Below are 278,901 nucleotides of genomic sequence, written 5' to 3'. Positions count from 1 at the left end.
TATAGTGAAAAAAGAGTAAGTAATCTATGGGAAATTGGGTGGGGAAGAGTAAATGGAATCTGAGATGCTAGCAAAGCAGACCCAGTCTGTGGAGACCTAGCAGGGCAGGATGGGGTGGGAGAAGCAATTGTGGGGAGCCCAGGGGAGCATGAGGTATCTCTGCTCCAGCACTAGACCTCACGTGCTGTTCCCCAGCCAGAGATACAGTACCTCATGTGCATTTAAAGACCTGCACATTTGATTAACAAATGTATTGGGGAAAGCAGGGAACGATCATGTTAATTTAATGTGGTTCAATCAAATGAATCTCCAGGTTATGAATGTAATTGGCAGACTCTATTACATCAGTAACTGGAGCATTACCTATATAATGTGAGGGAGAATCTCATGGAAGTCCTACCTTAGCAACACGCAACTCCCGTATCACACCACCCTGGCCATGCCCACCCAGTCACATGACCACCCAGACACATCTATCTACCCAGCCGGTTATTAGGGCAGAGAAGGGGTTGTTAAATTATTTGAATCTCACGACTGGAAGCAAAAATTACTATTCTTCAAATTGATGATCTTATTAAGTTGCACCCTGAAAGTAAAGGTGAAAAAGGAGGATGCTATGAAGATGCAGTTCAATCTGGAGCAATTGAAGACTAAATGAATTTTTATTTGCCTACTCCTGTGAAATTTTCTCAAGTCTGTATTAACTAATATGTTGATGAAAGCAAGCTGTCAGACTTCTGCATAACTATCAAATAAATAAAATGACCATATTGTATCTGTACGATAATGCAGAATGTAAAGGGGAGGAGGCTAGAGAAAACCTGAGGGTTTCAGTAGCTATAAAGTCAAATTACAGCCAAACACTTAGCTTTTGGTACATTTCTTATAAGTATTTTGCTACTGAGAATAATGCAGCAGAATACAAAAACCCTCCATTGTGTACATACGAACTGGTCATAGCTTTATGCTAGTATTGGAGCAGGTGGGGGAGTTATAATGTAATGGCTGTTTTTCTCAAAGGCAGAATGAAGTTATCTGCAGGGGTTAATATTAGGGTGGGTGTGAATGGTATGTAGAGGCTGCCTTCTGCTTCTCAAAGATTCAGTGCATCCCTTGTCTTCATTAGAAATCTGAGGTGAGAAGAAACCAAGTAGATTGTTGAAGAAAGTTCTACGTATTTAAACTGACAGCAGGATGCTTAGATATGGCCTAGTATCAATAGGCATTGTCTAAAATTGTTTATTACTTACTCAAAGATGAGTCATGTTACAAATTGTTATAAAATCAAAGAAAAGTTTCCTTTATCTTTCTACACACATAGCTATGCCCATTCCTCCTCCTATACATAAAGCTGCAACTCCTCGTTTTCCACCTGTTCATTCTAGCGAGTGCAGAAGTGTAACAAGGATTCGACAACCAGAGGCTCCAAGAGGGTGGCCAAGAGCAACAGCCCCACCTTCAATGTTAACCTGCCAAAATAAATAACACATCAGAAGCATATGTTAAATCAAATGTAGAAGTCTTCCTTCCCTATTCCTTGTGTGTCCACGCAAATTTCTTCTATAATCACTCTTCGCCAATAAGTAATTGTAATATGTTTTTACATTTAACAAGAAGATTTTTTAAATAAAAGTGAGCATAATTTTCTGAAAGGCTCTGGATCATAGCAGAGAGAAAGATAAGCTTTTAGTCACTGAAGTATCAATCTGCACTAGACCATCCATATAGTTTGTCAAATTTCCCAAAATAAATGTCCTGCAATTTATTTCAGATGACTATTTTGAATGTTACCCTTCCCATCCCACCTAGAAAATATTGCATGTTAGCATCAAACAAAATATATTTCAGTGCTCTATTCATCTGGAGCAGCATATGTATTCCAGGCTATAAGTAAACATATTGGCAGTATTTGGGGTATTGTGATTTTATGGCAATGTTAAATATACCTTTTCTGGCTTCAGTTTTAGTTCCTTTATTATTATGATAGGTATGATAGCAAAAGCTTCATTAATTTCATACAGATCCAATTGATCCAATGTCCAATCAGCTTTTTCCACCTGCAAGCGATCAACAAGTTCATTCAGTTAACATGGTTAAAAATCATGGCTGAATTCTGTTAGGAAATAATGAGTTAGAAAAAATATAATTATTTGTAATACTTAGAAATAAATGATGCTCTGTTACAAATACAGTGTTTGTTTTTAATAAATAATTCAATGCTCCAATGCTCCAATTTATGGTGCTAAAATAAACTCTAATCAGGAATTTAAATACACATAAGGGGTAGGGCATACAATTCCAATATCTCCACTGATGCTGCACTTATCCCCTCCTATAGGTACAATAAAAAGGCACAATTCAATTAACTTTTGAGAATTCAATCTTCACTAATGATCAATGGACTTGTTTTCTTTCCACAAAAGCATGTGCACGTAGCATGTGCACAAGGGCATACACCAACACAAGCGCACATTTAATATCCAGAAAAATTACACAGAAAAATTCACTAATGTGGAGAGTTAATGAAACATTTATTAGCAAAGCTACCATAATTCAAAAGGATTGGAACAGGTTATACGTATTATCTGAATATACTATGCTTAAAAAAACAGTTTGATTTTCAGAATTAACACATAAATTCAGTGTAATGGACCCTGTTCCCTACTTACTTTTCTTATCATTGTGATGAGTGCTGTTGCCATAACTGAAGGCTCAGTACCAACTTGAGCCAAAGACACAATCTGTGCCAAAGGAATGAGATTTCATTTAACTACTTCTGATTTTTTCATAAGAATGACAGCAGCGGCACCATCATTTATACCTGAAGAGAAAAACAACTAAACTTAGCTTTAAAGTATCTAGCAAAGCTTGATATTTTTCTAAATACATCAGTTTCACCAGGCTTTATCTTCACCAATATGTCTATCATAAAGCAGTAATTTCCAGTGAAATGTTTTCAGTTTTGGCCAGGATGAGGTATAATAAAAAAGAAATTTATCCTGGAAAAGATCTAAGATCTGCTCCCTTAAGCTAACATGATTTACCTCTGAAAAAAACTTTTTAGGTTAGATATATAGATGCTTTTTTAAAAGTGCAAAGTTCTTATTTAATTAAAGAATATATAGTACCAGAATCAAGACTTGGAATTGTAGTTAATGATCAGTAACATGGTTTCCTCTTCTTCTCCTTCTTCTTCCTCCTCCTCCTCCTCTTCTTCTTCTGTGACCCATCATGAGTGAGGTGGACTTAGCATTAGATATAATTTTGAAAGATTTTTTGGGTATTTTTCTTTAGTTTCATGTACTTTCTATCTGGTCCTTTGAATTCTTTGTCTAAGATCTTACTCACACAACACCACACTCCAGTAATTCATGTTTCTTTCACTAAATCCAAACTGTACCAATTGAATCAGAAAAATGTCCCCGCTCTCCTTATCTTCATCCTTAACAAAATCAGATTGCTAAAACTGAAACAGATCCGATTTTACGGCTCATCTTTAAATTGCTCAACAAAACAACCTGAGGCATTTGCTGCAGTCACAGTTCCTGTCCCATCAGTTATGAAGCAATGTTTCATCTTTGCCACAGTTTCTAGGTTGCACCCATGCCAAGGATGTTCACCAGCTTTAACTTCTGTGGGGCCTGTCAAAAACAAGTATTTCAGCAGCAGCCATTTTAAACTTAGTGCAAAAAAGGAAAGGTCTACTTCACATGCTTTTTCAACAAAGATATGCACTCCCCTTACCGATGATATTTAACATCTGATAAACTGTCAAGATATATAAGGATATGTATATGTTGGAAATGTAATCAGCCTGAAGGTACCATTTTTATTATCTGGTAGAAATGTAAAAAGTCTAAAAAATACAAGGATCAGATATGTACCTTATTCAGAGAATTCTTAGAACGCACAATTGAAACCAGAGATTTTTCTTTTAGGCTTGATGGATACATTCCCCCCCCCCCCCATGGGTCTGTTTTTATTTATGATAATATCAGGAAAACACTTGTATGCCACAGGGATGGAAGGACATACAGATATCGGCAACGGAAGAACTGATGGTCAAATGAATAGAGTTTGTGGAGATGACAAAACAAAGCAAACACTTTAATTTGTTTCTACTTGAAAATCATTTTTGGGCTTTTTGCTTGAAACCAAGACAAATTAAACTTTGACTTTGGCATTTGATGATTAGAACTGTTCATGATCATGGTGTGATACTGTTAGTCTTGAAGTTAAGAGGTTACAGTATGTCACATTTGTACCTCAACCAAAGAAAATGGGTAGTTAATTTTTTTAAATATGCTTCTCCTTTCCTTTAACTCCTAACCTCATTCCCTTGACTTTTTCTTTTGTTTTTTTATTTCTTACATTTTATTCTTTGTTGAAACTTAATAAAGTTTCATTTTTTTTAAATGCACTGCCCTTCAACTGAGCCTTGTAGACGGGTCATCTGCAGTAGCATTTTACCCTGGAACTCTAATGTCCAGTCCATGAGCTATGTAGTATGTGCTTCTTGTTATTAAAAATGGTAACATTATACTTATTTCTCCCTTAATATGACAAAGACTAGTAGCCAACTTTTCAAGGACTGCAATTTCCCACACTGCTTAGTTACATATATACTAGCCAGGGGATTCAGTTTTTTTTATCAACCCATTCTGTGGGCATGGCTTAGTTGGTGGGTATGGCTTGGTAGTCATGTGACTGGGTGGGAATGGCCAACTCGACATCACTCATGTCAAGGGGCGCTTCTGGCCTGGCCTCTCATGACAGTGGGGATGCTGCAATGGTCATAAGTTTGAAAAATGGTCATAAATCATTTTTTTTCAGTGCCATTGTAACTTTGAATGGTCACTAAATGAACTATTGTAAGTCAAGGATTACCTGTACAAAAATACAAAAAGCTTCTTTGCTTGCAAACAGCTGCCCTATATACCAATCATTAGATTAAAAATAGCTGCAAGCCAGGGTTACAGATCAGCCAGGGCGCCAGAACACCTTGAGGAATGAAAATAGCTAAAATGCAGTGATAACTATCAAGCAGCAACTCTTGCTCATAAAGTGAAACCCTTTAGCAGAGAGGTCATTTAAGCTCTCCAAAAAAACCACACCCAGGAAAAGCAATCCTTAGATCCATTTGCACCACTTAAAACTGATCTCACTCACCTCACAAGATATCCTAAGGAAATCATCCAGATTTAAGGAAAGGTCACATGCCCCCCAGAAAGGCAATAAAAAAAAATCAGTGCCAAGCTTGCACCCTGCCTCTTGGAAGTATACCCCAAAAGGACAGTGCCAGGTAGTACTAAAGCAGTGAGAAAGACCCTCTCCCTAGATAGAAAAAGAAACCATGAGGCAGGAAAAAGATTCAAACACAATACAAATAATTAAATCACAACAGTAGCTGTTGCTTGTTGAAGCTGAATAGGGAAAATTATCCCATCAATAAACACAGGATTAAACTTCACCAAGCACAGAATTAACCTTCACCAAAAATCAGTTTTAGACCAAAACTCAGAAAGAGTATGTAAACTCACGTTTGAATGTCAATCTTTCTAGATAGCCAAGAAGCCTTACTGAATGTCACTCATCTTGGTTCCCTGTCACTAAAAGCTTTGCTTCATAATTCAATTATTTCTTCAAAGTGCCGATTGTCCAGGGAAGTATTTCCTCCCAATAGCAGTGTAAAAATCTTAAAACAACCCTTCCCCCTTAAGAAAGCCTCAGAAGCTCCAGAGACAGGAAGTCTAGGCCCATGATGGCAAACCTATGGCACACGTGCCACAGGTGGCACGCAGAACCATTTATGCTGGCATGCGAGCTGCAGGCAAACTTACCTCACTGCGCATGTGCATGCCTCACAGCTGATTTTTGGCCCGTTTGAGGCCTTTTTTGGCCTTTGGGCTTAAGGAAGGCTTCTGCAAGCTTTGCAGGCCGAAAACTAGCCCTGTTTAGTCACTTCCAGTATTTTTGGAAAAACAGAAAGTGATGAAATGGGGCTAGTTTTCAGCCTGCAAAGCTTGCAGAAGCCTGCAGAAGCCTTCCTCAAGGCTTTGGGAGGCTGAAAAAGGCCTCAAGCTGGCTGAAAATCAGCTGTGAAGTGCAGTGCAGGTAAGGGGACATTGGGGGTGTGTGTGGATTGTGCGTGCATATGTGGGGGGCCACATTGCCTTCTGGGTGCTGGCACGTGAGCACGAGCGTGCAAGCACGCGCACAATTTTTGGCACAGGAGCCCAAAAAGGTTAGCCACCACTGGTCTAGGCTGTCTGCCAAGAATGTAATAAGGGTGGAAAAAAACAAAAGGAGATTGCTTCTAACTACCGGTACTCCAAACTGCTTAGAAAATTAACAAGGGGTTCTGAACTGCTTAGAAAGTTAACAAGGGGGTCTATAGAACTGGATAGAACCAGTAGAATCCCACCGATTCTAGCCTAGAAGTGTTAAAGTGAGTTCATATATTAAGCCATAGAGTTCTACATTGGGATTTAAATACAGCATGAACCCAATCTAAGTGTTTTGGTTGATTTTGGGTTAGCGTAAAGTCCGTCTGCTGAGATTTATTCAACAAATCACTATTAAACATACTATAGCATAGAAAAATATATTAAAGGCATAATAAGGTTCCAAAAATTTATTTAGTATGTTTTGAAATTAACTCACAAGAAATTTTAAAATTCAGTGGGATTATTCTTTAAATTACTATTAAATTAATACAATATTTTTTTTAAAAAAATGTGTTATTGAAACAGGAAGATACTCTAGTTCAATCTATTAACCACTTTAAAACTGACATTCTGCCAACAATGAATTTTAAATGGCATTCTTTCCAGATCTGTAATTATATTTCTCTTTTCAACTGGCAACGGAAGAACTGATGATGAAATGGAGATGACAAAACACTTCGATCAAAGAAAAGATTCTTATGTATCTTTATTTCTACTTGGAAACCACTTTTGGACATTTTTTCTTGAATCCAAGACAAATGAAACTTTGATTTTGGCATTTGACGATCAGAACTATTTTATGATTAGAGAAATACTGTGTGTTACTTTTAGTCTAGGAGTAAAAAGTTACAGTATGTCACATTTGTACCTCTACCAAAGAAAGTGGAAAGTTTATACACACACACACACACACACACACACACACACACACACACACACACACACAGACAGACAGACAGACAGACAGACAGACATATATCCTTTTCTGCCCTCCTAACCTTGTTCTCTTGACTTTTTCTTTTCTACTTCTTTATTTTTCTCTTTCTTACATTTAATTCTTTGTTGAAACTTTAAGTTTTATTTTTAAAAAATGCACTGCCCTTCAACTGAGTGTTGTAGAGGGGTCATCTGCAGTAGCATTTTATCCTGGAACTCTAATGTCCAGTTCACAAGCTATGTACCATATGCTTCGTTATTAAAAATGGTAACATTATATTTATTTCTCCCTTTGTATGACAATGTCTTATTAGTTACCTTTTCAGAGACTGCAATTTCCCACACTCCTTAATTATGTGTGTTCTAGCCTAGGAGTGATAAACTGAGTTCATATATTAAGCCATACAGTTTATCAACTAACATCAACTAAACAACACAGATTGGACTCATGCTGTATTTAAATCCCAATGTAGAGCTCTGTGGCTTAATATATGAATTCAGTTGATCACTTCTAGTAATGTGGAAAAGTACAGCATGAACCCAATCTGTGTTGTTTAGCTGATTAAAGTCATAAGAAGGTTCAAAAAATTGATTTAGTATGTCTTGGAATTAACTCACAAAAAATTTTAAAATTCAGTGGGATTATTTTTTAAATTACTATTAAATTAATAATTATTTTAAAAAACCATTGTTACTGAAACAGGAAGAAACTTTGGTTCAATTTATGAACCAGTTCAAAACTGACATTGTGGCAGCAGTGAATGATAGATGATATTCTTTCCAGACCTGTAATTATACTTCTTTCAAAGTCTAGATGTTTATAATTGGCAGCACAAAATGGTTACATTCACAATTTTATCTTCATCTAGCAGTAAAGACTAACTCTTACTAAGTGCCTCTCCCTTCCCAATACACCAATTATTTTAACACATTAGGGAGGAGGAATTGAAGCAAATAAAATGAATACAAAGATGAATCATTATAGTTAGAAATAGGTCCCAGCCACTTGTCCAGTATGTCAAACTGTTCACTGACCTCTTCTAGAAGGCACAACAACAGGTACAATCTCTTTATCAAAATATCCTCACTTCTGGGCATTTTCAGCCTTGTTCTGAGACATTACAGTCTGTTGGTCTTGTTCTCTTCGAGTAACCTTCCATTGTTTGGCCACATTTTCAGCTGAAACAATTAAAAAATGCAGTAGATACTCTAATCACTATGCATCACAATTTAGTTACTATATATTTATTACATTGATTATACTGAGTCTTCTAATACTGATAAGAGAATGCATCGTTTTCAGCATGTAATGTTCCACATTTGCACCAGTTTTGAATTGGGCTTTATTGGAAATTTACTTCCATTGAATAAATGAGTACGCAACACTACAGGCAAAGAAATATAATTTTGAAGTCCTGTGAGGTTGATCCTACTTGATTAGCTGATTAGGATAGAAGAAGCTATTAAAAATCAACTGAGCAAGAGGTGCGAATGACTGCAAAGTGGAGGATCCCTTTGAGGATTATTTATTTTATAACACAGCATTTATTACATGGCATATATACTATACATTAAATATAAGTAAAAGTTTACAATCGATGCAATTATACTGATTATATAAATAAACTGTAGTTATTTATTACTATTACTACTAAATAGGGGTTCTTTATCTTTACTTTTTTTCCTAGATCATACATGCATGGACATAGCAATAGCAGTAAGACTTATGTATACCACTTCATAGTGCTTTACAACCCGTTCTAAGCGGTTTACAGAGTCAGCATATTGCCCCCAACAATCTGAGTCCTCATTTTACCGACCTCAAAAGGATGGAAGGCTGAGTCAACTTTGAGATGGTCAGGATCGAATTGCTGAACTGTTAGCAGCTGGCAGTCAGCAAAAGTAGCCTGCAGCACTGCGCCACCATAGCTCTTATGTAGGTATTTCCATGCTTTTGCAGCGTTTGGGTACAGGGATTCTTTTAATTACAGCTGGCAAACTCAGTATTCTTCCTCCCATCCTTATAATTCTTGCATTCTGTCCACTCTTTCTTTTTCTATGAAATAAAGCCGGGACACATGTGATGACCCAGGGTAGAATACAAAATAAACACAGTCACAAAAAACAAGTGAAGCCCCTTTTATTCCATCACTTTGCTTCAAAGCTCCAAATATCCTTGACTGGAGACAAAAAAACTCCCACACAAGCAGTTACAAGAAGGAGGAAATGCCGTTTAAATTATAAAGAGTAAAAAACAACACAAACCAGGCAAGATAAGGGATGGAGGACATCCACAGATAACAGAACACATACTGGGAAGGATGCCAAACTCAAAGAGGAGTTGCTTTCTGTCAACTCTTCCTTTTTCTATGAAATAAAGCCGGGACCACACTTTCATCCAATCTCCTTGTAAATGCTATTTTCACATGGCTTACCTATAATACCCATGTGATAACAGTGGAAAGCATCTGTCAAGCCATCTACAATAATAGTGCCTTGCAAAGAGGTTTCCCCCATCTTCACCCCACCACGCAGATGAATGACATGAGGAGCCTGGGGGAAAATATTTTAACACATTCAGAACATTAAAAGCAAGTTTCTTTCAAAGTGGATGGAAATAATCTCTGGGGTGCCCATTCTCACTGTATGTGTTCTGACCCAACCTGGTTCCAAGAGAGCAAACACAAGACAAAGGCAGCAGCCCCCACCTTTTAAGGTTTCATTTACAAATTCTGTTTCTTCACAGATAAAAGGCTGCTTCCAACTAATTAGCTCCAACAAGAAAGAGCCTTGCCAAGTTGTTTTTCAAGGCTGCCAAAAACCCACGGATAAGAAATAGTTTACAAGAGTTTTCAAAATACTATAATGTCCACGAGGCTGAGCTTCAGAGCATCTTTGCCTTCTGCAAAGAACGCTTCTTCACACCTGGCTTTTATCCTCTTGGGGGAGAGGCTATTACCTTGCAGCCTTAATCCCGAGTCGCCCATGCTGCTGTAACTGCTCTCTCCTATGAGCAATCCTGCGTGCACGTGCACTTGGCACAGGCTCCTCGGGAACCTCATCATCACTGCTACTAGCCCCCACAATCTCTGAAGGCAGCTATCCACTCCCTAATGGTCCTGGCCCCTCATCTGAGTCCTCGCTCTCCTCCACCGTCCGCACCTACTGCTAGCTAACCACAACCGTATGACCTTTCTGTTCATCGGCTATAAGTACAGTACATTATCGATCACAGGCCGCTGATGGCGAAGATCAGGATCAGCAAGCCCAAGACCAAGATTGACAAAAGGAACGTAGACCAGCCACGAATCAAGTGGTGGAACCAGAAGAAGATGGCGGGACCCCTCATCAAACCGGAGCAGTTCCTGCAGATGGTCGACGGGCCACAGGAAGCGTGGTCCATGTTGAAGAGCACTGTTCACACTGCCGGCTGCCAACAGCTTGGTTGCACCAAGCCAGGACGGAGACGCATCGAACGAGATACATGGCTCTGGACACCGGAAGTACAAGATGCCGTACACCTGAAGAAACGGCTCTACAAGGCCTTTCTTCAGGACAAGACCAGCGAGAAGCTCTGCGAATATAAGGCGGCCAAAAAGGCAGCCAAGAAAGAAGTAGCGACAGCCAGAAGCTCCCACTACGATGACATCTATGAGAAGCTGAACACGCGAGAAGGCGAGAATGAGATCTACCGCCTAGCCAAAAGCAGACACAGGAAGACCCTGGACATTGACCAGTTTCATGGGATCAACGACGAAAGGGGAAATTTAATCGTGAACCCCAGAGACGCTGCCGAGAGGTGGCGGCAATACTTCGAGAAGATCTCCACTGAGGAGTTCCCACACCCACGAACCCGCGAGGTGACCCAGTTGAAGGCCCAGTCTCAGGCATTTATGCCAGCGAGGTCACCGACGCCATCAAGGCCATGAAAAGCGGTAAGGCAACAGGACCAGATGACATCCCTGCCGACTTCTGGAAAAAGGCACTACCGGGCTCGGCATTGTGGCTGTGCGAGCTGTTCAACAACATTGTCTCCACGGGAAAAGTGCCGCACGACTGGTACCGCAGTACCACTGTTCCGATCTGGAAGGGAAAGGGCAGCCCAGCGGACTGCTCCAACTACAGACCGATCAGGTTACTGTCACACACTATGAAGATCTTGAGCGTGTCCTTGATAAGCGCATTCGGGACATCGTCGACATCAGCATCAACCAGGCCGGATTTATCAAGAACTGCGGCACCACCAACGCCATCTTCGGTGTGCGGATGCTGATGGAGGCTCACAGAGAGAAGAAAATCCCGCTCCACACCGCCTTCCTGGACTTGGAAAAGGCCTTCGACCGAGTCCCGCACGATCTCATCTGGTACGCACTGCGAGATCACGGCGTGCCTGAGCTGCTCGTACAATGGGTCCAACTCCTATATAGATGTCACAAAAGCCGTGTAAAAGCGGCAGCTGGGATATCAGAGGAGTTTAATATCACCGTCGGCGTACACCAGGGCTCTGCTCTCTCACCACTGCTGTTCATTCTGGTGATGGACACAATTACACACGACCTGTACACGCCCGCCCCATGGACGCTGCTCACGCCGATGATGTGTTCCTGGCTAACCTGTGCAAGGCTGAACTCGAGCACCTAGTTCAACAGTGGCACGACCGCCTCGAGCAGTTCGGGCTCCGGCTGAACCTAAAGAAGTCCGAATACCTGACCACTGACAATGAAATGACAGGCTCCATCCACGTGAACGGGCAGGAGCTACCGTGCGCCTCCACCTTCAAGTACCTGGGAACTATTCTTGGGAAGAAGGCCTATTACAAACTGAGGTGGCAGCCAGGATCAACGCAGCGTGGGGCAAATGGAAGTCCGTCACGGGCGTCCTCTGTGACAAGAAGATGCCGATGCGCCTGAAGGCGAAAAGCTATAACTCTGTGGTGCACCCGTGGCCATTTACGGCGCAGAGTGCTGGCGGCGACCAAAGAAGTTGAAAGCAGACTCCAGATAATGGAGATGCGAATGCTCCGATGGTCGGTAGGCCTCACCCTACTCGATCGCGTCAGGGACGAAGAAGTGCGTGAGACGGTTCAACGTCGTGCCCATCCCCACGGTCATGAGGCAGTCCTGGCTACGATGGTTCGGCCACGTGAGCCGCGCCAAGGAAGAATCTATCATCAAATCTGCAATGAAGGTGACTGTCGGAGGAGCAAGACCGCGTGGTAGACCTAAGCAACGCTGGATGGACACGATCAAGGCCGATCTAGAGATCGCGAAGGCAGACCCGACATACGTGGTAGACAGAGAGGTGTGGAAGCAGTACTTAAGGACATTAGCGGACCTCGCCCGAGCGCGAGACAAACGCTGAAGAAAAAGAAGATTATCGAGAAGGAATCCCAACTCAGTTGTCGAGCACTTGTTTTGTATGCATGAGGTCTCAGTTTCAATCCCTGATATTACCCATTAGAAGAATCACGTGATATGAATGAATGAGAAAGAGTATAAGAAAAAATAAGCCTCGATATTTCATCCTCTAGAATTCTAGCTGGGAGGAAGGGGAAGGCTTGAAATAAGCTAAAGAATATTTCTCTTTAAAACTGTTGTGGTCCGCCAGCGGCTAGCGGAGCTGGCAGCAGAGTCACACAGTAAGGAGGTTGGGGAGGAATATGGGCCAGTCCTGGAACTTGAGGAAGGCTTAGATGAGGGCTCTGCGTCAGAGGCAGAGATGGGGCCAGGGTAGGCTGGCAGTTATCAGCTGCTTTCAGAGTCAGATAGCAGTGAGGCCGGGGAGCAGCTGGAGACGGTTTGCACACTGCGCATGCGCAGAGCTGCCAAAAGAAAAGAACAATTACGAATTAAGGGTTGACGTGGGAGTAAGGCCACAGATGAACGGTGAATAGTCCCTCCCATAGGGATTAAAAGAAGAGCAAAAGGGGAGGTGGCTTTTTCAGGAAACCATTTGTTTGTTCGTTCATTGCAGCAGTGTGAAAATCTGTCTGCATCGCAGAGACTCTCTGCCAAGCCTTTCTTTGTCAGCACTGTGTTTGAAAATATTTACTTGGCATCTCTCCAGGCTAGATAAGGTCTGTACTCCTAATTAGACCTTTGAAAGACTGTTTGCCAGGTCTTTGGCTGAATGTAAATGCAAGAAATTCATCTTTGATTAATAAAAGGTTTTGCTGGGACAAAACTATGACTATCATTAAGTGTTGTACCTTATGATTGTTGACAAATGTATCTTTTCTTTTATGTGTATACATAAAAGAAATATTTGCACCAAGACAAATTCCTTGTGTGTCCAACCACACTTGGCCAATGAAGAATTCTATTCTATTCTATTCTATTCTATTCTATTCTATTCTATTCTATTCTATTCTATTCTATTCTATTCTATTCTATTCTAGGTAATAGGCTGTGTGATGACCTTCTGGGTCTTGTGCTGTAATCTCCTGGGTTATTGGCTGTGTTGTAACATCCTGAAGTTTTGTGATATAACCTCCTGAATTCTGTGATGTGATATCCTGAGCAGGTGGCTATGATGTAACGTTCCGGGTTTTGGTTTGGCTCCGAGTTTGAGGTCTGGCTATGTGTTCATGGTGTGTGTTAGTTTGCTTGGTTTGGGGGTTGGGTGTGTGGCTGCTGGTGATGCAGTCATGGTCTGGTTTCTGGACGGTGGTTGCCTTTCATCTATGGGATAGTTTTGGGTTTGAGTCTGGTGAGGGAGATTGGTGGTAGTGACATGTGTTGTTTTGGGTCCAGTGTTGGTTTTCATGGGTGGGACTCGTTTGTTGATAAGGGCTAGTTTCCATATGTCTGGTAGGTGGGAGGTATCCTCCCGTTTATTCATGTTATGGGGGTGTTTCTCTATTTCGATGTCACAACAATAGAACCCAGAAGGTCATCACACAGCCCATTACCCAGGTTGTTACAACACAGGAGGCTGATAGACACACAGCCAGCACCTCAGCCACACAGGTTCTTACAAAAAAGCCAACCAATCTGCAAACATCAACTCCCATCAACCAATCAAGAAATAACAACCCAGTCAACCAGTCCGCTTACAACAGAGTCAGCACACCACACCTCCCCACCGGTATTTATAGAGAGACGGCAGCTCCGATCACGCTTTGCTTTTTTCTGCTGTGACTTTCAGCCTTTGAAATATTGTGCCACTCAAAGTGAGGTCTGCCCCTCCACCGCTAGGCCTTCCAAAAGGGCCTGGAAACCTGGTTCTGCCAACTGGCTTGGGGGCCTACCACTCTGAATTTGTTTAGGAGATTAGGAGATCTCCACCTCACCCCGTTTATGTATTCGTCCCATTTATCCAATTTTGTTAATTTGTAACATTCTCATTTTTAATGCTCTATTTTTTTAACGTTCTCATTGTTTTGTATTATTGTTTGAAAATGTAAGCCACCCAGTGGTCACTTGACAGTGAGATGGAGGGATTTATTAATAAATATAATAAATAAATAAAACCGTGTGGAAGAACTAATCAGAAGAGGGAAGGATCAGAGAGGATGGAGAACAACCCATCCCAAGTGAAGATGCAATACTGTCTTTAGAAGCCAAGCCTCCAAGGTTGACAAGGTCCTCTTCTAGATGGAAGACCAGGAGTTGGGTTTTATTAATGGTAGCAAATAAGTGCTGGCGACCTCCTGGTTCTACCGGCCAAGCGCCAATCAGAGCAAGAGGGATTCCTCAGCGAGAGTTCCGAAGCAATCACAGCGCATCTTCGCATGGTGGCTCTATAATTCATTGTCCAATCATTGTGAGAAAAGTACAGGCAAGGGAGGAGCCTCAGGGATTACGTAAAAAACAAACAAAGCAACGGCTGCAAATAAGTCAACAGATAGGCAAGCAAGCAGGGATCTATTTTTTTTTTGTATCGTTTCTTCTGCCATAGTCGCATTCACCCTTTTTCTTTTAATCACAAGCCTTCTAGAGATACTTAGGTGGGGTGGGCGGTGAATGAATTTGATAAATAAATGAACCAAGGGGGGAAACTTCCACCCAACGTTGACCTGGAGCTTAAGAGTGACGAAGTCCACATTCCGACACCCGCTCTGGCTAATAATTTCCCGTGTGTTTCAAAATGTTCTCCTAATGAACGTTATTCTGAAGACAAATAAAGAGAGTGAAGAAACGAAGATGCCAAGCCGACTCCCACCTTGTGGAGGACAGATGAAAGGAGGAATGTCAATGTAGCGTGGAGGGGTAAGAAAATACGTTAGAATGACTTAGCCTGCTATTTTGCACACCACAGCTCAAATGAAGGCTTGTTAAACTCCATTGGACTTGCGGTGCCCATTTCCAATCTGTTACCTGAACTGTTATCTAAGGAGTTAACAAGCCCTGTATCCTCCCGCCCTCGCAGTTCTCCACCCCTTCTTGCAGTACAATTCCAAGCTCGCCTACCACAATCCTACCTCGGTTCATTTTCTTACCTTTCTGCCACAGGCAGAAAAAAGTACAGGGTTTCCTCTGTGGTAATGGAGTCAGGGAGAGATGCGTTGAGCCATGTTTCACAGAAAAATGTAATGTCGAATTTAGCCGTATTTAGTAAGAGGAGAAATTCAGGTATTTTATTTACAAGGCTTCTTGAATTGAGTAGCTTGCATTTAAGGCCAGTTGTGGTTAGAATAGAGGTAGTTAGGGGCGTGCGTGCCTAGTTTTGAGTGATGTTGGATTGGATGCTACAATCATTGCAAATACATGGTAGTTGCCAAACAAACAATGTTTGATCACATGACTGTGGGGATTCTGCAACAGTCATAAATCTGAAAACTGGCCATGTCACTTTTTTCTGTGCCATTGTAACTTTGAATAATCATTAAGGAATGGTTATAAGCCTAGGATAGGAGTGTCACACTCAATTTCATTGAGCACCACATCAGAGTTGTGTTTGACCTTGAAGGGCCAGAATGGGCATGACCAAGATAGACGTGGCTGCATGACGTCACTCATGTTGGGGGAGCGCCTTGGCAGCCCGAGCACTCTGCCACCAAAAATGGGCTTCCAAGCTCTGTTTTTGGCTGGGATGGCTTCCTACAACCCTCTGCCAGTGAAAACAGAGCTCGGGGGGCCATGCATAGCCCTCATGAGCTCCATTTTTGGCTGGAGTAGCCTCATGTGGCAGAGCAAATTGCTACGGCTAAGCTGTTTTACTCACCAGCACTGACAGTAAGTTTTCAAGCTTAAAATTTCCCGTTGTTACTTTTTCCATTTTTATTTTATTATTTTAAAAAAATGAGGTGGCCCAATCAGAGTCAATACTATATATAAGACAGAGAGACAGATACTGTGTGTAAGACAGAGAAAGGTTGAGCTTTCTGCACTGCACTGGCATTCCTGTGGGGGTATATGATGCCCTGAGCTCTCATTACCCAAAGAAACATCTGCAAAAAAATAACCAAGAGCAGTAAAGAATCCACAATTTAACCCTGAGCTACAAATATTGTCTTCTATTGGTACTAGCATTCCCGTTTCACCCTCAAAGGCAAACTGCAAAAACACACAGACAAAAAATGGAAACAACAAAGATGCTGCAACTGAAGCAGACTCGTTTTCACTGCTTCTGCTTGCCATAGTTGGATCAGGGAGGCAAAAAGGAAAATCACTTTTTCTACCTAGTTCTGATGTATGAAATGCCATTAATAAAATGATTACAAACCTACAATTATAAAAATACATCATTTGGTTGTCTCCATATCAAGCTAAGCCCAACTATACAAACACTTATCAGGCAAACCGTTTTGTATATTTCACAAGAAAGTTCTTACTCATGGGCATTTATAATTAATTCTGATTACCATAAGGTGAACATGTTGAACCCTATTATATAGTAGCTCAAATTATATCTCCTCTGTTTTGTTGACAAAACAGGCCTTAAATAAACAAAAGCCTTCAAACTTAAAGTCCCAATTTGCAGTATATAACCTGATTCTGATGTATAAAGACATCACGAGTCTATATCACTGCTAGAAACAATTGCCATACATCAGGTCAAGGATGAATTCCTAGTCATGTCATCAAACATACAGTTCAGAAAGGTTAGTAAATCAGCAGCCTTTTTGAAGTGAATGTCAGCAAAATGTTGGAAAAATCACTTTGTTTTCCAATGAAGGGGGATTCAGATTCTTCTTGTTCAAATAATCGTATCTTAAATAAGTTACTATGCTGACATCCAAAGAGGCACAATATTCAGAATATTCCAAAGTACATTTAGGACAGTTGCTAAAACAAAGATTTACGTAATATATTGACCAAGCTTTATAAGCCAGTTAATCACAGTTCTTCAACGTTACTCAAACCACTTCTGCAGTACTGTCCAACAGATCCCCCAATTAAGGGTTAGTAATATTGAAGAAAGTTACCAATACAATTACACTGTGTGCACAATTATTAGGCAAGTTGTATTTTGGAGGATTAATTTTATTGTTGAACAACTATAGTGCTCTGAGTCAATCGAAAATGTTAATTAACCTCAAGCCTGAATATTGAAGAAAGTAAAAGTGAGATTTTGGCTTTCTTAGGAGAATATATGTGCACAATTATTGGGCAACCATGAGTGCACAGAATTATTATGGAAATAAATGAAAAAAATCAAAATTTGCCCATCTCACCCGTTTATTTGCATGTTAAAGTAAGAATAAACAGCTCAAAATGTACAAATAAGCATTTCTGACATTTTAAAAAAATCAGTTTCTTGATCTGTTGACAATCAACTTTTTGTGCAGCAACAACCACAGCCTCCTAGACACTTCACAGAGGTGGACTCTTTTCCTTCACTGTAAATATCCCATTTAAGAAGGGCCCACAGGTTCTCAATAGGGTTTAGATCAGGTGAGGAAGGAGGCCATGTTAAGGCCTTTACTGGCTAGCCACACAGTGGTGTATTTCAATGCATTGTCCTGCATAAAATAATGGCTTTGAAAGATGTAGACTTTTCCTGTACCACTGCTTGAAGAAAGTCTCTTCTAAAAACTGGCAATAGGTTTGGGAGTTGATTTTTGAGTCCATCTTCAACCCGAAAATGTCTAACTAGCTCATCTTTAATAATACCAGCCCATACCAGTACCCCATCTCTAAGTTGTTGGCTTCTGAGCCGAAGTGCAGCTTTGTACCTGTTACTGATCCAGCTACGGGCTCATCCATCTGGTCCATAGAGTCACTCTCAAGTCATCAGTCCATAAAACCTTTAAAAAAGCTGTCTTCAGATATTTCTTGGTCCAGTCTTGCCGTTTCAACTTATGTATCTTGTTCAGTGGTGGTCAAGTTTAAGCCTTCCTTACCTTGGCCATTTTTAAAAGGGCTTTTAAAAATAGGGGAAAATAAATGGGATTGGCATGTTTAAAGAGGAATACCCTTGCATGTTTCTAGAAAACAATGCTATAGTCTTGTACTGTTCTCAGGTAGCAATCTGTTATTGCATCTAGAATATAAAAATCTGGACAATCATTAGTTGACAGTGAAAAAAAATTCAGGAAACAAAATTTCATCACTGCTAATTAGTGATTGTCTAGATTTTTGTGTTTTACATCTGCCTAACCCTACTTTATAAGATCTTTAATTTAGATCAATAGGATTTGGGGTATTTCTGTATTGACCACGCTGAAAGTATACTGGAACCCCTAATTTTATAAAATGGAATTATTTGGACTTTCTGCTGTCAGAAGTCATAATGTGAATCACATAGTATACTGCAAGGGGCTTCTTGCATGTAGAATTATTTAAAAAAAACAATCTTTGCTGTACCCCAACTGGTGTCACAGGCTTCTCCAGAAAAACAGAAACTTGAACAACAGGGCTGCTTTGTTTACACAATTTCACAGTTGAGAAAGTCCAGAAATATTTCACAAGAAGAGTTCTCCACTCGTTTACTCGTTGTAGAATACCTTATGCCACCAGACTTGAAATTCTAGACCTAGAAAAACCTTGAATTACGCCGTCTTCGGTCTGATCTAAGTATGGTATATAAAATCATACATTGCAATGTCCTACCTGTCAATGAATACTTCAGCTTCAACCATAACAACACAAGAGCACACAACAGATACAAACTCAAGGTTAACTGCACCAAATTTGATTGCAGGAAATACGACTTCAGCAACAGAGTGGTCAATGTCTGGAATACTCTACCTGACTCTGTGGTTTCTTCCCCAAAGCCCAAAAACTTTAACCTTAGACTGTCTACTATTGACCTCACCTCACCCCTCACCCCTTTCCTAAGAGGTCTGTAGGGGGCGTACAAAAAACGCACCGACGTGCCTACCATCCCTGTCCTATTGTTTCTTTTATTTTTTTAATATGTACCCATTTCATGTATTCATAACTATGTATATACATATACATATACATATACATATACATATACATATACATATACATATACATATACATATACATATACATATACATATACATATATATATATATATATATATATATATATATATATATATATATATATATACTACCTATTATCTTGTAAGCAATTGACAAATCAAATAAATAAAGTAAAAATAAATAAATAAAATAAAATAAATAAACATCAACGCCGAAAGCGTTTGGATGAAGCGGCCTGCCTTCTCTCTCGCCAGTCTCTCCGACTGAACCGTCTCCCGTCAGGCACGACCCAGCTTCTGTCACGTGACGACGAGCGCCCTTTCAATCTAAGCCCTGCCAGACAAAGGTAAGGGGTGGGCGGGGTCCGGGGCAACCAATGAGAACTAGGGTGCGCATCGCTGCCTGACTCTAAGGGAGGCGCGAGGCAGTTTGCACCGGCAGAAAGCGCGTCTGTGGCACCCACAACTTCGAAGCATCATGGATTGCGGGGACGAGGCCGTCGTTTTCGTTGCTGCTGCAAGGACCCCGGTCGGTAAGTCGAAGCTATCCCTGGGGCCATTTCCTGCCTCGGTCTCGGATTGCTCTGAAAGGGGCGTTTTCATGGAGTGGCATATCCCGCTTGCTCCCAACCGTGAATGGTCCATTCATTCTGAAGCCTGGGGGGAAATTTTGCCTTCGCCCGTTTTTTTTTCTTGTTATGCTGGTTGGTATGGGAGGAAATCCTGTACTTTTTTCTGCCCGTGGCAGAAAGGTAAGAAAATGAACCGAGGTAGGATTGTGGTAGGCGAGCTTGGAATTGTAGAAGGGGTGGAGAACTGCGAGGGCGGGAGGATACAGGGCTTGTTAACTCCTTAGATTAAGAATTATTTAGGTAACAGATTGGAAATGGGCACCGCAAGTCCGATGGAGTTTAACAAGCCTTCATTTGAGCTGTGGTGTGCAAAATAGCAGGCTAAGTCGTTCTTCTAACGTATTTTCTTACCCCCTCCACGCTACACCGACATTCCTCCTTCCATCTGCCCTCCACAAGGTGGGAGTCGGCTTGGCATCTTCGCTCTCTTTATTTGTCTGCAGAATCATTACGTTCATTAGGAGAACAGTTTGAAACCCACGGGAAATTATTAGCCAGAGCGGGTGTCGGAATGTGGACTTCAGTCACTCTTAAGCTCCAGGTCAACGTTGGGTGGAAGTTTCCCCCCTTGGTTCGTTTATTTATCAAATTCATTCACCGCCCACCCCACCTAAGTGTCTCTAGATGGCTTGCGATTAAAAGAAAAAGGGTGAATGCGACTATGGCAGAAGAAACGATACACAAAAAAAAATAGATCCCTGCTTGCTTGCCTATCTGGTTGGCTTATTTGCAGCCGTTGCTTTGTTTGTTTTTTTGCGTAATCCCTGAGGCTCCTCCCTTGCCTGAACTTTTCTCGCAATGATTGGACAATGAGTTATAGAGCCACAGCGCGAAGATGCGCTGTGATTGCTTCACGACTCCCGCTGAGGAATCCCTCTTGCTCTGATTGGCGCTTGGCCGGTAGAACCAGGAGGGTCTGATCGCTTGTTTCCTGCCATGAATAAAACCCGTCTGCCGGTCTTCTATCCAGAAGAGGACCTCGTGAGCCTTGGAGGCTTGGCTTCCAAAAACAGTGCTGCATCTTTGCATGGGGATGGGTTTTTCTCCATCCTCTCTGATCCTTCCCTCTTTCGATTAAGTTCCTCCACACGGTTTTATTTTATTATACTTGCAGTACACATAATTAATTATACATAACTCTGGCAGACCAAGAAACTGCTATCATATTTGAAGAATGAGTTCTCAAAGTGTTTGACAGGACTTCAGACCAGATAATAAAACAAAATAGCAGACTTAATGAACAAAATAGATATAACAAGTCCCAAGTATACCCATAAAATACTATATTTGCTTATTTTCTTAGAGTTGTAATCTTTATGTGTTACCTAGAATGCTTAAAAGAGGAATAGAATGAAAGGAAAGAGGGAATAGAGTAGAATTAAAATACACCTATTTCTTATTTTTATATTTTATCTAGGATCCTTCAATGGTGCCTTGTCAACCCTGCATGCCCATGAATTGGCTTCAGTAGTCATTAAAGAATTGTTGGAGAGGACAAAAATTGATCCTAAAGAAATCTCTGAAGTTATACTTGGACAAGTATTGGCTGCAGGTATGAACTTGATAAAGCATTTGTCCAGGATTTTGATCTGATCCCATTTATGGCCTTTTTTACATTTTGGTAATGCGGAACTACACACAGAAAGAGAATTAATTATAGTTCTTTAGTTTTACTTATTGGAAATTTGTACTTTCTTTCTTCCCATATGTTCAAAGTCAATCTCCCAAACTAGCAATTTGTGTAACAATGTCTAATGTTCCTGGAAATAGCAGATGGAACAACTTTGACATTTCCTTCATATTCTTGCATTGATTCTTCTTCTGCAGTTCCCATTACTTGTTGCAACAGAAGGGCTTCCAAGCATGCGTGCATAAATCAGACAAGAGTGAAGGGTGACAAATAAGGACAGGAATGTAATGAAGAAGTCATGGTGCTTTCTTTTCCCACAATTGTGGGTGTAGTTAAATCGCCACGTGGCAGTCTGTTCTAACTGCCTGTATTGTTGCCCATACTTTTACTACTTCATATCCCTTTGGGTCTTTTCCTCTTTTAGTTTAACCTTCTCCAGTTTTATGACCTGCATATGTGCTTTTCTGTGAGAGTCAGTATGATGTAATGATTAAAGGTATTGCGCTAAGAGTGAGGAGATCAACCTGACCTAGAAACTATTGATCCTATGAATGCAGACCAGCCTTAGAACAAATGTTCACATTTTGCCAGAGGTTAAAAGTGAAAAACAAAACCATACACTACCTTCATCTGCCACAATAGAATTGAAATATAGTCCAAAGACAATGAAGGTCAACCTAAGAAAACTGAAAATAAAAATAATTTGAAAAATTAAGACATGGGCATTGAAATGAAGACCGAAGCATTCATTTTTACAAAGCAGCACCTGGAAACAAGGTAGGTCAATTTGAAACAAACTGGTTATGAGTAATTTACAGGCAAATAACATGGCCACCTGTCTGTATGTCACTAGGAAGTGAGGTAGGAGAATGAGCTTAAAACAATTTAATATAGTGGTTCCTGTGTGTTTATTTCTGTAGGTGCTGGCCAGAATCCTGCTCGACAAGCCAGTGTCGGGGCAGGGATTCCATATGCGATACCAGCTTGGAGTTGTCAAATGATATGTGGATCAGGCCTGAAAGCCATCTGTCTCGGGGCTCAGGCTATTATGACAGGAGATTCCAGTATTGTTGTGGCTGGTGGTATGGAAAACATGAGCAAGGTAAGGCTGCTTGATATTCATAGAGGTTAAAGCTTGCTGCTCCTAAGACGCTTTTGCTGAAAAAGCATGGAAGGATGATTTCCATGGGAGAATTGCATTAAAGAGTACACAAGCTGTACATTGAGCTTTTATGAAGAGCAACTTCTTTCTCACCAGCAACCATAATAGCTTGGGCTTCAGTGGGCTGAGGCTTGACATAACTCCAATCCCATTATTCTATAATTGTACCCTGTCCAGCCCAATTTGCGATGCTTATTGGCACACAAGTTTAAGCACAGTTATTAAAGCATTGTTTGATAAACAGGACATGACTCGATGCCAAAATAAATCATATATGAACACCACTAATATCTAAAACTTTGAGTGATAGAATTGAGTGGCTCCATACAACACTAGGAGATTGAGTAATTATGCTTTCCTAGATTACTTCCTGATTCATGCAAAGCACAAAACTAAATCTGGAATAAATCAGGAGTTTTTTGCATTAAGATATAATGAGATGTTTTTGTGGGTTTATAAAGGTTCTTGAAGTTTTAAAAAAACACAGCCATGTCATTTCTTCAGAAGAATTAGCACTTTGTGCTAAATACATTGCTTAGCACTTTATGCTCAGCCAAAAGCAAATAAGAACTTGGCTTTGGGTTAGCCGCTATTCATGCCAGAACGCCCCCCAAATCCCATAGGGCAGGAGTAACATAATTTTACAGGAAAAGCAGGTTATTGCTAAACATTGAAGGGAAACTAAATTGAAATAGTCCCAAGTAGACATTTCAGGGGGAAAGGAGAATTGTGCAGCTGTGGTTTAAATACCCTGGATAACTAATATGTTGTTTGTTAAGATCTTTCTGTTTTAAAGTAACCTGACTTATTTCAACCATAGTTTATCATGAATTGAACTTACCCACTCCTTTGAATTTCTCGTATATAAGAGTATAAGCAGTAGGAAAAGTAGTTTGGCCAGACAGAAAGATAGCTAGAAATAATCTGTTTATTGTAGGTGTCTGAGTGTACATAAGGTTAGGGTTGGTTTTATTTTTTTATCATTATATGTGTATTCACAGGGAGGCAGGGAAAGAACTTTTTTCAGGTGTGTGTATTTCTTTCAGGTGGATATGCCTCTAGTCTTAAAGAAATATTCTTTAGCTTATTTCAAGCCTTCACCTTCCTTCTGGTTAGAATCTAGGGGGAAGCAATATGGAAACTTATTTTTTCTTACATTCTCTCATTCATACATACCATGTGATTCTGCTAATGGGAAATATCAGGGATCAAAGTTGAGAACTGATGTATACAAAGCATGTGCTCTGCAACTGAGTTGGAATACCTCCTCTATATTAGATTTATTTATGGCCGATGAACAGAAGGATCATACAGTGAGAATTGGTGCCCCCAAAGTTATTTCCATCCACTTCTAAAGAAAGTTGCTTTCAATGTCCTAAATGCGTTAAAATATTTTTTTCCCAGGCTCCTCATGTCATTCATCTGCGTAGTGGGGTGAAAATGGGGGAAACCTCTTTGCAAGACACTATTATTGTAGATGGCTTGACAGATGCTTTCCACTGTTATCACATGGGTATTACAGGTAAGCCACGTGAAAATAGCATTTACAAGGAGATTGGATGAAAGTGTGTCACGGTTTTATTTCATAGAAAAACCAAGAGTGGACAGAAAGCAAGAATTATAAGGATGGGAGGAAGAATGCTGAGCTTGCCAGCTGTAATTAAAAGAATCCCTGTACCCAAACGCTGCAAAAGCATGGAAATACCTACATAAGAGCTGTGGTGGCGCAGTGCTGCAGGCTACTTTTGCTGACTGCCAGCTGCTAACAGTTCAGCAGTTCGATCCTGACCACCTCAAAGTTGACTCAGCCTTCCATCCTTTTGAGGTCGGTAAAATGAGGACTCAGATTGTTGGGGGCAATATGCTGACTCTGTAAACCGTTTAGAGCGAGTTGTAAAACACTATGAAGTGGTATATATAAATCTTAATTACAATTGCTATTACAACTGCTATGTCCATGCATGTATGATCTAGGAAAAAAAGTAAAGATAAAGAACCCCTATTTAGGGTCACATTCCCCAAGCAAAGAGCCTCTCCCAGGTCGTCATTGCACGCTGAAAGTGAGATTGGCACAGTGGTTGGGATGTTGCACTAGATGCAGAAGGCCAAGTTTTAATCTATAATCTACCAGGAAAATTCATTGGACTTGAGGCCAGTCTCTCTGTCAGTTCAACCTACCAAAATAGGGGGAAGGAGTGCTGTATACAATATCTTGAGCTCTTGCCAAAAGGTGTGATATAAATAATAAAATAGTAATAAATAGTAATAAATAATAAATACAGTTTATTCCAGTGGTTCCCAAACTTTTTTGGTCCACTGCCCCCTTGGTGCTACAAACTCATCCTCGGTGCCCCCCACCCAGAGGTGGGATTCAAATTTCTGTGGATGTGGCCTAATTTGAGGGTGTGGTTTGCTGGTCACATGACTGGGTGGCCGTGGCCAGGTGACTGGCAAACCAAATACAAGTGGTCCTCACTTAATGACCGGTTGTTTAGCAAGTGTTCTAATTTATGATTGACCTCCTCAGAGCTACTTGACCAGTTTTTGGAGTTTTGACATCTTTAGATCAGGGGTCTAAATCCCACCCCTGCCTGCGTGTGTGTGAGAGAGGGAGAGAGAGAGGTTGGATTAGATCTATTTCTCTCTCTCTCCCACCAACGCCAGAAAGCCGCTGTCAGTCAAAATTCATATTAGTGGTCTCCGGGATTTAAAATTACGCATTTGGTGGTTCCTGAGGTCCAAAAGTTTGGTGACCCCTGATCCAAAGGGATGAGCCTGAGAGAGGGAGAAAGAGAGAGAAAAGGAAGAGAGGAAGAAAAGAAAGAGAAAAGGGAAAGAAAGAAAAAGGGAAAGAAAAAAAATAAAGGAGGGAGGGAGGAGAAAGATAATGAGATATCTATTCTAGTCCAATCACCTGCTCCAGCAGGGTTAGAAGGGAGTGTGTGTGTGTGTGTGTTCTCGTAATTTACCAGTACGTTTTGGTTTTGCCTTCTTCAGAATTGGCACTGTAATACATTGGGGAAGAGTAATTTTTAGGGTGGAGATCTGGTCCAATGGATCCTGTTTAAAGCCTCAACAAAATGTGAGAGCTTCCTGATAGTCTTGACCATGTTTCGTCCATAAAACCTTTAACAGAAGTCAGAGAGGTTTCAATGTTCTGGCAAAGATGTTTCAAGGTGGAAAAGGGCCTCAGTCTAAGCTAGGCCTCATTCAAGCCGATGCATCAGGTCTCTCTCTTTCTCTCTCTCTCTCCCTCCCTCCTTCCCTCCCTCCCTCTCAGACTGGCTTTGCTCTACTTTCCTGATGTGCCTGCGGGGCAGATGCTTCGAACATGGATGGATGGAGGGAGGGAGGGAGGAAGGGATGGATGGAGGGAGAGAGAGAGACAGACAGGTAGGAAGGCAGGCAGGCAAACAGACAGACTTTTTGGATGGGTGGGTGGATGGATGGATGGATGGATGGACAGACAGAATGCGACAGCACTTTGGGAAAGTGGTGTCAGCGGCTTTTCCCAACGTGCTGCCGCATTTGAGGCACTAGTTCTGGAGCATTACTACAGTCAGTGGGTGAACCTGTAGGGCCGACGTCTCGAACGCCCACCTGCCGCCTCTTAGCTTCCCCAAGGAGGCCAGCACGGGGGCTAAGAGGTGGCAGGGGGGCGTTCGAGGCGCCGGCTGACCCTGCAGGTTCACCCATTGACTAGCACTACTCCGGAGCCAGTGCCTCCAATGCGGAAGCAGTGGCACGTTATATGCCACCACGGCCGCGTTTGATGCGCCACCCCCTGCCGCCTCTAAGCACCCTTCTGCTGGTCCCCTTGGGGTTACTAAGAGGTGGCAGGGGGGCGTTCGAGGTGCTGGCCCTGCAGGTTTGCCCATTGACTAGCACCGCTCCGGAGCCGGCACCTCCAGTGCGGAAGCGGTGGCACGTACATGCCGCCACGGCCGTGTTCGACACACCGCCCCCTGCTGCCTCTTAGTGCCCTTCTGCTGGCCCCCTTGGGGATGCTAAGAAGTGGCAGGGGGGCGTTCGAGGCACCAGCCCTGCAGGTTCACCCATTGACTGTAGCACCGCTCCGGAGTCGGCCCCTCAATGGGTGAACCTGCAGGGCCGGCTGGTGCCTTGAACGCCCTCCTTCCGCCTCTTAGCGCCCCTCTGCCAGCCTCCTTGGGGACACTAAGAGGTGACAGGGGGACGGTGCATTGAACGCTGCCGCGGCGGCACATAACGTGCCACCGCTTCTGCATTGGAGGCGCCGGCTCCGGAGCGGTGCTACAGTCAATGGGTGAACCTGCAGGACTGGCGCTTTGAATGCCACCCTGCCGCCTCTTAGCATCCCCAAGAGGGCCAGCAGAGGGGCGCTAAGAGGCAGCAGGGGGTGGTGTGTCGAACACGGCCGTGGCGGCCTGTACGTGCCACCGCTTCCGCATTGGAGGTGCCAGCTCCGGAGCGGTGCTAGTCAATGGGTGAACCTGCAGGGCCAGAGCCTCGAATGCCCCCCTGCCGCCTCTTAACACCTCCCTGCCAGCTCCCTTGCCTCTTAGCGCCCCCCTAAGGCATCCCACCGCCCTCCAGGGGGTGGTACCACCCACTTTGGGAACCACTGGTTTATTCTATCAGTATAATTGCATTGATTGCATACTTTTACTTATATTTAATGTATATTATATATAGCATGTAATAAACGCTGTGTTATAAATAATCCTCAAAGGTATCCTCCACTTTTCAGTCATTCACACCTCTTGCTCAGTTGATTTTTCAATAGCTTCTTCTCTCCTAATCAGCTAATCAAGTAGGATCAACCTCACAGGACTTCAGAATTACATTTCTTTGCCTGTAGTCATTTATTCAATGGAAGTAAATTTCCAGCAAAGCTCAATTCAAAACTGGTGCGAATGTGGAACATTACATGCTGAAAATGATGCGTTCTCTTATCAGTGTTAGAATAATCAATGTAATGTAATAAGTATATAGTAACTAAGTTGTGATTCATTGTGATTAGAGTATCTACTGCATTTTTTAATTGTTTCAGCTGAAAATGTGGCCAAACAATGGAAGGTTACTCGAAAAGAACAAGACCAACAGGCTGTAATGTCTCAGAACAAGGCTGAAAATGCCCAGAAGGGAGGATATTTTGATAAAGAGATTGTACCTGTTGTTGTACCTTCTAGAAGAGGTCAGTGAACAATTTGACATACTGGACAAGGAGCTGGGATAACTATAATGATTCATCTTTGTGATCATTGTTATTTGCTTCAATTCCTCCTCCCTCATGTGTTAAAATAATTGGTGTATTGGGAAGGGCGAGAGACTTACTACCCTCAGGTATAATTACTTAGTCTTTACTGCTAGATGAAGATAAAATTGTGAATGTAACCATTTTGTGCTGCCAATTATAAACATCTAGACTTTGAAAAGAAGTATAATTACAGGTCTGGAAAGAATATCATCTATCATTCACTCCTGCCACAATGTCAGTTTTGAACTGGTTCATAAATTGAACCAAAGATTCTTCCTGTTTCAGTAACAATGGTTTTTTAAAATAATTATTAATTTAATAGTAATTTAAAAAATAATCCCACTGAATTTTAAAATTTCTTGTGAGTTAATTGCAAGACATACTGAATCAATTTTTTGAACCTTCTTATGACTTTAATCAGCTAAACAACACAGATTGGGTTCATGCTGTACTTTTCCACATTACTAGAAGTGATCAACTGAATTCATATATTAACCCACAGAGCTCTACATTGGGATTTAAATACAGCATGAGTCCAATCTGTGTTGTTTAGTTGATGTTAGTTGATAAACTGTATGGCTTAATATATGAACTCAGTTTATCACTCCTAGGCTAGAACACACATAATTAAGGAGTGTAGGAAATTGCAGTCTCTGAAAAGGTAACTAATAAGACATTGTCATACAAAGGAAAAAATAAATATAATGTTACCATTTTTAATAACGAAGCATATGGTACATAGCTTGTGAACTGGACATTAGAGTTCCAGGATAAAATGCTACTGCAGATGACCCCTCTACAACACTCAGTTGAAGGGCAGTGCATTTTTTAAAAATAAAACTTAAAGTTTCAACAAAGAATTAAATGTAAGAAAGAGAAAAATAAAGAAGTAGTAGAAAAGAAAAAGTCAAGAGAACAAGGTTAGGAGGGCAGAAAAGGATATATGTCTGTGTGTGTGTGTGTGTGTGTATAAACTTTCCACTTTCTTTGATAGAGGTACAAATGTGACATACTGTAACTTTTTACTCCTAGACTAAAAGTAACACACAGTATTTCTCTAATCATAAAATAGTTCTGATCGTCAAATGCCAAAATCAAAGTTTCATTTGTCTTGGATTCAAGAAAAAATGTCCAAAAGTGGTTTCCAAGTAGAAACAAAGATACATAAGAATCCTTTCTTTGATCAAAGTGTTTTGTCATCTCCATTTCATCATCAGTTCTTCCGTTGCCAGTTTCTGTATGTCCTTCCATCTCTGTGGCATAAAAACAGAACCTTGTATCCATCAAGAAAAATCTCTGATTTCAATTGTGCATTCCAAGAATTCTCTGAATCAAGCTACGTATCTGATCCTAGTATTTCTTAGACTTTTTACATTTCTACCAAAGATAATAAAAATGGTACCGGCTGATTACATTTCCAACATATACATATCCTTATGTATCTTTACAGTTTATCAGATGTTAAATACCATTGGTAAGGGGAGTGCATATCTTTGTTGGAAAAAAAAAACATGAGAAGTGGAATTACTAATTCCACCTTTCCTTTTCTGCACCAAATATAAAATGGCTGCTGTTGAAATACTTGTTTTTGACAGGCCCCACAGAAGTTAAAGCTGATGAACATCCTCGCCATGGGTCCAACCTAGAAACTGTGGCAAAGTTGAAACCTTGCTTCATAACCGATGGGACAGGCACCGTGACTGCAGCAAATGCCTCAGGTTGTTTTGTTGAGCAATTTAAAGATAAGCCATAAAATTGTATCTGTTCCAGTTTTAGCAATCTGATTTTATTAAGGATGAGGAATATTTCTGCCATTTTTCTGATTCTGTTGATAACAGTTTGGATTTAGTGAAAGAAACATGAATTATTGGAGTGTGATGTTGTGTGAGTATGGTCTTGGACGAAGAATTCAAAGGACCAGGTAGAAAGGACATGAAACTAAAGAAATACATACAAAAAAGCATTCAGAATTATACCTAATGCTAAGTCCACCTCCCTCAAAATGGCAAAAAAAAAGAAGAAACCATGCTATTGATTATTAACTACAACTGCAAAAGTTTGGATTCTGGTACTAAAGGCACATAAAAAACCCTGAGTTATTAATGTAATGGAGCCTGCCCATTCTATCCATACCTCGAGGATTCATGGTACCTTGAATGAGATGTACTCCCTGCTTTCGCCCATGCATTTGCTAGTTTAATGAGTGGACGAATGCAGAGTTCGTTAAGTGCACATGAGGTATCTCAAGGTGGGGAAGGCCTTGGGAGCGGGGTGGCTGGGATGGAATAGGCCCCAAAGGCCTCCCCAACCCTCATGCTTCCCACTCCGTGTTGTGCCGGACTCATTTACCTTGCAAAGATCTGCCTCCTCTGCTACGGTTTCTCCTGGGCGTGAAAAGTGTTTGCTGCACCTGTCTCCTACTCCTCCCCTCCTCCCTCAACTCCTTTCCACTACCAGATAGAGACCTGTTGGAGGCTGGAGGCTTCATCTGTGTGCAAATGGGGCTTTTGAAAAAAAGAGTCCCTCTGTGAAGTTTCCAGTGCCAGTCAAGTCTCCATCTCTGCGAAAAGTGTCCCGGTGGTGGAGGAAAGGAATTAGTGGGGGTGGGATGGGGGGACAGGAGACAGGCACGACAAACATTTTTCATGAGGAAAATGAAAATTACTGGGGTTCGTGATCTAGTGAGAGTTCGGGTACCTGGTCTTTGCAAGATAAGGTGAATGTTGTAGACCTCTGCAGTCGTTCGTAAGGGCGAATAACTGCCGCAGTGCTGCAACATTCGTAGTTTTGGGACTTGCTCATAAACACTAGGGGGCACCTATGTCGTAACTTCAAACAGGCGCTAAATGAACACTTGTAACTCGGGGATTAGCTGTATGTACTCTTCAATTAAAAAACTTTCCATTTTTTAAAAAGCCTCTATATAATCTAACCTAAAAAGTTAAGAGTCGTTTCAGAGGTAAAACCATGTTAGTTTAAGGGAGAAGATCTGAGATCTTTTCCAGGAGAAATTTTCTTTTTTCTTATGCCTCATCCTGGCCAAATTGAAAACATTTCACTGGAAATTACTGCTTTATGATGGAAATATCCATGAAAATAAAGCTGGGCAAAACAGATGTATCTGGAGAAGTATCAAACTTTATTAGAAACTTTAAAGCTAAGTTTAGTTGTTTTTCTCTTCAGGTATAAATGATGGTGCCGCTGCTGTCATTCTTATGAAAAAATCAGAAGCAGTTAAACGAAATCTCATTCCTTTGGCATGGATCGTGTCTTCAGCTCAAGTTGGTATTGAGCCTTCAGTTATGGGAATAGCACCCATCACAGCAATAAAAAAAGCTGTAAGTAGGGAACAGGGTCCATTACATTGAATTAATGTGTTAATTCTGAAAAATCAAACTGTTTGTAAGCATAGTATATTTATATCATAATATGCATAGCCCGTCCCAATCCTGTTGAATTATGGTAGCTTTGCTAATAAATGTTTCATTTACTTATTTTTCGCACTATAAGATACACCTCTCCAAAAATGGGTGGAAATGTCTTGTGCGTCTTTATAGACCAAATATTGCAGCAGGGGTGGGGGTTGATGCATCACTGCTGGGGAACGCTGGAGCTTTCGCTGCTGAGCAGCTTATTGGCGGTTGGATTGGCCTCCTGGAATACCACGGATCAGCTGTTCTAGGTGGTGGGGATCTCTGCTGCCTATTGCCTCCCGTTCAGCGAATGGGCTATGGTGATGAGTGGCAAATGGACAGCGACAATCAGCTGCTCGGCAGTAAAAGCTGCAGCGTTCCCTGGCGGCACCAGCTGCTCAGCTCAATTGATCGGTGGTGGGCGCAGCCACGTGCTGGGGCTGTGATAATGTGATAAAGCTGACTGCTGTTTGCTGCAAGGATGCTAGCCAGATAAATACCAGATGGATGCTGGGAGGCAGAGGCAGGTTTTTTTTTTCTTGTTTTCCTCCTCTAAAGGTAATGTGCTTCTTATAGTCCAGAGCGTCTTATAGTGCGAAAAATACGGTAATTCTCCATGTTAGTGAATTTTTCTAGATATTTTTTTCTGGATATTAAATGTGTTTGTGTATGCATGTGTTTGTGTGTGCACGTGCACATATACTTTTGTGGAAAGAAAACAAGTGCGTTGGTCATTAGTGAAGATTGAACTCCCAAGAGTTAATTGAATTGTCCATTTTTATCATAGCTATAGCAAGTAAGTCCAGCATAAGTGGAAACTTTGGACTTGTATGGATTTGTGGTCCTACTCCTTATTCGAGTTTAAATTCTAGATTAGTTTATTTCAGCACCACATCTTACATACTGATTTGAGCATCAAATTGTTTGTTAGACCACCGTATTTGTAACCAGAACCTCTAAGTATTACAAATTTGGGGGAGGGAAATAGAACAGAACTCAGGTTTTCTAATAGAATTCAGCTATGATTTTTAACCATGTTAATTGGATGAGCTTGTTGGATTGTTTGCAGGTGGAAAAAGCTGGTTGGACATTGGATCAAGTGGATCTGTATGAAATTAATGAAGCTTTTGCTGCCGTAGGTGTCGCAATAACAAAAGAACTAAAACTGAAGCCAGAAAAGGTATGTTTAATATTGCTATAAAAAAATACTACCCCAAATACTGCAGATGTTTATTTATAACCTTGAGTGCATATACTGGTCCAGATGAACAGGGCACTGAAATATTTTGTTTCATGCAATCATGCAATATTTGCTAGATGGGATGGGAAAGGTAACATTCAAAATAGCTTGTCATTTGAAATAAATTACAGGATCAATTTGGGAAAATTTGACAAACTATATATAGATGGAGGATTCCTTTTAATACAAATTGGTATTTTGGTGATTAAAAGCTTATCTTTCTCTGTGCTGTAATCCAGAACCTCTGAGAATCTTATGTTCACTTTTTAAAAATCTGCTTGTTAAATGTAAAAGACATATTAAATATTTTATTGGCCAAGATGATTAGACAAATTAGTTTGGACATACAAAGAATTATTTAGATTAGATTGGACACACAAGGAATTATTTAGATTAGATTGGCCACACAAGGAATTGTTGAACATCGGATATAATTTGTTACTCAGTGATGCTAGTATTCAAATAAAAAAATTCTTTTGGAAACAAAGCTTATTTTGAGCTGTATACTTCTAGTAGTACTTCAAGGAACATATCTAGGCATTGCAATCCAAAAGGGACATTAAAAAAATTAAAGCAAGTTCAGAGGACAAAGTTCTATGTGAAGGAATTGGATATATTTAGGCTGTAGATTGAAGGGGGTGTATAAGAACCTTGCCTAAAGGGCTGTCATACAAAGGATTGGATTTATGTCCCATTTCTCTAGCGGGTGGAATCTTAAATCAGGTTATAATTGCTGGTTAAAATTCAGGCTGGATATTGGAGTGATTTTTTTTTGACAGAAAGAGCTGTTAACCAATAATTTTACATCATGAAATATTTCTTGGGGGCTTTCTGATGGTCCATTTACTTCAACTGCCTTAGCTAATTCTGCAATTGAAGACCAGTATTGCACTGCAGAGATATATACTGTGCAAGTTACAATCACCATTTTATGGTAGTTCCAATACATTTTGTAGAACATACACAGCAGAACGTTCCTTCCACAAATTTGGTGGCTGGGTATAAAAATTGAATAGGCAAATAGCAGGTGTTCATTTTAAAAAATGCTAAGGAAATTTGAAGGTATGTTTGAAGTAGAAATAGGCAAATATGTTGTGTAATTAATGCCTCAGAGACAAACTTTCCTCTGATTTCAGCATGAAAAGTGTCTTGCCCACTTCACTATAAAATCTATTGTCTGAGGTTTCCAACCCTTGCTCTAAATATTAAGTTCCAACATAGGAAAGGAAAACTTCTACATTTGATTTAACATTTATTTATTTATTTTGGCAGGTTAACATTGAAGGTGGGGCTGTTGCTCTTGGCCACCCTCTTGGAGCCTCTGGTTGTCGAATCCTAGTTACACTTCTGCACTCGCTAGAACGAACAGGTGGAAAACGAGGAGTTGCAGCTTTATGTATAGGAGGAGGAATGGGCATAGCTATGTGTGTAGAAAGATAAAGGAAACTTTTCTTTGATTTTATAACAATTTGTAACATGACTCATCTTTATTAATAAGTAATAAATAGTATTAGCCAATACCTATATATTGATACTAGGCCAGATCTAAGCATCCTGCTGTCAGTTTAAATATGTAGAACTTTCTTCAACAATCTACTTGGTTTCTTCTCACCTCAGATTTCTAATGAAGACAAGGGATGCACTGAATCTTTGAGAAGCAGAAGGCAGCCTCTACATACCATTCACACCCACCCTAATATTAACCCCTGCAGATAACTTCATCCTGCCTTTGAGAAAAACAGCCATTACATTATAACTCCCCCTCCCTGCTCCAATACTAGCATAAAGCTATGACCAGTTTGTGTATACAATGGAGGGTTTTTGTATTCTGCATTATTCTCAGTAGCAAAATACTTACAAGAAATGCACCAAAAGCTAAGCGTTTGGCTGTAATTTGACTTTGTTAGTGGTAGCTACTGCTGAAACCCTCAGGTTTTCTCCAACCTCCTCCCCTTTACATTCTGCATTATAATACTGATACAAATACAAAATACGGCCATATTTCATTTATTTGCTAGTTATGCAAAAGTCTGACAACTTGCTTTCATCAACATATTAGTTAATACAGACTTGAGAGAATTTCACAGGAATAGGCAAATAAAAATTAATTTAGTCTTCAATTGCTCCAGATTGAACTGCATCTTCATAGCATCCCCCCTTTTCACCTTTACTTTCAGGGTGCAACTTAATAAGATCATCAATTCGAAGAATAGTAATTGCTGCTTCTGTTGCAAACTTTAAGCTCTTTGTTTTGACTAGAGTAGGCTCATATACACCAGCTTGTTTGTTGTCACGTGGTTTCCCATTGATTAAATCAAGACCAATCCTTTAAAACAAAAAAAAAGCAACACCGTTTTAAACTGGAAAGTACACTTCAAGTGTCTTTGGTATTCTCAAACTATGAACCTGCAACCAGAGATCAGCTTCAAATTTTTCATCATCAAATGCAACAAAAGTCAAATAGTACCTAGTAGTTCTTTGCAAGCACACAACCATTTTATTGCTTACATTTATATGCTGTCCATCCCATTGTTCAGGCAATCCTGGGAGGCTTACAAAATGGTAAAAAAGTTAAATATAAAAACAGTTAAAATTAAGACTTAAAACCAAGGGGATGGACAGCATGAAGTTGTCTTTTATACTATAAACCACTACCAGTGGAGAGTGCCCCCAAGCCATCTGGCAAAGCCATGTTTTAAAGCCATTCCAGAGAATGTTCAATAGAGTAGGAGCTATAATATATACTAAGAATAGGTAAAATTTAGCATTTAAAGATTGGGATATTCCAAATAACAATGGCAATTTCTGGTCAGGGCACACTGATTCTGCCAAGATTCACCTGTTTTCCAGAAGTTAATCCCCCAAAGTCAAAACTATTTGTGAAGTCCCAAGGGAAAGTTTGTTTCAAGCTATTTCCGGAGCATAACAAACCACTTCCAGTCTGGGGGATTAACTTCTTGGAAATTGCCAATCCATGCATGGAATGACTAATGTTACCCAGAAAGAAACTAGAACATTCTGGAATTATCAACACTACTCTACACATGAACATCTAGGTTTTGCACACCCAAAATATACCACTTCTGGTAAAGCTATAAGCCAACTATGTAAGACCAAATGCCAACTGTTAAAGTATGCTTAACCTTACTGTATGCTAACACCTTAAAACTAGGAATCATTTTGACTTAGGATGTTGAATGTTCATGCCCAATTCTGATTCATTCAACAAGATTAAGCAAAAATGCATAAAGGAAATCAATATTCTGATGTTACCATCAATTCTATGCACACTTACCACTTCAAATTTTTGCGATCTGGATTCACTTGAGCTTCATTGTGAAATGCTCTCAGCTTTGCAACAAGATCTATAGCATCTTGAGCAGCATTAACTGCTAATGTATTTGGAATAACTAGAAGAGATCTTGCAAATTCTGCTATAGCGAGCTGTTCCCGTGACCCCTAATTTAAACAAGAAAAAGTCTATTAATATATTAATATATGATAAAATAACAGAGAGGCAATGAAGCTACACTTGCTGGATGTGCTGAAATGAAGACTGGAGAGCCACCATGGATAAAGCTTTAATATGATCTGCACCAAGCAGCAAATAGGACTTGATAGTTAAATGGCCCCCTCCAGTCCCAGTTCTATAAATCTTTTCAGATATAGAAAGCGCTGAATGTTAATATAAGCCTTGATTTCCTAAGAAAAATATAGTTTAAACTTTAGTTAACTAAATACTTACCATGCTAGTTGCATAATTTTCTAGATAAATGGAAAGTGCTGCTTCAACTGCACCTCCTCCTGGTACAACAGACTTTGACTCTAGTATTCTTTTGACCACGCAAAGAGCATCATGCAAAGACCTCTCCATTTCATCACACATGAAGTCATTTGCTCCTCGTAATATAATAGCAGCTGAGGTCCGTGCCTTAGTACTGTTTCAGAAAGACAATAATTTTTCCTTGTGAAATAATTATCAAATTATAAATCTCTAACCTTGAGGGTAGGGAAATGCTAGAATTCTGTGTGTTCAAGTCCATCAACAAAGTCAAAGACATTTACTGCCTCAACATTTATAGGGGGACTAAAAGTAATCTATCCCACGCGTATAACTGCTCATACGATTGGAAAACAGCATGGCAGCAATTAAATGGGAAATATTTTCAAAGGTTACAACAAAATGCGTCCATTACAAATTATATAAGGTAGGTATTTCCTTACTTTTTAATTAAAATCAATTCATCATCACAAATTCGTTCTTGAACCACTTCTTCTGCTTGTCCCAGCATTGATGCTTCAAAAGTTTCTTCACCTTCCAGATTTGCCAGAGTAGAACAAACGGTGGCTAATACAAAGTAAAAAGGATTTGACAAAATCACAATTTAATACAACTGCTAGTCTGAAGGAACAATAGCAATCTTCTACATCAACGGTTCCAGCCTTTCTGGTTCTGTGGACAGGCAGCAACAGCAAAGGGGGGGGGGGGATTTGTTTTGTATACTGACACCTGTTGTGCAAATGTAGCTTTAAGCGCTTGTGCACTCATCCATTGCTTGTGCAGCCCATTTCCCAACAGGCTGCGGACCGGGGGTTGGGGACCCTTGTTCTACATAATTAAGCTCTGTATTGACCAGACATGTAACTGTGATCATATTTAGAGATGTCTGTAATTACCTCCAGAAGCCTTAGCAATGCGTTTAAGGTCTCTTTTTAGAACTCTGCGTACTGCCATAGCACCAGCATCAACGAAATATTTCAGACACATATCATCAATGCCCCCAGTGGTCAAAATAACATTTGCTCCTGTAGCCAGGATCTTCTGAATTTTTTCTTTAGTGATGTCACCCTCTCTGAAAGAAAGTTCACACTGATTAACTAGAACTATAAACTTAAATTCAAGAGAATTGCAAAAGTTTTTAATTAGAATAGTTGAGAAGCGTATCAAAATAATACTTTAACAATGCCTCCCTCAAAATTCAGTGTAGATAAAATCTTATTTCTCCATTGTTACACTGGATCTTTTGGTTAATTTTTAAGATTAATTCAAGGGAGACACTTCAGGATACTATTATTAGTAAATAAAAGAGGCATTACTAACTTTTAAAAATGCATTTACCAGGCATAGGAATGGTAAATTTCTTAACCAGATCTTGCAAATTATAGATTAATGTAGCTATTGGACATACTGTAGAAAGAATGATATTTGACAATACTGTCATATTCTTAGTTACAATTTATATTCAAGATGCCATTCTCTTAATAAATGCAGAACAAATTATAGAAATACAGATTTATTTATGTTTCCTATTTTAAAGCTGCCATTTGCATCATTTTTGTTAAAAAAGATGTCCATAGAATACCTCTGTCTAATCTGATCCAGTTTTTCTGGGTCTGAGATTACCACCTGAACACCAAGCTTCATTTTAGTTTTCTGTAGGCTGAAGTCAAGGCATGCAATTTTGGCATTAACTATTCTCTTAGGCATACCTAAAAGAAAAAGAGAAACGCTCTTAAGATTCTATATAAAATTTAATGCATCTAAAACACAGTGATACCTTCTTTTCGTAGGTATCCTTCAGTTTATTTCTATTCACTTTAATAAGTATGAGTATAGTTTATAAAAACTTATTTGAATTTACTTTCCCAAATGGGAAAGAGGCCTCACTCCATTATAAACAGTGAGGCTAGACTTGGATAATCCATCTTAAAATACTTGAAATTTATCAAAGCTTCAAAGATTTTGAAGACATATCAATGCATACATCAAATGCATCATACTTCTGCTTAATTACTAAAATACAAAGTAAATATTTGGAGAGATCATCAAGCCATCCCCATATGCAACCAACTTGCACAATCATCAATTTACCAGAAAATTTTCTTCCCAGAGAGTTGTATAAAAACCATTCTTGTGGAAAACAAAAAGTTCCCCCATGTCTTCTATTCACCATTTATATATTTATAACCAAGAATTTTTGTGTTCCATTCTGAATCCTTTCTCGGTCTTTGAAATACTTTCTACCCTGGTCAAATCATTTCAGGTAATTGGGGTGTGTGTGTGTGTGTGTGTGTTAAGTTTAAACTTATACCTAACTAAAGCCTTACCCTGATAGGGAAAATACAAATCTAATTTAGGAAAGCCATCTCCATTCAAGCAAAGGGGAGGACCATCTATCTGAAAATACTTACAAATCAACTCTATTGCAAATGTGTAAAATAATTTCAACCTCTATGTTGTTATACTATTTCTTCTAGCCAACTTATCAAAAATATAATTTCTAAAAATGTGTTTATATGCAGATATAAAACTGCATTAACTTTTAAAATTATGTCCATTTACTGTTTTACTGGGGGTGTGTGATCTTACCTTGGGAGCCTACAATGCAGTTTAATGCATAGCCATTTACAAGAATACTCTCTTTCTGACTGCGACCATGTGCCTTCAAAACATTGATAGAGTTGATAGGATAATGTGGTTGTCCCCTTTGATCTGTGTATTTTACTGCAAGTACAGCATCTACTACCATGTTGGCAAAGAAGTCACTGTCACTACAAGAATACTGTTAAGGTTAACATAATCTTAATACATGGAATATAAATCCTATATGCCTCACAACAATAAGAATTACAAATGCTAATAATGCCATTTTTCTTCATAAATTAGATACTTCAGTCAGTGTCTAATTTCTACACAATACCCGTTCCTAATTTTTCTCTGTGAAAGGATACACTCCTATGATTTTGGATGACATTGAGGTTTTTGCTGCATTAATAAGACAGTCTTTGCCCAACTCATCTGAGTTAATAACCAAATTTTCATTGATGTAGCGAACTGCCTCCCTGTTGAGGAAAAGAAACTCAGTATTTTCACAGAATCATCAGAATTTAAATTGAATGCTTCCAACTTAGAAATGTTAATTAAATATATATAATAGGAGTGTGCAAAACTTACTACTTCAGGGAACATCATAAGTTCTATTTTCTTCCAGACTATATTGTTCTGGCCATTCTGGTGAGTGAACCAACTATTTACTTCTGAAATTTTCCAGAAGAAAAGAGAACTAGAATGTTCTGTCCCCCAAACTGTAAGTTGTGTGCAGATTAGAAAAATAAAATATCTTAAATTTACATTTTCAGTGGCCCTGCATTTCCATGCTTTCTAATATTTTAAAACCTTTCACTAAACATTTAAAAATACACACCTAATTTTTTAAACAAAGCATATCACATCTGTAGCGCACTTAATCATTAAACATAAAAGCTTCAAACAATTTAAAGATTTCAAGGGCAATATAGATCAATTCTATATTCTAGCAAAAGCAGATATACTGTCAAGATTGAGATATGCTGCCATCATGACAGATACATTAGCAGAACACCTAGATCAATTTTATTAAATTTATATACTTTCCATCTCATTAACAAATGACTCTGGGCAGTTTATAAACATCATAAAACAGAGGTATAAAATATTAAAACATTAACTATGAAATGAACCAAAATTAAGAAAGTTAAAAACCAGGACCAAAATACTGTGGAGTAGTTATAGACTAAACGATAAAATGGGGATGATACAAAAATTGTTCCCTGTCAATGAAATTCAGACCACTGTCACCTAACTTGCCCCCAAACCCTTATGCTTTACTGAACCACAACAGGGATATATGTAGCACAAAGAATTCTAACCAATCTCAAATAGTACCGTAACCCTCAAACATAATGACAGTAATAACAATCCTTTCTCTCCATTGGTGAAGGGGAAAATCTGTACTGACAAAGCACTGTGGATTTCATCTTTTACTTGCTCACCTGCTTCTATCTACGTCCAAAGCTAGCTTTCCAGTTGCTTGTTATTGGGGCAGATAACAGCACTCCATCATAGAACTCTCAGTGAAAGGGCTTTATTTGTCAATTACCTCATGACTGATAGAAGAGGCCATCAATATTTGAAAAATGCTGTATTGATTTAAAAATGTATTGGCTGAAACTTAATTGTACAATTATACAATTTCTCACTTGAAGTAAATCAATAGGTCTTACTTGCAAGCAAGACGATATCCACTAATGACAGAAGTCGGATGAATTTTCTGTTTCACCAATTCATCTGCATTTTTCAAAAGTTCTGCAGCAACAATTACCTATGAAAGACAACATTTACTTTAAAACTATTCTGTGAAAAAGTTATGTCCTTGATACAAGCAGTAAAAAAAACAAAAATAAAAAACCCACATAAATTTCACAAGTTGCATTTGCTTCAGGAGGCAGAGCTATTCAATTTACTCTAACACATGATTCAAGTTACAGGTAAATAGAACTTTTTGTTTTGAATACTGTTGAGACTGAAGTTCTGTAGAACATCTCATTTTCTTGGAAATTTTCAACATTGAAAGAACTATATTATATTCCCTATGATCATGGAATATAATCAAAAATTAATCAGAAGCCAGGGAGATAGGATGAACCAGCCAAGACAAAAAATAATCTGAAAATAATTTTGCCACTTTGAAGGCAAGGAAGTACACTGTTAGTTGACAATTTAGATGCTGTTGACTAAAAGACTGAGCCAGAATAGCCAAGAACATTAGCATGTACTTGTAAAAATATCCCAAGGGGACCTCTCTCGGGAAGAACTACTCTAGTTACCTTAGGAGACAACATTTTCTGGATTTAAATTCTTGCATCACAAACTATTTAATCCATCATTAATGTTTAAAATGATTACGTGTTATCAGTTTTGCATTTCATTTAGCAGGGTGGCAAGACTAAGAAAGCTCTAGCTACAGACAAGAAATTAAAATCTATTAGTTGCTCACAATTGTCACAATTAAATTGTGATGTTGATCACCTCACAATTGAACAAATACATGCCTTCTTTTTCTGAAAATAGCCCTTGGTTCGTTATAGTAATTGGGACCAGGAACATTGTCACTAAGTGATGTGGTCATAAAAACACATTCACATGATCATGGCAACTTACAAAGCCATTTCCAGCTGCAGTTGCTAGGTGAATCCCATGCAGTTGCAGCATCATAGTCCCACGATCACCATTTGCAATCTCCTGCTGACTTCTCCATTGACTGTGCTGGTGGAAGCCAGCAGTGAAGATCATAAATAGTAATCATTTAACTCCGGGACCCTGTGACCATTGTAATTTTGAGTCGGTTGCCAAGCACCCAAATCATGATCACATGATTGCAGGGGACACTGTGACCACCATGACTTGAAAAACTGGCCATAACTCTCCTTGTTCAGCATCATCGTATCTTCAACAGTCACTGAACAAATACTTGAGGACTACCTGCTTAGAGTTTAAATTATTCTATAATATGTTCTGCCACTTAATGTAGGAAAAAGATATTGTTAAGTCTTCTCCTTCAGACTTTGGCAGTTATTCCTTTATCCCATAAGCATAGCCATTTATTTTGTAGAAGAAATAAATGGTAGTTAAATGGGAAAGTTTTATTTCATTTTTAGAGGCAAACTTAAGTAGCCCTGAAAATGGATTCAGAATTTAGCTTCTCTGAAGATACATCACACCAGTTCTTCGTATCCAAGTGAAACTGTATTTTAACTGAAGACAGTGCTAGAGCTAATTATGCTGTTTCGATACGTGTTTGCCATTGTTGAAAGGGGCACAAGTTAATTTCACATACTTGCATTATAAAATGTAAGTTTTAAATACTATTAATGCTACTTGAATGTTGACACGGTCACGAGAGCATATAATATAGCAATACATACCACAGAGGTAGTCCCATCTCCAACTTCTTTGTCTTGCAATTCTGCTAGTTCACACAGTACTTTTGCAGCAGGATGTTCTACCTCCAACAACTTCAGGATAGTTGCACCATCGTTAGTTATGGTCACATCCTAATATTCCAAATACACAATAGTCATTCATGTAGCTTAATATCATTTGGGATCATGTAGCTTAATATCAATTGGAATATAAGTAATTGCCTTTTAATTAGTGATGTTTTTAATTAGTGATGTATTTATCCATCATATAATTGTCTAACAATCCAACTGTAGCTTAATCTATGCTCTAAACCCCATTTTTGTCAATGGGCCTGGTGACTATAAATGGAGGCAAAGCTGTTGATGCCATGTGAGGTGGGAGTGGAGGGGATTATACGGTGGTTTTAAAAAAATTTGTAACCCACCCAGAGCCACCTATGTGAGTCAGGTGGCTATATAAATGTATTAAAATAAATGTATAATATCCTACTGTCCTTATTAAGCTCTAGAATTAGTATTTAGTTTCACCCCACCCTTTTTTAAAATAAGTAACATACCTAATCCTCCCTCCTCTTCCTATTTTGCATGCAACCAGTACCCCCTGAAATGGGTTAGGCTGACTGTGACTGGATCAAAGTGATAGAAATTATTTTCCTGTTATGGAATCATCAGTTTGAAAGTACCTCTATCAAACTGAAGCCAAAGAAGCACCCCTCTTTCCCTGTAGCAAAGGAAAAGAGTGAGAGAGCATGCATGCCATCTTTGGATCATACCTGGAATACTACTGGCCAAAAGTTTATTTTTATTTTATTCTATTTGTTTCTATTTTAGAAATACAGTACAAAGTTAAAAATAAATGTTGACTTAATGAGGCAGTCCAAAAACTGCTACCAAGGCCTTTTTTAAATACTAGTTTGGCTATTTGTGAGATTTTTGAGTATCTTAGGCTACTTTTTTGACATCTGTGTGAAGACTACATACAGATGTAGGGGTAAGAGATTTTTTCTTCTTTCCCAGATCAGGGAGACATAAATGGGAATGCTGGGGTGGAGGAAAACCCTGACTATCCATCCTCCACCATGTTACTTGGCACCTTGAATAGAACGACTCCGCTTTCTAATTTTTAAAATTAAAACAAATTATTTTCTATTGGTAGTTTCAAAAAAGAAGATCTACTTACACCAATGTCATCCACCAGCATTTTATCCAAACCAACTGGACCCAGTGAACTCTTTACAATATTGGCAATTGAAGCAGCAGCTGTAACTGTTTCAACAAAACAGATTTTTTTTCTTCAAAAGCAGAATTGTTTCCTAAAATTTTAACTGATGGAATTCAAGTACTAAATATATGCTTTTAAATATTTTAAAAATAGAAAATAGATTTGGGCAATAAAACTGGCAATTACTACTTTGTTTAGGTTTTAACCACTGTCTCATTTACACACTAATAATGTATTTGTAGTTGCATTTGAAAACAGACTGTATGCTGTAACTTACACAAAGCAGTTGTTTTATACACAGGCCATAGTTTGTGATCCAACCATTCAGTTTATCATAAGCAAAATTTAGGCCATTATGAAAATTTTTATGGAAAATTAACTTCAGGTTCTTTGCATCATGTACCAAAAAAGGAACAACATGATTCAATCTTAGAAATATCGTACTTGTCTTTGTAATGATTTGTTCTGCCATTTCATATAGAAAGAAGTTGGTATTCATTCTTCTCCATCAGACTATGACAGATATTTATTTATCCCATAAGGATTATCTCTTATTTTGTAGTGCAAATAAGAGGCAGTACAATGGGACAGTCTAACACCTAGCAATTTATTCTGGAACTATTTTAACAAGAGAAGTTATGACAATCCAGTAGACTGAAATATAAGAGCATCCTTTTTTTAAAAAAAACCTCTCATACATACTTGGATAATCAAAATCTATTTTTTAAATTGTTTCTTAACTCTAAAACAAGATGCATAAATGCATATCACCACAGGAGCCAGAATAAAAGAGACAGCATTTACAGAAGTTTTCTTCTCAAACATGTCACTCCTAAAGCAGTCCCATCCTACAGCCGGTTTCTTGGTTACCACATGGAAACATGTTGTTTGCTTAACACTACAAAAGTGGTTTGTCACTGTCTTAAACTTTAGAACTTTAATTGCAATCGAATCCTGAGATTTAATAATCAACTGAACCCAGTCCAGTTATTTTCTACAATAGCCTGGTTCTGCATATTATTTCTTCCAGGAACAGAAAGAGACAGATATTTAAATAGAAACTGTGGCAAACCCCTTTACAGATATGTAGGTCTCTGAAATATATTTTAGAAATCGAGGCATGTAAACACCTCTAACTTCAGCAGAAGAACTAATATTCTTCATGACATATTTTGATAGGACATAAAGTAGTATCTGACTCTGAAAAAAAATGGTGTAAAAGTTAAGGACCCAAACACTTCAGCTATAAAGCTTACTTTTAAACAGCTGAATATATTCACTATGGTTTCTACAGCAATTTTAAAATGCTCAAAGGCTACTGATAACTTATCTTCTCCCCCAAAGAAATTCTGCATCCTGGTGGACTTAACACTGCTTCTCAACCACCAGTGTACTACAGGTAGTCCTCCACTTACGACCACAATTGAACCCAAAATTTATGTTGCTAAGTGAGAAAGTTGTTAAGTGAATTTTGCCCCATTTCATGATTTTTGCTGCCACACTTGTTAAAGTGAATCACTGCAGTTGTTAAATTAGTAACACGGTTAAGTGAATCTGGCTTCCCCCACATTGACTTTGCTTGTCAGAAGGTCCCAAATGGGAATCACATAATCCCAGGACACTACAACCGTCACAAACGTGAGTCATTTTGCCAAACATCCAAATGCAAATCTCGCGACCATGGGGGTGGCTGCAATGGTCACAAGTGTGAAAAATGGTCACAAGTCACTTTTTTTTCCAGTGCTGTTCTAACTTCCGACGGTCACTAAGCGAACTGCTGAAAGTCGAGGATACCTGTATAGGGAAGCGACCCAGTCACTAAACCCACCCATTCATACGGGGCGTGACTCAAGTTCTCCCACGTGGGAATCAGGGATCACTGTCAGTTGCAGTGCGGACAGAATCGGTCCGCGCTTATCTCAGGTCTAAATGGAGCCCAGCCAGAACCGAACAGGGGGAAAAAAAATAAAGGACTGGATTGTTCCTAATGCGGCCCCTTCTTCCTCATCCCCTCCTGCAACACCTTCTTCCCTTTCGGGTTAATCAAGCACACGTGCGAGCCGGCCGGCCTACCTGCCGGCCCGCCAGCAACCACTGCTTCCGCCGGGCCGACTTCGCACCCAGACCCGGCCCCAACCTACTCGGGACCACGAGTTGAGGCAGCAACGGCCGGTCTCGTTTGGATGCCCGCGCCCAACTTTCCACCCGCCGCAGACGAACGGCGGAGGAACCGTTAACTCTCCGGCGACTCGAGCTGCGGCGGCTTATGGGGACCCGAGGGAAGCTTTTCGAGAGTTTACCGTTTTGTGTCCGGATGTTTTCGCCGGTGCTCCGCTCCCCAAAAACCGCCAAAGGCCCCTCCAGCGCCATTTTCCTGGACAAAGAGACCGAGGCCGTAACGAGCACGAGCCTGCAAGAGATTGCGGACGGCGAGGCGAGGTCTTTTGGGAAGCTCCGCCCCCTCGCGACCTATAAGCCTATCGGTGGATTAGACACGAATCAGTCGCCCGGGAGCGTCGTAAAACTAGCGTGATTTGAAGAGAAAGGAAACGAACTTCCCCTGCTCGGCCCGTCGGGTCTTGGAGGACGATTGGTGATCGGGCAACAAACGACCCGCCCTTTTTTTCGAGGAACAACCAATGAGAACAGACGGGTGGGGTCAATGCGTTCTAGAAGATTCTAGCGTGGGTGAGGGTAGTCGCTTCTCCTTCAAAGGGCGTATTAAGCGCTGCTGCCAAGTGGCAGTCTCGCCAGTTTAAAATAAATAAAAAGAATGGTCTATAAAAAGAAACAGTCAATGTCGTCTTTGGTTCTTATAACAGCTGATGAAAGCTCCATTTCGCAAAGGCTTTTTAAAACTCTGAAATCAGGGAAGCTCGGTACATAACGCGTTAAAAAAAATGCGCAATCACATGGTCTGTCTCCAAGGTTGCACGGGATACGAATGAAGTGTTTCCTTTGGCTCTCAAACCCACAGAGATAGGGAAAGGAAAAAAAAAGGAAAAGCGGCGTTTCAACAGTTACATACTTAGAGGCAACTGAACTTTTTGGTTTTTCTTTGAAGGCGTTTCGCTTGTCACCCGAGAAGCTTCTTCAGCTCTGACTGAAACGTCTTCAAAGTTCAGTTGCCTCTTGAAAAAGCACCCAAGGGCAATTTCAACTGAAACTCAGAATTTCTGCTCGATTAAGATAACACTGGATGATTTTCTAATATTGGGTGAAAAAAGCAATGCTATGTCTCAGTAGAATCACTCCGTCAATATTGCAAATTAAAGGGGTTAAAATCGAAAGATTTAAACGAGGGGCCTTTCAAACTTGGCAGCTTTAAAGACTTGTGGACTTCAACTCCCAGAACTCCTCCTCCAGTCATGTTAGCTCAGGAACTCTGGGAGTTGAAATCCACAAGTCTTAAAGCTGCCAAGTTTGAAGACCCTTGATTTAAACGTTTTATAAGTTATGAATTTCCATCTTCGTTATGATAACTGGGAACCAGTTCGGTGGTGTAGTTAAGGCATCAGGCTTAAAAAGCGTGAGTTGTGGTCCTGCCTTCGGCACAAAGCCAGCTGAGTGACTTTGGGCTGATAAAACGTCACATTCTGTAGGAAGTTAGTGGACATAAATAGTTGTTTATTGCATTGGATTATCTCCAAAGCACCAGGACACGGAGTAACGGATTTACTGACACTAACAAATTCATCCATGTTTTGATGCAAGGTCTCCGCTTGTTTGCACTTCACTTAATTTTACTTCTTTTAGAAGCCTATAAAATTTGCTGTTGAACACCATCCATAAATCCAGCGATGTTCTTCAGAATATGTTGAGGTCTTTTGATTTCTTTAAAACCCACCATTCGCAAAAAAACAAAGCATTAGTTATAAAAGAATATTTTTAAAAATAACTCCGTGGACTCCTAAGGCGTGGGTTCTTAAGAGGGCACAGAACAGAGGAAATAGCATAGGAAAACATTGCTGTATAGAGAGATGATGGAAAAGTTCCTGTTTTAAAAATCAGAAACTTTTCCATTCCTTTTTGCTATAGCAACGTTACTATAGCAACGTTTTTCAAACATACCGGTTGGACAATGCTAAGAATTAAAGTCCTCGTATCTTAAAGTTGCCAAGTTTGAAAAACGCTACTCTGCAGTTACAAATCTATAGCCACGTTCATTTGCGTTGTTATTGGTTTATAGAGCTATTCTAGAGGAAATGAAACGGATTAATATGTGGCTGACCAATCAGGCTTTCGATTTCCTTTTTTCTTTTTTTAATGAAAACCGAAAGAGACCATGGGAAAAAAAACATGCAAGGTTCAACAGAGGAAAAGGTGGCGCCCCCCAGCTTCTTGTAGGTCCGGCTAGGTCCCTTCCTGTTTAGTTTTCCCAGGCGCGATGGCGTTCAGGAGGTTGGCTCCGCCGCTGAGCAGGGCGGCCAGGACATTCGAGGAATCCGAGCACGGTAGGCGACTCTTTGAGTTTCAGATTTTTGGTGGAGAAGCACGGGTCTTTAATATGACATTCAGAAACGTAGGGAAGGAGACTGAACGGTTAAGTCAGCGAGAGGTTTTCTCTCTTCTAACTTTTTTTTGCAGGGGTCTTTTTCGGTACAGTAATGTTGTTATTCTTATTTTTTGAGGTTGAATCCGAACAGCGGATTCTAAAGCTGCCCCCTTGGAAGTAGGTCCCTTTCAAAGTCTACACAAGAATGCAGCTCCTGCGATTACCAGAAGATTTTGACAGGCGGCCATCCTTAGCTGCTTACTTTCTGGATGGTTTTAACTTGAATTGCAGGCAAAATGCTGAATAAAATTATGATAGTTGTACTTCGGGGAGCATTAACTTAAGGGAGAAGGGTTTGTTTTGCTGTAGGTGGTGGTGGGCCAATCTAGAAATAAACATTTTGCAGTTAAATAAACATTTAAGGGACATCTTTGCAGCCTTTCTAAATCACAAATTAGAAACGATGTGCCAAGAATTCTTTAATCAATGGGAATACAAAATGTATTGATAGTTTAATGAGATTCAGCTTGCTTAAATGAACAATATTAAGCATTTTTATCTGTTTTCCTTATCCCCACTTCACCATCAGTCTATGAGTTTAGTACATTTATATATTATACTGAATAATCTTTTTGTATTCTTGGTTGTTTTCTAAGTCCTTTAAGCATACATTTATTTTTCTTTATTTTCTTGCAGGAGTTAAATTTAATTCTTCTGTTCCCAATTCCATACCTCTGCCTGATGAAGTGGATACAAGAGAAAATGAGATTGTTGCTCCTGAGTTCACAAATAGGAACCCACATAATTTGGAAAGATTGGCTATAGCAAGAAAGGATCTAGGTTGGAAAACCTCATGGCCAAAACGGGACTATTGGTACAGGTAAATGAGAACAATGCAGAAATAACCTATGTTCAATAATACAGAACTTCACTTAATTTTGAAGAATTCTTTTTATCAAATATTTATTCTATTCTGAAGAGGGCAAATATGTTGTTGGTGATACTCATGTTGTCGGGCTCTCAATCTTTTCTGTCTTAATGTTCATATGAATCTGTAGCAGTTCGTTTGCTTTTTGATTGATTCCAAATTCCCAATATTGATATTGGAGCTTTTTTTGACTACTAGTTGTAGATCCCTTTTCATTATTATTATTATTTAAATTTATATTGGGCCCAATGCCCAGTGATCCTGGATGGTTTATAAGTGATTTAAAACATGAAGAAGATGACAAAAAATAAGAAATAAAGAAAAGAGTAGAAATGGCTGAATAACAAGCTGGAAACAAAAGCAAACGCAAACAACCTAGAATAAAAGGAGATTACAAAAGGCTCGGATAAAGAGCCTGGTCCCTTGGAAACACCAGCAGAATGGGGAACATTCTAATCTCAAGAGGTAATCTCACAGTAAGGGTGTTGTGACAAAGAAGGCACACTTCCAGAGTATTAATGGATGACATTGTTTAATTGAAGGACTTGGAGCATGCCAACCCTGACAGATTGAATCAGTTGGCTAGATATTATGGGAGACAGATGAACCCTCAAGTAACCAGGCCCTATGATATGTAGGACTTTATAGGTAACAATTAGCACTTGAATCACACCTGGAAGCCAACTGGCCACCAATGCAGCTCGTGAAGCAGAGGCATTATATGGGCATACTGAGATACGGTCATCATTGTTTGTGTCGCTGCATTCCATTAATTGAAGCTTCTAGATGGTCTTCAAGGACAACTCCATGTAGAGTGTATTGCAGTAGTCAAGCCATGAAATAACCAGGGCGTGATTGATTGTCTAAAGAGCTATTTTAGCTATTTTATTCCTCTTATCAGTTTGCATTATACAGTTCCCTACTCTTTTCTGCCTGTTGACAGCAATACCTTCTGTGAATATAGGAAGTTATAGAGCAACTCACATAGGTAGCCAATATATTGTATTTTTAATTCACTGGAAATTTCTGCACTTGCTTTACATACAGTGGTTCTGAACCTGTGATCCGTGGACCCATGGGATGGGTGCAATCTCATCACGGGTCTGCAAAGGCTTGAATAAATATTATGATTTAAATCTTAAGTCTTGAGGGTCTATGGCAACAAAAGGTATTTAAAAGGGTCCGCAGTGAAGAAAAAGTTGAGAACCACTGTTACAGTGCAAAACATATATTTTCACAGCCTGTGGCACCTGCCAAATCATGAAGTCTGTTGCAGTACAGGAGTCCTCGACTTACAACCACAATTGAGCCCAAAATTTATGTTGCTAAGTGAGAAATTTGTTAAGTGAGTTTTGCCCTTTTTATGAACTTTCTTGGCACATTTGTTAAGTTAATCATTGCAGCTGTTAGTAACATGATTGTTAAGTGAATCTGGCTTCCCCATTCCCCATTTTTCTTGCCAAAGGTTGCAAAAGATGATTGCATAACTCTAGGACACTGCATCAAAAATATGAACCAGTTGCCAAGCATTCAAATTTAGATCACACGGCCACAAGGATGCTGCAATGATTGTAAATATGAAAAATGGTCATAAATCACCTTTTTCAGTGCCATTGTAACTGAACAGTCACTAAACAAACTGTTGAAAGTCAAGGACTGTATTCCTGTTTATAGTGTACATTTGAAATATACTTCAAGACTGTACAATTTACCTTGTTTAAAATAAATTTGTTGATACTTGAGATTTCTGTCAGGAGACAGAACATATAGCCTGTAATAGTCCACATATTATTTCAGCCATAATGTTTTGAAATTATATTTATTTTCTTGAATCTTTTAAATTCTTTTTCTGATTCTGCCCTCTTTACAGATGCACTAATGAGATACCTATGATGGAAAATATAGTTAAGGGAAACAATTATTGCACTAAAAATTGAATTTAAAAGTAAAGGTTTGTTGTTTTGGGGGGATCTACAAGAGCCAAAGAGACGTGGAGCTCACTTGAGGATCTACAATCACAGAAGTTTCCGCAGGAAATCCAAACTTAACAGCAGTTCCCATTTATTTCAAAGGAATGATTCTGTTTTCATCAGTGCAGCATATATGCATGCAAGTATGCATGTTAATTCATTTGTAATGGCTTTTGTGCCACTCACTTGCCAAAAGTGTTAAGTAGCTTACATCTACCAACACATAGAATTAAAATCAATAAAACAAAATGAGCAAGTATTACAGAATATAACATTTGATATGCCATCTGCAAGGGATAGATTAGTCTTCAAATCCCTCAAATGTTTTGTTGAAAAGCCATATATGTTTGACCTTATGAAAGCCCAACAAGAGGGTTGTGGTCCAATTATCCAGAGACAGGCTGTTCCACATAACGGAGGCATCATTTTCTGTTTATAATTAAATTAATGTTTGAAAAGGGAAAGAGAAGTTTACAAATAATCCGAGATATGTAAAATTTCAGATATGAGACATAAGATTTACAAGTACAGAACTATATGAATTTTTGTTATTGCGTGTGAATTTCTCTGATAGTAAAACAGTAACATTTTGTTTTTCATATTTAACCATTCAGGTTACGATTGGAAAAAACCCAAAAACATGTGAAAGGCTACATTGAACATTGCAGCGGTCATATTGTAGTCTCTGCTTCCACTCGCGAGTGGGCTATTAAGAAGCATCTTTATAAAACAACAGGTGTGGCAGCATGTGAGAATGTGGGGCGTGTATTAGCACAACGTTGTCTTGAAGCTGGAATCAACTTTGTGGATGACAAGGTTATAATTCCATGGGAAAAACGTGGCGAAGGGGCAAGTTGATTTTGTTTTTCTTACTTTGGTTGCTACTTATCCTACATTTTATGTTCTTGACCATAATATTGCACAGCTTACTCATAGCATGGTTTATGGCCAAAGTATTAAAAATGTAAATATCAATGACTGCTTAATGTCAGAGTTGGCATACCCTCTTAACATGAGAATTACATTATTTGGGAGGAGAAAGGAATTAAGAGAACTGTAATTCACTGTGTATGCTGAAAGTACCAATGGAACTGACAAAATTAACAGTTGTCTTTCTTTTTAAATGAAAATAGCTGAAACGTTTCAAGCAGGCTATGACTGAAGGTGGTGTTGAACTGAAAGAACTTGAAAGAATTTATGATAAGTATGGTAATAAGAAGCTTCCCAGAGAAGTACAGCCTCAGAAGCCTGCAGTTCCATCCTTGGAGGACAGTCAATCACATACCGCTCTTAATACATAATACCATTAAACCTTTTTATATTAAATAAAAATCCAATAGATACACAACTGCTGGTGACAGTTTTTTGTTTGCTTTCTTGTTAACTATTTTCATAAAATAACAGTATAAAATAATAACCTGCTACAGGTGGTTCCCTAGCCAATGTGTCTATCTTTTTAAGAAATAAATAGCCAATATCGTTATTTCTCTTTAAAAATAAATGGTAGATCTGGTGTGCACTCACTCACCTGCAGTAAGGAAGGGCTCTTTTATTCCCTTTTGCTTTTTAAAATAAACCACTTGACTGTGATGGGTGATTTCTTTTAATGGTAGAAAATTGTTTTGTTGCAAATAGGTATATATCAGATTTCTTTCGACAGTGTTTAAAACTTTCGCTGGTCCACAAAAGTGATTTAATATATTATGATCCACTTACTGGAAAATGTTGGAAGATGGTGTTTCAAAATTCATTCTGGACCTTAAGCCAGGTGGGATTGATTAAATTCTAGCAGAGTCTGACACATTTTCTGCTGAGTCTGGAAGTAATAGGTTTCATCTCTGTAACAGAAACTTGATTAGGACTATCAACTAACCTGCTCTGCAGTATCTTCATTTGTCTTTTTTCTAGCAAAGTTTCCCTCATAAAACAAAGGATAAGAGCTACTCGGCATAAAGAAAAGAGCTTTTATTTGGATTATACCACCATATCAAGTTACTTTTATCTTGCTCTTTGGGGGAGGGGGAATCTCACAGCTATTTGCCTAGATTGCCCGTCATTATTACCATGGCTTTCTGGTCTACTCAGAAGATACCATTTAAGAGGCCTTCTTCATTGCTACAACTAGAGAAGTTAGTTAAAGAAAACAAAATACATATGATTTTACCTCATTCTCAAAGACTGTGGACACAATATATCAGCAAGATACTACATTAAGTCAAGGCAGTGCAATTTTTATTTTAGTAAGGTAATTAAGCAGCCCTTAATTGATCTTACAATGCCATTTAAACATACCTATTATGAGCACAAAAGGAGAAAAAAACCTGCAAGAATACAGGTAATCGTAGACTTACAACCACAGTTGAGCCTGAAATGTATGTTGCTAAGGGAGAAATTTGTTAAGTAAGTTTTGCCCCATTTTATGACTTTTCTTGCCAGGTTAAGTGAATTGGCTGTTAAATTAGTAACAAGGTTGTTAAGTGAATATGGCTTACCCCTTGACTTTGCTTTTCAGAAGGTGGCAAAGGGGGATCCCATGACCCTGGGACACTGCAATGGTCAGTTACCAAGCACCTGAATTTTGATCACATGATCATGGGGATGCTGCAAAGGTGGTAACTCTGAAAAACGGTCATAAGTCACTTTTTTCAGCACCAGTGTAACTTCGGTCAATATATGAACTATTGTAAATCGAGGCCTACCTGTATACATGTATATGATTTATCACATAGCTTTATGTACACCAAGAGCTTATGCAATGAACACAAATTCCTTGTGTGCCCAATCACACTTGGCCAATAAAGTACTCTATTCCTATTCCCATTTCATTCTAGGTCCAGAGTCGCTGAGTGTCATGTGGCATAGAAATTCACTCAACATTAAGCTTAGCCTTATTTCATACTTAAATATTATCGAACTCAGAATACCTACAAGGCAAAAACATGTATATAACCCGGTTAATTTTCTAAATAGCCGATCTGAATTTTAGCCAATAAACGTTTGTTCAAGTGGTTCCTCGGCCCCTTATATCAGCGACGGAATTTAGGCAATATCCCAAGCGTTGCTTTCCTAGATGGACAACGAAAAAGCACCAATGACCGGATTCAGACAATCATTTCCAGCGATCGGGGAACGCGGAAAAGTCTTTAAGTGCGGAGGGGGGGCGGACGGAGTAGCAAATAAGGCTGGTTCCGCCCCCTTCAGCCTCCAAAGAGGAGCGGGAAGTTGATTGAACCGCAAAGGCAGGAGGTGGCCATGCGGCGGAGAGAAAGCAGCCTGGGCGGGATGGATGTGGGGGCAGCGCAGTTTCCAGAAATGTTGCCTTGGTTAGAGGAGCTTGTCCTGGGCTGCGACTTTGTTGGTGAGGCGGGGATGTGATATGGAGGGTGAAACTTTTCCCATCTTGAATAGGTTAACTACGAAATTGGGCGGCCCTGTTGTTCACACACGTCCACGCTTATTTATCCGTGTTAATTTTGGTCTCAGCTGCTGTACGGATGACGCGCTCCTCCTTAAACTTTGAGAAGTGTTTTTAAACGGAGAAAGCTATTATTGATCCCAAGGAAGTTGCTGGATACACTTCAGGGGCTTACCAGGATCTGGCTACTGTAGATGGGGGACTGGATCTCTGATTGGATTCTCACTTGGCCCTTTGGATGACTTGCAGGCCGGGTTATGGAGCCAAAAGACGACATATGAGATAGAAAATAAAACACACATCCAGCCAATGTAATTTGTACACCATGATTATGTAAAATCAACGGTGGCTTGTTAAATAGCTGATGGAGCAAATCATGGTTTAGTATATGTGATCACAGTCATGATCTCAACCTACTTTACAGAGTTGTTGTAACAAGGATAGATGAAGAGGATGTAAGCAAGGTTGATGAATATTATGAAAATAGGTATCTGTATGCTGCTGTATAGATTATGCCTTCTGATTTTGGAAAGGTCATAAATTTGTTATTGTAGAGAAATCATTGCAGAGCTCTTTTATTTCCATCCTAACCAATATGGGATTTTGAGAGTTGTAGCAAGATCAGTACAGCGTTTTCTTAACAGACCTTTAAGTATTTAATTCCAAGAAAGCTCCCAGGATTATGTTGAGTCCAGTGATACTCTGCAAGAGGAGCAAAAATATTGCATTGTTTCGTGGTTTAGAAATAAGATATTTCCTAGGGCAAATGTGTTGCTCTAAATTTGCAAAGTTTGCACTTAACTATTCCACAGTAAAATAAATCCTTTAGTCATATTTTTTCCATAGTGTGATTATTTGAAGAGCTCTGATCTGGCATCCTTCCTTCTCTATGGCATCCCATATCTGAATCTTATAGTTTATAATAGAAGGGTTGCTAATGTTTTAAATTGACTTATAAAGACAAGAATTTTACTCCAACTGATATAAAAAGCACATTGAAGGGTGTATTAAATGCATTACCATAGAATACTGAGAAAATACTGCAAATGATGGACAAAAATCTGGTGTGGTGCATTAAAATATTTATAATTGAAATCACTTTACTGATCATGGAGAAATCCCTCAATCCCTGTTTTAAAGTTTAGGAGCATGTTACTACTACTACTATACCACACACACACACACACACAATTTATTAATATATTCAATATGAATTATGAATAGCATAAAAACCTACATAGGTAAGATTGAGATATATGAATTAAATAAAACTGTATTCATCATTTAATAATAGTGGAAGGCACATGTTCTTTCTATTGCAGGCCTTGATATGGAATTCACAGGTTTGCATTCTGACAGTCAGCCTAGGTAAGCTTGTTGAAATAAATATATTTTCTAGTAATGTCCCCATAGAAGTTAGAAAGATGATGAACAACATGGAAATCTTTCATATCTTTCTTTTCCCCAGTCTCTTTGATTTACCTGCTGAGTGGTATCGGAAAGGCAGACAGAGTGTTCAGCGGTTTACAGTGAATCAACTTGGTGAGCTCTTCTGGTTTCTAAAACATAGGTTTTAAGATTGCTTAAAATGTGGCAATCAAAAGTTAGAAACCGTATCTGAACTAAAATCCCTTTCAAGATCATCTTAATTTCTCAAAAAAAAAATAATCTTAAAAGAATACATTTATATACCTTTCCTCTTTCCCAAGTGTATTTTGAGATATATCTATTAAAGGAACTTTTTTTGGGGGGGGGGGGATTAAGCTACATACAGTATAAGAGTGTAGAGAATGACCAACCCCTGTGAAGGCTCATGGCAGACAAACTACCCCACATTCACCCAAGATGTTAATTCACAAATCCCCTACACATAAGACCAACACATATGCTCCCAAATAGAACATAATCTGATGATATATACAATAATCCATAATCCATTCCTGAGGATGCTAGTTAACATAGAAGTTGGGCAAAAAACCCCACAAAGAAGACTCTGATCAGCATATTGCTGCGCAATAAATTGAATTTTTTTCCCTGTTAGGTTTGTCCATATTTTACAAGGGGATGTCAAATGAGTAAGTAAATTGTTTCATTGTCAATTATATTTATCTGATGATAACTTTCGGGTCTTCCCTGCCAGTTAGCTAGCCTTAATTATTTTTGTTAATTTTTATAGGTATATTGCACATTCGTATAACTTCTTCCTATTCCCTGCCACATTTGGCCAAATGGATTCCGAGTTCTCCTGCCAAACATCTAGTATTCAATTCCTGTCTCATTATGACTTTGACTATAATAAGGTATATTTTCTGTTATTTAATAGATAGGCAAGAATTTAAGTAGGAAAGAAACTAGATTTCGGCTTTGCCCTTAAAATGCTGTTGATATGCAGTATTTTATTTTATTTATTTAGTTGATTTGTCAATTGCTTACAAGATAATAGGTATAAGTATAAACATTAGTAAGAATACAGGAAATAGGTACAAATAAATGGGGACAATAGGACAGGGACGGTAGGCACAATGGTGCACTTATGCATGCCCTTTATAGATCTCTTAGGTATAAATATAATAAAATATATTTTCAACATTTAATTTCCAGTTGAGTGGTATAGATTAGGGGTATCAAACTCAAGGCCCACAGGCCAGTTTCAGCCCGCGGAGTGCTTAGATTTGGCCTGCGGGGCCGTCCTGAAAACAGCAAAGGACTGGCCTGCAGTGCCTCTGTAGTGAAAACAGAGCTCGTAAGTGCCATGTGCGGCCTTCCTGGGCTCTGTTTTTGCTGGCAGAGGGATGCAGGATGTCAAGCTGGCCATGCTCACTTGGCCCCCCGAGGTCAAACACAACCCTGATGCAGCCCTCAATGAAATCGAGTTTGACACCCCTGTTATAGATAATTTTTATCACTGTCAATATTCCAGCCCCCATTGAATTGTTTCATTCTTTCTGTGAGGTCAGAACAGGGCTCCTGTCTCAGGAAGGAGAAGATCCAGCATTTGATGAAGACTCCTAGTAGGTTTGTAACTGGCCAATTCCCCAGAAAGATGTCTGGAAGTTGAGTTACAGCAACCGGACTACTTTTCTTTTTTTAGTTTGAAATGTTTCACTGCTTATCCAAGTAGCTTCTTCAGTTTGACAAGCAGTGAAATGTTTCAAACTAAAAAAGAAAAGTCCATTTGCCATGACTTAACTTCCAGAAACTCTTATCTGGATAACTGAGAATCTTCTTCAACATTTCCACCCCCGAAAGACCATGGTGAATGTAGGGTAAGAGGTTAATATGGGATGGAAAGTTTAGCATGGGAGGTAACAGATTTTAGGGATTCTAAGCGTACTGATTCTCTATCATTCTATTTAAGTAGAATGATTTAGACCAGCCTTATACAGGAGTAAATGGTTCCTTTCTCCACCCTTTTTGTCAAACGGCTTGCAGAGTTTATCAGACTGGTAGATCATAGGATGAATTGTGCTTATCATCAGAGTATAAGTGATTGATAAATAGTACAAATGTTTTTGTTTTTCTTAAATCTTGAATTTTAATGACTACCTTATGATTTAATATATTAATGTGTTAATGTAATTAGAAGCCAAGCTGAGAGAACCTTTACTTGCTTTTACTTATCCTGATATTATACATGATTTTCTCTTAAGAGAAAACTATCTTGATGCCTGAATTCCATACTATGTAACACTATCTATTTGCCTTTAGTTTCTTAAAGATGGAATCCCTTATATGAATGAAACACAAGAGAAGAAACTTCAGCATCTGTTATCTGGTAATTGGATGGTCCAAAGGTAACCCTTTTCCACACGATTATTTCCACACTAATGTTGTGTTTTTTCTCCTGTGTTTCTTTATGCATTTAAGTAATTGGAGTGACAAATTCCTTCTTCTTAGAACAGTAGCTATCAGCCAATGGCACTCTACAAGAACTGAAATTCAGAAATAGTCTAACTGAGACTTCAGTTGTCATTTAAAGTCTTTAAAATGTGAATGATTAATATAATAAAAGGCCTCTAAACATACAGAAATCCTTTGTTGAAAAAGTTTTGTTTATATTGTATGACATACAGATTCTTTGGTAGATTTATTGATAGGCCTTAGGATAAATTAAAAAGCAATTCCCTGCTAGATAAAAGACCCAGGGTCTTAATTTCAGACATCCTCTTCTCACAGTCTTCCTCTAATTGTCTGCCATTCTTCCTGAATTTTTGTCTGTGTTCCTTCTCACATTTCTGTGGCCATTTTGCTTTTCTAGTCTTGTAAGTTGTTGCCTTTTATTTAACTTCAAATTCACAGCATTTGTTCTTTCTCATCTTCAGTATATGTTTTGTGCTGCATTAGACAGCTCACTACTCATATATTTTCCACTTCTGTCTCAGCTACCTGCTCTGTCCTTTTTGTTACAATTTTCCTAGAGATGGATTCGGTCTTCCTCATTACAGAAACATAACATTTTTATTTATTGTTTACATCAAGAAAAGTCATTGGGCTACTAATAAAAACTGTGAAGCATTGTGAAGGCATCTTGTTGTATGATAATTGGTATCTAACTCACCATTCTGTCTGACCAGTAAAGGCTGCTATGAGGAAAATGGGAGACGGGAGAATGAGATATGTTTGCTGCCTAATACATCCACAGATATAGACAGATATGAAACTTTGGGATGATAAAAAAATCATAGGACAACTAAGTTATTATTTGCTTTGGCCTCTGGAAGGCATCTTATTGAGAAGCTGGACCTTTTTAGAGATTTATTATTAAGAAATAGAGTTAATTTTCTGGGAACCTGAAGGTACGGAAAAGGCTGGGCTGGACAATAGTGTCATTCAATTGTCTTACTCTGCTTACTGTAGTTTTGATAAAGACAAGGTGAAAAAAGTGATTGATCAAGTAACTTGCTGGATATCCTCAGCAGAAGAGGAAGATTCTATGGTTCTGCATGATATATATGGTATGAATTAATTAAGATTCTTATATTTTTAAATTTGTTTATTGGTGCCTTGAAAATCTTTTTTTATATTCTTGGGTTTAGGGAGCAGTATTCACTTTAAAGGGGATAATTATAGTTTCGAACCATTCGAACGACATGTAATAAAGACTTTTGTGGAATGACTTGCTTTATGGTATACCTTGCAAAGGCAGTAATCTTGTCATAACCATCCCCCCAATCAAATTCAAATGTATCATTACAATTATTGATAGTATCTTTATAATTCTTCTGCCACCACCTGTCTTTCAGGAACTGCCTCACCTGGCTTTCTACCCCAACTCTGGACTGTGAGACAGATGTATTTCAGAGATTAAAAATTAAAAAAGTTTAATTTGTATCTGCAAAGCCACTTTGTGGCCATAGAGCATGCAAACACAGGGCTAAAGGATTCAGTCTTTCCCATACCCCGCATTAGGAATTAGCCCATAAGAGAGAAACAAAATCTTCTTTATTTTAAAAAGGAAAGATAAAACATAATTTAAAGTTGTTTAAAAATAAAATAGAAATGTATAGAAACAAAAAAGATTCCTAAAAGAAATACAATATTCTGGTAGACCCCTTTGCATTCTTAAAAATGATTGAGGAGTCCAGAGGGCTTTGTTTTATTTATGTTAGATCTATCAATATTTCCTGTGTTGCAAATTAAACCTGAGTATTTTAAATTATTTATTTAGTTATTTGACTTTGCAGGCCACCTGAAAGGTCTTGAAAGGGTCTTGGGGAATCCCCAGTGATCCTCAGATCACACTTTGAGAAGTATTAGCCTGGAGAAAGCAAGGATTTATTTTGGACATGCCTTCAGAATGCATAAATATAGGAATTATTTTAAGAGAAGTACAGAGAAATAAAAATATTCAGACTTTAGCACAACAAAGGAATATAAGCCAAGAATGTGGTATAGAATGTGGCTAAAACATATTAACCATTTCTACTGAAACAAAGTTCCCTTTTATCTCGAATTCGCCTTTTCTTTGGTTCCAAACTTGAAACAGGCTGTGAGGGGATAACAAAGACTCTCTTCTTTCCCAGCCTTGCTTCAGTGACTTTTTTGATATTTTGTCTCATTTCTCTTTCAAAACATCAAAACTCTTCCCCCCCACTCTTTGGGGGTGTGTGTCTTAATATGTATAATTTTTCTCCTTCATGAGTGTGTGTGTATTGGTAGTGTGGCATGAGAGAGACTTATTTCAGGGAGCTATAGCTATTAATATGTGTGTAATATACATATCTATGTGAAATAGTTCATAAACTATAACTCTATTCATGAGTACAATGTTTTAACAAAAGGGTCAGTGTTTTTGATATGGACATTTCCCTTCAAACTCTGTTTTGAAATGGTGCAGGGTTTTGTTTTGTTTTTTTGCATTGGGGAGAGGCTATAATTTTGAAAGTGTATATTTGTTTGCTATATATAGTTTGTTTTAGTGATTAAAATGCTGGACTAGAAACTAGGAGACTAAGTTTTAGTCCTGCCTTAGGCATGAAAGTCAACTGTGTGACTTTGGTCCATTTACTCTGTCTCAACTGAACCTACCTCACAGGGTGGTTGTGGGGAAAATAGGAGGCAGGAGAATTAGATACGTTTGCTGCTTAGTATGGCTACAGTAGATATGAAACCTTTGGGATGATAGAAATATATAAATACATAAATAAAAACGGTGGGATAACAATATAATAAGACTAGATTTGGCATTTTTATCCACCTCTTGAGTCCTTCTCTATCCCAGATCCTTGGGGAGGACTTGATGGATAGATAAAAATGTCAACTCTAAACATCTGGCTAGCCATACAACCAACCATAAGAATTGCAAAGCACAAAGACCTGCAAATAGAAGTAGAACAACTATGGCAAAAGAAAGCAAAAATATTCAATACTAATAGGCACCCTGGGTGCAATCCCAAAACATCTGGAGCACCACTTAAACATCATTGGCATTGACAAAATTGCCATCAGTCAATAGCAAAAGGCAGCTTTACTTGGAACAGTGTCAGGGTTCCAAGTAATACATCCATATAGCAAAGAAAACTCTGAGGTAGGTAGATTCCTCAAAGAATAGTTTTATTGGTTTTTACCTAATTAAAAGTAAAAGTTTTTCCCCTTCACCAATCAATCAGTCACATGGTCCAATCAGGGTGCTGTTCAGTTGTTGGGTAACATCACTCCTCTCTCTGACAGGTGTGAGAATGTCCTTAGTTCTCATGAGAATGTATTTTGTTTTGGCTACACAACCCCAGTTATCTCTATTCCCCCCTCCCTATCCCTCAGCTCCAGTGTGGCAACACTGAAGCTTCAAAATGGCTTCAGTCAGATCAGCTTCAGGGTTGACAGTATCTATGTCATTATGGTATCTGATGATACCGTTAACCCCATCAAATAACAACATTGGCTTATCTCGGCCTCAGGAAAGACTTAATAGGTGAATAAAAATGCCAAATCCAGTCTAAACAATTGGTTGATTGTGTGACCAACCATAATAAAAAATGTACTGAAAAAAGGGTAAGAAAATTTGTATGATTCTCATTTCTATTGGTATGTGTATTTCTTATGTTCTATTAACATTTTTCCTTGGTGTCTCCGCATCATTCAATTGTATAACTGCGATGAATTTCTCACTTAAATGCTTTAATGCAAGGCCGAAGAACCTTTTTAGACACAGAAAAATATATTGTAATAATACTATTTTCAACTTTCCATTATGCTATTTACACTTTGTCTTACAGGCTTTCAAGTAATTGAACTACAGCTCATTCTAAGAAAAGCTTTTCCAGATATTTGGACTATTCCTTTGGAAGACGAAAAAGTAAGTTTAATACTGTAGGATATTAGGTAAGATTGGTATATGTATTAAGATCCTCAAAGTCAGTCTGTCCCTGCCATTGTTTGTAACATTGAGATTTCTGACAAACGTTTAGCTGGGATTATACAAAAGTACTGTAGTTGTTAAATTAGGTTTGTCATATCACTAGGTACAGAACAAAGTTGGCTTATGATATAGCCTTGCAAATTACATAAATTACTTCTCTATTAGCTTATGCTATACTTGCTACATTAGTGGCTTATGCTATACTTCTCTATTAGCGGCTTATGCTATATGTAAGTGAAAATACTGAATATTGAAATAATCAACTATTTGAAATATAGAAGAAGAATAAAGGTAGTGATTGTCTTAAGGGAAAATTTGCAGTATAATTTTATAAAGAATTTTTGGGCTTTGTGTCATTGGACAAGTAGAACTCGATTAAACTGTGAAACCAGCTAGCATGAAATGAAAACAGATAAGTAGAACAGGAAAAAACGGATTGAAGAAGAGTAGAAAGTAATGAAATTTGGCATAAAGATATTGTTTTCAATGAACAGACAGTAATAACAAAGGTATTATTATTTTGTGACTTTCTATTTAAAATATTAATATAAGATTGTGACCCAAGGAATGGGGGTTAACTATTAATAAATGAAGTTATATTTTTCTAAAAAGGCATAAAAGTTTGAGCTAAGATTAAATGGGGAGTTATCTCTGAATGCTTAACTCTTTGTCCATTACACTAATTTTTCATCGATTCTACAAATTGTGTTAGTTGAATCTTGTAATTGGTTGTTAGATATCGCACTTCATTATTTACTTATTGAATACAAAAAAAGTATGCAGGAGAGTTTTCTTCTTTTAGATTTTGAAAATTTAAATACTTCTCATGCCGTAGAAACTCTTGAGTCTGTCTGTCTGTCTGTCTGTTTATCTATCTATCTATCTATCTATCTATCTATCTATCTATCTATCTATCTATATGGTATTCAGTTTTGTTTCGGGTATTTTCCCACGTCATTATAGTTGTGCTTTTAAAGTTGTAGCGATGTTTCGGCAGAATCTCATCTGCCATCATCAGGTTTCTGTATTGTGTTCGTCTGTGAGTCAGGCTTTCACAGCTGTTTCTTTTTTAAATTTGGTGCTAGCCTATGCTGTGCCAGAATGGTTTTTTCTTCATCCTGATTGGTTGGGAGTCTTGGTCTGTGTTTATTGGGCCAATAAACTGAAACGGCTGTGAAAGTTTGACTCACAGATGAACACAGTACAAAAGCCTGATGATGGCAGATGAGATTCTGCCGAAATGTTCTACAACTTTAAAAGCACAACTATAATGACGTGGGAAAATATCCGAACAAAGCTGAATACCATACATGTAAGTACCCGGAAAGTTTAAGCAAATATATATATGAAACACAGTATCATTCATATATATATATATATATATATACATATACATATATATATATATATGAATGATACTGTGTTTCTTGAGAATTTTAATACAAATAAAAAAGACTAAGCATTTGTGTGCTTTAAATTTTATTAATGCAATACTAAATGGAGTGAAATTATATAGATACAATTCTGCATATACATTTTGCATTCTTTAGAAAACTTCCTTTTATTTTTATTTATATTTTGTCCAAAGGAAACGCACATAGATGTGGCAAGGGAAAACCCGATGCAGTTGAAACAGAAAATGCTTATGTCTAGAGTGAAAAATCTTCCCTGCCTCCTGAATAACTGCCTCCTAAAAATTGCCTAGATTTTTCTCCAGTCACTGTAGACTGAAAAATTCTCTCTGTTAAATACTGTATAACAAATGTACCAAACACCATCAGTTTGAACAGACAAATATGGTTTGACAGTTAAAAAGGCCGAGTATATTAAACATTCACGCAAGCGGAGGTAACAAAAGAGAATGAGTTACTGACAACTGCTCTTCTTATCTCTTAGTTGATGGTGAGAAAGATGAATCCACAATACCGCTGGGTCCTGGAAAACACGGCTTTTGATCCATGTCAGAGAGAACAAATTCTTTATTCCGCAAGGGGCTTTACCAACATTTTCCAGACACTTGTGAGAGCTAAGAAGGTAAAGCCCAGTTTTCTGTTAGAAAGTCCGTTCATGATAAAAGCCTGAGTTGCAAAATGTTTATTTATTGCTATTAAATTTATTTGTTGCCTGGGTATTCCCACCCTGGGAATATTCTAGGTGGCTTACAACAATGAAAAGGAAGAAATGAAAAGAGTGACAACAAAACCGAAATAACAGAACAAGAAAAAGAAAACAATGAGAATACATCAATATGATAACCAAAAAAGATGGACGTGTGGGGAGCAGAGAGCAAGGGGGGAGGAGAGGTGGAATCTGTCATCAGTCCAGTAACTACCTCCAGCCTGGAACTCTCCCATTGGGGCTCCAGGCCACCTGTCAGAGCCAGGTCTTCAGGCTTTTGCAGAAGGATAGGAGGGTGGAGAGCAGAACTAGTCCTAGAACAGCAGCCCCTCCCCAGCCTTTTGGGTACCAGGGCCCAGTTCTATGGAGAGAGGTTTTTCTGCAGACCGGGCGGGGGGCGTGGTTTCGTATGCTGTCTGCATCCCACAGATGGTGTTTCACTTGTTTGAATGGCCCAGTTTCTTTCATGTCATCTGGCCTTTCAACCTTTGGCCACTAAGTGAAGCAATATGGCTGCTAAGCCATAAAATCATATGACCACAACTTACAATTTCACTTCCATTACATTACTTATGTTCTGCATTACCTGCAGTTTGTCCCTGGGTTTGGAAGAATGCCCTCTGCAAAGCATAGCTCTAGCAAGCAAATTATACTTCGTGTTTTTATTTTTTTTTAAATAAATTTTATTGAGTTTACAATTAAAAACATATCGACATTACATATACAACAGAGGGAGAAAAAGAAAAAAGAAAAAAAAACGCTCGGTCTTGCGAACCGAAAAAAGAAGAGAAAAAGAGATATAAAAGAAAGAAAGAAAGAAAGAAACGGAAGAGAAAAGAAAATACATTTAAAAACAAACAGATATCCTTTTTGACAGTCTGCAAGATCCAATTCTCCTACCTTACTTTAAATACACACATCTTATCAATATCTATGCTTAAATTACCCATTGTTCATTAAGCAGTTTATCTCTGAAATAACCAGTTATACCACGAATTCCAATTATCATAAAATGTTGAAGACTCTTTATTTTTAAGTGCTATAGTTAATTTGTCCATTTCTGCACAGTCACATATTTTCTGGATGACCATTTGTTCTGTGGGTATATAGGATGATTTCCAGCACTGGGCAAATGCTAATCTGGCCGCAGTTAGGATATGAATTGTTACATATTTCATCTTTTTAGGTAAATGTTTATCAGAGATCCCTAGTAGGAAGAACTCTGGTTTGTATTCGATTTGTTCTTTGGTTATCTCCTCCAACCATTTTCTGATTTTTTGCCAGTATTTCTGGGCTTGTTTGCAAGACCACCACATATGAAAGTAGGTTCCTTCTATGCTTTTACATTTCCAGCATTTTGGACTAGTGTTTGGGTTCATTTTCGCTAACCTCAAAGGGGGTAAGTGCCATCTATATAATATTTTATACATATTTTCTTTGTACGCCGCGGATTTCGTAATCTTGATGTTTCTATTCCAGATCTTTTCCCATTCTGTTAATGTAATGCTTCTTCCAATATTCCTACTCCACATTATCATGTTCCCTTTCACTATCTCTTGCTCTAATTCTACCTCCAATAAATATTTATAAAATTTGGAGATATTCTTTTTATTTGATCTTAATAAAATTTTATCTAAATATTGTAATTTGCTATAGATTCCAAACTCTTTGATATCTTGTTTGTATCTGCTGTGGATTTGTATATATAACCACTGGTCAATTTTAAATCCCTGTTCCTGTAAGTCCTGTCAAGTTCTTGATTTTCCTAAAAGGTCTAATAAATCTTTATATTTAGTCGTTTTTGTTATATCCAAATTGTTGGGATGAACCATTGCCTCCATTGTTGAAAGCCAAATCGGAATTTTTGAATAATGTTTTTTGCATATTTTTTTCCAATTAGTTAATAATGAATCTCTAATAAGGTGTCTATGAAAATACGACTGTTTAGTTTTCCCCACATCCCATAGAAATGCGTGCCATCCTCTCTGAAGGTCGTGCCCTTCCAAGACTAAAGTTCTTTTATTCAGTAAATTGACCCAGTCTTTTAACCATAATAAGTTAGCTGCCCAATAATATAATTCCCAGTTTGGGAGCGCTAGCCCACCTCTGCTTTTTGCATCTTGTAAAGCCTTAATATTGATTCTAGCTTTTTTTCCTTGCCAAATAAATTTAAGAGTTACCTTATTTATATCTTTAAAAAAAAAATTTGGTAATTTTATTGGGATTGTCTGGAATAAGTAAAGGAGTTTTGGTAAGATGTTCATTTTGATCGTGGCAGTCCTGCCCAGTAGAGAAAGCTGCAACTTATTCCAAGATTCTAGATCTTTCTTAATTTGCTGTAACAGTTTATCATAATTATTCTCTTTGAGCGATTTACTATGTGGTGTTAACCATATGCCTAAATATTTGACCTTTTTTGTTGCCTGTATCCCCATGGTTTCTTCTAATTCTTCCCTCTGATTCTCTGTTAGATTTTTAGTCAGTAATTTTGTCTTATTTCTATTAATCTTTAGTCCTGCTACTGAACCAAATTGTTCTAGTTCTTTTATTAGGTTATGTCCTTTTTCCATGGGTTCCTCTAGGAAAAAAAACCATATCGTCTGCAAACGCCTGTAGTTTATATTCCTCTGCTTTGACCCTAACTCCTTGGATTTCAGAGTTTTGTCTTATCCGCGTTAACAGTGATTCTAAAGCAAATATAAATAAGAGGGGTGAGAGAGGGCAACCCTGTCTAACGCCCTTTTCAATGCTTAGTGGGCCTGTTTGTTCACCATTAATTAGTATATTGGCTTGTTGGGTATTGTAAATTGTTGTGATAATGTTCTCGAATTTAGTGCCCAGACTCATGTTATAGATTTTTTGTATTAAAAAGTGCCAATGTAAGTTGTCAAATGCTTTCTCCGCATCTAAAAACATGAGTGCAAATTGTTTCTCTGGATGAGCTTCATAATATTCTAAGACGTCAATAACGGTTCTTAAATTATTTTTGATTTGGCAGGATGGAAGGAAACCATTTTGGTCTTCATGAATGTATAAATTTAAAACTTGTTTTACTCTATTCGCTATAATTGAGGTAAATAATTTATAATCAGCGTTTAAAAGTGAGATTGGTCTATAATTGTTGATATACCTGGCATCTACATCCTCCTTCAGAATTAACGAAATTAACGCCCCCCTCCATGAGTCTGGCATTTTTTAAACACCTTCACCAAAAAATAGTAGGCTTTGAAAAAAGAAACATTTGCTTGATTGGCGATTTTAACTCCATTGCAGACTACCAAAGAGACCATAGTAATATGGGAAAAAACAAGAAGGGGAAAAGGGAACTTTCTGCGGCATGTAAGGAAATGTTGAAAGAGTTAAATTTAAAAGATTTATGGAGGGAACGGAATCTTGAAGGAAAACAATTTACATACTATTCTAATCCACATAAGACTTGGACTAGAATAGATATGGCTTGGATGGATTTGGATTTGGCTAATGAAATAAAAGAAATTAAAATCCTACCGAATGAATGGACTGATCATAATCCAATACAGCTAATTTGGAGAGATAGGAGAGGAATAAAAAAAAGATGGACACTAAACACTCAAATTGTAAATGAAGAAGAGTATATTAATAAGCTGAAAGAGGAGCTAAACTATTTCCTAAAAGATAATAATAATGAAACAACTTCAAAACAGAATATTTGGGATACTATGAAAGCAATTATAAGAGGCACGACAATTTCGTATAATGCTATGAGAAACAAGAGAATTTATGCCCGACAAAACGTATTACAACAAAAAATCAAAGACTTAGAAATACAATTACAAAAAACCCCTAAGATCCAAGGACTACAAAACCAGTTAATATTAGCCAAACATAAGCTGAATTTAATTGAACAAGATAAAATAGAAGTTAGCTTGAGAAGGTCCAAACAAAATTATTTTGAACATGCCAATAAACCAGGAAGATGGCTATCTTATAAACTTAAAAAAGAAAAAGAAAAGAGACTGATACACCAACTAATAGACAAGAAAGGCATACCACAACATGAGATTGAGAAGAAAAAAGATATTATATTAAACTATTTTCAAAGATTATATAAAAAAGAAGAAATCAATGAAGACAAAATAAGAATTTACCTGGAGAATACGAATGATAAAACAATAGGGGAAGGAGACAAAGAATTATTAAATAAGGATATTACATGGTCTGAGTTAAAATCCGCAATGGAGAATCAAAGTAATAATAAATCCCCTGGTCCAGATGGGATTCCAGTAGAATTGTACAAAGCCACAATAGATTTAGTAGGGCCACTGATGCTGGAAGTGTTTAACGAAGTACTTTTTATACTTCGTGTTTTTAAAGGAGCAATGCAGAATTGCAATGATGTACTGACAATCTTACCAAGTTTTGCTTGGTTTTGTTGTTGTTTTTTATTTTCACTCTCTGTAGCCGCTGGTGGGACACAATATGCTGATGGATCTTCTGTATCTACACGAGAAATTTTACAAGCCCCTTCCTGGTAAAGCCATTTCGAATACCAGTCGTATAGGATCTATCGTATCCCTCTTTCAGCTCTTAAGCAATTGCTCTTCATCTTTGCTATTAGAAAAGAACTGGTGCAATTTGGGTCTCTTGCAAGTTTAATGGCATTAGCTTAATAAATTTACAAGCAAGCATTACAGATAGTCTCGACTTGCAACCATAGTGGAGTCTGCCCATTATGGTCATAAGTCTTGATGGTTGTAAAGCAGGTCAACCACATGAGCTATCCAATTTTACAACCTTTTTTGATGGCAGTCACTAAACAAATTACCACAGTTGTTAAGTGAACCCAATGTTCTCTATGGTAAGAAACCCTCCCAATAATTTGGGTACCAGGAACTAGTTCCATGGGAGGCAGTTTTCCGTGCTGCCTGGATCCTGCATGTGTGTGGATGGGGCTTTGCTCACTTGTGTTGACCGGTTCCTGGAGGGCCACGGATCAGTGCTGGTCCACAGCCAGGGGGGTTGGGGACCCCTCTTTTAGGGAACATTTTTGGTCAAAACTAGAAGTAAATGTGACTGTGGGGAGGGCAGCCTTTGGAGCTTCAGAACCAAGTCATAAGTACCTTTAGCAGGGCTCCTTCGTAACTTTGAACACTTATTAATCAACTGGTTGTAAGTTGGTAATTTGTTCTCCCTCCTTTTCCCATTTTATTACTTATAATCTTCAGAAAATTATGAAGAATTCAAAGATAACATTCACTTCCTGTTTCCGGTTCTTTTGGATACAAAAAACATTGCCAAAGCCACGTGGAAGGTAATTTTCATTCTCTGCCACTATTAAAAATGTTCCAGCTTGTTTTCATCTGGATTTCTTTCTTCCTCTCAAAGTGAGGGGCCTTTTTTTTTTTTAAAGGATGCTTAATGTCCCAGATTAAATAGCTGAAGGATCTCAGTTTGTGGCTGGAAAGCAAAAACCCACTTACATGAGGCAATAAAGTGCCATTAACATAAAGTGAATGGTTTTGGACTACCAGACTAAAGAGATCAAGCTCGGTCACTTTTATATTATATTTTCTTTCTGTTAAGTTCAGGAGATCGGTCCCAGGTAGATCGGGTCGCACAGAGAGGCGAGACTCAAAGTGCACATTCAGCTCTTAATTGAATATACAGTTTGGTCCAAGACCTGCGAGCCGCTTGGCTTTATTCAGCCGGCCGGCGGCTCGGCAGCCAATGGCAGCGCTTTGAATTTCCCGTGATCGGCTCGGCCAATCGCGATGGATTCTTAGCGCACCAATCAGAGTAGTTTAGTTAGCCAATCAGATTGTGGTCCGCATGGACCAATCAGAACTCAGGATTTCGAGAATGTTAATATCGAACACTTTCAAATTAAGTATTTTAGTTTAATAAATAAATGAGCACATAGTCATTTCCCCCTTTTAATAAAGATCAAGAAAGCCTACTCTTTGTTTTTCATTGTTCAATACTCCTTAGAGGAGCAATAATCCCAGAGTTCAGCAGAAGTGATTTGCCAGCTTCTGGTCCATTTCATCGTAAGTCCCAGGCTCATGAACTCAGTGCTGCAGACACTGCAAGAAAATGTTGGTAGGTTCCTGGGGAACCTGAATATTACATATATTAAAAATTGTATATTTTAGGGCTGAGCAAATAAAAACTTCTCTTTTTGAACTTACGAAAAAAATGAATTGGAAGGATGTAACCACTGGCTTGGCTCAGAGTGACAAGGCGATGTCCCTGTTTGAGGTCTGCTTTGTAAATTCCACACACTAATCTCCAATGTGCAGGCTGATAAGATTTATCTTCATTATAGGAAGGGGAATAGGGCTGGCTTTCCTTGAGTTTCAAAATAGAATTCTATATCCCCAGGCTTGCCGTTTTTAGGAGGGGTAGCTGATGAAGATGAGATGTGTTTTCGGAGGAACTAGAATAAAAATATGTTAAATCAGTTTTGGTGCATGTAAATTCCAAGCTTATTTAAGGGTATTGCATTCATAGCATAGAAAATTTAATAGTGAAATGGGTAATCTCATTTTCCCCATAGGAAAACAAAGGTTATAGGAAAATTCAGAAGCACAGTGGGTTTCACACCTTCCTTCTGACTTCCATACTTTTACTGTCTCTTTTATTCTTTGCCAATTGATTCATATCTGTGGCAGCTAAAAACTTTTCTTTTTTTTCCCCACCTTTCCCAACACAGGAATTCCAGTTTCGTCAAGTTTCTTATCTTTTCGAATTGTATGAAACACTGTGCAGGTCAGCCAAATGCCTCTTTCTTGAACTCGTCCCTGTTCAATCATTAAATATCTGATTAGTAATCTTAATAACTATTTCATTTCACTGACCGATTATTCCAGTAAAAACTCTCAGGAATCAAATGGTGTTTTAGTTCCATACTCTTCAGTATTTCTTTCATTTAGATGTAGTTAGATGGCACATCGTTCATTTTGACATTTGAAAGAGGAATAAACAACCAATGTATTGCCCAAAAGTCTTGTCATTCTCAGTACAGAAGCAGATTTTAGGATAACATTAAAGTCTGTCTATCTATAGAATTTTCTGATGTCGTGATCGTAAATCTGCAATACTATAGACCATCAGGAGGATGACCTTGATAGAAATAAAGGTTGCAGAATCCCAGATTTGAGAACTGGGAGCAAAAATGTCTTAAGCAGACATCCATCCAGAAACACACATATACATAAACTTCACCTGATAGACAAAATAGGATTGAGCAGAACATATTCATACTTGCCAGTTTGCGTTACTGTAGCCAATTTTAATAAAAGTAGTTTGAGGCCTATATGCTGTTTTTCGTTCTCGTCTGCTTTATAGGATTGACATATGCATAGTTTCTGACAATAGGAAGCTTATATAAATGGTGTTAAGTTACAGGAGAGCATAAAATAGCGGTATGAGGTCTTTAGATCTGACCTCTGGAGGCCTACTCTAGAAATTCTAGTCCATTCAATTTCTCTTTTTCAAAGGAGCCATAAGAGTGGATGTGGAGGAGGAGGGAGGGAAGGGTTGTCAGAAAGAAACATGCAGGAATTAAAAATGATTTCTGCCTCTTAGCAGCATTGTGAATCCAACAGACCAGCTTTGTCCAGAGATCTTTCACTCAGATGATTCCTTCAGATACGGTACGTCTGGTTTGGAATGAAACTCTTACCATGTAACCATTATCACTGGTAAATCTAAAAAATGTCCTTTGCTTAGTTTGAAGAGATTTTTCATAATCTTGAAGAAGAGATCACATTAATGTGCATAGATTTGAGAGCTGTCACAAGGTTCAGTTAGCTTCATTGCAACAAACACTCAGGTATTCTTTGAAAGGGGTGTAGGTGGCACCTCTGAACTTTACAGAGTTATCTGTTCTGTTGCTGTCTTATTCTTTATCCATAAGGAATAGCAAAGGGAACTTTTACTATTACTTACATTCTCTTTTTTAAATAATAACTTTATTAAAGATTGTAATTATAAAAGTTAAAAAAACAAACTAAACAAAAATAGAAGAATAAAAATTAAACTATATAGAAAAGAATAAAAATTAGACTGTATAGAAAAGAAGAAAATGAAAAATAGAAAAGAAAGAAAAGTTTAAATATAGTAAAGAAAAAGAAAAACTTACAAAGAAGTGACTTTCCATCTTCATCCTAACAAATATGAATACTTTTATTAGTTTATCATCTCTTAAATATAACAAATGATCTCTTCTCTTTATTATTTATAGATTTATCAACGTGTCTTAATATTTTAAACATTTTTATATCATATATACATTTATAACTTTATTTTAATCAAATAAACCAACTTTATATTCCTTACTATTAATTCTAACAATCTTACTCTTCAGTGCATTCAAATAATGTTGCAAAACTTTATTTCCTTTCAGTTTTTCTTTGTCCCTTGTCACAAGATTTTATTTGTAAATCCAGTATAATTATTATGGTTACTCTGTTCATTTATGGTTCATATAGCCCTTTTAATTATTAAAACATCAGCTAGCTTCTTTTATATGACTAGTTCTTTTTCCATGTTTTACCTTTTCTCTGCATTTGAAATCTTTCAGCTATAAATAAGTGTCCTCATGAGGCCGCCTATGATGCATTCCTCTGTGGAGCAGGTATGTGCTTTATCTTTAAGAATCAAATGTATTTCTTTTTGAGGCTTTTTTCCAATTCCAGATATGGACTACCCAAGCGGTGGGAAATTGGTGGCTTTACACTTACAGCACTAGCACTTCGACTTATATACCGTTTCACAGTGCTTTACAGCCCTCTCTAAGTGGTTTACAAAGTCACCATATTTCCCCACATCAATCTGGGTCCTTGTTTTACCAACCTTGGAAGGATGGAAGGCTGAGTCAAACTTGAGCCAATGAGAATTAAACTGCTGGCAGCCGGTAGAATTAGCCTGAAATACTGCATTCTAACCACTATGCCACCAGGGCTCTTTATAGAATTATGCTGCTACTAAGTAGCTTCTGTCCTATTTTCTGCTATATTGTAGAAAGAAAAACTTCAGCATAGTTAGAGCTTTTGCTTTCAGGTAGAACGTCTGGATCCTGTCCTTCACAGCTCATGAATATATAAAATCTATAAATTTTCATTTGTTGCTAGTGAAATTACATGGATAACTCATTTTAAAAAAATATACTCGTATGTTTTTCCTCTGAAAAGTAAATTCCCCGCTGGAACTCTTCTGATTTCCATTTACAGACAGTCTTCATTTAATTATCCTACTTGGCATCGGAATTTCTGTTGCTAACTGAAGTGGTTTCTTAGGTGAAACATCACATGACTGCACCTCTTGGCAATGGTAGTTCCGTGAATCCCTTTGCTTGGTTAAGTGAGAGTTATACTGGTGTTAGGAAATGACTTTACACTTCTGCTAGCTGAGGCAGCTACTTCCCTTTGCAATGCTTTGGGTACCTCAACAGTAGAAGTAAGAAGGTGGCAAAGGTCAGCGAGGGGTAGCAGGGGTAGGTTTACATGGAATGCAGGATAGCCAAAAGGCTAGAGATGGGGTGGGATAGGGAAGTAGGAGGAATTGAAGTGAATGCTGCAATCAGAAATAAGGATGGACTGCCCAAATTTTGGAGCCATGGTGGCACAGTGGTTAGAATGCAGTACTGCAGATTATATCTGCCGACTGCCAGCAGTTTGGTCCTCAGCTTTCCATCCTTCCGAGGTTAATAAAATGAGGACCCAGATTGTTGGGGGCAATATGCTGACTCTGTAAACCTTTTAGAGAGGGATGTAAAGCACTAAGAAGCAGTATATGTCTAAGTGCTATTGCTATGTAATGACACAGCTGCAGAGGCATTGCAACAGCCATAACCATACTTTTAGTCTGTGTGTGTGTGTGTATAATTTATAATATATATATATATATATAATATATTTATAATTATATATATATATATATATATGTGTGTGTGTGTGTGTGTGTGTGTGTGTGTGTGTGTGTATGTATATATATGTATATAAAATATTATTTTATATATAAAAATAACCATAAAAAACCATAAAAACAGCCATAATCATAAACTTATGATTCTCAATGAATATATTTTATTTTTTCTTTATGTACACTGAGAGCATATGCACCAAAGACAAGTTCCTTGTGTGTCCAATCACACTTGGCTAATAAAGAATTCTATTCTATTCTATAACTCTGAGGTCCAGTCATAACATAACTTTGAATGCTTGCTGAATTAATGCTTGTTTAGCAAGGACTACTCTTATCATTCTCTCTGTTCCATTACTGTATTTTTAAAAAGCAAATGAAATAGTAATATTTGTGTCTCCTGCAAGAGTACATATTTCAGTCCTTTTGGGAATGGTTGTACATTCTTAGCTAAGGAACTAGCCATAATCTTACTACTGTAGCTTTTGCAATTCAGCAAATAAAGGAATATTTGAAGGATTTATAAGTTGGGTGCCCTCAAGATCGGCTTAAGTCTGAATGACTGAATGGGCAAATCCTTGTCACCCCCACCTGTCTCCAGTAAACCTGTACTTCATCCAAAGACCCAGATCTCTTAATGCTTTGTAGGAGCTAGAGTAGGGGAAGATCATTATGGGATTCTCTTTTCACTTAACAGTTTCCCCATTTATTTTTCCAGTCACAGCACTTAAACCGGTAGTAACTAACAATAGATATATATAACTATATACATATCCTTTCTTCTAGTTCTTCTTAAAATAGCTCACTTGCTCCTTTGCAGAAAAACTGGGTAAGTAACAGTTTGACCTTTCAATGATAAGTGTGAATGGCAGTAATTAATTTTTTTATTGAATGCTGTGAGGAACATCTATATAACTGATAAATATTCTGAAAGTCAGAGTTATCAGAGAGGTGAATAAATTTGCTAACCCCAACAAATTACTTAGAGTAGTTACAACTCCAAATGTCATATTCTTGACTGAAGGAAGTTTAAAGGAATTTCTTTTACGGCAAGAGATAAAAATCCTAAGTAACATGCCCCTTTTAGGATTTGAATTAATGGTAACTAGTCAGGAGGCCTTTGAATTCTGGATCACTTGTTGAATAAGTATGTTTAGTTGCTATGGATAAAGTTAGACATCACATCTTAGAGACAGAGATAAATTTCTCCATATTTATGTTACACATGAAATGATATGTATATTTCTGGTAAAATTGGTAGCTATTGTAGGTTTGGAAAAAGGAAATGAATAAATCAACTGAGGTTATAGAAGAATGGAGCCATTTTTGCATAAGGGAAAGGTTACAGTGTTGGAAGTATTTTTGCTTGAAAAAGAAGCTTTAAGCTTGGATTTGATAGTTCAAAAACTACCAAAAAAATGAAACTGAAGAAACATACTGGGATATTGTATATGATGATTATTAGGCTAAAAAGGTGCAAATTGTCTAAATCTATATATATTCTTTACTTTAAAGAACAAACATTTTAAGCTGGACAAAAAGCATTAAATGGGAATTTGGCATGTATACACTGAAGTCATGGTATTGGTCTCCAATGCAACTTCGTTAAATTATTAAAACTTACCTTATTTCCTTTCATTTAGTCATCAAACAGCAGCACCAACTTTTTCTCAGTACCTTGACGTATTAGCTGCATACATGAATCAAGTGAACTTGATTCGAGGCGCAATTCAGAAAATTGTGAGTATGAAATACAAAGGGATTACATCAGCCAGTTATGAAAAGACATAAGCTAGCAGGTTGGGGGGAGCAGCTTCAGATTTCCCTTGAAATAGGCAGGGCTAACTATTTGAACCCTGTTTTAATTGGGGAAGGGGTCTTGTAATGGATGTAGCAAATCCTTCATTAAGGCACTAATTGTATTCCTTAAATTTCCCCACCTCCCACCCCCAAATTGGATTGGTTGCTGCCCCAGTGAGGCCACAACATCACAAGCAGTTTCCTTTGTGAGTCTTTAATCAGAGCACAAAAGCTGAGCTATGGCCACCCTCCATCCCAGGTGAAAAAAGACTGCACCTTCCTCATCTGCTAAAATCCTAAAAAAGGGGTTGATCTGTGACAAGGGGTGGTGAACTATAGCTCTTGTACAATCTGTGAACTTCAACTCCCAGAATTCCTGAACCAGCCATATTGGCTCAGGAATTCTAGGAGTTGAACTTCACAGATCATAAAAGGGCCATAGTTCCCTACCTCTGGCCTATGTAATGGGCCTCCGGGAGAAGGAGTTTGGGAGCAGAAGGCTTGTAATAGCTACACCGTGAAAGGCTGAAATGCAGAGTTTGAAAAAAACAAAAAAGGAATTAAAGCAATTACTTCTTCACATCACCATTTGCTTATATCAGATTCTTCTCCCACTCCCCTTTTTTCTGTTAGGTAACGAAGAAACATGATTTTTGCAGCTAGAGGAGCCTACTTTTTCCATTACAGAGCTTGCATCTGTTATGGGAGGAATTGTGAAATTAAGGTTCTCTTTCTCTCTTCCCCTGCTTCTTTCCCTTTCTCCCCATGTAGGCAAGGAGGCAAAACAGGATCATTTATTAAGATACTGTTATGGGCAGCATACGTGTTGTTCATATCATAGGAAGAAAATAAATATCCAATTTTTCTGATTAATAATCTTCACTAGCACAATAATAAAGGCAGTTGACTACACGTCCTGGTTTGCCACATTTGACTAAACGTTTTACTCTAGTTCTTATGAATAGAGAATCAGTCTTCATCTCAAATACATCAAATTTTAGAGTGAGTCTCCAGAGTCTTTTGAATACATATCTTTCCAGGGACCCACCTAAAATAGGCTATCATGAAGTTTGGGAACATCATTAATTCTCAACGTTGACAACATTTTGTTTTCTCTAAATATGGGCATCTGAGCAGCATGCAGTTTCTTTGATTTTCTCACTGGTTTTTTTTGACATTTGTGTGTGTGTGTGTGTGTGTGTGTGTGTGTGTGTGTGTGTGTCCCTCCCCACCGGCATGTCAGGGAGGTTTGTTTGTTTGTTTTTCTCCACTCCCTCTTTGTTTTTGAGTTTGAATGTGGCTGGGCAGAAGTTCAGCAGTATATCATTCCCTTTGATCTGATGCGATATAAAGAAAAGAGGGTAGTGATGACAGAAAACTCCTATCTTGCTTTGAGGTCTCAGTATTCAAATATTTTCACCAACTCCATTATGTAACTTTTTTACAAATGGAAAGGATCAAATGATGGCCTGGAATTCAAGGGGGAAATATACTGATGCTACATTGCCATCCTTAATTACAGACTCGTGTGATTGGTCATTATTTAATCTCTAAAAGCAAATTCCTTTTAAACATTCACATTACATGTAACCTCACAGTGAACTTACATTTCAAGAGCATTGATTCTTAAGAAATTTAATTGTTTCAAATTTACATTTCACGCTTGCAGGATTATAGTCTGCCAAGTGTGTTTTACCTATCCTGAATATCAAATCCAGGATTCCCAACCATGTAACATTATTAAAGAGAGTAAAGATTATGCTGTAGAAGTAGAAACCCCAGTGGACAAGGAGTTGAAGTAGCTTATCTCCGAGGTCTTTTGCAACCGTTGCAATCTATGATGGTATGGCGTTTTTGAATTGTACTCAATTCTTGGTGGTTTTCTGCATCAGGCCATGCAATTTGTTCTGCAGCAATGTTGCCAATCCCACCGAAGCTGCCAACCTTAAAAAGCAAGTTTCACTTGGATTTCTGGATAAGATATTTAATGCCAGCAAGACAATGTAACAGAACCTTGAAAACTTGCCAAAATAATTCTCCAGATCAACTTATACCTAGTGTGAAATCTAGTTGCATTGGAGGGGAATGGCTGAGGTACCAGGTTTTTCCTAGTGATTTATTTATTTATACTGTTGTTTTGCTCTGCCTAGAGTTGTGTCTGTAAAAATGGGCAAAAAAGATAGCTAGTAACTTTGAATTTGTTTCTCACAATTCTACCCATCCCTTGGACTCCAGAACCTCTTCTCTGATGGCTCTGCTTCCTCCCTTTATTGCTTTGATGATTCCTCTTGTTCCCAAGATCTGTTAAGTACAAACAACATTAGAAATGTTTCATTATTACTTTCTTCCTGAATGGTTTTTATCATCTCCTTTCTAACCTATAACTCTGGGATTCCCTGCTTGTTTTCCATACTAGTATTGGCCAACTTTTCTTTTAGATCAGCTAAAGTCAACTGGACTTGGATTTTGCCATCAATACAGCGTGTATCTGTTTTGTATAGAATGCTATAATGGTTCAACTAATTAGTCTGAAACATCTTTCTGGTGCTCTTATTTTCTCAGAATTTTTCTGGTGCAGATGACCTAACAACACGTCCACCCCTCCTACTAGCCACTGTGAAGGGGTGGCGTGGGGCAACTGAAGAGCAGATTCATCAAGAGTTGAGGTCTTTCTGCAGGTTTGATGTCCGTCGGCTAAGAAAGAACCAGTTTCTCCTGCTCTCCAATCATTTAAAAGAGTATGCGATTAAAATCCCAATTGTGCCTGAATATGCAATTTTCCAACTGGGCTATCAGCCTATGGACCAGGCTGCCATTGTATGTTCACTTTTGTTAGGGATTTTCAGAGTTGGACGATCATCTGTCTCTGATGTTCCAGTGCAGGGATTCCCAACCAGGGGTGTGAGACGATATTCTAGGGGGTGCAAAAACTTGAGTTTAGAAGTTTCAAAAATAACAGTGTATATGCTCTGAGCTGAAAAAGCTTCTGGGATGAGAAGCGAAACATTTTCAAAGAAAAAAAATCAGAAAAACCAATTGCTTCTTGAAAAAGCACCTTTGGGACTATAGCTGAGGCAGCAGTTTCCCAGCATTGATTAGTGCAGGGGTCGCCAACCTTTTGGACTTCAGGGACCACCAAACTCATAATTTTAAATCCCGCGGAGCAGAAACGCTGAGAAAATCCCCCCAAAAGTCTGCAGGAAAATTCCCCACTCCGTCTTCCTACCAATCGATCATTTTTTATGATCGCAGGATACCTTCTCCAGCTCAGTTCTCAGGGAGAGATATATATATATATATATTTGGCTTCATGCAAAGAAAGCAGCAGAACTCTTTTTTTCTCTTCCCCAAACTCCTCCAGAAATGAGTCTTTGTGAGACTTGTCATGCCAGCGCAGCCTCTTGGAGCAAGATGCCTTGCAGGTCCCAAAGACTCATTTCTGGTGGAGTTTGGGGGAGAGAAAGAAAGACTTGTTGCTTTTTGGTTTCATGCAGCCAAAAGCAGAAAAAGAAAGAAGCGGAAAGAAGCAGCACGGTGGCCAGGCAAAGCGCATGAGGCAAGTGGGGCAAGTCCCCCCCCCACCCTTTCTCCCCTCCCCTCACTACCCTGTGTTGTTCTCAATGCAAGTGACACAAGCCTTGTGTTTCCATGGGACATGTGGGCAGTGCAGCCTTGTGTTCCCGCACAGTCTGGATTAATTGCTTTGGGGGTGACATTTCTCTGCGGACCACCAAAATTTTCTCGCGGACCATCAGTGGTCCCCGACCCACTGGTTGGCGACCACTGGATTAGTGCATGCTTCTTCTGGTAGCAAAGCTATTGTTTCGTTGTATGAAAGCATTCTTCTTCGTTGTATTATCCAGCAAGCTGAGTTTCCTCTTCAAATTATTCTTACAGCATCAGGATAGTTATGAAAGTATATAAAGCCCATCCCAACCTGCAGATTTCTGTGTATCACCATTGGAAGCATTCTCCACGAGTGACTAGCTTCCTACGGTAAGTATGCTTGACTTTATGCTATCTTTTGGAATGGTAGGTTACAAAAAAATATCTGAATTCAGTCTGGGTGTTGATGTGGAAATCTAACCCTGCTTAAATGCTTGAGTTGTTGCATTCTGCATCTGGTTGCAGCTGCTCAGTTAGAAGTACATTCTTCAAGAGAAGTGTGCTACATTTGTCTGCCATGGATTCTTTCCACTCATCTATTGGCCAAGCATAAATTTTCAAAGTATTAATGATTAAAAACTTACTGAGTATCGTCCAGATTCACATTCTCCGATGTTCATACCATTGGAGACAGAACAGCTACCTACACTAGTATGACCTACACTAGCCCAATAGTCTTTTCTGCCTGTTGGAACTTATGAAATAATTCTCAAACTATATGTAACTGTTTTCATCCTGGATAGCATCATTTAGGGGCTTAATTTTTCAAGATGTTGAATTGATATATCAAAAACACTTCCATCTCCAAATTGCACTGTTTGTGGAATGCAGTTGTGATCTTACCAGAGTAAAACCTGTCAGTCCTTAGCCTCAATGATATACAGTGCTTAAAACCACAGAAAGAACGAACAGGCCTGAAAGAGTGCAGAATTTATTTTAAGTGTTATTGATAATGCACACTTGAGCACAGTTCCAGCCACTTTCTAACGTTCATTGAATATACAGACATATTTGCTCTGGATTGAGAAATGCAGTTCTCATCATCTCTAGCCTCCATAGCTACACAGGCCAAGGCTGAAGTGAGCTGTATTCCAACATACTTGGAAAAATCTCCTGGGGGAAGGTAGATGTAGGTCATGAAATCTTTTTATATATGTATTCATTTTGTTTTGCTACTTCAGGTAGTGAAGACAAAGACTGAACAAGTAGAGAATCTGAGAAAGATTCTCAGGATTAATAGGATTGTGTTAACAGGATACTGTATTTCATTATGACTGGGTTTATTTAAAATTGCTTATTGAGTATGACTTAATATATTTGAAAGATTTTTATGCTATAAGCTGCTTTGGGAATTATGTGGTTTTATGCAATAAGTAAAGCACAGAGTATCTAAACTATTGTGTAATGGCCTTGTAATTAAATTGCCCATTTTGAATGATGAATTCAGTTGAACTGAATCTATAGCAGATAGAACTAAGCTTGTTAACTCTTGATGTTGTTTGGCTTTGGAACAATTGCATTTACATTTATTTGTTTATGCCCTTTCAGAATATGTGGCATTGTGGCTTCTTGGTCTCTGCTGGCTTTCTTGCTTGGAGGCTCTTATAGTTGTCGTGTGTAACAGCTCATCCACTAGAAATGCTTGGTTTCTTTTTCCCACGATGTAAGCTACACAATAATAGATTAAAAACACATTGCAATGATCCAAAATTCTGTGGTTCCTGATATGGGAAGAAGAATAAGAAAGGAGATCTTGGTCGAATAGGATGTAGAGAAAAGCAAACTTCTTTATTATGAAAAATATATATAGAAGAATGGAAAAGAGTAATGGAAGGGATATTGCGGATTTTCTTAAAAGTGTAAGTATTGCAGAAAATATTTTGTGCTTGCTGCTTGTACACAATCTGTCCAGCACTGAGCAACTTTCCTCCCTTTCTTTTCAAGAGGAACATGAAGCTTCCAGGACAGTTCATATAGAGAACCCAAAATAATTTAATGTACAAACTACACAAATAGATGTCAAATTTTGGAAGAAGTGAAATGGCTCTATTTGATATCAAAAAGCCAACTGCAGAGTAGGCAGTTCTTGTAGAGACTTGTAACATAGAAGACACTCCAGTCACCAAACACTAATCTTTCATGCTAAGGACCTCAGGAGATTAGTTCTGTATACAGGAAAGTTGGGGTAGAAGAAAAAAAATAGCATTAAGTATCGGGGTCCTAGGCTGTAAAATGCCCTAGAAGACCCAGAATACATCCAAATGTAGAACAGGTATCATCATTGCCCTATTTTTTTACCTTCTTAATTTCTTCTCCAAGAACAAACAGCTTCACTAACAGCCTATTTCAACCTTTCTTCTCAGTAATTCATAGAATGTGAAGAGAGCTTTTGAAAAAGCTTATGCTGCTTTCTATTTATAGTTGAGAAAAAGTAAAAATTCCTGTGATTATTTTAAGCTTCAATGTAAACCCTGAGGGCCCTAAACTCAGTTTCCAGTGCTCAGGGTAAGCAGTTTAAACCATCAGTCATCATAGCTGCTACATATAGCTTTAAATAAGATTTACATCTGTTTTTGATAAACAAATATTTCCTAGTCTCATCCAACATAAATACTGTGATATTTATGAGAGCTGTTGATTTTACAAAACAAAGCAATTTGATATTGATACTCATAGCCCACTCTAAACTCATCATTTATTCCAATCTTCATTCATTTTTCTTCAGAAATGGTCTTCTATATCTACCAGCAAGAAGGGGGAAAAACTTCTTCATAGAAAACTGGAAAAAAAGGATGTTTGATTGGTATTGAATGCCCATTTTCAAGACTGTATCAATGATCTCTCCACACTAAGAATAGTCTTCAGAACAGCACTATCATTGTGTCCCAAACTAAAGGCTACAGTCTCTAACTTCCCGTGAGTGAAAGGATCAAAATAGAGAATTTTGAGGTGCTGATTACATAGGTTGAATGAGTTTTCCAAACCCCAAAGTTAACAAGGCACCAGTTTATTGTTCCGCAGAAGGATGTGCCCAATCCAGTTTGTGTAGTTGCTTATCCAAAAACTAGACCAGCCAGCCTTAATTTAGAAATATATAGTTTTTCCCTTCTAAGTATATAGTAAAACCTTAAGTCCTTATTTTGAATTTTTTTTAAAAAAAAATCTGCTATGAATATAATTGGAACAGTGCATTTCAACAGTACAGAAAGAAACATGGAAAAAAGAGGCAATATTTCAGAATATAAATTGTGTGTAATTTAACAGTCTTATTAACTCAAGATTGGATATAGGGGCAGTATGTCAAGTTGGATTAAAAATACACTTAGTTAATCAGTTCTCTTTGATATCCCCAGAAGCTGTGCCTTCTTCCCAATTTTCCTTCTAGCCCCTGAGATGAATAGGATTTAAGACCCAAGGGATTACAAACCAGGTTTCAATTGTTTTTAGTTCCTATGTAGAAAAAGATGGAAAATTTAATTTAAGGTGCACCTAGTGGAAATATTAAAAATGGATGAAGGTTATAATTTATGTAGTTCACATGCAGCCCCAGACTCTTCCATGGTGACCTAGGCATTTGCCAAAGAGCAGTGATGGAATTCAGTGGAGATTGGCTGCCAGAGGGTAGATCTTGGCCACCAAATTCTCTCTGGAGAAAGTAGAGATTGTAAGATCATCCATATGTACCCTGGACAGCAATTCCTCCCAAGGAGACTGCAGGAACTGAAGTTTTTGCAGTTGGCTGGTGACATCTATTTTATCTACTCACATTTGCATGCTTTCGAACTGCTAGGTAGGTAGGAGCTGAGATAAGTAACAGGAGTTCATCCCGTTGTTGATGCTCGGGCCTCAAACCCCGGCTGCCAGCTTCTGGGTAAGGATTGAAATAACTTTTTTGGTTTTTTGTTTTACTTTAAAACAAAATAACTTACGTGAAACTGTTTGGTATCTTCATAAGCATTCACAAGTGCCCTACTAGATCAGCCCTATAAACCCATCAAATAAATAATGTCATAGTATCCAGTTTCATGATAACTGAACATGGCATCTGAGGAGTAGCTTTTTTTTAGGATGTTCACCAAATTGTTTTACCTTCAGCGAGAAGTGTCTGTAAGCGACAGTAAAAAAAATAAAGATAGTAGCTACAATCATGCAATCAAATTTCCCTTTATGGTTATTACAACACATCTCAAAAAGGGGTGGGGCTTTAGTTATATGATCACAACTGCCATTTTGACTTCACTAATTACCACACCCCTTGCAGACATTCCTACTCCTGTTTCTCCTTTATGATAGGATCTCCCCTGCTTGATTTAATAAAATGGCAGAGATGAAAGGCCCTGTCTTCATTTGGATTACAGTAGGGGTGTGAAACAGGCGGCCTGTGGCCCTATGAGTCGTGCGTAGGCCATACTCATCCCAGCTTCTTGAATGGGAAAAATGTTGCAAAACATCACATAATGGCACTTGATGCAGCGAGTTTGACACCCATGGGTTACAGCATTAATCTGTGTCTTGTGAAGTGCTTTATTCTGTCTCCTTCAATCTTTTCAGAAATGGTTACCCAATACCAGATTTTGTTTTCTTTAGATTTTTTTTCCCTGTCACATGAAGAATTGTTTTTAATTCTACCCGTTAATTTAAGAACTGTTCATGCTGCTTCTTTCTTTTTTAAAAAAAAAATATTTTTGTTTCTGATTTTGAGCTTGGTCTTAAAAAGAAGGCACTGCACTGCTTATTATTTACTGGTTTTACCCTTCTTTTATTTGGCAGACTTTTACTATTTTGTTTCTATAAGTTTACACCAGCCAGAAACTTTCAGTACTATGTCGTGGTAGTTATAAAATTTCAAATAAAGAAAAAGTTTACGACATTAACATACAAAATCCAAAAAGTTTGAAGATTCTCCCCACTTGTTTTCTAATGTTCTTGAAAGCAGTACATTATGCTGTAAAGATAAACAGTTGTGCTTTCTCAATGTATGTAACTCAGAGTCAAGATGCATCACGTCATAACTATCAAAATTGTCCTGTGGGATGAATACTGTTTGTGTGAACATAAACCTTCTCTGTCTATCTTCAGACAGGGTATACAAATGCCACTATATTCTCATCTGTACATTTTTCTTTCTACTCCTTCCAGCTTCCTTTGACACCATAGCTTTCTCTTCTTCCTTTTCTCCTTCCTCTGCTCCCTTCTAATATCTTCCACGTGTAGAGGCGGTCTACAGCTGCTTCTCCTTCCCTCTTACTTCCTGCTTTAGGAGCTCTCGATCTCATAGTTCATAATCACAACAAAGTCTTTTGCAGAATTAAAATTCTTTCATCAGAGGAATCTTTCTTTCCTGGCCACCAATTTCTTTATTCTGTTTTTTTTTTTTTTTTTTTTGTGCGGCAGGAATAAACAGGGAGTTATGAGCCAATAAAGCATTTGGCTGATTTAGTTAATGGACCTGGATGATATATAAGGAGTACTGAATAAATTATTTTGGAACTGGAATTGTAAGCCAATAGTGTATTCTTCTATGGATATTTCTTTGGCTCCTAGGGTCGCTTGGAAAGCTATCCTTGCTGCATTTGTGTTTCCTCCACTATTGTTCTTTCATCTTGCAAAGCTCTCTCAAGATAAACTAAAACAGGATCAAAGGGTCTTTTCAGACAACCTCCAATAATAAAATACACATACGGGCTGACACTGCTGCTTATGGCGTCAAATAATACCGCCACTGAAAAGGTTGGTACGTGTACTGCATCGAACCAAAATTCAATGGTATTCAAAATTTTAACCGATACATCAAATACAAGAAAAAGAACAACAGTAGCAGTAATAGAGATGTCAAGTGTTGCTGGAGGAGTTTGCTGGGTTTTTTTCTGCATTCTGATAAAAATAGCCAAGGTGTAAAAGACCATGATGGGAATAAAAATCAGGAACTCGAGAAATATTTGGAATAGATTTGTGATTCTGCACTGTAACGTACTTTCATCCAAGTATATGTAGAACCTTGGGTAGCAAGCAAAGTATTCCAAAAGTGATACCAGCCCAGAAAATGTCCACAATGTGCTGACGAGAAAGAAAGAAAGATGTTCTGGCCTATGACATTGATACCAGGTAAAGTAAAAAACAGATAAATACCTTTCAAAGCAGAGAGCCGTTAACATAAAGAAGCTAGAATTGCATCCAATTGCATATATCAGTTCCATTACATAGGATACAGATAGACTGACAATACTTGGTTGTAAAAATAGCATACAATAAGTATATAGATAGATTAGAATACCAAGGTCAGCAATAGTTCTGTTTAGAACATATACGGTAAACCTGGTCTTCCTAATGTTAAAGGAAAGAAAAAGAATAACCAGTATGTTTCCAGATAGTCCCAAAATGCTGATCGGAATAGCAACGAGGATCATCGCTTATGCCAGTGTGGAATGCTTTCTGTGCTACTTCAGTCTCATTTTCATTCGCTGGGTCAGCATAGATGGAATATTGCTAATCTGTTCTGGCACAACATTATTCACATGTTTTGAAATTATTCTCAGCCTGTCAAAAGCAAACACAATTTCTTGTTATTACAGTATTACGCTCTGTTCATCCAGATACCTTATGGGATTTTATATTGCAAAAAGAAACTCCTCAAACCAGAATTTTTTCACATGTGACCCAAAACAACAGGTAGTCCTTGGTAAATGCCCACAAGTGGGATTGGCAATTCTGTCACTGAGCTGAATGAAAACACAACTGTTCTTATGATCTTAAGCATTGCTTTGCCAACCTGCAAAGGTCATAAATGTGAGGATTGGCAGCAAAGTTTTTCATTGCTGTTGTATATACAAAAGGTCACTCTCTGAAGCAGGGATGTTAAACTGGTGGCCTGAAGGCCAGATGCATCATGCCTAGGCCATGCCCATCCCAGCTCTGTGAATGGCAAAACCCGCAAAAGTCACGTGACGTGATTTTGACACCTGTGCTCTGAAGCAATTGCTAAACAAGGACTATCTGAGTCATGTTACGTGATTATTACGATTTGTTCATTCACCTAAGAACAGGGAAGAAAGGGAATTTAAAGAGATTATTTATTTATCCAGACAAATTTCTACATAATCTTCCAAATAGTTTTGTTGGTGATGAGGTGATTGTTCGAATAGAGAAATCACTTTTACTATAATTGGGAGCAAAGGGACCAAATCTACTTATTTTGTAATACATTTTATCTAAATCAACAAATAAAACCCCTTTCTTACATTTCTTAAATAAATAGCTTTTCCAGAACAAAATTGCAACATGCAGAAGGATTCCTTTTCAGAAGTGGCTACTTCGATATACTATACATATACAAAAATACTATGGGAACCAGTGTTGCATTATAAACGGGTGGGATACAAATGTTTAACATCCAGTTCTGTGGGCGTGGCTTAGGTGGTGGGTGTGGCTTGGTGGTCATGTAACTGGGTGGACATGGCTTGGTCATGTTATTGGCTGGGTGTGGCCAACTCAATATCACTCACATCGAGGTGCGCATCTCCACCACTGGCCTCATGACTGGGGATGCTGCAACAGTCGTAAGTTTGAAAAATGGTCATAAGTCACTTTTTTCAGTGCCATTGTAACTTTGAATGGTCACTCCACACAAGCAAAGTACCAGCAAAGGAGGGGGAAAAAAAACCTCCAGAGAAGTTCCTGAGACAGGAAGTCTAGTCCTGTCAAGAATGTAATAACAAAGAGGCAGTTTCTATAAGCAACACCAGAATGTTTCCTTCCTGCCTTCCTTACAGGATTAGGCCAGTAATTTCTTCTAACAACCAGTTCTCCGAATAGGTGCGAACTGGTAGAATCCCACCCCTGGTTATAAATATATCTAGGTTTATGCTTAAAACGTTAAGTGTTCCTTTTCATGCCCAATGATTCCCTCATGAACCAGGGCAACCAGGAAACAACAGAAATGCTGCAGGTTCTAGAGATCAGATTGTTCATAGGAATTTCTATACTGGACTGTGGCCCTGATACTGATTGAAATGGTTCATCTAGATACCTCTTTTAGTACTGCTAAGGTAAGTAACCAGTAATCCTTTAGGTATTATTAACTGACAATACTGGCAAAGGGAAAGGATGCTGGGACTTGTACTTTGGCAACATTAGAAGACTACAGTATCTCCATTCTTATACTACTGTCAATAATCTGTCAATAATCACCTACTAAGATACTGATTATGCAAAATAACTTGTATTGGAACCTATCCGTGTCTACTTAAAGATCACCTACAGATCAAACTCTTTAACTCTGCCTCTCTGAAGTCAATACAGAATTGCTCTTGAGTCTTGAGGAATAGCAAACGGGTTAGGAAAGGCACGAGTGGCCAACACATTAACCTTATTTCTGGAGAGAACACCAAAGAGAAAAGATGATTTTCATTTGCCTGAGTTCCAAACTTCCTTCCAGGCTGTTATAAGGACTATTCTATTTTTGGTGCAGTGCAGAGGTGGTATTCAGCGGGTTCTGACCAGTTCTGGAGAACTGGTAGCGGAAATTTTGAGTAGTTTGGAGAATCGGCAAATACCACCTCTGACTGGCCCACCCCCTTCTATTCTCTGCCTCCTGAGTCCCAACTGATCGGCTGGGCCTTCTTTTGTTGCCCTGAACAGGAGAACAGAGCTGAAAAGCAGGTTAGGAATGAGGATTTTACAGTATCCTTCCCCTGCCACACCTGCCAAGTTACGCCATGACCAGAGAACCGGTAGTAAAAATTTTTTGAATCCCACCACTGGTGCAGCGATCTCTTTTTAACAGCCTGATCACTGGTTAAATATTCTTACAATCAAATTACAGAAAATACAGGATTATGTTCACAAATTCCTAGAATGCCTCTTAAATAGACACTTGTGGCTAATAAAACTTTTATCAAATTAGATAGAAAAGTAAATGCTACCATGGTTAGTTATCCCATATTTTTTCAACCGTCTGATCAGGTTTCTGGTTCATCATAAACATTTAATTCTGTGACCAGGTGCCTATGACATGGACCAAACAACAGAATGAGAATCCTATGACCTCACAGCAACTGTTAACCACAGTATGGTCAAAAGAGTATCATCCTGAATCTGTTTCATTGTGAATTTTGTCTTGGTTTGAGCACAGTGTTTGTCTTAATTTTGAAACAGGAATAGATGATGTATAATATAAAACAGGCAGGGCCACCATGACTTAGTTTTTGTTATTTTTAAGGAGCATCTTCTCTGGCTTATCAATACACAGCTCAGGAGCCAAAGATAACTTGGAAAGAAATCATAAATATATTAATAACTAGTATTTTCAAAAGAACCTTTAAATTACAGTATGGAATATGTGGAGTAGCATCATTTTAATCTGTTTTGTTAGCATTGTTGGATTGTATAGATTACTTCATTTTTTTCTAATCAGAATTTATTTTAATCTACATTTTTATATGCAATTTCTCCTAATACATGAAGCTTTCTGTGTTACGTTTCTACATTTGCACCAATCAATGAGAAATGATAGCTATTTATATGATTTATATTCACTACAGTTTATCTGCCCCACAGATGAATCGATTTTTCCCATTTTGATCCAAGGCAGGTTTTCTTCACATTCCAAAGCACAGTAGTTAATTGCAATGCCAGCATCCATATGGCTACCCAATGATTTTTATTCTATTTGAATCTATTTATTTATTCTATTTGAATTGCTAATAGTATCATCATAGATTGCAAGTAAGCTCCTCTATTTGTTCCCTTCTGATTAGGACAAGTATCCCACCTCAAATCTGAGAAAAATAAACATACTGTAAGCAAATATGAGTCTTCCTCGTTCTCTTCGGCCTCTCAAAAGTGTTTTTCAGTAGCTCTTTGTGGTTTACTGTGATTTGTTGACAAAGCATAATTGATTAGGTTCTCATAGGCTAAACACATTATTTATACATCATGTATGACAGACACAGCCAGAGTGCTTTGTACTGCTGAGATCCCCGGTATTGTGCAATGAGGCATGTTCACTAGATAGCTAGCAGTTTTCCCATTTGCTTGTTATTTTTTTAATTTTGCCATTTGTTATTCAATAATACTGAAAAATGCAACATCGCCAGTGGTGGGTGTCAACATTTTTTACTACCAGTTCTGTGGGCATGGCAGGGGAAGGTGGGTGTGGCATGGCAGGGGAAGGTTACTGCAAAATCCCATTCCCTCCCTACTCCGCTAACCTGCTTTCCAGCTCCGTTCTCCTGTGCAGGGCAACAAAAGAAGACCCAGCCAATCAGCAGGGACTCCAGAGGCAGAGAATAGATGGGGGTAGGGCCAATCAGAGGTGGCATTTGCCGGTTCCCTGAACTACTCAAAATTTCTGCAACTGGTTCTTCAGAACTGATCAGAACCTGTTGAATACCACCTCTGGATTGAATATATGATCACTGAAAGGGAAATGAAATAATAGATGAAAAGGATGAAAATCTTATTTTCATCTATGACTAGTTGATACATTTTGAATATACATAATTTAGAGACCAAATTAAACCACCAATTAGTTATACAGTAGATGGGTCCCTCCGTTTAGTCATCCAACCAGAAAAAATAGAACTGGTACCAATCAAATATACATGCCTTCTGGAATAGAATTGACTTCTTCATATGGAGGGAATCTGAAGGACTGTGAACAGACCATCTTCTAATGACTGTGTCACATATTTTTGAACAAGCCCAAAAGAAGCAAGAGGCAGGATTTCAGAGAAGCAAAATACTTTTGAGTATATTTGACCATTTTTGTTTGTTTATTTATTTTCCCTCCTTTCTAGTAGCTCTTGTGTTTTGCCTCTGTGGAAATCAGAGACAAATTATCCATGAAGCATCCAAGCAACCTCCAATACTAACATCAAATATGTATTCCTCATAGGACACACAGCATCTTAGATCTCTGTTTAACTGGTCGTAACTCTTAATTCTCTCTCCCACATTTGCCCCTGGCACAACTATAAGGTAAACCTCTCTTGTAGCTCTCTAGAAGGCTAAGAAGGAGGCCCAGGAGAAACTGTCAAGGCAAGGAGAAACTAGAAAATAATCTGCCCCTGCCTATTATTAGGAATCTCCACTGGATTATTTATTTGTTTGTTTGTCAAACTTGTACAAAATAACAAGTATAAGTATGAATATAAACAACAACAAAGGGAGTAGATACAGATAAATGGGGACAGTAAGACAGGAACGGTAGGCACGCTGCTGTGTTTATACCCGCCCCCTTAAAGGACCTCTTAAGAATGGGTGAGGTCCACGGTAGACAGTTTGAGGTTGAAGCTGTGAGGGGTTGAGTCTGTAACAATGGAGTCTGGTAGGGCATTCCAGATGTTGTTCACTCTGTTGCTGAAGTCGTCTTTCCTGCAATCGAGTTTGGAGCGGTTTACCTTGAGTTTGTATCAGTATTAATTACAACAATTAATCTTCCATGTAAGTGAAGTATGACCATTAATGAAATTAACCTTCCATGTAAATGAAGTATTCAAGTTATTATTAGTTGTATACCTAAATTGATGTGTTCTTTATAAATTCTTATTAAGGTGAAAATGTCATAATTCCCAATTCACTCTTTGCTAGTCATGTGTCCTATTTAATTCCCAAGTAACATGGATTATAGTTTATTATCAAATACTGCAGCTACAGATGTCAAAATGGTACCGCCTGATAGAAACTGGGCTGGTACCACATTCTATCCCACTTGAATTTAAAAGGATTCTTTTAATATAAAAAACCCATAAAGAATGAAAGCTGGTGCTGGCTTCTAGCATAGTATTTCTCAAATTTAGCAACTTTAAGATATGTGGACTTCAACTCCCAGAATTACTGACCAAGCAACCTATGTGCGCCGCAAATCCCAGAAACTTTGTCCACTCCTGGATGAAACTCCTTGAAAAGTAACTTTTCTATATAAATGCCTTCCTGGCAGAGGTGTGTATTCAGCAGGTTCTGACCAGTTCTGTAGAACCAGTGACGGAAATTTTGAGTAGTTTGGAGAGGGCCAGTCAGAAGTGGTATTTGTTGGTTCTCCAAACTACTCAAAAATTCCGCTCCCTGTTCTCCAGAACTGGTCAGAACCTGCTGAATACCACCTCTGAATATTGCCCCGAGTATCTTTATTTCTAAGAATGCTTTTTTTGACTCCTTATAATATTTAGCATTTGAAAATAAAAATGTCAGCTTTCCTTACCTCTCAAACCCATTGGAAAATGCTTTTTTGTGATTTCTTCTCAAGGAGTAGCTCTAAGAGGTCAAGTGTAGGTGATCCTTACCTTCTCCTTGATCTGGAGAGGGGTGCTAAGCAGCCATTCCCTTCATTGGCTCCTAATTTGGCCATGCTTGCTGGTTTTGGAAAAAGCACAATGGAGTTCTGTCGTGCTGCTCCGGAAGCCAATCATCAGTTTTCTAATAAATGTGTTATGTTTTGGATCTGTATTTTTTCAAGGAAACATGTTTACCATGATAGTCACTTTTGAATGGGCAAGTCCCCTTTTCCCAAGTGAACCTACCACAAAGAAAGATTCCAGATGATGGCTATTGCCACTAGCCCCAAATTATTGGGAATCCCAGCGACCGAGGATGCTGCTTTCAATTGTACTTTTACCGCAGAATACTTAGCTAAAGGTTCCCCTTGCACATACATGCTAGTCATTTCTGACTCTAGGAGGTGGTGCTCATCTCCATTACAAAGCCGAAGAGCCAGCACTGCCTGAAGACATCTCTGTGGTCATGTGGCCAGCATGACAAAACGCCAAAGGCGCATGGAACACTGTTGCCTTCCCTCCAAAGTGGTTCATATTTTTCTACTTGAATTTTTACATGCTTTTGAACTGCTAGTTTGGCAGAAGCTGGGACAAGTAACGGGAGCTCACTCCATTATGCAGTGCTAGGGATTTGAACCGCCAACCTTTCTGATTGACAAGCTCAGTGTCTTAGCCACTGAACCATCGCGTCCCCTTATCTAGATTTCTTTTTTTACAAAAAGCATCTCTAAGTCCTCACTTTTATGACCTTCTAATAAAGGTAGTCCTCAACTTATGACAATTGAGCCCCAAATTGTTGCTGCTAAGTGAGACAATAGTTAATTTTGCCCCATTTTACCATCTTTCTTGCCACTGTTATTAAATGAATCACTGCAGATATTAAGTTAGTAACAAGGCTGTTACTGGCTTTCCCATTGACCTTGCTTGTCAAAAGATCACAAAAGGTGGTCACGTGACCCTTGGACACTGCAACCTTTGCAAACAGGAACCAATCGGCCAGCATCCACAGTTTGATCACACAACTATGGGGATGCTGCAATGGTCATGAGTCATTCTTTCAGACATAACCAGATGTAGTATTCAGCAGGTTCTGACCAGTTCTGGATAACCAATAGCGGAAATTTTGAGTAGTTTGGAGAACCGGCAAATACCACCTCTAGTTGGCCCCGCCCCATCTATTCTCTGCCTCCCAAGTTCCAGCTGATCGGCTGGGTCTTCTTTTGTTGCCCTGCACAGGAGAACGAAGCTGGAAAGCAGATTAGTGGGGTGGGGAGGGAATGGGGATTTTGCAGTAACGTTCCCCCAGGAGTGGGGAGGCAATGGAGATTTTACAGTATCCTTCCCGTCACGCCCACCAAGCCAAACCACATCCACCAAGCCATGCCCAGAGAACTGATATTGAAAAATATTTGAATCCCACCACTGGACATAACTGAATAGTCACTAAGTGAACTGTTGTAAGTCGAGGACCCCCTGAATTTTGGCCCTGGAGAGGGGCTGCTTGCCTTTCTTAATGGTCTGATTGTGTTGCCTATACTTCTTTCTCTTCTTTAGAATTTTTGTTGAATGATCACTCTAAGGTCCGAGTGTCAAACTCAATCGCATCACGTGACATATCATGGAATATAGCAATGTTTTTTGCCTTTGTGGACCTGCCATGGATGTGGCTTGTGCATGACACATTCAGCCCTTGGGCCGCCAGTTCGACACCCCTGTTCTAAGGGGTCACTGGTTTATTCTGTGGTGGCTCAATTGAGAACTGCATAAGCATTGCCCCCTATAATTCACCAAGAATTATACAAATTTGCATGAAATTTGCACATAGTATTTTATATACGTATATGTCTTGCATGCATAATGTAATTTTCATATCAGAAATACCATGCCAGTGTGATTTGTTCACCTACTCCATTTATTGTCCTGCTCTCGTTGAGGGGCAATTTGAGGTCTCTGCTTTTGCTTCTTGCAGTTCTTTTTAAAACAATCCCAAGCTGGTCCGCCCTTCTGATAAACAACATTCTTTTTTGCAAGATAAGACACATGTCTACATGAAGGTTTGTCTCCTGCATGAGCTTTTGGTTGGAGTGCTCTGAATTTCTACCAGCTCTTCTCATCTCTGCCCAGTGCTAGGAACAAGGGCTTGGTATGTTATGAGGTGGCATAGCACAGAGTACCCAGGCATGTACTAGAAGTCAGTAACAGTGCATACAACATTTGTAAAGAAATTTATTTCGTAGCAGAGAATGCACATCAGTTTTCTTCTATGCTTCTTCTAGCTGTGGATTTTAAAGTCTCTGCTTGTGTTTTTATAAGCATGGCTGTTTTGTCTGACAAAGCTATTTCAAGAAACACAAAGGGTGTCTTCATTTTCGGCTTCTTCCAATATCCAACAATGAGATATATAAAAGGACTGATAGAACTGCTGAAAGACTCCAATAGCGTGTGAAGGCTAGTCAGAATATATCCATCAATGCTGTTGACCCAGTACATCAAGATCGTAGCCAAGTTAAATGGTACATTCAACATCAGAAAGAGAAGAACTGTGGCTACAACGATGACATCTAGTCTTAGTGGAGGAGCTTCCTCTTGTTTCATATGAATTCTAATCCATATGCCTAAAGAAAAAAATATCGTACTTGGAATAAAAAATAATTGAGTGATGATTAGTGCTATGGTTGAAGTTGTACACCTCTCAATGTCCTTGGTGCTTACTTCCATCGTTGGAGAGCAAAAATAGTGGACCACAATTGATAACAGAGCAGTGAACCCCCACAAAGAAAAGGACACAATGGCTGAGAAATTCTTGGGCCGAAACTGTCTATACCAAACAGGGAAAAAGTGAATGCACCATCGCTCAGCAGCAATAGCTGTAAAGATATAAAGGCCAACTTGATGACTGCTTAAATGCAAAACATGCAGTACCCGGTGAGACATTAAACTGAAGGTCCACGGTTTAAAAAACATAACATACTCAGCAATGATGCTGAAGTTTATAACGTTATTAGCAACTCCCACACACACAAAATACAAGTTTAATTTAATCTTGAGCCTGCAGCAGAGGATCCATAAAATAACTGAATTTCCTATGAATCCCAAAATGCAGATCGGAAGAGAGATGATTAGTACTTTTTCTTCTACATTGTATTCCTTGGTATGATGAAAGCGAGAAAACGAAGAACTTTCCTCTGCCTCCATGTTGCTAATAAAATGTTGCATACTTTTTCTTTTTCAGCCTGTCAAATCAAACACAATTATTAAGATAGGTAGGAAACTTTGAACAAAACCACCTGTAAGATAAAAATGCTTTGACTGGGAAGAACCAACCTAGACTATCTGCCTAATACCAAGGATTTGTTAGTCCTTTGAGAAGACAGGGATGGTTGGATGCCTTATGTGCTTTACCATTTACTTCCATTCCAAGGCACAAATATTCCACATACCATGATACTCCTCAGGAGAATCCCTAAATATTGATCTCTACATTTTGTAATAACTTGAGTTAATTCTGACTTCACTTCAGTTTTCAGCAAAAGAAAGACAGGTTAGATTATCAGCCCTGGTTGTAAGATTAATATGCCACATGCTAACAGCGTAATTTCAGCCAGTGTAGCATAGATGCCATCAAAGCCCAATTTTACTCCCAGGTTTGTCCAAAGTAGAAACTATCTTGCAGATGTCTAGTATGATGTTACCTATATCCCACTAATGAAATGCTGTATCCTGATATAGTACACACACAGAATATGACCTTAACTGACTATATTTTTAAAGACAGTATTGAGAGATAATTGTACTGTCTCATAAGTTGCACAGGTAATTCTCAGTTAAACAATGGTAATGTGGACTGACATTGCCAGCACTAAGTGACACACATCTAAAGCACAACAACACATGCTCATTCGACTTAAGTGTCAGCAATTCCAGCAATCTCAGTTGGCATCATTAAGTAAAGACTTTGTGACTGTGACTTCCAATCTCTTGTTGGCTTCCCAGTTGACTTTGCTTGTGGGAAGCCAGCTGGGAAGATTGCAAATAGCTATCACATATCTGTGGGATGCTGTGATGGCCAGAATTCTGAGAACGTCATAACTATCTTTCGTTCAGTGCCATCCTAATTTTGAATGCTTACTTGAACAAGTGATCGTTAAACAAGGACCATCTGTGGGGTCCTTGCTGCTCTCTGAGCTTGGTTGTTTTCTTGCCAACGTTGTTAGGAATGTAAGTCACCTAACAGCTATTTGGGTTGAAAATATATAAACCAGGATAAACATTTTAAAACTATCTTTAAGAAAATGCAAAACTGTAGTTGGGTGTAGATGGAGCCAGAAACCTGGGTTGTTTTGGTCTTAGTCTCAGAAGAGGATTGTGTCTCAGTGAATCTCTGTTTTCCTTCTGTTGGAGAGTTTTGCCATTCTTCCTAATTGACTGATATTCCTGGATTTTATGTAAGTCTGTTACTGAACTGTTTTTGATACTGGACTTTGTTATTGGACTATCCCTGGATTGAAAACTGATTGATCTTACCTGTGAATGACTTTGGACTGCTTATTTTGAACTTTGCTTAAACCTTTCTGGAAGTAAAAACCTACATTTACTGTATAGTGTATCTGTGTGCTATGTGTGTATTATTCAAACACTTCTTTCAAATACGTCTCCCTGTATGCACTCATTCTCCTAACGGGGAATTACCTCAACAAACATGGCACAGACGATGCTACCCAGTTTGGTAATAAAACATCTGGAAGAACACAGCCAAGCTCAGAGAGCACCAAGGACCCCTCATTTCAACCCTGATCTACAAATATTCTCTTCCAAATGTGTTTTCATCACATTATTTTTGAAGTCAACTCTTCAATCAATGGTATGGGAAAAGAAATGCCTCTTTTCCTTTGCTTTATTTTGGATGATGGGCAAGAAGTCTAATGTACAATGGACAGGTCTCATTTCACCAAATTCCAAATTATTGCCTGGGGATTGCAGCCTGGTTCGTAATAAACTCTCTTCTAACTAAGGATGCATTATCTTAATTTTCAGCGCTTATTATTTTTTTTCAACGCACTTGGGCAGGAACAGCAAATGCATATTGCTAAATGGCATTTAATTAGTTACAAGCGGCTCTCTGCCAGTTTCTGTAATTGCCAGCCAAGGAAAAGAGAGAGTTAAGTATCTTTATATAAAAAGTAAAAGCACTTTTTCTGCCTCCTAAAACTTGCTTCCAAGAATGGATAAGCAATACATTTACTATATTATGTAACTATATTACAGCCAATATACCATCAATTACTTCTGGATAAAAAAAAATCTTTTAAGTGTTAATTGTATCAATAGGTAAGAACATTTCCCAGAATTAAAGTGGTAGATTAAGTAACGATTGGAGAAGTAGATTGACTTGTAAGACTGGCAGAGTATCAGATGAAAGGTAGCAAGGGGAAATAGGATTGATCACAATTTATAGGTCACAGATGAATGGGTTGGAGATAGGAAGGCTTGAAATTAAGAGGGTGGCATGCTTTCTTCCACTGAGTTGTCAAGCATAAGGAACATCATCCTGTTGCCATTATGAATGGCACTTGACTGATCTTCAAACACCACTATATTCCAAAGCCATAAGAAACCGGCCAAACCTCTGGTTCAAATCATCTGTCGTTTTCTCATTGGAACATCAATCTCAGTTAACACTTAAAAGAGAAAGTTGTGGCTAATCCATAGTGCTTGGGTCTAAATCTTTGACACGATGATTACATCTCTTTCCAGAACAGTGCCATTAAAGTCCCTGGGCTTTATTTTTGTTTTCTGTAACTCAGGTGTAATATACTCATTTTTGGTACCTCAAAGAAGAATCTATCCACTTATTGGATGTTCTCAGGAGATACAAATCATATACCACAGTGTATTTTTAGCCAATTCCTATAAATCAGGCACTTAATGATGTGGGAAGAAATGGTTTTTAAAAGATTAACATAAGTATCTGTTAAACAAACGAATCAATACTAACACCAGATTCCAGTTCTCCTTTTAGTCTTCATTGATCAAACTTCTGTTTTTCACATTACTGTAATATAATTCTGCCAAGATAGAGCTAGCCCCACAATTATGATGTGTTCCTTGCATAACAAATAGAATACTAGAATCTTGTGACATCAGCAGTTGTTGTTCATAGCATGGTAAGATTCACAATAGAATCACTTGATACCTATTTTAATCTAGCTTTAGTTTCAGAGTCTTGTAGATGAATTGTTGTGGAGAAAAGAGAGGAAATATATATCCTTTTTAAAAAGTCTGTAGAATACATTTTGATTTTATCAACTGAAATATCTTTAGGTCAGCCTGATCAGAATAGCGGTCAAAGACAAAACTTCCATTTTTGGCTGTGTTCTAGAGAATGACACAAAGCACTAATTCTTGTTTGGTTGTTTACAAATAAAACAGTGAACATATCCACTTTCCTCCTGAATATATCCAACACACTTTCTTCCTATTTTCCCCATAACAACAACCCTGGAGTGGGTTGAACAGAGAGAGTGACTGGCCCAAGGACACCCAGCTAACTTTCATGGCCCAGGATTGGAATTAATGGTCTCCCACTTTCTAGCCTGTTGCCTTAGTTGCTAGACCAAATTGAGTCTTTCTTCTATAAGAACTTTACCTTGTTTAGGACAGTGCTATTTTTTCACACAGCTTTTAAGTATCAAATCAAATTATTATGGTTGATGACCAGAGCTTTAAATATTTGCAGATTTGCAGAGATTTGCAACACTTTGCATTCCATATACAGTAATGTATACTCTATTTTTCTTTTCCTTTCTTGTTTTTTGTATTTCTATGCCATGAGTTCTGGAAGTGGTGAACTCTCTAAGTGACTAGCAATCAAACACACACACACACACACACACACACACACATTTCTATCTATCTATTATCTATCTATCTATCTATCTATCTATCTATCTATCTATCTATCTATCTATCTATCTATCTATCTATCTATCTATCTATCTATCTATCTTGCTAGCCACTTAGAGAGTTAACCATTAACTCAACCATGCTGTAAAGGACACAGGAAAACATATAAAGTCATGTTTTTGTTGATGCATCCCAACATTTCATACCATACCTTCCTCATGGGCTAGATGGAAAAAACCAAGTCTTAATTGGTTACTTGAAATTCAGGAGGTGAAGATAGATCAGATCTCTATCAAAAGAGTCCCAGAGCATAGGGATAGCTGACTATCCAGGTATCAGTCATGGCTGATCATCTTAGCATCTTTCTTGTTGGTAAGAATGATGACATTTCAAATTGACAACTATGATTGCAGTTAAAATAATAATAGTCTTATTATTCCCAACATTTCCCCCCTCAGATTACAGAGCAGAATACAAATTCTCTGCCTCTACTTTAATAGCCATCTCAAACTGAATTCAAAACCAAAAAGTTAAGGTCTCTTCTGTCCCAGTATACTTCCTGGACAATTGAAATTACAACCGCAGTTCTTATTTGCCCCTTATCCGGTTGAAAAGCATTGATGGCTGGAGAGAGATTGGCAGACGCTGGGTAAGAATCAAGCAGAGAATTATAGTCTAGAGCAGAGGTGTGAAAATCACGTGACATATCGGGACATTTTTCCCCTTCGCTAAACTGGGCATGGGCGTGGCCAGCATGTGATGCAGCCAGCCCATGAGCCATGAGTTTGATAGCCCTGGTCTAGAGCAGAGTTCCCCAACATTTCTGGTTTGAGAACCATCAGGGGTGTATGTGTGATAGCAATACCACTTACACTTATATACTACTTCACAGTGCTTTTACAGCCCTCTCTATAAGCAGTTTACAGAGTCAGCATATTGCCTCCAACAATCTGGGTCCTCATTTTATGCACCTCGGAAGGATGGAAGGTTGAGCCTGCTGAGATTCGAACTGCCAAATTCCAGGCAGTTGGCAGGCAGCAGTAGCAGCCTGCAGTACTGCATTCTAACCACTGCGCCACCATGGCATGTGATGGCTCTGTGTGAGCAGTGGGAAAGAGCACATGTGTGCATGCAACCTCATTTCCACAAATGGGGGACATACACACCCCTAAAGGGAGCATATGCAAATGCTCACCCACTACTTTCACATGTGGGGATGCGCTCACTCGCCTGCCACTTCCATGGCCCGGTTGCTAATTTCTCAAGAACTGATAAAGGGCCATGGCTTGGGGCTTGGGGATCTCTGGTCTAGAGTCCTTGCACGGACACTAATGGGTGAAGGCCAACTCTACCTTGAATGCCATTGAACCTTATTTAGCCTTACCCAGATGTAAACAATCAGTTGGCCTAAGTAATAAAGGCCTAAGTAATAAGTCAGCTAATTAAATTCTTCATGCACAGACCTGGGTGTTTGCATCTGACATTGATAGTTGTAATGGTATAATGTGGATCTCCTTAAAGATGAGGTAAAAAGATGCTGCATAGGAAATGATCCAACAAGAGAGGGTGAGTCCCCAATGGCTTAATGCTCAGAGGAAGAATCAGGAAAGACCCTCCCTAGTTGATCAGGTGGTTAAAAGTGGCGGGGATAATTTTGTACCTGGCAAGATTCTGCTAATATAAAATTATGTTTACAATAAAAGCAGATTTAGCAGATCTAGTCATTTCCTGTCTTTATTGCTTGGGAAGGGGGACAGTAGCTCAATTTACAACATTTTAGAATCAAAAATTTAGGTCATGTATTACATAGAAAGGAGATTCTACGGCAGCGGCCCCCAAACGTTTTGGGCAGCAGGGACTGGTTCCATGGAGAAGGATTTTTCTGAAGACCAGAAGGGGCATGGTTTTGCATGCTACCTGCATACCACAGATGGGGCTTCACTTGTTTGCATGGCCCAGTTGCCAGCATGCCACAGACCTGTGCTGTCCATGGACCGGGAGTTGGGGATCCCTGTTCTATGGGATCACTTTGACAAACCTCTATTTAGTTTATAATGATCCCGTATAAAGATTATTGTTTTATTTTTTAAAACTTCAGTTTCCCTAATCCATGCACAGTTGTACCATAATTTCCCCCCGCTATTCATTCTAACATTTAATTGAGCCTTAAATGTTATCTAAGATAACTGCAGGTCCATCCATCTAAGGTAAGATGCAAGGGTTTTTGATGAGGTGGTCCTCGTGTTGTGAAATTGTCTAAGGAATTCTGTATTCATAAGACATAATCCAGTACAGTAGTATATAGAATTTACTCTTGAGGAGCAATAACTTTTTATCAGATTGTGTATTAATTAATGCTTTATTAATAGTGTAATAGGCAGAACAAAGTATTTAAGAGTGTTTCAGATTCAAGTGTGCTTTAGTGTACTCAATAAATAATTCTTAACTGAATTAATGAAGAAATTAAATTTATTGAATAAGGATTCTGTTCTATTCTGTCCTATCCTATCGAATCTTATTCCCTGGCATTACCGTGCACAGCAGCATTCTTAGTGTTTCTGTGTTTTCAGAAAAACCCAATAGAGGTAGCATCTTTTATGTATTCTCTTTGTCATTCTTTTTCTTGTACTATAAATATAGAAAACACAGATCTCTTTGTATAACTATTTCCTATTCATAGGAGAAATTAATTCAGCTACAAAGGCCACATATGATGAAATGGTTCAGGTACATAGTGCTGGTTTTATTTTTAGTAAAACAATATGAATGGTCCATTTTGTAGGGTTTGTACATATGTAGTTTTCATTTTTCTGTGATCATACTTTTTGATCTTGCTTTTTGTAGGCTTTTTCCCCCTGGCAGAGTGGCCCTTACAAATATAAAATCTTAAAGTTCCATTTTTTAAAAAACATGAGTTTGATTCCCCTAAAGCCCTTAGGTAGTAAGATAAGTTAGAAGTAGTAACTGGTAAATATATCTGTAACAGGCATTTTTAGCGAAAGAAAAGGTTTCATCAGATATGTCTTTATATTTTTTCATTTTTAATGCCCAAATTCTTTTGTGACCAGCTGTAGCTAACTGGCGTCTAGATTGTCTGTGCTTTCTTTTTCGTTCAAAGCTCTCTCAAGCAACTTATGCATAGGTGCTGTGGCCTCCTGTTTTTGCCAATTTCCAACAAAGAAATAGACCAAAGGGCTGACACTACTTTTGATAGCGTCAAACAGCAGAGACAGTTGAAATAAAGCTGGGTTACGAAGTGCCTTAACCCACTTGCTCATAAAATAACGAGCTTGAAATGTAAAAATACAAACAAGAAAAAGGATAGCCATGATGATGAGGGTGATATCAAGTCTTGATTTGGTCCTTTGCTTTGGTCTTTTCCGCATTCTGATAAAAAGGGACAAAGCAGAAAAGAACATGATGGGGAACAAAAACATAAGGTGAACAATAGATTCAATCATGGATGCACTGTGACAGAAAGAATTGCTTTCAGAGTGGGATGAAAGCAATTTTGGGTAGCAGGAAACATATAATGTCAGGGCCACTAGAGAAGACCAGAACCATATTATGCAGCATATATTCAGTGTGAATTCCTTTGGACGGTGCTGTTGATAATAGAGAGGGAAGGAGACCATGAAATACCTTTCAAAGCATGCAACTGTTAATAAAAAAATGCTGGCATTGCTTGACAATGAATAAATATTCTCCATTGCCCGTGAAAAATAATAACTGACATAAAGTGATGTCAGAAATACACTAAACACTATAAGGAAGTAAATAGTCACAATAAAATCGGCTATTATCAAATTGAGAACATAAACTACGAATGTTGTCTTCTTCACCTTGCTGCAGAGCAGCCAAAAGACAGTTGTGTTCCCAATCAATCCCCAGAAACAGATTGGAATGGATAAGGCTGCCACTATTTCCATGGAAAACCCTTTGTTCCTTATCTGTAGCCAATTATTTAGCTCTGTGTCATTTGTTTTCATTGTAATAGCGTGAGAAGATAAGGTAATTGCTTCCGTCATCTTGCCATAGTCATTGTTCCATAATTCTTCTCAATCTGTCAAAATTAAACACAATTCTCATTAATAAGCCTCTTACATATTTTACAGAAGTAAGAAACACTCAAAAGTATTTCTTGTCTGGCAATAATACTAGTATTATCATTGTGTTTCTTTCACACAGATTTATTGCAAGACAAGAAATGCTAACTGGAATGTATGCTGACATAAAGTCTATTTTCTGGGAGTCAGAATATATGTTTATATTGATATTTTAATAGGACCAAGGGTGTTATTCTGTATTCTAGAAATGTCCTTTGGCTTTTCCATTGTAACACCGTTAATAGCACAATGCTTTCACTGGAAATGCTACACTGGTGTTGTCCTTTGTCACACCTATTTGCCAAAAACCTATTCCCAACAATGTGCAGAATGCTACAAACATACATTTTTGTGCATTTGGTCACCAGCCCATTATGTACAGATTTAATGATAACTGGATCTATATGGTCCATTTTCCACCTAATAATTTCTCCTTAAAGACAGGAGAACATCTTTAAAGTATTGCCTCAATACTTAAAGTATTGCTTATTTCTGTTATTCCAAACTAACATTTCAAGATGTGAGATGCAATTAATATTTGGTTAAAGGGAACTTTGCACAAAAGTGCAAAGCCCTTTGGGACACCACATTATCCAGGGCAAATATTTATGTGGAAAAAACCCGCAGTACTCAGAAAACAAACATCTATATGAGAATGTTTACATTTAGGCACAGCAACCCCTACTCAAGAAAAAAAGAGCCATAATTCAATAGGACCTTGCAATAAATCTTGTTTTAAGCTGGAAAGAATTGCAAGGCCCTGTTGGGAACAAAGATCCAAGTCAGGGAAGAAGAAACAGTGGCCTCCAGATTCAAACTATGAAGCCAGAAAAAGGCAGAATTCTTCTGGAAATTTCCCTGGCGCAAGCGTTTCTGAAGGTGAGAGACTATTCTAGAGGGAATGTACTGAGGGAATGTACTTCCTTTGCCATCTCTTCTGTAAAGTTACCCGTCTTGTTTCTGTGCCTAGGAGATTTTCAACTTCCAGCACTGCAAACCAGACTTGCTTTTGGAAAGATATCAGAAGGCACAGACATATATGCATTAGTTATAGTTACCGATTTGGTGTTCTCAGGAGAAAAATAAAACATTAAAAAATAAAATAACACATTACTGCAACATGCTCTACATGGGGCGACCCTTGAAGAGTATATTCAGAAATTACAGCTGTAAAGAATGCAGTGGCATAGACAATTCTGGAGGTCGTTAAAGTGGTACATGTAACATCCACTATTATGTGGAGCTGCATTGGTTGCCGGTTTACTTCCAGGTCCAATTCAAGGTGTTGATTATCATCAGTGGTGGGATTCAAATTCTTTTACTACTGGTTTGGTGGGCGTGGCTTGGTGGGCGTGGTGTGACTTGGTGGGCATGGCAGGAGAAGGATACCGCAAAATCTCCATTCCTACCCCACTCCAGGGGAAGGATACTGTAAATCTCCATTCCCACTCCACTCCAGTGGGAAGGTTACTGCAAAATCCCAATCCCTCCACACCCCACTAACCTGCTTTCCAGCTCCGTTCTCCTGTGTAGGGCAACAAAAGAAGACCCAGCCAATGAGAGGCAGAGAATAGATGGGGGTGGGGCCAGTCAGAGGTGATATTTGCTGGTTCTCCAAACTACTCAAAATTTCAGAAATTTTATGTCAATGTAAATTGCCTAGGGCAGTGGTCCTCCACCTTTCCAGCAACACAGACTGGTAGTGACTGGGAGGTGGAGGGGAAAGGATGGTTTTGTATGGTCAACCTATTCCCATGCATGCACACATAAAGTGTTACATGCTCGCCTGCTGCTTACAGGAACCAGTTCCCAATGGCTTCTACATACTGGTACCAGTTTGCAGCAGGGGGTTGGGTACCTCTGGCCTAGACTCACTTTGGTTAGGTGAGGTGGCATAAATTTTCAATAAATAAATAAATGAAATATTTATTTCTCCAGAAGGATGAACTTGGCAACTTCATGAATTCTCTCCTTTTTTAAAAAAAAATTCTTTTCAACTTTGTTTCTACCTTATTTTCTTCCCAGAAGCTTGATAAGACCTCACAAGGTCTGCGCAGCTTTGGTGAAATGTTCCAGCGCAGCCAAGGAATGTGAGAACCTTATGACCTCACAGTGGTTCTTACTTCCACTGTGATGACATTTTCAAAGTTACCACTAATCTATTGACTGGGGGCTTGGAGGTCAATACATTTCAGTGGTTGGCAGATGAGCTGGGCCTAAAAGGCAAGATTTTAGCTTTCTGAACAGGTTTTTTTTTTTTACATTATTCCATTAATTTGTGGATTATTATTATTTTTTTACTGAAGATGAGGGTGCAAAATAGAAGTGTCTCAATATAATGTCTCAGTATTTTTGTGTGTTGCTCTGACTGATTATAGACCACAATGATCCTAAAGTTGAACTTTGTCCTGGTTTCAGAAAATGTTCAGAAATTAACAGTAAGATGGGATAGGAATTCATTGCTGTGACTTTCTTGTCTGATTCTATATAGTCCCCTTATTTTAGTCTAAAATATGTACATTAATATCATACCTTTCCCCCGGGAGTTCAAGCTTTAGATCAGAGGTGGGCAACTATGGCCTTTTTATGGCCTGTGAACTTCAACTCCCAGAATTCCTGAGACAGCCATGTTGTCCACAGATCATAAAGGGTTTATAGTTGCCCACCTCTGCTCTAAATAACACTCTTGCCCTCCAATTAATCTCCAAAACAACCTTGTAGGGTAAATTGGCTGAAAGCTACCAGGTGAAAGATACCAAACTCACTAGTGAGTTTTCATGATAGGGTGGACTTGAACTAAATCTCTCCAATCCTAGTCCATTTTGTGGTCCAGCTTCAGGAACAAGGATGAATGCCAGAGCACTTGACACAATGTTCTCGCAGGAGTGCTGAATCCAGCTGCATGCCAAACTTTGAAGATCCTGGATCAAGCACACACTAGCTTAGTTGGTTTCTTTATTCCCTTTCTGATTTTATCCTATCACGAAGACTGCAAGTAATTCAATGATCGTTGAGTAATTCTACAAAAAGAAGGCAATAAATTATCCAGAGCAGGGGTCTCCAACCTTGGCAACTTTAAGACTTGTGGACTTCAACTCCCAGAATTCCTCAGCCAGCTTTGGCTGAGGAATTCTGGGAGTTGAAGTCCACAAGTCTTAAAGTTGCTGTTGTGCTGTTGGAATCTGATTCTGAGTGGGAGGTCAAGCAGCTGACAAGGAGTGGGAGTGTGGCTCTGGTGGCTGTGGAAGAAACTGGGAATGGCACAGTCCGGCTGGGCATTCAGAGGAAGACCCAGGGCCACCCACTCTTCATCCTAGAGCATGCAGAGAGGAAAGGAGAAGGGAGCAACGTGGGTTACGGGGGAGAAAAGGGCCCACAGAACTGGTTGTTAAAATTTTTGAATCCCACCTCTGGATACTTACCTCTGTTTTTCAGTTCTTGTTTCATGAATATTGACTTGAGATTAGCTCTAAGAAGCTTGACATTCCATTTATAAGCAATTCTCGACTTACAACACTTTTATTTAGTGACAGTTCAAAGTTACAACATCACTGAAAAAGGTGACTTATGATGATGATCATTTTACACACTTATGACCACGTGGCCAAAATTTGCTGCTTGGCAACGGGTTTCATATTTATGACAGTTGCCATGTCCCCAGATCACGTGAACAACTTTTGTGATGGTCTGACAAGCAAAGTCGATGGGGAAGCCAGAATCTCACTTAACAACCGGGTTATTAACAACTGCAGCAATTCACTTAACAACTGTGGCAAGAAAAGCCGTAAAATGGGACAAAACTCTCTTAACAGATATCTCGCTTAGCAACATAAAATTTGGGCTCAGTTATGGTTATAGGTGGAGGACTGTCTATCTGTAATCGTAAAAAGGCTTGACCCACATAGTGGGAGACCCAAAAAAGAAAAGGACTTGATAAATATGGAAAAAACAAAAATACAATAGGTAGGGTAGGAAACTTTATCCTGTATCTACAGTATAGGAAACCAAGGCCAAAGCCAGAATGCTACATTCCAGGAGGGCTTAGTTGACAATAGATTGGCAGATGAAAAAAAAGGCCAACAACAGACAGGCAGATAGATTATGGACAATCTGAGATTCCATATTAGAATAGAATAACTGAGTTGGAACGGCCCTTGGTGGTCTTCTATCTAGTCCAACCCCCTGCCTAGGCAGGAAATCCTACACCCTTCAGACAAATGGTTGTCCAACATCTTTTTTAAAACTTCCAGTGTTGGAGCATTCACAACTTCTGGAGGCAAGTTGTTCCACTGATTAATTGTTCCAACTGTCAGGAAGTTTCTCCTTAGCTCTAAGTTGCTTCTCTCCTTGATTAGTTTCCACCCATTGCTTCTTGTCCTGCTTTGGAGAATAGCTTGACACCGTCTTCTTTGTGGCATCCCCTGAGATATTGGAACACTGCTATCATGTCACCTCTAGCCCTTCTTTTCATTAAACTAGACATACCCAGTTCCTGCAACTGTTCTTCATATGTTTTATCCTCCAGTCCCCATATCATCTTTGTTGCTCTTCTCTGCACTCTTTCTAGAGTATCAACATCTCTTTTACATCGTAGCGACCAAAACAATGCAGTATTCCAAGTGTGGCCTTATTATAAAGTGGTATTAACACTTCAAGTGATATTGATTCTATCCCTCTGTTTATGCAGCCTAGAACTTAATGCTAGTTGCTATAGTGTATATGTGTGTATGTGTTTGTGTGTGTGTGTGTGTACGTATATACACACACACACACACAAGAAATACCTAACTTGACAATGTATAGTTTATAAGTTGCTCATTTTTACCACTCGAAAAATACACTGTTATTTCTGTAGCAAGAAGGTGCTTGCAGTATTCCCAAGAAATCCACTGGATCTGAGAGAACTAAATCTGGGCAAGTTACTCCTCATCTGCCAGGTGTAAAGAATCAGGACCATACATTAAACTCCGGCTAAGTTGATTTGCTGCTCATGCCTATACACAAGATTTTATTTATTTGATTTGTCAATCGCTTACAAGATAACAGGTATAAGTATAAACATAGTTATGAATACATGAAATGGATACATAAAACGTAAAAGAAAAATAGGATTCTGGTCAAATAATGGTCAGCACTAAATTGGCACGAGATCAGAATTAACAGAATTTGGGTGTGGGCGGGCTGGATTTGGATCCCTGTTGAAAAGTAACAACTCCAGGCTAATTCCTCTCTTGACTCTAATTCCCAGGCTCTGCCTCTTCTCTTTGAACAATGCTTAGAACAATCAGCCCTTCAAAGTAGACCAGTCAAGAAAGAGACCCCCAGAGATTCCAGGAATGCTATGCTATGGGACATCTTAATTTTAAAAGATCATCCAAAACCTTCAATTCCCCCTTTTAAGGTCAAGAAGGTCAAGATATGTCTTTTTTTAAAATCTTTTTATCATGCTGTCTACATTCCTGGGGTCGAATCATGGTTTTACTAGTCTTACTCCTCTTTTCGATGTCATAGCTAAAGTCCTCTGTAAGCAGGGGTGTGTCAGGCTTTCGGTGAATTCTTCAAAGCCCGACACTTTGATGGTAGCAGTTTGGCATGCCACCGCCTCGATACTCACAAGCTGTCCCGATGTTCGCATGTTGCTCCGAGGTGTTGCCACCGCTGCCCCAATGCTCGCAAGCTGCCCTGAGTCTGGCATGTCTGTTTCGGCTTCAAACGGGTGAAGAATGGCGATGCCATTTTCAGCCCACGCTGCAGCTGCACAAAGCCGCTTGGATGGGAACTCAGCTGTTTGGCAGTCCTGGTTTGACAGCCATCAGCTGTTCCATGTAAAGAAGGCTGTAAAGATCGGAGTGATAGAAGAACAGGAGATAGAGTGGGGTTAGTATTACACTGGGGTTAGCATGGTGTGGTCTGGGTGTTGGGTGATGTAAATAGTGAGTTTGTTTAGGCATAAGTAGTTACGGGGTGGAGGCATGGATGGAGATGGGCAGAGGTAGGTTAGAGGGGTGAGGTTACTAAACAGCTATATTAAGCGCTGAAAGGCAGTAGCTTTCAGTGCTAGCTTTGCTTGGAATTGTTCCAGTGTTGCCTTTGGTACTATTGTGAGAGAAACTGAAGAATTAAACCCTGTTTACAAATATTAAATGTGAGTACCGTGGTTGGTCAGTGTAAATTCTCAATTGCCCAGCAGGGCTGACAGGGTGTCAAACTCAAGGCCCACAGGCCAGATCCAGCCTGCAGAGTGTTTAGATCTGGAAACACCCTGGAAACAGTGAAGGACCGGCCAGCAATGCCTCTGCTAGTGAAAATGGAGCTCAGGAGGGCTGTGTGCAGCTCTCCTGAACTTCATTTTTGCTGGCAAAGGGTTGCAGGAAGCCGTTGCAGCCAAAAATGGAGCTTGGGAGCCTGTTTTTGCTGGCAGAGTGCTCAAGCCACCACAGGCGCTCCCGACATGAATGACATCAGGCTGGCCCACCCCAGTCCCCTGGAGGTCAAACACAACCCTGATGCGGCCTTCAATGAAATCAAGTTTGACACTCCTGCTCTATAGTATGGATTCAAAATCATGTTAAGTTGATAAATCATATCCAATTCAAATTAAAGAACGTATGCACGAATTGATACAAATCAGTCCAAATCTATCACAGTCCAAATTGTCCACAATGTTCTAGATATGAATCAACTCTTGCCTCAGCCCACTTTAAGGAGTGTCATTGGTTGAAGTTTTTCTTGGTGAGAGGAGAAATAAACCAGAGGAATCCATCAATTGCTTTCCTTAATGTCTGCATTCAACTTGTAAAGACAGTTCCATTTGCTGGCCTCATTGCTGAGGCAGGATAGGGACAGGTCATCAAGGCAGCTCAAAGATCAGGAATTTTTTTAATGCAGCCTTGAGCCCTAACTAATGTATCCAAAGGGCAATGTCTTGATTGCATATAATGGCTAAAGATTTGAGATATGCTGTTCGTAGAAGAGGGTAAGCAAGGCCTAGAAACTTGCAGGTCTATTAGAAGTAATGAGCAAAGCCAAACTTTATACAAGAAATGCACTCCATTTATTCTGGAACTCAAGGCAATAACCAGTTACAATGGCATACTTTTTGATAGCATCCCTTTGGTACAATCTTCTTGAATAAGCTCTTGCCTACTCTTGTGTTGTTCCATCATCCAACAGAGCTCTCTCAAGTAGTGTTTCGAAAGGTTTTTGACAATCAAGCTTTGTTTTTGAATAGCCAACAATCAGGTAGACATAGGGGTTCCCACTGCTGTCTATGGCATCAAGAAAATGAAGACTGAGAAAGAGAATTGGGATATGTATTTTTGGAACCCAACGGGCTATGATTTCAATAATCCTCACTGAAGCAGCAAAGAGAAGAAACAGAAGAACGGTGGCCACTATAGTGATGTCAAGTCTTCTCAGAGGAGCTTCCTGGGATGCAGGCAGCATTCTTGTGAAAATAAGACATGTAGAAAAGACCATGATTGGAAGAAAAATGAGGAGGTTGATTATCACTCTGGCCATTTTTGTAGGCTCACAATGCTTATTCGCTTCCTGGAGTGACGTATCAATCTCTAGATTGCAAGTATAATGTAATGTGATGGCTAGCAGGCCAGATAAGCCCCAAAAGATGACACTCACAATTTCTGAGAAATGCTTGGGCCGACGAAGTTGATACCAGGCTGGGAAAAAAATCATGACATACCTTTCCGCAGCAATAGCTGTTAGCACATAGGTCTTGGCATTGAACCCAAATGCATGTGCCAGATCCATTAAATGTAATGTATATAGACTGATAGGAACAGCTTTCAGAAAGAAAACAAAAACAATAACATAGTAGATGAGTACAACAAAATCAGCCAGTACCAAATTTAGGAAATACACAGTAAAGTTAGTTTTCTTGACAGAGCGGCAGAGAAGGCAGAAGATAATTGCATTCCCAAGTAATCCTAAAATGCAGATTGGAATGGAAACTATCGTAATTGATTTTTGCAAAGTGTATCCAGTTTCCAGTTCTGCCCCAGCATAGTTATGTTTTCCAATAGTATGGAAAGACAAAGAGTATGTTTCTGCCATCTTGCAGCTATCAGCTTGTGATCCTTTTCAATCTGCCAAAATCAAACACAAAAAGTATTAGTAAGATGATAGGAAAACTTAAGTGAATCAGCTTTTCAGATAGGAATGCTTGTTTGATTGTACCCACAAGATTGGGTAGAAAAATCTAACTTGAGCATCATCTTCCTCTGGCTGAATGTTTTGCACTGGATCATATGTCAGGGATCTTCATTTAGAAGGCACACTTTTTGATGCTTACAAAAAGTGGTCTGAGCTTTACAATTTAGCAGTAAGATATACCATAGATCAGGGCTGTCAAACTCGCACCTCACGGGCCAGATGCATCACGTGCTGGCCATGCCCAGGCCCAGTTTAGCGAAGGGCGGAAAAGTCACAATACATCACATGACGCTGCCGTGACGACTCGAATTTGACACCCCTGCTATAGATGATCCATGATTTTGCCAGGAAGTTGTCCCTGCAGTTTTCTTGGCAAGATTTCAGAAGTGATTTGTCCTTGGCTTCAGTGGTGGGATTCAAACATTTTTACTACTGGTTCTGTGGACGTGGCTTGGTGGGTGTGGCATGGCTTGGTGGGCATGCAGGGGAAGGATACTGCAAAATCCCCATTCCCTCCCCACTCCTGGGGGAAGGTTACTGCAAAATCCCCACTCCTTCCCCACCCCGCTAACCTGCTTTCCAGCTCCGTTCTCCTGTGCAGGGCAACCAAAGAAGAGCCAGCCAATCAGCTGGGAGTCGGAAGGCAGAGAATAGATGGGGGCGAGTCCAGTCAGAGGTGGTATTTGCCGGTTCTCCAAACTACTCAAAATTTCTGCTACCGGTTCTCTAGAACCTGCTGAATACCACCTCTGCTTGGCTTCCTCCTTGGGCTGAGAGCGTGACTGGCACCAGATCATCCAACTTACTTTGTGCCTAAGGTGGGACTAGAACTCATAGTCTTCTGCTTTCCAGTCTGTCTCTTAAACACTACAACAAACTACTCCATTAAAATATATCAACCAAACAAATAAACAAACAAACAAAACCTATAAAAACACAGAGCACCACAGATTCAATTAGAAAGATTTTTGCATGACTAGGGAGGGAGAATAGAGTGGGAACTAGTCTGATGTCCCAAATATCAGATGTTGCCAAATCTGAAAAGCTACTAAAAGAAAGTTCCCTATTGGAAGGACACCTCCTAAGGGCCTTAATGCCCAGGAAGCAGTGGTAGGATTCAATTTTTTTTACTACCGGTTCTGTGGGCGCGGCTTGGTGGGCATAGCAGGGAAAGGATACTGTAAAATCTCCAGTCAGAGGTGGCATTTGCCGGTTCTCCAAACTACTCAAAATTTCCGCCACCGGTTCTACAGAACTGGTCAGAACCTGCTGAATACACACCTCTGCCAGGAAGGCATTTATATAGAAAAGTTACTTTTCAAGGAGTTTCATCCAGGAGTGGACAAAGTTTCTGGGATTTGCGGCGCACATAGGTTGCTTGGTCAGTAATTCTGGGAGTTGAAGTCCACATATCTTAAAGTTGCTAAATTTGAGAAATACTATGCTAGAAGCCGGCACCAGCTTTCATTCTTTATGGGTTTTTTATATTAAAAGAATCCTTTCAAATTCAAGTGGGATAGAATGTGGTACCAGCCCAGTTTCTATCAGGCGGTACCATTTTGACATCTGTAGCTGCAGTATTTGATAATAAACTATAATCCATGTTACTTGGGAATTAAATAGGACACATGACTAGCAAAGAGTGAATTGGGAATTATGACATTTTCACCTTAATAAGAATTTATGAGACAAAGAACACATCAGTTTAGGTATACAACTAATAATAACTTGAATACTTCATTTACATGGAAGATTAATTTCATTAATGGTCATACTTCACTTACATGGAAGATTAATTGTCGTAATTAATACTGATACAAACTCAAGGTAAACCGCTCCAAACTCGATTGCAGGAAAGACGACTTCAGCAACAGAGTGAACAACATCTGGAATGCCCTATCAGACTCCATTGTTACAGACTCAACCCCTCACAGCTTCAACCTCAAACTGTCTACCGTGGACCTCACCCATTCTTAAGAGGTCCTTTAAGGGGGCGTGCATAAGCGCAGCAGCGTGCCTACTGTCCCTGTCTTACTGTCCCCATTTATCTGTATCTACTCCCTTTGTTGTTGTTTATATTCATACTTATACTTGTTATTTTGTACAAGTTTGACAAACAAACAAACAAATAATCCAGTGGAGATTCCTAATAATAGGCAGGGGCAGATTATTTTCTAGTTTCTCCTTGCCTTGACAGTTTCTCCTGGGCCTCCTTCTTAGCCTTCTAGAGAGCTACAAGAGAGGTTTACCTTTTAGTTGTGCCAGGGGCAAATGTGGGAGAGAGAATTAAGAGTTATGACCAGTTAAACAGAGATCTAAGATGCTGTGTGTACTATGAGGAATACATATTTGATGTTAGTATTGGAGGTTGCTTGGATGCTTTATGGACAATTTGTCTCTGATTTCCACAGAGGCAAAACACAAGAGCTACTAGAAAGGAGGGAAAATAAATAAACAAACAAAAACGGTCAAATATACTCAAAAGTATTTTGCTTCTCTGAAATCCTGCCTCTTGCTTCTTTTGGGCTTGTTCAAAAATATGTGACACAGTCATTAGAAGGTGGTCTGTTCACAGTCCTTCAGATTCCCTCCATATGAAGAAGTCAATTCTATTCCAGAAGGCATGTATATTTGATTGGTACCAGTTCTATTTTTTCTGGTTGGATGACTAAACGGAGGGACCAATCTACTGTATAACTAATTGGTGGTTTAATTTGGTCTCTAAATTATGTATATTCAAAACGTATCAACTGGTCATAGATGAAAATAAAATTTTCATCCTTTTCATCTATTACTTCATTTCCCTTTCAGTGATCATATATTCAATCCAGAGGTGGTATTCAAAAGGTTCTGACCAGTTCTGAAGAACCAGTTGCAGAAATTTTGAGTAGTTCAGAGAATCGGCAAATGCCGCCTCTGATTGGCCCTACCCCCATCTCTTCTCTGCCTCCCGAGTCCCAGCTGATCGGCTGGGTCTTCTTTTGTTGCCCTGCACAGGAGAACGGAGCTGGAAAGCAGGTTAGTGGAGTGGGGAGGGAATGGGATTTTGCAGTAACCTTCCCGTGGAGTGAGGTGGGAATGGAGACTTTTACAGTATCCTTTCCCTGCCACGCCCACCAAGCCATGCCACACCATGCCTACCAAGCCATGCCCACAGAATGAGTAGTAAAAAAGTTTTAATCCCACCACTAGCTGATAATGTCTTTAGCCAGAAAGTTATTGTAATAAAACCATAGTGATGTGACCAATGATAATAGCAACAATATTATCACTTTGATAAGAATAGCAGCTAAGTAGAAAACTAAATACTACCGTTTCTACACTCCAGTTCCCTTTCAGTCTCGTCTGATTATGCTTCTGCCTTCATATGAAGCTTTATTGCTTGCTGCAAAGGCATGGCCAATTGCAACATGATAATGGGTGTCCTATGTAATAAACAGAAGATGATATTTTCATGACCTCATAGAAACTGTTAGCTGCTGTGTTGCAAAGTTCACAGAGTCACTGTCCTTCATATCATTTGAGATCTAACTTCATGATTTTTTCCTGAAGTCTCATGCGATCAGTCTGATAGATGAACCATTCTTAGAATCAAAGAGAGCATTTGTTTTTTTTTGTTGATAGTCCTCAAAACTCAGCCATGAGTTTCTGCTGGGATGGCTTGAATGGCATGAAAACAGGATCGTGAAATGGCAGTGATTCTGCTGCTTCCAGGTCGGAAGATTCTATAACAGGGGGCTCAAGGCCCAGGAGGTGCTGAGATCTGGCCTGTGGGGCTGCCCTGGAAAAAGTGACGAACGAGCCCACAGTGCCTCTGCCAGCAAAAACGAAGCTCGGGAGGGCTGCCCATGGCCCTCCTGAGCTCCGTTTTCACTGGCAGAGGGTTGCAGGAGGCCCTCCCAGCCGAAAATGGAGCTCAGGAGACCGTTTTTGCTGGCATAGCGCTCAAGACACCACAGGTGCCCCCCGGCACAAGTAATGCCCATCCTGGCCACATCCCCCCACACCCCCTCCCTGAGGTCAAACACAACCCTGATGCGGTCCTCAATGAAATCGAGTTTGACACTCCTGTTCTATAACAGTCTATTCTCTTCAAATCCTTTACTTTAAATCGGTTGCTTCTTTTATGAATTGGGATTTGATTACATTGGTGGAAGTGAATAATGTGTGACTTAAGGTAGGAATAAATTAACCCTACAAACCCATAGATGGCCAATATGTCTATTCTGGATGGGGTCATATTATGTACAGAGGATTATATTTACAGCTGAGAAATATCCAGAATCCAGCATTATTGCTGGATACCAGAAGGAAGTCATGGCTAGAAGTGTTATTCCATTAAATTTTAACCATCCCCGCTTTGTAGAAGAATCTGATAAGATGCCTATATGCGAGTGGTGATGCAATGTCCAAAATAATAAAAGTGGAAGTTTTGACTTTCTTATACCTTCCCCTTGCTGGCATGCCTACTTTCACCATCGTTTAAAATTCTCATTGCTTCATAACCCCATTGCTTCTGTTCAGTCATGTCCAATTCTTGGAGATTGCCTGGATCAGTTCTTACAACTTTTTTGGCAAATTTTTTTTCTGAAGTGCTTGCCATTGCACCCTTTCTAGGGCTGACAGAAAGTCACTGGCCCAAAGTCATTCAACTGGCTAAGGCAGGATTAGAATTCATTGTGTTCTGGTTTCTAAGTTGATGCCTTAGCATCAACATCAGCCTAATGGTTCTCAGCCTAATTTTATTTAATGAAGTATAAAGTATAATTTCAAGTTTATTGTGGATTCAAATTCAGGCTACCCAAATGGTCTTACTTTAGATCATTAAGAGTTTGTCCTTTTCTCTGTCTTTGATGCTGTTTAAATTGCTAAATCCATTTATATTAACATTAACCCAAAAACAACAACAGGCTGTTTGGGAGATGACCTTGAAGAAGGGATACAAGAACTGTTGAGGTCAATTTAGCTGGAGGAGGAATGAGGAGTGAGAAAAAAACCACAAGATAACTCTGCTTCGATTTTGTATGTATAAGAGGAAATAGAAGAGAACTCTAATAGCCTTTCAAGATTCAGTAATTGTAACTTATAGCAATAGTAGACCTTATACTGTCTGTTCCTTGACCTGCCCCACCTTGACGAATTCACATTTGATATAATATGTGTTTGATATCATCATGCTGTATGCAGTGTCACTTGCACTCCTCCACAGCTCATTCCTTCTTCTAGAAATTCGAATAGCTAGCTCATGTGGTAGGTCATGTGCATGGAGAGCAGCAAAAATGGCCCCATGTAGGAATTATACCCCAAACATCAGGTCTGTCAAACTCACATTGTCATGGTGGTGTCACGTGATGTATCAGGACTTTTTTTCCCCTTCGCTAAACTGGGCATGGGCGTGGCCAGCATGTGACGCATCCGGCCCCTAGGTCACAAGTTTGACAGCTCTGCCAAACATGTTTAAATCATCAGCCACTAACCAAGTTGAATGACCCTACTAGTGATTCTAGCTGCACATGTTCACGTTAACTTATCTGTAATTGGGTGGGATGCTACGGGTTCTGCCCGGTTCTATAGAGCCAGTAGCTCTGAAGAGCAGCAGACACCGAACCAGTTCTGTGTTTGCTGCTGTTTGGCCCACCCACCTGCCCGGGCTCTTACCTGTCCTTTGTTTCCTGCTTTTTCAACCCCAGTACTTTGTGCGGCACAGCTGAGGTTGAAAAAGCAGGAAAAAAGAGGCTTTTCAAATGCTGCACACCTGCATGCGTTTTTCAGCTGTCCAGGCAGCACAGCCTAAGGTTATTTTACACGCACACGCAGCACCGAACCGGTAATTACACCAGTTGAATCCCACCTCTGTCTGTGATCTCTGTAACCTGTGTTTTGGACCCATGCCACTCCTGGCTGGTTAAAGCCTCCAAGGAAGCGACATATGATAGAATGCATGAAGGGACTAATATCTATTTTAGGGAATAGGTGAGTTTGTCAGGCTGGAAGACGGTAGTGAAAAGCCCCCTTTTTTAACCAACTGTGTTGAATTACTTTTGTTTTTGACTCTTGATGGAGTAGCACCAGGGGTGGGATTCTACCAGTTCGCACCTATTCGCTAGAACCGGTTGTTAACATTCTAAGCAGTTCGGAGAACCTGTTGTTAAAAGAAATTACTGGCCTAATCCTGTAAGGAAGGCAGGATGGAAACATTCTGGTGTTGCTTACAGAAACTGCCTCTCCATTAACCCTTATTACATTCTTGGCAGGACTAGACTTCCTGTCTCAGGAATTTCCCTGGAGTTTTTTTTCCTTCCTTTGCTGGTACTTTGCTTGTGTGGAGTGACCATTCAAAGTTACAATGGCACTGAAAAAAGTGACTTATGACCATTTTTCACATTTATGACTGTTGCAGCATCCCCACAGTCATGAGGGCCAGGGGAGGAGATGCGTGACTCGATGTGAGTGATATTGTGTTGGCCACGCCCAGCCAATAACATGACCACCAAGCCATGTCCACCCAGTCACATGACCACCAAGCCACACCACCACCTAAGCCATGCCCACAGAACCGGTTGTTAAAAATTTAAATCCCACCCCTGAGTAGCACTTACCCAGGCAGAACTAATATACAGTTTGGGGATCTTCCTGGATTTGTAGCTCAAGAAGCAATTGGTAGCTGGCAGCTCTGACTAGGGACCTTTTGCACAGATACATGTTGTGCATCAATCACACTTATTTGTGGCTTGGGATGCCCTGCCTAGGATCACTCATGCCTTGCTCACTTTCAAGTGATGTTCTAATATCTTAAGGGGCTGTCACAAAGTATTTTTCAAAGTACCCAAAGGCAAGACAACACGCAATGGATGGAAACTAACCAAGGAGAAAACCAACGTAGAACTAAGGAGAAATTCCTTGACTGTTAGAACAAGTACTCACTTGAACAACTAGCTTCCAGAAGTTGTGGGTACTCCATCACTGGATGTTTTTAAGAAGAGATTGGACAACCATTTATCTGATATGGTATAGAGCAGGGGTGTCAAACTGGTGGTTCGCAGGGTGGATGTGTCACATGCAGGCCACGCCCACCTCAGCTCCGCGAATGGGGTCAATGTCACAAAACATCATGTGATGGCAATGAGTCGCTGCGAGTTTGACACTTGTGGTATAGAGTTTCCTGCTTGAGCAAGGGTTGGACTAGAAGACCTCCAAGGTCTCTTCCAACTGTTATTCTGTTAAGCTGTCCTATTGCAATGTGTTCTGCATGAGACTATCTTTGAAGACCTCCTGGAAGTTACAGTTGGTCCAGAATATAGCATTTTGCGTGGTAATAGACATCCTTCAGTTTTCCAATAGTACACCATTGCTGTGTGAGCTGAATTGGCTGCCAGGTTATTCCTTGGATGGAATTCAAGATGCTAATTATCATCTTTAAAGCCGGGACATTTGAAGAACTTCCTCTCTTTGAGGGTATTGCCCAGTGAAAACAATATGCAATGAATGTAGACTGTAGAATACTTTATTGGCCAAGTGTGATTGGACACACAAGGAATTTGTCTTGATGTAAATACTCTTAGTATACATAAAGAAAAGATACATTCATTAAGAATCAAGAATCATAATGTACAACACTTAATGATAGTCATAGAGTACAATCAACAATCAAATCATACTAGGAAGCAGTCAATATAAATCATAAGGATACAAGCAACAAAGTTACAGTCCTACAATCACAAGTGGGAGGGGATGGGTGATAAGGAGTGATGAAAAGATTAACAGTAATAGTAGTGCAGACTTTGTAATAGTTGAACAATGTTGAGGGAATTATTTGTTTAGCAGAGCGATGGCTTTCGGGTGAAAACTGTCCTTGTGTCTAGTTGGTCTGGTGTGCAGTGCTCTATAGCATTATTTTGAGGGAAGGAACTGAAACAGTTTATGTCCGGGATGTGAGGGGTCTGTAAATATTTTCACAGCCCTCTTTCTGACTCGTGCAGTATACAGGTCCTTGACCGAAGGCAGGTGAGTAGTAATTGTTTTTTCTGCAGTCCTAATTATCCTCTGAAGTCTGTGTCTGTCCTGTTGGGTTGCAGAACCAAACCAGAAGGAATAAAGAAACCATTAGAGAGCATTTCACCGAGGCGGCCGTCGTTGGCGCCATCTTGGTTGTCAGAAATATTTGAGAAGAAAACGTCCATACATGTTGTTTATCCACACACACAAAAATTAAATTAAGCAACACCAAATTTATAATAATTCAAACACTAAAATAAAACACCAGGGAAGAAATAATCTCAAAGAAGAAGGTGCCTCCTGCCACCCATTGTGCAGCTAACAAAGTCTTACAGAGCTGAATAACAGAAACAAATTGTCTGTTTGGACACTCACATCTCTTACTGTTTTGCCAAGTGTCAGGGCACTGATCAAGCAATTTGAATCTTTTGGATTCAAAGACAATAAGCATGCCAGTAAATAAAAGGATTTGAAATTTTATTATTCGCTCAAGCAAACAGATTTAAAAGTATAATGTAAAAAACATACATACAATGCACCATGATACCCAAATCTCTTACAAGCTGCCAGGAGCTCCTTAATAATGACAGCAGAGATACCCTGAGGGCAGTCAATTTCCACAGTACTCAGTTCTAGGATCTATGAAGATGCTCCCAACAAACAACAACCCCAACCTTTTAATCAAAATTTGGCACCATGACTTCATGGCTCTGCTGTGGTCAGGAGACTACAAAACCTGGCCTTGACTAGATGACACATAACTTCAGGATGGAAATAGAAAGTCTGAGATTTTCACAATACCAGTTTGCAACTATATGAAAGTTTTCTCCCCCCTTTATTCAGGAAAGAAGAGTAAAAAAACAAATAGGTTGATCTCAGAATGAGCTCTAAGCTTCTAAACTTTTCTTAATGTGAAGGAGAAATATGACACTAATCTCCTCGAAATAACAATGATCTTCTACACTGCCGCTATGCTTTCTTCACCAGCAACAAAAATGATCAAAAACAGGAAAATCGAGGTAAACCAGCTAATAATCAAGATAAGCCCAGATTGACATCCCCATTATTTTCAGGAGATTATAAACAAAAGTAGAGCTGCAGCAGGTATCTTGCTGTCCTTTCAGAGCTGTAGAAAAATGTCCTTTTCTTCTTCTCTGAGTCAAATAATGCAGTTCTAGTTTCCTCTTGCACATCTGGCCAGATTTGTGGAAATGATATTTTTAAAATCCGCAAGGAAGAAACTCAAGAAACAGTGCTGAGAAGCCAAATGCTGGAGGAAGAAGTGGTGGCGGCAAGGGCTGGAGAGTGACTAGTGAGAAAGGTGCTTCCTTTCAGATTATATGGACCTTGATGCTCTGATAGGATAATGCAGGATTAAAGAGGTATAGTGGCATGGCTGAACCCATGGGATGTAAAGGAGGCATTTTATTTTTCTGGAGTTCAGGTATAACAATCCAAAAAAAAAGGTGCATAGTCAATGAAGAAAAGTTATACCTGTTTTGCAGGAAGCAATTAAATAGAAAGTCAAGATGATTGTTACATATATATCCCAGGATATTATATTTGAGTATGAGTCACATTGAGTGTGTATCACACCCATTCCATCTGTAATTATTCCCCACACATTTTAAATCCAATCCATTGTTCCCTAACTTTGTCCTCATCTTCTGCAGATGTGCCTAAGCACGTTCAGCTATTATTTTCTTCTTTCCTAGGAAATAAAACATCCTCTTAAGGAAATCAGCATCCACACATACCTCTAATGCCATTAAGTTTGGCAATATTGGAAGTGAAAAGAGGGTTGCGTGGGTTTTTCGTTTTTCATAGCTAAAGTAAGAGACACTGGTTAAAGCTTATTGCTAACTGTTATTTTTCTGTTTCAACATGTCAGCTCCATTTTCTTTGCAATAAAATGAAGAACGGGCACACATATAAAATAGTTCTACAAGAAACAAACAAGCCAAAACAAATGGTACAATGCAAAAGAAGTTTGCACATGGACACAATTAGCGCGTTGTCCCATGCTTCATTGCATGTTGAAGAAAACTGGATATCTGAAGAGCCAAGAGACTTCTTAATTTGCCAAAAATATATATAATCAAGGTTATTGAGAAAGGCTGTATATATCAGCTGCAAACAATAATGTTGATTATCTAAAAAGCCAACCAAAGTAAAATTATATATCCATGTCAAGGTAAGAAAATGAAAAACAAAATCAGGCCTCAGGTACAGAGGTGGTATGATTAGAGATATGGAAATCTGCCCTGGCAAATCATCATCCTGGAATGTGTTAGAGACCTTCATAAGCAGCCTTTTGAATGAATCAATCAGTTTTCACCAAATGGATCTGTAGAAAGCTGCTTTTAGTGGGAATCAGTCACTGGTTCACTGCTTGCATGACCCAGGGATTCATCATTGCAGGATCTATAGATCACTACCTGCAAGGGTTCCTTGGAACGACACCTTTTCTGTCTTCCAACAAAAAAATAAACAAAAGGATTGAGGCTGCTGTTGATTACATTAAGCAAGGAAAAGCTACGAATGATGGTCTCATTTATGGGCAGTGTTGGCTGCATGTATTCTATCAGAGAAAGGATCTTGTGAGGCATAGCAAAGATAAGAAAGAGAATGACTGTGAAAAGGATAGTACGATAAAAGCGAGCTGGAGATTTTATCTTCAATATTTTGATAAACAGACTGAAGCTACAAAAGATCATAACTGGCAAAAATAGCATGAGAACAGTGACAATGACTGAATTTTCAGGACAAATATCTCCCAAAATGTATTTCTGCCAACATATATAGTCCATTCCTGCCATGACACAGGAGAGGCCCCACAGGACAGTGCACAGTATGGTGGAAAGATGCTTTGGCCGTTTAAAACGATAGCAGAGAGGGAAAAAGGTCCCCACATACCTCTCCACACTAATTGCTGTCAATAGGAAAAAACTGATATTGAATCCCCAAAAAGACAAGATATCAAATGCTATATAGAAATACACATCAAAAATAACACATTCACATACAATTAAACTGATAAAAAGGTTTGTGACGTGACAGAAGAGGACACTGAAATCAGCAATGGCTAAATTCAGTACGTATACTGTGTATTTAGTGTTTTTGATTCTACAGCAGAGAAACCAGAAAACAGCTCCATTGCTGAAAAGTCCAAAAACAGAGAAAGGTAGAGTAATATATAACAATATTGTCAGAGCCTTCTCTTCTGGCAATGAATCTTGAGTCTCATTTATCTTGGCTGCATGAGCAGTAGGCACAATCTCTGTGATCAAGGCATGTATGGAGTGGCCAGTATTCTTCTCTTCCCTGTAAAAATAGAAAGAACCCCATCATTATTAAGACTGTTGAACTTTGTATTGCAGGGGTGACAAACTCAAGACCTGGAGGACAGACCCGGCCCATGGAGTGCTTAGATCTGGTCTATGGGGTGGCCCTTGAAACAGGAAAGGACCGGCCCACGGTGCCTTGGCCAGAGAAAACGGAACCCAGGGGGAGTGCCTAGGCCACCACAAGTGCCCCAGACACAAGTGACATTGAGGTAACCATGCCCACCCTGGCCACATTCCCCCGAGGCCAAACACAACCCTGATGCAGCCCTCAATGAAACTGAGCTTGACCCCCCGCCTGTGGTATTGCAATGAAAAGGATTCAGAAAGAGCCATCTAACAAGACAGATTTCTCTCCTTGATTCCCTATAACATTCCTGTTAACACTTTATATGAGTAGATATCAGAGGTGGTATTCAGCAGGTTCTGACCAGTTTTGGAGAACCGGTAGCTTTTGAGTAGTTTGAGTAGTTCAGCAAATACGACCTCTGACTGGCCCCATCCCAATCTATTCTCTGCCTCATGAGTCCCAGCTGATTGGCTGGGTCTTCTTTTGTTGCCCTGCACAGGAGAACAGAGCTGGAAAGCAGGTTAGTGGGGTGGGGAGGGAATGGGATTTTGCAGTCACCTTCCCCTGCCACACCCACCAAGCCATGCCACGCCCACCAAACCACGCTCACAGAAACAGTAGTCAAAAAATTGGAATCCCACCCCTGGTAGATATAGTGAAATACTTTCGTACTTTAGCAAATAAATTGTTTGTGAAGTTTTTAGGCAAGCAGTCTTTTTTCCTTAGTATTTGCAGTGTGTCTACCTGCTCTACTCTATCTACCTGCTCTTTTCTTCTTTTTGCTTTCCAATTTTAACAAGTTCTGTGAAAGCTCTGTGGTAAGAAAACAAGATTTTTATCTCCACCAAACTGGCTCCTCTGTATGTGGATGCAGCTATTGCAGCTGGCAGCTGAATAAAGGGAAGGTCACTCTGACAAAACAAGCTACAGCACAATACTTTTGGCTCTTCTTGGCACCTAAATGTGTGTGTTTCTCTTTCCTCCCTATTCCCTTTTCCCTTTTTTGTTCTTTCTTAAACTGTCCTTTGTTTTCTTAACAACTCTCATCTCAACAACTCTCCTTAGTACTAAATGCATTTTTTTTCTGAAATACACATGGGACAGAAAAATTCCCATGCATTTTCCTCTCTGAGTTCTTGTTCTGTTTTACAGCTAATCTTTTAAGCAAGAAGAGAGTTTCAAACAATTATCATGAGCTGAGTGAGATGTTCTTAAACTGGTTACTTAGGTTTGCAATACACAAATGCTTCAGCTTGCTCTAAGCTGGAATAAATAGACCAAGACCAGGAAGCAGATGGCCTTGGGTGTGCCACTCAAAACAAAGAGTTCTTTGCAGAAAGGTAGCTGGTAACCTGGGACTTCCTGAACTCCCTGAAACAAAAATCCAGTAGCCCAGCTGGTTCAGAGGCACCCTAACACTGTTGAAGGTGAGTCTTCTCAGACATCTTTGCAGAATCTGCCTGATCATGGAAGGCTAGTTCAGCCCAAGACAAATCTAGTGTTGTTTGATGTTAAAACTAACCCTAACACAAATCCCACATCTGGTTGGATATTTCCAGTAGACACTATTCCACCCCCCTAACTCAGTTGCGACATGTAATATGGCTACTTAGTTATTAAGTAGTCAACAACATGATTGTATGTCCTGTTTTGGACTGTACCTCATATTTCTAGAAATCTGTAGTCTTCCGGATTTACTAGGTTTCAACTAAATGCCAAAAGAAGTCAACATGAAAGAATACCTTCCATTTAAATAATAATAATTGTGCTATTAATGTAAGTCTGAAAATGTTGTAGAAAGTTTTTCCTTCTCTAGAAATTGCCTATCCAGCCATTTGATACAAGTTTGGCAAGGGCATTTCAGTCCACCTCTTTCTGAAATATTTGCCTGATTTTCAAGGCTCAAATAGCAATCTCATCTGTCATAAAAATTCACGTGGTCTACTGAAATGTACACTATATCTCCCAATAGGGAAGAACTCTAGATTTGATGGCAGGCATATGTGCCTTTGCTGTTTAGCCCAAAAAAGGAAAAAGTTTCTCTTCTAATTTTTTCAAAACCTTAGCTGAGAAATTTTTTAAAGATGAGAAACCAGTGACCCCCAAATGAAGGGCAATATTCAAAGATTCTGTAGGGAGTCTGACAATCCTCATCTGGGAATCTCCTTATCACAGGAGACTAATCTCTAAATTTGGAGTGACACTGGGAATTTTAACAGAAGGAGTAAGAGCATTTGAGGAGGGGGAAAAATGAAAACCGAGAAAACATATTTAGGGAACACACTTAGTAGATGGAATAATAATGCCTACATCTGCAGTGAACGTATTTCCTTATATTCCTAACACGTTTTTTAAATTTCTAAACTTATTATGCAAAATCAGTATCCATAATTCTAATGCAATTCTGTTGATAAATTAGAAAGGCTAATGTTGCATTGAATTATATAGGCAGGGCAAATCCCCTTTATGTAAATGGTCATTATTTGATTACTTAACACTGAAATTCAGAGACAGAGCATACCTAGAAACTCTGAACAGGGCTGAGAAAGACCCTCATTAAGTTTCTCAAGAACTGCTGCCAGAAACTTTGGAATATCAAAGGCATTGAAACCTCTCCTTGTTCCCTAAAGCATATCCTAGAGTCAACTCCAGTTTCTCCCCTGACTGTTTTTATCAGCTAGGTGGGGCAGGGTTCCAATGTTGGACTTGTGTGATTAGAATTGTGGCTAATTTCCAAAATAGATATAATGTGGAAAGGATAGGCATGAATGCAGACACATACTTGCAATTATTTCTACGAACTAACCTAAACTACTAGTATGAACTAAAATTATGACTATATTGTAGAAAGTTAGCACCCACCCCTCTCCTAGAAGAATGAAATATTCTAGGAAATATTAAAAAAGCAGAATAGTATATTTTCCTGGATGAGAAAAGTAGAAACATGTTTTTAAAGACAAAGCGGCTTCCCATAGCTCCCTGCTCCCCTACCCCACTTTCAGCTCCAGGGTGATGGGATAAAGATATGGCCCTCAGGACACGAGAGGATTATCCCTCTACTCATCTCACCACATGGCACCTGGGAAGATTGCATCACTCAGCAAAATTCAACCAAGCTTGGGACTTAAGACAAGCTGCAAAGTTACCCCTGCATGGCCCCATGGGAGTCTGACAACCAATCAGGACACATTTCTTGCCACAGGAACAAGAAGCAAGTTCAAAGCCTACCAGAGATTCTAAATCTCTCTCCCTCTCTGATCCATGTGCTGTTTTGCCTAGGATCTCAATGTGGTTCTGTCCACCATTAAAACCATCCTTCCAAGCACTCTCCATGTTTCCAGTGTCCTTCTTCCCACTTGGAACTGAACCCAGATGGACATTTCTCCCAACAATTGTTACAGTGTTTCTCATGGAAATAATTAATGCTTAATTCTACTATACAGTGGCCTTAATTAAACAAGCCAGTAGATATCTGTACAGATACATTTATAAATAGAGGGCTTTTTGAAACAGTTCTTAACCATCTTACTTGTTCCCTCTCTTTAATCATTGTTTTGGTATGCTAGCTCTTTATCTAGTGGTCTGATTTTGGCATTGGCTCTTAGGTAACAGAAGAGCAGGGAAAGAGGAAAAAATAACTTTTTCCCAAGCTTCTTAGAATTCTAGTATCTTGGTTCAAGCATTTTTTTTGCTGACTCCTGGTCTGGCCTTTCTAAATTACTTCCTGGTGAAAAGAATAACTGAATGAGGAACTGGTTGAAGGACTTGGTGGTTTCCGCTTCAAGTTTTTCCATTCAGCCTTGTGGCTCGTTGGAAGTCAGGGGACTAATCTGTCCCTTTCTCAGCCTCCACCGCACCTCACAAATAGCTGTGAGAATGAAATGTAGGAAGCCTCATGTAAGACAGCATTGATGCTCATAAAAAAAGGCAGGATATATGTGCAACAAATAACTAATATACTTATTTGGGATGTGAATGCATGCATATACAGATTTCTGAAATGCAGTTTAAGAAGAGTGAAAGAAATGAACGTTTTAAAAAAGGGCTCATGCTATGAGTTCATACATTCACTGTATTTCTTAGACAATCCTGAAAAGGGAGGTAAAGCGTCCAGAGGACAAATTCATGCCAATGTGTATCTTGCATGAAGTACAGGATCACTAGGCAAACACAGTTGCTGTTGCTATGTTAATGGGCATTTCTGGATTTCTCAAAAGATATAACTGAAAGTTGGAGGTGCTAGCATTCACTTTTTTACACTAAGGCACATTTGGTTTTTCAGCCATGATTTACTAAATAAGGCCAAATGGGCTGGGTTCAACATTATATATCATTAAACCATAAACGTTAACAAAACAAACAGCTAGATTCACATTACAATACATTCTAATCCCAAATAAGCCATATTATAGCTTCACTCAATGTGTGAAGTGAGCTGCTGGTTAAATCGGTTTTTCTGGGAGACTGATTAGTTTAGCCCGAACATGAGCTGGAGACATTGTTCCTTTTTATTTTTCTCTTTTATTTCCCATTAAGGCTCATACTGGTTTTTTGAAAAATGCAAATCCATGAAATAATTATTTTCCCAAAGGATATTCTCAGATGAATTAATTAGCTCCCTTATGTTCTAAGAGGAGAGAGAGAGAGAGAGGTTGATTTTCCTCTTTCCAAAAAAAGAAGAAAATATGAGGTAAGACATGCAAAATTCATGTAAAGACTGCTGTGTGCATTTGAATGATAGGGTGAAGTGAGAAAATGTTATTCAGTGTGGGTACATAAATTATATACCAACAAGAATGAGAAAATCCTTAACTTATGAATAAAGAATAGCTGTGAACAAGGTGCTACGAAGAAATACTGTTCTATGGGCTATGATAAAACAAAAATCCAAAATCCATAGAAGCAATGCCTTTATGAAGCCAACTGAGGTGTTACAAAAAAAATTTTTTTAGAGTTTTCAAAAATGTCTTTTTCAATCAAGACAGTTAAAAGTAGGGAGAGAAAGAGTCAGAGAACAATTTTTTTCCTAGTCATGGAGCCATGTGTACACCAATGCATGTTCTTTGTGGGGCAAAATACATATTGGATCTTACCAGATACTGAATCTATTATAGAAGGGTCTTTCCTATACTATGCAGGTAGGAATAAACCAGTAATATTTTTAAGTCATCAGGTTTTGGAAATAAATAAATAAATAAATAAATAAATAAATAAATAAATAAAGCTACCCCCAATACAGAGAGTTCTCAATCACATCTTGGAACCTTCAACCAATTTTAGATTTTCTCATATCCCCAAAGCAGCAGAACAATGTTGAACAAGACTGAACAATGAAACACAATGAAAAGCAATGGAGCTGAAATAATATATTTCTTATTTTGTACAATTGTCTCCCTCCTTTTATAACATGTTTTCAAAGACTCACATTATCTGATGGTGTGACAATCTTTCTTGTCAGAAAAACTAATCTTTATCAGTCTAATGCATTATATTACAGATGTCTCAAATTCTATACTTACTATTTTGTTAATGCACACACCAATGTAAAAGATAAGAAAAAAAATCATAGGTAAATATCTGCAATAGCACAAATAAAACATTAAGATCGTGCAAGAATAGAAAAACGTGTAAGAAAGTGTAGTGCAAGAACAGACCAAAGAGAGCATTTTATGGCAAGCTATACTTTGGATCCAAAGTCACTTAATCATCAAATGAATAAAATATACAGTATAATATATATTATAGTATATAATACTTACCCTTTATTATCAGGTGTAAAGTTCTGAAACATTCTTTTCCCAGATAGTCAAGTGATCTTACCAAATGGTGACAGCAGGAAAATAAAGTTTAGCTAGCAGCAGAATGAAGACATTACCCACGCATCTTTATCTGCTCACAATTTGACAAATGGCCAGTGCTGGACTTTATTTGTCAGTGATCAGCAGAGCCAGTTTGGCAATGAAGAAAACTCATGAACTCATATGGGAAGAGAAGGAAACAGAACTTTTTTTCCCCAAGCTAGGTCATATCTGACACTTGCTGACACACCCATGATAGGTTTTATGTGAAAACTCTGCAGGTTCCAGAAATATTATGCATGTACATTCCTTAAGTATTTTTTGCATTAAGAATAATGGGCTAACACAGGGAAAGGGCTAATAAGAGAAAGAATTGAAAACGAAACTTTGAATAAGATTCATAGGTCTGACTATTTTTCCACATGATATACTATAGATAATCACTTGAAGGAGTAGAGTAGGGATGGGGATAGAGATAGCATAGCATAGCATAGCATAGCATAGCATAGCATAGCATACAGAATAGAACACTTTATTGGCCAAGTATGATTGGACACACAAGGAATTTATTACTGGTGCATACGCTCTCAGTGTACATACAAATGAAGTAGTATAATCATATGTAATTGCAGTGAGTCATAGAAAATAATAAAAACATCAAAACTATTGGAGAGCATTTCACATTGGCTGCCATCAGTGACGCCATCTTGAACTATATCTATAAATGGCCTCTTGAACTTGCAAATTAATTCATTGCTACAGCATTTACAGAGGGTCAAACATGGTTATTCACAGGGAGGGGTCATAAAAAAACTCAAGGTGGCAATCTTAACTGTGTAATTAAAATTTGACATGCAATACATATTAAAAAAGAACAGCTGTAATTTTGCAGTTATGGCCACCATGTCAAAATTTTGACCAGCTCCACCGATGGATACTCTTGGGACCAGCTATTCTCTTCCATCTTCTGATCCATGGTAAAATGCACCTAAAATTGATCAAATTTTCTGAGTGAGAGTGGGACATAAGTCTATATTAGTCAGTGGAAGAATGGGGTCTTCTCTGTTTTCCTTTTTCCATAGAGAAGATAAAATGGAGAAAAGTGAGACAAAGAATTCCTTATCAATTTCAATCATTTTTAGTGACCTTTTTTTGATCACTCTATCCTAGCTCATCTTCTTTTGTTCCCCTCTTTTAAAAAAAATCTAGAGAAATGAACTTCTCAGGGCTATAGAAAGATAATTGTGCTTTGTATAATATTACAGGTTCAAAACTTCTGCACGTTCCTCCTTTATGATGGAAATGAGTAGTTCTTACCTGTCATGGCCCAGGACTCATTTGAATCTGATTCTGATAAAGCTGCTCCAGCTGAACCAGTGGAATGTCAGCCTCAGAAGACACCAAGACAGGAATCACCTGAGGCTGATCAAATACAGGAACCATCAGAACAGCTGGAGAAGTCAGAAGATGGTGTACAGCACAAGTGTCAAACTCATGTTGTCATGGCAGCATCATGTGACATATTGGGGCTTTTTTCCTCTTCGCTAAACTGGGCAGGGGCACGGCCAGCATGTGACACATCCAGCCCGTGGCCTGTGAGCTTGAAAGCCCTGGTGTACAGCCTTCAAGTCTTCAGGCTCAATGGATAGAACAGGAGAGTAGAGCAAAGGCACTTAATGTGGCACTTTGCCAACCAAGGAACTGACTACCTTAACTGAAGTTAACTGGTTGCAGCATCATTTAAGATGCATTCCCACCCCATATTTCTCTATTGGAAGCAACTGAATGCTTTCTTTTGTTTGGTGTATTGTTCCTGTATACTCTGTTTGTACAAGAAAACTTTACATTCTGACCTTTCAGCAGGTTGATCTATCTGGTTTGATTCTTTCAATTTTGGATTGTACTTTAATTACTCTTCTGCATCTTCCTGTGGAAAGTGAATACTTGGGCAAGCTTTGTCTGCAACGGATTCTGACTTGCGCCCTTTTGATTTTCTGTCATTTATCTACTTAGCTTTGAGTAAATTGCTACCATCACCTGCCAAAAACTGTATGAAACCTGAAAGGTGACACACATCCTCACATTGCATCAACAAGGGTTTAGCAAAAGAATCAAGGAATCCTGCTTCTAAAGGATTTAGAAATAAATGGTTAAAATAAATGTACAGTATCCAGCTGCCAAGAAATTGCAACCTAATCTCCTTTCTCCCTTTCAATCAATTTGTTTAATGAGGTTGTAAAATTTAGTGTTCTTGGTTGTAAGAGACTCAAGAGCCCTTGTCATCTTGGCAATTCTTCCTTGACAACAGAAACTAGTTTTTCTGTGTTGCAGCTCACCCACTGGAAACAGCTAAACCACTTTATTTATTTATTTGATTTGTCAAGCACTTACAAGATAATAGGTATAAGTATAAACATGAGTAAGAATACAAGAAATAGGTACGAATAAATGGGGACAATAGGCCAGGGACGGTAGGCACGATGGTACACGTATGCATGCCCCAATATTTCACTCCGACTATTTCACTTCCCAGGTTCATTAACAGACAGATAGGATGGCTCTCCAGATCTTTTTAAGGCTTTCAACATTCATTGTTAATTATACTTTTTGTTGAAACCAACTGAGTTTTTCACAGGCTGTATTTGAGTGACGTTCTTGGAGTCTTCATGCTTTTAAACAGTTCCTATCATAGGCACCAGTGAACCCATGACTGAAGTATCCAAAACTACCTATTTTATGCAGAGGTTTAAAAAAAGCTTTTGAAGACTGCCAGAACATCGGCATAGGAATGTAGGAATGTTTTACAAGTTGACATGATAATTGGAAAATTTACAGATTGTACCAAGCAGGGATGGGATTCAAATTTTTTAACAACCGGTTCTGTGGATGTGGCTAAGTTGGTGGGTGTGGCTTGTTGGCCCTGTTATTTGCTGGGCGTGACCAACTCAATATCACGCACATTGAGGCATGCATCTCCTCGCCTGGCCTCTCATGACTGTGGGGATGCTGCAACAGCCGTAAGTGTGAAAAATGGTCATAAGTCACTTTTTTCAGTGCCATTATAACTTTAAATGGTCATTCCGCACAAGCAAAGGACCAGCAAAGGAGGGGAAAAAAACTCCAGAGAAGTTCCAGAGACAGGAAGTCTAGTCCTGCCAAGAACGTAATAAGGGTTAACGGAGAGGCAGTTTCTGTAAGCAACATCAGAATGTTTCCTTCCTGTCTTCCTTACAGGATTAGGCCAGTAATTTCTTCTAACAACCGGTTCTCTGAACTACTTAGAATGTTAACATGTTCTAGTGAATAGGTGCGAACTGGTAGAGTCCCACTCCTGTAAGGAAGGCAGGAAGGAAACATTCTGGTGTTGCTTACAGAAACTGCCTCTCCGTTAACCCTTATTACATGCTTGGCAGGACTAGACTTCCTGACTCTGGAATTTCTCTGGAGTTTTTTTTTTCCTCTTTTGCTGGTACTTTTCTTGTGTGGAGTGACCATTCAAAGTCACAATGGCACTGAAAAAAGTGACTTATAATCGTTTTTCACACTTACGACTGTTGCAGCATCCCCACAGTCACGAGAGGCCAGCTGAGGAGATGCGTGCCACGGTGTGAGTGATGTTGAGTTGGCCACGCCCAGCCAGTCACATGACCACAAAACCATGCCCACCAACTAAGCCACGCCCACAGAACCAGTTGTTAAAAAATTTGAATCCCACCCCCGGTCATAGCTGGCTCTATAGGTAGTAAATGCAAATCCTAGGGGTTTATCTGAGCTCCCAGGTTTGGTTGAAGTTTGGACTACTCTGAGATGATGGAATGAAGGAGCTTGTATTCTGAAAGGGTTTGGGCAATTCCTATTGTGGCTTAATAGCTTTTGTGCTGTTTTGGATCTTGTCTGAGAGTATTTGCTTATGAATAGAGCCATCTAGATAGTTGGCTTCTTCTTTCAATAAGCATGTTTTATTATTATTAACATGTTTCTCTATTTGTCCCTTTGAGGAAATATAATATTCTGCCTTTTTTAAATATTTCCCAAAATATTTCATTCTTCTAGGAGGGGTGGTGGTGACTTCCCACAGTTTATTTTGGGAAGGTTTTGTTGATCAGCTATGTATAACTTTAATAAGTTGGGTGAGAAATACATTAAAGAGACAAATGTGTTGAATCAATAAACCTATACAATTCTTGTACTGTTATCATATTGCTTTCTATAATGGCCACATTCGCTGAGGATAACATCCCGAGAAGCAGGAAATAAATTCTGTACACTTTCCTGCTTACAACATATCCAGTTGTCAAGTTTTTTGTAATCTAAGTACCCACTTTACTGTTTCAGTATATAGGGTTAATAAATTCAGTGAGAATCTAGCTTTCTTGATTGCAAGCAGTTCCTATGGCTTGAGAACTAATGTATTTTTTTGGACATTCCTTTTTTTCCCCAGGAACAAATGGCAGACTAGAGTAACCATTCTGAAATGTGTATTACAGGGCAGTTATTTTATTGTTGAGAAAATCATATGGGTATTTTCTGTTGACAAATTTCAATACACAGCATAGAAAAATGCAGGTTGCCAAATTTATGTTTGTATAAACAATTAATTACAGGGCCATCACTAACAGTCATTACAGGGCACCCAAATGATTCTAGGAAAAGAAATATTTTCTAGCCACTTGTCTGTAACCTTGACATCCTGTCACCCCCCCCCCCACCACGCCCACGCCCAGAAATGCTGATCCCATCAGCATCTTCATACATTTTTAGAACTTCCAGGCATTTAGAGCTACTATTTGATCTTTGCTCCATCTTCTTGGACACCAATATTTTATAGGTATACATGTTTTCCATAATATTCAGACAAGAGGCAAAAAAAGGACACAGATGTGTATAAGTGTTGCTTGCCCGATTGTTTCCTACAAGGCAGGGGTCACCAACCTTTTGGACCTCAGGGACCACCAAATTCATAATTTTAAATCCCGCAGACCAGAGACCCTGGGAAAATCCCAAAAAAGTCTGCAGGAAAATTCCCCACCACATTTTCCTACCAATCGATCATTCTTTATTTGGGTTTGCAGGATACCATCTCCAGCTCCGTTCTCGATGTGGGGGGAGAAGACTTTTGGCTTCATGTAAAGAAAGCAGTAGAAGCAGCAGAAGCCTTTCTTTCTCTCTCCCAAACTTCACCAGGAACGAATCTTTGTGAGATTTGTCACACCAACGCAGCCTCTTGGAGCAAGATGCCTTGCAGGGTCCAAAAGACTCATTTCTGGCAGTGTTTGGGGGAGAAAAAGAAAGACTTTTGCTGCTTTTCTTGCATGCAGCCAAAAGCAGAAGAAGAAAGAACCAGGCCAGGCTAGACGTGTGGGGCAAGTTCCCCTCCTCCGCCCTTTCCCGCCTTCCCCTCACTACCTTGTGTTGTTCACAATGCAAGTGATGCAAGCCTTGTGTTCCTGTGGGTCATGTGGGTTGGCACAGCCTTGTGTTTCCGTGCAGCCTGGATTAATTGCTTTGGGGGTGACATTTCTCTGCGGACCACCAAAATTTTCTCACAGACCACCAGTGGCTCCTGGCTGACTGGTTGGCAACCACTACTATAAGGCACAGAATGCTGTTGAAAAAAATGTAATTAACAAGAAACAACGCGATCATAGCACACTAGACTAAAACAAAGAAATGTACTGGCAAGAATCCAAAGATGAGAAAAGCCAAAAAAAACATACCTCTTAAGTATACTACAATTGAACACATTGTGAGGATGTTTATATAAACTATATGCCTTTTGTTTATATACTTCAAAGGCCACAAAGAAGCAAATCACATTGCAGCTTAGCATGTTATGCAAACAAATAATAGATTTATACATCCCAAGTGTTATGCAACGGATACCAAACAACTGTGTCCTATTCAATATGTAATGCCTAGCTTCAATGTAGGAAAAGCCACTAAATTAATAAGTCCTGTAAGATAATACAATATCTGTTTGTGATCATATGGACAAGAGTCACCTGAGGAAGTGATTGGTTGGACCTCTTCATACCACATAATTATTGTTACATTTACTAGCTGCCTCTCTCCCTATAGGGCTACAAATACATATACAGCTAACTCAAACACATGACAGTCACTAACCTGGATGTGTTACTTTGTAAAGGATAGTTCAAACAAATAATAATTTTGAAGCACCTAGTTGGGGGCAATATTCCTTCAAATACCAATTACAGGAGGAAATTGCTTTTGCACCTCCCTCTGGGACATTCCAGAGGCATCTGACCAGCAATCCTAAGAAACAAAATACTGGTCTAAAGTGGGGCTATCAATCCAGCAGCACTCCTAATTTCAAGATACATTCAATCTGCACCATCCTTTTAATTATTCAACAGAAGTGAGATGTGCCTTCATTAAAGGACACAGCTCTCTGGAGAAATGGCTTCCCCACAGAGCTGAATCTCTCTTTAAGTCTGCGGCTTGCTTCTTCATGCACCTTTTGTGCAAACCAGCATCTGCATTTCCTGCATCGAATGAGGAGAGCACATCTTTCTCCTTACGTCCTGGCCACTTTTTACAGAGGCATGATTGAGGACATTTTAGCAAACTGCATCACTCTTTGGTTTGGTGGCATCAATGCCTCAGATAGAAGGTCCATTCAGAGAGTTGTAAGGACAGCCAAGAAGATTATACTGTAGGAAGCTTGCTTCCTGGTATTCAGGATACTGCTTATAAGTGTTACGTGCTTAGAGCTCAAAGCATTGTTAGAAACCCCACACACCCACTTCATGGTCTGTTTCTGTTGCTCCCCTCTGGGAGGAGGTTTCAAAGTATCTATAGTATCTATAGCAGTATCTATAGCAGGACTACTAGATTCTGTAACAGCTTTGTTCCCCTTGTCATCTATCTGGTAAACTCACAAGATTTGCTTTTCTCACCATGTATATGTATACATCTAAACTTGACTGTGTTGTTTCTGTGTGTCATATATGTGGGTATATGCAGTGGTGGGATTCAAAGATTTTTACTACTGGTTCTGTGGGTGTGGCTTGGTGGACATTTCTTGGTGGTTGTGATGGGAAGGATACTGTAAAATCTCCATTCCCATCCCACTCCTGGGGGAAGGTTACTACAAAATTCCCATTCCCTTCCCACCCCACTAACCTGCTTTCCAGCTCCATTCTCCTGTGCAGGGCAACAAAAGAAGACCCAGCCAATCAGCTGGGACTTGGGAGGCAGAGAATAGATGGAGGCAGGGCCAGTCAGAGGTCCTATTTGCCAAACTACTCAAAGTTTCCACTACCGCTTCTCTAGAATTAGTCAGAACCTGCTGAATACCACCTCTGGGTATATGCATATTTATTATTTATTTGTCATGTTTATGTAGTGTATTTTGGAGGTGGTGACCCTTTAAGCACTTATGCAATGAAATTTCATTTTAATTTATGCCAATTAGTGTACATTTAAAGAGGCAACAAAGTTATTCTAAGTAAGCTCTAGGTCACAGGCACTGTTGGAAGAAAAATCCATCTGGTTCAGTTCCAAGCTGGGAAAAAGACACTGGAAACATGGAGGCTGATAGGAAAGATGGTTTATTGATGAAGCAGAACCACATGTAATTCTGGGCAGCTGACAAAATGGAGTTGAGAGTGGGTTTTTCTTAAATACCTTTGTCGGGTGTTGTATTTGAGCTTCCTGTTCCTGTGCAAGAATATGTATTCTATTGACTGAAGGGGTTATAGATGAATAGGTGGCAATATAAATTAATTAAATAAAGATAGGGGTCATAGCTGGCTCTATAGGCAAAAGAGGAAATGCAAACCCTAGGTGTTTGAGCTAATTTTTTCAACCTTTTGTTTGTTGCTTATCTGAATTTGAACTGCTCTGGAGGGGGTGTCATGCAATGAGGGGGCTTGGGCTCTGAAAGGGTTATTAGCCAATTCCTATTGTGGCTAATGACTTTCATCCTGGGTCAGATCTTGGGTGAGGTGGCTGTTTCTAATCCTATCATTCTGCCTTTATTAGCTGTCAAACTTTGCTGCAAGCAGCTTTGAAATATCCTGTCTTGGATGGATTTTTTTTCCTGCAGTATTTGCCTTGCTTATGAATAGAGCCATCTAGATAGTTGGCTGCTTCTTTCAATAAGCTCTTTATCTCTTTAAGTGCTGACATCTGCTGTGGGCTATTAAGAAAAAGTGGGGGCCTCTTCCTGCCTCTAAAAACACGCTTCTCCTCTTCTCAATAGGGAAATATAATATTCTGCCTTTTTAATATTTCCCAAAATATTTCATTCTTCAAGGAGGAGGGTGGGATGGGGGCGTCCCACAGCACTAGCGAACCCTTCCCAGCTGAGGCAACCGGGGTGATTTTTTTTCCTTCTTACCCAGACTGAGTGATACTACTACCTAGTTTGGGTAACAGAACGTGTGCAAGAAAACAGCCAAACTCGGAGACCACCAAGGAGCCTTCATTTCAACCCTGAGCTAATAATATCTCCTTTATTGGGATCCTCCTTTCTTATGTATACATAAGAAAAATAGGCGAGGATTAGGCGCGCCAACCTGGCGAGGGAGCCCGAGGGCCCCATTCAAGAAGAGCGAGAAGGCGCCCCGCCCCTAATTGCGCCACCTGCGTCCCGCCCTCCCACCCTCGCTTCCGTCACCCTCGCGCCTCGCCTCACATGTCCACCAGCACGTGACAGGCGGGCTCCGGGTCTGTCAGGTGACCGGCATTGCGCGGAGGGAGGGGGGAGGGAGTCACATGACTCTTCCGCCAGTGCGCTCTCTCTTGCTTTCTGCTCGCTCATGTTAGCCGAGTAACCTTCACGGAGCTTTTCCCTCGGCCTGCCATGGGACGCGTCTTCGCCTTCGCCGCAGCGTGCGGGGCAGCTGCGCTCCGGCTCCGCTGGCTGCCCGCCTTCTTCTTGCTTCTCCTCCCGGGCTGGAAGGGAGATCTCTCCACCGCCGTAGCGGCCCAGGACGCCTTCAGTTACCAGGATCTATGCCAGTAAGCGCCCAGCCCTCCCGAAACTCCGGCTCTTTGCGTGGGACAGCTGCAGCTCCGCGGGACCCTCGGTGGGATGGGACGGTTTGCGAAGGAATTTGTCTCCGGGGTTGTGGCCGGCTCCTCTAATCTTTCTCTTGGGCAGGCAGTGTGGACGTGTTGAACCTTAAATACACATTTGCATGAGTGCTTTTGCAGTTTACATTGCCAAGTGCCTCTTTTACGCTTCCTCTGATTTACCCCAGGGTTAAATTAAGAGGAACTACGATTGAAAAAGCGACCTTTTACAGTTACCAAATATAGTTGGCGTTTCAAATAACCAGCATCATCGCCTTGTTCAACCACTTGCTTTCCCGAAAAGCTTGCTGCATGTCATTTGCTATGCAGTAATGGAGGCAGAAATTTTCCTGACCTTCATTGATGGTTAACAGCTGCTGTCATTTGTTTAAATTGTGCCTTCTCCTAAACTTTTCCCGCACAAAATTCCTAAGCATTCCATGTTTGTGTGTAGTATTTCTCTTATTAAACGCTATTGCAGAATGCTATTAATTTCTTTGTGCAGGTTTCCTTTGTAAGTGTACTGATAAACAGTACGTACTAAATGTTTTGTGACTTAAGAGATCAGGGTTGTTAAACAGTCTTTAAATATAGGGGTGGTTGTTGAACCTAAAAAGCAAGAAAAACCCGTTCCTTTCCCAAGTTAGGCAAAAGAAGAGAGATTGGGGTGAAAGAAAGTACCTTTTGCATAAGAGAATGAAATGAACTGGCTCTGAAAACTTTCTGCTGGGACTTCTTTGCTGATGAATGCTCCCCCCTAATTCAGTGTGGTTGGTTGAGTTTATGCAATATTGGTTGGCTTAACCCAAGGGTCTTCAAACTTGGCAAGTTTAAGACTTGTGGACTTCAACTCCCAGAATTCCTGAGCTAACATGACTGGAGGAGGAGTTCTGGGAGTTGAAGTCCACAAGTCTTAAAGCTGTCAAGTTTGAAGACCCCTGGTTTAACCAATTTAATTCATGGGTCAGCTGGGTTTTTACAACTTACTAAATAAACCATGTGATAACCATTAAAAAAATCACATAATTCAGCATGTTATGTGAACTACACATATATGTAAGTAGAGGACCATTATCTGTTATAAGCAACAGTTCAGAGTGATAGGGTTAGGGAAATTTTTCTCAACTTTTTCTGATGATGCTAAGAATCTTTTACATGCACTCTCCTATCGAGCCACAATCTTTTTCTGGAAGGCATAATTCCAGACTATGGTTAATTTAGGATATGGCTAGGTTACATTCTGTATACCAGTACGTTCAGCAAAAACATAACTTTAGTATTTGTTTGTCACCTCTGTCTGCTGCTTTGGTGTGCTATATAAGCTTGAAGAATAAGTAATATTAAATCTCTACTTCCTCAGTAGAATACTCTAAGGCAGAACCAAAGAAATTATATCCATTTTATAGAAGAACATTGGAAATGTATGTTGTGCTTGCTTTCTTTCATATATAGGCAAGTGTAAATGAAGCACTTAATTTATCATTGTTAAAAACTTATAAAGACTGCACCACGAGTAAATGCATCCTGGACTTTTGGTTTTCTTCATTTTCACTTTCTCTGAATGCAGCATTTAATTGTGAATTCTTTCTCCCTTCAGAGCAATATTTAAGGACCAACAGCAGCAGACAAATTGTTTTTTCATAAGTGATATAAGACTTTGTATGATTCCTTTCATGACTAAAATGAAATATATATTTAAACTTTTGATAAAAAATATTTGGGATTTCTCTATAACAAGTTCATGTAAGCCATTTGGACTCTTCAAATGACACTTTGGAGAACCTAACTGTTGTCTTTCCAGTGAAGGTATTTCAGCTAATCGGTTATGAGCATTAGAAACTAATTAGCTCATAACTCATTAGCTCATTGTTTTATTTATTTTATTATGTCTTTTCAATTGGTTCTGAATAGCATATAATCTAAGAAGAATTAAAAATAGCAAACATCCAAGCCAAGTCTCTTTAACCATAGTCTGTCTACAATTATATTTTTAATAAAGGTTACATTAATATATTGCAAATTAAGCTTGTGTAAAATGATACCCTGTTAGCTGTGTCTTATTTTGTCATGATTCATAACTCTGTTTCAGTGGGGGCGGAGCCTAGTTTTGTTGGTTGGTTGTTTTTAGACATCAATGCTTATATTGCACAGAGCAATTGTCCAATGTCTTAATTTGTTCATAAAAACAGAAGCCTATTTTCTGACCTGCTCTTAAATTAGAATTTCCTGAAAAATGTTTGTCATTCTATTATTATTTGTAGCACAGTTATTATTTTTTATTAATCAAATTAAGATCTTAGCGGTGTAATCGCATAGTGGTGAAGATGCTCACCTCCCATTCAGAAGGTGGAGAGTTCAATCCGTTACAGCAGATGTTTCTCAGGATACAAAGAGAAAATGACTACTGCAAACTCCATGTAGGTGTCAGGAGGGACATCCAGCAAGTGAATGCTCAGCTGTGTTCAGTTGCCCCAATTTTATCCTGAATTAAGGAATTACAGAGCTGTAAAAAGAAAAATTAATGAACTACGTACCATAGAATTTTGTGGGATTTATATTCCAAGTCAATTATATGTAATTTTTTATAGAGATGGAAAGGGAAAACATCTTCAAGTTGAGTTCAAGTCTTAGTGAAGTCTTCATGGAAGTATCCATTACTTTTCTTGGTAGCACTACAGAGGTTGTTTGCTTTTGCATTAAGAATGCGGGGAGTAAGAGCTTGATTAATCTTGCTTAGTATCAATCTGCTGTGAGCAGCTCTACCAGCACAACAAACCTTGTGGCGTCTGTGAGTGGCTGCAGCAGCAAAATGACCCTCACGGCATTCTGCCATGAGTGGCTCCACTGGCATGATGAGGCTCATTGTGCCAGTGGAGCTGCTCACAGTAGAACACTGTGAGGCTCGTCTCCCTGGTGCTGCCGCTTGCGCACATGATGGCACAACACACCATGCAGCATCTAGCCGCGAGTGGCTCCACTGCCATGAACAGCTCCACCAGCACGAGCCTCGTGGCATTGTGCCATGAGCGGCTCCACCGGTGAGACAAGCCTTGTGATGTGCGACGAGCGGATCCACCGGCAAGGCGAGCCTCGTGGCATTGTGCTACAAGCGGCTTCACGAGCAAGACGTTTCTTGTGACGTGCCACGAGTGGCTCCACTGGCAAGGCGAGCCTCACGGCATTCTGCCATGAGCAGCTCCCCCAGCACAGTGAGGTAAATGAGTGCAGGGCATGCTCCCCCGCCCTAGCTTGATTTTTCCATCTGCGTCTTTACCTCATACAGCTAGAGGTGGGCGGGGCTTAATTAGGGCTTATTTCTTTGGGGTAGGACTTATATTAAGTGCAGGTGTGAAAATCTGGTTAGGAATTGTGATAGGTTATATTTTCGGGGAAACACTGTACATTGCAGACAATTTTTCTAGTGACATGCCAACTACAACCTTTTGTTAAAATTCTCTTTCTGATTATAACATAGTGTACATTTTGGATTCAAATACACTGATTTATAGGGTTTTAAAAATCAATATACAATTAAGATCAGATGCTTTTTCTCTTTGAATTGACGGGCAAACAGTTGGAAAAATGTCAGCAATCAAAGTAGTGTAGCAATTTGTATGCTGTTTTTAACACTGAGTTAATTGCAATAGATGCTTGAATTCTTTTAAATGGTGTCTCCTCTGTTATATCTTCTGTTTCTTCTTGCTTTATTACTGAAATTTTAGGCTCAAATAGTAAATCAAGGATTACCTGTATTCATATTTGATTTGTGTCCATATTTTTAAAAAGCTTTAAACATGTGGGTGAGGTCACTGTGGTTGTTTCAAAACTGCTATATAAAGTAGATTCATTCAGTTAGTTGTTAGTTTATTGTCATTGCACCTTGTACAACGAAATCAAACACCATCTTCAGTGCACATGACCATGAAAATAAACACAAACACACATCCTTCACCTCCACACATAGAACTGGAAACCCCTGACACCGCACCAATACTGCACTATACAGCAGAATTCAATAGAGTTACTGCCCTGGGATAGAAGCTGTTTTTCAGCCTATTTGTCCTTGTTTTTATTATTCTGTACCATCTGCCAGATGGTAATAGTTCAAAAAAAGGGTTCCCATAAAAGAGGACCTGACCTGGGGTATTCCCATTGCAGCACGTTAACCCTCTGGGGTGCTTTCCTATCTGCCACTGTGCAGTTGGCAAACCACACAGAGGTGCAGTAAATTAAAATACTCTCTATGATACAGTGGTAGAAGGTCACCAGCAGTTTTTCATTCAGTTGGTTTGTTTTTTTTGAGAAGTCTCAGGCAGTATAATCTCTGCTGGGCCCTTTTGACCAGGGCTGCAATGTGAGCACCCCAGGTTAGGTGGTCTTTTCTGGTAACACCATGTCATTGCCCAGAAGATCATTGGTTGCCCTCTCCCCTCTTTGGAAATGCTTTATAGCTCCCACTGCCTTAAGAAAGTTCAAAACATTCTCAAAGATCCATCTCATCCTGGGAATCCTTTTTTTGAACTATTACCATCTAGCAGATGGTACAGAATAATAAAAACAAGGACAAGTAGGCTGAAAAACAGCTTTTATCCCAGGGCAGTAACTCTATTGAATTCTACTATATTGTGCAATATTAATGCAATATCAGGGGTTTTCAATTCAATGCATAGGATGTGAAGGATGCATGTTTGTGTTTATTTTCATAGTCATAATGGACACTGAAGATGCTAATTAATTTCATTGTACGAGTTGCAATGATAATAAAGTAAACTAAACTTACAGGCAAGCAGTATGAGATCAGAGATTAAAATTTACCCTTGGAAGATAAAAGAATCACAGCAGCTTGGGAAGTGAGGCTTTATAGCCTGTAAAGCACTTTCAGTCATTGTAAAACATCTTGCCACTCCTAATTCCCCCCCCCCCGTCATGTGATGGTGATCTGGGTGCTTGACAACCTGTTCATGCTTAAGCCCAATTGCTAAACACCTCACTATTATTTGAGCACCATTTGCAAACTTCTCTACTGTCTTCCCAAGAAAGTCAACCCAGCAAAGGAGTTCCCATTCCCTCCCTGTGCTTTGTTTCTGCAGCCTGACAAAAGTCATTGAGGAAGCTGGCATGTAAAATTGAAAGCTGCTATCACCTACCAAAGGATTTCCCCTCCTTTCAACGCCTGGGAAATACATGGACTATGTGGAAAGAGCGGGAAAATCCTTTCCAATTTTCATGCCAGCCTCTCCATTGACTTTGACTGCAGAAACAAAGCGCAGGGAGGGAATGGGAACTCCTTTGCTGGGTTGAAGAAATAATGCATGGATTGCAAAGATCTGAGTTTCATTTCTCCAGCCCAGCAGTTCCCTTTCATGCGTGGAGGGGAGGGGAATTCCTTGGGTCGGGCTGGGCCAACAATATGATTCTGAAGATCCAAGCTCCATTCCTGCACCTTACCGCACATCCTCTCTTCTGCCCAGAGTGGATAGCTACCTGTCCTCCTTTGGCAGGCAGTTCTTTTATTCCATCTACAGTACTTAAGGACCACAACTGGAAGAGCTGAGATTACAATCGTTAAGCAAAGCGGTCATGTAGGCATTTCGTTTAACAACTGCTTCACTCAACAACCAAGATTCTAGTCCCAATCTTGGTCATATGTCAGCTACCTGTAAAAAAGCCCCATTTGTCTGATCAAGTCCTTAATTTTTATGGATAGGTTAATCTTGTCATGCTATAAAAGTAGAACAACTATGTTAAAGGATAATCTCAGTGAAGACAGAAAGACCATAGTTTGTGATATTAAACAATTATTTCTGCCTGCCTTTGTGTATTTTAAGACATCCTAGTTGACTGACAGTCACATGATTGGGTACAAAGTTCAGAAAAGCTTTATATACAGTATAATACACAGCAGTTAGCTCCAATGTTTGAATCACTTTTTGTGGTTGTGATTCATCCAGTTAGCTGTCTAGGCCTATAGCTGAATTATTTATAGAATAATTATAATAATAATAGTTAATATTATTATTTCCTTATTATGGAAAGTTCATGCCTAACCACATAACAGTTAAAATAATATTGGAGAAATGTATTTTGAGAAGAATATAGACATTTCAAAAATGTATGCTGTGAAAAAACTTTTTTGAAAACACATGCTTAATTGTATTATTTTATTAGCATTTTAAAATAAAGGCATGTTATAGTTTCAGTTCTTAATTGATGATTAAAACTAGATTTGTTGACACCTTCTATACTACACTACTCTATACTTCTATATATATTTAGGAGTCAGACATAATTGTAACAGGTTAGTAATGAAAGTTTTTAAAAATATAAAAACTAGTGAAAAGTTTATTCAAGTAATCATAGACAAATGTGTTGAAAATGAAACTTGTGTTTTATGATCTTTGCATGTTTAATATCTAGTATCTTCACATGGTGTTTTTTTCCCCTCTAAAATTGCTAAGCTAGGATGTTCAACTTTTAGGTTTGCGGGATTTATTTAGCTTTTTCATTAGAATTACTAATATTCATTTTGCCCTGAAAACTAAACAGATAATTAAACAAAAAGACCACATGACCAGTGCTAAAATTAGTTTTCACTGATGCTTTCATGCAAATAATTTGCTTCTATTTTTTCCTTGAGTTTGGTAGCTGTTTCTATGAAGGAAATAAGGGGAAAGCTCTTTCTTTGTCAAGCATTTGGAACATAAAAATCTTTGTTGATTAACTAGAAATTAGGTGAAGATTTAGATCTTATTTCCTGATCCTACCTTTGATGTAGATGGAAAATGATGTGTTGCAATGGCATGGTTTGTACCCAGGGCTGAATCAAAATGCAGTTTTATAGCTGTATAGCTTTCTTTCTATATGTGAACTCAGTTATTCTAGTTTAATAAGCCATTATTAAACAATCAATTAATGCATGGTGTGAATTCAGCCATGTGAAATCACTTTACTATGTTCCTCTGCTTTAAATTCCAATTTTCTCTGATTTGCACTGCATAATTAAGATGCTTTTTTCAGTAATAGATAATTAATCAATGAGAAGTGAAAATGAATTGTTACCTTTGTTTCATTGGCTCAAAACTTGAAATGTGTGTTTTAAAAAAACCACTTTTACCAAGTTATATTTCCTTGTAGTAAGTCTTTAATTCTAGGAATGCCCTTGAAGGCATTCTCAGTTCTTTAATATTGTTTATATTTTAACACTTTGCAGAACTAAAAAGTTTTATTTACTATTTTGGCAATTTATGCACTTTTAAATATTTGATTATCTAGTTCAAATACTATAACTTTTTCCAATTCTATCACTCACAGTTTGGAAGAATTAACTGTGATTCCTAAGTCACTAACATTTTTTTAAAGACTCTGAAGATATTCCACTATTTATGCAAATTCAAGAATCTTAAATGTTTTCTGGTAAAACAGTAGAAAATAGCTGTCAACTCTATTAAATTTGTTTTGTATGACTATAAAATCAAAATAAAATATTTTGCTTTGTATATCTGACACCCCAGAATGTTTAAGTTTCAAGATGTCAAGTGCGATGGCTTTAAAGGAGTTAGCTTCATAAGATAATTTTCCAGACTCCTCTTTTTTGTTTTTATTATTAGGATTATTATGAATAATAAAATTATATTATTTCATTGATACTTTTAAATGTACATATACTTTATGTTAATTAGAACATTAACAGAATTAATACATAAGCATGGTATTAAAAATGAGCAGGTCAGTGTGGATGAAAAAAATGGATGGATGAAAATATATTTGAGTACAGTAGTTCAGGTTAAAGCAGTTATTTGTGGAGTTTGTTAAAACATAGCAATGATACTTTCCCTTCTTTTTTTCAGTTATACATGGGAAGCTGTGGATCCTGATAAAGTGCATTATAAAATAAATCTCTGTGGTGGTGCAGGAGATTGTGGGGGATCCAGTGCCATTTGTGCCCATGATCTTAAAAAAAACATATCTTTCTCAATAGGTAAGTCTAAGGGCTTTTCTGCTCCCTGGATTAAAAATGCCAAATGCCATCTGTTCAGCTTCTGTTCTTTTTTAAATAAATATTAATGCTGAAGGCTTGTTGTTTTAAATCAGTTTAAAATATCCTTCACATTTTCTTTTGGGTTAAGTGGCATGACATGAAATGCCCTAAAGTAGTCAACAGTAAATAAAGAAATGAAAGGCATGATACCAGAAAAGGAAAGGACTACAGGTCTTTATGATCACAACTGAGATTGGAATTTTGGTTGTTGAGTGAGACAGTTGTTAAGCAAGATGCTTATGTGACCACTTCATTCAGCTACCACAATTCTAGCACTCCCATTTGTGGTTAAGTTATAGCCCAGATTGTTAGGTAGACAGCAAAGCATCTGCCTGCTTTTGAGAGAGAGAGAGAGAGAGAGAGAGAGAGAGAGAATGAAAAGGCTGCCTGCCAGAGGATTGAATTCCTTGTAGAACTTGAAACCTTCCACGCTTCCAGCTCTTTGAGAGTGAAAAGGCTGCATCCATCCATGCAATCCATCCAGCAAGCAGCTCTTCCAGTCAGCCTGCAGAGATGAAATGAAGTCCTTTTGGCAGGTGGCAACAGCTTTCAGTCTTCCTTGCTGGCTTTCCCATTGATTTTTTGGGAACGCTGGCAGAGAAGATTGTAAATGGTAATTATATGAACATGTGGTAGTAGGGAACTTGTTGCAAGTGCAAATTGATTGCCAAACACCCTGATCTCAATCACATAACTTGTGGGACTACAGTGTTTTGTGATGGTCAGATGTGCTATATGGGAGTATTCTTTCTGAGGCCGTTAATTTAAGCAAACAGTCATAAGTTGAGGACTACCTGAACATATAGTTTATACCAGCTTCATTAATGAAACCTCCATTTTGCTTTGTCCTTGCCAACTGTACTTGCTTGATTGATAAATGCTTTAAAGAACTAAAGTGTAACAATATACCCTTGCTTTTTTTTCCTGCTAAGTGCTGAATTATTCATGAATTATTCATTTTATTCTTATCTATGCTTTACATCCATCATACTGTATACTGCTCTTCTTCATTCAGTAACCAACTGAAAAATTTCGATTTCCTCAAAATATTCTGTTGCTCAAGACCTTTCACTTCACAGTCATACCTCAGCACTTGACTGCTTCAAAACTTCTCAAATTTGGTTTTTGATATATTTTAAAGTAGAAATCTTTTTCTGACACTTGTTTTTCTCCCAGTAGTCAACATGCAAGGAAGAACTTACTGGTGTTGGCTGTCTCATGACTCGCTACTTCTTCCAGCCAAAATAACGGGTCACCATTTAAATTACATGGTTTTCTCGGTACCCATCAGTTTTAGTATTCAACATGTGTTCTGGAATGAATTACCGATGAGGACCGAGGTACCATTGTATTATGCACTTTCTCTTTAAATCAACAAACATACAGTTAGTTAGCTTTCTTTCTCCAATTCATGCATTTCCCAGTGACCTGATGAAAAGCAAAAGTCTGGTCATGTCTGGTATAAAAATGTATTTGTATTTACCAGTTATGGCTCATTGTCACATCTCATAACCCTTCAGTTAAAATTCTGTAAAACATTTTCACTTCACAAGCACACTTAATAATAAACTAATTGCTTTGAAGTTTTTTCATTGACTCTTGCCAACTTTCCCTTTGTACAAGGAAACAAGATGTTCCTGTAGTCATTACACATTTTTTCTCTGTTATATTTTCATATCGGCAGCTTTGTCAACATCCTTGATGCGTTTATGACATCTTTTGCAACTATTTCTTCTTGGATTTATATTTGTTGCAAATATATTATTTGACATATTGCTATTATTTCTAAAGTTTCTAAAATGTTACTGTTTCATCACAATTCATTTCATGTTTATTTCAGTTAAGTTTCATACCACTGTAGACTTCATCTTCACTCACTTTCAGAATATCTTGACTTCAGTCAAAATCATTTTGATCTTTCTATTTTTTAATCTTTACAATTCCTTGTTTCATTCAATTACTTTCTTTGCAGCTATTTTTCTACCTATATATATCCTCATTTTTGCAGCAGTAATTTCCATTTTTACATTATTCCAGAGGCATCCTTTTCTACACTACTCATTATTGTTCCATATTTCTGTAGCACTTAGTAATTTCTTTTTGTTCCAAGCACTTTTCGTTGTTTTATAACTTTTCATACATAGCTTGTATGTTCCCTTTTATAATCCTTTTACTTTCTTTCTCATTGTTTCACTTCTCCTATATCCAATCTTGCCCAAGATTGACTGTTGATATTGCCAAATAATGGCCTTTTTCACATTCAGAACTGTTCTTGTTTTATTTTTTTAGCTTTTCTTAGTATTATATGTCTCTAGATTTGCATTTATTCTTTTGTCATATGAACATATGAATAGACTTGTGCTTAATCCTTGTGTTCCAAACACAACTTTTTCAATCCAAATACCTGTCACCAATTTTATTCACTGTGTCTCTCATCCATTCATTTTTTATGAACCCTGAACTCTCTTGTCTCTCACCCATTCACGTCACCTAATGGAATATTTTTCCCCTGGAATCTAATATATTTAGAATTTGCATAATCTTTCCCAGAACGCATAGGTGGTCCTTCCCTTCTCATTCTCCTGCAGATATTGATACATTCAATTAAATTCACAAAATCAAATCTTTTCATTTAAACCTATTACATCATTTTCCTTTCTCTTAGTTTATGGACATACAATAATTATTTTCTTTTATTTCATTTATGGGTTTATGGTCTTTGCCATTGACTCCCCTTATATTTCAGTTTTCTTTTTTGTGTGCCATGATCATCCCCTTATGAGACCATAAATAATTGATATGTGCAGCCTATCATGACTTAGGTAAATTAAAATTTTCAAATAATATTTTTTAACAAGTTAGGGTAAGTATAACCTGTGTAGCCTGTCTTAATAGTACTTGTGCCATGCATAGCATTCTCTCTTAATGATAAGAACAACACTGGTTTGGCCCATATATCATAAGTAGAATCAAAACCCGATTTTTACGCTAAGCTCTTGTGCTTTGTTATGTGAAAGTTATGATTTATAGTTTAGAACATACCTTGCAAGCTACCACCATATGGCTTTTACCCCATCAACTTGGAAGTATGTAGAGTGTACTGACAGATGATTAAAATGCAACCTGAATTATCTTAGTAGGCTCTACTTCTCCGTGACTCCAGGAGAAGTCCACAAATATAGTCATAGCAAATGTATTTAGAGGTTAAGAAAAGGTGTAATAGATTTCAAAGGTCAATTTCTGTTTTGGCCAGGAAGAAACAATTTCTTTACAGTATATTTAATTGGACTTAAACAGGAGCAGGCAGGATATGTAAATAGTCTGTCCAAGGCTTTGTATGATTCTGCTGTGGTCTTGATCACTTGTTCTGTTAGAGAACCTTATCTGAATTAGCAAGATTTTCTGCTAATATCTCAATCCCCATGATCTGGTTAAAGGGATTTGGGTAAGTTATTTTCCTTTCCTCCTCAGAATCATTAGGAGAAAGTGATATAGTATGACCTAGACTGCTTAACAGTTTAATAACATCGCAGCCCTGGTCAAAAGGGCCCAGCAGAGATTATACTACCTGAGGCTTCTCAGAAAACAACAACTGAATGAGAAACTGCTGGTGACCTTCTACCGCTGCACCATAGAGAGCATTTTAACACACTGCATCTCTGTATAGTTTGCCAATTGCACAGTGGCAGATAGGAAAGCACTCCAGAGGGTTAATGTCATTGCCCAGAAGATCATTGGTTGCCCTCTCCCCTCTTTGGAAGAGCTTTATAGCTCCCGCTGCCTTAAGAAAGTTCAAAACATTCTCAAAGATCCATCTCATCCTGGGCACTCTTTTTTTGAACTATTACCATCTGGTGGACGGTACAGGATAATAAAAACAAGGACAAGTAGGCTGAAAAACAGCTTCTATCCCAGGGCAGTAGCTCTTTTGAATTCTGATGTATAGTGCAGTGTTGGTGTGGTGTTGGGGGGTTTCCGGTTCAATGTGTGAAGGGTGAAGGATGTGTGTTTGTGTTTATTTTCATGGTCATGATGTGCACTGAAGATGGTGTTTGATTTCATTGTACGAGGTGCAATGCAATAAAGTAAACTAAAAAAAATAAATCCTAATTGCCAACATAATCTCATTAAATGGATTTCTGCCATCCATTTTTGAAAATGATTATGTTGGTCCCAAGTAAAGACATTTTTTTTTTATTTTTTTGTGCTCCTGAATTAGTGTTGATTCTGGTAACTGCCTGGATTAATCCATGTTGTTTCCTTGGTAAGGTTTTTTAAAAGGTGATTTGCCATTGCCTCCTTTCGAACACTGAGAGAGAGTGACTGACAGCAGTAGTATACATAGCCCAGTGATGGCAAACCTTTTTGTTGTGGTGTGCCGAAAGCGCCCACGTGCACATGTCGGCACCCACAATTCAATGCGCCCTGCTCCTCTGTGCATGCGTGTGCAAAACCCCCCTGGTGCCCCCTTACCTGCAGTGTGCATGCGCGTGCCTCCCAGCTGATTTTCGGCCTATTTGAGGCCTTTTTCAGCCTCCCAGAGGCTCAAGGGAAGCCTCTGCAACCTCGGGAGGCCGAAAAATGGGCCTTCCGGAAATACCAGAAGTACCCGTTTTCAGCCTATGGCCGTTTTCACCCTCCCGGTGGCTCAAGGGAAGCCCCTGCAGCCTTTGGAAGCTGAAAAATGGGCCTGTTTCATCACTTCCTGAAGTGCCAAAAGGGGCCCATTTTTTGGCCTCAAAGACTACAGGTTCTAGCTTGTGTCTTAACCATCACAGCACATTGGATCACTAATTATGAATAAGAAATAACTAAAAAACATAGGTTTGTGTGAAAGAAAGCCAGCAGAAGGAATGCTCTACAATAAAATTCTGTATAAATACTTGAACGAGAGACATAAACTCTAAAAGTTTTCTTTAATTCAGTCAAGTAAAAGTATAAAGGTGACACTGCATCTGAATCCCATAGGATTTTTTTTTTTTTTGGTATGAGTTGGATAACATTCTGCAAAGAGCTTCGAATTTGAAGCTGAATCTCTGTAGGAATGACTAGCACATTTTCTGATTTAGGTTACAGAGTATAATCTTAGTTCCTGCATGAAGATATTCCAGGCTGAGCCTACTAAATGTATCAATAGTTCAACAATATATCAACTGAATTGGATTTTTAAGAAGAAGCGGGGTAGAGCTGTTCAGCTTGATACTTTTGGTCTTCATGGAATGCTATTTTACCTAGTCTGAACCTGATAGTCTGAACCTTTCCCTATATTGCTATAATGAAATAGTGTATTAAAATGTGCCAAGCTAGTTAAAGACAGATCTGACCTAGCTGCCCACATGTTTCTATTCCTCATTACATAATTGCCATTCTGTATGGGAGTATTTGTCTTACTTGTTTATCAAATGGGAGTGTTCCATTATATTGTCTCTTGTGCTTTTTTCTTAACTGCTGTAACTTCTCTTACGAACATATGTTAAGCTTTACAAAAGAAAAACAAGTTAACACTCCCCTTATTTGAAGCTTCAACTTTGCTAATTTTACAGATTCTAAAATAAAACTCAACAGAATTTTCAGCAACCCAAAGTGAAAAGACTCTGGCTTCTTAATATTTTCCTTCTTAAACTTAAATCAAATATTCATGAACTCAACAAGGTTTCCTGATTAACAGATAATTAAATTATTTAAGTTAATTAAATGCGATATCACTTCGTATGAAAATGTCCTGGCCTATGAGGTACAGTTTTGCTAATATTTAAAATATGCATATTGAAATGTCATTTTTAAAATGAATTTATTTCCCTTAGATTAATACCATACCTAGACCATATAAATTTTCTCTTAAGTGCCCTGTCAGATCTGATAAGAGGGATATGCTCTGGATCCCATATATTGGAGAGTGCTATCTTATGGGACCCCCAAACCCTACCTTTTTTGTTGTCTTCTGGAGTACCATACCACCTGAAATTAGGTTGACCCCAAACTGTGTTGGCTTTTCAGAAAACTGTTAAAACCTAGCTATTTACCAGCATGAGACTGGGAATTTAGCTGCGCCTAGGTAGGCTGGTTGCTGGTTTCCTTGGTTGCTGCAACACATGGCTCGTTCTTGTCTTTAGTTTTTATTTTAGTAGTGATACATTTTCTTGTCAGCCCAGAGTCATGTTTTTGAGGTGGGCAGCTGGTCCCCAAAGTTTTCAGTATCTTTATCTGCATTCTGGGAGTGTCAGACAAGCTGTGCTATAGCTGCTGAATGGTGGCTGCATTGAAGCTGTTGTATTTATAACGTGAAGGAAAAAAACCTGAAAACCTGGGTCCATACCATCATCACCACTGCGAGCTCATCTTTCAAGGTGACTTGCAATCTGAATTTAAAGTTTAGTTGGGCTCCATCCATGATCATGGCCTAAATTTGGATGCCTTTACTGACATTTGCAACACCACATTTTACAATGTTTTTGTTGAAAACCATGCTGTTTTTCTGGTTTTCAGAAAAACCGTGCCTGTAGTGAGCCATTGGTTTGCTTAATGACTGCCATATTCACTTAACGACTCCAAAAAAAAACCCTTATCTTGCAATCATCACAATGTAGGACCTTAATCAGCAGCCTCCATTATGATTGCACATTGAGGGCTATCTGTAGTGATAGGTTTTTTTCCATCTGAAACTACAGTAGAAGTAGAAACCTTATAGAGACAACTTGTTGATAAGTATGTTTACTGCAAGAACAAAGGATGCAAGTAGAATTATTCTAGCAACTGCTAAATATAAAATGCCATCATATTTATAGCACAAGCTATATAATGTTCTTGTGCCTCATTTTCCCACCTGCACAGGTGCAGTTGTCTGGAAGTGTCATAATTTTGAACAGGAAAAATATTGGCAGATATCTTTTATTATAATAGACTACACTGGTCTAAAGCTATTTACTGGTAACTTTGTCAGAACATGACCTTAAACTAGCCCTCTCTATTTCCTTCTTTCTTCCATGCCTTATTTAAGGTGGGAAAAATAATGTTTCTCCTTTTCCTTTTCTTTGGATGTGCAACAATTGCTCTTCCACTGTCCAGGGGAACTTTGACATAATTTCTATCCTTATCGAAACAGTAAAGACCTGAATTTCAGGTTTTCATGTTTTGCTTTTCACTGAGATAGTGACATATAGATTTAATTACTTAATTAAACACACATGCACTTAAGCTGCATTGAACTACAGATTATCCTCCATTTATGAGCACAATAGGGCCCAGAATCTTGGTCATTGAACAGGACACCACGTGATATCTTTGCTCAATGATAGCAATCCTGGCTCTCCCAGCTTGGTTGTTAAGTGACTGCTACAGGTTGTTAAGCAGACGGTCTGGACTTTCCATCACAGGGAAGGCATCTCCCTGATCACCTAGGGACAATGACCACAAAAACAATGGCAGTCAATAGCATCTTTGCCACATTTGAGGGATGTTCCTTCAGCGTGCTTTTCTCTGGGAAGGCTTAGAACATGGCATTGGCTAGAGTTTCCCTTCCTCTCTGAAAGGAAAAAGCTAGCAAAGGCCATCATTCTGAATCTTTTAGAATGGTGATATTTGGAGGGAGAAATGCTAGCATCCTTTGGGATAGTATATTAATGTATATAAATAGGTTTATGAGGAAATCTGACAAATGAGTTGGTAGGATGGGACTTAAAATTACAGTTCTTGGGTGCTTAGATGATTTTCCTAAACAGATTATGTTCCATCCATGACAATCTATCCTTAACTGTTTGATCTTCCAACAGTGTACCCTTCATAACTGAGTCCATTCATCTTGTTACTGGCTTTCTCCTCTTCTTTTTCCTTCTACCTTTCCCAGCATTAGAGCCTTTTCTAGAGAATTAAGTTTTCACATAATTAATATATCAAAAATAGGATAATTTGAGCCAGACCATTTATGCCTTGAGTGGATTGATTTGTTTAATGATACGTTTGTTTTGTTGGCTGCTTATGGTATTCACAAGAGTTTTTTTTTTTTATGAAACCAACGTTTGAAAGGATCTATCCAGCTTCTCTGCAATCTATTCCAAAGTACAGTTACTTCAATATTTGAGATGGCTAGTAATATCACGCTTCTTTATTTCTGAATTTGAAGAGGGGAAAATTGTAGGTGAATTTAACCTGAGGATAAACTCAATTGAAGCTCCGTCAACCTGACTTAAAGTGGAACTGCGTAAGATTGTACTGTAGTTCTTTGAGGACCACTTTCTGGGCAAGTGTCCTTGGCCTGTGTTTATGTGTGTTTCAGATTTTTTTGGGACTGTGATAAAAAGCTGCAGGGTCACATTGTTTTGCCATCCTGCTTAGAACATATTTATATGTTATATATAATATAGCATAATACAATAACATCTGTATAAGGTTTTGGACTCTACAACATTTGTTTGATTGATGTCCCTTATACTGCTTTGTGGCAAATGTTGCACTTCTGCTACAATTTTACATCTTTTTTTTAATAGCTACTTGAATTGACAGTATCAGTTGTGGTTTAATCGACCAACAAATGTAAAATGTATTAGGATATAAATAAATTATTAGGCCCATCAAGAGCTTGTTGATATAATGTATTTCTCCACTTTGATAACTGTTCACATACACTGGGCATATTTTTTTGCCTAGATTTATTGTGCTTGGTATATGGTATTCATAAACTGTTTAGTTTTCCACAGATTTTTCTTCTATGCTTTGTTGGTGTGAGATTTTTGTGTGTTTTAATCTGTATCTCATATAATTGGAAATCACCTTTTGAGATTAATGTACAGTATATGCTCTTTTTGTTTTAGGGGAATCCTCATTGATAAGGAAGTCTGATTTACTCTTGGAATTCAACTCTACACAAATTTGTTCTAAGGGAAGTCACACATGGCAAAGTAACATCAATTTCTATTGTGGGAAGACTTTGGTTAGTATGTTACTGCTGAACATTTTATTTCTAAATAGGCAATAATTATTTTTAATTAGTAAGTATTGATAAGCTGTCCCAGTCCTGACAGAAGAATTACGTTTGTCTTAGAATGTATCTGTATGTTCCAGCTGTACAGATTGCTTATCTGTTTCCCAATTGATCCTATTTTAAAAAGGTATTTAATTAATGTACCAACATGAAAGAAAAATATCAAATTGATCAGTTTACATAAAACTAGTGCTTCTTAAAAAATTATTTTAAAAAATCTGTCACTCAACTTATATGCTTGATATCAGGTAAAATAAGCATACTTTATTTTATGCATTTTATGTTATATCTGTATTTAAGCAAGTTTCTTTACTAGAATATCTTACAATCATTTATTTATTAAATTTGAATGCCACTTATCTGCCTCATAGAGGGATTCTGGGCAGTTTATAAAGCAGTACGGTGCTATTAAAGATAAAGATGTTAGCTCTTGGTGTTTAATTTTGTACTATCTAGGTTCTGAAATGTTAATTTTGTTTTATTTTCCCAGTTATTTTAATTTATCGATGAATTTCCACACCCTAGAGTTGATATATATCTGAGTAAAAAGTTAAGTTTACTTTGTTGTCATTGGACCTTGTACAACGAAATTAAATACTATCTTCAGTGCACATCATGACCATGAAAATAAACACAAACACACATCCTTCACACTCTACACATTGAACCAAAACCCCGCAACACTGAACCAACACTGCACTATACAGTAGAATTCAGTAGAGTTACTGCCTTGGGATAGAAGCTGTTTTTCAGCCTATTTGTCCTTGTTTTTATTATCTTGTACCATCAGCGAGATGGTAATAGTTCAAAAAATGGGTGCCCAGGATGAGATGGATCTTTGAGAATGTTTTGAACTTTTTTAAGGCACTGGGAGCTATAAAACTCTTCTAAAGAGGGGAGAGGAAAACCAGTGATCTTCTGGGCAATGACGTTAACTCTCTGGAGTGTTTTCCTATTTGCCCCTGTGCAATTGGCAAACCGTACACAGATGCAGTAAGTTAAGATACTCTCTATGGTGCAGCAGTAGAAGGTCACCAGCAGGTTTTCATTCTGTTGTTGTTTTCTGAGAAGTCTCAGATAGTATAATCTCTGCTGGGCCCTTTTGACCAGTGCTGCAATGTGGGCATCCCAACTCAGGTCCTCTTTTAGGGTAACACCCAGAAACTTAAAACTGGCCACTTGCTGCACTCGGTCTCCATTGATAAGCAAGGGCTGGATGTCTGATCTGTTCCTTCTATAGTCCACTATAAGCTCCTTGGTCTTATTGGTGTTGAGGATCAAGTTACTGCCGCTACACCACGAAAGCAACCAGTCCACCTCATCTCGGTAGGCAGACTCATTCCCCCGGAGACGAGTCCCACCACTGTTATATCATCTGCAAATTTAGTAATAGTATTACTAGCGTGAGTGGGAATGCAGTCATGCAACTAAAGAGTATAGAGTAAGGGACTCAGCACACAACCTGTGATGTACCAGTGTTTAGAATAAGGGCTGAAGAGGTATGATTACCTAATCTGACCCTCTGTGAGCGGTCAGACAAGAAATCCATAATCCAAAGGCAGATTGAATAAGAATGTCCAAGGTCCAGAAGTTTAGACACTAGTCTATGTGGAAGAATTGTGTTAAATGCAGAACTAAAATTTACAAAAAGCATCCTCACATAGCTCCCCTGCTGTTCTAGATGAGTGAGAGCAGTGTGAAGAGTGTTGGCTATAATGTCCTTTGTAGATCTATTTCTGCTGTATGCAAACCAGAGGTGGTATTCAGCAGGTTCTGACGAGTTCTGGAGAATCGGTAGAAGAAATTTTGAGTAGTTCGGAGAACCGGCAAATACTACTCTGACTGGCGATTTTACAGTATCCTTCTCCTGCCACACCCACCAAGCCATGCCCACAGAACTGGTAGTAAAAAAATTTCAATCTCACCACTGATACAAACTGGTGTTTATCAAATGTATCCGGAAGACCAGAAATGATGTGCCAGCAGACCAATTTCTCAAAGTAATTCATGATGATTGGAGTGAGTGCCACTGGTCTGTAATCGTTGAGGTTATTGATAGGGAACTTTTTTGGTAGTGGAACAATGGTGGAAGCCTCCAAACAAGATGGAATAGTAGACCGGGATAAAGACCGATAAAAGATCCTGGTAAAGACTCCAGCCAACTGATCAGCACAGTCTTTAAGTTCTTGGCCAGAGATACCATCAGGATGGCAGCCTTTCTAGGGTCCACAGTCTTCAGACTGCTCCTCACCTCCTGTTCATCCACAATGAGGTGGGGCTACAATTGGATGGTGGCTATATAAAAGTAGTTTCTTGCTTGGAAATGTAAACTGTACTAACTAGTAGAATTTATTTTAGATTTTATTATTATTATTTAGGTTTTAATTGTAATTAGAACTACAAATTGATCAGTATTGTGCATCACTTTTTTCTTAATCAGGGTTCCCCAGAATTTGTGACTTCATTTGAGTGTGTTCATTATTTTGAATGGAGAACATTCCATGCATGCAAAAAGAACTTATTTACATCAGCGAAAGAGGTAACACAAGTTATGTTTGTACATAAAATAAAAAATCATCACATGCATGTTGATTGAGAAGTTAGTCCATTAGATTCACTGGGCCTAATAGGTCAACTAAGCAATGCATCCTCAGTTTTTATTATTTTCTTATCAATTCAGGGCTCCAAAAGTAATCATCTCATATTGTTTACAACAAGTGATTGTTAAATGCCATTTATTGTTAGATTTCTGGTAACATCATGAAATTTTTAAAAACAGTAGTTAAATATTATCTGTTTTCGGTTTTTGGATCTAGCTATAAAGATGTAATATTCAACACTAAGCATTAAGTTTAAGGCCTCCCTTCTTATCTACACTTGGGATTAAGTAATTTGTGGTATCAGTTTGACTGAGGGGAAGCATTGGTTAGTTACTCTAGGCCCTGTTTTGCTTCTGAATATTAGCGTATGATTCAGTAAGGCTAAATTCAAGCAACTAAGTTAGTCTTAATTTTCATGAAATCCAAATTAAAACAAAAAAGAGGTTAAAATAATTTGTTATTTTTCTTCTAGTGCTGTTTATATTTCTATTGTTTGTTAAATATTCTGCAGCATGTGAAAGAAATTGATATTTTGTGTACTCTGAGAAGTCATTTTTATATTTTGGATATATGGTTTTGTCTCAGTAGACTGTGTATTGAATTGTGTATATTTTTTCTTTCATACACTCATGTCCCCATTCTGTCCTTGCTGTTGCTTGCTTAGTCTCCTAGAACAGAGTTCTCCATAGTTTCTGTCTTTGTGGACCGATGGGGGCGGGGGGGAGGAAAAGGGGATGGTTTTGCACGAGTGGTGGGCAAGCAGGCACGGTGGTGGACAAATAGGCACATACACGCAGCTCCATTTGTGTGAGCGGTGGACATATGTGCTGGCCGCTTGTGCAAATGGAGCACACACACTTGCCCACTGCTTGTGAAAGTGGGGGTGCACATGCTCATCCCCTCCTGCCACTTCTGTGGCCTGGTTCCAACAGGCTCAAGACACAGTAGTGGGCTGCAGCCTAGGTGTTGGGGACCCCTATCCTAGAAAACTGCTGGGCAAACAGGCAATCAATTACATGGCAGGAATAAAATAACAACAACCCAGATATGAATATAGCAGCTTCTTTTTAACAATTGACCATGTATGTATCAATCAATAGTCACAAAAATGATGGATTCTGATGGCCCTTCCAGAATACTAGAGGTTTGATTAGACTGTTCTCTATACACTTTCTAAATATTCTGGTTTTGATTTGCTCAAGCTGTAAGCAATAAATAGTAGCGTTTTTTTTAGATTTAACTTTTTTTATTAGTTTATCGAAATATAAAATACAAAGAAAAAAATAGTATAGTAGCTTTGAATGAGTGCACACTCTCATCAGTGCCACAAGATGGAAGCATAATATCTTTATTGGGTCTGCATGTTAAAAAATAGAACCAGGTTAAAATACTTCTCTTTGAAACATAGAATGACAGACAGAATGCCAGTAATGACTCTGTATTGTGTATGATCTTACTTGCAAGACATTTACATTTTAAATTTCTAGGTACCTTGCTACATATTTGATGAAAACCTGAAGAAACGTGATTTAAATCCATTGATTAAGACTTCTGGTGGATACTTGATAGAAGACTCAGATGATGATTCACAATTATACATCAACATCTGTAGAAACATAGGTATGAAATCCAACTAAATAATGGGTAATTTTCTCTAATCTCCATAAGGCAACCCTAAAATTTTACCATATTTCCCATTTAGGATGAAAAAGACATAAATATTAGTGCTTTTATTTGAGCTATGTTGCCAGATCCTGTGTGTTTCCCAGTTCTTCATTTCATTCAATACTGCTATTTTATTCATCATTCAGATATTTATTTACCATTAATATTTGTGAGACTTTCCAATTTTTAAACATACGCCCTAAATTTCCTCTTGTACCTGTGGTTTTTCAGAATCTGCCGATCAACTCTTTTCCATTTTTCTGACATTTTTCTCAATAACTTTTTGTCTAAATATTAGATAATGTTTATGCCAATTTATATTGAATATTTTGGTTATTATTGGTGCTACTTTGTTCCATTTTAGTTATCAATAATAGTGAGATCTTCCTTAAATGTATGGAAAAACAATGTCTGAACTCAAGATTTTCTCAAACTGTTGTTTATAAGGTTATGAGACTGTCTTATGGAAAACAGTTCTCAGGCAATAGTTTAAATATAATACAATTTTGGGAGGAAAATCACAATTTCAGTTATATAAAATATTTTAGAACATATATTAATAGGTATAAAGTTGATTATAGCTTCCTTTGAAAATGCCATTTCTATGACTGTAAGATATAACTTTGGTGCATGAAGTTATTCTTAAAGCTGGGAAAACCTTTTTGAGGCACTAAAAGTGAGTGTATTCTTGCATAATACTTCATGCAAATAGCTTAATAAATATATTTGCCTTATTTCTGGAACTTCTGATCAAGGTACCTCTGTAAGACCGATATCTCTTCAGTCATATAAATTTCTAAAGTGTTCTTGCCCACTTTGCCATGTTAGTATCTATTGTATATAAAATAAAAGTTTGATTGCCATAATTCTGATTTATAGCTTGGCTAAATAGCTTGTCCCTTCTGTTTTTTATTGTTTTGGATGATGTGGCTAAAGAGTGTATCTTTGATTTGATTTAAGCAGACTTTTGGAAACTTTAACTGAGGAACATACTTATACATCAGTAACACATAGATTGATACTCGTCATTGCTTTAACAGGAAGGTCATCAGGTGAAACTAGTAGTTGTCCAGAGGACAGTGCAGCTTGCTTGGTGAAGGATGGTCATGCATTTGATCTGGGCCATACTAAAGAATTACTAAAACAGCTTGATAAAGACAGGTATGGCTGAAGTCTTCATGCGATCCTTGAAAGTCACTAGCATGTCAGTGCTGTTTATGGTGAACAAGTTGGAAGAATGTAGCTATAAAGTTCAAATGTTAATGCAAAGTTTAATCCTTACCTGTTTCTGCTATTACTAGCAATTTGTGTTGAGAGTTGAATTACATGTCCTTTGTTTAATTTACAGCAGTTTTAAAATTAGCCTATTTTTGTATGTTTGTGGAGCACAAAAAATAACTTTTTATTAGAGAATGACCTAGAATCCCTAGAAAACCACTAACGTTTCTTACGTAGGTACTGTATTCCTAATTTTGCTCTGTTCTTCCCATCACTATCCCTTTATTATTTATTTGTGCTAATGCAGCAAATTTCAGCGAATAATTTTTCTGAAATGCCCAGCATCTCCCTGGAAGTATCTTACTTGCTACTTTATTTTTTGTGACTATATATTGCCTTGGAATGGGTTAAATGATTATGCAAGGGCACTGATAGAATTAGTGTAGCATTAACCTGGGAAAACAATATAAAATGTTTTGAGTCATCTTTAAAGTAACAACAATTTGAAATTATTATGACACCATTGTTCTAGATTCTATTTGGTAATTGTTCACTCTCCCAGTTTGGTATCTTCCAGATAAGTTTGAATTCCAGTTCCTTATATTTCCTAGCCTTCTGGTTTGTTAACTGTTAAACTTCAACTACACTTTGGAGGGTTTTACATTGGGAACTTTACTTTGTGTGATAGGTATTTTTTCATGTTTATGTTTATTTTTTCAGGTTTCAGCTGAGATACAGCAGCAATGAAAAAGAGAGACCAGACTTTTGTGGTAGCCATAACCCAGCAGTTACAATTACTTTTGTATGTCCAGAGGGAAGGCGAAGAGAGGTAATCAACAATTTCCTATGGTGGATGTTGAGCACTGTTACTTGACTGGGAAGACCAATGGGTCATAGCATTAACTCAAAATAAATGTATCAGCATATTTCAATTTTACAGGGCCAGGTCAAGCTAACCTATTGCTTGAAAAGTAAATATTCTTTTTCATATCTATCCTCATTGCCCAATCATAGTTCAGTATGAAGGCTGTTAAAAATTATTTTTGAGGCAGAATATCCGACAAGACTTTCCCCTTCCTGACAATAAAAACACTGTCATAATGAATTAAATTATGACAATTTCTGGGCATGCAAAATCACCTGACTCTTTCATTCAGGCATTAAGATATTTGTTGTAATTCATAACTATCTAAACTGCAAACATTTTTTGACAGCCAGTGGTTGAGGATTTTATTGGACAAGGATATTTATAGGTTTAGGAAATTTTTATGGTATTCTTTAAAGTTGATAATTAATTGTTTGGATTTTTAAAATCCAAAAGCAGCTGTTTTTGAGCAAGAGTTGCACTTCATTTTTTTGTTTTGTTTTGTTTTCATTTATGTTCAGTTTCTAAAAACTGTTAGAGGCATGGTGGTAAAAGTCACAGAAGTGATAGGCTAAAATGTTTAGCCAGTTTTTCTATTTTGAGTGGATGGATGCTTTAGTTAAAAACAGAAAAACGTATATAACTTATACTTTAATCATTAATTTTAGGGTGATATTTGTTGGGTGGGAAAAACATTGCATTTTACTGCTGAAAATGAGGTTTTGCTAGTAGGTTTTGGTGGTATGGTCCTCCAAGTTGCTAGAAACAATAAAAATGGTTCATAAGAGGGCATATGCACAACATGAAACACACTATCATCTTCCACTCTTGCCCTTCCCCTTCCCAATTTAGGCTATTGAAAACCCAAAATCTGAGAGCTAGAACTCCAAAGCAGTATATAGCAAGCAAGCAGCCATTTGAAACTGAACTACTGTATTTTATAATAAATAGTTCATATACTTTGTTCTGTTGGAAAATTTCAGAATCCAAATTTGATTTTGTATCAGAAAAAAGCACCCAAGTCTTGCTTTAGCATACCTTTGCTTTCCCTACCGGCTAGCAGCTATTACTAAACATGCATGAAGGATTATTTGAAGTGGGGAACACAGGTAGGCTAGAGTGGAGTGGAGTGAAAAAAATGAAACCATGCAGCTGTTTGTTTTACTTTATGATGCAAGAAAAGACCACTTTATTGTAGGTTCCAGACATTGGAATGGCATTTCTGTGACTGAGTTTTGGTAAATGTTAAATAGCATGTTTTGGCAACATTTATGTAAGGTGGTATTAAAATGAGAGATTATGTTACTATTCCCTACTTTTGGAGACTTGTATTGGACTTGTGAGCTGATGTTTGCGGATAGATAAATCAAATGTTCTCTGAACTGACTAGTTATTTTTTTTAATATAGGATACAAATCCTACACTCACTGCTCAAAGCAATTGCCGCTATGAGATTGAATGGGTTACTGAGTCTGCTTGCCCTAGGGACTACCTGGAGAGTCTTAATTGTACTCTGAGCAGTGAACAGCATGGTATTTATGTGGATCTGACACCTCTTACACAATCCCCAGGTAACTATCCTATTTCCCTTAGAGTGTGTACCCACATGATATTTTATACAAGTAAAACCAGCAGCTACAGCAAAAAAAAAGACAAATTTAAAATTCTGGTATAGTTGTATGGTACAAAATGTTACATAAGCAGTGTTTTGGTCTTGAAAATGAACTAAATGCATAGATATATAAATGAAGTCACCATAGATAGGATTGTACTATTTTGAAGATTATCTGTTTTGAATGTATTTTTATGCATGGGAACAGTTAACTTGCTTTTTGCCAAAAATACAATATTTATGAGCCATGATGGCACAGTGGTTAGAGTGCAGTATACTGCAGGCTACTTCTGCTGCCTGCCGGCTGCCTGCAATTTGGCAGTTCAGATCTCACTAGGCTTAAGGTTGACTCAGCTTTCCATCCTTCTGAGGTGGATAAATTGAGGACCCAAATTGTTGGGGGCAATATGCTGACTCTAAACTGTTTAGAGAGGGCTGTAAAGCACTGTAAAACGGTATATTAGTCTTATTGCTATTGCTATTTATTAATGTATTAAAATGAAAGCAACAAGTAAATCAACAGATTGAAATTATAGAACTTGCTAATTAATCAAGTCATTACAATAAGTGCTCTAAAATCTAATGAGCAAGCAGTTTAGAAATCAAATAATGAACAAATCTGATCACAGTGGAAGTAGCATTATATATCGCCTGCTCTAGCAATCTCAAAAATATGGTTTCCTTTTTGGTTGTGTCAGATGAGCATGATGATCACATAAGCTTAAAGATACTAAAACAAAAAAATTTTCAGAATGAAAACCAAACAAAAATATTATCAAGAGAATAAATTAGTGACACTGTTTACAGACATTTTTACTGATTTATCAGCTTTATACATGCATGGGATTTCATAATGCTAGGTGCAGTATGAATCTAATTTAATCCCTCCAGAACTGGGGTATGGTTAAAACATTAGAAAATTTGTTAGAAGACTCTTGTTTTGAATCTGATGATGACATGGAGAAAATTATAAATATCTAAAGTGTAGTTTTCATGAAATCAAAATTTGTCTTGCAAAATCCTACACCTGAATCATTGGATAAGTTTAGAAAATGTCTAAGAGCATCACTTGTGCCACACAGGCAGATTATAACAATGCTATACAGTGATCATATAAGTATTTTGGTGTCATAATTTGTATGATCATTTGAGTATTTCAAATGTGGATTTCAATCATATTTTCTTTAGGTGATGTGTCACCATATGTTGCAAAAGATAAAGAGTATAACTATTATCTGAACGTATGTGGGAAAGTAGCTGGTGGTTTTTGTTTGGATAAGGATGTGTCTTCATGTCAAGTTAAATCTGAAAAAAGTCAGCAGAAAGTGGCAGGAAGATTTACCAATCAAACTCTCAGGTTAGTAATAGTCCAGAAACGTAAATATGTTTCTTTTGGAAACAAAATCTGTGATATTGCCCTAAAATCTTTTGTTTGCTATTAGAGAAAAATAATTTTTATTTATGAAAGAATTTATTTTTTCACCATATAAAACTCTGTGTGAGTAGTCCTCAGGTTATTACTACTTATTCAGCTATTGTACAAAGTTTTGATGGCACTTTGATGCTTACAACTGGTTCTTGAAATTCTGACTTGCAGCATCCAATAAAATGAATTAAGTAGAATCGTATTGCTTTTTTTTTTAAATCAGATATGCTGATGGAGACCTTATTCTGACGTATCCAGGAGGAGATAGTTGTAGCTCAGGTTTTCAGAGAATGACAGTCATAAATTTTGAATGCAATCAAACTGCAGGTAATGTGCCAGTCTGCTTGTAAATGGATTAATTTGAGCAGTATTGTTCTGTTGGAAAAACTGCTGATACTTTTTTTAAAAGTTATATAGAAAAATGTTATATAGAAAACTAGATATTTCATTTCATTACTACCCTTGTCATTCAAAGAGAGACTGTTCAATAAAATAAGTTGTGGCTTATTTGGTAAATGAATGCACTAAACAAATTATAGGTAAGTAGTATGTGAACTCTAATATTAATTGCAGTATTAAAGCCTTTTTATTTCAACATGTGATGGATTGGCTCATGCCAATTCTGTTATGGAAATGGATGCCCAGTTAAATTATATTTGACTACAAGTTTTTATTAATATTTTTAGTTTCTCTTTAATTATTTGGGGTGGCGAGACTCTATTATTCTTATGTTTGATTATGTGTCAAGCCTAAATGTGAATATTTAATGGACAATCGGTACTTTAATTTGGTATCTTTTTATATGTTTCCTGTTATATGTTAACCCTTTTTAATCTGAATGTTTCCTGTGTTTTTGTGAATTTATTAAAGATAATAATGGCAAAGGACACCCAGAATTTAATGGTGAAACAGACTGCTCATATTTTTTCACCTGGCAAACCAAATATGCTTGTGTTGGAGAAGAAGAAGGTTTGCCTTGCATGGTTTCAGATAAGAAGAAAAAGTATGACTTGACACGACTGATTCGTCATTCTGGTATGAAACTTTTAAAAATCTATTGTCTGCTTAATTATTTTTAAAAATTCTAGTTGATATATAACTGGTTATCTGAAATGTTTTCCTAAACATAACGTATTGTTGCCAAATATACCAGATAAATAGTAGAATATTGATGATTTTCCAAGGTAAGAAGATTTATGTTGGATACATTAGAAGAAAAGCTATTTGTTTTACTTTTTAACATAATGCACATTACTCAATGAACTTGGTGAGTTTTTGTGGTTGTAGAGGTGCAGTGCAAGAGGCAATACTGCCAACACATTCATGTAACTGTGGTGTATGGTACTAGCTTAACAGTTTAAGAAAAACATAAGGCGTATTCAGTCCAGCCCTCTGTGTCAGAAGTTGACCAATCAGATCCACTGGACATGAGGCATTTATCCTCTTCCTTTGTTCCAGGGCATGCTGCCTTGGAAATTTATGTAATCCTGCAGACCACAAGTACTGGGCTTGATTTTTGTGTTAAGCCTCCAAACACTGCAGATTAGGAGAGTTCTCAATTTGACCTCCTGTAGGAAGAACTTTATCCCCTTTATGATATGCGGTATAGTTCTCATTAAATTGTTGTATGGTTTTATATTATACACCAAATGATACTTTTGTGATGGCTTTTAAATAGTCCGTAGGTGCTAAGTGTTAATTAGCTACAGGCTCTGCTTTATCATTAGTATTTTGACCTGACCATATGTGTACATCTCTCTTTTGCATTCCTTTTTTGAACCTTGTTCTTTAGTTTAAAAAAAAAAAAAGAGTCCTACAATAACTGAACTTTACTGTCATTTTGGGTAAGGAATTCAGTGTGGAATGTTAGATAATGTGGCATTAGAAAGCAAGCAGGTAGTGTATAGAGCTATGGTAGAAACTAGGAAAGAAAAGTACGGAGAGTTACCATGAGTTATGTTATTGTAAATTAGATATACTGTATTTTTTAATCTCTTTTTATTTCTTTGTTTTACAATTACTTACTCCCTTTCCGCAATGTTTATAACTGCTTACCTGAAAGTGAAATAACATGATGGATATGCAGCATCTAAATATTTTAATCTAAAATATGTCATCTTAATTCTAGAATCAGAGGAGAATTGGGAAGCTGTAGATATCAACCCGGTAGAAGCAAAAAAGAAACGTTTCTTTATAAATGTCTGTCACAAGGTACTCCCGAAAGGAGAAGCCACATACTGTGCCAAAGATGCATCAGTTTGCTCTGTTGGTGAGTAGAGGTCTCCATGCAGCCTCTCTCTTGATAAAAGCTAAGTTGCTTTTCTTTTCATAGAACAACAGTAATAATTTATTTTAAGTCTACAGGTCAAAGTATCTGCTTTAGAATTTGCACTCCCACTTCCTCTGTTTTGTATGCTTCTTTCATTTTTCATTCCTCAAATTTTAAGATGGTATTTGCACTAAAATTACAACATACCTCGCACTTAGGAAATTCTTGCTTAACATTCTAGAAGGTTTAATAAATCTTTATGTTCTAATACTGATTATAAAAATGGTAGCTATCCATATCCTAAGAGTTGACAAAATAGAGAAAAGTTAGCAATATAGGTCTGTGAAAGAGAACTGTAAGATATCTGTCTTGCTATACTTTATATATAAATTTCACTGAAGAACTTTTGTAGGTGAATCCATAGCATAAATAGAACAATCTTTGGTGGTTTATTATAACAGAATTTTAAAACGATTCTTGAATCCCTTCACTTTCAAGATAAAATAATCTTTTCCATCTGACACATATATTGAAGATTTTATTTTGTATACAACCCTGCAGTTGTATTAACCCTCCAGTTTTGAGAGTGAAAGCCTTTTCTGTGGAAGCAAGGATTCATAGTTTTCATATTGCATTGCTTTTTAGATAAAAACAACCATACAAGAAATCTTGGGACTTTCATGTCTCCTCCCAAAAAGATTGGAGAAAATATTGAGCTTCACTATTCAGATGGAGACGAATGTGCACCCAATAAAAAAACTGAAACAAATATAATCCTTATATGTAAACCAGGTGAGTGATGTGATTTCACCATAATCCTTAAATATATGGCCTTTATAGAGAATAGTAAAATTTTGAATGCAATGGCAGTGAGATCTTAAAGTCTGCCAGATCGTAATTTTATTCTTTCACTTTGATCATTAATAATTAAACAATTCTCAAGCTACTTTTGCAGCCTTAGAGTACCTTCTTTTATATTTGCACGTGCAAGAAAATTTGCTATTATCTTGGAAAGGCTTATTTGTTTCAAATGGAAGTGGTATGGTAGTTCCTAGTGTGGTTGAGGACCTCAAAATGTGAACTGATCTATTGGATATTTTTAATTTTACTTTATACAATTACTAATATGTTATTATTGCTAAACAGATTGCTATGTGGTGAGATTGTTTTGCAAATAACTTGGTCCTAACTCATTGGATTATGGTTTCATAGGCATTAACCAGTGCTTAAGAATTAAATCTGACAGTGATTGAAAACCTGTGTTGATAGCTTGATTGATTATATCACAACCCAATGAGCTTGATTGATGCAGCTGATTTGATATAAAATTATGCAAAAAGCAATCCTTTGAATCATTCCAGTTGTATTTTCTATCAAGATACACTGTGGTAATTTTTTTTTACAAGCTTTGACTTTTGAGTCTTTAATGCATCTCTACAAAGTATTTTAAAATTATTTTTGTGTACAGAATAGTGAGGATTCATTATTACAGCATTCAGGTCTACCGCTACAAAGCTTGGACATGGCATATACAGTGGTGCTTAAAAGTGAAAGCTTTTGAATCTTCAGCATTTCTGTATAAATATGAACTAAAACATCTGTTTTCCACACAAGTACTAAAACTAGGTAGAAAACACAAATAAATATATCGGAAAAATTATACTTGTTCATATATTTATTGAGGAAAATGATCCAAAACTACATATGTGGAAAAGAGGTCAAAAGTGAGTTTATGCAAAATGTTTTGATTTGAACCATTTTGAACTAAAACCACTCTGGCTTGAGTGTAAAACAGCTGCTTTGGCAATGGAACAATTATTTTTAGTTATTCCAGAAGTTATCCGAGCTCAGAATACACCTAAGATGTTTGAAATAGCCAATTTTCTGCTTGAGAATGGCTACAATAAAGAAGATTGCACGCTTCTAATCCATAAATCTGAGTTTTACAGCTGATAGAAAATCAGACAGGAAAGAATGTGGCATTTGTCACTCTTTATATTTTATTGGTGATGGAAAATACTCTCTGATTGAAGAAATATAAATTGATTAAATATAATTGATCAGATATCTGATCAGATAATCTGGGAAGTTCTGTTACTATGTTCTTGAAGATGAGTGACTATTCAGATCGGTATTTTTCTGTTGATAGGTGACCTGGAAAGTGCTCCTGTTTTGATTAATTATGGATACGATGGATGCTTATTTGAGTTTGAATGGCATACTGCTGTTGCCTGTGTCCTGTCTAAAACAAAAGGAGACCACTGCAAAGTTTCAAATCTTCAAGCTGGTATGTAGCTAAAAAGAATCTTTGATGGGAAAATTCAGATTTCCTGTTTGCATTTTGTGTCAGTTAACATTTTGGGTCAGCTAGCAACACTGTTTTTATCTTCATTCCAAGATTAAGTATAGGATTATACATACTTAGAAATGATTATTACATATCTTCCCTCTTACAATGATTGTCTTATGCACATTCACAACTTTTTATTAAAGAAGACTTTTTAAAATTTCTACAGGAGTTTCCTTCGACTTATCACCACTAATGAATGAATCTTTCTCAATAACCACAAGTGATTATACCTTTTACATTAGTATTTGTGGCTCTTTGTCAAATAAGTATTGTGGATCAGAGTCTGCAGTTTGTCAAGTAAAGAAAAAGTAAGTGTTATGTGTATGCCTCCTGAATCTCCACTTTATGGAACAGTCGATAGCCTTTATATACTTTTTGTCCTTATTGTAAATTAGGAAATTATCCAGGGCAGGGCTCAAAGAATGAAATAAACCAAAAGTTGTGAAGAGGGCTGTTGCTTTACCTGCTCTGTGTTTATTGTGCCCTATAAAACTGTTGCCCTATATCTAGACTCAGCTTTCACAACTCAAATGAATTCAGTCTTTTCATCAGGTGAAGTGATGTTCCCTTTTTCCTCAACCCTAAAGCCAAATTATGAAAAATTTAACCTAGGATTACTGATGACGTGCAAATAAAAGTATGTTGTATCTTCAAAATGAGTTGGTTCCTTTAGCTGAGTGATTATGAGGTGATGAAAAAGATTAATTACATTTTGGAATATTATTTTGTGTTTCATTAGGGTATTTACATGACATTAAGGTTTTGGTTTATATTTCTGTCATCTATGTTTTATTCATATATTTACCGAATGGAGTATGACAACAATAATAATACTGAATGAATGCTTCCTCTAAAACCTACTTGGAATCAAAAAAGTTCTAGGACACCTCTTCCAATCCCAATCCTGTTGGGACTGTTCCATTACATGAATTGCCCAATGAATTGCCCAATGGCATGAACTCCTGATTAAATCTTGACCTGAGATCCTAATTTTATTAGATGGCAATAAATATGTACTAAGATGTGATCTTAGCAATTTGCCTTCTAAATAAAATATGGATTATTGTTGATTGTGATTGGAAAACATGATCCAAACATGAGTGTGTCTTGGACAAACCACAATAGAGAAAGTTGATTCATAAGATTGAACTTATCAGTCAAGAAACATATATATGATAGTTACATACGCTTTTGTAATGCAGCTTAATTTTGGGGAATGTGACATTATCCTGGAACATTTAAAGCAAACTTACATGCAATTGCATTATTGTATAATTTTAGTGGCCAAGATTCTTGGAATCTTGGGAAGCCCAGTTCTCAACTGTCCTATTATAATGGAATTATTCAGCTAAACTATCAGAATGGCACACCCTACAACAATGAGCAGCATACAACACGGTCTACCCATATAACATTCCTGTGTGATCGTAATGCAAACAAGAGTGTCCTAGAGTATCAGGTAGGAACTGAACAAGAACAATTTCCTTTAATTCTGTTATTGCACTGCATCTTTAAGTCAGCTTTTGAAGGGCTGACAAAATGGGTAATTAACTCACCAGACTTACTTTTTGAGTGGTATAGAGGGGGAATTCTAATTCATACAAGCCTTATATGCCTTGAAGATCTATCTTTATAGATTGTCTAGAAAGCATCAAGAAATCGTATTTGATGTTAATTTTAGAACTTTTCATATAATTCTTACCCTTTGGAATGAAGTACACATAAACATTTCTGCTTTAAAGTAGCTTGCTCAGGGTCCCTTTGCTAACCCATTCATAAAATCGACATCTACAGTTACATATTGCCAATTTACCAGGATGCTATCTACCAACCTCAGTAACCGCTCCTGATAATATTTCACCCTATCCCAACTTATCTTTTTTTTCTTTATCTGGACAAGTTATATTTCTAGGCAAAGTACTTTTACATTTAAAAAAAATATTCAATGAAGCCTATATGGCTTATTGGAGGCTGTGGGAATCTTTTAGAAGATACTGTTGGAATCTGGCACTTTACCATGCATCATGAAAGTTTTGTTTTTAACTTTACAGTTAGAAAAGTTCAATAGAATTTTTAACTTTAACTTTTTAAACGTTAATAGTTTCAGTTATCTGAAAGGAGAAGCTTAGTGGGCATTTAAAGAAGATGCCTTCATTGTTGTCCTGGGCACTGTATTGAGGAATCTGTAGTTAAGCACATACACATTGAAAGTTTTGTTTGGGGTCTGCTGCTTCTATTTGCAAGTATAAATATAAATTTCTCTGAACATTCTGGTGGAAAAGCCTGAATCTATAAAGACAAAATCTGTGTCTGTAAGCTGTAACTTCTCATTTTGAAATGTCAAAATATTGAGGTGTTCTATTTCCAGTCTTAATTTTTTGCTTTCTGTATTTTTGATCATGATAACTTAGGAGGAAGACAATTTCACATACAACTTCAAATTGTATACTCAGTATGCTTGTCCAGAAATACCCACAGAATGTGTTGTAACAGATCCTCAAACCCTGAAGCAATATGATCTGTCAAGGTAAACAAGAAAACATCAATTCTAAACATGTGGAAGAATTCTCAGCTAGCAATTTTTCCAAGCCCCCAAACAACGTTATATTTTAATCTTAACGCTACCTTGAATTAATCAGCAGTGCTGTCATTATGCTTAACTATCAGAGAATCAGTTTGTTGTGAAAAAAATAGCTTATTACCTTACAACTCCTAAAGGCTGTCCATGTAGTTTTAATTGTTCATCAATATTGCTACTGTTTCCGATGTGGATAAGTTGTATTAAATCTTATTTTCTCAGTAGTGTGTTTTAAATCAACAGTGTATTTCTAGTGTATTTCCATGCTTATCTCAGTAGGGAAATACATGAATACAATTACTTCTGTCTTATTTCTGAATACATTTTTGCCAACTGTAATCTTTGTTTTTTTATTTTTAAAAACCGTTTTAAAGGCTTAATAATGTTTGATCTATTTTTAGTTTATCATTATTTGGCAATGTAAAAGAAAATTGGTTTGCAATGGACAACTCTGGAGAGAATGTTCACAAAAAATACTACATAAATGTCTGCCGACCTTTGAACCCTATCCCAGGATGTGACAGAAGAGCATCCATCTGTGAAATGACATTCAAAAGGGGTGAGAGTGTAAGTATGTCCATTCTGTAGAGAGACAAAATCAATACGAACTTTGGAATTCTCCTTTTCTTTATATTCTTGGGTAGTTATACAATATATGCATAAGACCTGGAGAATTTTTATAATCTTTACAGAAAAATGTGTGCATTTCTTATTGTATTCTTTTAAATATATTTTCTTATTATAAATGCCTTTGCTTTAAAAAGATTTCATTCCTCTCATTTCAGGCTGGTTCTTCTAAAATTTCCAATAGTAACCTTGGGATTGCCCGGCGAAGTCCCATTTTCGAAGGACCGGGTAGAATCCTTCTAAATTACACTGGTGGCTCTCTATGCATAAGGGCAGATGATGACAAGTTGGAACCTTTCTCAAGCCTCATCCATCTTATTTGTGCCAGGGGCCTTCTTGTAAGTTTCTGATGATTTGGTTATTTATTTATTAAAATTTTAATGCTGCTTATCTTCCCTATAAGAGGACTCTTGACGGCTGGCATTATTCTTACACTATAGCTTCATAGTGTTATGGAATTTGACTGCCACTATATAAGAGTAGAAATTATAGATTTCTCCTTATAGATGAATTCTTTGATTCCTCTTGTCATATTTTATGTATTAATTTTAAAAATTTATACAGCCATCTATCTCACAAAAACAAGTGACTCTGGGTAGCATACAATATATCTAAATAATTGTAAACAGAAACACCATCTATTGTTATTAAAAGCATTAAACACTGAAAAAGCCCAGCTAAAAAACTGGGTGAAGGGGTGTCAATAATAATGGAGCCATCTTACTAGTTTGCCAATTCTCTGGGACTTTGAGACCTGGTGCCAACCTAACTTTTGGAAGGATATTCCACAGTGCGGATGCCACAACCTAGAACGCCTGCCACCTAGCTAAGTGATGGAGGCTGGCCCGCCAAGCTAAATGATGGAGCCCACAGCATGCCTTTTCTACTAAATCTGAAAGATGTAATCAGGGAGAGATAGAAATGACCCAATCTCATGCCATGTAAGGATTTAAAGGTCAAAACCAACAGCTTGAATTGGACCTGGGAAAAACTGGCAACCAATGAAGCTCATGGAGCAGATGTGTAGCAGGTGTTCTATGAGGAATATATGTCTGTGCTGCTGCATTTTGCACTAGGTGAAGTTTCCAGATACTCTTCAGGGACAGCCTTGTTGAGGTACAGCCTTGTATCAGACTTACATCAAATCCATGAATAACAGTCAATTAGGAAAAATGGAGGGACGGCAATATTCTTCAACAGAAGGAAACAGAGACTGAGACTCTCTTCTGAGACTAAGACTAAGACTAAACAACCCAGATTTCTGGCTCCATCTTATGGCCGTTTGAGTAACCACACCCAATTACATTTTTTTGCATTCTTAAAGATACAGTATTAAAATGTTTATCCTGGTTTATATATTGTCAACCCAAATAGCTGTTAGGTGACTTACATTCCTAACAAGCCTGATGTAGAGCACATTACAATAGTCCAACAGGGAGGTGACTAGGGATGAGGGGGTGTGAATAGAAACCCTTGATCTAGGAATGAGCGCAACTGATGCACAATACAATGTTGTGTGAAGGCCCTTCTAGCCATGACTGCCATCTGCTTGTTGGTAAGAGTTGTGAGTCCAGGAGGATCCCCAGATTGCACATATGGCAGTGTAATTCCACACAGGCAGTGTAATTCATACGGGCAGTGTAATTCAACACAGGCAGTGTAATTCCATTGATCAACAAAGAAGGCATAGTGCTGAAATGTACATGGCTTTATACTTCTTCAGGTAAGAGTGGAATGAGTAATCTTTATATCATAATACTCCAACATATGCTTTGAAACCTTTGTGATTCATTTCATCTTCATCCAACTGAAGTATCATTCAAGACTGGAAATAAAGCACAACCAAAAAAAGCCCTAAAATTTTCAGAAACATAAAGAATTGGAACATTTTCAAAGCACCTTAACAAGGACCACATATATGTAGTTATTATAGTATGCTAAATAATTCCCAATGTTGAGAAATCAGAAGAGAGGGAAATAGGATAGAGTAGGGGTGTCAAACTTGTAGCCTGCAGCCCGGATCTATCATGCACTGGCCACGCCCATCCCCATTTTAGCAAAGGGGGAAATTGCAATATGTCATGTGATGATAGCATTTGGGCGCAAGTTTGACACCCAAGTTAATTAACCAGGCCGAATTTAGCTTTTTTTATTACAGATTATATTATTAAAAGTGATATAACTGGAGAATAAACTATTGTAGGTTTTTTTATTCCTAAATAGAAGTGATAATGCTTGAACAAATTCTGTGTTTTAGAGCACAGTTGAGTATATTCCACTTAGTCTATCACCATGCTATTTTTCTAGTTGCCCAGGTACTAACCAAGTCCAGTTCTGCTTAGTTTTTTAGTATTGCCCGGTATCAGCGTTCCAATGAAACTGGGTGTCAGATTGGAACAATGACCCATTTCAGATTTACTTATCCCTCTTCCAGAGCAATTTCAAAATTGACTTGTTGCCCTTCCAAAGTTTTGTTCCAAAATTGGCAAAATAAAGGGTGTTCCTTTCAATGTATTCCTTATCATAATTTTTGAACCTGTTATATTTCCAGAATAGCAGCCCGAGATTTGTAGAGATGAAAGACTGTGTTGCAACTTTTCTGTGGGAAACTGAAGCTGCCTGTCCAGTCACCACTACACAAGGCGAGTCTCAGGTAAGAGAATAGGCTTATACTTGCATGCTATGTGTAAAGATGGGTTAGAAGGATCCATATATATTAAATGTGAATCCTCATAATCCATCTTTTGCTTGTTGATCTGAAATTCAGTCTAAGATAGCTTGCATATATGCTATGGGTGAAATCTTGTTTCAGCTGCCTCTTTTTTTCTCCTCTGCAAAGACTAATTCTAGTTTTATATTTTTACCCCGGAACTCATTATTAATTTTCATTATGTAGAAAGGCTTCTGGGAGATGACTAAGATAGTAGAGGCAAGCGCTTGAAGCAAGCAAACTTACAAAGAGCTCTAAATAGCATACTGATGTTAGAATTCACTTTTAGTCAACTTTTTATAATATCTTTTTTGTTGAATCGAATTTTCCTAGATCATTCTCTTAAAAATTTTATTGGGACAAACTTTAAAGTCTGTTTTTTTAAAAAAAAAAAAAACTTCCAAGGAAGATGTGAGACACAAATGGCATAGCCCTTAAACTTTGTATGTGATTCACCAAACAAGATTTGGTACAAACACTGCTGTAGATAGAGGGCACTTTTGTAAATATTACTAACCTTACTTCACTTGATATCCTTTGACTTTCAACAAGGTAAATATCCTGAATATAAATAACTTTGAACTTACCTCTAGATAATCATAACTATATGATAGATATTACTTCCTTGACTCTTTATTTCTAAGGCTGCAAATGTTTTAAGTTTAGGAATTGTGTCTTTTCCTGCAGAGCTGCTCTGTAAAAGACCCAAACACTGGATTTCTATATAACCTGGAACCTTTAGCTTTGGAAAAAGCATACATTGTCGAAGGAATTAAAAAGAGCTACATGGTAATAATTTTAGTTTCTTAGTTCTTACAATTTTTCTGAAATGAGTTAATAAATTGGTGTACTTTCTTGAGGGAACTATAGAAAGCACTCAATACCTTATCTTGGGTTTTGTAAAAAGAATTCCTGATAATAAGATGTTAATAACAAAATTTATCATTGGTGGGGATGAAAAGGGAGGACTCAAAATGGAAAAGAGAAACAGGATTTGTAGAAAGAATATCTGAGACTATGTGATTAAATGAAAACAGAAGATAGCGGATGATGTATTAAAAGAAAATTAAATGTAAAAAGATTCAATATTTATAAATGTATATAAGAAATATATATTATAAGATGTAAGACAAAAAGATATATCAAATGGATTTCACCATGTTCAATGTTTTTAAATAATGTGTTTAATAAAATTTGAAAAAAACACCAATGTTAATAAACAGCAAATAAATATACTGTGAACTACACATTGCGAAAAGCTCTAGCCCAAGGACTGAACAAATTATCTATATGCAGGATTTAGTAGTTAAATGTAAAAGACAGGTCATTTAAATCTTGCAAAGCTGCTATGAAACAGAACAGAAAATACTGCATTATGAGTTAGATGACTTATATGGGCTAGTTCAGGGCTGTGAAACTCCCAGCCTGCAGGCCGGATGCGTCATGCACTGCCCACGCCCATTTTAGCGAAGGGGAAAAAAGTCCTGATACATCATGTGACGCCACTGCGATGATGTGAGTTTGATATCCCTGGGCTAGTTAGATGGGTAAAAGGCAACTTACAGAGCTGTTACTGTGGAATTAGAATTTTTCATATCAAACTCAAAGCTTACATTTATATTCTATTGACTGAGCTAAAAATCTTGTAAAGATAACATGAATAAAAGAGGAGGATGCAATTACCAAGTGTTGTCTTGATAATCATGTCCATCAAATAGTAGAAAATTAACATACGTTGATTGTGTTCAATCTTTTAGGTAAGTATCTGTAGACCAGCCAAGGAATGTGGGCCTATTCATGGTACTGAAATTGATGATTCAATTGGTGGATGTGAAACGGAAGACCTGCAAAATATTCGCTTGGTGAAACTGAACAAAACTCTTCAGTTGTCTACAGAAGGGTATCTTTCACTTACTTATACAGGTAAAATGAGAGTGGCTTTCTTTGTAAACGTTTTCTTTTTAATTTAGTCACTACATGTTTTCGCAAGATAATATTTAGTCTTTATGCAGCGCCCATCAGGCTTTCTTCTGCAATCTGTGGTTCCTAAAGCTCATACCTAGAGAAACACCTATTATTCTTAATTCAAAGGAATAGAACAGAACAGAACAGAATAGAATAGAATAGAATTCTTTATTGGTCAAGTGTGATTGGACACACAAGGAAGTTGTCTTGGTGCAAATACTCTCAATGTGCATAAAAGAAAAGATACATTCATCAAGAGGCATAAGGTACAACACTTAATAATAGTCATAGGGTACAATAAGCAATCAAGTCATACTAGGAAACAGTCAATATAAATCGTAAGGATACAAGTGACAAAGATACAGTCATACAGTCACAAGTGGGAGGGGATGGATGACAAGGGGTGATGAGAAGATTAATAGTAATAGTAGTGCAGACTTTGTAAATAGTTGGACAGTGTTGAGGGAATTATTTGTTTAGCAGAGTGATGGCTTTTGGGAAAAAACTGTCCTTGTGTCTAGTTGTTCTGGTGTGCAGTGCTCTATAGCATCGTTTTGAGAGTAAGAGTTGAAACAGTTTATGTCCAATGCACAGTGTACAGCTTGTTGGCTATTGCTTTAAAAATTTTATATGTTTGCCCACCTTCTGAATCCATAGACATAAAAGTTTAATTCTTCTCCACATTCCTGTAAAAAAAAAAAAGAGTTTGGAGCTTAAAAATCTGGAGATGTGGAATTCAAGATATATAAGAAAGCCCAGTAAGAGAGATTGTAGGAAATGTTCTTTGCTTACAGTGTATAATTTATCTCCATCATACTTTAATATTTGCTCTTTCTTTAACCTATACTAGTAAATGTATCCTGACTCAGTCATGGAAACACATTTTATTTTTTCAAAGTACAAGCTGAACCTGGGTGAAAGTCTTTCCCTTGCTGTCGCTGCAATCCATTTCCTTTCATTTAACTGTATTGTTCTTGTGGGGTTTTTTGCTCTTGTTACTGTCTGATGTTTCAGTGTGTGCAGAATTAAAGGAACAACATACACAGCAGTCCTTGTTCAGCAGTCACTTGTTCAGTGACTGAAGTTATGATAGTGCTGAACAACGAGATTTATGGCTAACTCTTGGATTTGTGGCTTTTGTAGTGTTCTCAAGGTCATGTGATAGCAAGGTGAATGTTTGGCAACTGGCTCACAATTGCAACCTTGCAATGTCCCTCACATGATTGCTGCCTTTGCTGTTTTTATTACGGTTTTCTGACAAGCAAAACCAATAGGGAAGTCAGTGGGAGGTTGCAAATGACAATCATGTGATGTTATGCCTAAGTGGGATTTGTCTAACAACAGCAACTCAGACTTAGCAATGGAATTCCCAGCTCCAAGTGTCAGGTTCTGATGTATCATGAGGGAAAAAAACCCCAAACCACAGTACTGAATTGTAAAAAATTTTCTCCCTCACAAACACCGACACGAACTGACATCCATCAACTGGAAATTCAAAGTCAGGATTAACCATCCAGTTACTGTCCTGCTGTTTTAAACTGTTCCCTAGGCCTGCCCAGCCACCCACATGTGTGCCCCACCCTCCATTCTTCCCTAAGCAGAGTCATTAGACATTAAGCAGGGAGTCCAGCAGAGTTCCATCACCAGCCGCACTCAGTGCGCATGTGTGAAAGCACCTGCTTTTGTTTGAACCCTGTTGCTACCCAACAGCTGTTTGGTGTTGATGTCAGCAGCGGTAACGGGTCTGGTGTGGGTTCGGCGGTCTGGGGAGTTTAGCGTCACGGTGGCCGTGTCATTCTCAGGTCCCCACGTAAAAGGCAATCCCGGCTTCTCTGTTCCCTGCCAGAATGGCAGCTCCGGGCTGCCAGGCACACCAGGGCTGACACTAGGTACTGTAGTTTATACCACTACCTGAACAGAAGTGGAGAATACTTTGTCTTGACATTTTATTTTCATTCTTCAGGGCCTAATGACAGTTTCATCATCACTTTTACTTGTAATCGGTCCTATCCTGGAGAACTCAAATTTGTACATGAAGAAATGAATTCTGCACGAAATATTCATAATACTTACTTTAACTTCTACACAGCATTAGCCTGCCCACCTGTTCCAGTTGATTGCCAAGTCACTGGTAAGTAAACTAGAAAAGGTGAATTTTCCATGTCTTATGTTCAAATAGTAAGTAGTGGAATTTCAGAGTTATGGGTATCTGCTTTGTTATTTTCTAGAATCTAAAGATCTTTCAAGTGGAATCTGGTTTAAAAGATGTAGACTTTAAGAAATTCTGAGCTCACGTGTGACTTCATTATCCTTCCACAGAAGGCATGAACTGTTTTAAAACATATTAGTAGTATAATCTTTGATTTTTGAGGTGCTAGTCATTTTCTTCTTCTATTTAGAAATTATTTTTTATTATACTACAAATCTGCTCTTTTGCCTAAGGTACTTTAATGGTTTTTCTTGTAAATTATGTTTTAAAAAAGAAGAAACATCTAAGTAGTTTTTGACTTAATACTGCAAAGATATTTTAGGTGAAAATTTAAAATGCTCGGTCTCCTTAAAAAATATTTTTTTAAACGTGGGAGGTTCAGAAGTTATATTTATACACACACACACACACACACACACACATACACACACACACACACACACAGAGAGAGTGTATAGTACCTACATATATACATTTTTTGATTATTTCTCGAGATGTTCTTAAATATTTAAAATAAATATACTAGGAAGTTATGTATAGTGAAGCAGCCAACATTTATTTGTAGAAACTTCTGGTTACACAATGCATATTTTGTTTTAATATTATTTTATTGCTTTGCTCTTCATATGTCAGGCTTGGATGACTAACCTTTTAGAAATTGGGGGTCTGACTTGGATAAGGAGGATTTGATTTAATCAAGCATTTCCAGTTCCTGCTTGTGTTTTCAGATTCTGATGGCAATGAATATGATCTGAGTGACTTGAGCAGAGATCATGAACCCTGGATTGCCCTGGATACGACAACAGATGCCAAAAAAAGAACTTTCTATCTCAATGTTTGCAGGCCACTTCCCTATATACCTGGATGTCCAGGTAAGTATCCTAGGTTAACTGATGATGTAGGTTTGAGCTTAGAATTCAAATGAGCAGACATAGTTGAACAGATTACAGTGATAAGGTTCAGGCAATAGATTGAATCAGGAATCTGTATCCTGTTACTCATGAGCTGCAAGCTTCCCCCCAGTTGTAATTTTGTTACGCTTTATTGAATTGATTGATTAATTATGTACAATCTAGTCACTGTCGATTCCTACGATACATAGATACATTTTCTCCATGATGATCTGGTCTTTCATGTCTTCCGATGGTGCACTCATCATTATTTTAACTGAATCTATTCACCGTGCTGCTGGTCGTTCTCTTTTTTTCTTCTTTTTCATCTTTCCCAAGCATTGTGATGACTTCATTTGCCGATCATATTAATCAAAGCTAAACAAACAGTTAGGCACCTCTCTTGTGCAAACCTGGCAATAGTTTGTTTCAGCATCTTCAAATGATTTAAAGCAGTGGTAGTCAACCTGGTCCCTACCGCCCACTAGTGGGCGTTCCAGCTTTCAAGGTGGGCAGTAGGGGTTCTGTCCCCTACTTGATAAATCACCATTACTGTGGAACCGGTGGGCGGTTAGAAAAAACTTTACTACTAAGAGAGATACAAAAGTGGGTGGTAGGTATAAAAAGGTTGACTACCCCTGATTTAAAGAATCGATTGAACTGTTTCTAAAAGGTTTTTAAGCTGGCTTTTATTCTTCTATCTTTGTCAGATTGAATTGTAATGTTAGAATGTATGTTATAATAGGGGAGAATAGCAATTATCAGTTTGATGCTTGGGTAATGTAAAGGTAGAAATAATAGTTTTAAACCAATTTTATTTTATTTTGTACGGAAAGCCAACTGTAAAACTAAGGGAAGTAAAGAAAAACCCCTTGTGTATCAACGAAGTCATATTGAGTATATTTAATTAGTACGTCTTCAGTCCAGATATGATTAACTTAAAAAAAGGAGAAAAGAATGTTAAATTACCTCTGAGCCCCTCTTAAAAAGAATTAATGCAACCCTTTTGGAAAACATAAACTTCTATTTTGAAATGTGTCTTTTGGCTGCAGCTGGCGTAATAGGAGCTTGTGTGAAATATGCCAATAAAAGCCAGAATCTTGGTGTCATTCAAATAAGTCCTCAGGCTGCCACTGATGGATCCCTTAGTATTGTGTATTTAAGTGGAGACAAATGCAAAGATAAACAACAGTACTCAACACGGATAATTTTCCAGTGTGATCAAGCTATGGTAAGTTCATGTGTAGCAGGTTTTTTTTTTCAAACTTGGCAACTTTAAGGTGTGTGGAATCCCAGAATTCCATAGCCAACCTACTGAGTTGAAGTCATACATCTTACTTACTTACAGATTAAGAGTAGGAAGGGACCTTGTAGATCATCTAGTCCAACCCCCTGCCCAAGCAGGAGATCCTACACCATTTCTGACAGATGGCAGTCCAATCTCTTCTTGAAAGCTTCCAGTGATGAAGCTTCCACAACTTCCGAAGGCAACTTCTGTTCCATGGGTTGATTGCTCTGTCAGTAAATTTCTCCTTATTTCCAAGTTGAATCTCTCCTTGTTCAGTTTCCATCCATTATTCCTTGTCTGGCCTTCAGGTGCTTTGGAAAATAGCTTGACCCCTTCCTCTCTGTGGCAGCCCCTCAAATATTGGAAGACTGCTATCATGTCTCCCTTTGTCCTTTTCTTCACTAGACCAGCCATGCCCAGTTCCTGCAACTGTTCATCATATGTTGTAGTCTCCAGTCCCCTAATCATCTTGATTGCTCTTCTCTGCACTCTTTCTAGAGTTTCAACATCATTTTTACAGTGTGGTGACCAAAACTGAATGCAGTACTTTAGCTGTGGTCTTACTAAGGGTTTATAGAGTGGTATTAGTACCTCCCTTGAACTTGAATACCTTGAACTTGATTGTATTCCTCTGTTAATGCAACCTCAGATTGCATTGGCTTTTTTGGCTCCTGTTGCACACTGTTGACTCATATTTAATTGGCTGTCCACTAAGTCTCCAAGATACCTCTCGCAGTTACCAGGTTTGAAAAATACTGTGTACTGCATATGCAAAGTCTAGTATTTCAATATCTAGATGCTATACCAAGACTGCTTTTTGAAACCTTGCAGGCTGGAATTATATCTGTCATTCATATCTTTTCCAACTTGTCTGTATTGTTGCAGCATTCTTTAATGTGTCATGAAGCTTAGGAATTCTGTTCCTTTAAAAATATAGGTGCATTTTTCCAAGACTTTTCATTTTTTTCTAACCTCGAAGGCTTTGGTTGGACGAAACTTGGGTGTACAGCTACACATTATCCCTTCCCTGGATGGCTCCTTGATATACTGTCCAGGCTCCCTTAGAGCAGTCTTTAACACCCTTCCCTCACCCTCTTCTGAAGAGAATGAGGGACTCCAAAAGTAATAATACATTGTACCTGTGTCATATGATTATAGTTGATTTGCGTGGAATAGCTTCACAAACTTTCTTCTGCTTCTAAAGGTGTACAATATATCCTATCACTGTTGCTAAAATAGGTTACTAAATTTAAAGTAAAATAAAATAAAAGACTCTGTTTTTCTCATTATTTAAAAATGACTGTTTCACATTGAGCAGCATATATTGCTCAGTTTGAACATTCATTTCCATTTTTCCACTTCAGAGAAAGCCTCAGGAGATGTGGCAATACAGGTTGATGAGAAGTTTTATTTATTTAGGCTTAAAAGGCTTTAAGTTAAGTTTGATGCACAGTTCAGAGTCTTAGCCTTCCTCCCTCCCTCCCTCCCTCATACTGTAAGTGAGTAAGATGTGCAGTCTCCAAATTTGATAGATAAATACACTCTGCCACTTCTCTAAAGAAGAAAGAGAACAAAGGCTGCTTCCATAGGTTACAAAAATAGCCAGTATATGATGAAATGTCTGCAACTTGAGAATCCTGTCATCCTCCCCCACAATCATTACTGTAATTCTGCTGCAAAGGTATTTAAAATGGGGATACAGATAAATACATTGTCCCACAATATCAATCATGTCTGTTGTGTACCAATGTTGATTAGTTGGGTTGTGAAATGATAGGTCAGAAATAAAATTCTCTTCTTGAATGGAATAATTGCCTGTGAATCCAGAGAATGGTGATTCAGTAGCATGTAAGGGAATCAGAAGCTCATTCATTCATGCATGAAACCTGTCAAACTTTTCATCTTTATATTTAGGGATCACCAGTGTTTCAATATGAAAAGGACTGTGAGTTTGTTTTTCTCTGGAGAACTCTAGCAGCTTGCCCTGTGCACAGAGCAGAAGGTAAAAGAGTTTTGTAGTTCAACCTATATATTTAAAACTCATGAATAAGTTTATATTTATTATGTAAGAAGAAAGATTAGTATTATCTTGAACTTAAATGCCCTGTAAGTTCTTTTTTAATTTGGGCATATGGCAGAATTCTTAACTTTCAACTATTTCATATAGGGAACAATATGATTATGCATATACATCCCATATCAAAAATTATTAGTTGCTAATATTAACTATTTTTTAATTTAATGTACCAAATAAAAAATTGTTATTGACCTAATTCTACCTTTTACTTTTTGGAATTGGAGCCTTCAGTATTTGTTATAGGCCAGAGATGGGTTTTGGCCCAGAAGAAATGGCCTCACTTTTTGTATCTGGGTGTGATGCATGTAATATGTTCAGAAAACAAGTGATTCCTGGAGCAGAAGTATTGTGTAACTAAACAATTGTCTGTACTGCTAGAGATGTAACATTTTCATATTTTTAGTTATATAAAATATATAGGAAAAAGGGAGGATTTGTGAAGAGAAATGAAATACATAAAATATTTAATTTTTGATTCTCTTTAGAAGTGTGGAGCCATTTTTAACGTCTTATATATTCTTTAGTTTGCTTTTTAGCGATATGCTTTGGCCATATAGTTTTCAAAGTGAGAAGATGATTGAAAAAAACAAGAGTAGTCATTAAGGAAAGGTAATGGAAAGGAAGTTGATGGTGCACATGCATGCAAACATGAAGTGGAGAAAGTGGGGCATGATGCACCAGCCATGCACTACTTGCCCCATAAGGCCTTCCTGTTCAATGTTTTGGTGGTCAAAACCTGGAACAATCAAGCTGTTTCAAATTTAATTCAGACAATTTACATCATACCTAGAATGGTTCAGCTATATAGGAGTAGCACTTAAATCTATCTCTCTGAGTGATTTACAATAGTCAGCATATTGCCCCCAAGAATCTGCATCCTCGTTCTACCAATCTTGGAAGAATGGAGGGCTGAGTCAACCTTAAGCCCATCAGGATTGAACTCCAGACTGTGGGCAGAGGCAGCCTGCAATACTGCATTCAAACCACCGTACCACCAGAGTTCCATGTTTCTTGACACAGAACAGATTTTGCTTTTGATACTTGCATTGGATAATCTATTACTGTGAAAGTAGTTTTAATTATAGTCAATTTGCTTTACAAAAATTTGTACACTGGAATTTCTGTTTAAAGGAACTTTCTGAAAGAAAGTGATTGTCTTAAATAAATAACTATGTCTTTCTACAGCATTAGATCATAATTTTTCCCTTGTGGTTTTGGTTTTTTTTTTTTAAGGTGAGAATTGTCAAGTGAAAGATCCAAGATATAGTTATGTATATAACTTGTCACCACTTCGTGGGAATGATATTAAAGTCAGCACCGAAGAATATGACTACTACTTTAGAATTTGTGATAAATTAACAACGGGGCTTTGCAAACAACCTAACAACACTGCAGATGTTGTGTCATCGTGTCAAATTAAAAAACAAGAGCCACATGCTAAAAAAATAGCAGGTAAGGTCATTCTCAGATTGTTGCCTTGATTTGTTATCCAAGCAAATGTCTTCATGGAACTTTTCTTGAATCCCCACGTTTGATATTACTCTAGCTAACTTGAGATTGATTTGTAGTGGCTGCATAGTTCTGCTTCCACAGCCAGCAGTCCTCTGGGTATGCTAATAACTCCGTGTGATTACAATAGGCCAACTAAGATGAAACACTTTGCTGCTGATTGTTAATGTCCTTTCCCCCGTACCTTCACAGAATTTTAAATTCATCTGAAAGCACTGTGGAATTCTTAATTTCTGTGCATTTTTATAAATATGCAAATCTATACATGCAGTATATAAATGCATATACTTGTCAGTTTATGTATCTTAGGTATATGCTTTTATCTTTACCTCTTAAGTGATTTCTGTCCCCCCCACAATCACTCAGATATGGATAGCTATAGAAGTGGAATAAACAAAAATCTGTCCATATGTTTGTCCCCTTGTTGTGGAGATGCGGCTTGTGTGTTCTGTTAAGGTTGAGAGCTATGCTGGAAGTAAACTACCAAAAAGTATACCAGAAGGATCAGCCAAGCCAGACAAGTCTCAATGGAAGAGCCAGACTAAGAGTTTTCACAAGTGAATGTAGTTTGTGAATCCCAAAAGCTACAGTGATAATGGCCAGTTGTTATGACTTGTGGGAGTTGTGGTCCAAAGCAAAGACTGTGTGCCTCCAGATTACAGAGTAGTGGCAAACTGATAGAGGGGACTTTTGGAAAAGAGGAAAGACAAAGGCCCTAGAGAACTCTTTATGTTTATGTATTGTCTATGTCTGTAATGAACATATATGGTTTTGGCTTATCTTGGACAAATAATATGCAGGAATTAGTTTGTGTGATTGCTCAACTTAATGTAAAGACTAGCATTGGAAGTTTTGGTAGGGTGAAGTATTCTGGTGATTAAAACTAGATTGTTAAAACTTCCATTCCCTTCTCCCAGAAACATATCTATGTTAGTTGTTTGATACAAGTCTAAGAATCTTCTTCCAGCTAAGGATAGCTCATTCTCTCCACACATATACGCTTAGAAACTTTAAATTTTCAATAAGTTTCTCTTAATATTTTGTTATATACATTTTTGTAACTAGGTTTGCAGACTGAAAGACTGACATATGAAAATGGATTACTTAAGATAAACTACACTGGTGGGGACATATGTCACAAGGTGTATAGAAGATCAACAGCCATCTTTTTCTACTGTGATCCTAATCCTAATTTGCAGGTAAGGAGAGTTGGGTTTTTAGTTTGTTCCAAAATAATTAAATGTGGCTTGGCAGTTGTCTAACTTGGAAAGAGAAAGAAGCTCTGTATAGATCAACTATTCAAAAATTAAATGCAGTGAGAGATTAGAGTTGCATAATCCCGATGGCTGCTTGTTAGATAACATGTTTATTAAGGACAAAGATAGAAATTGAGTCCCCAAATGCAAATGAAGTTGCTAATGATCAAGGGCAATCCCCTTTTTTTATTTTTTTGCATTGTATCAGAAGGGCAAAATAATAAATATATGTAGTTTAATTTAATTTTAATTAAGTTTAAAGAAAATCATATGGAGCTTTTGTCCAGGCCTAACCCTAACTCTATCCATTGCTTTGCCCTGTGCAGTGCTTGTCTTAAAGAATTATCCTGCTTGAAGAACATAAAATATATATGTTCTTGCCATGTGACTCTCCTTTCTTTTTCATTAATTTTGTGCTGCAGTGGCTGTCACTTATTTATATATGTTCCAATTCTTTTATTGAAGAAGCCTAATAAATGGCATGGAAATTTTAAAAAAAATGATGAAATTGCAATAGCTTAAAGCAGCCATCTCCAACCTACAGCCCTCGAGCCACATATGGCCCTGAACAGCTAGCAATGCAGCCCCACAAGATCATAAACTTTTAACCTGATGCGTGTTGATATATATTAACTATATATTTATATGTGACCCAATTTAATTTATCTTCACTCAATACCGCCCAGGCAAGTTGAAACCTTAAGACACCCCTGGTTTAAAGGAAGAGGCTCTGTCAAAGGATTGGTTCATTTGATTATAGATTGCTAAGATGTTTTCAGTGGGAAGAGTCCAACCCACAATTCTGGCTTTGCTTCCTTTCTTCCACCCCAATAAATTTCAGTCTTGGAATTAGTCTCTTGTGCAAAAGAGTTTGAGGATGCATTTCCAAATGTCCATCCATGATTTAATATTTTTAGATCTGGTGCTGATGTGGTCTAGATCTAGAACTTGCAACAGGGTGTTTTTTTAATCTATTTCCATAGCCAGTATTTCTGAAGGAAACTGAGGATTGCACCTATATGTTTGAATGGCACACTCCTTTTGCCTGCCCACCTGCCAAATCTGTTGAATGCTCCTATAAGTAAGTTGTCTTTCCCCATGGTGTATTTAGGATTTTCTGTTCCATCAATCTATTGCTTAATCCATACCAGGTATAAGATTTGCTGTGACATTCTTCTGAAGTTTTAGTCATCTGTAACTATAGCCTTATTTGTACATGAGCAGCATTTCAATGCTGTCGAGGTAAATTGTGTGGTTTAATTCAAAGAAAAGAGGAATTAATTAAAGTAGTAATATTGAAAAATAGAGACAAATGCTAGTATACATTTAAGTATTTTCTTGCAATATTTTGATATGCCTGTCAGGGTTGTAGGTTAAGATTAATATTATAAAATTTCCCAATGTTCCTCTGCAGGCAGCTATGCCTGCCAAGAAACTGGGGACAATACTTAGGCTTGGGATCACAGTCTATTTTAGCCCTAGTGCTCCAGTGTGCAGTTTGGATGATGGAGAACACTGGATGTCAGCAGTTCATTAGAATTGCTTTATGTGATTAGAGAGGAATTCAAAAGAATTGTGCATACACTCAAAATTTATGTAAATACGATTGTTTTGAATATTTGACTTGGATTTTTGTAATAGAAGTTGTCTACATCTTGAATATATTTACTCTGTTCATTTATCATTAAATGTTTTTTTCCTTGCTTTGTAGAGATAGTGCTGGCAATTCCTATGATCTCTCTCCTCTGATCCAACAAAAGAAAAACTGGGAGGCTATTTCAAAGTCTAGCTCTTCACAGAAATACTATATCAATGTTTGTAGATCATTGGTACCTCATCTGGGAGCTGGTAAGAATTGGGGGAAGGGTATGCTATTTACTCAGAAGTTTTACAGGTGGTTTGGAAAAAAAATTTGCATGCTCCACCAGATTCTGAACAAAATAGTTCAGTTTCTTTGTGGTGAGTGATTTTGCTCAAGTTAAATCTAGCCTTTTATGCCTGATTTGCCATATATCTGTTGGTAAATAGGAAATATTCCCATCTGTGTAAATGAATAAAATTTCCTTATCAGTTATACAAATCTGGACAATGAAACAATGGACAGCAGATTGTAAGAGCTTGGTGCCACGCTATTGGGTCAAGCTAGGGCTTATTGGGTCATCTACAGTTGGGATTGGGATGGGATGGCTGCAGCTTTCTGGGAAGGCTACAGCTTTGTAGGAAAAAAAAAATTGGTTGCTGGGGCAGCTGATGCTCCCAGAGCTGTGACACCCCAAGAAGCCCCTGAGTCAAGTGGCTCCCTGGGGCTCTTCGCCGCACCACAAGGCAGAGTGCAGGGAAGCCAGAAGGGCAAAAATGGGAGAAAGGGGGATAGTTGAAGGGGAGGCATTCCTTTACCTTGGAAAAATTCAGGCTTAGGACTGGGAGAGACCAAGCCTAGAACGGCTTGGATATGGTAGGTCCTAGGCTAATGATGTCAATGGAGGGGTGGAAGGGCATAGCAGGATTGTTGTTGCTATTTGATGTAGTCATGTGACATTGCATTTTATGACTGCACCACTTAGTGATCTAAATTCTGGTCCAGATTACTGGTGTAACTCGAGGATTACCTGTATGCTGAGTCTTTATTAAGGGAAGTTGGAATGGAAAAAGAACGTGGTTTTAAAATCGGACAAAGAAACATCACTAGCTTGCACTATGCTGATGACATTACTCTGATAAATGAAAATGCAAAGGATTTGTAAGGTCTACTAATAAACGTTAAAAAGCAAAGAGAAAAAAGTGATCAAATTAAACATAAGGATAGAACAATAAATGCTAACAGGTAGAATGACCAGCTTTAAAATTAGCAATAAAGATACTGATACCTTCTGCCTTTTAGGTTCAACCATCAACAGTAAAGGAACAAGCAGTCAAGAAATACACCACAGACTAGCATTTGATATAGTAGCCATGAAGATTCTGGAAAAGACATTCCTTTGTTTAAATTTATTGGCCACTCGACTGCTTACCATTCAGGTGTGATGTGTCAGATCAGAATTGTGCAAGCCAGGGAGATAGACAGCTGGGTGGGTGGGGAATGTTGCAGTGGCCCTGCAGTTGGTTGTAAGGGCAAATGGCCAGCAGGACGCTGCAATGGAACCAGGTAGTAAGTAGATTTTGAAGGGTTCTCCATGACTACAAACAGTTGCTGAGCAATGATTTCATCTATATTACATCTTATCTATAATAAGGACTGTCTCATCTTGAAGTAAGCTTTATTTTTTTTTGCCAGATCCAGAATGTTTTTTTTTTAAAAAATGCTATTTCTTTAATGTACTCTTTCTGTGTGTGTATATATCCATACTAAAAAATTTTTTTTTGTTTTCTTACTGGGCTTTTTGTTTGTTTGTTTCCATATTTAGATTTTTGTCCCCCAGATGCAGCAGCCTGCCTAATGGATGGTTCTAAGTATATAAGCTTAGGTGAAGTGGCTGAGGGGCTGAGATGGGAAAATGGTATTTTTGTTCTTAAATATATAAATGGTGAGAAGTGTGAAGACCATATACGGAACAAATCTGCAGTCATCCATTTCAAATGTGATGAAAAGAAAGATGTAAGTATGTTTCATTGATTGAGGGCTTAACACTTCATAGGCTCCTATGAAAATAATGGTCATATAATTAGGATCCTAATTCTTATTTGGATCTCATTTTCATACATTTGCTTCTACATGGAATAAAATTCATCTTTTCGTTTCTTAGGAGGAAGCAGTTATTTAGCTATAGCTATTTGGGGTATGATAGCAAGAGAGCAGATAACCAGTATTGACTGTAGGGAAAAAAAACAAAGTAAAGTTTTCTGCTTCATAAAACTCTTATAAGTAATGATAAGCAAACTGGTATCTTCCAGAAATTTAGACCAGTGCTTCCAAAATTCCTGACCATTGGTTATACTGATGGAATAATGTTTCAAAGTGTGTGGAGATCATCTCCATACTTGTTTAAAATGTAAATTTATTAGCATCCAGTTAATCAATACTAGTCACATTTTTTATGTGACCACTGAAAAAAGATGAACTGATCCCAGCTTGCCATGTTTTCATTATTTTTCTTAGTAGAAAAGTTGTTTCTTGAATACTGAGAAAACCATTGTGTATCAGCTTTGCATGTACTCATATTCTCCTTTTTTTATCTGCCAGAATTCCAATCCAGAATTGGTAACAGCCCATATGGATTGTGAATACAATTTTATGTGGTATACAGCTGCTGCATGTCCTCTGAAAAGCAATATGCACAATAATTGCACTGTGTCTAACCCTCGTACAGGTAATATTTTTCTCTAAATGTGGGTTGACTAAATGTAACAAGTAAGTAGAAAAGAGGACTAGAGTTGACATCTAATACCATGGAAATGTCTCAGGGTATGGAACAAGCAATTCATGCTCGAAAATCCCCAGTGTTTTTTCAAATGTTAACTGAACTGAAGCAGTTTGCCCTGAAGGAATGGGCCATAATTCCCATATAGTAACACAAAATCCTGATGGCTAAATACCAAAAGTGTTTGGTTGTAGTTGTTGCAGCCAAAGAGAGAACAACTAGTTACTGAATCTAACAAAGCGATTTGTTTATTCTGTGGCATATTGCATGTTGGTTGCATTAATAAATTTGGGAGAGGTTCATTGTGGCCCATAGAAAGCTCTGACAACCTTCATTGACAAAGATAGACAAAAAGTTAAGAAATCCAAAAGGAAGCAAGTGCTTTTTCATAGAAGTAGACTCGGTTACCTTCCCATCTAGAAAAATTAGGCTTTTTTTAATCCTTTAATTCTGTTAGCATAATCTCCATAGTCCTCATTTTTACCAGCAAGGAAGTTGCCCTTTGGCCTCCATGCCCATATACCTCTTGGTATATTTCTTAGCTCCACTTTCTCTTCGTATTTGGTAAATGCTGCTTTCCTTTCCCCATATATTTTGTTGTGTAGTTTTTAGTTGAGAATATTTAGAACGATTGTTTGACTGATTTATGACAACAATACACATATTAATCAATATTCTCTTTTAATGAAGTGGATTACTGACGTCATTATTTTTATATATTAAAACCTTTTCCTTTTAACTTGATTGAGATGAATGTTCCTCATAAATAAGAATTCCTTTTATGGTAATGGTACTCATTTTTTTCTTCAAGTAATGAACTGATTACAGTTGTGCAAAATCTTCAGATATGTGCTTTATAAATTAGTGCTTCCTTGAAGCTACTTGCACTGCATTACAGCTACTGTTGTCTGAGAGCCAAGCAAAGGGATTGGAGCTGCAGCAATTACATGTTTAAATGTTGATTGATATATCTCTCTTTCTTACTTTTTTTAAAAAGACCTTGGAAATATTTGCTATTGTATCAGATTGCAGGAAAATATGCACACCATAATAATTTCAAAGGAAGCTTGCATAGAAGAAATGTGATGACCCGGAGTGTAACACAAACGTAACAAAATCCAAAACGTAAATAAATGTCCTTTAATGCCTCCAACTTGGCCCCGCTGTTCAATAATTCTCAGTTGGAGATAAAACTTCTTCAAAAATAGTCTTCAAAAGAAAGCAATACAGTCCGAACTTAATGAGCAGATAGAGGTGAAATAAAAAACTAAAACAAACTACAATGAATGAATTTCCACAATGGTCCGGGATAAGTAATTATCAACTTCAAGGAGATAACAAGGCACAGTCTGTTGGAAGGACGCCAGCCCAAAATAACATACACTTTGCTTCTGGCAACGCTGTGTTTTAACCATCTCTCTTATATACTATTCTCCCCAGCTGCAACCAATGAGGGGGATCATGGCTGCTTCCTCTCTCGTAAGCCAAGTTGTTGCCTTCTCCGTTCCTCCTGCGTGTCCTAGGATGCAGAGGGGATGGGCCTAGTTCTTCCTCTGACTGCCCAGTTGGCCTCTGCCCCTCCTGAGCCTTCTCCACAACCTCCAGAGCCACATCTCCACTCCCTGTCGGCTGTTCCTCCTCTCCCTCAGAGTCTGACTCTAACAACAGCATGACAAGAAAAGAGCAATACAGTCATTCACAATTGCAGCATTTGCAGCATCCTGTGGCTATGTGCTCACCATTTGTAATTTTCCCACAAAGCAAAGAGAATGGGGAAGCTGGCAGGAGGTTGCAAGTCACTATACCGAGTTGTTCCCACTCTTGCCGTTTTTTCCAACACCTGCCAACTTAATACCCCATAGTGCTTGTTTACACTTCTTCGTACCCATCCATGATGCCCACCTAATCTGCATACGTATCACCTGCCCCATCATAGCTCTTGACTTGCTTGCCTTGTTTCCTGCCTCTTTCCACTGATCCTTGTTTAACCACAGCGGTGTGGACTGGTGGGATTGCTGTCATCAAGTGATGAAGTCATGTGACGTCATGCTTTAAAACTGGATTGCTTTGTGATGGAAATTTCAGTCCTGTCATCATGACCTCTTATATCTGTATTCTGTACCATATTATTCTCTACCATATTACACTGGTAGAGAATAAAAGTCATACCACTATTATATGAAATTTGTATCTATTGTTTGACCACAGTATCAGGAAGGCTTTGGGTCTCATTCTGTGGACCTTATGCTTATTCTGAGACGAAAGCCATCACACCATATGCACTTATGTTTGTAGTTCATGTTAAAATTCTGTGGGTATTTATTTATATGCCACCTTTATTATTTTTATAAATAATAAGTCAAAAGTCCTGAATGAATGACTTTAATACTGGTTTTGAATTTTTGATGTCCTTCTACTGGAGTTAGCTTATTCAGCATCTTGATTGTTTTAATAAAAAAGTATTTTCCATAGTAACATTCTGTTTTTTCCCCTTTCCTTTTCTGTTTTCCTTCAGGTCATCTCTTTGACCTTAACCCTTTAAAGAGACAGGCTGGCTACACTGTCTTTGATTTTGTGAACCAGAGAATGCTCCAGTTGAGTGTGTGTGATGAACCTAAAACTTCATGTGGTGGAGATACTGGTAAGTTTTGACTTGAGATGCTGATATTAAAACCAGCTTCATGGGATAGAAAGAGATTGTTGTGATACTTTTTTTTCTTAAATCTATGTTACCATCAATATGTGATGTAACAGTAGTACATTTCAACAAAAATGTAGGACTGTATCTGGATAACGATGCGTGCTCTTCTCCTGAGGTAAGTTTTTGCTTCCTTCCCAGTATATCCAGTTTATCAGCCGTTCATACAATCTGTACAGCTAGATCTCGAATAGTGCATTAATGAATCCCACAAAATGGTCACATTATTTGAATTCACACTATTCAAAGAGATTTTTCTATGGGAAATAGGGTAATTGGTTTCAGCTCAATGGAAATAGGCAATTTTAAAATTTAATGTAATGTGTATATATTTTCTTCAAACCAAACCTTCCTTTTCTCCATCTTGCACAAAAGACAATTAGCTTCTAAAACCCCAATTGTGGCTGTGCATTCACTAGCCTCAACTGCATATATACAGCCTTGCATTAATTGAATTCTGACTTGCATTAAATGAGACCTGGTATCAGTTTATAAATTAACGCTAAATCAAATTTTGCACTATTCAAACTTGTACTAATTGTGAGCTGCCTGTAACTTAAAGATTATTGGATCATATGTATGCTTTATTTTACAAGCATGCACTATTATGCCATACTTAAACAGCCACTCACTATATTGTTTACAGTATGAGATACAAGACTGGTGGAGGAAAAAGGTGCATGTTCACTGCATATCATGCTGTAGAGTGGATCTGGTGAAGACACTATCCCATCTATCTGATGTTAAGTAACCTACATAGCCTCCTGCTGGGCATTGTAAGCCTTAATTGCCCACTTTATATTGAAGAAATAAGTATGAAAGAACAGAACAGTATTAGGATTATGCAATGAACCATTAAGCAACTTGATCCCAGTGCTGGAGAATAGATTAATAGTATTTTTAACCAAAATCATAAAAGCCTTTCTTGATGTATTAATAAAGTAGCATTTTCCCTACTAATCGTGTTGAACTTAATATTTCTTTTGTTAAAAAAAAAGGAAAAAGAAAAAAACCTCACTAGCATTGCTCTATTAATTCTCTTAATAGGAGTTTGCATCACAGGTAGCTATCAGCCATCAATTAATGCTGGACAACTAAACAAAGCATTAACCTATGAAGATGGGGTTTTGAAACTTGTGTACAAAGATGGCGAGTCCTGTCCTGCTGATCCGGCTCTGAAGTACATGAGCTATTTCACCTTTGTGTGCAGGTTGGATGCTGGGCCTGGCAGCCAGCCAGTTCTCATTTCATTTGATGAGAAAACATGCACTTATTTTTTCTCTTGGCATACTGTTTTAGCCTGTGAAGAAGAAAGAGTGGTAAGCAAATTGACTGTTTTATCAACTTAATTTTATCTAAAATGACCTGGTGTTGTTTAAGATTTTTAAAAAGTTTAAATCCTCTAGTTTGGGGGGAGAAGGTTGCAACATAATAGACAATACAGATTTATTGCACTCATTTGTGCTGTTTTGCAGGGCAGTTATTGAAGTAGAACAAGCTGTTCTTATTAAGCATAATAGAGGCAATATAGTGTTTATTAATTAAGATCACTTGAAATTTCTGTCAAAAAGCATTCAACTCTAGTAGAATGCAGACATAATACAACTAATGATTAACAACAGAAGCAAGTCATAGTGATTTTGAAAGATAGTTAAATTTCATCTTAGCCAGAGTAATTGGAGGAGGAGGAGCTAGAACAAATTCATTTACGAGGCTGAAGAAGAAAGCACAGAACCTCAGAACTAAGTCTCTGAATAGCACCATGTCTGCATTTAGTGTCTCTGCTGTAATTAGTATGTGCAGAACATTCCAGGCATAAAACTGCTGGTTTGGTGTATTCCATGTCCAAACCAAATACTCACATATGGGTATTGTTTGGTTCCACAGTCGGGCTATTTATTCTGGGCAGATGGGAAGTTTAAAAAAAAAAATCAAGGACAACGATGGCTGAAGAGGAGGAAGGAAAGGTGTCGGGAAGAATGGGGAGTCTAGAGATATGAGATATGCTGGGATATAAGCAACAGATTGAAGGGAGAGGGAGGAAGGAGATGAAGGGCAGGTGAGCTGATTTTATATGCCATGTTGGAACCTAAATGGCTGAAATAAGGGAATGGGAGGAAACAAGGGAAATAGCCATGGTAATGCCATGGTTGCCTAGTGGTTAGAATGCAGCATTTCAGGCTAACTCTGCCCACAGCCAGGAATTGAATCCCGACTGGCTCAAGGTTGACTTAGCCTTGCGTCCTTCTAAGATTGGTAAAGTGAGATCCCAGATTGTTGGGGGCAATATGTTAGCATTGTAAACTGCTCAAAGGGTGCTATAAAGCGTGATGCTGTGGCGTATAAGTCTAAGTGTTATTGCTATTTCTATGCCATGCTGAAAGCTGCTGAAAGTAAGTGGTGACATACATCAATTTTTCTCTTATTCACTCAATGCAGATTCATCTATAAACATTAACAGTCAAAACATTCTGGATTTCTTTCTCTCTTTTAATAATTTCATTAAAAGTTTGTAAAAAGATAAAAGCTAATACAATAATAAAAGAAAAAAATCAAGGGGAAATCTAAAAGTTAAGAAATTTAAAAAGATTTAAGGAATGCAAAGAAATGATTTCTAATTTTCTTAGCAGTTACATTTACAAGTTGGCTCTCTGTTGTTTTGTGCGGATCATTTCCTTATTTGGCTAGGCAACGTCTTCTGTGCTGCAAAGGAGCAGGGTTTGCTATCTGTTTATATATAGTAGCCTGCCCTGTCAGTATTGGTGATATTTTCTCCTTTATAGTTCCTTGATAATAGCAGTAATAAAACAAGACAACTCTTTTTTAAAAAAAAAATCTACTGTAATAAATCCCCCCCCCCCATTTTTATAAATGAAATGTTTATGTCCTTTTTTCTAATATGTTATCTATTACACAGCTCGTAATGGTTGTTTCTACTAATATGTGAATCTTTTCTCTCCCGCCCACAGGTAGACTGTTCAGTTACCAATGGCAGCAGAGTGATTGACCTTTCCCCTTTAATCCATTGGACAAGTGCTTATGAGATATTCGATGACTTTACTGATCAGAATCCAGATTTCTACATAAATATTTGCCAACCATTAAATTCTATCAAGGATGTCAGTTGTCCACCTGGAGTAGCTGTCTGCATGATTCCGCTTAGTGGCTCTCCTGTAGTAAGTAATATTATCAGCATGTATCAAATTGTCTTCTTTTTCACAACAGGATATTAGAATGAATACTTAATATACCATACCTAATAAGCTGATTTAGTAGAGTAATGTGTTATTTAAGAGCCCAGTTCTTTGGTGACTTCACATTCTCCAAACAATTATTTGGAAAAGCAATTTCAGCATTTGATATAGTATAAAGTATTGAAAAGAGGACAGAAAAATGTTATTTGTTCCTGTTTCACTTCAGGACACATCCACTGTTAAAAAATCATGCCCCAAATTTCAGGAAACATTTCAATTGTTTTTAAAGGGTTTTTGAATTTTAAGCAACATGTGTTCACATATCATGGCAAATCTCTTTAAAAATTGAGAAGATCTGCAACCTTGGGGCAAGTAAAGGTTATGCTTATTCATTAAAGTAGTCCAACTTTTTTCAGTCTTCTATACAGATAGAAAGAAATTTTTTGACTGCTTTAGGCAGCTGACTTCTTTAAAACTAATACGATTTTGAAAGCAGAACAAATCAAACCACTACTTTGAGAGTACTTAAAATATAGTTTCTGATTCTTTGGACATTTTGCGCTAAATGTATAGCAATTTCAAATAGTGGATTATATTGATCTTGCCTATGTTTTTAGCAGTATTAGTGTAAAGAGTACATCAGAACAAAATGTAATTGAAATCATATCTCTCATCATATCAGAAATACATTCACCATAAAAATGGATGGACTCCTTCTAACTCATTCCTTCATTCTGTCCCTCACTGTAACATATGTTATTAAAACTTGTATATAGATTTCCCAGTTGATGCTGAAGCTTCACTTACATTTTGTGGTCAATCATAGTTGTATTATATTTAATTAGGATATTGGTCGAATCACAGCACCTCCTCATCTCAACAGTGCAACAAATGAAGTTAATATTGCCTTCAACAGTACTACTCCTTGTCCAGAAGATAAAAATTTCAACTATTCTTCCCTTATTGTATTTCACTGCAACAGAGGAACAAATCTGGTAATCATAATTTTATTTTGCTCGTTGACAAAAACTTAGAAGTATTTACAAATTGAGAAAAGGTTGAAAAAAAATAGCTTCCAGGCATAGGGCACAACCAAACAGCTGGCTTAACCATGTCCAGTTTGTGAATTGGCAGAAAACATGAGACAAAAGAGCTATGCTCTGTTTGCATAGCCAATTCCTACTCTGCTTTACTAATAAGATGGGTGAATGATGCTGTCTGCTGCCAGGAAAGTTAATGTGCAGTAATTGGTGGGTTTTCTAGTGGCAGAGAAGACATTCTTCAATTGCTTTCCTGCTGGAATGAGATTGGAACCTTACAAAATGGAGAGTTTTGGCAGATGATTAGGTTTTTTGAAACTGATCTGTGGAGTAATTGGATTTTTTTGGGGGGTGGGATGGGGGGGCTTTCTTGTCCTGCTTTACCAGGAAGCCCATAACTTTCTTGTGCATCACCTATGTGCCAGATCCACGGTATAGGTTAGGCACATAGATAAGGGAGGGTTAAGATGGGTACAGATAGAAGGGAGAGTCTCTCTTGCTTCATTAGAAGCCTCTATTAAATCAACAAATCACTTGTATCTACTTGGAGAGGTTAGTATATATCCTCCCCTCTCAAATTCCCCCATGCTACAAGAAGACTCTGAGAAGAACCACTACCCACCCATAGCTGACCACACCAGACAAAACCAAACAAATCCCTTCCTTCCTGAATCTTTATCTACCACCAAAGGACTCAGATCAAATGGATGGCATAGCTTGTGTTGGGAGAAGATTGAAAACACTATTTCCACATTGGATCGAAACATTTCAAAGTTGGCTGACCTCATCTTTGATTTGGAGATGCATTATGTTGATATGTCCTTATAGAATGTTTATCAAGGCATGACATTAGAGGGATACTAAATGTGCTAATAGATATGCAAGGTTCCTTAACAACAAATTAAATAATTTTACCCATCACAAAAGTTTAACTTTCTGATTAGTAAAATAGATATTTTGCCAATAGAGTCTATGGTGATGAGGGGGAAATGTATTTAATTTTCTGCTTTTGTCAGTTATCAAGCACATTTATTCCATTTTTTAACTAAATAAAGAGAAGTGGAGAAGAATGAATTTTGAAGGGTCAAAGGGAATATTCTAGTTGTGTACATAACCTGATATCAAACCCTTCTCTGGTACAGGCAGATTAATTTTTAAAATTGTTTTAGATTTGTATATAGGCATGTGATCTGAAGTTCTCTCCAGAAAGTCAGCATGAAACAACAGAAGTTGGGACATGATCTTGTTCTTTTGTTGTTGTAGAAATTTTTGAAGCTTGATTATTTCCATTGCCATCAACCTCAGTCACAGCAAGCAAAACCAAAATAATATAAATAAAAGCAGATGGGTTTATTTAACTTCAGTGTGTGTTTTATTTTCAGTCATTTAGCTTGCTTATTGAGACATCTGATTCTCAAGCTTAACCATTTTATTCCCACATTTGTTGTGTTGGTAACAGGGGAAGCCCAGAATGATAGAAAAGTCTGGCTGTGAATATATATTTGAATGGAGCACTCCAGTGGTATGCCCTGATGAAGAGAATGTTTTGGGCTGCTCTGTCATGGATGAACAGTTACACTATGCTTTCAACCTGTCAAGCCTTGCAGGAAAGCCCTATACGGTAATCACTTATAAGCATTGCTGTGGTAGTAAGGGGAGCCGTTGATTCTGTTCTGACATGAAAAAGGGTGGAATTAGTTTGTTGCAGAGCCACATATCAGAGCTTAGCGTTATGCTTTTAGCACCATCCTAAATCACATATTCTGGGATAAAGTAAGAGGGGAATCAGGTTGCAGCACAGTGGCAAATTGTATGTATATCATATTGTCAATGAAAATGTCTCTCAAGGGAACTGAGCTGCATTTCTCATATTTTCTCTCCAAAACATGAGCGGTTGTTGGGAATGGAATCCAACAGCATCCTGGAGTTCATTTTGGGTTAGTCATTATTGTTCAGGCCAAAATATGTCAAGAAACCCTGTGGACACAAATTTGAGTTTCTGTAGGAAAATCAGATGTACATATTATAATAAAATATGCTCATCATACAAAGATTTGTTTTTCTGTAAGACATGGACCTAAAAACCATGCAAATGTAGATGCATTGATCATCAGTAGATGAATAAATGGCATTCCTAGAACTATTTCCTCCTATGAGTGTGAGATGAAATTCTGGTAACAACTCTTGGAAATTTTATGAGCATCATAATCACTGGAGTATTTTGGAAAGTGAGCAAAGCACCCCCCTGAACCTGCTGTTGAAAGTGAGCATTCTCTCTGGGAAGATTCATTGTGAGACCCTTCATAAGTTGGCATGGCCATATTGAGCCTTTAAACATATTTAGCATTTTCTCTGATTCCATTTGCAGTTCTTTAATGGTATAGTTTTGGCTGTCGAAACAGGTTCCTTCTGGGCGTAGGAGCTACCATCTTGGGGTATGTTCAGAAGCAGCAGGTATACCTCAAGGAAAATGCAAAGACGCTGCAGTTTGTTTTATCTCTGGCAACAATGCCATCTCATTTGGCAACAAAAAAGAAATAAAATTGGACTACAGACATCAAGATGAAGCTGTTTTCTTGCAGTATAAGGGCGGTGATAAATGTCCTCCAGGTACGAGATTTGCAAGGAATTTACTTTGAAAATTGCACCGTTGCTTGCTTAGCATCTTAATTCATCAGCTTTTAAGTTCAAGATAAACTAACCATATTTCCTTAACTTATTTATCATAAGAACAATCCCATTGAGAATTTAAGGAAGGTAACATTTAAGGCTACTCGGGCTGAATTCACCCATAGAATTTTCACTGAGTGATTTTGAGATTGAACTATGTCCAGTGATCATACATATTAACTTATATACCATTCTGGACTATCTAATTATAAGAGGTAAAAAGGAGGAATTGATGGATAATACACGGTGTCTTCATGCATGTATAAATGCAATGCCTCTTGAACTTGCGGCATATATAAATGCATGCCTCTTGAACTTTCTTGTAAGATGATAAGTTTTTGGGCTTGCATCTTGTTCCTCTTTATATGATGTTGTTTTGAAAGGAGAGCTGGCAGGCAGAAGCATTCCAGGTGAAAGTGGCCGAGAGTGTTGATATTTGAGCCCATCTCAGTTTGTTCTAAAATAAACTTTATATAGAAAAATGATGGCTGCTAACAGCGGTTACATAAATTGTTATTTGGAACTTGGCCCTTCTTAATTCTGGGTGTCACTGACAACCGACTTCTGTGCTATGTTTTTGATTAAGAAATATTTATATTTTACTGTTTATATTTCATAGGTATTGCCCATTAAACATTTTATTGTCTTTTTTTTCCCCTTCCAGTGACTGAAAAGGGTGAGCTTTGTGTCTTCCCTTTCCAGTATAATGGTAAAAATTATGACAGGTGCACAGCAGAGGGACGAGAGCATCCATGGTGTGCCACAACTGATAACTTAGGAAGAGATCAAAAATGGGGATTCTGTGTAAATGGTAAGTAAGAAGATCAAACTCCGTTACACAGGATGAAGCATTAAGATGCACAGCTGTACTCTATAGTGATGGAATATCTGGTGGCTTGAGATGAAACAACAGCTGCTAAAAAGAAAATCCAGTCAGGATACAGGTTGTTCTTGAGCTCAAAATTTAGGTTGCTAAATGAGACAGTTATTGAGTGAGTTCTCCCTTCCCATTTTATGACCTTTCTTACCACGATTGTTAAGTGAATCACTGCAGTTGTTAAATTGGTAACACAAATTGGTAAAGTTAATCTGACTTCCCCACCGGCTTTGTCAAAAAGTTACAAAAAGTGGTCACATGATCCCAGGATACTGCAACCATCATAAATATGAGCTGGTTGCCAAGTGTCCAAATTTTGATGTGACTGAATTCCAGGTATACTTGAATATTCAAGTATATATATTCCAAATATTCAGATTGAATAAGACTCAGCTTATTTTAAATAGATTTTAAAATGAAAATTTTGTAGGAAATATATAAGCTTGCTTTGCTTTCTGAAACCTCCCCAAATATACTATGTCTCTTTTGATATTGTAATGTACTGTATGACCTTATTCCTTTGAATTGGAGTATAATAATTCCAGCTCTGATCACTAATTCAGATAGCTGATATGCCTAGACTTATACAATTTTGCCCAAATATAACACTACTGAACCATTGTACCCAGCCTGAACCATAACATTTATTTATTGTTAATAACTTTCCTACATAATTTAATCCATGGATTTGCAATCTGTTTATAAGCTTTTGATTATATCTTGCAGAAGCTGGGCAGCGTGAATCTACTATTATTTTTAAGTGTGATGAAAATGCTAATAACGGAAGTCCTCAGCTGTTGAGTGAGGTCCTTGGCTGCTCTGTCACATTTGAATGGAGGACACAGCTTCTATGTCCTCCAAGGAAAATGGAATGCAAGTTTATTCAGAAGCACAAAACTTACGATTTGAGAATACTTTCCTCACTCACAGGCTCATGGGTCTTTGCAGACAAGGGCAGCTCGTGAGTGTGCTTTGGAACTCAACTTACCAGTTTGTTATTCATTGCTAATATAGCTTATCATTTTTCCAAGTGTGTCTCTTGCAATTCAGGCAAGGTTGCCTGAATTTCAGGAAAGTGACTAAGAGTAGGCAGTGCTTAAATCAAGATTTGTAGTCCCGTTTTTTCAGTCAAGGGACTGATTGAAGGAAAATGTACATCAAAGGGAATTGAGGGTTGACTACTAAGTAAAAGGGGGTACATCTTTACTAGAAATATTTGTTCTGCTGAATAATCTAGAATCATTGGAATACTGTGTTTAGATTGACTATCACTTATGAAATTGCCAGATGGTAAAAAATTCTAAAAAGATCTTTGAAGATTATAGAAGAACTTTTGCAAAATTCTTTCAGTCAAATGACCTTACATAAATTGGTTGTCATGGATAGACAACGTTCCATTTTATGGTCTTGGAAATTAAAGAAATGTAAGATGTTCCTTATTGAGGTCCTATATCCGTGATGGCAAACCTGTGGCATGCGTGCCTGAAGTGGCATGCAGAGCCATCTCTGTGGGCTCACGAGCTGTCACCCCAGCTCAGTTCCACTGCGCATGCCTGTGCACCTCCCACCAGCCAGCTGATTTTTGGGTATCTGCTGCGCAGGCATGGGGGGGCGGGGTGCATTTGGGAGATGCGTGTGCATGTGCAGAGGGGCAGGGGCATGTGGGGGGTCCAGTGTGCATGCACAGGAACAGGGGGAGTGCGAGGGGGGGTCCCACATGCATGCGCAGAGGGGCAGAGGGAGTGTTTGAGATCATGCATGCATTATGGGTGCAGGCACGCATGCTCACTCATGCGCATGCATGTGCACACTTTCGGGACGCGATGACAAAAAGGTTAGCCATCACTGTCCTATATTGATTGTGTTTAAAACAACTTTGAGTGAAAAGTAGATTATTAATGCTTTAAATAATTATTAAACAGAGAGAGGAGGTCTGCTGAAATGACTTCTTTTCCTTCTTGGATTTAGTTACTACATGAACCTTTGTCAGAGAGTTCATGAAGGACCCTCAGGCTGTCCTGACAGGGCAAGTGTTTGCCGACGAAATCAGAATGGTGCTGTCCAAGTTCTGGGATTAGTTCATACACAAAAGCTTAATGTTGCAGGTATGTCTTTTTGGTGTCCTCTGCTACTTGATGCAGGGGGAAGTGAAAATAACCTTAATTTGTTAACATATTTATTTATTATTACCCTTGCACCATTTTGTACTCCTATGCAAACAAATCCAGGTGGTATACAGTAAAATCATGATAAAATGTTTAAGTTGGTCATACATTATTAAAAAAAAATTCTTAAGACATAAGTAAAAGCAGAATTGTTAGCTTTGCAAAGTGTCCCAATGTTCATTTGCTAGGAGCCACATGTTCAATTAAAAAAACAGATAAAGGTTGTTAGTGCCATCCAGGATGCCAGAATGAAGGAGCTGAGTACACATTTTAGGACAGACTGTTTTCACCAAGTGGAAAGAACCACAGAGAAAATCTGTTTTCTAGCCTGTGTCCATATCCTTTGCAGGGAAAGGAACTTAAGCAGATAGTCTGTAGATGTTTGTAGATGATGTGTGTGTAAAGGGGTCCCTAATAGAATAGAATAGAATAGAATTCTTCATTGGCCAAGTGTGATTGGACACCCAAGGAATTTGTCTTAGTGCGTATGCTTTCAGTGTACATAAAAGAAAAGATACATTCATGACCTGATCACAACTTAAATAGTTTTATGGTGATAAATTGACTTAATATGGGGCTTGGAAGCCTATTGGTGGCAGTTGCAAGCTACAGTGGGTTCCACTCTGAGTTATCCTTAGTTTTAGTTTTGTTTTCTAATTTAATTAAGGTTACATGAGCTCATTTGCATATGGATGCATGAAAACGCACTAATGCTATTATCTATTATCCATTACATTCATGTAATTTCTCTTAAATAAAGTGATCGTCTAGAAAGAGTCTGTGGATGTGGAAATAGAAACCTCTTGGTGCTCAGTGCGTATGTGCATTAGCTATTCTTTATAAAATTCAAACAGTTGTTGGGACAAAATATTTTAAATTTTGCAAAATGTATTGATATCCATCTATGAAATCATAATATGGATATATGTTAAATATATCCATATGTCCCAAATATGCCATTATTATATATTAGTATTTGAAGATACAACCAATCATTTTTGATGGAGGAAATATTATGAATGCCAAGTCATAAAGAAATAATTAAGTTAATTGAAAAGAAATTTAATTAAAATTAATTAAAATAGCACCTACTTAAATTCATTTGGGGGGCTTCACAGTATTGCTTTATATTCAGAATCTGATTTTGCTTTTAATAAAACCTGGGGCTTTATTGCAGGTGATAAAGTTCTTGTCAGCTACTCCAATGGTCATGAATGTCCACAGAGGAACAAAAAGGCAACAACCGTCATAGAGTTAAAATGTGGAAAAACTGTTGGGTTGCCAAGATTCAACAGGTAGGGAGGTGCATGGATGATTTGTTTTTTATGGCATAACAAAGGAAACCTCAGCTTTTATCAAGATATATATTATGCACATAGTATCATTTAGGCTTTAGGGAAGCTTTTTTTGATCTAGTGCAGGTCTGTCAAACTCCTGGCCTATGGGCCAGATGCATCATGCGCTGGCCACGTCCACGCCCAGTTTAGCGAAGGGAAAAAGTCCTGATACATCACATGACACCACCATGGCAACGTGAATTTGACACCTCTGATCTAGTGTGTTCTGGATATTTCAGTAAGTCCTAATTGACCATAATATGGCCATACAAATGAATTCAATAAAATGAAGGAATGTTGAGAAAGACCAATATGTGGTGTAGAAGAGTGACCTACACTAATTACTAAATTAAACAGTAGAAATAAAATAATTTTTATGCTAACTATACCAACAAAAATAGAATCTTATGTTTCAGTCTAGTTTTGGTTCTAATTCTTCCATTTTTTTAGAGCATGAATCTATCTGCTGAAAGCCAGTTGCAGACCTTGAGCTGATTGATGTAACATATGTACATGTGCACAAACACAGATACATATCCTCCTTATACAATAATATACCGGTAATGGTGTATTTTTACACGCTAAACCATTCTGCTCAAACAGTTGAGGCAGTGTGGAAGGAATAAGAGAGAAGGGTTTTCTCCCTTTTTCTTGACACCATGCCTATTTTAAGGTCAAATTCTTTAAAGGTTTTACATTGGATTACTAAATAGCCATCTTTTCTAAATGAGTGATTTATAAACCATTGCCTCTTATGGCTACCGAGAATTTTGAAGTAATTCTTTAAAACTGAAACTCTTTACGTAATTGCATTCTGATTTACACAGCAGAAAAGGGTTTTTTTTTTGTTTAAATTTTATTGAATAATACAATTGGCTAGGTTCACAAAGAACATTAAATTATGAACTAGAATTACCATAATGGATCTCAGGATAATGTGTGCTTGGCTTAAGTTCAGTGAAATGTGTAAATCCAACCATCAGATCCACACAATAGTAAAGATAAATAGCAAGTGTCATTTTTCTACCTCTTAGTCTTTATTGTCATGCCATTTCTGCCTCTATTATTAAGTGTTAACTTCCCAAATGCTTCCTCTTAGGATTGATGAAGCAAATTGTGCCTATTATATCACCTGGGAAACTCGGGCAGCTTGTGCTGTGAAACCTCAAGAAGTAAAGATAGAGAATGGCACAGTTATAAATCCAGAGACAGGAAAGAATTTCAGTTTGGGTAACGTTTATTACAAGTAAGTTAATTTTTTAAAATACTTATAAGAGACAAGGAGAAGACTCTGCTTTTTTAGTTGCCAATTGGTTTAGTGAAAAACTGGTAGGTGAACTGAGCTGAGCAAAATGTCTACCTACCACTTCTAGAAATGTGAAGTTTCGGGTCACAACCATCAGTCTGGTTTTTTTTTAAAAAAAACAATGCAATAACTTTAAAATCTGGGTGGATGTGCTGACAACTTTATAAGAAGGGTCATTTAATAAGTCAAATTTGGTATATGGTTTATGGTTAATACATTTCTTAAGAAGTTAACTAATTTTGCACATGTATGGGTTATTTATGTAAGCTAAATAGATATGATTCTAATGTTACATAGTTAGGTATGTGTGCATATTGAAAAATAAACTCCATTTTATCACAGAGACAGATTCATCTTAATCTGTTGGATTTTTTTTTTAAAGATTCTCTTGGTACAACATAAATCTGTAGAATAGTAGGTAAATCCATAGAAAAGAAGTAAATTCTGCTCCAGCAGGCATAATAGCAAATTTGTGTATATGTGGGAGATTGGTGCAAGAGATATGGTGTAGATTTTTCAATTTTTAGGAAAGTACTTACTGTAGATATATTATAAAGCTATGATAAATATATAATTTAAAATTTACCCCTATCATTTAAATGAACTCACTTTCATTAAAAGTAAAAACTAGTTCTAGAACGAAGGTCATTTGGACAAATTTTCTCCAACCCAACCGTGTATTCTTGTGCATTATAAATAATTGTGAAGATGGGTACAGGTAGTCCTTGACATACGACCACAATTGAGCCCAAAATTTCCATTGCAATACAATACACAGTTGTTAAGTGAGTTTTGCCCCATTTTATAAGCTTCCTTGCCACAGTTGTTAAATGAACCACTGAAATTGTTAAGCTAATGCCGTTGTTAGGTTAATCTGCCTTCCCCATTGATTTTGCTCATCAGAAGGTGATCATGTGACCCCAGGGATGCGGCAATTATCATAAATAGAGGAGTTGCCAAGCATCCAAATTTTGATAATGTGACCTTGGGGATGTTGCAATGATTGTAAAGTGTGAAAAGCAATCATAAGTCATTTTTTCCAATGCCATTGTAACTTTGAGCAGTCACTAAACAAATGATTTTAAGTTGAAGGCTGCCTATATAACATTCAGATAAAACAAAAGTTGAGGAATTGTAGATTGCTTGGAAATGGGTGAGGACAGTCCCTTGCTAGATGGAACTAAACTTAAAATTTTAGGTGAATTAAAATAGGTTCCTTTGAATAAAGAATAGTAGTAATTCGCTAGGTGAAAAGAGGTGCTTCCAAAGTTTTTTTGCCTTAGCTCTGGTTATTTCTGTATCATTACCCTGTATATGTGTGTGTATTATGTGTTTTAATTTTTTTTTTTGTTTCAGATTATACAATGCATCAGGAGATTTCAGAACAAATGGTGACAGATACATTTATGAGATTCAGCTTTCTTCTATCACTGATTCAAAGAATTTACAGTGCATGGGAGCTAACATCTGCCAAGTTAAAATATCAGATACACGTACTCGTAGAGTTGGATCATCAAAAAATGCTCACTATTATATTCAAGGTGATTTGCTAGTGATGAGGACAGCCTGAGTTATGTACAAAATAGAAACCCAAACTAAACAAATTGCATTAAAAGTTCAGCGTTCACTAAAAATAAAACCTAGAATGTTTTGCTTATTCCTAATATCTTCTAAATCTTCTGTTGAAATCCAGAGTGATTCCAAAGTGATTTTATTGAGCAAGTAGGGCAATTTTGCTATGTTGTGTCTCTTCATCACTATTACCTCCCATCCTCATGTCTGCTGAGGCCCCAGAATATAACCATGTCCCATTATCAGGTATCTCACCTGCGCACTCATCCTCAATCTTCCCAGTATATATATATTTTTAATTAAAGTTTTATTTGGGTTTTCACACATACAAAAAACATAATACAAGTAAAACATCTTTTTTGAAAATAGCATGGTCCCGGGTTACACTTCTTTATACAGACACAAACTCAGTTTCATGCTCATTTTTGTGTTCTATTCCATATCTTATTACTATTTTGTATTTTCTATATAGTTTTTCCCCTCTTTTAATTTTCTCAATTTTATTTTGATTATCTCATCTCAATTCAAATCATTATATTTATACTTTTGTCTGTCCTGTTTAAATTTCATATTATCTTTTCTCATCAAACAAGTTTTCTCCTGTAGTTACTAATTGGAGTTTGACACCTTTATATCTTTTAATTTTATCCATTCAACTCTATTTAGGCTTCAATATATACCTTAAAGTTGTAACATTCAATATAATACATAATACATAACTTCCAATGGAATTCTGCTTGGTACATTCTTATAATACACACTATATTCTTAAAAAAGGATTATAAATATATGTAATTAAAACCCTCATTCCATTCCAATTCAGTTCTATCATTAATATTCATTAAAGTCTTAATATCTTTAACATTTCTTTTCAATTAAATAGACTTTCTTGAAGACATGTATAATCTCCATAATTAATTTTCCCTTATTTCTCTTCACATATGTTTTATAAATCATTAAACATTCATTTTATTACATTTATTTATTGACAAACATTCCATGAAATTACAATAACTATTTTATCAAACATTTTAATCATACATTGTTTCATATTTTCTGCAATTATTTCTATTTCTAATATAACAATACTATCTTATGTACCTTTGCAGAATTCCCTTTTCAATTAGATCTCCACCCATTAACTCTAAATAGGCCCTGTTTCTCTATTATCTTGTTTCTGTCCTTTATAACTTCTTTTCCTTTCTTTCTTCCCTGTCTTCTTCTCCCTCCCCTTTTTACCCCCTTGTCTCTCTATTTCTAATTCTCTCTTCTGCATTTCCCTCTTCTATTGTTTCTGATTTTATGCTTATTTTTCAATCTATTCTTTTTTGGGGTTGTTTTTCCTAGTCTTAAATTTTCCATTCTTTTTCCCCCCTTTCGTTTCCCCCCCACCTAAGATTACTTGTTCATTAAAGATGGCTTCTTCTTTGTCCCAATCTTCTTGTTCTGCAGGCATTTCTTCTTGTTTCTCATAGTTCCAAATCTCCATTTCTAAGAACTGAAATACGAAGCCAGAAAAACCTCTCCCTTCTTGTGCATCTTCTTTGTACTTTTTAAGTTCCATTTTCAGTTATTCTAAGAGTGGAGCCATTTTAAACACTTAAACAACCACCCGATTGATTCAAATGCCGTAACCAAGAATCCAGAGGTCATCAAGTAATCCAAATACTCCTGAGCTATTTCTTCTTATTTCTTTTTTCACTTTCTCTTCCTGGGGTTTTACTATTTTGTTGCCATTTTAATAATGCCTTTTAATATCAAAGTGGATTTTTTTCCAATTTCTTGCTTAAGTCTCTTAGCTGTCAGTATAGGAAAAGGAAAAATAAACCAAATCCTTTCTCTTTTCTCTCTCCTTCGCTGCTTAAAGATCTTCTTTGGGAACAGTATTATTTTTTTATAATTTAAATTCCAGGGTACCTTATTTGTTGCTTTTGGTGACCCGGTCAACCAAAACTTTCTCCTCTTATCTTCCTCCTGCACATTCTTTTCCGGTCGAGTTCTTCTTTGTGGTGGCCATTTCTGACCACTGCTACAACTGCCTTCGGGAAAGGGAGTAATGGCCAGCTGAGGAGGAGAGATGTGGCTCTCCTCAATCCTGCAGGCAGTCTCCCCCTTCTTCACCACCTCTATGGGGTGGCTTAGCCCTGAAACCAGCCAGCTCGGGGCGCTCCAGCGGCGAGCACAGATTGAAACCGCACAGAGTTGCAGTTTCGGTCTGTCGCCGAAGAAGCTTAAACCGGAAGTCCCAATCTTCCCAGTATATTTCGAACCATATCCAAACACAATCCAAGGCAGGTGCTTTGATTTTTTTAGGGCAGGCCTATCAATATGGCCTGCACAGGGCATGCCTACTCCAGCTCCACAAAGGCAAAAACCATCACGATACGTCATGATACGGGCCGCAGTGTGAGCGGGTTTGACACCCGTGCTTGAGGCTTTCTTAAACAGCCCAGTGTCTGGGTTCCGATCAATGCCCTAATACCAGTTTTTATGGTTCCCCTAAAGTCTGATTTTGGGAGGGTTTTTTTTTTCTATTCTCATCTTCCCCTCCCAACAATTCCTGAAGGAAATAATCACATTTCATACCATTTAATTGAAGAAAGAACTACTCGGCAGTAGCTGTTTTGTGGCTAGAATTATTTGGGCATAAATCTACCCAATAACTTTTGTGTGATGGGACAGCCATATGAATTTGATAAAAAGATATATAAAGCATTTTGCACACCCCCACCATCTACTTAATTATTGTAATTATACTGATGCCTCAGTATCTAGGTCACGTTTGTCTCAAAGGTGCTTTTTCAAGAGGCACTGGGACTTTCTGGTTTTTCTTTGAAGACATTTCGCTTCTCATCCAAGAAAGTTTCTTCAGCTCTGAAAGTCCAATCGCCTCTTGAAAAACAGCACCTTTGGGACTTTGATTCTGACCTTTTCCTATCCCAGGGAGTGAAGATAAAGTGGCTCCTTATTTCTCCTTATGTATATATGTTTTGGCTCCCCCCCCCTCCCTATATATAGAGAGAGGGGGGAAGGGAGCCTAAACATGGAGGGGGTTACATTTCCCCCTTGGTGCTCCTCTATCATCCCTTTATTGCCTTTCCAAGTTAAAGAACAACTGAAAAGGCGATACCCCATTACAGAAGAGCAGGGTGAAGGGTAAGTTGTTGGATATACAGTATATTTTTTTTCCGCTGAACTTCTCCTGCTTTCTGAGAAGAGAATAGTTGAAAAAAAAAATGATTTTTTACATATATAGATCTCATTTTTTTTGTTTTCCTAAACTGGGTAGCCGGAGAGCAAATGTGGGACTACAAAAAAAGATCAATCTTTGTGTACTCACCTCTTTTCCTTCCAGTCATTACACAAATGGAAACTTAATGTGTAAATTTGCCAGCTCACCTCCATGAGAGGCAAGAAGGAAACTAAAGCAAGAACGTTATTTACTAAGCGAGAATTTAGCAACTTTTCTGCATAAAGAAGAACAAGTAGTTCTTACTTAGCAACTGCTAAGTGACCATTCAGTTAGGGTGGTGCTGAAAAAAGTAACTTTAGGACCAATGCCTATATTTACAACCTTCACAGTGTCCCTCAGTTATGTGATTACCTTTACAGTTAGTATGCCTTGTTCTGTGCTTGAACTTTCTCCCCCTCCTGCTTACAGAGCAGGGAACCTGGAGAAGAAGGGAGTAAGGCACCCATGTGGAATGTACATAGAAAGAAATACAAGGGAGAAGTTGTCGAAAAATAATAGGAACAGGAGAGACTGACCACAGAAATTGATTGGGTTTCTCCCCTCCCCCCAACCCAGTTGCTTGTTTAAGTAATTTCTGCTCTGTGGGGAAAAAAGGGGGGAGGGTGATTTTTTTTTAAATAGGCAATTGCTCCTGTGCTTGGCTCCATTTTTTACACCCTCTTCCCTCTCTGGCAGAGAGAGATAGGAAAGGAAGGATTTACAAGAGAATAAGTAGGTACAAAAGGGGAAGTATCTTGTGGATACCTGCGAGAGTGAAAGTACATTTCTTCCCTATCACCTTAACAGCCCAAGAAACTAGAGGTGTCCACAAAATGTCCACAACCAACAATTGATCGTGAATTTTTTATTTATTTTTTTTCTTTGCAGATGATGTTTTGGAACTTGTGTTCTTCTCTGACTCCACATGTGGCAGAGATTCCAAAAAATCAGTTTCCTCAACTATTGTCTTCCACTGTGATAAAGACGCTGAAGAAGGCATCCCAAAATTTCTTCATGAATCAATGGACTGCCAGTACTTATTCACCTGGTACACCTCGGCGGTTTGCCAGTTGGTGTAAGTAAATTTCATGAGAATAATTCTTGTTAATTCTTACTTCCATGTTTGTTTTTCTCTTTTTTAATTGTAAGCTGCTCAAATTCTAGAGTCTGGCAGTCTCTAAAATTGAGTAAATAAATCACAAAAGTTCTATATAGTGCATACTGTCTCAACTGGAGCTAAACCTGGACATTTCTTTCTTTCTCTCAAATTATATGTGTGTGTTCACAGTTTTAGTTTTAATGGTTTTAAAGTGCAAAAAAGTACAAAAGTATTAGTGGGATCTGACCAGAACATCAATCATCTTTATTAGATTAAATTTGTCCAGATGTTTACTTCAAGCTACAGCTTCTTCTGGATAAATTTAGTCTAGATCAGAGATTATATTGAGAGAAATGCAATCTCATGAAAACAGATTGAATCTTCTTCCCCCAAACTGCAGTATTGCCTGAATTGAATTTCAGTTTTTTTCATTCTCCTCAGTCCATTGCTGAATTCAGCAATTCTATTTTTTGTTACTAAATCTGAAGGATTGATATCATAGATGTTGCCTTTTCTAGATGTTTGACCCAAATGTGACCATCATGAAGAATAAAGTGAAATATAACATACCTAACTTGAATTCAAATAGTAGTCATTCAACAGTTATATATATCACAATAACTTTAGCACCCTTTTGGACCTGAAGAACTGAATAGATAACTAAAAACCAGTGCTGGGAAATTATTCTTGTTTGGTTGGAAGTCTGCTTTTGCACAGCAGATGATGCCTTTTGAATTCAAATTCACATTTCTTTATTCATTTGCAGAAGCTCTGAAACAACAAATGATGGAAAGTATGTGGAAGATTTTCCTAAAGGCCTTTCAGGAAGAAGCCAAGCAGTTGGAGCACTATTGAGTTTGCTCCTTGTGATTCTCACAGCATGTCTTGTGATCCTGTTACTTTACAAAAAAGAAAGAAGGTAGGACAAAAGAAAATGCTCAGATTTTTGCTTTTGCAATAACTCCTCAATATAACATTTTGGAAAAGTTTTAAAACCAGAAAGCTTCGAGTATCATTGAAAACATGTCCAACACCCATAAAACTGCTAGAACTGTTTCTTCACTAAACATATTACTATTCTCGTAGGATAGTAGCAATAGCAATATTTAGACTTATATACCGCTTCACAGTTCTTTACAGCCCTCTCTAAGCAGTTTACAGAGTCAGCATATTGCCTCCAACAAACTGGGTCCTCATTTTACCAACCTTGGAAGGATGGAAGGCTGAGTCAACCTTGAACGAGTGAGATTCAAACTGCTGAACTGCTGGCAATATAACCACCGTTCCACCACGGCTCTAGAAGTAGCACACAGCAAATAGTATTGGGCAATTTTCTGATATCAGACCACGCCTCGTTTTTTAAAATCAAGCACAAATGTTTTTGAAAGAGCTAATATCTACATGCATCTTTAGAAATTGCTATTGATGTCAAAACTTTGCTACTAGTAGCATCTCATTCCCACTTTTGTCATCCACTGTAACCACAACCTCCTTCTAGCCCCAGGGTCACCAACCTTTTAGACCTCAGGGACCACCAAACTAATAATTTTAAATCCCACGAACCAGAGACCCTGGGATATTTCCCCAAAAAGTCTGCAGGAAAATTCCCCACCCCATTTTCCTACCGATCAATCATTCTTTATTTGGGATCGCAGGATAACATCTCGAGCTCCATTCTCAGGAGGAGAGAGAGAGAGAGAGACTTTTGGCTTCATGCAAGGAAAGCAGCAGAAGGAGCAGAGGTCTTTCTTTCTCTCCCCCAAACTCTGCCAGAAATGAGTTTTTGTGAGACTTGTCACGCCGGCGCAATGTCTTGGAACAGGATGCCTTGCAGGGTCCCAAAGACTCATTTCTGGTGGACTTTGGGAGAGAGAAAGAAAGACTGCTTTGCTGCTTTCCTTGCGTGCAGCTAGAAGCATAAGAAAGAAATGGAAAGAAGCAGCCCGGTGGCCAGGTGAAGCGTGTGCGGTGAGTGGGGCAAATTTCCCCCCTCCACCCTTCCCCTCCTCCTCTCACTACATCATGTTGTTCGCAATGCAAGTGACGCAAGTCTTGTGTTCTTGCGGGCCATGTGGGCGGCACAGCCTTGTGTTCCCACGCAGCCTGGATTAATTGCTTTGGGGTGTGCTTTGGGGGTGACATTTCTCTGTGGACCACCAAAATTTTCTTGCGGACCACCAGTGGTCCCCGGCCCACTGGTTGGCGACTACTGCTGTAGCCTACCATTAGGGTCCTCTTCAAAGTCTACAGAGCTGTTCCTTGACATGTGGGCTTTCCTTCTTTTTTCAACCATGGTATCTCACTTTCATTTGCAACTTGATAATGGCTTGTTTTAGTGAGAAGACACCCAAACTTACAGATACATTACCTCAAAATATAAAGTGTGTAACATTAATTTTTCTTTTGTAGAGAATCTATGAAGCAGAAGATAATCAACTGCTGTCGGAGATCATCAAATGTTTCTTATAAATATTCTAAGGTATTTTATTATATAAGTGCATCAAATATTCTTCTTTTAATTCTGTATTGTAGTCATAACTTCGCTATGGTATGTGCAGAGCTATATCTTGTAAAAATCAGTGCTACTTAATTATAAATAAGCATGAAATATAAATAACTGGATGAATTTTACAAACTAAAAAAATCTGCCATACATTCACTAAGCATTATTTATTGATAGCTTTCAGTTGAGATTTTCGCCTATTGTTTAGTATTTGGAAGAAATGTATGTACATATTTCCATTCCTCCAGACTTGGGGGAAAATATTGAAAGCATGGCTGTGTGTCATTTCAAAGGAATAAGGGCCAAATGGAAAATTAGCCAGATTTTTGCAAGAAAAGGGTAGAGGTTACAGTGTATTCCTCTAGATCACATTGTGGAACTGGTGGCCCTTAGGGCATTTCTGAACTATAAATATAAGCCATCCTATCAGTTTCCATGCCAGGTTCTTAGAATATACACTTAGCAAGTGGAGGTGATACCTTTCTCATCCTGTCTGTAGAAAACAACCCTTTTGTGTAGGAACAAAGCTGCTTGTATTTAATCAATGTGGTACATAAAAGTTTGGGTATCCTTTTGAATTGTCAATATTTTTGCATAAATTTGATGTAAAACTTAATCTGTTTTCCATACAAGTCCTAAAACCAGATAAAGAAAATCCAATTAATTAAATAAACCAAAAATATATTTGTTTATTTATTAAAAGAAATTATTCAAAGCTATTTTGGCAAAAGTATGTGAACCTTCACTTTCAATAACTGGTATGCTTTCCTTGGGTAGCAATAAGTGCAACTAAACATTTTTTGATAACTGTTGATCAGTCCTGCATATCAGCTTGGAGGAATTTTAGTCCATCCTCTGTACAGAATAGCCTCAACTCAGAGATGTTGGGGGTTACTTCACATGAATTGCTCCCTCAGGTTCTTCCATAACATTTCCATTAGATTAAGGTATGGACTTTGACTTGGCCATTTCAATACATTAGCTTTCCTTTGATTTAATCATTCTTTGGTTTTATGACTTGTGTGTTTTGAGCTGTTGTCATCCTGCATTACCCACTTTCTCTTAAATTTCAATTCCAAGACACACATCCTGACATTTTCCTCTAGAATTGGCCGTACAATAATTCAGAGTTCATAGTTCCATCAATAATGGCAAGCCATCCTAGTCAAAAGGCAGCAAATCAGGCCCAAATCATGATATTGCCATGATTCCACCACTGTGTTTCACAGATGAGACAAGGTTCTTGTGCTGGAATGCAGTGTTTGCCTTTCACCAACAGAATTTTTTTCATTCAAGGCAAAAAAAAAACACCTGGTTTCATCCATTCACAGAACATTCTTCCAATAACTTTCTGTCATATTCAGGTCTTCTGCAAACTGTAGATGGGCAGCAATATTCTTTTTGGATAATAGTGACTTTCTTCTTGCAATTCTGCCATGCGTACCATTATTCTTCATTGTTCCCTTGATGGTTTCATGAATGCTACAATTTATCAATGCAAAAGAGTTTCTAAAACATTACCCTGAGAGTTTCTAGTGTATTATACACCTTGCTTTTAGTGAGACCTTAGTGGATCAAACATTAAGTATAGGGTTGAGTTGCCTCCATTTGTACACAATCTGTCTTGCCAGATAGAGTCCAAACCCTTTGGAAATAGCCTTGTAACCTCTTCTAGTCTGTTGAGAATCAGCTGTTTTCAGAGGAATCCAAAGACTTCCTTTGTTCCAGCTATGACATATTTCCATGTACCTGTGTTGTAAAGATTAGACCTTGATAGTGGATACCCAGAATTCTGTTCTTTAAGGAAGGACTTCCCATCTGATTATGATCACTCTAATTTCCCTTCAAGTGAACGTATATTCCTAGAGCTTCACATAATTTTGCCACACAGAAATATATAGTTTTGGATAATTTTCCTCAATAAATACATGAACAAGTATAATAAAACTCGTTTAATTAAGCTTTCTTTATCTAGTTTCAGGATGTGTGAAGAATACATCATGTTTTAGGTCATATTTTTGCAAAAATATTGAACATTCAAAGGGCTTCACAGATTTTTGAGTACCACTAAAATGATCCATAGAGCTCTGTGTTCTTTGCTCAATGATCCATTTTCCCATTGTTTGTTCCTGATTCCCTCTCGTAAAATATGTATGAACCTGCAAAATATTTATTTTGCTGAATATAATTCTCCAAAATCAGATGTAGCTTGCTTTTCAGTAAACTAAATTATCATGTTTTTAATACCATTCGCTACTTGTGTATCCTTGGACTTGACAGATAAATACTGAAGAAGTAAATGAGAATGAAACAGAATGGCTCATGGAAGAAGTAGCTACGCCAAATCACAGTTCAGGAAACGAAGCACACATCAATGGCCACGTAGCACGAAGGGCAGTCATGTCAGATACCCTCATGTCCCTTCCAGTGGATGACATGGACAGTGAGGATGAAGTATTGACAATACCAGAGGTGAAGATTCATTCAGCAAGAGATGTTGATTCAAGAGGCTTGAGCAGCACTAGAAGGCCATTTCAAAACAAAGGTCATAAGCCTTCAAGCGGTGGAAAAACTCCTCTGCCTAACGGAAGGAAGAATAGCAAAACCAGCCCCGCTTTTGGTCAAGAAGAAAGGCAGAACTCCATGAACATTGCATCATACCGTGATGATAGCGATGAGGACTTGTTGAACATTTAACCTGCAATTGTGCCTAATTAAAATTCCATATGTGTATATGTATATTAAATACATTAAGGTGGGACAGCAAAACACTTCCAACCAAAAACGAAGACTTGAGTTGCAGATGCCTTTAGCAAGGGATTGTTTCAAGGGAAGGGTCGGAAGTGTCCGGTCCTAGTTGTTTACAATGATTGGTGACGGCTGGGTTTCTAGCATTCAGTGAATGAAATAAAGATAATTCTCCTTGGGTAGAACACTCATATATTCCTTGGGAAGGTTTTAGAAACTGTATCATATTTTACAATGATGGGCTCAAATCTAAATGAAGTCCTTTCCGCTTCATTGTGAGACTTGATTTTAACACTCTTTATATTTATTGCTCTCACTACTCAGGTTCACTGAAAAAAAAAAGATAGGCAATTTGTTCTTCCTGCAGGCAGGGTATTTTCTTCTGTAGAGTCACCCATCTCATTAGGTTGGGTTTCTTTGGTGTACATCATGGAGCTGGTCTGTATCTTGAATATGCCTGTATATTTGATTTCTGTAATCTTATTCAATTAAAATAATTCATTTTGATTTGAAAAATGTTTTAGCTGGAAGGTATAAATCCTATAGCTTTAGCCTTGAGCAGTGGCTGTCCTTTGCATGTTAGGTCTGTTTTTTGGTACCAGTCATATAATGTCGTTCATCAGTGTTTACAAGACTGTTGGTACAGCAACCCAGTGCTATCCTTCAACATTAGCTGGGCAAAAAAATAATGAGTATGCCTTTCCCAAAGACCCTTTCAGGTTACGTACTAATGCTTGTAGCTTTTTCTCTCGAACTGTTGTTGTGATGAAAAAACACATGTACCTTTTTTCCGAATGCTGTCTCCCATCAGAAGCTTAAACAATTTTTTTATCCTCGGGAAATTGCCAACTAATTCCAGGTCAAACTAGAGTATCAGCTGTATTGCCCTACAAATTTTTATGGCTGCTTTAAAGCCACAGACTTGCAGAACAGGGGCACGCCAAGGTTTTGGTACTAGATGCATTTCTTTTGAAGAGTAAAACTCTTTGGATATTGTCACCAAACTCCTTGATCATTGTTACAAGCTTCAACAATTAACCTTAAGGGAAAGCTGGAACAAGTTCTTCTTGCAGTATTTAGCATCTTAGTGCTTTTTAAGAGGCTCATGGGCAACATGTGAGTTTCTAAGAACTGGGTACCAGTATTTAGGCTGGCCAGAGGCTCTTCCTTCATTCCTCCTTTCTGTCTTGTCCTGTTCGCGTTGGAGTACTTAAGGTTGGCTTCCTCTTGGTACCTGGATTTGATGTAACAAAAGTGTTTAAAGAATTTCAATAAATAAAAACTAAATTATGTTTCTGTAGGAATCTGTGTAGTACTTTTTTTTTTCATGCCTTCGCATGTCTTATGTTGTGTTTTCAAAGAATCAAGGGCCAAACCTTTACAAAGTCCTTAATGCAGAATGCAAATAACTAACAAAATAGTGATGAACCGTTATGATGTTAAAATGGCTGAAAGAGGGATGGTATGAAAAGGTTCATTTCAAATATTGATATGGCAGATTTGTTGTGGGGTGGTCAGCATAAAATTTTAGTAAGTAAATAAGATGCTGACTTCTCAAGTTACATGAAGGGCACTAAGGGAAATCCTAGAAAATTGTTTTGCAAAGGCAGAACTACAATTATAAGGGGCTGCTGAAACTAGTACAGAATTGGAAACTTGCAGTTCTGCATACTGTTGTGCAATACTCAGTATACTTTTACATTTAAAACTGTAAAGTTGCCTTTAAATGTAAGTATTGTTTAGAGTTACCATTGGTCTAACACAGGGATGGGTTGTAAAAACAGTATGCTTACGGCATGTATTGCAGTAAGCTTTTTTTTCCTTTGAGTGCAGGCTTGAGTAGGTAGAAGCCTCAAGAAAAACAAATCCCCATTTTAAGCTGTATTGTACTTATTTTTTTCTAGAGTATGTTATAGTTTCATCACATTATCTTAGGTTTACTCATCCTAACTGGGTTTGTGCAACCTACCAAATTATAAACTTAATCACACAAGCTTGGTTTGCCCAAAGCACTGAACTACAGATTGACCAATTGGACCACGCAGTACTAGATATTGAATTCCAGAAATTTCTTTGGGAGGGCATACAGGTAGTCCTTGACTTACAACAGTTCATTTAGTGACCGAAGTTACAATGACACGGAAAAGGTCACTATTATGACCTTTGCAGCATCCGCATGGTCACATAATCAAAATCTGGGTGCTTGGCAACTGGTTCATATTTATGACGGTTGCTATGTCCCACGGTCATGTGATCACCTTTGTGACCTCCTGACAAAGTCAATGTGGAAACCAAGTTCACTTAACAAATGGGTTACCAACTTATCAACTGCAGTGATTCACTTAACTGGCAAGGTCGTAAAATGGGGCAAAACTTAACAAATGTCTCACTTAAAAGAAATTTTGGGCTCTGTTGTGGTCATAAGTTGAGTTCTGTCTATATATCTTTTTGGGGGGCTATTCTGTAGTCATGGTGAGAGGAAAATCAGCTGCTTTTAAGGAATTGCAATGGATGTTATACTGTATTTGTTTCCCTTCATTTCCAAGCCTTTTTGAAGTGAATCTACAACTTTTCTAACCAACCTCACAAAACAACATGTTGGGTGAATTCAACCACAGTCTATATACAAAAGTATGACTTAATAACTGCAATAACTTTAATAACTGCCTATGCTCAGTCATACTGTCAGGACTGCTGACTTCAAACCACAATAATTCACACTAAGGTACCAGGTTAATCCTTTAAAAAAAAAAATCAGGTAATTTCATTAATAGATTGTAGGGTAGATTCAATGACCCAATTAAGATTCTATCATAGTATGAATCTTGCAGCACCTTAAAGACTAACATTATTAAATATTATATGCATTTTCATGGATCATAGTCCTCTTCACCAGCTACATATGCAGCGTGTTTCTGTGGTAGGATTGTCGATCTTCATAGATTTCCTTTTGAATGCCGTGCATGTCATGCATTTGTATTTTCAATTATTGCTTCCTTATTTGCAGTTATTTTCTTACCATTTCATGATGAAATCCCCTTTATAGCACTGCTAGAAAGTCTTGCCGAAAACCTGGATTCTGGCCTGGGAGATGATAGAGATAATGATAACACTAAATGTATCTCTGTACTCAATGATGTAGAATACTTGCTTGTCTGAAGTGGTGATTACAGTACATAAGTGCTGACACTTGCTTGGAAAAATCATTGTTGCAACAATAGACAAATAGAGAACAATAGATCTCAGTGAGGGAGGTGGAATTTCTAATGGCCTTCTGAGAACAGTAAGAAGAGGTCCATAGGGGCAAATCTGCTGGGAGCTGAGCAATAGTCAGCTCACCCAATATGAGTTTCTCCTACCCCCCACCTCGCAATCGCCATATGATCTCAAGTGAAACAACAAGTTGCAAATGGAAAACATAATATAAGCAATTCTCCCAGCCAAAGAAAACCTAAAACAGCCAGCATTGGCTCTCTAGTTTCTCCAACACTTACAAAATTAGGAGAATATACAATCTTTCTTAAACCTGTGAGTACATTTCTATACTGTAAAAGAGGTGCTTGAAAAACCAAGCAGCTCTGTAGCAGACGTCAAGAGATTGTTCTTGTCCTGTCCCAGTGTCCTCCTTGCAAAAATAATTTGATAATCATGGTTTAATTTTTAACCACAGCACTCTGACAATATACCTTCCAGTTCTCATTTCTCCTTAGCAGATGAAGAGGAAAAACAAGCCCCTTACTGAGGTCCCACTCACTGCTTTAAGCCAAGTTTATTGTAACTGCACAGAGGGAAAATACATTGTTCTGCAAGGGAGGAGAAGCAACTTACAGGGCTTGGTCAGATAATAGCAACAGCACTCTTCCCTTGGCACCCAGAATCCTCTTTGTCTTATCTAATTATAGCAGACAAAACTTTATTTTAAAAAAAAGAGTTCTCACAGCTCTTACTCCCCTTCTACTTTATCAAGCCATATAACCTGTTGCTATAATTGTGCTTCTTTGCATCAGGCCAGTTCTTTTTAGCAAGCTGAAGCCATTTTTACTAGGCCAAGCCACCTCTTCAATCAGCTTTTCTCCTTCAGAGGAAGCCTGAGAAATGTGAGCTTGCAGTATCTCAGTTCTGATGCATCCTCCCTCGGCAGAGATGGGCAATGCCTTATGCCTGACCTCTTCTTGGTGTTGGAAACAGGTGAAAGCTCAGAGAAGGAGCCATAATCGAGAAATTAGGGAACCATATCAGGCAGAGAGCTTGTATATTTTTCTTTGTCCTTTTGAGCAAAATATTTGGGGGGTGGGGTTCTGAAGTTTTTTGGGGTGGGTGGGGGGTGGGGTGGGGTGAAGTCTCTTTTAAAAAAAACACTTTAAAAGTCTATTATAAGCTTATGCTATTTGTTTTAAGTCTCTTTCTCTAATCTATGGCAGCATTTTTTGGCAATCATGATAAAGGAGAGTCTCACCTTTGGGCCTATGTTGCGTAATGCGTATTTCCACACTGGTTGTCTACATATAAAGTATCTTGCACAGTGTTTGTGTAGGGATTTCATTGCAAATGAAAAGATTTCCTGTATTAGAAAGCCTTCTTCATTATTTCTGATATACTGACCCTGGCTCAGAAAATTGTCACAACAATACTCAGAGAAGAATAGTTCTCAGTGTTGGAGGCAAAGTCTCTACTAGCCTCCTGAGGACAGTAAAAGAAGTCTATAGGGCCAAGTCTGCTGGGAGCTGCTGAGTAGTGTTTAGCTTATGCAATGGGAGCTTTATTTATTTATTTTTATTCGATTTGATTTGTCAATTGCTTACAAGATAATAGGTATAAGTATAAACATAGTTATGAATACATGGATACATATAAGAAAAATAAAAGAAAAAATAGGACAGGGACGATAGGCATGTTGGTGCGCTTATGCACGTCTCCTACAGACCTCTTAGGAGAGAGGTGAGGTCAATAGTAGATAGTCTAAGGTTAAAGTTTTGGGTGTTTGGGGAAGAAACCACAGAGTCAGGTAAAGTATTCCAGACATTGGCCACTCTGTTGCTGAAGTCGTGTTTCCTGCAATCAAGTTTGGTGTGGTTTACCTTGAGTTTGTATCTACTGTGTGCTCTTGTATTGTTATGGTTGAAGCTGAAGTATTCATTTGCAGGTAGGACATTGCAATGTATGATTTTATATACTATACTTAGATTGAACCGAAGGCAGCGTAGTTCTAGATTTTCTAGGTCTAGAATTTCAAGCTTCTTCCTCTCTCTTACCTCTTGCAGTCCCCATCTAATCTCAAATAAAACAACAACAGCAATTGCAAAACATAACACAAGTAGTTCTCCCAGCCAAAGAAAACCTAGAATAGTCAGCATCAGCTCTCTAGTTTCCCTATCACTTAAGAAATTAGGAGAGCACATAATCTATCCTAAATTAGTAAATAAATTTCCACTTAAAAAGTGGGGCCTGAAAAAGCAGGTAGCCTGGTCCTATAGTAGGTAAGTGTCAATTTTCAACAGGGATTATCTTTGGGGCCTATGAGATACATATTTCCCCATTTCTTTTCCCCTTTCCTTTGCAAAAACTCTTGAAAGAATTCTCATATGAAAACCCTTCTTGATTATTCCCGAAGAGTTCACACAATGACTGACCTTGTGGATGCTTCATCACTGGAGGTTTTTTAAGAAGAGACTGGACAGACACTTGTCTGAAATGGTATAGGATCTCCTGCTTGATCAGGGGGATGGATTAGAAGACCTCCAAGGTTGCTTCCAACTATTCTAATTCTGATATTTGATTTAATGCGGAAAGTATAAACAGGAGGCTGTCCTCAACTAGAAAGTGGCAGGTCAGTGTTATTACTACATTGGAGACTTTTGAGATTGCCAGGCCATAAGATAAAAGATTTGCTACTGTAGAACATCCTGGTACCCATATTTATGAGGTAACTTTGTTGTCACTGTGGTTATACAGTAGAGAATTCCTACACGTGTTTTGATCACTAAGATCCCATATAATTGTTACATTCTATTGGTCAATTATGAGTTATATCATCATAAGGATGGTTGGGTGATGCTATAAATTATTAGTATGGAGGATTTTTTTCTGCACTAATTCCTTACATAATTTTGTGGGAGATCTGGATGATGTCAATGTCCACATATAACCTTCTCATATCTTATTGTTGTTGCTTCCATCTTTTTTATTTTTATTGATTGAAAAAAATGGGAAAAATTGAAGAAAGATTAGAGGCAGTAACATTAAGAAGGTCATACATTCACCCAAATGTAAAATTAGCAAATAATGTATAGCTTTGAATATTTGGAAGCAATAGGCTTCCTGTATTGGAAACAGAGCTAATAGATAGCCCTCAGAAATGTAGACTGCAAGGTATTTAGATTACTATCTAAAATTGTGGGTATAGCTAGATGGCAAAAGGAACAATGATAAATGAAAGACAACATTAATTGCTTGTGAATCTGATGGCTATATGAGCCAATCCACTATTTACTGGTCTTCATTATGTTGTACCACATTGCATTTTTAGTAGTTATCTGTTTTAAACACAGTTTTTAGAATAGAAGGTACTTGCAATGGTGTCAAAGGCATTTAATGAATTTCTGTGGTAATAATCCAACTAAATATTCCATGCAAAATAACTTGACCTCTTTTCTAACAGATTGTCCAGTTTTGTTGACCAACAGAATACAGTGGCCAAAGTGCATTTACTATTTTTCCATGAAACCCTGATAGATAAGAGTAAAATGTGGACTGGGTAATGCTACCATTGTGTTTATGTGTGTATCTTCAAGTCAATGTTTACTCCTGGCAACTTCCTGGACCAGTTCCTGCAGTTTTGTTGGCAAGATTTCAGAAGTGGCTTGCAATAGTTCCCTTTCTAGGGCTGAAAGAGAGTGACTGGCCCAAAGTCATCCAGCTGGCGTTGTGACAGGACCAGAAATCTTGATTTTCTAGCTCTTGGTTTTTAGCACAGTGCCTTAACCTTTGTACCAAATTGACGCTAAACTGCTATTAGTTGGGTATAAAACTGCTTGAACAATCATCCTAGTACATCAATGATTCAACTTCAGAAGTAAGAATTGAACTGAATTCCAGTCCAGTTCCATTCTAGGTTCTAATCATATTGATAAATAATTTGGATAAAGGTTAGAAAACACAATTATCAAATTTGCAGATGACACAAAACTAGCATTGCAAACATCAGAGAATAATATCAAGATTCAGCAGGACCTTGACAAGTTCATACAATGAGCAAAAAAACAAACTGGATTTCAAGAGGGACAAAATGCATGTGTGAAAGAAAAATCAGATGGCAGAAGTGGAGAAAACCATAACGGACAGCAGTACACGAATCATGGTTCTGGGTATTTTAATGACTTGCAAGTTGAATATGAGTTAAATATAATATTCAGGGTTGTTTTGGTTTGTTTAAAAAAATGCAATTCTAAGATGCAACATCATAAGCACAGGATCAAAATCAAGAGATGTAATAGCTGCTTTCCATTTTGTGTTGGTTAGGCAATGTCTAAAATATGGCATCCAATTCTGGGGAGTTGAATTTTAGGAAGGACATTGATGGAACTGAGTGTGTCCAAAAAAGACAGCAACAACGACGATAATCATGAAATTTTCCGACCTGTAGATTGGGAGGAAGATGATTTTCCCAATTTACCTTTTTCATTCTCTCTGGGTCTCTTACTAATGTACTCCAGGGTTATGACAGACTCTCTGACCCAGCATGGGAGGCTCTGCTCCAGAGACTGTGAAGTTGGCAAAAATATATATCGTCCCTCCGCCTTAACCAGTAGGAATCTCTGCTGCATGATGAGCCTTCCACATCACTAAAAAAAAATCCCTCTTTCTCTCTTCTTGTGAACATTCATACCCCCACAGATGAACAAGCAAGCGGATTGCAACTCTTTTCATACCTTGACCCTGCAATTCTCCCTGACTCAGCCAAACAGTAGCACTTGGTTGAGAAGTAAATAGGTTTAAATCTCCAGCCATCCATTTTCTAATGGAAGCAATTCAGATTATTGCTTCAGTTTAGTTGCAGAAATATCTGTGTAAAGTAAGTGGAAAGGGGAAAAAAAACCATCTACACTTTAAGAAAGGAATTGATGCCCTCAGAAACTGCTCAGACTGGTAAGTATCTAATAGGAGGTCCAAAATCTTTTTTTCTCTCTTTCCCCTAACCTTGTTTTTTCCTCTAAAAGAAGCAAAAGATTGTCAATTTTCTTATTGATTCAAGGTAGCTTTAAAACTAACCATCTGTTTTATTAAAAGTTATCCTTCTACGTCTAAGAAGTTTTGAATGTAAGAATATAAAGTTTTAGATAAAATTTAACTTGCAAGTTAAATTATGATTGTGACTAAATAATAAAGAGAAAAAGAATGATGAAAGGGAAAAGAAACAATACAATTGCAACAACATTATATACATAAAACTGCTTCTCACAGATGTGTATATTTACATACCGTAAATTTTATTGTACATTTATATGTTTTACACAGCAGTTTCAATAAACATATTACATGTGATCAATTTGAGGTTTATATGTATAATATTGCAATTTAATCTAATAAGTCTTTATTTCAACATGGATAGCAAATGATCATATCTTAGTAACTGCTGCATTTTTACTTGGAGTTTTGCTTTTGAGAACAAAAGCTGAAAAAATATGCCTACCAGCTTTAATTGGAGGGAAAAAAGAACAAGAGGTTTTGTTCTTTTCTTACTTTATAAAGTGAAAAAGCAAAGTAACAGCCTAAAAAAGAATGATGAAAGGGGTGAAGTAATTGGAAACAAAATCCTATGAAGATTGGTTAAAAGGACTGAGTATCTTTGTCTTAAAGCCAAGGCAACTATGGGGAGACAGGAATGCAGTGACATTCTATTCACATTCCTATCAACCATTCATGATAAAAAAAACCTTAGGTGGTAAACAATCAATTTTTAAAAATAAGATATCACTTGGAATAAAGTGAAAATTAATACGTTAAATGAGTGGTGTACAACCTATAGACTATGTGTAGCCCCCCATACCCTGAAATGTGAAAATTATGGCAAAATATCTGATTTTGTTTCAAAAAATAAAAAATAAAATGAGGTCAGGTGGCCTCAGGAAGCAATTGTTCCCATTTCTGCACCTAAAACATCCCCCAATCTTTTTTTTTAATTCCCCAAATCACATTATCAAAATGTAGCAATTTTGCCAGTGAATTTCAAAAGCATGAATCGGGACTGTTTTTCAGAATTTGGGAGAACATTTTAAACGGTATAAATGGGAGCTGTCTGCTTTTCCAGGGCTCTTAGCTACCCGTTCAATTCCGCTGAACTCTCTGAATGAGCTGATATAGTTTGGTCAAATGCCATCTAATGAAGGCACTGTACAATTCATGATTTATTTATTTATTTTTACTTTTGCTTTACTTACATTTTACTTCACTGGATTTTAGTTGTAAATGATTGGGATCTTGGCAAATATGACAGGATGCAAATGCAATAAACAAACAAATGTGCCTTTTGTGTAATTAGTGTCAAATGAACAAATATGCCAATTTGAATATTGTCTACATGAAAAATAGCACAAAACTGACTGCTAGATTTGAAAAATGTTTTAAAAGGCTGAAAAAGTTGCAGTATCAATTATTCATGGCCACAACTGGGCTTAAATGAAAATAAGATAAGGAAAAACCAATAAGATATATACTCATTTTTAAAATAATTTAAATATTTCTGTTTAATTACTATGTCTGGAATTATATTAAGCCACTATTAAGTGAGAAAACATTTTCTGGAATATATGTATGAATAAATGAAGTGAAAAATGAAGATATATTTTAGGAAAAACTATTAATATAGTAAGATTTGCTTTGGTAGAAATTCAAATTGTATTATTGTAGAAATTCAAATTGTATTAACAGAGGCTAAGTAAAAATGTTGGAAATTAAGCAATGGAGATCCATCATGCCTTTGTTGACCTAAATAGTTCAGAAGTTAGAAAATCCCTGAATCAGTTAGGATCCTGAACATACCTCCTTATTAAGAAATATGTGCATTGTATGTATACACAGATACAAAGGCACACAGTGTTCATATTGTATGTACATGATTTGTATATGTGGAGTTTGAGCTTTTTAAAAATAATAATGGAAGTAGTATTACTTTAAAATTGTACTAATCTAGAGTATTAACAAGTAGCCATTGAATAGATCTGTTGAATAGCTCTGAAAGTCAAATTTTAACAGAATCATTGTACCTCTCTCCAGATTGCCAGCCTATCACATGATGGGTTATGCCTAGAATACTTATTACAGGGTAAATTAGGGGCAGCATTTGAAGAAATGTACTATGTAATGGAATGCAGAGTACGTGATTATTCAAGAGCGTCCAGCGCTGGACAAATATTCTAGGGAAGCAGGGGAAAGAGACTTTACTCTCCACCAGAGGTTTGTTGATTGTACTACTGGTGTTCACACTGATACTTGCTTTGATGAATACATCCAGATTGTTCATTTGGTTCCTATTGATTTGTCATCCACAACAAGCCAGAGAAATCATGATTTCTGGAATACTTCATAGAAGTTTATTACCAAACCTGGTCGTCTGCTAAATAAGTCAAAAAAGCCACTAAAGATATTTGAAGCTTACTGAGATGATCTTCCCTCTGGTGAAACATCTATAAAAAGGGCAATGGATGGCTTAATCATTCATAAATTAACTCTTTATCTTGGGGCTAAATGCCTTGTTGTATAAGCACCTCTCTTCTCAGTACAATTAAATACTGGATTGCAATTGATTCAGCCTTCATCCAAAATGCCTGACTTTGATGATCTTTTGGAACACATTGGGGAATTTGACTTCTTCCAGAAAAGGGTCTTTTTTCTCCTTTGCTTTCTCTCAGTTGTCTTTGCCCCAGTCTACGTAGGAATTGTTTTCCTAGGGCTTATACCAGAGCACCGTTGTTGGACTCCGGGAGTTACTGAATTAAGCAACCGGTGTGGCTGGACTCTTGAAGATGAACTGAATCACACTGTTCCAAAAGGGACATCCAAAGAGGATACTTTCACCCCTCAATGCATGAGATACAATGTCAACTGGAATGAAAGTGGCCTGAGCTGTACAAATCCCCTGGAAGACTTCACCAGTCTGGAGAACAGGAGCCTCCTCGTGACCACTTGTCAAGATGGCTGGCTTTATGATGCTCCAGTCATGTCCATTGTGACTGAGGTAAGGTCTTGCCATTGTTTCAAATCTAATATAAGATTTTGTTTCAAAAAAATATATGCCGTGTCATGTTTTTCCACTTGGATTTATTCAACAAGAAGATAAGTGCATTTCTTCCATGGCTACTACAGAAAATTCTAGAATATGCATGCTCAGGGGTTAGAATTTGTAAACATTATTTAGTTTAGTTTAGTTTACTTTATTGTCATTGCACCTCGTACAACAAATTCAAACTCCATCTTCAGTGCACATCATGACCATGAAAATAAACACAAACACACATCCTTCACCCTTCACACATTTTTTTTTTGTAAATTTTATTTGAGTTTTCACAAAGAGAAAAAAAATACAAATAAAACATCTTTTTTGAAAGCAGCATAATCCCAGGTTACATTTCTTCGTACAGACACAAATTCAGGTTCATGCTCATTTTTATATTCTATTCCATATCTTATTACTATTTTACATTTTTTGCATAGCTTTTCCCCTCTTAATTTTCTCAATTTTATTTTAATTATCTCATCTCAATTCAAATCATTGTATTTATATTTTTTGTCTGTCCTGTTTCAATTATCTATTATATTTTCTCATTAAACAAAATTTCTCCTGTAGTTACTGATTGGAGTATGACGCCTTTATATCTTTTTCCTAAAGTTGCAACATTCAATATAATAATACATAACTTCCATTCGGATTCTGCTTGGTACATTCTTAAAATACACACTGTATTCTTAAATATATATATACATATAAATGTATATAATTAAAACAACATTCCATTCCAATTCAATTCTATCATTAATATTAATATTCATTAAAGTCTTAACATATTTAACATTACTTTTCAATTAAATATCATACTTCTATGGGAACAATTATAAGCTTTCCATAGTTAATTCCCCCCCTTCACTTATATTTTATAAAACATTAACTAGTTAAAATGTTCCCATTCCTTCCTAATTCAATTTTCTCATTTATTTTATTTCACTTATTTTATTCACAAACATTTCACTAAATTACACTATTTTATCCCACATTTCAATCATACGTTGTTTCCAATTTTCTAAAGTTATTTCTATTACTAATATAACAATACAGTCTTATGTACCTTTATAGAATCCCTTTTTCAGTTAAATTTTCACCCATTATCTCTAAATAGGCCCTGTTTCTCTATATCTTGTTCCGGTCCTTTGTAACTTCTTTTCCTTTCCTTCTTCCCTCTCTTCTCTCCCCTTTTTACCCCCTTGTCTCTCTACCTCTATTTCTCTCTTCTGTATTCCCCTCTTCTGTTGCTTTCCAGTATTATACTTATTTTTCAAATTATTTTTCTTTTCTTTGGTTGTTTTTTTAAGTCTTAAATTCTCCATTCTCTTTCCCCTCTTTCCTTTTTCTTCTCGACATAAAATTGCTTGTTCATTAAAGATGGCTTCTTCTTTGTACCAGTCTTCTTGTTTTGCAGTCGTTTCTTGTTGTTTCTCATAGTTCAAATCTCCATTTCTAAGAATTGAAAAACGAAGCCAAAAGAACCCCTTCCTTCTTGTGCATCTTCTTTGTACTTTTTAAGCTTCATTTTCAATTCATCCAAAAGTGGTGCCATTGTATAAATTTTTAAACAACCACCCGATTGATTTTAGTCATTCAACTATAATAACCACTAAACAAAGCGGGTATTAAGCGAAACCTCAGGTGATGGCACCACGTGGTGACAGCACTTCTGGTTGTCTCTGTCACAGTTGTTGTTAGACCAGAACCATGCCATCAAAACTCGATTGCAGGAAATACAACTTCAGCAACAGAGTAGTCAATGTTTGGAATACTCTACCTGATTCTGTGGTTTCTTCCACTAACCCCAAAAACTTTAACCTTAGACTGTCTACTATTGACTTCACCCTATTCCCAAGAGATCTGTAAGGGGTGTGCATAAGCACATTAATGTGCCTACCTTCCCTGTCTTAATGTTCCATTTTATTTGTATCTATTTCATGTATTAATAATCATGTTTATACTTATATACAGTATATATTATCAAATGCATGCTTGACAAAATAAATAAAATAAATCATTAGGTGATTTGCTGCTTCTGCCCTGATGCACTTACTTCCACTTCAATTCCTCTCAAATGTCCACCTCCCCCCTGTCTTTGCCCTTTTGAGTGCCCTCCCCCAACTTCCCCCAACTGACCTTTGCCATCTTCTTCACCCAGTTGGCAAGGCATGCCGGGTTCAGCCTTTCACGAGGCAGCTGCTGGCCATGTGAGGCCTTCCCAAAGCTTACATAAGCATTTTTGGTTTCCTTTGTAGAGTGAAATTTCCCAATAGCTATAGCATAGCACTTTGACTTATATACCACTTCACAGTGCTTTACAGCCCTCTCTATTTGGTTTACAGAGTCAGCATATTGCCCCCAATAATCTGGGTCCTCATTTTATTGACCTAGGAAGGATAGAAGGCAGAGTCAATCTTGAACTGGTCAGGATCAAACTCCTGGTTGTGGGAAGAGTTAACCTGCAATATGGCATTAAACCACTGTATCACCACACAGCTCTTGAGGAGAAGTCATACTATGTGGAATCATATGTTTCTGGCAGAACACAAATGAGATAAGAAACAAACAAATTAATTAATGCATGCATGCATGCATATATCTATGCATACATTTTGCCAAACAGTATCTTCCTTTGTCTTCCCTAATTGCTTGAATCCCCACAGAAACCTAAAGGTCTGACCTATTCAACAATAATTTAGTGGAATACAACCCAACATAACAACATTTTGAAGAAGTTGTTCTCCTAAATTTGAAGCAAAACAGTTGGCATGGAGGATTCTGGGGACAAATCTGGTTTATTTATTATTATTATTTGTATGTTTCCTTTTCCTTGTACATTTCTCTGTGAATGGCTTTTAACTGTCTTAATAATTAGAACTAATTTTACTTCTGTTTCTTTTCTCCTTAGTTTAACTTGGTTTGTGGAGATTCCTGGAAACTAGATATGTTTCAGTCAGCTGTGAATGGTGGGTTTCTGGTTGGATCTATATTCGCTGGCTACCTAGCCGACAGGTGGGTGCATCATTCAATTTTGCTAAAACTAAATATGAATAATGGAAAGTAAGGATTGGTGAAATGAAAACCTGTTCTGAAAGTGGGTGAAGAAAACTAAACTGCCTCCATTAGACTGGATGGATTTAAAAATAAGTGAATAATTTATTTGGGATGCAACTGAAGTGAGACAATACTGAAAGTAAGGTGACCAACTTTTTTACAATGAGAAGGAAGACGCAAATAAATTGAAAGAAAAAATGTCTTAAATGAAAGAAACATTTCATTCATTACAACAAAAATACAGAATACACTGTATTATACACTGCCATGTCGTGTTTCGGTAAGAAGTAAACATGGAGCACTCTCTCAAAACAATTCTCCTGTGCAGAGTGCATGCATCTCATAATCTCATCTCGCCGCAATGTACCGAGCCTTGCTGAATTGTCATGTCAAATACAAATACGTCACCTCACACACAACGGATCAGATCGGCATCAATCAAATTCGGAGATTAGTCTACAAATATCGAAAAGGAGGACGCTTTTTGAGAGAGGACAGAACTTACTAAAGAAGGGCTGTCCTCCCTAAAAGAGGACGATTGGTCACCTTACTGAAAGGGGTATTTTAGAGAGTGGTTCCAGAATAATAGTGATTATGTCAAAGAATCAAGTTGAAACAAATGCTGAGAATATTTTTGACTAAGAAAAAACTTTATGGAAAAATATAAAACCTGTTGAAAATGCCAAAAGCCGGGAAGGCTGCAAAAAATCATACATCAAAGGAATACTAAAATATGGGTGTGGTTAGCTGATGGTGTATTTGTGTACTTATTTCTGCACCTACTTCTGCTGGGTTGAGAAATGTTACTCCTAAAAATAATGGAAAAGTAAGAAGCATGAAAGCCAAAATTAGGAGGATTAGTATGATGAAGGTTTGGAATTGATGCGTGGCAGCATGACATGAGGATACAAGAGTGACCATCGGGGAAACGTAGGAAACACAGCATGGCTGTATCCTAGGCAGAAATTCTGCCAAAAGGATTTCTGCTCTTCAACAGGTCACTGAGAAGTGTCTGAATTTGATCAAGAAAGTGAGCCAATTTAGAGAAAGCAGATGGTAAAATGAATAAGCTTCACTCAAATGCGGGTAGGCCTTGACTTATGATGACAATTAGGCCCAAAATTTCTCTTGCTAAGTGAAACATTTGTTAACTGAGTATTGCCCCATTTTACAACCTTTCTTGCCACCGTTGTTAAGTCAGTCACTGCAGTTGTTAAGTTAGTAACATGATTGTTAAGTGAATCTGGATTTCCGGTTGACTTTGCTCGTCAGAAGGCTGCAGAAGATGATCGCATGACCCCAAGGCACCTCCACCGACATAAAAATATGACTCAGTTGCCAAACATCTGAGTTTTGATGATATGACCACAGGGATGCCGCAGTGATTGTAAGAAAAATGGTCATAAGCCACTTTTTTCAGTACTGTTGTAACTTTAAACTGTCACTAAATGAACTGTTGTCAGTCGAGGCCTATCTGTATGGGATTTTTGTGAGAGTATGGAATTTGTTTGATTGATCAGTTTGATTGATCAAGTTTGATTGATCAGTACAACTACAGGCAGTATATGATTGAAATAAAGCATGTGTGACAATACATAAATTGCACAGGAGCAGTGGTGGGATTCAATTTTTTTTACTACCGGTTCTGTGGGTGTGTCTGTGTGGGCATGGTGTGGCTGTGTGGGTATGGTGTGGCTGTGTGGGCATGCTTTGTGGGTGTGGCAGGGAAGGTTACTGCAAAATCCTATTCCCTCCCCACCCCACTAACCTGCTTTCCAGCTCCGTTCTCCTGTGCAAGGCAATAAAAGAAGACCCAGCCGATCAGCTGGGACACAGGAAGCAGAGAATAGAAGGGGGTGGGGCCAGTTAGAGGTGGTATTTGCCTGTTCTCCAAACTACTCAAAATTTCCGCTACTTCTGCACAGGAGCAGAAGTGGTATTCAGCAGGTTCTGACCAGTTCTGGAGAACCAGTAGCAGAAATTTTGAGTAGTTCGGAGAACCAGCAAATACCACCTCTGACTGGAGATTTTACAGTCTCCTTCCCCTGCCACGCCCACCAAGCCACACCTACAGAACTGTTAGTAAAAAAAATTGAACACCACTTCTGCACAGGAGGTTAGGTATGAATAAAAGCATAAGGGATGTTTGTGATGCTGATTGGTAGATGATATGAATTCAGGCATATTGTGTACAGACCTGAATGTTAATATATGAAACAAGGCAGATGCTTTTGAAACGTAACGTACCACAGACCAAGGTAATTACATTTGACAAGGGAAATACGTTCTACTTGTGCTAGCTTTTTGCAATTATTTGAGAACATGTCTTCATAAGCATATACAAAATTGTATAATATAATAACATCAGTATGCCAGAAAACTAGACCCCGGCCATTCAATCTGAAACTTCATCTCTGGTTGGTATTTGTATAAGCTAATACATACACTTATATTCTCCATATAGGTGGTGTATATGGGCATTTCTGGATACTTTATACTTTTAACTAAACTGAAGAACTGAACATTTGAAAATCTAAGTGAGTTTATGGAGCAAAGCTTAACTGAGTACGAAATATATGTTTTTACTAGGTCTCTTTATTTTTAATACTGCAGCATCAAATAAAATATAAGCTAGAATGCTATGCTAATATATTATTATAGTTTGCTACCCGTAATTATTTGAGACTTCCAATTGCAGGAAGTCCTTGACTTAACAACCACTTATTTAGTTATTGTTTGAATTTACGATGGTGCTGAAAAAAGTGACTTGTGACCAGTTCCTGCACTTATGACTGTTTCAGCCTCCCTGTGGTCAGGAGATCAAAATTGGCAATTGCCTGGCAACTTGCCATGTGTTTACATGATCCCCATTTGTGACCTTTCCAGCTGGATTCTGACAAACAAAGCTAAGTGGGGAAGCTGAATTCATGTAAAGTCATACGATTCACTTACAGTGAACTGCACTTAATGGCAATGGCGAAAAAGTTTGAGCACAACTAACTTAAATTACTTTTCTCACTTTGAAAACAGAAGTTCAAATCCCAGTTGTGATGGTAAGTTCAAGACTACTTATAATATCTATCTCAGAAGTATTGAAAACAAAGAGAAATAATGGACAAACATACAACTAAGGTGAAGTGTAATACAGAGGAACAGACCATTATGAAATTTAGAACACATCTACATGTAGAGTTGATGTCTTACATATTTGCTAACTATTCTGAATTGGCCTGGACAGTCACAACTTAGGAAAATAACCTTACAAGGAATTATCTGCAAAAAAAATAAAAAAAATCCCAATATTCTAAAATGAGGTTTTGATGGAGAGAATAAACAGAGGTTATAATTTGGCACTCAGATTTTGGCTTGCAAAGACCTTGTACTACTGCTTTATATACCTTGCAGGTACTATTGCTGTGAGACCTGTTCCTTGTTAAGTTTCTTTAAATTTCTTTAAAGCTTGTTAAAAAGACCAGTGGTTAAAAAAAGAAGCTTTCCTCTGGATGAGGACAAGAGAGGATAAATAAAACAAAGCTTTATTTATTTTTCTTTCCATGGTGCTTTGCTCTTGAATATGATGTTGTTTGATTCTCAATGGGATTTGTTAGTTTAGCTGAAAGCAACAGGGATTCCACTATTCCTAGCCCTAAGAACCTAAAAATGTTCCCAGTGGCTCCTCTCACATTTCCTGCCAAAGCTGCACCATCCTAGTAGTCTTCTTTTTAAAAGCTTTATAGAATTCCTCTCTTCTTCAAACTGTTATCCTAATAGTCAAAATTTTCATCCAACTTTTTAAAAATAAATGTCTAATGAGATGTACATTCATGCCAGCATGCTTTCAGGATAAGCAATTTTTTTGCAAATTCAAATAAAGTAAGAAGCAAGAAGAAAGTATCTATGGGGATTGTCCATCATCCAAGTCATGGTTGTCCCAGAGGTGCTCCACCCACCCACCCCCAAAGGCAACTGGACTCTTTTTTCCCTGTGAAAACGTTTCATTTCTCATCCAAGAAGGAGAGGGATACAACACCACCTATGTGGTGGATTCAAATTTTTTTTACTACTGGTTCTGTAGACGTGGCTTGGTGGGCATGGCAGAGGAAGGATACAGCAAAATTTCCATTCCCTCCCCACCCCACTAACCTGCTTTCCAGCTCCGTTCTCCTGTGTAGGGCAACAAAAGAAGACCCAGGTGATCAGCTGGGACTTGGGAGGCAGAGAATAGATGGGGTGGGGTTAGTCAGAGGTGGTATTTGCCAGTTCTCCAAACTACTCGAAATTTCCACTACCGGTTCTCCAGAACTGCTAAATACCACCCCTGCACCTATCTCCATTTACAATGGAGCCTTTTCAGCAGTCCCAAGAAAGTTCCATACCTATTTACACTCTGATTCAGGTGACCCTGAGGACACAGAAAAACCCTCCGGTGGCCTCAGTGTCTCTCAAAGAACTAACAACCAGATGACTGCAAAGAAGATAAATCCTTCCACTCCCTGCCGGTCAGTCAGAATTGAACAAGCTTCTTGGATGAGAAGTGAAACATTTCTAAAGAACAAAACAAGCAAGTCCAGTGGCTTTTTTGGAAACAAGAAGAAAATACTATTTGAATTTGTAGTGACAAAGAAGCATAATAGAAAGTGCTTAACGTAGTTCTTCCTGTATTCCTATCTGTGGCAAACCTTTTGTAAGATCAGGAATAGATGGCCCACCGCCTGTATGAATACCAATCTAGCAACAACATAGTAGAATTTCAATGTCATGATTTTTCATTTTTTGGTACCCCCTCCCCACAAATAAGATGGGAATTGTGAATTGCAATAAAGGGGACAATTTTTTTCCATTTTACAAATCTAAAAAGATCCTAATTACCTCCCAGATTTTAACCATTTGTGAGTAATGATTTAAGGATAAATTACTTCTGTTCCCACACTTAAAAGTCTATGTCATTACTTTATTAAACTTCAAAATGCAGTTAACATTGCAGAATAGAATAGAATAACAGACTTGGAAGGGACCTTGGAGGTCTTCCAGTCCAACCCCCTGCCTAGGCAGGAAACCCTATACATTTCAGACAAATCGTTGTCCAATCTCTTCTTTAAAACCTCCAGTGTTGGAGCATTCACAACTTGTGGAGGCAATTTGTTCCACTGATTAATTGTTCCAACTGTCAGGAAATTTCTCCTTAGTTCTAGGTTCCTTCTCTCCTTCATTAGTTTCTATCCATTGCTTCTACTTTGCCTTCAGGTTCTTTGGAGAATAGCTTGACTCCTTCTTCTTTGTGGCAGCCCCTGAGATATTGGAACACTGCTATCAAGTCTCTCCTAGTCCTTGTTTTCATTGAACTAGATATACCCAGTTCCTGCAACTGTTCTTCATATGTTTAAGCCTCCAGTCCCTAATCATCTTTGTTCTTTTTCTGTGGACTCTTTCTAGAGTCCCAACATCTTTTTTACATCGTGGTGACCAAAACTGAATGCAGTTTTGACATATACACGGCTCAAAAAAATAAAGGGAACACAAAAATAAGACATTCTAGATCTGAATGAATGAAATATTCTTATTAAATACTTTGTTCATTACATAGTTGAACGTGCTGACAACAAAATCACACAAAAATTATCAATGGAAATCAAATTTAGCAATCCATGGAGGTCTGAATTTGGAGTTACACTCAAAATTAAAGTGGAAAAAAACACTATAGGCTGATCCAACTTTGATGTAATGTTCTTAAAACAAGTCAAAATGAGGCTCAGTAGTGTGTGCGGCCTCCACATGCCTGTATGACATCCCTACAATGCCTGGGCATGCTCGTGATGAGGTAGCGGATGGTCTCCTGAGGGATCTTCTCCCACACCTGGACTAAAGCATCCCCCAACTCCTGGACAGTCTGTGGTGCAACGTGGCGTTGGTGGATGGAGCAAGACATGGTGTCCCAGATGTGCTCAATTGGATTCAGGTCTGGGGAACAGGCAGGCCAGTCTATAGCATCAATGCCTTTGTCTTGCAGGACCTGCTGACACACTCCAGTCACATGAGGTCTAGCATTGTCTTGCATTAGGAGGAACCCAGGGCCAACCGCATCACCATATGGTCTCACAAGCGGTCTGAGGATCTCATCTCAGTACCTGATGGCAGTCAGGCTACCTCTGGCGAGCACATGGAGGGCTGTGCAGCCCCCTAAAGAAATGCCACCCCACACCATTACTGACTCTATGTGAAGAGCACAGGGCACCAGTGGCGAATTTGCCAATCTTGGTGTTCTCTGGCAAATGCCAAATGTCCTGTATGGTGTTGGTCTGTAAGCACAACCCCCACCTGTGGATGTCAGGTCCTCATACCACCCTCATGGAGTCTGTTTCTGACCGCTTGAGCAGCCACATGCACATTTGTGGCCCGCTGGAGGTCATTTTGCAGGGCTCTGGCAGTGCTCCTCCTGTCCTCCTTGCACAAAGGCGGAGGTAGCGGTCCTGATGCTGGGATGTTGCCCTCCTATGGCCTCCTCCACATCTCCTGATGTACTGGCCTGTCTGCTGGTAGCACTTCCATGCTCTGGACATTACACTGACAGACACAGCAAACCTTCTTGCCACAGCTCGCATTGATGCGCCATCCTGGATGAGCTGCACTACCTGAGCCATTTGTGTGTGTTGTAGTCCGTCTCATGCTACCACTAGAGTGAAAGCACTTCCAGCATTCAAAAGTGACCAAACCATCAGCCAGAAAGCATAGGTACTGAGAAGTGGTCTGTGGTCACCACCTGCAGAACCACTCCTTTATTAGGGATGTCTTGCTAACTGCCTATGCTTTCCACCTGTTGTCTGTTCCATTTGCACAACAGCATGTGAAATTGATTGTCAATCAGTGTTGCTACCTAAGTGGACAGTTTGATTTCACTGAAGTGTGACTGACTTGGAGTTACATTGTGTTGTTTAAAAGTTCCCTTTATTTTTTTGAGCAATGTATTTTGATTTGGGGTTAAGGCAAGACCTTTCTCTCCTTCTGCCAAATACTGCTGGAACTTCAATTATTAATCCATACTTTAAAACCATTGCTTAACAGCTGTAAAAAAAATAACATGTTGCTTGAGGAACAAACATACATTCATGCACATACACATATGTGTATATACTATGTCCTTTTGATTGATGGGTATCAGGATTATTTAAATAATTTTGCCTTCCCTTCCAGGCTTTGTAAAGTTTTTCTATTCTTAAACCTGGTGAATAAATAAAATTAGAGTGCAGATATAAATGTCTCACCAGAGAAGAAGAATAGAAAATTGGACCTACAATGCTTTATATGGCTGTGAACATTGCCACCTTGTGTTCAGATTCACAACTGTTAATCAAACACCATTATTCATAGTATTGCTGAAGAAAAACTTTTATTCCTTTAGGAAAGGCTGCTGTGCTAGTGGTTTTGTCAGCCAAGGCAGGGATGGATTCATTACAATCTATTTTTATTCACAGTGTTCAAGAAAATTCTTAGTAGTTTAGTTTAGTTTAGTTTATTGTCATTGCACCTCATACAACAAAATTAAATACCATCTTCAGTGTACATTATGACTATGAAAATAAACACAAAACACATCCTTCAAATTCTATACATTGAATTGAAAACTCCTGATATTGCATTAATATTGCACTGTACAGTAGAATTCAATAGAGTTACTGCCCTGGGATAGAAGCTATTTGTCCTTGTTTTTATTATTATCCTGTATCATTAGTAACTCAAAACTTTAGTTCAGCACTCTACATTAATCTAACACGGGGCTGGGAGGCATAGGATTCAGTGTGTTGTAGGAGGCCAGTCATAATCTTAGCAGGTTGTATGAATTACAAATCATCTGAAGCCATATGTGCCTAATTTATTTGGGCAGAGTATTTCATATGAGCAGAGAAAATTTGAATCTGGGTTTAAGGTTTAGATGTTGTATGAATTCAGGCAGCAGCGTTGAACCTAGAAAGAGCTAAGCAAATTTGATAGAATGAGACAGGTGGAAGGTACCTTACAAGTCCATCTCCTAGTCAGGGCAGAACAAGTAGTCCTCGACTTTCAATAGTTTAGTGTTGTTTAGTGACCATTCAAAGTTACAACAGAGCTGAAAAAGTGACATATGGCCATTTTTCACACTTTTATGACCATTGCAGCATCCCCATGATTTACATTTGGATGCTTGACAATTGGTTCATATTTATGACAGTCGGAGTGTCCCAGGGTCATCTGTTCATTTTTTGCAACCTTCTGGCAAGCAAAGTCAATGCGGAAGCCAAGTACCTTATGATTCTTGACTCTTCACCAATGTATCTTTCCTTTATGTATACTGAGAGCATTTGCACCAAGACAAATTCCTTGGATGTCCAATCACACTTGGCCAATAAAAGAATTCTAATTCTAAATTCACCTAACAACCCTGATACTAACTTAACAACTCTAGCGATTCACTTAACAATTGTGGCAATAAAAGTCATAAAATGGGGCAAAACTCACTTAACAAATTTCTCACTCAGCAACATACATTTGGGGGTCAATTTTGGTCGTAAGTCGAGGACAACCTGTACCACAAGGGCACCTTAAAAATAGAATTTCAACATGATTTTCCTTGTATCTTTATGATCTTGTGTATCTGTTGCTTCTCTTAATGCAGATTTGGACGGAAAGTAAGCCTTTTAATTTCTGTCCTGGTAACTGCCATCTCTGGAGTACTCGTTGCCTTCTCACCAAACTACTTATGGTCTGTGATATTTCGTTTCATCCAAGGCCTGTTCAGCAAGGGCAGCTGGATGGCAGGTTACAGTTTGCGTAAGTATGACACTTGCCTTCAGATTGGTATTCTGCGAGAGGACAGAGTAGTGGAACCCATTTAACTCTTTTAAAGGTTAAAAAGAAATTTAATCTTTAATACTGTTTCCTAAATTAGTACTAATCAAGTCCAACTCTAATAAATCAAACCTATCCTTGAAACTCAGAAACTAAACTTTTGAATATATTTAATAATCCCAGGAAAAAGATGTATCCTCAGCTTTAAGAAATAATTTTACATTAGATTAAAAAAAAGCTAAAAGGTTTCCCCTGCCCAATTATTTCTGACTCTAGGGGGCAGTGCTCATCTTTGTTTCTTAGTTGAGGGAGCCAGCATTATCTGAAGACACTTCCACGGTTATGTGTTATCTTCCCACCAAGGTGGTACCTGTTTATCTATTTGCATTTGCATGCTTTCAAACTGCTAAGTTAGCAGGAGCCAGAGCAAAAACAGAAGCTCACTGCATCATGTGGTACTTAGGTCTTAAACTGCCAACCTTTTAAAACCTTACTAATTTGTGATCCTTTTGCTACAATGTATATTAATATACTAAAGTTACAGGCTTCCTTCTCATGACTAGATTAAAGGTCTAACCATGTCTTGAGCCAACAGGGTGCTCTACCAGCATGAAAGCTGCTGTTCCTGCCACAGTCCCAATGCCCCCAAATGGTGCTGTTCTTATTAAATGTCTACAAGACACATTAGGGACAAGGAATGATAGATTTCCCCAGGCTTGTTTCCCTCCTTTCCTCTCCCACCAAACATTATCATCTGGGGGAGGAACTGTGATGACCCGGAGTGTAACACAAATGTAACAAAATCCAAAATGTAAATAAATGTCCTTTAATGCCTCCAACTTGGCCCCACTGTTCAATAATAGTTGGAGATAAAACGTATTCAAAAATAGTCTTCAAAAGAAAGCAATACAATCCAAACTTAATGAGCAGATAAAGGTGAAATAAAAAACTAAAACAAACTACAATGAAAGAATTTCCACAAGGGACCAGGATAAGTAATTACCAACTTCAAGGAGATAACAAGGCACAGTCTGTTGGAAGGACACCAACCAAGATAACTTCAGCCCAAAATAACTCACACTTTACTTCTGACAACAATGTGTTTTAACCGTCTCTCTTATATACTATTCTCCCCAGCTGCAACCAATGGAGGGGATCATGGCCACTTCCTCTCTCGTAAGCCAAGTTTTTGCCTTCTCCGTTCCTCCCTGAGTGTCCTAGGATGAAGGAGCCTAATTACCAGTTGACATCTGAGTGTCTGGAAAAGCATTAAACCTGGGTTCAGGAGCAATGAATTGGCAGAATGGGGAAGGTTGTGTGATGGAATGGTACAGGGACAGCCATCTCTTTTCCCTCTTCCTCTCTGGACAGCTGTTGTTTGGGTTGATGCAATTCTTCAAGACACAAATTGACTTGGAGAATTGGCAGGCATAAAAAGACTTGGTAGTTTTTTTAAAAAAAACCCCAATGTTTCCTACTGTCCAAACAAGTTTTTTTCTAGAGAACAGTTTCCAGGAATCATAAATGAGGGTGTGTGCCGAAAAGAGCCTGAAGTGGGACCCAGTAGGAGATTGAGTCCTCCTTCCCAAGAATCATAAGTTACAGAATAGTTGGTAAAGCATGCCAGAATATATCCACATTAAAAATATTAGAGAGAAAAAAGGGAGAAAACAGCAGTTCCAAAACCGAAATAGCCAAGTATGAGTTTAAGCTACCTTCAGTACAACCAGGGATCAAATGAAGGCAGCATCACGAGGACATGGAACAAGAAAGATGTTGGTGGGTTATATTCATATTGTAATTAGCTACGGATGAACAAAGGCTAAAAGAGGGTATAAATACCTCTTGTTGCAACAATGTGGATTTAACCCAATGAACTGAGTTGGTTCATTTGTAAGTTGAACATGTTTTTTAGGCTGCTTTCTGAGTTTTTCTGCCCTGATCTCTGGATGATTTCATTCACTAATTTAATCTAAATGTTGCTTAACATTTGAATGAAATTGAATCTAGAAGCACCTCATGAATAAAAACCAAGGGATAAGATAGAAGCTACAGCATTATTTTCGGAGACATCCCTTACAAATTGTGGTGAGATGGGTGGCAACAAATTCAACCAATCATTATAGTACTATATTGTAATGCTGGACCTAGAGGATTCAGGAGGAGGTTCAGGAGGATTGTCATAGTTAATATTATTAAGAGCCACTGAGAGGCCAAAGAGATCGTAGATATCCGTAGCGTATGTATCATTTCCATGCAGTTTCAAAATTGATGTCCCTTATTAGTTTTTAATTGTTTGAAATGTGTTCTCCACTGTTTCTTTTCCTTACAAGCATTCTTCCTAATCAAAGCCTATGAATAAGCTATTTCTCAGTTAAGAATTAATATGGAAAGTCCTCATTTTATTTTCCAGTCACAGAAATTGTTGGCCCAAGCTACAGGAGGACTGTGGCCATTCTCTATCAACTAGCCTATGCCTTTGGCCTCCTCATCCTCAATGCTTTGGCTTATGCAATTCCCAACTGGCGGTGGCTTCAACTTGCTGTTACTCTTCCAATGTTCCTTCTCTTACTCTACTACTGGTAAGAACTTCTTGCTCAGAGTCAGACTTTTGCCTATAATATCCAAGGGAAAGATTCTATTATGGAACAAGGAAAGACTGGGTCTAGTGCAATTAGGATAGGGACGGAGAATCTCCAAATGATATTAGATTCCAACAACCAGTAGCTATATCCACTATGGCAATTGTGAAGGATTGTGGAAGCTGTAATTTAACAACACCAGGAGGTTCATATTTAATTGCTTATCTATATATATAAAAGTGAAATACCACTCATGTATCATCACAAAATCTCCAGAACCATAAAGCTACAAACTTGAAATTCGGCACATATGTTCCTTTTAGCTTTTAGGCACTCACTAAGAAAGGATTTTTTGAAATGACCATCAGAGCATTAGTATTTTGTGCATTATTATTAACACACTCTGATGCTAAGGAGATCTACTTCCTCTCCCCACCTGAAAAGAAATCTGTTCCAAATGCAACACAAGCAGGAGTTTCAGTTTCAGTTTTACTTTCACAGCACCAAGCAGCTTTAGTACAGAATAGTTGAGCTAAGTCACGCCCAGGCTCCTTGCTGTCTCTTTCTTGCTCATTGTCATAGTAATCTATTTCTCAAGAAGTAAACAGAAACCCAGGCTGCTTAACATCCTACAAGTATAAAATAATGTATGTGTTGCATCCAAAAACTGATTTGTGAATAGCCAGGAACATTAGGTAATTTTCACTGCTTGCTTCTTCTACATCTCCATTTCCTTCCAAATTATGTTACTGCTGTCTAACCTGCCCCGATAACCATGGATATCGATGTATTCCTTTTAAGGAATAATGCTTTTCGTATCACATGACATATTACACCACAATAAATTGGTTATATCTTTAAAGTGAAACAAGCCTAAGTTAATTAATGCATGTAGAAGAAGATAGATATCTGGGTCCCACCCTATGGGCTTGTTTTTTGCCATGAACATTTTTGGACCAGACCAATGATTCTAGTTCTTTTGTAGGTGCCTCCCTGAGTCACCCAGGTGGCTGATCACTCAAGGACAGAATGCCCGAGCTCTGAAAATTGTGGATGAAATTGCTAAAAAAAATGGAAAAGTTGTACCTGCCTTTTTTGAGGTGAGTCTTAAACACTACATGTGCCTACTTATCGTTGGTCGGCTATTATCATAGGATGTGGTTGCTGTCCATTCATCTTCTTCTGAACTTCTTCCACCTCTGCCTCATTAGATGGATTTGAATCTTTCAGTGGTGGGTTTGAGCAAACCGATGGACGGTGGGTGGTGTGTACCACACATTTGCACTACACCGTTCTCTATTCTTCTGCAGCTGCCCATATGTTCTGAAATGAAAAGGTCTCAGGACAACAAAACTTATCACATGATTTCTTGCCCTGGCTTTAACTGAGAGATAGAGAGCAGAATGCCAGAAAGATGCATCCACCATGAATGATAAGACATTTCATAGCCATAGTGTACCTCTTCCTAACCATGGTAAGCAGAAATAATCCAATAATCATGATAACGTCAGCAAAGCTGGAGGTTGGAGATGGTAATTCTATTGTAAGCTGCCCAGAGTCAGTCAGGAGAGTGAGAAGAGTGGCATATAAATTTAATGCAATTTTTAAAAATACTCTTTTAATTGCTGCAAAGATTGGAAGTCACTTATTTAGATTTCTTTATCTTTCTTTTTTCTGTTATTCTTTTACATTTCTTTTCCTACTTTTTCTTTGCTTCTGTATTTTTTTTAAATATAAGTAAAATTTTCTTATAATAAAAGTGGCTTCTCCCCCCACCCCAAAAAAAAAAACCACAACCAAAGGAGAACATCAGTGAACGATTCCATTCTGCTCTGTTTGTTTCTACTCTGTTAAAGGATTCCACCAGAAATGTGAGAAATATTAATTATACTAGCTGTCTGAGTATATAGTATAATTCTGGAAATGTTGACATATGAAAATGAATTCTACACAATGCTTGGGCTACTTGTTTAACATGTATGCGGTAACAACTGGGAGAACATTATTTTTCCTTAATGTTAAGAGAAAGACACAAGATACAAATGCAAAAAAGTACAGAGGCAAGAGGTTTAGCAAAACTCTGCTTGAAAGAGTATAAAACATGATAATAAGCCCAGTTTGGAATTGTGCTATGATTTCATGTCATCAGGTGACCCTTCATGTCATCCCCATTAGAGGATGTCCAGATTAGACAGTGTATGAATGTGGGAAGGGAAGTTAATTGCATGATTATTTATTAATGGATGACATATAACTTAAAAAGGCTTAAATTATAGAATATTTCTGTGAATATGAATTTCAACACTGAACATATGATAAGAATGGCATATGATGAAAAAAGCAATTAATTGAATGCTCAGCAAATGGTTCAATATTGAACTTGCCATAAGGCAAGGTAATTTGATTATTTAATGTACTTTTAGATCATTGTATACAGCAGTGTTTCTTAAACTTTTCTCCTTAGGACCTTTCTCCTTTTAAAAATTAGGTATGACCCTGAAATTTTTTTTATTTGTATGGTTTATATTATCAATGTTTACTACATTAAAAACTAAAATTGACATATTTGCTGCCACTCCCGCTTTTCACATTGATTTGATGGGATTTTAATATTGTATTTTTTTTTCATTAAGAAACTTGAAATAACATATTAGGGATAGATTATCATGGGAAAAAAATCTATGTGATTGCTGGGAATTGAAAGTGTCTTGATGGTATATAATCAATCAATTATTTTTCAACATAGTTTGGCAAGTAATATTGATTTTGTGGACCGCGGAGAAGGGTCCTTGAACTATACTTTGAGAAACACTAGTATAAAGATGAATTGAATGTTTACAATTTATACAGAAAAACTAGAGAAAGTAGATGAATTTACATATCTTGTTAAAAAGATTAACTAAAGATGGAAAATGCGTGGAAATACTGTATTTTAAGACATACAAATACTGGTAGAATGTCATGTTGTCGGTTCTGAGGAATGAATGTTGAATGATGCTAAAAAGTTGCATTTAAGAGCTTGTTTCTCTCCACTATACAGTATTATAGAGAAGTGGGAGTTTAGTATGTATGCACTTATTTACATTTCTAAAGCTCTCCAACTTCTTGACTTTTCTGAGCAGCATATGAAATTAAAAGCAAAGGTGTACTGTAGAACAACACCAGACAACAGGAAAGGGAGATGGTCATCTGATGGAACAGACATAAAAGTATGTCAGCAAAAAGATAAAAGTAAGTTGACTATAATAGGAGTTGGCATCAGACATCTTTTATGGTTATCCAAAGTGGAAATGGTTAAAATAAAGAACAAAGGTCTCAAAGCTCTGATTGATGATATTTATTAGATGCAAGGTGAGGTTACAACACAAATTCTAACCTGTACTCTACTTTCAACTAGGAAAATTATACTCAGGCAATAAGCAGCAATGTTCTGGATCATTTTCTCATGTTTTTTTAGTAAAAGGGAGAAGGCTTTCTGTTTGCATCTACTGAGAGTCTTACGAACAGACCATAAGACTTTTTAATTAATGTGAAAACAAGCTCTCATGATGAGATATTTAAAAGATATGTACAGCGAGAGAAAAAAGCTATAGGGTCAAGCCAGGATGAAAAAGTAGAATGAAAGTAGATTGAGAAGGAAAGTGAGTGAAAAGTTTGAATGAAGTAGAGCTGGTCATAGAAAAAGAATGAAAGAGGGTTAAATTTGCAAAAATAATAATAATGAAGAGTCAGGTGCATCTGCAGAGGCTGTGATTAACATCCAAATGGTGGGTGTGAAAGCTCTACCCCTTTTACATGTGATGCATTTGATACATGCTAGAAAAGGATTTTGATTGCCTGGTCACCTGTAATTTTGATGTCATAGCTGGTCAGTGCAGGTTGCCCTGAGCAGAGTGAATGGTTAGGGAAACACAGGAAGTCCAAGAAAGATGAGGTTGACTGGAATGAATGTAGTCCTCAAAAAGAAAAGACTTTGGTCTTGGTGTAAATTAGCTTTAATGTTTTCTTTTAGCTTTTTAAATTAACTTTTTCTTATCTCATGCCTTACATTTCTTATACCATTTCTGTTTTCTGCATAACGTTTATCTTGAACAAAAACAATGTGATGGATTTACCTTTTTTTAATTTACTTTGCAACTGTTACTCTATAGAATATTAATCTTGAAGAAGAACATGTAGATGACACAAAGCTTAGCCCTTCACTGCTGGACCTTGTGAGGACACCACAGATCAGGAAATACACATTAATTTTGATGTATAACTGGTAAGAGGCCATTTATTTCATGTGTTTCATTGAATCCTTGTTTGCCTTAGCTATGCCAACTATGCTGGCTCTATTGGTATACACACAATCCTAATATGTTATATTTACAATTTTATGTGTAACAGCATATAAACCCTTGGTTAGAGTTCATATTTTGCCTGTCATTCAGACTCCTCTGCTCATTAAAAAATTGGATCCACATTCCTGTAACATTATTAGTGGTAAAAGGAAACCAGGCCACCAAAGACACCATCAAAGCTGACAGCATAGAAAAAACTCAAAGATCAGAATATGTGGAGATACTGGCCCATAGAATAACCAAGTGTTTGACATGATTGAATGGATAACATCATCATCATCATCATCATCATATCATCATCTTATAACATTAAACCGGTAGTGGTATTCTACTGGTTCAGCCTAATTCGGCCAAACTGGTAGCTCCAATGATCATCTATGAGCAAACTGGTTTGCTCCGATGATCAGCTGCTGGGCCCTTCCACGCCCTGGCTCTATGCTGATCTTTATTTCCTGCTTTTCAACCTCAGCTGCTTTGTGCAGCACAGCCAATTGCCACACATCAGCTGTTGAAGACACAGGGAGGGTGCAGGATTGCAGGAGAAGGTTAGTAGGAAATCTTCTGTGTGTGCAAAGCATGCCAACCTAGCCACACCTACCACAGAACCAGTGGTAAAAAATTTTTGAAACCCACCATTGCATTAAATCCTGTTCAAGACTGTTCTTTTTTCATACTGGGTGTTCTGAATACATTGCAGTTGTATTGCCCTGAAAACATTACAGCTTGAGATTAGGTATCATCATGGGGTGGGTTTTTGTTTGGATGCCTTTGAGACAGTTTTAACTCCTGGTGACTGTCTGGACAAGTCCCTACAGTCTTCTTGGCAAGATTGCAGTAGTGGTTTCCTTTGCCTCCCTCCTAGGGATGAGAGAGAAAGACTGACCCAAAACCATCCCTGACTTCATACCTAAGGTGGAACTAGAATTCATAATCTCCTGCCTTCTAACCTGATGCCTTAACCAACATCTTAATTGCACCAAACTTTGTGCCTGTTGGCTGTAATGCTATATAGGAACGACCTTAGGAGATAGGGAGGCCACAACCAGGGCAATGGTTGGATAAGTAACAGTTTAACCACAGCAGCAAATATCTCACAAGGGATCCTCTGTAGTTTCTTTGGCTCTAAACAGGACAGGGGGAGAAATGTAATTTCAGACTTGCAAGATTCTGTTACTGAAACCTTACAGCTTTAACTTGACAGCTTTAAGACTTGTGGACTTCAACTCCCAGAATTCCTCCTCCAGTCATGTTAGCTCAGGAATTCTGGGAGTTGAAGTCCACAAGTCTTAAACTTGCCAAGTTTTTTTTCATTACATCTGTAAATGCAAAAGTTCAATCTCTGAGGCGATTGTGAAACGAGGGGCCACCTGTACCTGATTTAACATTTACTGCTGATTGAAACCTATTAGCAAAGCTTTCAGAAACTGAATTTTTTCCACACTGATAAGAGTATAAATAGGACAAATACTTTTGGTTGGGGGAACCATCAATATTTGGTTGGGGGAACCATCAATTTTTTGCCAGAATTGTTATCGTGATTTTCATTTTTTTAGAATCTAAAACATAAAAATTGTTTTAAAACTTTGATTTACTTTGTGTGACCAAACTCATTGCTTTTAAAATTACAGATTAATAAGGCATGTAGAACACACACAGTTGAAGACGCTTGCTTTACAATAAAGGAGAATTAGCTCATGTAGCCATGCTTCCTATCTAAACTACTTCACAAAGCTAACATCAGACCATTCTGCCTCTTACTGTTGTCAATTTCATAGCACTGAGGAAAGAGGCCAAAGCAAAATTTATACTTGCATTCATGCAAATGGAAGTACAGCTTTCTCTGTAATTTGGGGTACCGATAAAGCAGAATCTACCAGGATCACATAGAGAGCTGTGCTCATATACTAGTGAATATAATTATTCTTTCCTTTCAGATCTACCTGCTGAGTGCATGGAGACTGAGGAGAGGGCAAACAGGATGTAAGAATTTGGATTACTGCAGACAACCCAATTCTCTACTCAGTTTCCAATTCTCATACAGTTTGTTCAGAGCTACCATGGTGAAGTGTTGGCTTAGGACTGAGGAAACCCAATGCCAGCCCAGATTATATGGGCTTTAAATTGACAACTTCAGCATAAATGATAGAACGTCTGAGAAGATGTTGCAGGCTTTCCTATTGTTTGTTTGTTCATTCATTCATTCATTCTTATTTTGGAGGGGGAAGCTGCATAAACAAGTAAAGGAAGCAAGCTAAGGAGAAGATGGGAGTAGTGCATTTCCCATTCATATAAATTGTGGGTGACTTCGGGGTTGTGGAGTTACAATATCTAATAGAAAAACAACTTCCTATTTTCCAACAAACTCCTATTGCCTAATTGCTTTTTTTAATCTATTCATACCATTATCAGTTAATGGCAGAAAATTCCGGAAGGAGGAAAGAATCGTGGAGCCCTTGGTGCTCTCTGAGCTTGGTTTGTTTAGTTGTAAATTAATTACCCAACTGGGTAATATCACCACGGCATCAAGGATTCCATCGTTCAATTCTGAGCTACATATATTCTCTTCCAAGAAAGAAGAGATATGGATGCAAATCAGTAGAAGAAATATGGATGCAAATCTAAAGAACATAAATACCCACATGGAGAACCAAACATTTTCACAGTCAAAATCCCAGAAGACCAAAAAGCTTCTACTAACAAAACCTGATCATGCATCAGCTTGCTTATATTAGTAACATAATGTGGGATTGACATGACAAATCTGGAGCACTGATTCTTTCCAGACTTGCTGGATAATAAATCTAGACCCAATTAACTGTTGTTTTTATTTTATTTATTTTGTCAAGCATGTTTTTGATAACAGATATAATTAGGAACATGATTATGAGTGCATGAAATGGATACAGATAAAAGGGGACATTAGGACCGGAACGGTAGACAGGTTGGTGCTCTTATGCACGCCCCCTACAGACCTCTTAGGAATGGGGTGAGGTCAACTGGAGACAATCTGAGGTTAAAGTTTTGAGGGTTTGGGGAAGAGACCGCAGAGTCAGGTAGTGCATTCCAGGCATTGACAACTCTGTTGCTGACGTCGTATTTTCTGCAATCAAGTTTGGAGTGGTTTACCTTAAGTTTGTATCTATTGTTGTTCTTCTTTTCCTAGGTTCACAAGTGCCATAATGTACCAAGGCCTTATTATGCACATAGGAGTTGCTGGTGGAAATGTTTACCTGGATTTTTTCTATGCCACCCTTGTTGAATTTCCAGCTGCTTTCATCCTCATCATCACCATAGAGCGTGTAGGCCGTCGTTATCCCTGGGCAGCATCTAATCTGGTGGCTGGAATTGCTTGCCTTGTTACAGCTTTCAGCCCAGATGGTAAGTACCTAATGTCTGTCCATTTTTTAAAATTGCCCTGACTAAGGGCAGCCTGGAGGAAAATGCTACAAGAATCTACTTTAGCAAACTGATGGTCACAAGCAGCCTTTCTGCAGGGACATAAAGAGGAACAACCCAAGAAGTTGGAGGGTCACGTGATAAGAGAAAAAAAAAACTATGCACAGTATGGATAAAATGATGATATGGTGATGAATAAAGATGTTTGAGGGATTCTGGACTCTGATAGAAACAGACTGAACTGCTTCATCAAAGCTAATATAGTGGTCAGAATGAAGCTAATTGGTGGATTTCACACTTACTTTCAGTGCAAAAGAATATCAAACAGCTTTTTGAAATGTCTTTTGAACAGGCCATTAAATATTCAACAAGGGCATATTTAAATGGATTTTCTAAGTAGTTGAATTCAGAGATGGATAGTGACATGTGCAAAAGGACATGCTTAGGAACAGGCCATTTATTCCCTCCCTGCTATATTGATTGCCGAAGTGTGATCAATATAAGTCCTAAGGATGCCTTGGCTTCTTCCTGCCTAAATCCCCTTCCACCCAATTTGCTGTAACACTCCCAACAGGGAAGGACACTAAAGGGCATCATCTCTCCGAAACTCAAGACACTTCTAGTTATGAACAAACAACAGACTTTTGTTTCCCTTGTTTAGAGAACCCAAAGTTGAGAACAGCCTTTTCCATCTCATTGCTTCCCACCTTTGTTTCCCACCTTTGTAGACTTCAAACTCCAGAATTCCATAGCCAGCGTGGCTGTTGATGAGAATTCTGGGAGTTGAAGTCCGCATACCTGGAAGTTGCCAAGGGTAGAAAACATTGTATCAAACAATGGTTGCTTTCAAGTAATCTTTACACCTCGCTTTAAAATTCTCTCCTTTTTTATTTCTTCAGGTGGCTTTGCTAAACTAGTCCATTTGTTTTCTTTTCCCTAGCTATTCCTTCTAGGCTTGGTCTCTAAATCTGCATGCATGTGAATTTGCATCTATGGCCAAATATGTTTAATATAAGTTTCGTTTCTTCCCTTCATCTCTAAGAGGATGATACCCTTTCCTTTAGTCCAATTTCCTTACAGCCCGCCCCCACCTTTGTCTCATAAGAAGCTCCTTATTTCATTTTATGATTTAATTACCTTATTGCTCTTCATTTAACTTTACATGCTCTTTTCTACCTGTAAGTCATGTTCACCGAGATTCAAGTTTCTTCATTGCTTATCATGGCTTATTACCACATGAGCTTCACTGATTTACCTATCTTAGCAGCGACCCCTTGGGTCACATAAAAGTGGTTGCTGGATATTTATTTAATGTTTCAGTTGAGCTTGTATGCTCCCAATTGCTCACTTTTTGAAAGGGATAATCAGGTTTGGAGGGAAGCAGAATAGCAACTAAAAGCACATTACAGATGTAGTACCTAGGACAGGGGTCCCCAAACATGGCAACTTTTAGACTTGTGGACTTCCCAGAATTCTGGGAGTTGAAGTCCACAAGTCTTAAAGTTGCCAAGTTTGGAGACCTCTGACCTAAGAGAACAAGAAGATTGTCAAATGCATTTGTTGCTAGCTGGAGGAGTGATTCCAGTGCTCTGATTCTACTAAATCAGTAGAAGCTAATATATTAAAAAAAATGTGTCTGCTCTTGTACAATCAAAATCCAATCTAATATCCAATCCATGTGTTAATGTTGTGGGACTTATCTTTACCACTAGTTCTCTGGGAAATTGCCCAGGTAGTCCTTACCTAGTGACTGCCTTAGGCAGTGACCATCTGCATTTATGATGGTGATGAAAAAAGCAACTTTGCTACCAATGCCCACATATATGACACATATTTTTCCTCCAACCCACCTCCAGAATAAAGAGATTGCCTAAACAAGCTATCTCTTCCTGAGCATTTTTCTGCAGTGCAGTGCATCCCTAAAAAATGCTCGAGCAAATTAACAAGCTCACCTGTGACCTTCATGGATTAGTATTCTTCTAAGGCTTGCATGGCTGCCTGACACTGATAAGACTCTAATCACTTTCATGCTAAAGTCTTTTGTTTGCCTCCTAAGCTCTCTGCTTTCAACTGTAGGCCCCATTCCTTTAGATGTACAGTATATTCCTCATTGCTTGCTTGCCTACTCTCTTGTAATCCTTTCTCTCCAATGAATGTAAATACAAACATTAATTTCTTCTTGCTAATTATCTCAGTGCCAGGTGAGCATTTCAAAGGGTGAGAGAATTGGATAAAAGGACTATAAGATTTATCCGGCTTCCTTGTGAATTGAGTTCCAGGAACCTCCTCCACCATTTAGCTTTACCTGGCTATTTAGAGCTGATGCAGTAAAACAAAGGAAAGTTGAAGTAAAATTTTGAGCATAGTTGTGGTCATGTGATTATTCACTCAGCAACCACTTCCCAGTTGTCTCAATTCCTGCTGTGGTTGCAAAATGAGGACTACCTATTATAGCACCAGTATTAATCATCTTCCTCCAATAAATTATTTTGGATAAACTGTGTACATATGCTTTCTTTTCAGATATGCATTGGTTAAAGATTCTTGCAGGTTCCTTTGGCAGGTTGGGAATTACTATGGCTTTTGAAATGGTCTGCTTTGTCAATGCTGAATTGTACCCAACATTTCTTAGGTAGGTGCTGCTTCAAGGAATTAAAGTAGAAATTCTGTATCTTTGGTTACTATCAACTATCACCAGTTTTGATGCCCCATCCCTCTGAATTAACACTGTAAATAGAATTAGCATGGCAAGCCAGAATGGAGAAACTTTGGAGATAAGGCAGGACAAAACCAATGGCATCTCCTTTTCCATGAGTAAAAGCCAACTAAGGGAATATTTGTTCAATACAAGGGATGAGATGGTGGCCTTTACCACATCTAAGGAAGGAACCTTGGTCTCACCAGGAGGGAAATAAACAAGATGGTGGCTAGAAATAGTGGCAGTTTTGAACTGGAACACCATAGAAGGGAATATAACAGTCACTCCATGGGACGGCTTGGAGAACCTGAAGCACATCAGCTGACTGTGCTGCCTTCTTCATGAATCTGTTTCCTCCCTGGTTTGTATCCATATTTATCAATAAGCCTAGGACGTCAGATCTGCAGTTGTCCTGGATGTTCCTATCAAAAACCAAAAAAATCAGCATAAACCCCAAACTAGAGAGATCTGCCACTTTTGCTTTTCCTCATGACTGATTTTTAGTAATATTTCTTCCCATTCTGTTCAGAAAGATATTAATTTCATTAAAAAATATATCAAAAAAGGGTTTTTTTAAACTTTTATGCTCTAGACAGACTTAATTAATGACAGCTGTTTCCAGTATAGAAGTGATCACACAGAAATAGCTTGTCACATAACTGTGAAAAGCTTTATTTCAGGACTATAAACAGGAATTGAACTTCAGGCCTTTAAGAATTACGTATCTAAGGTTCGAAATAAAATCTGTTAGTTTTCTTTTCACCCACTTTCAATTCCTTTAAATTTGAACCTAAAGTTTTAATTTTGTAAATCAATGTTTCATGCACCTACCTCTACGGTGGACATCTCATTATTTATAGAATCAGGTGATCTTAAAATCACATCTCCCCCAGACTTTTTACAAGACATATGATGAATTCAGTGGGGAAAAATTTCCTCAGTTCTCAGAAATGGTCTACCATTGCAACCACCCAACAAATTTATACGCTTATCTGGAGCTCAGAGGTATTCTAGGGAATAAAAATGATATTAAGGTTTGGCTCTTGGCTATTTAATAAGACAATTTCTCATTTATTCATTTCTTTTATATGTATGTATGCATGTATGCATGTATGTATGTATGTATGTATGTATGTATAGCATTTAAGTGTTTCAATCTGCTCTTTCTGTCTGTCTTTCAGAAACCTTGGCTTGATGGTATGTTCTTCTCTGTGTGATTTTGGTGGAATCATATCCCCATTTATAGTCTACAGATTGGCAGAGATCTGGCATGAACTACCTCTTGTAGTCTTCAGTAAGTAAGATTCTACCTGTGGCAGCTACAGCTCATGAATGCTCAATCATGCCCTTTTGTATTCATCCAGGGATTCAATCCAACTGAACCTAACTGGACTTAGATCTATATAGATCCGTATCGTACAATAAATTGTACAATACAGAATATGCAGGCAAGATGCGCTGCTTGTGATTACAGATTGGAATGCCAAAATGGGGAACACAGAAGAGGAAAATATAGTTTGACTACATGGTTTAGGAAACCAAAATGAATTTTATGGATTTCTGTCACTCCAAAGACGTAACCCACATGGTCCTCAAATAATCAGAATGTCTTTATGCATGGACACTACCAGAGGGAGTATATAGAAATCAAATTAATTAATAGGAAAAGGAGGAGTTTATTTATGGCATAAAGATTTGGCCAGGTGCTGACTCTGAAACAGATCACAAACTGCTCCTGTGCAAATTTCAAGTTAAGCTAAAGAAGAAGAAAGACAGTCAGTTTCCATGATATGATCTTGAACATATACCAACCAGAGGTGGTATTCAGCTGGTTCTAACCAGTTCTGGAGAACTGGTAGTGGAAATTTTGAGTAGTTCAGAGAACCGGCAAATACTACCTCTGACTGACCCTTCCCCCATCTCTTCACTGCCTCCTGAGTCCCAGCTGATCGGCTGGGTCTTCTTTTGCTACCCAGCATAGGAGAATGGAGCTGGAAAGCAGGTTAGTGGGGTGGGGAGGGAATGGGGATTTTTCAGTATCCTTCCCTGCCATGCCCACCAAGCTACGCCCACAGAACTGGTAGTAAAAAAATTTGAATCCCACCACTGATACCAACCATTGTCAAGGGGAACAACAGGAGTCATTTTGAAATCCTGTACTCATTGATAGAGAACCAAAAGAATTGTGGAATAAACTTAAAGAAGTCATTAAGAGACTGCCAAAAATGAGGAAAGAGAAGAAAGGAAACTCAATAAAAGAAGGTATGGAAATTGCCAAGAAGAGAAGAGAAACCAAATCCAAGCAAGAGAAAAACCTCAGAAAGGAATGTCTATTAAGATTCTCAGTCATCCTGGTCATGGTTGTCCCAAAGGTGCTTTATTTCAAGAGGCAACTGGACTTTCTTTTTTTTTTTCTTTTGAAGATGTTTCACTTCTCATCCAAGAAGCTTCTTCAGCTCTTTCTTTCCAAGCTGAAGAAGCTTCTTGGATGAGAAGCGAAATGTCTTCATAGAAAAACCAGAAAGTCCAGTTGCCTCTTGAAAAAAAGCACCTTTGGGACTCAAAAACGAACTTAATAAAGTTATATCAGAGAGTTGTTAATTAACATCCCAGGTACAGATGCCAAAATCCATGGTAATTTAGAAGATATTACCTACGTACAAGAATCTCAAGTACCAGAATGTGACATTAGATCAGCACTCTGATCATTACCAATTCAGGATGGAATGGAAGAAGGATGGAAACAGACATGACAAAAAAAGACATTTGAACTAGTTCCAACTTTGAATTGAATGAATTATTCCAATGGACATATTGTAATGTAAGCAATTCAAACGAGATCAAACAAAGAGGGAAGGAGTATATGAAGCACTGTACAGTATAAATATCAATATCCAAGATTTCTTAAAAGATATTCCCAATTTAAAGAATTTCTAGTCTTAGAAGGTGAACTTAGGGATCAGCATTCTGGTCATTACCAATTCAGAAAGCTATAGGAAGTGATGGAATGTACACTGAAATATGACAAGTAACAAAAAAAAAGAAAATTTACAAAGTAATAACCAAAAGCCAACATGGGTGTGTTAAAAACAGATCATGCCAGACTAATTTTATTGCATTATTTGGCAAAGTGACAAAATTAGTGGACCAGAGGAACGCTGTCGATATAATTTACTTGGACTTCGGTAAGGTATTTGATGAAGTAGACCATAATCTAATACTAGATAAAGTAGAAAAATGTGGGTTAGACAGCCTCATGGATTCGTAACTGGCTGACCAACCGCACTCATTGTGTAGCCCTCAATAGATCTGCATCTACATGGAGGAAAGTATGCAGTGAAGTACCCCAAGACTCTGTTTTAGGCCCAGTACTCTTCAACATCTTCATTAATGACTTGGACAAGGGGATAGATGGGGAACTCATCAAATTTGCAGACAACACCAAGCTGGCAGGAATAGCTAACACTCCAGAAGATAGGCTTAAGATACAGAAGGATCTTGATAGACTTGAACATTGGGCACTATCTAAAAAAATGAAATTTAATGGTGAAAAAAGTAAGATTCTACATTTAGGCAAAATCAAGATCACATGAAATGTTAATACCACCAGAAGACCATCAAGGTCCTTTCTATTCTATTCTAAATTAGTAAAAGTTCTAACCAATCTATGCCAGCAAGTCTGGAATACAACATATTGGCCAACAGACTGGAAGAGGTCAAGCTATATTCCAATACCAAAAAAGAAGACTTAATAGAGTGTGCAAACAATCGTATGATACCCCTAGTTTCACATGCTAGCAAAATAATGCTTAGAATCATTAAACATAAATTAGGGCTGTATATGAAAAAAGAAATGCCAGATGTTCAAGCTTGGTCATTAGACTTTCAAAGGGACCCATGGCATGACAAAGTTAAGAATCCCTATTTTTAATACGGGTAATCCTTGACTTACGACCACAATTGAGCCCAGAATTTATGTTGCTCAGTGAGAAATTTGTTAAGTAAGTTTTGCCCCGTTTTACGATTGTTCTTGCCACATTTGTTAAGTGAATCACTGCAGTTGTTAAATTGGTAACTGGTTGTTAAGTGAATCCGGCTTCCCCATTGACTTTGCTTGTCAGAAGGTCATGAAAGGGGATCCCATGCCATAAATGTGAGTCAGTTTACATTTTACATTGCATTCAAATGCAAATCACGTCACCATGGGGATGCTGCAACAGTCATAAGTGTGAAAAATGGTCACAAGTCACTTTTTCAGTGCTGTTGTAAATTTGAAGAGTCATTAAACAAACTCTTGTAAGTAGAAGACTTCTTGTTACCAATAATATTGATGCAGCAAAAGTAAAAAATTCACAATAACACGATTGTGTGCCCATCTTGACAATATGTCATTATTTGGTTTCTGATGTTATTTTCCTTATGTTTTATTTGCAGCTGTCATAGGATTCATAGCTTCTGGATCAGTGCTGCTTTTGCCTGAGACCAAAGGGAGCACCTTGCCCGAGACCATTGATGACATAGAAAACCTCCACAAACCTGCATTAAACAATCAATCTTGAAGCAAATTCAAGGTTAAATATTTTTGAAATGTGTGCGCTCAGCTATGGTCCACAAAAAGTCCAGACCTACTCACTAACTAATAAAAACATTATACTATAGAGTCTTTCATTTGGGCAGGTATTTTATACACACATAAAACACTCATTTGTTCCACATGTGCCTGTGTTAAACTGACAAACATTGTCAATATAGCAAACGCAGCAAGTAAACAGTAAAAATAAGCAGAGGGCAGTGAAAATACTTTTTACCTGATATTTAAACTTTGTGTTATGACTGGAGGTTCTAGATTTGTTAAAACACTATTCCTCCTTTTTATTTTAACTTTTGCGATTTCATTTTAGTTTTCTATGCATATATGTATGCTGTAAATCTTTTGTAGTGCCCAGAACCAAGATAAACATCCTTTTGCAGGTAAGAGACCAATACATAAATAAATAGAAATTTTTATATTCTCCGGTTGGCTGCAGCAGAGTTGAAAAATAGGCAGAGGGGTTAACATTGGTGCAAAGCATCAAGAGTTTGCCAGGACAAGTAAGGAAATGAATATGGGTGTTTTGGTTCTGGCTGTGCAGGCCTAGAACTGGGAAGGAGTCAGATGTAGAGGAATGATCACCCTTGCTAAGATAAACAGAGATTAAGAAAAGCAATAAAAGGCTTCTCATTGGATAACTTTGAATCAGGAAGTCAACATGGGAGATGTCTAGAAGGAAATGAAGGTTGGAGAATGGAGAGAAAGAAACAAAATCCAGAAGGATTGGGTGGCTGGGTGGGGGAACAAGCTTGGATGCACATACCAATCTATCCGTGATTCACAAAAATGGGTGAATCAAGGACAGAAAAAGAAACAGAATATTTGTTAAGGAAAAAAAAAAAGAGAAAAGGTAACATAAGCAGCTAAAGAGAATATGAGCCAAGTCTTAAGATAGGAAAAAAGGCCATCCATGAGTAGATAAGAGTTAAAGGAGAGAGGAAGCAAAAATGACTTTTCTCCCTGTAGTTTTTTTGTCTAGCAGATTTCCACTCATGCAACCAATAAAGGTAGAGAGGTGCCAAGCGTGCAAAGATTTGCAAGTACAGCACCAGCTTAGGCAATGCAGATAGGCAGAGGCATCTGTTGGGGGAAACTGCACAGCAGATCAATCAGCTGTGGAAGGATGGAAGCTTGGAGGACCAAGAGGAAGAGCAGATAGGATTCAGATGGGCCAGACAGGAAGAAATTTACAGAGTAACATAGTTGGAAGGGACCTTAGAGGTCTTCTAATCCAACTCCCTGATCAAGTAGGAGTCTCTATACCAGTGGTGGCTAACCTTTTTGGGCTCCTGTGCCAAAAATTGCGTGTGCGTGCCAGCACACACACACTCACGTGCCAGCACCCAGAATGCAATGCATGAACCCCCGCTCCACACACCACCTGTGCATGCGTGCGCAATCCCCCCCGCCACCCCTTACCTGCACTGCGCCTCACAGCTGATTTTTCAGCTGGTTTGAGGCCTTTTCGGCCTCCCAGAGGCTTGGAAAAAGTCTCTGCAAGGCTTTTTCAGGCCTAGGAGGCTAAAAAAGGCCTCAAACCAACCCAAAAAAAATCAGCTGTGAGGCGCGCGCATGCAGAGTGAGATAAGTTTACCTGCAGCTCACATGCCAGCAAAAATGGCTCTGTGTGCCACTTGTGGCATGCGTGCCATAGGTTCACCATCACGGCCCTATACCATCAATCTCTTCTTAAAAACTCCCAGTGATGGAAGCACTCACAACTTCTGAAGGCAAGCTGTTCCACTGATTAATTGGGTGGGTGAGTGGGATTAAGCAGCCTGGAAGAGAGTGGGAGGACTGCCCCATGAAATTTTTGCAGAGATAACTCTTTGAGCATTTTATGAGGTAGGAGGGAGAGTTAGATTGTTTAAATATGCACTGTGCCTTGGATGTGCTGCGTGTTGAAGGCAATTGCTCAGTATATGTATGTACTGTATGGATGAAGGAACTGCTGGCTCTGAACAAGCTCCTGTGTGGGACATAATGGAAAATCATCCCATTGAGCTCAGTACCTTATTTTTATTTAAAATTAGTCCTGTGACTATTTGATCCTGTCTGTATATCTGTATGCTTACTGCTTTTCTTTTGATAATAGTAAAGTTGTTCTTGTCTATTCAAGAGGTTGGATATATTTTTCCCCCTTATTGGATAGCCCAGGGGGGAGGTGGGAAATCTTTCCTTGGAATCTCCTTACTGATAGAACAGGGGTGTTAAACTCAAGGCCGTGGGCCAAATCCACCTGGTGGGGTGCTTAGATCTGGCCCATGGAGTTGCCCTGGAAACAGCAAACAGCCTATGGTGCCTCTGCCAGTGAAAACAGAGCTCATATTTTAACGATCAAGATGAATATATTACCCAGAATTTTATATTTGTTTCAAACAATTCCAATTAGGCCTTGAAAAGATTACTTTGAAGATTTAAATAAAATTGTGTTGAAATATATATGGCAAGGTAAGAAAGCGAGAATAAAATTAAAACTTTTGCAAGATGCTAGAATTAGAGGAGGATTTGGTTTGCCTAATTGGGAATTGTATTATCAAGCTACAGACCTGATGTGGTTTAAGGAATGGATAACACTAAGAAATACTAGAATGTTGACACTAGAAGGTCATGATTTGTTGTTGGGGTGGCATGCTTTTTTATGGTATAAAGGAACTAAAACACAGGGGTATTTTAGAAGACATTATATACCAGAGTCTCTGTGGTTAAACTGGGAGAAGATTAAAAGACAATGTTATTTGAAAATTCCAGTCTGGCTATCGACTATTGAAGCATTTTCTTATCGTATAATATACAAAAAGGAACAAACAGTTAGATATGGTGAAATATTGAATGAAAAGGGTGAACTCAAATCTATACAAAAACTAGAGGAACAAGGTATAAAGATGAATTGGTTTTCATATGTGCAAATACATTCAAGGTATGATAAAGATTCTAAAATGGAAGGTTTCTATGATAAATTGACTGATTTAGATAAGATTTTGACAGGTACTGATGAAAAGGTGATTAAAAAATTGTATGGATATTTATTAGAAATTAAATTAGAAGAAGAACAAGTTAAAGAAACTATGATTGCTTGGGGGAAGAATTTTGGATATGGGATTGATTTAGAGAAATGGCAAAAATTGTCTCAAAATTATAAAATGACAATGTCAACAGCATATAAAGAAAATTTGTATAAGATGTTTTACAGGTGGCATTTTCCCCCGACAAGAATAGCAAGAATGTTCAAGAATCTGAAAAATGTTGGAAATGTCATCAGATACCTAGCTCATATTACCATATGTGGTGGACTTGTGCGGATGCTAAAAAATACTGGACTAAAATCCACATGTGGTTGGAAAAAATGACAAAAAAACATATAGACTTGAAACCAGAGATATTTTTATTGGGAATTTTACCTGAAATATATAGTAAAGACTTGAAATATCTGATTGTAAACGTGTTGACAGCGGCTAGGATTGTATTTGCTAAAAACTGGAAAAATGAGAAAACACCATCACAAGAGGAAATCATTAAGAAAATATTGGAATGTGCTGAAATGAGTAGATTGACATTTGAAATTAGAGAACAAGAGGATAAACAATTTTGTAAAATTTGGGATCTATTCTATCAATGGTTAGACAATAAAATACACTAATGAAATATGTAGACTTTTAGAAAATAATAAATATATAAAGATGTACTTCTTTCTTATTATATCTACAAAATGATTTTAGGATAGATTTGGGATGATAATATGAACTGCTATAAAACAAACTAAGTAAATTATGATTATCTTCTAAAACATGAATGAATAAAAGTATAGTCAAATAATTGATTAATAATGAAACTAAGGTATTTAATTTTTGATTGAAAATACAAGATTATATGCAATGTAATTGTAATTGAAGACTACGAAATGGAAGCACAAAACAATTTGTGAACCAAATGGCACACTGTATGTATACATATGGAAGATGGCTTGATGTTTTTATGTTTTGTTTGTTTATGTTTGTTTTTAAAAACTAATAAAAATTTAAATTAAAAAAAAGAAAAGAAAAGAGAGCTCAGGAGGGCCACATGCAGCCATTTCAAGCCTTGTTTTCAGGCATGACAGTCTCCTACAGCCCTCTACCAGCAAGAATGGAGTTTGGGTGTGTGTGCAGGCCCCCCCATAGCTCCATTTTCGCTGGCAGAGGGCTGCAGGACATCATCACGGCTGAAAACGGGGTTCAGGAGCCCATTTTCTCTGGTAGAGCACTCAGGTGACCACAGACGCCCTAATACAAGTGACATCCTGCTGGCCATTCTCCCTGGCCTCATCCACCCTGGCCCCTCGAGGTCAAACACAACCTTGATGTGGGCCTCAATGAAATTGAGTTTGACACCCCTATGATTGAAGATTCAGCAGCAGGTTTGATTATGGGAACTGTATTAGAATTAGTAGGATCTATGCTGTGAGGTTGGGGAATCAACTCCTTGGATTCAGGATCCACAATTATATTAAAACAGGAGCCAGTTCTACTTCGTAAGCTTGGGGTTTTAATAATCTTTTATTTGTCCCTTCAATACAATGCATCTTCACTTCCCCTCTTTCAAAGAATCTTCATTTTCTTCCTGGTGATCCATCAAATTTTCTGGATTTCAAATGTCGGTCTTCAGTTTTAACATGAGGTGAACCGAGAGATTTCTTCCTTTTAAAAATAAAATATTTATCTTCTGCCCCTGTAATTGCCTACTTCAAAGCAGAGAATAGGAGCCGCTGAGCAAGATGCTGGTTTCAGGGGTATTTAGGAAAGAGGGGGAAGGCATAGTTCACCATAAACCTGCTCTCTGCACAACCTCAGCCATCTGCATCTGCTGCCGGCTAACCACAATATCTTTGGGTTACAAAACTGGCCATCCACTCACAGGATGAACTTAGGTTAATGATCTTGAGCCCCAGATTGCTCCTGAAATCTTGAGTAGTGTCCTTCTCGGGAAGCTTCCAAAACCTGTTATCAAATGATAATGCTTAACGGACAGAGGATCATATGATTAACTACAAGTCCTCCTTGCGTTGCAACTGCCTTTTTGAACAGCTGTTTGCAGTTATGGTGGTAATGAAAAAGTAACTTTATGGTTAGTATTGTGTTCGAGCAGAAGTTCTCACTCTGGTCTGCACTTTGAGCAGGAGCTAGAACCATTCCCATTGGCTGGCTGGCTGACAGCTGAGTATAAAAGGGAGCTGTCAGATGACATCAGCTGTTGCCTGTCAGCTAGCCGCATGTGTTAGCTTGTGGCTGCCACGGGGAACCTGTTCTTGTTAAAATAAGCATGTTAGCTGTTTGAATGCTTGCCTCACCTCCATTCCTTAAGTTGCCGATCTAACAGTTGGTCCTTGCATTTATGACTTTGTAAAGCAAGGGTGTCAAACTCAAGGCCTGCATGCTGGATCCGGCCTGCAGGGTGCTTAGATCTGGTCCATGGGGCCACCATGGAAATAGCAAAGGACCGGCCTGCAATACCTCTGCCAGTGAAAACAGAGCTTGGGGGGGGGCACATGTAGCCTGCCTGAGCTCGGTTTTCATCTGCGGCTGGCCCTCCCAAGCTCCGTTTCCACTGCAGAGTGCTTGGGCCACCACAGGCACCCCTGGTATGAGTGACATCCAACTGGCTACGCCCATCCTGGCCATGCCCCCCTCTCTGAGGTCAAACACAACCCTGATGCCGCCCTCAATGAAATCAAGTTTGATACCCCTGTTGTAAAGCAAAAGAAATTTGAAGTAAGAGCAAAAGCACTGCTGCAGTTTTACTTAGTGATCATTTTGCTGAAGAATTGAGTCACCAGTCCCAATCTTGGTTGCTAAACGAAGATTGCCTACACATAAACAGAATAAAATGAAACTGATGGATGTTTTGAGACTATGCAGTACTATTTGGTTAGTGTCCTCTAGTTTGTCTCCCCTGAGCCAAGGGAGATCCTTCTGTTGGTTCCTTCTGAAAACTTCTCACAGAGATCTGTATATTATATTATATTATATTATATTATATTATATTATATTATATTATATTATATTATATTATATTATTATATTATATTATTATATTATATTTTAACAGCATTGTGTATTTGAAGAAATGTTCATGAAAATGCATATACATTTGTGTGAGAAACAGAAAACAACAGCTGATAAATGACACAGAACAAAATGTAAGGGAAAAAATAGGAACAGATTGAAATCAAGCTTTCAGACAATGTCAATTTATTGTATTTTATGTTACATTACACAAAAGTATCTCCATTTGAATGAGGGGTATCTCCATGTGGGGCTCCTTAATTTTATTTATGGCTTATTTTGGCCTACTAATAGGCACAGTCCCTACCCTGGTTTCTCCAATCTGAGAAATTCAAGCCAGATTACATAACCGAAGGACCACCCTGGGGAAGACTTTAAAATGTTTGCCAGGACCACAGAATTCTCTGGAATGTATCACAATCATAACTGCACACAAAAAGCAGAGGATGTCAAACGTTTAAAGACTTGAGAGCCCCCGTGAAGAGTTATGTTTGTATCCACCCTTTCGCTTTTCTCCCCTTATGCATCCATGGAAACTTGGGGAACGCAATTGTTCTTCAGTAAGTTGACACATCTGAGTTCTGCACATGAAGATAAATCATTTTTTCTTTGGGCTCCCCTGGTCTATGGAAAGGAACCAAGAGATGAATGGGAACAGATAAAATAAATCAAACTGATAACCACAGCCATTTCATCCAAATTCTTAAGTATATTATAATGACCTATTTGGCCAATTTATTCTTGAAAGAAAAAGAATAATAGCTCTGCCTTAGCTGAAAATTATTTGGAAGAAGTACTTTAGACCCTGTCTGACTTGCATGACGCCGCTTTTTTCAGGCTTTCATACAAATGACTCGAAAAGAAGGACTATTTTAAATTTTCCAAGTTGTCCCAATGTCAGCCAGATCATACAACATTACAGGGAATATGAATTCGCTGCCATAAGTTGTCAATGTGGGCCTCAGACTGGGATCCCAAAAGAATATCTGCCCCAAGAAAACTTCATGAGAGTTCCACGTGCTGCTTCAGTTTGGTGTGGGTGTTTTAGGATGCTAAAGAAAATAATGTTATGGACATCCAATATTATCTGCTAGGACAGTCAGGCAGCATGAAGCTTTAGGTTAGTTCAAGGAGCTGGATGAGAGCCTATCAGTTCATTTTTTTCCCATGTAAGGCTGAAAGTTTTTCAGAGGTGGAAAAAGGTGAAGCATGAAACTCATAGGAAATTGTTTTTTAAGCTTTGAGGAGAGCTGGGCTGTTCACAGATAATTTTGGGAAATGGTTGGTGGATTTCCCTGATTAATTGAAGCTCTTTGCCTTCTGGCCCACTTTAGGGAGAGAATGATCCAGGAAATGGTTTTAAAATTACTAGAATGTTTTATCCCAAGAAGCTGGCCAGTTTTATCACAACAACCAAACCAATGGGTTGACTCTTCTTTATAAAGTTTGTCTTCTAAGACCCTGTTTTTTCAGGATGTTAGGAGAGGTGGGTGAGAGGAACATTCAGCCTGCATCACCATGCAACTTCGTTTTCGGATTCTGAAGATAAAATATTCCTCTTTAAGAAATGTCAAGTGTTCCTACCTGTGCAGATTTTCAGCATCGTCAATAGTCTCAGGTAAAGTTTTCCCTTTGGTCTCAGGTAATAGCAACACCAAACCACCATCCACCAGGCCAATGACAGCTTCAGGCACAGCGAAGAAACAGAATGAACCATGTGTGACTCCTGCCACAAAGGTGGCATGCCAACCATGCCTTTTCAGTCATTTATTTGTGAATTAAGTAAAAATGCACTCCTGAAATGCATTAATTATTTTTTTTCTCCACCAAGCCTTTAGGTATACTAATGGGGTCTCTTAAACAATAACATCAAGTTTTGTTTTGTTTTGTTTTTTTAAGAATAACCAAGGGCTGCCCTACTCATTTGCCAGATTGGCTGATTCACAGGGGCAATTGGTTTTAAAATTGGTTTTTTCACTGTTGTGCCTTGTCAGTACGCCAGAATTCAGGGCTATGAGGTGATAGATCATTCCTAAACCCCACTCACCCTTGTCTTTCCTCACAATTCCTGTCCATGTAATTCTTCCTCCCTAGATATCCCAATGCCATGCAGCAAATCACTGATTAAACTGAGTTGCTTAATAGAACAAAATAAAATTCCATTGCCTTGACCCTGAGATTTAGAGTTTTGTTTTTTTAAAGAGCTTGACCAGAAATCCCCCAAGGCTGTGCTGTTTTGCCAGGATACTTCTGATGTACTGGAAAAAATCTGAAACTTGTTATGACAGAAGCACAAATGGTACCCTTATTCTCAATCACTCAAAAGAACAAAAGGTCATTCTTACCAAAGACAATCAGTGGAAGCTCGTGCCAAATATGTGCCAGCCTATAGACAATGAATGGGGTTATGATCCCCCCAATATCACTCATGGAAGAGCAGACAAGGACCCCCAGATTCCTTTAAAAAAGAAAAAAAAGCACAGGAAAAAACCCTTATCTCTATCAATAGTATGTTTAAAAGATCCCTAAACAATATGATGATCATTTTTTTAAATCAGCCATATTTGTCAAGCCAATTCATTCATTTTGCCTGGTGAACCAGGTAAGCTTTCTTCAGTAGCACCATTCACCTTAGCTTCTGAGACCAAAAGAATTGAGAAAAACTTTCATGAGCTTGGTAGGACCGGGTGGAAATGTGCATGCGTCATAAGTTGGCTTTGAATATCAGAAGCTACTTGAGCAACACTAACATAATAACAGACTTGGAAGGGACCTGAGAAATTTTCTAGTCCAGGGGTGTCAAACTTGGCGAGCCAGATCTGGACCGCGGAGTGCTTAAATCTGGATCGCAAGGCCACCCTGGAAAAAGCGAAGGATTGGCTCGTGGTGCCTATACGTGGCCTTCCTGAATTCTGTTTTCAGCTGTGATAGCTCCTGCAGCCCTCTTCCAGCAATAACTGAGACTGGGTGGGGCGTGTACACACCCTGGGCTCCATTTTCACTGGCAGAAGGCTGCAGGAGGCTGTCGTGGCTGAAAACAAAGCCTCGATGAGTGACATTGAGCTTGGCTATGCCCACCCTGGTCCTCCAAGGTTAAACACAACTCTGATGCAGCCCTCAATGAAATCGAGTTTGACACCCCTGTTCTAGTGCAATTCCTTGCTCAAGCAGGAAACCCTATACCATTCTAGACAAATAGCTGTTCAGTCTCTTCTTGAAAAACTCTCAATGATGGAACACCTACAACTTCTGAAGGTAAGTCGTTCCACAGATTAATTGTTCTAACTGTCAGGAAATTTCCCTTTAGTTCAGCCCAACCCAGAAAGGTCCAACAAAGGTCATCCCAACCCAGGATACCGGAAGAGGATTCACTCACCTGAGGAAGGTTGGGTAGAGCTCTGCATTGACTAGGCAAACCATTTCATAGCACATTGTAATACCCAGCCTGCCAAAGCAAGCTGCAGTCATTTTTAGCCAATAGAGATCTGAAAAAAATATTGAAGATATTCTCAGCTGAATGTTGCCTTTTAACGTCTTTGGGGCTTTTTTAAAATGCTTTTTTATGAGTGGGATTCCTAATACCTAATTAGGAATTAAATTTTATTCGACTAGTTTATTATTTATTATATTAAATATTATAGTTTATTAGACTAGTGATAACTATTCAAATAGCATGATATGCATCAGGGAATAAAGGATTAAGGGATAACATATAGGCACAAAACCTCCAAACTGCATAGAAATAAGTTGCCCTGTATTTTATATAATTTATATATATATATATTTATATAAAATAGATTTGGTGAGTTCTAGAATCTAATGACACAAACAGCTGCTGTTTTCTTTGTATTTCTTTAAATAAATGCTTACATAATGAATATTTATATATTATACAAATACTTAAGATAAAAAAAGCATATAGGAGTACTTTATGTACTCAGTGGTGTCTACTTGTCTATGAGATCTGGCAGATGGCCAGATCTCTGTGTCTGCTGTCCCTCAGGACCCAGGAAGAAGAAGATATTTTCTGCTGTAATGCCTACCCTTGAGAATATAAAGACCCATGCTGAAATTAGATGAGTCTTGCACACAGAGCAGTAAAAATCTGACTTTTATCATCAATCCTGGGGGGTCTGGTAGCATGGGTGAGCTTATGTCATGGCTTGTTTGAACGTTTGCGACTCTTCTCAGCTCCCATTTTAGTGTTTTTTTTTTTAAACTCTGGTTGTTTTTCCCCCCAAGGTCAACTTGTAAAACATTCCTATGCCAGTTTCCAAGTTGCCATAAGAAAGAGAGGAGGGAGGGGAAACCTCCTTAAGGAGCGTACAGCAAATGAACATTCCAAGCTTATATCACTGAGATTGTAACTGAGGCAACCGAATATTCTAGGCGGGAAAATCCTCTATTGGAAAGCATGATTAATGACTCCTAGCCCATGAAAGTGTTCCATTGGAGAACCTGAATTATGATACACCCAGAGGGGTGGAGGGAAACAGGGTCATAGGTCAATTACATATTTCAGAGTCGGCTTCATACAGATCATGCCAGTATGTCGCTCCTAATACAATCTTTGAAGTTTTTTGAAGTTTGTCTCGAGGCTCATGATTTAATTAGGACAATCGCCTAATTCTGACACTCAGTTTTTATTCTGTTTTAACTCTCATTTATATGAAATGTGGCAGCCTATAAATTTATTAAAGAAATTAAAGAATCCAGAGCATGCACAGCACTTATAGAGATATGTCTGTGTCTTCAAGAGTCAAGGTTACCCAATAGCCATTGTGCAAAGCCCATGTGGGCAGGAAGCGGACAATTTTGCATGTGTATAAGACAAAAGGATGGATTTCTATTGTTATGAAGCAGCTGGGATGAAGGAAGGATGGACAAAGAACAGTCTGCTTAACTCTTTCCTGATTGGACCACTTCATTTGCAGAATTATCTCCAAATTTTATTTGCCCTTGTCCATGAGAGAGAGGGGAATGTTACAAGCTCTATGCATTATATTTTGGCAGAAAAAAAAGCTGCAGAGAATAGCATCCAGGTGTCTTTGGACTGCTTTTCCTGTCATTTCTCACCACTAAACATGCTGGCTGGGACTCAAGGGTGTCAGAACTCAAGCCAATTGGAAGATCATTGTTGTTGCCCCTAGATTAGAGAGAAAAGGGTCCCACATGATATATCATTACAACACACACCTTCAGGAACTAAGGCAGTAATGAGACAGGCAATTCCTGTCATAAAATTTGCCACAGCCCAGGGATAACGGCGGCCTATGCGGTCAACTGTCACTATGAGTATGATGGCAGCAGGGAATTCCACAAGAGCAGAATAAAAGAAGTCCAGGTAAATGTTGCCTCCACCAATTCCAAGATGCATGATGAGGCCCTGATATACTGCAGCACTAGTAAACCTAGGCAAAGAAGTGGAAGCTGGATGAAGCCAGTGTTGCGGGTTTTTTAATTCACCCAGAAAGTTCTGTACTGTATTGCCTCACACCATTTTCTAAAGCTGGAAGACAGTTTGAAATTAAACCTGAGTATAGTTTAATGCCAAAGAGCTTGAGAATCAATGCATATAAAGTGTACCTCAGCTACCTTTTGACATTAATGCCAGGACGCATTGCATTGTAAAGGAGGTTTGCTTCACACCTCTTTAGCCATAATGTGGTTTGTTTCGTTTTGGCTTAGCATATTATTCAGTGAATCTAAGCAGTGTGATTTGTAAAGCACATTTTGTGACCTAAAACAGGGGTATTCAATCTTGGCAACTTTGAGACTTTTCAGCTTCAACTGCCAACATTGAGAGTAGCTGGCTAGCTGGGGAATTCTGGGAGTTGAAGTTCGCAAGTCTTAAAGTTGCTAAGGTTGGACATCCCTGGCCTAAAATGTTAAATTTGCTAACTCAGATGAATCACTGAACTGTATCTAACCAAACAATGGCTTACCACAATGTGTAAATCCAGTCAAGTAACTAAAGAGCTCCTCTAAGTGCAATTATTCCTCTCAAAAATTGTGGATGTGAGAGAAAATAGATTGCTTAATTGCTTAATTAAAAAAGAAAACCACTGACATTGCTGATTGATTCTATCCTTGATTTCAATGCTATCTCTTCCAGTCTCCTATTGCCATTCTTAACTATTTCTGCAGCCTCCCCCTGAGCTGGCCAGTTACACAGAGATGTCTTTGGGCTAGTTTTTAAAAATGAACTTTTCTTACCAAGTGTACATTAAGATTAATGTATGTTTCCTTATCTGTGGTGTTCTCACCAGGTCTGTAAAGGAAGGGTTAGGCTTATCGTTTATTTCTTCCTCAGGCTGAAGTTTCTAGGACCAAAAAAAAAAAGATCATCTTTTTAGTGTTGGAGGTAGTTGAAATCATAGTATCAGGGATTCTGTGGGAGGACTTAGCTTCTCGATTTTTTAAAATAAAAAAAAAATACATGGAAAACTGTTCTGTGTCACCTTTCTTCTTAAAAGATGAAAGAGTACAAACTCACACAAACAGAGGCAGGCAAGCTGGCTCGGACTTCACAAAGTTAATTCTTTGGAACTGATAACGTCCTTGGCATTCCAACATGCTCTGCCTGCCAAGTCCGAACTGATAACAACTAAAAAGCTACTTACAGAAAATTACAAGGCAGACCACAAAAATCATTCACAAAGAAAAACCTGAAGTAAGATCAAACTTTGTCCCGTACAAAGTTTCAGGAGAAAACACACCCACTTTTATCCCCTGTGGGGTGTGGCTCAATGACTCAGCTCACTCTCTGACCCTCCCACTCCTCCTACATTGCTGCTCACGTTTCTCCCTAAGACGCTGCCTAGGATCAAGCCAACATTCTTCCTCTTGACTCCCCATCAGGGGCTGCTCCGATATGCCTTCCTCCTGATTAATCTCAGGCTGTTCCTCTTGGTTGTCTAATGAAACCTGAGGCATTATCAGGGAGGAAGGCATTGCCAGAGAGGAAGGTCCTGGGGAGGAAGGCATTCCCAGTTCCTCCTCCTCATCTTCCAAGTCCTCTTCCTCTGACAGCACAGGCTCAGGAATCGGAGCCACAACAGAAAACACAGTAGTCAACTATAAAGAAAGGGAATCTGTCCTATTTTGTAAGTCAAATGTGTGACTGTTCTTCGTATTCATTTCCTGACTGACAGCAATTGGAGTAAAGTCAAAGTTCCAATAAATGAGGTGACTTTCTCATCGTCTCCTCACCACAACAGTCCAATCTGTAAAAAAATGCATTTCCCAAAAGCTGTTGGACCTCATGAATTGATTTGTACTGATCTGAGTAGGAGTGAAATCTCTGGAAATCAGAGACTTCTTATAAACCTAGGGAAGAAAATAATCTTCCACCAACCTCCTTCTACAGTCATTTCCTTACTTAACCAAGGTTATTGGTTTTGTTTGGTTTTGTTTTCTTTTTCCATGCTGTTCATGATGATGTCCACCTGGAAGCATTTCTGTTGGGATAAGTTTTGCTTTAGAGTTCCTAACATGTTCAGCTTCTTATTTATCCGCTATTATATTTGTACTACATTCTTCATTCAAGAAGTTCCAAATAATATACAGCAACAGCTACCCACAAGCCACACTAGGGTGAACCGAGGCAATATGTCTGCAAAAAGTACTTCGAAAATTACAAGTTCTACCCAGAATCCTCCTGGCTTACCAATTGAGATGCTAAATCCATTGGTCGGAATAGTATCTGCACAGCACACCACTCAGGGGATAGCTTTGCAAGGAGATAGTTCTGATTACCTCCATGGATGGTGGCAGCTTCTTTTGGTTTCCCTTGGCAATACGTTTAATAATTTTCAGGGCTTTGTCATTTTCCTGCTGGGATATCAACCATCTTGGGGATTCTGGAAGACACCTGTAAAGCAGTGTAAAATATTTGTGTAATATTGATGGTAACACAAAATCAGGATGACATAGGTCTTGGCTGAAACATTACTTTGGAAACAAAATTTAGCTTCTCTGTAGCAAGTGTGTAGTATCTGGTCCAAATTCCCTTTTGCACAGGTTCCCTTTGGAACTATCTGGTCCAAATTCCCTATTTGCAACATGATGAATCTTGTGGTGATAGATAATACACAGGTAGTCCTCGACTTATAACTATCTGTTTAAACTCTGTTCAAAGCGATGAAAAAAGTGACTTACAACTCTCAGGGAGTCCCCATGGTTATGTGATCAGAATTTGAACCCTTGGCAATCAATATGCATTTACAATGGTTGCAGTGTCCTGAGGTCACATGATCACTATTTGTGTCCTTCCCAGCTGGCTTCCAACAAACAAAGTCAGTAGAGGAAGTTGGGTTTATTTGACAACAAGAGCATCACTTAACAACTATGGCAATTTGCTTACAAACCATAACAAAAAATGATGATAAAAGTGGCCATGATTCATGTAACAACCATCTCATTTAACAATGGAAGTTCTGGGCCCCATTATGGTCACAAGTCAAGGACTATATGTATGTTATTCAATGTTGGAGTGTTAGGAGTTGTCTGGGTTTGACGAACCAAAGTCATCTCTGTCATGGAGGAAGTGCATTTCAGAGGAATAATCAGCAACTCAGTTCAGTTACTTCATGTGAGAGAAAGAGAGTGAAGACACCCCTCCCTAATAGTTTCAAAGTATATGCTTCTTATAGGGAGTAGTTTGCTTTAGTTTGGTAAGATTCTGTCTGTAGGTGTGGAACAATAAAGACATCAGCTTAAAAGGATCATTACATGTCCTTCTTGGTTCTTGGAGCCTGACATATCTCTTTGGGAGATATGAGGTTTGTTGGCTAGCTGGGGAATGTATAGTGATCTGTCCTACTAGGATTGTATGTCATTGAGTCAGTGATGGGATTCAATTTTTTTTACTACTGGTTCTGTGGGCATGGCTTGGTGGGCATGGCAGGGGAAGGATACTGTAAAATCTCCAGTCAGAGGTGGTATTTGCCGGTTCTCCAAAGTACTCAAAATGTCAGCTACCGGTTCTCCAGGAAAGGTCAGAACCTGCTGAATACCACCTCTGGATTGGGTGAGCTATGCAGTTGAGCGTTGCTGTTTACATATTATTTGGTTCTTGTAATGTTCACGCAGTATTATCTGCTGCTCATCTGGGTGTTGTTTAATAGTTACATGAGAAGGCACTACAATAGGTGGCACCACATCAGTATAACAAAAATGGCTCGGCAATCATATAGAAAGCAGTAAAATGCAGCAGCATAGACTATCCACTCCCATGTAAGCAGTTTCCACAATAAGCAGCAAATCTCACTTCCTCAACATCATAGCACTGAAGATGTTATCTAGGTAGGACATGAAACTTCCACAAATGAAAAGCCAGCTCAAACTCAACTCTTACAACATGACAGTTCTTTTCTAAGACCTTTGCATGGATTAATATTGCCAATCTTCAATGACTTTTCATAATTAAAGTATACTAACTTGGAAATAATTGACAAAAAATACTTTGGAGTGCACAGAACCGTGAACACAGCACTTATCTGTCACCCTAAAGCACCATATAGCTGTCATAGCTGCCTTCAGTAGCTATCAAATGACTGCAAGAAAAAACACAGCTGTTTTAAAGACAATTGGCACATTCATTGCCCTTTACGTTCTGAATCCAAAATATTCCACACCGCCCTAGATTAACATCATGGAATGTTAAATTTGGGTGATATTGTCAAAGCAAAGCTGGCAACAAGTGCATTTTTTTCCTGGAAAAATAAAAGTATCTAATTAGGTCCTGATTTAAGAACACCCCGCCTGCAAAAGTTCTTCTTGGTTACAATATTTTATTTGCATTCTTGGTTTTTTTTTTCTGTTTTAATTAGAAAGGCAGCCTTACTTACCAATAATAGAGCAAAAAGAAGAAATTTGGCAATGTGACAGCAAGTTGAAGCCATCTCCAGTGAGGAATTACATAAGCAACAGCAGCAAGTATAAGGAGTCCAACACTGAAGGCCACTTGATAGACAATACCAACTGTTCTTCTATAGTTCAGACCAACAAACTCTGCAACTTTGAAAGGGCAGAAAAAATTAAACATAGTACTGTATCATCATCATGATCATTGTTGTCGTCGTTGGAACAGAGCTCAGTTTTAGTCTTCTACGTGTAGTGCTCAATTAGGAAAGTTTCTATTTTTTAATGTGTGAGTTCATCATTCAAAATTCAGTTTTTATAAAGTGGTGAAGCATATCTTTCTATGACACCATCAAAAATATTCAGTGTATTCCTGGAATTTTATGAACCTACCCAAGATAAAATGTGCACGGCACGCCATCCCACCAAAGCTGTCTACAAGAGAATCAAACCATTCAAGATGTTAGCCACAATTGTATGGCCTGAGTGCCACGCATATCATGACACACTTTAGGGAAGGGTAGGGCTCAGATTGCACAGTTGTGGCCAACACCTTGTTTTGACTTCTCCCTGCACATATTCCTATGTCTCACATATTCTTTATTAATTGTACAAAGCATCTTCTATGAACAATGAATTAGCAGCTTTCCATATTAGCAAAAGTTACTACTGGTACATTCTGAAATAATGAAAAAACCTATACGGCAACTTTTAATTCAATAAATGAAAGGTTACCCATTGTGTTAGATGGAAATAGTAATTATTTTATTTGAATTAATCAATTTATAAGAGTAGGGTCAGGAGCATGATTAATGTACAATAGTATATTGTGCAGTATCAACCAAATATTTAAACTATCAACACTCTTACTCAAGATATATCCTGTTAACCAGCCTCCTTTGCTGACCAATCCTTGTATCAAGCGAAAAACCATTACCCATGTGTAACTAGGGACAACAGCCACAAGAACACCTGAGATAGAATTTATTAGGATGGTAATTAGTAAGCACCGTTTTCGGCCAAACCTAGAGAGAAAACATATTACAGTCATTGTTATGTATTTGAAAAGCAGAAAAGAGATGAACAATATTAATGTTCTTGAAGACATGGAATTATTTGCCAATGAAACTCTAGACAATAAAAAAAACCTCATTCATTAATTTAGAGCAGTCATCTTGCTCCAGAGTGCTATCATGTTGAAAAGACTGAGAGAACAAAGGCCATCTATGTTCAGCCTTGAGGCAGTTCAGTGCAGTACGTTACTGCTGGTGGCATTCTCATGTCTCTTTTCCAGGTCTTCTGAAAATATCTGTTCATAAGTCTGCACAGGCTGTCTAGCTCCAAAATGTTTAAAAACTTGCCCAATTGGATTGAATTACTTCATTTATTGTAATTTGATATTTTTATTGTTTACCTTGAACATTTACATTTATTACTGTATGATTGTTATGCTATTGTTGCTAATCTAAAGTTGCCCTTGGAGATTAATAGTTTAATAGCATGCAAATAAAATCTTTCTCTTTTTTTTTGCCCTCATGTCAGTGTTGACTCCTAGTAACCAGATGGATAAGTCTCTGCAGTTTTCTTGGCAAGATTTTCAGAAGCAATTAGCCATTGCTTCTTCCTAGGGCTGAAAGAGAGGGACTGGCCCAAGGTCACCCTATTGGCTTTGGGCCTAAGAATGAGAACAAACACTCTACCGGTTTCTAGCTTGATGTCTTATCTACCAAACCAAACTGGCTAAGTAAAATTTATTAGCTAAACTAAAGTCTAATTGGTCATAAACCAGGGGAAAAGGCCACAAGAAACAAAACTTCACACCACTTTTTTTTTCTGTTGGCTGGACAGATTTTCCTTTAACAAAGTAATCTTAGATTGCATAGAATCTCATTGGACTTAATGAAAGGGCAGCTAAGGGCCAACTGCGAGAACAAATATTCTCACCTGCTGAATACATAATACAACATTCTGTTCCAAGTGTTAATTTTCCAACAAAAGGCAACTTTGTTCTAAAAAGAATGTCTCTGCAGCTTCCCCTTTTCTTTGCAATAGAGAAACAGGAAACACTACAATTCAACATGGAAAATCTTACTCACTTGTCTGCCAGGTAGCCAATGCTTATGCAACCAAGAAAAAAGCCCACATTCACACATGACTGAAATAGATCCAGTTTCCAGGCGTCTTTGCACACCAGGTTAAACTGAAAAGATGAAGCATGCTGGTTAAAGAAAGTACATCAAAATGTTTCACATGTTTTACACAAAAGTAACATTCTCTTTAAATGTAAGATATAACAGCAAAAATACCTTTCCTTTTCCCCAACCTTTTTGGCTGTAAATAATGTTCATAGCATTCAGAGAGATTCTCTCTCTCTCTCCTCTCTAGAGCACTAAAAATCTCCACAGACCGATCTCATCCTGGTCATTCATATTTTGATCTGTTACCATCAGGGAGACGCTATAGGTGTCTTAAAATGAGGACTAATAGACTGAGAAACAGTTTCTTTTCCAAGGCAGTAATTGTCTTGAATCAAACAGTGCATTTGTGATTTAGTCCTATTATTATTATTATAATTATTTTAATTTTTAAAACTCTGTAGTGTGATTGTGATGTGGTGTTTGGGGCACTATGCTGGAGTAGCTTTCCAATTTCATTGTATTCATGGAATGCAATGACAATAAAGGTATTCTATTCTATTAACGATAACATATAGACATTAAAATTAAGACACAAATCTCATAAATTAAGCTACATCAGCATGTCTAAGTTGTCCTGTTATGATCAGTGAGTCTCCTCTAAACATGACAAAGTCTGAATCTTCATAATTTAATTCCAATTCTTTCAAGGCAATTATTATTGTCTCTGATATTTGTCCTCTCTGAATAGATTTAAACACCTCTATTTCCCATTGAACATCCGAGGGCTTTAAAAAAATATTTCTTTAGAACATTTATACAGGCTGCAGCAAAAGTGAACCTCATAGGCCAATCACAATATGTTTTATTAATTACAGGTAGTCCTTGATTTACATCTGTAATCGATCCAGGAATTATGAATGTAAATTAAGGGGGTCATCATGTGCCACCTTTTCTAAGGTGATTGTTAACCTTGAATTCAGATGAACAGTACATATTTTGCTTGATGTCTAAAAAATAATATGGAAATAATTAGTAGTTCTACCTTGAGAGAGAGCTTGTCAGCTCTTTCATCTATCTAGCTTCAAGAAGCAATAACATCTGGAGAAGAGAAGAGCCTTTGGTGTCCTTTTGGCACTGGCCAAAATGGCTTAGCCAAGGTTGGTTCTTTACATTAGCTTTATCACCTACTGTAGCAAGCAATGTATGATTATTGCAGGGATCTTACCTCAGTCACAATGGATGATCCATGGAAATCATAAAGCCAACCATCTTGGCATGCAACAATAGGAATGTGGCTGGTATTGCTGTCAGCAGTGAAAAAATTAATTGGATTTGTGCAGTTGAACCCAGATACATTCCAATCCACATTGTATCTCTGGCACTGACTAATGAAAGCATCTCCATGAGTTTCTTTCTTTGGAAAGGTATGATTCAGCTCCTCTTCAGGGCTCCAGCCACATTTGGCTGTGAATTCAGGAAGCCCAGCTGTCTGGCAACGATGCTCAGGAGTAAAACCTAAGAAAACGATACCAACATAGATGGGTGTGAAGGCCGCAGAGAGCAAACACAGAACAAAAAATGCTCTTTTCTGATACAAGTCAAACTCTCCAATGTGCTCTAGAATATCATCTAAGGTTGGCATTCTCGCACCAGGAATTGATCACCAAAAGTGGCAGCCTCACATGCATCTCTCAACATTTTGTTGGACGTAAAATTGCTTAAATTTAGAAGGTGTGATCAGACCAAAAGTCACAGGAAAGCCATTAATTTACTTTGTAAATTGACAAACCATGCATTACAGACTTTATTTCTAATCTGCTAATTGACATTGCACTTGCGGGCTCACGTCCTACATGTTGGGTGATTTCTTATTGTTAAATTTAATACTCCACTATTAACTGTCTGGTATAGTCTTTCCTCCAACCATCAGCACGTATAATACAAAGATCTGTAGGAATGCACAAGATCTTGTGAATCTTCCTAAGTCCAACAATTTCATTTTGGATGTGTGTGTACTTTGGTTCACCTAAATCAAGGGTCTTCAAACTTGGCAAGTTTAAGACTTGTGGACTTCAACTCCCAGAATTCCTGAGCTAACATGACTGGAAAAGGAATTCTGGGAGTTGAAGTCCAAAAGTCTTAAAGCTGTCAAGTTTGAAGACCCCTGACCTAAAAGGACCTTGATTCTTCCATGATGTCTGCTCAGGGCTCCATCAGAACAGCGGTCCCTAACCTATCCACCTTGGTGACCACGCCCGGTATAGGGAGGGGCATGTGAGTGGTAGGTGAACGTACACCGTTCCTTTTGTGTAAGAGGCGTGTGTCTGTGTGTCTGAGCCAGGCTTTGTAAACTAATTATTCACAAACTTGTTTTAAAAACAAAACCTGTTTTATTGCAATGCTGGGCATTGTTTTCATTCCCAGCCAGAGTTAAGCTCAAATAGTACTCCAAGATAAGCATACACCTTTCAGTTCTGTGAAGTGCTGCCAAAACAGAAGTATCAAATTAACTAGAAAAGAAACCAACTGAAGTACAAGAAAAAACAACTGAAGTATAAAGAGTTTCAAGGATGACTTGGAACTGATCGAACTACTTTGCTTCCTGCAAAGGTACATCATCTTGGCCTGACTTTTATCCCTTGTGGGAGGAGCAATCACCTCCCAGCCTTACTCCCAAGTCGCTCCTTTTGTTTCAGCTGCTCTTGCCTTCTAGCAGCTCTGTGCACACGTGCACTGGGATCCTCTGCCTTGCTGTTGCCAGACTCCGAAGGCTCTGAAGGCAGCACCCCACTCCCAGATGGTCCTGGCCTCATCTTTGCATCAGACACAGGACCCTCATCTGAGTCTTCTCCAGACTCGCTGACAGGTCCCCATTCTTCCCCACTGTCCGATTCTGCTGCCGTCTGCACCAGCTGCCGGCAAACCACAACAGCACCCTACACTCATACAAACAGAGTTTAGTGCATGAGTGGAAGGTGCTTGCACTCCCATGCAAAGCTCCACTCACGCGAGCGACAGGCATTTGGACTCAGGGTTAGGCTGCAACCTGGTAGTGGGCCATGGCCCAGGGTTGGGGACCCCTGATCTAGAATGATGCTACATTGAAGAAGAGCCAATAATATGCATAGAAAGTGGAGTCTTGTGCTTTGCCTTTGCCCCAGTTCCACATTGTCAGGTTCCAAGTAATGCAACCATTATAAAATGAAATCAACCCCTCAAAGAATAAGCTTATTTGGATACACCATCTTGGCACTAACTGATGTAAAGCCAGTCCTGAAAGTTTCCTGGCTTTCCACTATAACTAGACTTTTCTCAATTACTTCAGCTTTGCTTTGCTTTATAGACCTGTAACAGCCATGTAGGTGAGGACTGGCTGCAAAGTTACTTTCTCACCACTGTCATAAATGCAAATGATCACTAAATGAGGAAATTGCTAAAAGAGGTCTACCTGTATCATACCAATGCAATGCCAACTCTTCCACTTGTATAGATGTGGATACCTCCGCTAAGAAAAAACACTTCACTGAAACATTG

The 278,901-nt window shown here is 38.1% G+C and overlaps 12 protein-coding genes, 1 long non-coding RNA gene, 2 other non-coding genes and 1 pseudogene across 17 annotated transcripts; 5 read left to right on the top strand and 11 right to left on the bottom strand.

The window, feature by feature from the left end:
* Positions 1-1,225: 1,225 nt before the first annotated feature.
* On the bottom strand, positions 1,226-10,228 carry LOC113439227 (acetyl-CoA acetyltransferase, cytosolic-like; annotated as a pseudogene). The gene is made up of 8 exons (XR_015745123.1): positions 10,221-10,228; positions 9,807-9,816; positions 9,599-9,716; positions 8,199-8,342; positions 3,519-3,641; positions 2,670-2,821; positions 1,947-2,057; positions 1,226-1,469 (listed from the first exon to the last, which is right to left on the bottom strand). The product of XR_015745123.1 is annotated as an acetyl-CoA acetyltransferase, cytosolic-like (transcript).
* Positions 10,229-12,620: 2,392 nt separating this feature from the next.
* LOC148127689 (uncharacterized) lies at positions 12,621-19,814 on the bottom strand. The gene is made up of 3 exons (XR_015744638.1): positions 19,636-19,814; positions 18,283-18,470; positions 12,621-12,984 (listed from the first exon to the last, which is right to left on the bottom strand). It is a non-coding gene; the product is annotated as an uncharacterized LOC148127689 (long non-coding RNA).
* Positions 19,815-19,940: 126 nt separating this feature from the next.
* Positions 19,941-34,345, top strand: ACAT2 (acetyl-CoA acetyltransferase 2). Of its 2 annotated transcripts, none has more exons than XM_026705081.2 (9): positions 19,941-20,036; positions 21,553-21,687; positions 22,686-22,867; positions 24,332-24,449; positions 27,960-28,103; positions 29,762-29,884; positions 31,350-31,504; positions 32,649-32,759; positions 34,092-34,345. In XM_026705081.2, the coding sequence occupies exons 1-9, from the start codon at positions 19,982-19,984 to the stop codon at positions 34,257-34,259; spliced, it is 1,191 nt and encodes a 396-aa protein (XP_026560866.1). In that variant the 5' UTR covers positions 19,941-19,981; the 3' UTR covers positions 34,260-34,345. The 2 variants fall into 2 exon arrangements, with proteins under 2 accessions (XP_026560866.1, XP_087794920.1); XM_087938794.1 differs by having other exon boundaries at positions 19,941-20,255.
* A 468-nt stretch (positions 34,346-34,813) lies between these two features.
* On the bottom strand, positions 34,814-46,194 carry TCP1 (t-complex 1). The gene is made up of 12 exons (XM_026705080.2): positions 46,083-46,194; positions 43,741-43,826; positions 42,564-42,692; positions 40,863-40,960; positions 39,552-39,662; positions 39,190-39,371; positions 38,183-38,309; positions 37,497-37,672; positions 37,044-37,167; positions 36,565-36,757; positions 36,115-36,278; positions 34,814-35,145 (listed from the first exon to the last, which is right to left on the bottom strand). Exons 1-12 carry the CDS (start codon positions 46,150-46,152, stop codon positions 34,929-34,931), a joined length of 1,677 nt encoding a protein of 558 aa, XP_026560865.1. The 5' UTR covers positions 46,153-46,194; the 3' UTR covers positions 34,814-34,928.
* On the bottom strand, positions 42,143-42,278 carry LOC113439423 (small nucleolar RNA SNORA29). Its single transcript, XR_003374554.1, has one exon. It is a non-coding gene; the product is annotated as a small nucleolar RNA SNORA29 (small nucleolar RNA).
* LOC113439424 (small nucleolar RNA SNORA29) lies at positions 44,237-44,372 on the bottom strand. The gene has a single exon (XR_003374555.1). It is a non-coding gene; the product is annotated as a small nucleolar RNA SNORA29 (small nucleolar RNA).
* A 961-nt stretch (positions 46,195-47,155) lies between the features above and the next one.
* Positions 47,156-52,523, top strand: MRPL18 (mitochondrial ribosomal protein L18). The gene is made up of 5 exons (XM_026705082.2): positions 47,156-47,387; positions 48,063-48,236; positions 48,974-49,157; positions 51,790-52,024; positions 52,309-52,523. The coding sequence occupies exons 2-5, from the start codon at positions 48,170-48,172 to the stop codon at positions 52,474-52,476; spliced, it is 654 nt and encodes a 217-aa protein (XP_026560867.1). The 5' UTR covers positions 47,156-47,387; positions 48,063-48,169; the 3' UTR covers positions 52,477-52,523.
* Positions 52,524-54,307: 1,784 nt separating this feature from the next.
* On the top strand, positions 54,308-81,696 carry PNLDC1 (PARN like ribonuclease domain containing exonuclease 1). Its single transcript, XM_026705254.2, has 19 exons — positions 54,308-54,533; positions 55,913-55,958; positions 56,059-56,132; positions 56,632-56,665; positions 56,767-56,890; positions 58,299-58,384; positions 59,448-59,545; positions 62,306-62,385; positions 64,345-64,482; positions 69,007-69,076; positions 69,771-69,856; positions 71,258-71,313; positions 72,136-72,200; positions 73,130-73,183; positions 75,256-75,298; positions 76,113-76,209; positions 78,832-79,007; positions 80,167-80,265; positions 81,484-81,696. Exons 1-19 carry the CDS (start codon positions 54,428-54,430, stop codon positions 81,554-81,556), a joined length of 1,605 nt encoding a protein of 534 aa, XP_026561039.1. The 5' UTR covers positions 54,308-54,427; the 3' UTR covers positions 81,557-81,696.
* A 3,797-nt stretch (positions 81,697-85,493) lies between these two features.
* On the bottom strand, positions 85,494-86,342 carry LOC113439228 (proto-oncogene Mas-like). The gene has a single exon (XM_026704993.1). It carries the CDS (start codon positions 86,340-86,342, stop codon positions 85,494-85,496), a length of 849 nt encoding a protein of 282 aa, XP_026560778.1.
* Positions 86,343-94,457: 8,115 nt separating this feature from the next.
* Positions 94,458-95,402, bottom strand: LOC148127688 (mas-related G protein-coupled receptor member H-like). Its single transcript, XM_087939995.1, has one exon. It carries the CDS (start codon positions 95,400-95,402, stop codon positions 94,458-94,460), a length of 945 nt encoding a protein of 314 aa, XP_087796121.1.
* Positions 95,403-102,184: 6,782 nt separating this feature from the next.
* LOC113439229 (proto-oncogene Mas-like) lies at positions 102,185-103,138 on the bottom strand. The gene has a single exon (XM_026704994.1). It carries the CDS (start codon positions 103,136-103,138, stop codon positions 102,185-102,187), a length of 954 nt encoding a protein of 317 aa, XP_026560779.1.
* A 7,221-nt stretch (positions 103,139-110,359) lies between these two features.
* Positions 110,360-111,289, bottom strand: LOC113439230 (mas-related G protein-coupled receptor member H-like). The gene has a single exon (XM_026704995.2). It carries the CDS (start codon positions 111,287-111,289, stop codon positions 110,360-110,362), a length of 930 nt encoding a protein of 309 aa, XP_026560780.1.
* Positions 111,290-121,548: 10,259 nt separating this feature from the next.
* On the bottom strand, positions 121,549-124,463 carry LOC113439399 (proto-oncogene Mas-like). The gene is made up of 2 exons (XM_087937705.1): positions 124,459-124,463; positions 121,549-122,707 (listed from the first exon to the last, which is right to left on the bottom strand). Exons 1-2 carry the CDS (start codon positions 124,461-124,463, stop codon positions 121,747-121,749), a joined length of 966 nt encoding a protein of 321 aa, XP_087793831.1. The 3' UTR covers positions 121,549-121,746.
* A 12,844-nt stretch (positions 124,464-137,307) lies between these two features.
* Positions 137,308-217,869, top strand: IGF2R (insulin like growth factor 2 receptor). The gene is made up of 48 exons (XM_026705083.2): positions 137,308-137,583; positions 145,485-145,615; positions 154,483-154,601; positions 157,093-157,191; positions 158,740-158,872; positions 159,958-160,078; positions 160,856-160,964; positions 162,409-162,571; positions 163,801-163,969; positions 164,262-164,365; positions 164,909-165,073; positions 166,167-166,307; positions 166,953-167,099; positions 168,457-168,594; positions 168,824-168,965; positions 169,939-170,116; positions 171,069-171,184; positions 171,637-171,802; positions 172,021-172,200; positions 174,414-174,515; positions 175,260-175,361; positions 176,330-176,495; positions 178,501-178,668; positions 179,475-179,618; positions 180,689-180,867; positions 182,839-182,926; positions 184,235-184,453; positions 185,576-185,709; positions 186,750-186,847; positions 187,478-187,614; positions 189,171-189,361; positions 189,947-190,073; positions 192,640-192,765; positions 193,870-194,141; positions 195,792-195,998; positions 196,862-197,011; positions 198,516-198,677; positions 199,459-199,666; positions 200,391-200,537; positions 201,330-201,564; positions 202,572-202,708; positions 203,946-204,063; positions 205,205-205,351; positions 206,768-206,952; positions 211,104-211,290; positions 212,081-212,233; positions 213,724-213,793; positions 216,098-217,869. The coding sequence occupies exons 1-48, from the start codon at positions 137,426-137,428 to the stop codon at positions 216,512-216,514; spliced, it is 7,455 nt and encodes a 2,484-aa protein (XP_026560868.2). The 5' UTR covers positions 137,308-137,425; the 3' UTR covers positions 216,515-217,869.
* A 6,645-nt stretch (positions 217,870-224,514) lies between these two features.
* Positions 224,515-257,391, top strand: LOC113439400 (solute carrier family 22 member 2-like). Its single transcript, XM_026705257.2, has 11 exons — positions 224,515-224,710; positions 226,838-227,798; positions 230,749-230,852; positions 239,542-239,696; positions 242,128-242,296; positions 243,282-243,396; positions 246,448-246,560; positions 249,803-250,017; positions 252,559-252,667; positions 253,915-254,027; positions 257,168-257,391. The coding sequence occupies exons 2-11, from the start codon at positions 227,385-227,387 to the stop codon at positions 257,290-257,292; spliced, it is 1,632 nt and encodes a 543-aa protein (XP_026561042.1). The 5' UTR covers positions 224,515-224,710; positions 226,838-227,384; the 3' UTR covers positions 257,293-257,391.
* A 6,143-nt stretch (positions 257,392-263,534) lies between these two features.
* On the bottom strand, positions 263,535-277,009 carry LOC113439401 (solute carrier family 22 member 2-like). The gene is made up of 11 exons (XM_026705258.2): positions 276,593-277,009; positions 275,326-275,429; positions 274,100-274,254; positions 273,217-273,385; positions 271,124-271,238; positions 269,582-269,688; positions 268,562-268,776; positions 266,742-266,850; positions 265,711-265,823; positions 264,950-265,049; positions 263,535-263,989 (listed from the first exon to the last, which is right to left on the bottom strand). The coding sequence occupies exons 1-11, from the start codon at positions 277,007-277,009 to the stop codon at positions 263,923-263,925; spliced, it is 1,671 nt and encodes a 556-aa protein (XP_026561043.1). The 3' UTR covers positions 263,535-263,922.
* Positions 277,010-278,901: the final 1,892 nt, after the last annotated feature.

This window comes from Pseudonaja textilis, chromosome 1 (genome assembly GCF_049901715.1).
Source record: "Pseudonaja textilis isolate UNSWEBS1 chromosome 1, rPseTex1.2, whole genome shotgun sequence".
In the NCBI taxonomy this organism is placed as follows: Eukaryota; Metazoa; Chordata; class Lepidosauria; order Squamata; family Elapidae; genus Pseudonaja; species Pseudonaja textilis.
Note: the sequence above shows the minus strand (reverse complement) of the source record. Positions and strands in the feature narration are given on the sequence as shown.

Coding starts and splice junctions, on each gene's coding strand:
- ACAT2 (XM_087938794.1), top strand. CDS start 19,982: ATGGATTGCGGGGACGAGGCCGTCGTTTTCGTTGCTGCTGCAAGGACC. Junction 21,688..22,685: donor TGGACAAGTATTGGCTGCAG/GTATGAACTTGA, acceptor TTATTTCTGTAG/GTGCTGGCCAGAATCCTGCT. Junction 28,104..29,761: donor TGTTGTACCTTCTAGAAGAG/GTCAGTGAACAA, acceptor TGTTTTTGACAG/GCCCCACAGAAGTTAAAGCT.
- TCP1 (XM_026705080.2), bottom strand. CDS start 46,152: ATGGCGCTGGAGGGGCCTTTGGCGGTTTTTGGGGAGCGGAGCACCGGC. Junction 43,827..46,082: donor AAACATCCGGACACAAAACG/GTAAACTCTCGA, acceptor TTGTTGAAACAG/TTACAGCTGCTGCTTCAATT. Junction 37,168..37,496: donor CATTGCTAAGGCTTCTGGAG/GTAATTACAGAC, acceptor ACTTTGTATTAG/CCACCGTTTGTTCTACTCTG.
- MRPL18 (XM_026705082.2), top strand. CDS start 48,170: ATGGCGTTCAGGAGGTTGGCTCCGCCGCTGAGCAGGGCGGCCAGGACA. Junction 49,158..51,789: donor AAACGGGACTATTGGTACAG/GTAAATGAGAAC, acceptor TTAACCATTCAG/GTTACGATTGGAAAAAACCC. Junction 52,025..52,308: donor GGGAAAAACGTGGCGAAGGG/GCAAGTTGATTT, acceptor AAATGAAAATAG/CTGAAACGTTTCAAGCAGGC.
- PNLDC1 (XM_026705254.2), top strand. CDS start 54,428: ATGCGGCGGAGAGAAAGCAGCCTGGGCGGGATGGATGTGGGGGCAGCG. Junction 55,959..56,058: donor CATTCTGACAGTCAGCCTAG/GTAAGCTTGTTG, acceptor TCTTTTCCCCAG/TCTCTTTGATTTACCTGCTG. Junction 69,077..69,770: donor ATTTTACAAGCCCCTTCCTG/GTAAAGCCATTT, acceptor TATAATCTTCAG/AAAATTATGAAGAATTCAAA.
- LOC113439228 (XM_026704993.1), bottom strand. CDS start 86,342: ATGATCCTCGTTGCTATTCCGATCAGCATTTTGGGACTATCTGGAAAC.
- LOC148127688 (XM_087939995.1), bottom strand. CDS start 95,402: ATGGAGGCAGAGGAAAGTTCTTCGTTTTCTCGCTTTCATCATACCAAG.
- LOC113439229 (XM_026704994.1), bottom strand. CDS start 103,138: ATGACGGAAGCAATTACCTTATCTTCTCACGCTATTACAATGAAAACA.
- LOC113439230 (XM_026704995.2), bottom strand. CDS start 111,289: ATGGCAGAAACATACTCTTTGTCTTTCCATACTATTGGAAAACATAAC.
- IGF2R (XM_026705083.2), top strand. CDS start 137,426: ATGGGACGCGTCTTCGCCTTCGCCGCAGCGTGCGGGGCAGCTGCGCTC. Junction 168,595..168,823: donor AGTTTCAAATCTTCAAGCTG/GTATGTAGCTAA, acceptor AAATTTCTACAG/GAGTTTCCTTCGACTTATCA. Junction 201,565..202,571: donor TTTGCAGACAAGGGCAGCTC/GTGAGTGTGCTT, acceptor TCTTGGATTTAG/TTACTACATGAACCTTTGTC.
- LOC113439400 (XM_026705257.2), top strand. CDS start 227,385: ATGCCTGACTTTGATGATCTTTTGGAACACATTGGGGAATTTGACTTC. Junction 227,799..230,748: donor TCATGTCCATTGTGACTGAG/GTAAGGTCTTGC, acceptor TTTTCTCCTTAG/TTTAACTTGGTTTGTGGAGA. Junction 230,853..239,541: donor GCTGGCTACCTAGCCGACAG/GTGGGTGCATCA, acceptor CTCTTAATGCAG/ATTTGGACGGAAAGTAAGCC.
- LOC113439401 (XM_026705258.2), bottom strand. CDS start 277,009: ATGCCAACCTTAGATGATATTCTAGAGCACATTGGAGAGTTTGACTTG. Junction 273,386..274,099: donor GTTAACAGGATATATCTTGA/GTAAGAGTGTTG, acceptor GCCCTTTCAAAG/TTGCAGAGTTTGTTGGTCTG. Junction 269,689..271,123: donor AGCTGCCACCATCCATGGAG/GTAATCAGAACT, acceptor TTTTGGTCCTAG/AAACTTCAGCCTGAGGAAGA.